This window comes from Canis lupus, chromosome 3 (genome assembly GCF_048164855.1).
Source record: "Canis lupus baileyi chromosome 3, mCanLup2.hap1, whole genome shotgun sequence".
NCBI classification, from domain to species: Eukaryota; Metazoa; Chordata; class Mammalia; order Carnivora; family Canidae; genus Canis; species Canis lupus.
The window spans coordinates 34714590-35002947 of record NC_132840.1 but is presented as its reverse complement, the minus strand read 5'-3'; the positions used below and the strand labels follow the sequence as shown (position 1 = coordinate 35002947).

General features: G+C 45.0%; 4 protein-coding genes, 2 long non-coding RNA genes and 1 pseudogene across 14 annotated transcripts; 2 read left to right on the top strand and 5 right to left on the bottom strand.

The window, feature by feature from the left end:
- Positions 1-81423: 81423 nt before the first annotated feature.
- On the top strand, positions 81424-218247 carry USP24 (ubiquitin specific peptidase 24). 3 transcript variants are annotated; one of them, XM_072820379.1, is made up of 68 exons: positions 81431-81795; positions 112416-112578; positions 113912-113979; positions 117754-117897; positions 118520-118642; positions 123862-123897; positions 124248-124313; positions 128226-128291; positions 130764-130838; positions 131429-131587; positions 132644-132758; positions 132956-133059; positions 135165-135272; positions 135456-135551; positions 135644-135805; positions 136001-136048; positions 141324-141431; positions 142251-142400; positions 143021-143152; positions 143992-144103; positions 145182-145258; positions 146431-146571; positions 146738-146791; positions 147839-147954; positions 150778-150844; positions 150947-151057; positions 151918-152016; positions 152115-152288; positions 157059-157144; positions 157291-157384; positions 158782-158937; positions 162075-162172; positions 165007-165102; positions 165212-165440; positions 166143-166302; positions 167163-167318; positions 169563-169633; positions 170337-170497; positions 173285-173346; positions 175681-175872; positions 176876-176993; positions 179185-179329; positions 181530-181649; positions 182557-182682; positions 183294-183392; positions 184250-184332; positions 185221-185362; positions 185569-185688; positions 186022-186242; positions 186604-186728; positions 188253-188394; positions 188886-189036; positions 189985-190080; positions 190733-190836; positions 192379-192492; positions 196578-196674; positions 198981-199097; positions 199541-199633; positions 201358-201460; positions 203034-203155; positions 204469-204582; positions 206447-206512; positions 209123-209189; positions 210291-210369; positions 212748-212823; positions 213213-213299; positions 213649-213759; positions 215492-218247. In XM_072820379.1, exons 1-68 carry the CDS (start codon positions 81469-81471, stop codon positions 215552-215554), a joined length of 7863 nt encoding a protein of 2620 aa, XP_072676480.1. In that variant the 5' UTR covers positions 81431-81468; the 3' UTR covers positions 215555-218247. The 3 variants fall into 3 exon arrangements, with proteins under 3 accessions (XP_072676481.1, XP_072676480.1, XP_072676479.1); XM_072820378.1 differs by having other exon boundaries at positions 112413-112578; XM_072820380.1 differs by lacking the exons at positions 196578-196674; positions 199541-199633; positions 201358-201460; ... (7 more) ...; positions 213649-213759; positions 215492-218247 and having other exon boundaries at positions 81424-81795; positions 112413-112578.
- Positions 218248-222612: 4365 nt separating this feature from the next.
- PCSK9 (proprotein convertase subtilisin/kexin type 9) lies at positions 222613-238312 on the bottom strand. Its single transcript, XM_072813413.1, is given in 12 exon segments — positions 222613-223398; positions 223517-224962; positions 225602-225944; positions 226514-226620; positions 228015-228037; positions 228040-228081; positions 229217-229314; positions 229316-229391; positions 232675-232776; positions 232779-232893; positions 235606-235868; positions 238228-238312. Coding segments are annotated over 11 exon segments (1887 nt in total). The 3' UTR covers positions 222613-223398; positions 223517-224329.
- LOC140625802 (ubiquitin-conjugating enzyme E2 N-like) lies at positions 238311-239607 on the top strand (annotated as a pseudogene).
- Positions 239608-246121: 6514 nt separating this feature from the next.
- On the bottom strand, positions 246122-248314 carry LOC140624695 (uncharacterized). The gene is made up of 2 exons (XR_012024154.1): positions 248077-248314; positions 246122-246751 (listed from the first exon to the last, which is right to left on the bottom strand). It is a non-coding gene; the product is annotated as an uncharacterized lncRNA (long non-coding RNA).
- Positions 248315-252526: 4212 nt separating this feature from the next.
- Positions 252527-268745, bottom strand: BSND (barttin CLCNK type accessory subunit beta). The gene is made up of 4 exons (XM_072820370.1): positions 264022-268745; positions 258084-258178; positions 255875-256150; positions 252527-255068 (listed from the first exon to the last, which is right to left on the bottom strand). The coding sequence occupies exons 1-4, from the start codon at positions 264196-264198 to the stop codon at positions 254654-254656; spliced, it is 963 nt and encodes a 320-aa protein (XP_072676471.1). The 5' UTR covers positions 264199-268745; the 3' UTR covers positions 252527-254653.
- A 124-nt stretch (positions 268746-268869) lies between these two features.
- Positions 268870-279237, bottom strand: TMEM61 (transmembrane protein 61). 7 transcript variants are annotated; one of them, XM_072820374.1, is made up of 4 exons: positions 278921-279237; positions 277412-277473; positions 274993-275342; positions 268870-269297 (listed from the first exon to the last, which is right to left on the bottom strand). In XM_072820374.1, the coding sequence occupies exons 3-4, from the start codon at positions 275340-275342 to the stop codon at positions 269033-269035; spliced, it is 615 nt and encodes a 204-aa protein (XP_072676475.1). In that variant the 5' UTR covers positions 277412-277473; positions 278921-279237; the 3' UTR covers positions 268870-269032. The 7 variants fall into 7 exon arrangements, with proteins under 7 accessions (XP_072676475.1, XP_072676472.1, XP_072676473.1 ...); XM_072820371.1 differs by lacking the exon at positions 278921-279237 and adding an exon at positions 278583-278898 and having other exon boundaries at positions 277412-277563; XM_072820372.1 differs by lacking the exon at positions 278921-279237 and adding an exon at positions 278583-278898 and having other exon boundaries at positions 277412-277540.
- Positions 279238-286190: 6953 nt separating this feature from the next.
- Positions 286191-288100, bottom strand: LOC140630357 (uncharacterized). Its single transcript, XR_012028117.1, has 2 exons — positions 287967-288100; positions 286191-286688 (listed from the first exon to the last, which is right to left on the bottom strand). It is a non-coding gene; the product is annotated as an uncharacterized lncRNA (long non-coding RNA).
- Between the last annotated feature and the right edge of the window lie 258 nt (positions 288101-288358).

Sequence of the window (288358 nt, the reverse complement as noted above, 5' to 3'; positions counted from 1 at the left end):
CTGGACACTGTCTAGTTTGGACAGCCCTGTGAAAGGTTTCCACTTTGGCCAGTTAAAGCACTTCCTAGGCAAGGTTCCTTTCTAATCTGTGGGAGAGGCTGGGCTCCCCAGCAGTTGTGCGTGGTGAGAGCCTGAGTAGGGAAGGGAGTCAGGAAGAGGGTTCAAGGTGTCAGATAAAAGGGGGCGACAGGAGGCCAATCAGCCAGGAACCGTAGGCAGCCAGAGTAAAGACCTTCCCACGCTCACCTAATATCAACAGGGTGGGTGACTTCCTTTCCCTTCATTGTGGTTCTAGGGCCATTGAGAGGAGGCCATGCAGGTTCCTGTCTCCTCTCCTGCCTTTGAGCCAGAGATTGTGTTCCCTGTCTTACAGATGGAGCTACCAAGTTTAGAGAAGGGAGATCATTGGCCCCGACCAATGGTGTAGGTAAATGTTGAAAAACACTGCTGCCCTAGGCTCAAACCTCCTGATTCCTAATTCAGGGCTCTTATGCCAGGATGCTTCTCTTATACTGCTACCACCACATAAGAACAATAATCATCAAAGTGACAATGTCACAGGACTGGCACAGATTCAGAGCTCAGCAAAATTTAGGGGCTGTTAACTATTATATTTACAACTCAGAGAGGAAAGTACTTTTATCTTCACCTGTGAGCGAGGAATCTGAGGCTCAGGGGTCGGTGACCTGCCCACGGCCTGTTTTTGTAAATAAAGTTTTATTGGAATACAGTCTCGCTCACTTGTCTACATATTGTCCATGGCTGGGTTTGCACCATCACAGCAGACATGAGTGGTTACACCAGGGAATACAGTGTTCACAATGCTTCAAACATTGACTCTCTGGCTTTTCAAAGAAAAAAAAAAAAGAAGGTGGCAAGCTCTGGTCTAAGTGATCTGGTCTAAGTTCTAAAGAACAAAACCATGACTCCAGCCCAGACCTAACTCCAGAGCCTGCACTTTTCATTACCTTGCCTCACCACACCCCATCATTCAGTTATTCAGGATCCCTCTCTTCATTACTGTTATGGGCTGAGTTGTGTCTGCCTCAAAATTCATGTGTTGAAGTCCTAACACCTATACCTCAGAATGTGACTAGTTTCGGAGATGAGCTCTTGATGGGGATATTATGCTGAAACAAGGTCATTAGGGTGGGCCCTAAAATCATGACTGGTGTCCTTCCCAGAAGAGGAAATCTGGACCCAGACACACACAAAGGGAGGACCACATGAAGACACAGGGAGAAGACGGCCATCCACGAGCCAGGGAGAGAGGCCTCAGAAAGAACCAACATCCTGACCTTGAACTTACAGCCTCCAGGAGGGTGGGAAGGACAAATTTCTCTTGATTGAGCCAACCTGTCTGTGGCACTTGGTTACAGCTGCCCTGGCAAGTTAATACCATTGTCCACTCAAAGCCAGACACTGTTCGGGGAAGCAAAAGGGAACTGGCATGTGGTGCTCCCTCAACAGTAGTTATTGATATCATTATCTAGGCACTCTGCTTATTTTTAGGCATTTCATCCTCACAGAACGTCTGTTCACTGAGTACCCTTTATCCCCATTTTACAGGTGAAGCATGTGAATCCCAGACGGGTGATGTACTTAGCCAAGATCTCGCAGCTAACAGGAGAGGAGTAACATAGCCCAGTCTCCAGTAGGGTTGGGTATACTGGGCAGTAAATGAATATCCAGGAGACCCCTAGTAACAGCTGCTATCTCCTGGGCTGGTTCAATGAAGCTTTGCCATGCAGCACACCAGCCACTGGATGGAACCCACTGTCACTGATACCCAACCACACCCTCCACATTGAGTTTTGGTGACATGAGACCTATGGGACTCTGAATTCCTTGCTCCTCTGGAAGGCTCTCGGTGCCTCTAAGTGTCATTATCACCCATTGCTCTGGTTCCTGACTTCTAAGGAAAATAAATTAAAAATTAAGTTTAAAAACCTGTTTCCCAACTCTGTCTCCTTCTGCAGCCCTGTCAGGCACTGGGGCTGCTAGAAAGTCTAATGAGGTCCTCTGTGACGATCACCTTGCTCAGTGCCTGGCACAAAGGGGACTCTGAATGGCACTGCTTCCTATGCCCTTGTTCCCCACCTCCCACAGGGCTCTTTTTAGTAACACTGAGAAGACCCAGGAGAAGGTTCTAGTGCACTCAAAGGACAAGAGTCAGGGGCATGCAGCATTTAGTCCTCCAACAGATAATTATTGAGCACCTTCTGTGCCAGAGATGAGGCAGTGAACAATGTAGAATGGCTCCTGCCCTCATGGGGCTTACAATCTAATGAAAGAGAGAAACATTAAATAAGTGACTGCAGGGGCACCTGGGTGGCTTAGTGGTTGGGCCTCTGCCTTCAGCTCAGGGAGTGATCCCGGGGTCTTGGGATTGAGTCCCCACATGGGGTTCCCCACAAAGAGCCTGCTTCTCCCTCAGCCTATGTCTCTGCCTCTCTCTGTGTCTCTCATGAATGAATAAATAAAATCTTTAAAAAAATAACAAGAACAATAACAATAACAATAAATAAATAAATAAGTAACTGCAGATGGGATGAGTATTACCAAACAGGAGACTTGGAGAGCGAGCATCTTGATAAGAGAGGCTGTGTGTGTGTGTGTGTGTGTGTGTGTGTGTGTGGCAGAGAGGGGAGGGGATGAGGAAAGACATTTCTTTTTCTTTCTTTCTTTTAAAGTTTATTTATAATATCTACACCCAACATGAGGCTTGAACTCACAACCCTGAGATTGAGAGTCACATGCTGACTGAGCCAGCCAGGCACCCAGAGGAAAGACATTTCTCAGGATATGTCATTTTTAAAAGAGTAGGAGTGGGGGGGGGGCACCTGAGTGTCTCAGGCGGTTGGACATCCACCTTCTGCTCAGGCCATGATCTCAGGGTCATGGGATCAAGTTCCACGTTGGGCTCCCTGTTCAGCGGGGAGCCTGCTTCTCCCTCTCATTCTCCCTGTGTGCTCTCCCTCTCTCTCTCTTTTTCAAATAAATAAATAAAAATCTTTAAAAAAGAAGAAGAAGAAGAGTAGGAATAGGAATGAGCCAAAGGAGACAGGTATCCGAGATGTGCACTGTGCTTCTTGGTGTGACCCTAGATACTTTCTTCCCAATCTGGGCCTCTGCTTTTCCACTCCTACAATATAGGGTTAGCTTGGGTCCTATTAAAATTCCTTCAAGTTCTAAAACCTATGGCAGCTTTGGCATCGAATTCAGGCAAGAGAAAAATCGCTCCCACTTCTCTTTCATATCCTGGGGAAGTACACATTCTGCTATCCAAAAATTAAACTGGGAACATCGCTGTACTTGGTGAGACTCTGAGCTCTCCAAGGTCAGGGGTGGAGTCCATCCACTCTGTGTGCCTCCCACGCCCAGCACAGAACCTAGCACACAGTGGGGACAAAGAGTCCTTTTGGTCTGTGTCTCTGAGAGACTTTGAGGTCACCACGTAGAGTGAGAGGCATTCTAAAGACCATTTGGGGATACTCACAAAATGAAATGGTGATGGTTCAGACCCCATGCCCATGTTGCCAGATGCTGTTGTGAGCGCAGCCCCATGAGACCTGGACTACAACCCCTGCCCTAGTCCCAAAGAAGGAAGAGGAATTCACATTTATGGAGCAGCAATCATGCACTCGGTGCTCCATTAATACACTTATCGTTATCATCTCATATTTACTCTTCACCTCAACCTGCCAAGTAGAGATTATCAACCGCATGTTAAAGTGAGGTGCTCTAAGAACCCATGCCAACCCCAGAGCTGGGGCTAATCCCAAAGTCCATGCCCCCCATTCATTCATTTCAAATACAGGATGCTGCCACATCCTGCCTTGTGGCATCCAAACCCTGAAAGACCCAAAAGCAGAAACCTGGGGAGTGAAGGAGGAGTAAAAACACAGGTACCTCCCTTCCCCACTGCAGGGCCCTCAGGCCACAGCCTGGCCTAACCACGGGAAAAATGAATCCTAAAATGGAAATTAGGGGACACTTGGGTGGCTCAGTTGGTGAAGCATCTGCCTTCGGCTCAGGTCATGACCTCAGGGTCCTGGGATCGAGCCCCACATCGGGCTCCCTGCTCAGCAGGGGTCTGCTTCTCCTTCTCCCTTTATCCCTCTCCCCTGCTCATGCTCTCTCTCTCTCACTTGCTTGCTCTCTCTCAAGTTAATAAAAACAGAAAAAGAAATTTGGAAATGAGGTTGAAATTTGAAAGGACTAACTGGCCAGAAAACGCTCAGATCTGCCATAAGGGAACATTCAGTCAAACCCACCTAAAGGCAATGAGTAGAGGAAAATACAACTGTCTCTTGCTTATAGCCCACCGAGATCTACCTGTTTAAGGCTCTAATTTTAAAGCATGGACCCGCTGTAATAGGAGAGGCTCAGGGTCCTGGGGAGGGACTGAGCTCTGTGCGCTAAGACCCCCGGAGGAGGCTTGCGGGAGGAGCCACAGGGGAGAGCCTTCAGGCAGAGACCTGGTGTGCAAACAGAGACATCAGCACAGCTGCAGCAGAAGAGAAGTGGATGTGAAAATGCGTGAGAAGTGGGGGTCGCAAGGAATGGGATCACAGGGCCCTCATAGGTCAAGGGGAGGATCCTGGACTTTCTTCTAAAGATAAAAGAGAGCCTTTGCTAAGTTTCATCCAGGGGAATAATTAATAACCAGATTTGCATTTAGTAAAACATAGTCCAGTTGTCGTATGGGGTAGAGATTGGAAAAGTGAAGGCACCAATTCTAAAAGCTTATGAAGAAATCCAAGAGATGATGGTGGCTTGGATCGGGGCCAATAGAGATGGGGATTCCAAAAGAGATCAGCAGTCATCTATGGTGAAAGTTCATCATCTCTAATTTCTCCAGAGGAAATTCAGGACATCAGGATGAATCTGTGTCACTTTTGATGCAAAGATGTGCTTGACTAAGGGGACCCTGGGCTGGTGGCCAGGCCTTGCCCCTGAACTGTGATGCTGGAGGCCTTGGAGCTGAGCGGGGAGGGAAGTGGCCCACTGATGGGCAGAGCGGCACCCAGCAGAGGCATGAGCCATTGATAGATGTACAGAACTGTAAAGAACACTTAGCAAAATCCAGCATTTCACAGCTAAGGCACAGTCTCCACTTTCCAACAAGCCTGGGTTCATGCCAGCTTTGCCACTGACCTGCTGAGGAAGCCACTTGACCGTGGTGAGCCTAGATCTTTCTATCTGTAAAGTGGGTATAGTAAGACCTCTCTCTCAGGAGTCCTGAGGGGGGCTTGGGAACAGTAAGTGAATTACGCATAAATCACCAAGCACAGTCATCTATTGAAGCACTGGAGACAAAAAGATCTGGACGTCCCTGGAAATTATTCAGAAATTATGAAGAAGAGGAATTGGTGATTGATTGGATATGGGAGTTAGGACAAAGCGTGGAGGCCAAGATGGCTCCAAATTTCTGCTCTAGTGAGGAAGTGGATGTTAGGATGCAGGAACCCTCCCGTAGGCACCCAGCCCGCTAGCCTCACATGAAGGAAGCTGAGAAATACTCCACTCTTCTCTCTTCCTTCCTTCATTGCCAAGAAATTCTCTAAAAGAGTGGGTGCCCATAAAAATGGAAATAAGGAAAACAAACATCCATCAAGCGTTGGCTTCATGCCAACCAAGGACTTTACTCTCATTCTGTCACTTAGGCTTCGTGACGGCCTGTGAGGAGGCAAATACTATCTCATTTCACCAGTGAGGAAACTGAGGCTTAGTGTGGAGAAACAGCTCACCCCAGGCCTCCTGGTGAATACGTAGCAGATCTCAGCCACAAACCTTGGCCTGCCTCCTGCCCACCCGAGCAGTTGGGCTTGCAGACGCCCTCGCGGGGGCCTAGCTACCCCACACCCCACACCCCACACATGGGCGGTCCAAGCCAGTCCTGTCAGATGACTGATTTAGTGGGGAGCCACGTCAGGAACAGCCGGGCGCCTGAGTGAATTTGCGACCCCACAACCAGGTGTTCCTGCTGCCTGTTGACAGCACCTGGATTACGTGCGGCAGGAAGAGGAACAGGCCCAGGCTTTCGACACCAAATTGTGACACCAACCTTCTTTGGTTCTCCGGGACCTCCTACTTTCAAAAGTCTGTGGTTCCCGACAGCCGTGCTCCTCAAAGGGTGGTCCCTAGATCAGCAGCCTCAGCACACCTAGGGCTCCTTAGAAATGCCCAACCTCGGGCCCTGAGCATTGGACCTTCTGAACTAATCAGAATCTGCATTTGAACACATTCCACAGGTGACTGGCAGGCACGCTGGCACAGTAGAAAGAGCATCGGCCCACAAGTCCAGAGACCTTGGGAAGAGTCCTGACTGGCCACTGAGAGGCTCTGTGACCCCACGCAAGTCCTTTGGGGCGGGGGGGGGGGGGGTGCTTTCCCCATTTGTAAACAGAGGGTGTTTAGACCAGAGAATTGCTATAGTGTTAGGAGCAGGTGGAGGGAACAGAGGCCTGGGAAGTTGAACTCCAAGCTCCATTAACATTTTAACTAAGTAATCACCTCCACAAATTTGACTGAGCCCCTACTATGTGCCAGACATTCCAGGCCCCAATGGTAACAGTGATGAGCAAGTCCCTGCTCTAATGAAGTTTATATTGATGAATTCTCTAGTTAATGAAATGGTGTTAAAAGCCCCCCTCTACTCCCTAAACCTATATAATTTAACCTCACCAATATCGATGTTCCTGGCCTGTAAGGTAAGAACAGCGGTCACATGTACTGAGCACGTCCTGTGTTTGTGCCTCTAAACACTTCCAAGGGTCCCCCAGAAGGCTGTATAGCAGGAGTTCCAACCTCGATCACCGTTGACTTCGGGGCAGTCCCTGGGCCTGTGTGCCTGCGCTGGGCTTGGCGGTGGCCACCGTGATGGGCTCCTGGTCACCACCCGAGGGAACAGCGGCTCAGTGCCCCTGGGGGCTGGGGCTGCCATCCTCCACACCACCCTCAGCTGTCAGCCCTCTCTGGGGACGGCCTGGTAGAAGAAAACTGCCTCACCCCGGTTCAGGCTCACAACCAATGTCCAATCAACACAGGGGCGCAAAGTGCCCCAAAGAGGGATCCCCTCGCCCCGATGTGGACCACCTGTGCCCAGAGTGCGCCGAGGGCTCAGCTGAGGTCCGAGTTGAGACCCCATCTCAGCTCAGCTCCCCCCGAGGGGCTCCTGCTCCTCCCTCCGTCCACAGCTGCTGGTCCCGAGTGCACTCCCTCCTAAGCAGCCTGCACACACATCTCCATCTGCACACACAGCTTCCCGAGCTCGCAGCCTGCAGCCTCCCACCCAGAAGGTGGGGATCAGAGCCTCCCACCCAGAAGGTGGGGCTTTGGTGCACATTAAATAAGGTAACAGACGTAAACTGCCTTGCTTACCCGGAATGTGCTCCCCGTGTATTTGCAATTATGATTACCATCATTGTTATTATTTCATTTAAGACCACTGAGGAAGGAACTGTTGCTGGCCCCATTCCAAAGGGAACAGCATGTGCAAGGGCAGTGAAACGGGAAGGAGCATGGAGGAAAGGAGGCCCAGTAGCAGGGGGGGGAGGGTAGAAGAAGAGGCTGAAGGAGCGCTGTGTGGGAAAGGGGCCAGACCACACAGACTCTTGAAGGACATGGTAAGGGGTTTGGTCTTTAGCCTGAAATCATGGGAGGGCTACCACAGGGTCTCTGGTGGGAATGACATGGCTCACCTGAGGCAGTATTCCCTTCCTGTGAACCCTGAGTGGATGACTGAGTGGTTGGAAGTGGCTCCGTGTGACAGGACCAGAGTGGGCCTGTGATGGCGAGGAGTCCATGGAAAACACTGTTCAAAGTGTGAACTTTATTGTGGCGGATCCTTCCCAAGGAGGTTTCCAGAATAGCACTCCAATGGAGAGAAGACAGCCAGCACTAAGGAGAGAGTCCTGGACTAGAACTAGGTCCCAGCTCCAGCTGTGCTGTGCAGTCCTGCAGAAACCACTTTCCCTCTCTGGTCTTCAAGTCCTCACTGCTACATCATCTCTAGGGTTTCATCCAGCTCATTCATTCAGGAAAGAGCCACTCACAAGAATACCCATCCTATGTGCACAGCGATTGTTTGTGGAGCAAAGAAAGGTGATCAGATCAGCCTAGAATGATATCTGGAACAGGCGTGGCATGAGGGTGGCAAAAAGAGGGCATTTGAAGGCTTTTTCCTTCAAGCCTGACTTAGTAATTAAGATTCAAGTGGGCGGGGCATCTGGGTGGCTCAGTGGGTAAGTGTCTGCCTTTGGCTCAGGTCGTGATCCCGGCATCTTGGGATCAAGTCCCACGTCGGGCTCCCTGCACAGAGCCTGCTTCTCCCTCTGCCTGTCTCTCTGCCTCTCTGTCTCTGTGTCTCTCATGAATAAATAAAATCATTAAAAAAAAAGATTTAAGTGAGCAACATCTGAGAATGCTATACAACATTTGAGAATGCTATAAATATCCGTATCCTTTATCCTAGCAATTGCACTCCTAAAATTTTTCCTACAAACCAGACATATCATGAGGTTATTCATTACAATATTGTTTGTAGTAATAAAAGATTCAAAACAACCCAAAGGACAATCAATGAGCCCGATCTCATGGCACAATGGTAGCGCATCCAACTCCAAAGGACAGTCAATGGGGAACTAAGGACATAAACGGATGCCATCCTATAATGAAATACTGTGACACTATAAAAGAAAAAGAAGTTTACTCTGAGCTGTTTTTGAAAAATCTCAAGATATACTGCCAAGTGAAAAAATAAGAACATGGTAAACTGTGCTCTTTAGGTTAAAAAAACAACAACATAGGACTTGTACTATATGTTTATGCACACTATACCTGTATGTACATTACACATCTCTAGGTAAAACAAGACAGGAGCAATAGTGCCTGCTTGCTGGGAGTGCCGGTGGGCAGTATGAATTAGCAGGGAAGAGAAAGGGGTGAGGGCAAACTTTCCCCTTATTTCATTCTATACTTTTTTTCCATTCCTTTAAAAGTTTATTTTTTTTTAATTGTATGTATTTATTCGTGAGAAACACAGGCAGAGGGAGAAGCAGGCCCCATGCTGGGAGCCTGATGCGGGACTCGATCCCAGGTCTCCAGGATCACACCCAGGGCTGAAGGCAGCGCTAAACCACTGAGCCACCTGGGCTGCCCCTAAAAGTTTATTTCTGTTGGGGGCACCTGGGTGGCTCAATCGGTTAAGCATCTGCCTTCCCACTCAAGTCATGATCTCAGGGACCTGGGGTCAAGCCCCATGTCAGGCTCTCTGCTCATTAGGGAGTCTATTTCTCTTTCTCCTGCTTCCTCTATACTCTTTCTCTCTCTCGCTCTCTTTCAGGTAAATAAATAAAAATATTTTTTAAAAATTTATTTCTGATGAATTTTTATTTTTTTATTTTTTTTTATTTTTTTTCTGATGAATTTTTAAAAATAATTTATGTGCCCAGATCAATATGGTAAAGACATTATGACACAGGGCAGAGCTTAATGTTCCCATTGCTTCTGAATGTTGCAGCGTGTAAGAGAGCAGCTTGGTAAGACCAAGCCTCCTTCTTTGTGGAGCTTAATTCTATAGTTTTTGGTTTGTAAGCTTATTACCTAGTCAAAAAATAAAGGAGGAAGAGGAGAAAAAGAACAGGCTATCTTCAATGCTTTTATCTCATCCAGCCTCTAATGGGGGCTAATTCCAACCCCTTCTTCCATTTGTGTAGATCTACCCTCATTCCAAGTAAATTCACTTCTTTTGTAAGATCACCAACGTACGGATGTAGAGAAAGAGTGGCATCTCTTTTTACAGATAAACTAAAGCTTAGCAAGAGTGAGTGACTTGCTCATGAACACATAGGCAGTAAATCAGTTAAAATGTTTTCAACTAAAAGTAACAGATGACTTTATTTAAAACAGCTTAAGCAATGAAGGGCTTATTAACCGGAAATGGAGGGAGGTTCTGTTTTAATTAATTCAGGGGCAGGAAGTGTCGAAGGCTCTGGAGCCAGCCAGCCTTGTGCTTTGCATCCTCCATGAGTTGCTGGCTTGTCTCCTCATGGCCACAAGATGGCTGCAGCAAGGATCACTTAAGGACACATTATCCAAAAAAGAGAACATTTTTTGCTCTGAATTCTCTTTGTTAAGAGAATGAAATCCTTTCCCAGAAGCCCCAAGTGAGTTTACTCTCAGGTCCTATCTCTCAGATGACTAATTCATATGTCCATGCCCAAACCAATCACTAACAAAGAGTTTGAGACCACCAACAATGGCTTAACCCAAACATGAGTCATCCTCCTGGGGCTGAAGACAGAGCCATCTCCTCTAAACATGTGATACTCCAAACTTAGGCATCATTGGTACAGGTGGAATAACCCACCCAACAATGTCTGTCCAGGTAGTAAATGATATGTCATCTCAGTACAAGCTGGTTGTGACCTGGTTAAGAAAGTTAAAAAGAGTGATCGCTTCGGCAGCACATATACTAAAAAAAAAAAAAGAAAGAAAGAAAGTTAAAAGAAAACTCATTCAGTAAACCTTTGCTGACTACCTACTATGTGCAAGGCGATCTATATACAATGTACCAGGGATTCTGAAGTGAAAGGCACTGTCCTTTAAAGGCCCTTCCCACTGTAGTGAAGAATGCAGACAAGCAAAGACACAAGTTCAAGCCAGCATGGCCAGAACCCAAGGAAAGGGGGCTCAGTGGATTCCGGGAGATGGAAGATGGAAGAGGAAACTGGTCCAGAAGGTTACGGGAAGATCTTCAAGAGAAGGGAGCCTTGAGCTATGAACCAAAAGAACTGGAGATAACCAGGTAACAGCCAGTGAGGATTGAACAGCCCATGCAAAGCCTGGAGATGGGGAAGAGCAGGACACATCTGTGGGACTATGTGGTGGGCCCAGGTAGGGCAGGCAGTGCTTCTGGACACAGGGCTGGGAAGAGGGCAAGGAGCAGTCCTGCTGAGCCTTGTAAAGCAAACCTTTATCCAAGAAGGTGGAAAAGTCAGACAATCTTTAGTAGGTGTCTGACATCACCAGGTTTACATTTTAGAAGAGGAAATGTCAAGGAAAAAGAAAGAGGAAGAAGAGAAGAAGCAACGAGTGGAGAAGGATCAGTTAATTATAAACAGTGACTGGGTGCCAGATTCGGTCGTCCTGGGCGCAGGTGGTCCAGTGTGAACTGGGCAGAAACAACCCTGCCCTTGCCATCCTGCTGGGAGAATAGATGTTGACCACATGCCCTAAACCTGTAACCACTGGTAACCGCGGGTGTCAGGGGAGGCTCCAAGGAGGAAATGAGCTTCAGGCTGAGATCCAAAGGATGAGTAGGAGTGAGCTAACGGAGGGATGGAGAGGTGTTCCAGGCATGGGAGCAGCATGTGCCAATCCCTGAAGTGCAGAACACGTGGCATCATCAAGGCATAGAGGGACCCCAGAGCAGCTGGAGCTCAGAGAACAAGACTGCAATGACATTGAAGAGAGCTGGGACACCCCTCTGGGCCAACGCTCTTGGCTGTGCTAAGGGACTTACATTTTATTGAGAGAAAGAAATAGAAGAAACAGAAAGAGGAAGCAGGGAGAGAAAGAGCTGGAAGGCAAATTTCCTGAGTTCAAGCCATTTGAGATCATATTGGCAGTTGAAAACCCCAGGATGGGATTTCAGAGCGTTCAGTGGCCTTGGGCCATCCTACCCAGCCAAGGATGGTGTGATAGTCTGCTGGCAGCCCGCACCTCCCCAGCCAGCTCAGGGCCCTCCCCCAAGTAGGTCTCGGGCCTCTCGGGGGAGACCTTCAGAAGTGAGCAATGATTTGCCCCAGGGACCAGCAGGAGAGGGCTTGGCCCTCCCCCTGGCAGCTTCCAGATCTACTGCAGGTGGAGACCATCAAAAAGAGATTAGCACGCAGCCCTGAGACACCTGCAGGGAGGAGCCTTACCGACCCTCTTACTGGGAACTCCTCCAGCTGATGCTAAGGGAAGAAACCGGAGCTCTGTTTTGGCAGGAGCCCGAGGGCCTTGGAAACACATTTCGCCATTGAGGGGTGGGGAGGGCCTTTGCAAAATCCGTGATGGAGTTGGGACTTGCAGAATCTAGAATTTTTTAGCTAAAATGTGTCTTCAGAAACTTTAAAGAAGAGAAAACCAAAGCCAAAGAGGGAAAGTGACTTGCCCAAGGTCACAAAGTAAGTCATGGGAGAGCAAATACTGAAGACTCTGAAGACTCTGTGTTCAGTGCTCTTGCCAATGCCAATGCCAATAATAGTAACTAACAAATATTGAGCGCTTACTATATACTAGACTCTGTCCTAAGTACTTTGAATGTGTTCACTCATTTAATGGGCACCACTCCCCCATCAGACTGGTAATGGCATGATTCCACTTCTACAGATGAAGAAAGTGAGGCACAAAGAGTTTAAGTAACTCTCCCAAGCTTGCACAGCTGGCACAGTGAGCATCTGAACCCAGGACCACTCGGAACTGCAGATGGGTGCCCTACCTCTCGGTTCCAACCCCACCTCCTCCAAAAGTCAGAGTCTATTCACTAACGTGGGCCCCACTTCTTAAAATGTGGTCTGTCTTGCATTCATCTCTCTTCTCCCACCCACGACCCTCCCTCAGGCTAAAACAGCCAACAGTCTGCCCTGAAAATAGGCCAGGGCAGCGTGCTAGCACTTTTTAGTCTGTGCTAAATAAACACCTGCATCTCCAATAACCTCAAAGCAGAAACAAGCAGGTCACATACCAACAAGTCAGCTGAGCCCCACTCCCCTTCCACACTCCCCACCTTTCTGTCCTTGCTGGCTAACTGGTATGGGTCCTATCAGTGGGCGTCCTTACCCCCTGGCCAATGGAGACAGTGGGAAGTATGATCAGGGGATTAGAGGAAGAGAAAACTAGAGGCTGGCATATTTATTCCCCCAGTTCCCTCTCTTTCTGGTCACCACTGGCTAAATCCCTCACCTGCAGGCCCAGCAGCTACCAGGGCCCTTTCACTGTTTGTTCCAGGGTCCCACAGCATCCCTTGTGATTTCCCTACACCACTTCCATAGCGCCATGGATAGCCCCTATATTCACTTCTCGATGGATCCTAGCTTGAGCATGCCATCCGTTTCCTGAATGATGCCCAGGCTGTTTCTTGATCTTCTGGATAGTAGGCTTTGCCACAGCCCAGGGGAGCGGAGACCGACACAGAGCAGCTGGTCACTCACTGGTGGTGCCCATCCTAAAAAGCTAACCAGGATCATCAGGCTAACCACCTAATTTCAGGATCCACCAGCTACCTTTAGGATCATCATTGGACATGATTCAAAAGTCCAAAGTCTGATCACCAGAGCCATTAGCCTTGGTCACTGACCATTTCCACAAACATGGCCTGAGTGAGTTCCCAGGCACCAAAGTGGGCTGGTGTGCGCGAGGTCTCTAATCCTGACAGCAACCCTAAGCTTTGTGGCATCACCCCAAGAAACTAGGGTCCAAAGAGATGGAGATCAAAGCTCTGGTTCGTAAGACTCTTTCCCTGCAACCTGCCCTGGATGGGTGAGCCACAGCAGGATTATCCAAAAAGTGGCCCCACCAAAGTCTTGGAGAATGGGGGCGTTCCGCAAACAGACCAACTACCCCTGCCAGTTTGGGGCTCTATGCCACACCACTCTGATGCAGAAGAGGCTGGCAGGTATTAGGGCTTCGGGCCCAGGCATTTGAGTGGTGCCCCAGAGCAGGCACCCAAAACACCTGGCCATTTCATCCACCTAACATCCATTTCTTCTCCTTGTGCTCACTGCATCCTCCCTTCCCTTCCATCCTCACCTCCACCTTCACTACTCCCACTCCAAGGGGTCCAGAAAGGGCTGCCACAAGCTCCACCCTGCCTCAGGGTGCTCAGCCAGCAGAATCCTTAGGAGGGAACCATCCTTTCCTGCGGATTGGCTCAGGAGAGGCCCTGGAGTCAGTACAAATTGAGAGTCAGTTTAAGGGCTTCTCTTAAAACTAGGACGAGAAGGGGCATCTGGGTGGCTCAGTGGTTGCGTGTCTGCCTTCAGCCCAGGGCGTGATCCCGGGGTCCTGGGATCGAGTCCCGCATGGGGATCCCTGCATGGAGCCTACTTCTCCCTCTGCCTATGTCTCTGCCTCTCTCTGTGCGTCTCTCATAAATAAACCATAAAAAAAAAAAAAACCTGTAGCCAGGAGCTGTCAGTGGCCATGCTCCCCTCATGTGGGAAGCGCCTGCCTAAGGATGTAGCAAATAACCCAAGAATCACAGAGTCTGAGAGAGAAAAAGAAGGAAAATCCTGACCGGATCACCGGAGCCTCTAGCTTCACTCAGGCTTCAACTCAGTACAACCCCTGGACTTCTCAGTGAAGGAAGCCTATCCAGTTCCTTTGGTGCTTAAACCGCCTCCAGTTTCTGCCATATGCAACTAAGTGTCTTGACTAATGTAGAAGGTCTTAAACTCCATCAAGGATTTGAGATGCAGATCCGGGAAACTGAGGCAAAACCTTAGATACACAGGACCCAACCGGGGAGGACAGCGACTCCCAGCATGCCTCACAGTGAAGCACATGGTCTCTGAAATCCTGCTGCCTGGGTTGGAATCCTGACTTGCTATTGCTTGGCTGTGGAGCGGGGATGGGGTGGGGAGCTCATGCCTCAGTTTCCTCATCTGGAAGATTCAGATACTCAAAACAGCACCGTCCTCCTAGGGCTCTTAGGAGGATTAAATAGACTAGACTATGTGAAGCACTTGAAACAATGCCCGGCAGATTGTAAATTCTCAGTAAACGCTGGTTTTGCCGTCATCCAAAGGCACGTGGGCAACCCCAGGCTCACACCAGGCTGCAAGACTCCTTCCACACCCACTCAGGGTAGACAACTGAGGCTGGGCAGCTGGATCTGCCCCCAGTCAGAAGGCCTCAGTGACTCGGGGGGAAGCCTATAGGAGACACCTCAGCACAGACTAGCTCTCACGGGCTTAGGATGATGCGGGCCTCCAAGGCAGGCAAGCTCTGGGCCTCCCTGGACTGTCGGCTGTGTGCCCAGATCTGGTTGTCGTTGCAGGGCCTGCTGGGAGGCCCCTCTTTTGCCCCTCTGGGACCACTCCCCCACCCCCCACCCCCCGCTGTCATGATGACATTTTCCTAACACCAGCGGCCCCAGAGAGGCAAGGCACCAGGCCAGGGCCCAGCTGCACCCGCCTGCAAGAGCGCACTGCAGGCCACCAGTTTATAGTTGCGCTGCTACACCCAGAGATAGAACGGCATGTCTTTGGTTAGAAAGGAAATGGTGGCTTTTGTTTTTATTGAATTAAGAGTGCCCCCGCACCCACCCACCCCAACCAAGACAAAGCAAAACCCAGAAGGAGAAAACTGGCTGGAGCCAGAGTCAGGAGGCCCAGGCTCCAGCCCAGGCCTGTCCCTGGCTTACTGTGGGACCTTGGTAGTCCCTTCTTCTCTTTGGACCCTGGTTCCCTGGACCGTAGACTTCTGGGCAGGAAGCCAACAGAGTGGGAGAGGAGAGGCCAGTGGGTTAAGCAGTCATGGTGACCCCCTTCTCATCCAACAGGTCCGAAATTCCCTTTTACCACAAAGAGCAGTTGTTTTGCAGGGTGAAAAAATGAACTTCTTTCGGTCCTGGCACCAGTTATCCTGTCCCGTGCTCCCTCCCGCTTGCTTTTCGCCAACTCGTGTGTCTCTCATTAACCCACAGCTCATGCCCTCTCCTCCCTCCCTCTTTGTGTCCTCTGAGAGTAGGTTCTCGGAACCCACAGAGAACGTGAACAAATGGCCAGCGTTTGCATTAGCCCTTTGCCATCTAAAACTAACTTCATGCAGACAGCTTTGTTTCATCTGAGATTAATGCGAGCCTATCAGGATGTAGGCCAAACAGAAGGCCTACTCCTCTCTCCTGGAGGCGGCTGGTTGCATTGTCTTCCTTGTGGAGTCTCTAAGCGTGTGGGAACCGCTTCTACTTTGCTCACCCCTATACCCCGGATGCTAAAATGTCATGCCTGCTGTGTGGTAGACTCTCAGTAAACATGTGTTGAAGAAAGCAGCCAGGCCTGTCGCAGGTTGAATATGGAGCTTGAGAAAGAAGGGCAAGTTCAAGGCGGCTGGAGGATCCTCTCTTAACAAACGACACCACTGCCCACCCAGTCACTTCTGGAAAAGCAGACTTAGAGATAGCAAGGGAATCAGCGTGTGTAGGTCCTAATCCCACTGTGACTTCTCCAAACTGAACAGCACCCAAGTAATGCTTTCGTGAGGGCTGTGAGAAATCCTTTGAGTGGTTTTTACTGATTCTGATCGTTCTGCAGCCTGTGACGCTGAATCAGATAGGTCTACAGTATTTTGTTGCCAGAAAATCATCTGTGACAACTTAGCAAGTTAGGGGAATATTTGGGCTCAGAACAATCCAGCAGGAAAAAAAAAGAAGGAAAGAAAGAATGAAACTTCCAAAGAAGTTTCAAGAAGGAAAAAAAAAAAAAAATTAGCCTCTTAAAGCAAATGCATCTGACCCAGGTCAGACTCTGTAAACAGAACCACATGAATGTTCAGACATGTTGGTCAATTAGTTTAATGGAACAGTTACCACACCTTCCAAATGCTTTCTTCTTTTTGAGGGGGACTTTAATTAAACGGCCAGAAGAGGTCTGGTACAGAGGACGACAGATGGGAAAGGATCACCTTAGAGAAGCCACTGGCACAGAAACAGAGAAATCTGGGGGCTGGCTGGGATGCTCAGCATTCATTAAAATTCCCAAAGTGTGAACTCACGCCTGAGTCAGACCGTCAGTGGGGAGGAGAGTGGGGCCCATGATGAATCCTGCAGCCAGAGGCCTCGCCACCGATTCCAATTCCAACGCCAGGGCTGAGGCAGGGAAGGTAGAAAAACCAAAGCTTGGATATGGAGCCAAGGGCCCCAACACAGAATGGGACTTGCCTTGGTGGATGGGGTCAGCCTTGCTTAGGTGGGCTCCGATGGGAGGCCTGTTTGGGCCTTGGCCAATAGCCAGTCTGTGGAGAATGAGGCCAAGGCCGAAGAAACCAGCCAGGCCTCACATGGTTGTGTCCTAAGCAGGAAGGAAGCCTTGATGTTTGGACCAGGGCACCTGCAGGACCTTCCTTGGCCCTCTTTTGTCCATCATGGCCTGCTCCTCCTCTTGGGTACTCCACCCCAGCTCCAACCTTGCTCACGAGTCCCAGACTCATACTGCACACTACCTGCTTAACTTCTCTTACCAGGCATCTCAGAGGCCTTTCAAACTCAAAATTCCCTAAACCAGACCCATTTTCCTACCTACTTGTGACACTGCTCCTCCCCAGAGTTCCTCTGCCCCCGATGGGCACAACCATCTACTCAGACACCAGAGCCAAAAATCTGGGCATTGCCCTCAACTGCTCTCTTCCTGTGAGCCACCAAATCCAGCTGCATCTCAGAAATGGATCCCAAACCCACCATCCCTCACCACCAGTGACCTGGAATGTATTGTATTTCCAGATGCGTGAAGGTGCTTCCCTGCGGAACCTGCCTCAGTCCAGCCAATCTACAGTAGTTCAGAGACTTCAGATGGCTTCACCTCCTGTTGAGTTGCAAACACCCTTCCCCCACCACACTTCCTAAAGCCACATCACCCACGCCAGCTCTCACAGGACTCAAGATCTTAACTCGTTGCTCCTTACTTCTCCTTCAGCTGGGAATCCTGACTTGGCCTTGGCCAGGAACCCCCAACCACTTCCACTTACTCTACCCCAGGCCCCTTAAGCACCCGCTTGCCTCTTACTCCTCATCGTCAGCATCTCCCCTTACCCCCATCACATTCTGAGTTGCCCTGCAGAGCCTCTCCCAAATGAGCCTCCAAGCTTTGGGCTAGGAGCCCTCTCTGAGCTCCCACAGCCCTCTGTATGTACCTAACACCACATTCATTCCCATGAATTAGATTTTCCTACTCATTTGTATAGCTGCCTCCTTGAGAAGGGCCACTTAAAATGCATTTTCTGTTATATCTAGAAAGGAACCAGCAAGTCACTTGAGAGAAAATCTCTTGAGTGCCTAAATCAAGAGGCTAACACCCTAAAGTTTATTTCTCTCTTATGCCATTGCCCAATGCAGGAGGAGCAGGGGAGGATGTGTTGTTGGGGAACCCGGACCCCTTCCACACAGGCACTCAGAGACCTCTCCACACAGCGGTGGACGAAGAAACACAACAAGGATCACACCTAGAAGTAGTGGAATCACCTCCACTCACATTTCCCTGGCCAGGGCCCAGTCATCGGGCCACACCTAGCTTCAAGGGAGTCTGGAAACAGAGCTGAGCTCCACACTCAGAAAGAAGAAAAAAACAATAATATTGGTGAGCAGCAGCCTTTCCTGCCATACCTGGCAACGTTTACCAGGCAAGACTTTGCTTGATTAGTTACCAAGTTTAAACTTGGGAAGGAGAAACCTGATCAGTAGCAGTAAGAAAAATAAAGGAGAAAAGCCCCTTCAGATACCTTTGCTGCAGCTGCTGTGGCAGTGCCCCCTCCAAGCAGCTGGCAGCCACCTGCCACCCCAACACCAGCATCTCCTATGGGAGGTGGGCACTTCCTGCCTTAGTGAGTATGGTTTGACTCATAGCTTCTTGTGATGACCTAAGAGACTGCAGGACAGACCTCCTTACATACCCACTGCTAAGAATCCAGGGAATCTCACTAGGTTACTGAAGGACAGGGTAAAAGCTCCTTTAAATAAGAGCAGGAGGGAGTTATAAGATGGCATTCCAGGGGAGAATCATATCTGCAGCCCACCCTATAAAGTCAGACCCTCTACTTAGATCAGTTGGTCTTTTTTCCTAAACACTGAGCTACTCAGAGGCAGGATTTCTCTGTAGCCGCAGGGCCTGGGACAGAATCTGGCCATGAATACAGCTCTTCCCTGGACCACACCCCTCCAGAATCTGCTCTGGGCAAACTCAGTCCAGTTAGCCAGGACAACCAGACCTCAAGGACAGGCCAATGGAACACTCATTCAATACCTAGCTCTATTTTCCAGATGAGTCACCAGAGGACATAACTCTAGAGGTGTCACTAAATTCAGTCCCTTTGGTTATGGGCTGCTAAAGGGTGTGTAAAAACCAGAATTATTGGCCAAAATACAAACTGGAACATGGGAGGGGATTACGTAATCCTGCATGAAGGGAAGAGACACTTAGAAACCCCTGGATCACGTATGTTTCATTCATTACGTCATTTCTCAGAAGGATGCTATAAAGGTGATATTCTGATATTCTGATATTCTGATGCCCACTTTGCAATTAAGATCCCAGAAGCTCAGCAAGTGCAAGTGACCTTTCCCAAGGTCACCCAGCCAGTGAACAGTTGCTTCAAGATTTAAACTCAAATCCTTCTTCAAACCTGCTGTCTTCGCACATACCACGATCCTGGCCTCCCCACCCCCCCCTCCCCGACTCCAGAATCAGCTATGAGGGAGCCACAGCCCAGGATCAGCACTAATGAGAAAAAGTCAGGGGTGCAGGCAGGTGCTGCTTGAGGGGAAACCAACCTGTGACAGCAGGAGGAGAGGGCAAAAGGAAAGAGCATCAGCAGAGGTTCCAGGCCTTAGCACTCCTCCACGTCTCATTTTATCTAATCCTCACAACAGCCAATAGAAGAGGCGTAATTATCTCCATTTCACAGAGAAGGAAACTGGGCACAGAGAAGTGAAGTCATTTAGCCAAATGTGCAAACTACTGTAATAGAGCTGAGATTGAAACGCAGTCTACCTAAAAGGTGAGGGGCTGAAGAGTCCACCACCGAGGCCACGTCCCCTGCCGCTCTTGGCCAGATTATAGAAAATCCAAGACACTGGCTGCTGACCCAGAAGGATCCATGAAGACAAAATGCTGAGTGCATCTGACTACAGCCCAGCCCTCCTCAGCGGCTCTAGAATCCAAGATGGTATATCCCTGTTAACACTCCTCAGAGCAATGATATTTGGGGGCTGGAGGCTTTGGGGAGAAGGCAGGACACCTCCTGGCCCCTCTTCTCGCCCCAGGCCCAGCCTCTCCGGAGGCCATATGGAAACACTTTGCCTTCCCCGACTGCCTCCCACTTGTACTGCCCCAGTACCAATCCGCGGGTGTACTGTACTTTAAAAGGATAAAGCTGTAAAGACAAGGAATAAAATTCAACAATATGTAAAACCCCGAGTAACAAGAATTGCCATCACTAAGGACACTGCCTGTCATCTAGGATGTTGGCTTGCTAAAATCTGGCTTCTTTTGCTAGTCCTGGTTTAAAGGTCACCTTCTTTAAAAAGCCTCTCCCTGAGAGGAATCCCTCTCTCCCTTGCCGGTACTCTATTGTATGGTTAGTTTAGAATTTATCATCTTCATCCCCAAAACTGATCATACTCCTTCACTAAGATAATCATATTGAAAGCAAGGACCCTGCCTTCTTTGCAGTAATAAAGTAAACCAATAGCCACCATTTGTTGGGTGCTCGTTATGCCCCATATGTTTTACATTTATTATCTCCTAAAATACTCATGATCCTCTATATTTGTTTCACCAATTTGGAAACTGATGTTCAGAAAGATCACCCGCGGGGCCCGGATCCAAACCCAGATCCAAGACTGGACTCTTTCCAATGTATGACAATGCACAAAGTATTTATTGAAAAAACATTTGTTTAATATGTGTGAATTCATGGGTTCCAACCCCATCACCCTGTGTGTCAACAAAGTGAAGATGATAGTGCATCAATTTTCTATTGCTGCTAATAAATCACCCCAAATCTTAGTGGTATGAAACAACAATCATTTTACCTTCTCCTGATCCTGAGGATCAAAAATCCTGGCAGGGCTTGCTGGGGACCTCTCCTCTCTGCCCCAAGTAGTGTCTTTTTTCTTCCTCCTAGCCTCTCTGTGTGGATACTCTGGGCTTCTTTACACAAGTATATTTTCCTGTAGGTGAAAGCAAAGGCTTTCTTAAAAGGCTTCTTAAATTTCAGAAAGTCAGTTCTGCTGCATTCTACAGGCCAAAGCAAAGTCACAGTTCAACCTAGATTCCAGAGGGTAGGAAAATGGACCCCAGCTCTTTTGGGAGGAGCAGTGAGGTCACATTGCAAAGGGGATGGGGACCTAGGAGACATCATCCAATGGGAGTGGGGGGCCTTTCTTAGCCATCTACCAGATACAAATGATGGATTCTGTTAAGAGCACAGAGCTTCAGGATTAACTGTCCACTCTCTTAAAGAAATGGAGATAATGCCAATCCTGACCTGAAAATCAGAGCACAGCTGCATCATACCCAGAACTTATCATAGATTTTCTCATCTCTCAGCTTGGGCTTGCTGTGATAATCATCTCAAATGACTTACAAAGTTATCCACGGGCATTACCACGGGTACAGAATTGAATCGATGATTTAAGTCCTCTTGCCAACCAGGAGGCTCGTGGTGGTAGGGACAACGTGATGAGGGCACAGCCGCTGCCACTTCGGGACCCCAGAAACCAGCACCGGCACCTCCAGGGCCCCACTGGACACCAGGGACACAGCAGCACCACTGGCCCCAGGAGACGCTCAGCTTGCCCCTGAGCCACTCTCTTCAGATTCAGAGTATTTAAAGTAGACATTTCATCATCTGGAAATTTTAAAGTATGGATAATTACTGACGGGACAGGAACTGGAGGGGACAGAGACTATTGGGGTAGATGATTCAAACCCACCCATTAGTGCCCAGAGAGGTACACAGCCTGTCCTTACTCAGGCTGCAAATCAGAAGCAGGTGTTTACACTCGGTTCTCTCTGGAGTGTGTGACAAACAAACTCTTCAAGTCAGTTCACTACCTGCACAGTGAATTGTGTGAACTCCCAGCAGATTCAGGTAGGACACTAAGTCTGCAGTGGGGGTGGGGAGTGAATAAAGGGGCTCTTCGTAAAGATATGAGCCGAGGGTAAGGTGACCACCAAGGAGTAGTGCAGTGCCCTGGGGTCCACAGCAGCTAGGCCATGGTGTCCTGGCTGGGAGGAAACCTTACAATATTCCTTGCCCCCACCCAGTCTGAATCCAGTGCCAACCATCATCTGAATCCAACCAGAAGCCAAAAGGCAATGGAACCCATAGAAGCCGTCTTTTAGGGTAAGAGAAAGAAGAGAATGGGGATGGAGGGACAAATGGCAGATGGACCCAGCACACAGCCCCTCTGCTAAGCAGCCACCCGGGGGCGTTCCTAAAGATCTCTGTCCTGCCTGACTTGACAGTCTTTAAAATCCAGTTTCATCTGATCCCACATTTGTAGGAAGAAGAAGGATAGTGCCCTGAGATTTGTCCAAGAAACACTCTCTACGGCTCAGTACTCTGACCTATAAATTTACGAGAACTTGGGTTTCCTGGAGTTGCGGTGTGAAAACTCAACAAGCTCATGAACAGATTTGGTCCTTGTAAAGCATCAAGTAATCTTTTTTTTTAATTTTATGTATTTATTCATGAGAGACACAGAGAGAGAGACAGGCAGAGGGAGAAGCAGGCTCCATGCAGGGAGCCTGATGTGGGACTCGATCCCGGGACTCCAGGATCACGCCGTGGGCTGCAGGCAGCGCTAAACCGCTGGGCCACCAGGGCTGCCCAGCATCAAGTAATCTACAGCTGTGATCCACCATATGTAATGGGACAGAGGGCCACAGACATAAAGCCACACCTCCAGGGAAGGACACAGGTCAGCCACTTCCATCGCACAAATCACAGCACACACGTCACTCCTCAACCAAAAGTCCAGGCAAGCTCCCCCCAGGTCCCCCACGGCCACCTCTGCTCTGACATGTGCAGCCGGCGAGGAGTCCGGCCCGGCCCGTGGCGTCAGTGATGACAGCCTGGGAGGGCAGCGGGGAAGTCAGCCCCTCCGCCGCGTGACTGATGAGCTGGAGATACATGAACGTCATCCCAGTTTTTGTTTTAGGAACACTCTTCTCTCCAGAGAGGCCCTGTGGGAGCATTTAAATCCACAAGGTTTATTGAGGGGCATAGGAAGTAGGTTGGGGATGCCAAAGAGCGCAGTCCCCAGGGAAGAGCCTCACAGAGACTGCTGGCCGGGGAGAGGCAAGAGTCGGCCGAGCCAAAGGCTGTCCCTCTGCATCTTCACAGGACCCTTGCCAAACTCTCAGCAAAAAAAATGGCTCCAGAATTTATGAGGCCAAAAGAGGCTCTTAAATAATTTTTATTTTATTTTTAAAAGAAATTGGAAGAGTGTAGCGGGAACAGTGATATCCTTTTCAGAGGGGGTGAAGCAGCAGAGGGGGTGAGTCCACAGAAATAGGCACGGAGGCAGTTCCCATGTACATACCCACTTGATTTACAAGTAAAATTTCCATTTTCCTCGGAAAGGAGGAGCAGACTTCTGCTCTTCTTTCCCATCCAGTGGCTCCCTGCTGCCCAGAAGACAGTGCCAGAGCTCCTCAATTTGGCATCTCAGAAACGTCCCAACTGGTCCCAGCCTATTTTCACAAATGTATTTCCCCATTCTAGACCTCACAGGTTTACAATTCTGGCATCATGTGGTGGTCAGATGCACAGGCTTCAGAGCCTTCTAATCTGTCCCTTCCTAAACTGTATATGACTTTGGCCAAGGTGTTCAGCCTTCCTGACTCAGGTCTCATATTCTAAAAATAACAGTGGTTGCCGCAAATTAAATGAGGTTATGCACATAAAGCCCTTAACACATTGCCTGACACCACCACCACCCCCAACCCCACTCCCGAGAACCTCAATAAATAGCAGTTGATAGCAAACCAATTTCCTAGCTGTGCCCTGAATCCTGCCTACCCAGCCCTCCACCAATACAAACCCATCCCAAGTTCAATATCTCCAGCTGCTCTAAACACACAGGCCTCTCCCCTGGCCTTGACCTCCACTCCTCCATGAAGACTCCAGGGAACCACAATCACCCTGCAAAGGTCACCATCATGACAGAAGAAATACTGCTGGGAGGTGGAGGGGGCACCTGGGTGGCTCAGTGGTTGAGTATCTGCCTTTGGCTCAGGTCATGATCCTGGGGTACTGGGATTGAGTCCTATGTCAGGTTCCCTGCAGGGGGCCTGCTTCTCCCTCTGCCTGTGTCTCTGCCTCTCTCTCTTTCTGAGTTTCTCATGAAGAAAGGAGAAGAAAGAAAGAAAGAAGAAAGAAAGAAAGAAAGAAAGAAAGAAAGAAAGAAAGAAAGAAAGAAAGAAGAAAGAAAGAAAGAAGAAAGAAAGAAAGAAAGAAAGAAAGAAAGAGAAAGAAAGAAAGAAAGAGAAAGAAAGAAAGAAAGAAAGAAAGAAAGAAAGAAAGAAAGAAAGAAAGAAAGAAAGAAAGAAGAACGAACTGCTAGGTTCAACACCTAAAAAGCCAAGTTCAAATCCCAGCCTCTCCAATGATTTGCTTCCTGACCTTCCCCCAGTCACTCAACCTCTCTGGACTTCCATTCTTCTTCTCTTAAATAGAGAGAATGACTGCTTCCACTTGTGGAAAGTCAACAGGATGATATATGTGGAAGAAGGACTTTGTAATTCTGAAATGCCACAGAGTGTCAAAAAAAAAAAAAACCAATTAACTCTTAGGGCAATACTAATATTAACCACAAAAGTTATTTTTTTATAACCTAGTTCTGCATTTATAGTCTATAATATTTCTGCTGGAAAACCCAAGTGTGCTGATGCAGGCTACTCCAGTGCACCATCACTGACAAGCAGGATTTCCATGGACTCCCTGTTCATCCCCCAAACCCCTCTCGGACAAGTGAAGAAATAACTTAGGTTCAATGTATGTTGTTGTTCAAACAATGGGAATTCTACTCCTCGTCTGAAGATGCCTCACAGTTTACAAGCCACTCATACACCCCAGCACCTAAGGACTCCCCACGTCAGGCTGGCTCACAGCCCTCCCTCCAAACCCCAAGGGTTCAGGGCTTATGATTACTTGAAAACCAGAAAGCAAACCATCCTCACCTACGAAGGGCCAAATTCCTGTCAGAAATGGGATTCTTTGGAATGCCCAGTCACATGTAAAACAATCAAGCCAGAGTTCTGCAACCCAATAAATAAATGGATCGCTTCTTCTGTTTTATTTCTTGCAAAGTGCAAATCTACCCCATGTCCTTCTTCTCCAGCTGACAGCCCCAAAGCACACTGAGAGCCCAATTTACCAATTCCAGTTGCCTGTCAAGTTCTCTACATATTGTAAGCCATGATGTTTCTTTCATCTTAACCTTCTTGGCTGACATTTCTTAGGCAATGTCCAATTGATATGTACAAACTATGCAGTTTCTTCAAGATAGGGAAAGATATCAAGGGGAAGCCGATTTATCTGTAAGTGCAAAAAGATTAGTCAACTTGTTGAATGCCACACAGCACCACAGCTGGGGTTAGAGCCCATGGCCTCTGATAGTCTAGGCTACCTCAATGATTTCCCCTTAAACAATGGAAATTCTATGATGGGAAGAAAATGGTTGAGTCTGATTGGGAGTCTTGGCAGCTGGACTGTCCATGAGAAAAACATAAGTCCCAATTCTGCCCCTGGCTCATTGTGTAAACTTGAGTAAGTCAATTCCCTTCCCTGAGGTTCATTTCTTTGTTGTTTAAATAAAAGGTTGGATTAGATGAAGTATAGCAAGTCTGTGCCCCACACACTCATGGTCCCATGATGGCTGCTGCAGCTCTAGACATCGATTTTCAGTGTGTTTCCAAAGTAAAAACTCAAGGGAGTGGTCGAGGCAGTAAGACAGAGCTTTTGTTGAATACTTATCTCCTCTTATCAGAAGAAGAGAATCTTTCCCCAGCTGACTTTTTCTTATAACTCATTGGGTCTCACGATCATCCTTGAGTACAAAGGAGGTAATGAATATTATTAGTGTCTGGGAAGAAGACAAAGAAGGAGGGTTGTGAGAAATGGCCCTTACGTAGACAAGCAATGATGTCTCCCATAGGAAACATTTCAGGTATTCTTCATATTAGTTTCATATTGCTGCTGTAACACATTGCCACAAACTTCGCAGTTACCACCACAAATGGATTACCTTACAGATCTGGGGGTCAGAAGTCCAAAATCACACCTGACACATCAAGGCGTCAGCGGGGCTGAGTTCGCAGCCCTGTGACTTGTGGCCAGCCCCACCTCCATCTCCAAAGTCCGCATCCTAGTCTTCAAGTCTCCCTCTGCCCCCTGCTTCCATCCTCACCCCTCCCTCTCTGATATAACCTGCTCCCTCTTCTGGCTTTTAAAGGATGCTTATGAGTTTACTGGGTCCACCAGGATAACCTCCCCATCTCAAGATCATTAACCTAAATCACATCTGCAAACCACCACCACCCCACCCCACCCCATCCTTTGCAACCAAAAGTAACTCAGTCAGGGGTTCTGAGGATTAGGATTTAGGACGTGATTCCTGGGTGGGGAGAAGCAGGGTGGGGGTGGAGGGGCGGATAGGGGGGGCATGGTTCAGCCTGCCACACCTCCCTTAATTCCTTGCAAACCTCTTCTTCCTGAACACAGACCAACTGCTCCTAAAGGAAGGCTGAAAACAAAATGAACCACAGACTGCAGAAACTTTACACACCTGCCTGCCTAATCAGTTGGCCAACCTTCAAGAGAGCCACCGACGGGTGGGTCCAGGCCATTGTCCATCTTGGCAACCTCTCCACCAAGACCTTGAGAGGAGATACACAAAACAAATTTGGAAACAAAAAGAAATGCCCTTCCGGAGTGGAAGGAAATATTATTTTTTTAGACTATCCAACAGCACCCCCCAGTGCCAAGAGGCAGGAAGAAGCAAGAAGGGCTTCCTCTGACAAATCTTTGACAAAGCATTTTATTTAGCCCCACAGTTCTCAGCTTTGTTGCACCTCGGAGCACCAGGCACAGGTGCCCAGGCCCCAGGCTCAGAGATTAGATGCAAGTGATATGAGGTTGGGCCCAGATGCGAGGAACTTTTTAAACCCTCCCAAGCGATTGTGTGTTCAGCTAGAATCCCTGAGTTCACTGCAGCAATGAAGACCATCTGAAAGCCTATTAGGCCCTGGAGGGTCAAAAATAAATATAATAAAGCCCCTCCTCTCAAGAGCTTCTAGTTTAGATAGACTGAGATCTGGGAGAGATGGGCCACAGCTAATAACTGTGTGATATAAGGCAAGGTACTTAACCTCTCTGTGCCAGACTCCACAGCTGTAAAATAAGGATATTCACAGTCCCTGCCTTACAGGGTGTTAAGAGCGTCAAGTGATAAAATTCACATAAAGTATTTAGGATGGTGTCCAGTACAAAATCAGTGTGCAAGAAGTGTTGGGGGTTTCTAGCAAATTCCGGGGATAGAAAACACATAACCCACATACCGCACTACCCAGCCACTCGGGGCAGATACTGCTGATGGATCTGAATCTGGACAAGCTTCTGAATTCTTCTCAGTCAGGTACCCATGGGGGGATGAGGGGCAACCCAATCTGCCATGCAAACTTCCTCTGCATTTTTCATTTGAGGGAACTGAGAGCCAGGAAGGCCAAGCTCCCTGGAAGAGCCTATGCAGAACTGGGAGGAGGACCCAAATCTCCCAGACCAGATGCTCTGCACATGTGGCTTTTCAGCAGGCACCAGCTTGCCAGGCTCTGTGTCAGCCACGCCATGCTGGGCTCGCCGGCTCCTTCTAGTTGGGGCTCCTAGCTATTCTTGTCCTCTCCACCACTGCCTCCTGGGAATTCTGCAGTGACAGTACAACCTCAGAGTCCTTTGAGGGCCAGACACCCCAAGTGATGTTGTAGGAACGCACACCCAGGGATTAAAGCCACCCCCACTCCCAGAGCCCTGACACTTGCCTTTTGCTAATTGCTTGATTATATCTGATGTGTCTCAGGTAGCTTCATGTTGATCCTGCCAGGCAGAAATTTTTATCCCCATTGTATAGATAAGGAAACTGAGGCTCCAAGAATTTTCGTATCTAGCCAGAGGTAAAATTATTCAGAGACAAGAGTATCCAAACCCAGCGCTGATACCAATGAGCTTGACCATAAGTTTTGGCTTTACATATGCATGTAAAGCATGTACATGCATGTACATATGCATGTTTACAGAACCACTGAACCTTGCCATGATCCCAAAGTTTCAAGGCTTCCCTCTGTGATGACATTTACTACATTACATCGAATGTGTCCTGTCCATGTAACAGTCTCCCCCATAAGACTGCGGTCCTTCTGCCACTATTCCCAGCACTCACATATGTGTACATATACACCTTTTCTACCAGTATCCTACTCATCATTCAGTTTTATGCTTATAAGTCACTCCTCCTCCACACAGCCTGCCTAAATTGCCAGGTGTCCCTGCTACATGTGCCAATATCAACCTGTATTTCCCTGGTCTCAGCACTTGTCATACTATGTGGAATATGTTCTCTGACTATAGTGCAATTAATTTACTAATCCCCATAACATGTGAAAATTAAGAAACACTAACAAATGCTGCATCTAACTTATATGTGGAATCTAAAAATAGTCAAAATCATAGTAAGAAAGAGTAGGGTGGTGGTTACCAGGGACTGAGGGCTGGAGAAGATGGAGAGATGTGAGCCAAAGACTACAAACTTTTAGTTATAAGATGAATAAGTTCTGGAGACCTTTTGCATAGTGTGGTGACTATAGCTAACAATACTAAATTGTATACTTGAAATCTGCCAAGAGAGTAGTTCCCAAGTGGTTTTTTTTTTTTAGATTTTATTTATTTATTTATTCATGATAGACATAGAGAGAGAGAGAGGCAGAGACACAGGCAGAAGGAGAAGCAGGCTCCATGCTGGGAGCCTGATGTCGGACTCGATCCCAGGACTCCAGGATCACACCCTGGGCTTAAGGCAGGTGCTGAACTGCTGAGCCACCCAGGGATCCCCCAAGTGTTCTTAACATACACACACACACACACACACACACACACAAAATGGCAACTATGCAAGGTAATGGATGTGTTAATTAGCTTAATGGTAATAATCATTTCATCACATATACATATAGCAAAACATCATGTTGTATGCCTCAAATATGTGCAATTTGTATTTGTCAATCATACTTCAACAAATCTGGTGAGGAGGCAGAAACACCAAATTATACTTTGTAATAACAGCTACCATACTGAGCTTTGTTCCAGGCACTCACTGCACTAAGTATTATGTACATACACACATACTTACACATAATCTTACCTAATGATGACTCCAAGCCACTTGGGTGATAATTATCACTTTTCTTTTTCTGTGGGAGGTAGGGTTGGGAGCTAGCAGAGAATGTGCCTTAGGAAGGTTTGAGCTCCCCAAAGCCATGCAGGTATATATATATGTGGCAAAACCAGAACCTGGGCCAGATCTGCATCTACAGGGTCGGAGCTGTGGGCCACCATCTTTGCCCAAGCCCTTCCTCCTCTTCCTATTGCAATTTCTACTACTAGAAACATTACTAAACCATGAACGGTTCATTGAATTCTCCAGAAGTTGCCAGAAGTTGCCAATGAAGAGCAAAGTATTCCCAAAAATTGATCCACAAAAGATCACATTTTGGAGATGGTGGGGATAAAAAAAAAAAAAAAAAAGGAACTTGAGGGATTGTTTCCGGTTTCCAACTTTGAGAAGGAAATTCTGAAGCAGGGCAGCCCCAGTGGCGCAGCAGTTTAGCGCTGCCTGCAGCCCAGGGCGTGATCCTGGAGACCCGGGATCCAGTCCCACGTCAGGCTCTCTGTATGGTGCCTGCTTCTCCCTCTGCCTGTGTCTCCGCCTCTCTCTCTCTCCCTGTGTGTGTGTGTGTGTGTGTGTGTGTGTGTGTGTGTCTCATGAATAAATAAATTAAAAAAAAAAAGGAAATGCTGAAGCAAATATATATACATTCACTTCCCATCAGAATCTGAAAGATGAGGCAGTTTTGTTCCTTGCTGCCTCCCTAGAACCTAGAACAGTGCCTGGCACAGAATACATGCTCAGAAAAACACTACCAAAAGAGTAAGCAAACTCACATTAACCTAGATAACGGCAGCACATGGGTGGGAGGCAGCAGAGAGCAAGAGTTACCCAAAACCACTGCTAAAAGTTCTTCAAGGGGGAAGGGCAAGATGGTGGAAGAGTAGGGGGTCCTCAACTCACCTGGTCCCACCAACTTACCTAGCAACCTTCAAAACATCCTAAACACCTACAAATTTGACCTGAGATTTAGAGAGAGAGCAGCTGGAATGCTACAGAGAGAAAAGTTTTCGTTTTTAACAAGGGTGGATTTTACATAGGTCGTGGTTGATATTTTTGACTCAGCCCACTCATATAGCCACTCTGCACTGAACAAAATGACTAGAAGCAAGAATTCACCACAAAAGAAAGAACCAGAAACAGTACTCTCTGCCACAGAGTTACAGAATATGGATTTCAATTCAATGTCAGAAAGCCAATTCAGAAGCACAATTATAAAGCCACAAGGTGGCTCTGGAAAAAAGCCTAAGGACTCTAGAGACTTCGTTACTGCGGAATTGAGATCTAATCAGGCCGAAATTAAAAATAAATTAAATGAGATGCAATCCAAACTGGAGGTCCTAACTGCTCGGGTTAATGAGGTGGAAGAACGAGTGAGTAACATAAAAGACAAGTTGATGGTAAGGAAGGAAGCTGAGGAAAAAAGAGAAAAACCATTAAGAAACCATGAGGTAAGGCTTAGGGAAATAAATGATAGCCTGAGAAGGAAAAATCTACATATAATTGGGGCTCCAGAAGAGATCAAGAGGGAGAGAGGGCCACAAAATATATTTGAACAAATCATAGCTGAGAACTTCCTTAATTTGGGGGGGGGGGGGGTGGAACAGGCATTCAGATCCAAGAGCTAGAAAGGTTCCTGCAAAAAAAATCAATAAAAACCATTCAATACCTCGACATATAATAGTGAAACTTGCAAATTCCAAGGATAAAGAGAAAATCCTAAAAGCAGCGAGAGACAAGAGATTCTTAAACTTATATGGGGAAAAATATAGATTAACAGCAGACCTCTCTAAAGAGACCTGGCAGGTCAGAAAGGGCTGGCAGGATACATTCAGGGTCCTAAATGAGAAGAACCATGCAGCCAAGAATACTATATCCAGCAAGGCTCTCATTCAGAATAGAGGGAGAGATAAAGAGCTTCCAAAATAGGCAGAAACTGAAAGAATATGTGACCACCAGATCAGCTCTGCAAGAAATATTAAGGGGGAACCCTGTAAAAGAAAGAGGAAGCCCAAAGAAATAATCCACAAAAACAGGGACTGAATAGGTATTACGATGACACTAAATTCATATCTTTCAATAGCTACTCTGAAGGCGAATGGGCTAAATGATCCCATCAAAAGACATAGGGTTTCAGGCTGGCTTAAAAAAGCAAGGCCCATCTATTTGCTGTCTACAAGAGACTCATTTTAGTAATAGTGAAAGGGAATATAAGGGAAGGGGGAAGAAATGTGTGGGAAATATCAGAAAGGGAGACAGAACGTAAAGACTGCTAACTCTGGGAAACGAACTAGGGGTGGTGGAAGGGGAGGAGGGCGGGGGGTGGGAGTGAATGGGTGACGAGCACTGGGGGTTATTCTGTATGTTAGTAAATTGAACACCAATAAAAAATAAATTAAAAAAAAAAGAGAGAGACTCATTTTAGACCTAAGGACATCTCCAGCCTGAAAATGAAAGGGTGGAGAACAATTTACCATTCAAATGGTCCTCAAAAGAAAGCTGAGGTAAGAATCCTCATATCAGATAAATTAAAGTTTATTCCAAAGATTGTAGTAAGAGATGAAGAGGGACGCTATATCATACTTAAAGGGTCTATCCAACAAGAGGACCTAACAATCATGAATATTTATGCCCCTAATGTGGGAGCTGCCAAGTACATCAATCAATTAACAACCAAAGTAAAGACATATTTAGATAATAATACACTGATAGTAGGAGATTTCAATACGGCACTTTCTGCAAATGACAGATATTCTAAGTACAACATCACCAAAGAAACAAGGGCCTTAAATGATACACTGGACCACATGTATTTCACAGATATATACAGAACTTTCTATCCGAACATAACTGAATACACATTCTTCTCAAGTGCACATGGAACTTTCTCCAGAATAGACCACATACTGGGTCACAAATCAGGTCTCAACTGATACCAAAAGATTGGTATTGCCCCCTGCATATTTTCAGACCATAATGCTTTGAAACTAGAACTTAATCACAAGAAGAAATTTGGAAGACACTCAAACACATGGAGGTTAAAGAGCATCCTACTAAAAGATGAATGGGTCAACCAGAAAATTAGAGAAGAATTAAAAAGATTAATGGAGACTAATGAAAATGAAGATACAACCATTCAAAATCTTTGGGATACAGCCAAAGCAGTCCTAAGAAGGAAATACATCACAATACAAGCCTCCCTCAAAAAATTGGAAAAAACTCAAATACACAAGCTAACCTCACACCTAAAGGAACTGGAGAAAGAACAGCAAGGAAAACCTACACCAAGCAGAAGAGAGATAATAAAGATTCGAGCAGAACTCAATGAAATAGAGACCAGAAGAACTGTAGAACAGATCAACAAAACCAGGAGTTGGTTCTTTGAAAGAATTAAGAAGATAAATAAACCATTAGCCAGCCTTATTGAAAAGAATAAAGACTCAAATTAATAAAATCATGAATGAAAGAGGAGAGATCACAATATCAAGGAAATACAAACGATTTTAAAAACGTACTATGAGCAGCTATATGCCAACAAATTAGGCAATCTAGAAGAAATGGATGTATTTCTGGAAAACCACAAATTACCAAAACTGGAACAGGAGGAAATAGAAAACCTGAACAGGCCCAAACTAGTGAGGAAATTGAAGCAGTCATCAAAAACCTCCCAAGACACAAAAGTCCAGGGCCAGATGGCTTCCCAGGGGAATTCTATCAAACATTTAAAGAAGAAATAATACCTATTCTACTAAAGCTGTTCTGAAGCATAGAAAGGGACAGAATACCTCCAAACTCGTTCTATGAGGCCAGCATCACCTTGATTCCAAAAATCAGACAAAGACTCCACCAAAAAGGAGAATTATAGACCTCTCCCTGATGAACACAGATGCAAAAATTCTCAACAAGATACTAGCCAATAGGATCCAACAGTACATTAAGAAGATTATTCACCATTACCAAGTGAGATTTATCCCCCAGATGCAAGGCTGGTTCAACACTCATAAAGCAATTAATGTAATAGATCATATCAACAAGAGAAAAATCAAGAACCATATGATCCTCTCAATAGATGCAGAGAAAGCATTTGACAAAATACAGCATCTATTCCTGATCAAAACTCTTCAAAGTGTAGGGATAGAGGGAACATTCCTCAGCATCTTAAAAGCCATCTATAAAAAGCCCACAGCAAGTATCATTCTCAATGGGGAAACACTGGGAGCCTTTCCCCTAAGATCATGAACACAGCAGGGATGTCCACTCTCACCACTGCTATTCAACACAGCACTAGAAGTCCTAGCGTCAGCAATCAGGCAACAAAAAGAAATAAAAGGCATTCAAATTCGGCAAAGAAGAAGTCAAACTCTCCCTCTTCGCAGATGACATGATACTGTACATAGAAAACCCAAAAGCCTCCACCCCAAGATTGCTAGAACTCATATGGCAATTCGGCAGTGTGGCAGGATACAAAATCAATGCGCAGAAATCAGTGGCATTTCTATACACTAACAATGAAACTGAAGAAAGAGAACTGAAGGAGTCAATCCCATTTACAATTACACCCAAAAGCATAAGATACCTAGGAATAAACCTAACCAAAGAGGCAAAGGATCTATACCCTAAAAACTACAAAACACTTCTGAAAGAAACTGAGGAAGACACAAAGAGATGGAAAAACATTCCATGCTCATGGATTGGAAGAATTGATATTGTGAAAATGTCAATGCTACCCAGGCCAATTTACATATTTAATGCAATCCCTATCAAAATACCATGGACGTTCTTCACAGAGTTGGAGCAAATAATCTTAAGATTTATGTGGAATCAGAAAAGACCCTGAATAGCCAGGGGAATATTGAAAAGAAAACCAAAGCCGGGGGCATCACAATACTGGATTTCAAGTTGTACAACAAAGCTGTGATCAAGACAGTGTGGTACTGGCACAAAAACAGACACATCGATCAATGGAACAGAATGGGGAACCCAGAAATGGGCCCTCAATTCTATGGTCAACTAATATTCGACAAAACAGGAAAGACCATCCACTGGAAAAAGGACAGTCTCTTCAATAAATGGTGCTGGGATAATTGGACAGCCACGTGCAAAAGAATGAAACTGGATCATTCTCTTACATCCTGGACCATTCTTACACCATACACAAAGATAAACTCAAAATGGATGAAAGATCTAAATGTGAGACAAGAATCCATCCAAATCCTAGAGGATAACACAGGCAACACCCTTTTTGAACTTGGCCACAGCAACTTCTTGCAAGATATATTTATGTAGGCAAAGGAAACAAAAGCAAAAATGAACTATTAGAACTTAATCAAGATAAAAAGCTTCTGCACAGCAAAAGAAACAGTCAATAAAACTAAAAGACAACCTACAGAATGGGAGAAGATATTTGCAAATGATATATCAGATAAAGGGCTAGTATCCAAGATCTATAAAGAACTTATTAAACTCAACACCAAAGAAACAAACAATCCAATCCTGAAATGGGCAAAAGACATGAACAGAAATCTCACAGAGGAAGACCTAGACATGGCCAACAAGCACATGAGAAAATGTTCCACATCACTGGCCATCAGGGAAATACAAATCAAAACCACAATGAGATACCACCTCACACCAGTGAGAATGGGGAAAATTAACAAGACAGGAAACAACAAATGTTGGAGAGGACGTGGAGAAAGGGGAACCCTCCTGCACTGTTGGTGGGAATGTGAACTGGTGCAGCCACTCTGGAAAACTGTGTGGAGGTTCCTCAAAGAGTTAAAAATAGACCTGCCCTACGACCCAGCAATTGCACTCCTGGGGATTTACCCCAAAGATACAGATGCAGTAAAACGACAGGACACCTGCACCCCAATGTTTATAGCAGCAATGTCCACAATAGCCAAACTGGAAGGAGCCTCGGTGTCCATCAAAAGATGAATGGATAAAGATGTGGCCTATGTATACAATGGAATATTCCTCAGCCATTAGAAACGACAAATACCCACCATTTGCTTCGACGCGGTTGGAACTGGAGGGTATTATGCTGAGTGAAGTAGGTCAATCGGAGAAGGACAATCATCATATGGTTTCATTCATACGGGAAATATAAGAAATAGTGAAAGGGATTATAAGGGAAAGGAGGGAAACTGAGTGGGAAAAATTAGGGTGACAAAACATGAGAGACTCCTGACTCTGGAAAATGAACAAAGGGCTGCAGAAGAGAAGGTGGGCAGGGGGATGGGGCAACTGGGTGATGGGCACAGAGGGGGGCACTTGATGGGATGATGGGATGAGCACTGGGTGTTATGCTCTATGTTGGCAAATTGAACTTCAATTAAAAAATAATAATAAAATAAACAACATGCAGTCTCAAAGAAAATAAATAAAAGTTCTTCAAATACGGCACAATTTGTTTAACATGAATTTTAAAATGGTCTTTTTAGTAAGGAGGACACTTGGGATGAGCCCTGGGTGTTATACTACTATATGTTGGCAAACTGAATTTAAATAAAATATTTTTTAAATAAATGGTCTTTCTAGAAACCCGTGTATCCTTTTTTTTTTCCTTAGAGCTTCCCTAAAGAAATTAACAAAAATTGTTTAATACAAAATGCACTGATCATTAAGGCACAATATGTTTCTGCTTACATCACCCCTAACAATGATAATATGATATAAAGTATTCTAGTAAATTACACACAATATATCGCATAAACTGCTTGATGAGAAACGGCTAACAGATTTCTACCAACTCTCTTGTGAAGGGGCATCTGTTGGATGGAAGGGGACAGAGGGACAGATGAGTGACAGAAAACTGGCCAGGAGTGTGCTCAAAGGAACTAAGAAGCTGGGGAGATGGGACAAAGTGGAGGCTGAAGCCAGAGGAGGGAATTCCCAGGTGGTGGTGGCAAGGTAGACAAGTTTAGGGTTAGGGACCAGGCACAGAGGGAGGGGGCATTCTCAGCAGCTGGGCTGGACACAGCGGACTTGCTCCCTCCTCCCCGGGACTCGGTCACTCTGCTCTGTCGCCTCTGATTTGTGGTCCCAGGAGCTATTTTGTGATCCTTTTAACTTTTTCCTCCATGCTCAGCCTTTCTGCAAAGCTCTCCTCAAGGAGAGCTGATTCTAAACAAATGAACAAACTCTTGAGATAAGAATGGGCATGGGACGCCTGGGTGGTCCAGCTGTTGAGCGTCTGCCTTTAGCTCAGGGCGTGATCTGAGAGTCCCGGGATCGAATCCTGCATCGGGCTCTTTGCGTGGAGCCTGCATCTCCCTCTGCCTCTCTCTTTCTCTCTCTCTCTGTAATAAATAAATAAAATCTTTAAAAAGAAATAAATAAAATATAAGAAAAAAAAGAAGAAAAGAACGGGCATGAACTAGGAGGAGCTCCTTCTTTCCTAAAGGCTGCTAGAGAAAAGAAGATGGTGATCTTCTGTGAAGGGTGAAGTCCATCCTCTTCCTATGTCCTGACAGGAGGTGGCAAGAACAGGCCATGGGGGGCGGAAGGTGACACTTCAGCCACCAACATAGCGGTGCCTATGTCCACAAGAGGGCAGCAGTGTGTGTGTGGTCCGAACCAAAGGTCTCACCCTGCCATCAGCTTCTGAGATTAGCATTAGGCAAAGCAATATAATGAATAAGCGTAGTGGAAGGGGAAGTGGGTGGAGGGGTGGGGTGACTGGGTGATGGACACTGAGGGGGGCACTGGGTGTTGTACTATAGGTCGGCAAATCAAACTCCAATAAAAAAAATATACATATTAAAAAAAAAAAAAAAAAAGATCCAGAGAGCCAAGGGCAACACACACACACACATACAGCACTAAGGCCCAGCAAACAGACCTCCTGGGAACAAATTGCAGAGCCAGACCTCCTCCCTCCATCCATGGGTCCCCTCCCAACGGGTCATCAGAATCTCTGGGTGAGGCTCAGGCATCAGTGATTTCTAAAGCACCCCAGGATGAAGAAGTCCTGTTCCCTGCTGCCCTTTAACCCAAAGGATACAAAAGAAAGAAACATTTCAAATCTTCCATGCTGTCGCAGGTTTTGCAACACTAAATGGAAAAAGTTAAGAAAAGATGAAATATAATGAGAAAGTGTATATGAAACAGTGTGTAAGTCAGGATCCCAGCAGGAAACCAACGTCTCACTCAAAATGGGTAACCTGGAGAGAGTTAATAACGGAATTACAGAAGTATCATCAAGGTGTAGAGAAACCACAAGAACAGTGAATCAGCCTACAGGATGTTTAGCCCGGACCAAAGCCAGAGGATGGAGTGGTTAATGGACCCCACAAAGCGAACATGTGTCTGTCCAATGAACACTGAATAAGCTGTCCTGTACAGAGTCCCTCCTGGATTAAAACAACTTCACTTTAAACCCCTATGGATAAGGAATAAGCATTCTTTGCTAATTTAAATACAGTGTAGGCACAGTCACCTCTGGGAAAACAGTAATAGTTTTAATTGGACAGAAGAACTTCTAAACATCCTTACCTTTTTTTGTTTTAACACAGTAACGAGCAACATTTCTTAGAATTGGACAACAAGAAAAAGGTTTCATTCAGCTATAATACAATAGGGTTGAAAACTTCCTGGTTAGAACTATAGAATCTCCTTTCTGAGGCTTAGAAAATGTAAATAAGTTCCTTATATTTATTATACAATATCTGTCTTTTCAAAGAAGTGCTACCGATTATCTTATTTTTAAGGTAGTATCCTTAGGTACCATGTTACAGGTGAGAAAGCTCAAATACAGAGACGTCAAAGCATTCTCAAAAGGTCAGCAACAGAGCAGGGGGAGAGGTGTGAGGCCAGGCTCACTGATGCCCACCACCACCCCAGACCCCAGACAGACCTCCTGCCCCCTTGCACCGGGGTGTTTACCTGACCCTGGAGGTGGAGTCAGGGGGTTATAGTTAAGAGCTCAGCAAAACAGGGAGCACATGGGTGGCTCAGTTGGTTAAGTGCCCAACTCTTGATTTCGGCTTAGGTCATGATCTCAGGGTCTTGAGATAAAGCCCCATGTTGGGCTCCAAGCTAAGTATGGAGAGTGCTTAAGATTCTCTCTCTCTCCCTGTGCCCTCCTTCACTCTGTCTCCCCTAACCCCCCTCACTTGCACTCTCTCTCTCTTTCTCAAAAACAAAACAAAAAGAACTCAGCAAAATGGAGTCTGAGGTCTAGCATGGCCTCACCACGTAAGCTTGGGCCCGTCACTTCCCTTCTATGGGTCTCAGTTATCCCAAGTCTAACACGAGAGCGTTAGGACTAGACTTGTAGCTGTTAAACCTTTTTAGCATGGACCTTTTTAAACAAAATCTTACTTGGCAACCACCAATGTGACAGTCTTAGCAGCTCTATTCTCACTAAGCCAGAACCCTTCTTACCCTCTAGGTAAAACCACTGAGGAAATCCTAGAGGCCTTTTCAAATCCCTTCCAGGCCTATGTTCTATGAAATATCAGTTCCACAAGATAGTAGTATAAGCATTTGGGGAAAGGAGTGAGACAAGGTCACACACTTGATCAGCAAAGTCCAACAAATGTCTTTACTGCAGGAATTTTCAGGGTCTCTAATCTATCTGCTAACACGTTTTGTCGCTCTCCAAGCTGGCGAGTGACAGCTTGAAGTTGGGGAAACAGTGCTCTAAACAAGAGTCTCTCAATCTTTTCTTAACACAATCCACAGTCAGATATATGATTTATACCATGACCACCCACACACGCGCGCACGCCCAGAAACAAATTTCACAAAACGATATTCATCTTTATGGCACTCGTCTATTTTATTTCCTTTTTCAAACGTCTAAATTCTGTGTGAGAAGGTCCATGAACATCCATGTCTGTGTGTCCCTGGGTCATGATGCAAAATGGATTTCCCCCTGCGCGGGCTACAGTGAAAAATGTTTGAGAACTGCTGTCTTGGCAACTGTCAGCTCCGTTGACTCCAGCCATGCAGGCTGTAGGCTGCTTGTGGGTCTCTGAGGCACAAATTAACGGATTCTTTTTAGGGCCTAAAACATGGGAGCTTCTGTGCCTCTCCTCACAGCTGATTTGGGCCAAAGAATGTAGACAGGATGGAGGGACAAAAGTTGGCACTGCCCTTGTCTGGGAGGTACAGTTCAGGAACAAAGAGGGAGTTTGTCTCAAGGGCTGCCAATCCCGCCTCATTCACAGGCACTAAATTCATTCAGCCTCCAGCAGCCCGCAGGCATCCCCTCTCGCCCCTCAGGGCCTGCCAGCCACTTCTACAAGGGGGTAGTGTCGGATCTGGGCAGCTCTCCCTGCCTGATGTGACGGGCATTCAGGGTGCCTGTGAGAATCGGAAATGGAGTCACTCTTGTCTGTTGAACAACAACACCCTTCCCCCGTAACCCCATGTGCTCCCTGCTCCGACCTCCACGCTCAGGGTCCCAGGAAACAAACCTGTCCTGAAATGTGCTTTCATGGTGGGAAGGGGTGCTGGCTGGCCGGCCACTCTGCACGTCCCAGAGGATCACCGTGCCTCGCTCTCTCTCCCTCACTCTGGCTCCTTCCTTCTTACTCTGAAAGGGCTGGCTTTCCAGAGTTAGCCACCACCCAAGGCAGTGCGATGGAGAAAGGAAGAAGGAAAGGGAAGAAATGCTACCTTGCACCCTGGATACCTTACATCATAATCTCAGGTATTCCCCGTTTATTAGAGAGGAGATAATGGGGCTTCAAGAAGGATGTCACTGAAGCCTGATGGATTCTTAGGTTCAGGACCCACTAAGCCACAGGGAAGAAGAAGGTGGCAGGGATAGCAGATCAAATGGATCAATGGGGGGCAGCCCCAGGCTTAGGATGCAGAAATAACCAGCTGCTTACAGAATGAAGACCTGAGGAGTCTACATGTGGGCTGCTGAATACAGGCACAATGGGAGCCACGAGCTGAGCACCAGTGATGGAGACAATGGTGTGTAGATCAGCCATTTTGTAACCACACAGACTCAAGGGTGTTTTCATTAACAGTCTGTTTTTTAGAGTAGTGTTGGGTTCACAGCAAAACTGAGCAGAATGTTCAGAGTTCCCACATATTCCTGCCACACACACCCCAGCCTACCCCACCACCCTCATCAACATGGCCCACCAGAGTGGTACACTGTTTCAGTGATGAACCTGCACAGACACAGCATTATCACCCAAATTCAGTGGTTTACATTAGAGTTCCCTTTTTGTGTCGAACATTCTCTGAGTTTAACAAATGTATAATGGCCCATCCTCACCATTAGAGTCTCCTATGGAATAGTTTCACTACCCTAAAACTCCTACATATGTCACCTGTTCATCCCTTCCTTTCTCCCCTCATGCCTCTGACAACTGTCAATCTTCTTACTTCCTCTATAATTCTGCCTACTAATGAGATTGAATTTATTTAAACCCTTCAAAAGTAAATCTCTAGCCCCAGATGTTTTCACTGGACAATTCTGCTAAATGTTTAAAGAAGAATTAACACCAGCTCTACATAATCTCTTCCAGAAAAATAGAAGAGGAGGGCATACCTCTCAGTTCATTTCATGAAGTTAATATTACCCTGATACCAAAATCAGACAAAGATAATACCAAAAAAAAGAAAACCACAGATCAATATTCCTTATGAACATAGATGTAAAATCCTTAACAAAATAACAGCAAATAGAATTCAGTACATATAAAAAAGAATTACATACCATGACCAAATAAGATTTATTCTGGGGATGCAAAAATGGTTCAGTCTTCAAAAATCTACTGTGTTAGCATAGAAAATTCAACGCTCACTCATGATAAAACTCTTGGAAAATAATATAGAAAGAAACTTCTTATCTTGCCAAAGATCATCTACCAAAACCCAACAGCTAACATTATATGTAAGATTAGAACCAAGGCAAAAATGTATGTTCTTACCATTCTTAATCAACATCTTGCTAGAACTTTTAGCCAGTGCAATAACAAGGCAAGAAAGGAAATGAAAGCCATATAGATAGAAAAGTAAGAAGTAAAACTGTCTGCATTCTCAGACGGCATAACTGTCTATGTAGAAAATCCCCAAAATCCTCAAAAAGAAAATTTAACTCCTGAAATTACTGAGTTCAGAAAGATCATAAAATACATGATAATCATACTAAAATCAATGATATTTGTATAAGCTTGCAAATTAAAAATAAAATACCATTTATAATTACTCGAAAAAGTAAATACTTAGGTATAAAAGCTGACAAAACATGTAGGTGACTTGTATGCTAAAAATTACAAAACGATGATGAAAGAAATCAAAGAAGATAAATGAGAGACATACGGAGTTCATGGATTTAGAGATTTGACATAGTAAACATGTCAGTTCTTCATGAATTAATCTATAAGTATAATGTGATTCTTGCCTAAATTCCTCCAAGACTTTGTTGATAGAGAGAAGCTTATTCTAAAATTCATATGGAAACAAAGGAGCTAGAATAGCTAAGACAATTGTGAAAAAGAAGCAGAATATAGGAGGAATCAGACTCCTTGCCTTTGAGACTTATTCTGACTGCAGTCATCAACACTGTGGCATTGGTGGAGGGATCCACGCATCAATCAATGAAACAAAACAGAGAACCCCGAAATAGATCCACACAAACACCCAAATAAAAAAGTCACCCAATGGAAGAAGAATAGCCTTTTCAGGAAATGGTGCTGGGTAATTAATCATCCAAAGAAGCAGGAAAAAATTAACCTGAGTTAACCCAAGTCTCACACCTTACACAAAAATTAACTTAAATGGATGGGACGCCTGGGTGGCTCCGTGGTTGAGCGTCTGTCTGCTTTGGCTCAGGTCGTGATCCTGGGGTCCTGGGATCAAGTCCCTCATCCTCCCTCTGCCGCTCTCTCTGTGTCTCTCATGAATCAATAAACAAAAATACTTTTTAAAAAATGAACTCAAATGGATTACAGACTGTAATGTAAAGTGTAAAGCTATAAATCTTGGCAGAAAAACATAGGATAAAAAATGTTCGAGATCCATAAATGGAAAAAAATGTACTTTGTAGATATTAAAATGTTCTGGTCTGTGAAAGACCCTGTGAAGAGGACCACATATCTGACAAAGGGCTGGATAAACAACCTTCAAAATCTGAAGGTCAAAATAAAAAACAATCTAGTTAGAAAGTTGCAAAAAGGTGTGTAGAGACATTTCACTGAAGAGAATACATAGATGGTAAATAAGCATATGAAAAGATGTTTAACATGGTTAGCCATTGGGAGATGCAAATTAAAACCACAGGGTGATATGGCTACAAATCTACTGCAATGGCTAAAATAAGAGTGACAACAACCAGGTGCTGGAAAGGATTCTGAGAAACTGATCATTCACACATTGTTGTTTCAGAATGTACAGTAAGAGTACATCCACTCTGGAAAACAGTATGGCAGTTTTTTAAAAGAATTAACCTGGCAGCTACTATACAAACCAGCAATAGCATTCATTCCTAGGCACTTATTCCAGAAAACAAAAATTTATGTCCACGTAAAAACCTGCGGTAAATGTTTACAGCAGTTCATTTGCAATACTCAAAAAACTAGAAACAACCCAGACGTCCTTTCAAATTTTTTACAAATGCCAACAATGCCTCTTGCCATTCTTATGACGTGCCTTTAATACACGTGCTAGCTTAGTAGACATGCTGCATGTTTGCCCATAGCCCATTCTCATTTTCTAAATTGATTTTAATGACTGAGAGAGATATGATTCCTGCTTTTTTTTTTTTAGATTTATTTATTTATTTGACAGAGAGAGACAGAAAGAGAGAGAGAGAGAGAGCACAAGCTGGGGGAGGGGCAGAGGGAAAGGGAGAAGCAGGCTCCCCCCTGAGCAGGAAGCCCAATCCCAGGACCCCTGGATCATGACCTGAGGCCAATGCAGACACTTAACTGCATAACCGACTAAGCCACTCAGGCACCCCAGACACCATCCCTGCTCTTACAGAGCTCAGGGTTTTGGGAAAACATTGACAAATAAACAAGTATAAACAACTGATTGCCTCAGTAATGGGTTGTTATAAACCTCTCTGGGCTCACTGCTTCCCCCCACCCAAAAAAGGTGCCAAACTCAGTAGCTGACTTTACCATTTTACACAGAGGAACCTAGGACTGTTTTATATTTTTATGTAAAACTCATCACAAAACTTTCCAAAGGACTAGGCAACAGCCCCAGGAACCCTAATTAAATCTCCCTGATTTAATTAGAAACGCTGAGGTTCTCTGATCAATGGAGCAAGGAACAATTTTCCTGGCTTAATTATTTTGTTAAAAAAGATAGTTTTTCACCCTCTTCTTTGGACCTATGTATTAATGAGTCCCTAGAATACGTAAAGTTGTAAAGAGCCCAGACAACTGGAGTCAGATAATCCCAGCTTCCCTACTTCTTCACAGTTAACTTTTACTTAACTTCCTGAGGCCTCAGATTCCTCTGTTGTAAAAGGAGACTTCATGGAAGTACTCACCTGATTGACAAGGCAATTGTATAGGTTAAATAAAACAATGTATACTAATGCTCAGCACAATGCCTAATATATAGCAATTTCTCTATCCCACGACAATAGTCTTCCCCTATCCACGGGGGACACACGACAATAGTCTTCCCCTAACCACGGGGGACACATTCCAAGATCCCCAGGGGGTGCCTGAAACCACAGATAATTCTGGACCATATATATATGTGTGTGTGTATATACATATATATATATATGTATATACACACACACACTATGTTTTTCCTATACCTACAAATCTATGATGAAGTTTAATTTATAAATTAGGCACAGCCAGAGACTAACAACAATAACTAATCATAAAATAGAACAATTATAACGACAAGAACAAGAACAATCATAGAAGTTATGTGTGGTCTCTCTCACTCTCAAAATATCTTATTATAACGTACTCATCATTCTTGTGTTGATGTGACATGACAAAGTGTCTATGTGATGAGATGAAGTGAAGGAAATGATGTAGACACCATAACATAGCATTAGCCTACTGTTAGTGACCTGCTGAAGATATGTCACAGGAAGATCATCTGCTTTTGAACTGTGAGTCAAGGAAACTATGGAAAGTAAAACTGGAATGGGGGAGCATAGGGACTACCGTGTATAATAGTGAGATGGATTATTCCTTAAAGTGACTCTTAGGAGGAGTAGAAGTACAACTCAAGGAATTTAAACATTTTTAAATCTCCTGAAATATCAATCAAATTATTTTCTAAGAATAGCTAGACTAATCTGGGGCACCTGAGTGGTACAGTCAGTTGAGAGTCCAACTCTTGACTTCAGTTCAGGTTATGATCTCAGGGTCCTGAGATCCAGTCCTGAGTGGGGGCTCCGTGCTCAGCACAATCTGCTTGAGATTCTCCCTCCCTCTCCCTCTGTCCCTCCCACTCATGTGCTCTCTCTCTCTCTCTAAAATAAATAAATAATTCTTTAAAAAAAGAATAGCTAATCAATATTCCCACCTGCTATGTAGAGAGCATCCATCTCTCTTTATCCTTGCCAGCTTTATGTGCTCTTATTTTAAAATCTTTGTAATTTGATAAAAATTTGTACAGTTCTTTCCTTTGTGTTTCTTTGATTAGTAGAAAGGTTGAAAGAATTTTTAAATGTCTCCTAACTATTTGTATTCCCCTCCTGGTAGGTTGCCAATTAATATCTTCTACCAATATAATTATCAGGGTCTTAGTTTTTATCGATTTGTAGAAGCTTTTTATATATTAAGGATATTAATTCTTTAATGGTAGTGTGTAATTTACTAAATATGTATGGGAAGGTTGAGAGCCATTCTTATGGTTTGTCATTGGAGTGCTAAGTAATGTTTATGGGAATTATGTGACTTTTAAGACTTTTAAATCTGCACAGATGTTAAGGCTACCATTTTTTCTTTTTTTAACCACCTATACATCATTTTCCATCCTCCATAGATCTGATGATACAACTTCTGTTTAAATTTCTAGGGTAGGGCTGCCCCGATGGCTCAGCGGTTTAGCGCCGCCTGCAGCCCAGAGCCTGATCCTGGAGACCCAGGATCAAGTCCCACGTCGGGCTCCCTGCACGGAGCCTGCTTCTCCCTCTGCCTGTGTCTCTGCCTCTTTCTCTCTCTGTGTGTCTCTCATGAATAAATAAATAAAATCTTTAAAAAATAAAATAAAATAAATAAATTTCTAGGGTAGATATAGTGGAGCCCTTTGGTGCTGCTTTTTCTACCCAGGGTGAGTATTTCTAACAAGATTCTGCTATCCCCTTCTGGTAGCAGAACCAAACAACAGCACCCTCACCAGCGAGTCTATACTACTCCTTCTTCTGTTCCACCAGTCCACAACCTCAACCAATAACAGATTGACATTTGGGTACAAAAGGCCAGTCCCTTACTATGAGATGGCAATGCTGTGTTCTAGAGCTTCCCTGTGGAAACAGGCTGGAGCCAGGCTCTGGAGGAGACCACATTCTGGAGTTCAGCTTTTCTCCTCTGCCCTATGCCACTTCCCTGTCTCTCCTTCTCCTGGGGATGTTCTCCCAGTAAATCTCTTGGACAAGAATCCCTATCTCAGGATCTGCTTCTGGGGAATCCAACCTAAGGCCACGGCCTTTCCAGGAATCACCATTTCTGTTTGTACGTTTGTTCCCCAGTCATTCTGAGACACACTGTTGAGTAAAATCAAGTGGTCAATTGTTCCTTAGCATGTCCAAGGTCAGCCAGTATGTTAGTTAATGTTTACTGAGACCCCTGAGGCAAAGTAACCTGAATGTGAACTTTTGGCCAATGGCAGCTGGGATCATTGCTTGGCCCTGACCCTGGTCACCTGAGATTTCACATCTCGTTTCCAACCCCAAGGTTGACTCCTTCTGCACAGAAAATGATTCACACTGACTGGGCAGCTCCAGTCTAGGAAGGTACAGAAAGTGCTCACTCAGAGGCCCAAGAGGCTGGAACATACTGGTTTGCACAATCATATGTGGTTGGAGCTAGAGAACACCAGAGTCTTATGTGGAAGCTGAGGCCCAGGAAGGTAAAATCACCTATTAGAGAGCAAGCAGCAAGGTTAGTATAGCCACAGCTGGCCATTCTAGCCCAGGGGCAACCAACGGGCCTAGCCACAATTTCTTTGCCTTTGATTCCTTTATCTCCTAACCCAGCAATCCCTTTTCTGTTCCTTCCTGACTACTCAAGCTCAGCCCATGGTTGGTTTGCCTGAAAGCAACTGTCCTCCACCTCCCCACGAACTTTGCAACTCCTGCCTCATCTGCCTCAACTGGTCTTCTCGGGTCCTGCTCACAGCTGAAAATGGCACCTGCAGACTCATTCTTGGCTTCCCTATCAGCTGACCCAGCCTCTGACAGCCTTGGCTAGGTGGTGGTTTGCGCGCTCTCTCTCGTTCCCATCACTGCCCACCCCCTAAAACACATACACTCTGAAAACTCTTTGAGAAAGACAGGGGACACTGTGTGCACCCCCTGAGCTGTCTGCCCTGCTGCAAAAGAGTTTGCATCGGCACCCAAATACTTCATCTTTCCTCTGCCCCTTTCACTGTTACCACAACAGCTCCTGCTCCCGAGGGGCCCAGCCCCATGCTGTATGCCCTCCTCTCTCCAACATTCAACCCTGCTGTCTCACCTCCACCTGTAAGCCTGCAGACCTGCCCCAGTTCCTCCCATCCAAAAAACAAACCCACCAACAAAACGCCCCTTGCTTACAGCCCCTCACTCAAGAGCCAGTGGCCCAGGTGCCTGGGGAGTCCAAAGTGGTCCTGACCCGGCCCTTATTACTTCCTCAGCCCCAGCAGATCCCACTCCCCACCTCAGACTTGCTCAGCCACATCACACTGATGCGCTTCTATTTCCCTGAGCATAGTAGGCTATTTGTTATCTCACTTATCTTACTGCCTTTGCCCATACAAGTCCCTCCTTCTGCAACATCATCCCCCTCCTGCCCTCTCTCTTTACCCAGGACTTGGTTCAGTCGCTGTTTCTTTCCAGAAGCCTTGCACGACAGCCTAAGCCCCTCTACTGCCAAGCTAAGTGGGGCTGCTCTCTGCCTGGCCACCGTGCCGTGTAGACTACCACCAATCCGCCAACTGCACTATAGCAAAACTGTGTGGTTCTGTGTCTGGGTCTTCCATGAAGCCACAAGCCCCAGCCAGGCCCAGGAGGGGTGCATCCCAGCCTGAATGGCGCTAGTACGAGGGGATCTCTCAGGACCTGCTGGTTCTCCACATGCTTCCCGTTCAGGTGGTTTCAAAGACCTCTCTGCCTGGCTCTGGTCACCACTGGACATTGTGACAAGGTTATGTCAATACAAGTAAAACTACTGCTGCCACTGCCACAGGACCTGAGCTCAGCTCCCAGAAAGCGATTTCTGAAGAACTCCAGCCCTTTGTATTTTGCAACAACCACATGAAGGGGATTTGTGCAATCAGAATATCTTTTAAAAATTTCCCTTTTCCTCTCTTCGTTCCCTGACATGTCACGGCTCCTTCCATACCAGGGTCTTCAGCTCTCCCTCTCATCTTTGCTATCACTCTCTTGTCCTTCTGACATTGCTGTGGCCTAAGAGAGCAAGACTTGGCAGGGCCAGAGCCTCTGCAGAGCAGGGGTTCAAGGGGCAAGTTGAATATTCTCATTCCGTCTAACAAGTGTACCCTAACTCATCTACCTGTTTACCCCCTATTTAGTGTTTCTTTTATTTTCCTTTTTAAAATATTTTATGTATAAAAAATTACTTATTTATTCATGAGAGACACAGAGAGAGAGAGAGAGGCAGAGACACAGGCAGAGGGAGAGACAGACTCCCCGCAGGGAGCCTGATGCAAGACTCAATCCCAGGATCCTGGGATCACGACCGGAGCCGAAAGCAGATGTTCAACCACTGAGCCACCCAGGTGTCCCTGTTTATGGTGTTTCCGATGTTTTGCTATTGTAAGATATGTTTCAAAGAACATCTTTGGCCAGAGATATTTGCCTCGTACCTCCATTTAAAGAGTTTTTCAACTTTTACCCATGAACACATTTCCTATTCTCTCTCTGCCTCCATTTTCTCAGTTGTAGGAAAAAAGAAAAAAAATAGAACAATTCCCACCTCACAAGGTTCCCATAGGGATCTAATGAGACAAAAACTACAAATTGAGACAATTGGCAATTGAGACTTCTGATCTGCTTAAGTAACAGAGTTAGTGCTGAATGGATATCATTCCAGATCAAAGCAAAGGAGCTTCAGAGTTTAAGATGAGTTTACAGGGGCATCTGGCTGCCTCAGGTCGGTGGAGCATGTGACTCTTAATCTTCTGGTTGTACGTTCGAGCCCCACGTGGGGTGTAGAGACTGTTTAAAAATAAAATCTTAAAATAAAAAAGAATAGTTTACAGAAAACTCACCGTGTGCTAGGCAGTCACCCATTGAGGGGCATTATTGTTAACCCTGTTTTACTGACAAGGAAACAGAGATGAACTTGCCAGCATCACTTAGCCAGCAGGTAACAAAGCTGAGATCTAAACTGAGGTGATCTGATGACAGAACTCAAGCTCTGGTATCCTTAACCATTGCCAAGGTGATTAAACATGCCATAAACACAGCAAAAATCTGGAGTTCCTCTCTTACTATCTTGGTACACCTCAAAAAATCTTCAAATTCCAGATAAGGAACCACTGTCATAAATAAATCCCTCTCAAGATACTAATCATTTTTTGTTTCAGAGTGTTCCTTTTACCACTGAAATCTAGATCGCTTTAAACAATCCACTTCCTTTTTTAAAAAGATCGTATTTATTTGCTTGAGAGAGAGCAAGAAGCAGATCCCCTGCTGAGCAAGGAGCCCAACGCGGCACTCAATCCCAGGACCCTGAGACCATGACCTGAGCCGAAGGTGGACCCTTAACTGATGGAACCACTCAGGTGCCCCTCTACCTCTTTCTTTTTTCTTTTTAAGATTTTATTTACTCAAAAAAAAAAAAAGATTTTATTTACTCATGAGAGAGGCAGAGACACAGGCAGAGGGAGAAGCAAGCTTCCTGCAGGGGACCCGATGTGGGACTCAATCCCAGGACCCTGGGATCATGCCCTGAGCCTAAGACAGATGCTCAACTACTGAGCCACCCAGGTGCCCCTACCTCTTTTTTATTTTTTAAACTTGTTTCTATATGCTTCTTTCACTCTTCATAATTGACTACAATATTTAAACTGCTCTGCCCGAAAATACAACAAAGAAGCTTCATATGCTAATCATTTACATAAGTCTAAATACTTCCTAATCCATATACAGACGTCAATTTTCTCTGACTCTGAGATGTGTGTATATATACTCTCCGTGGCACTATTTTCTATTCCATCCTTTTTTACTCAACAGAAGTTTCAGACTTTCTCTGCTGACATGATTCATGTCTTTGTCTTTTAAAGTCGGCTACATTTTGTTCATGTGTAACAGCTCCCCTCTCCACCTTTCAATTTAGGATGTATGTGATGAATATGAGCTGTAAATATTTGGGGATTTGGCTTCATTTTAACAATTGACCTTCTTTCCTTATTTACTTAGGACATTTTCCCAAAAACGGGAGCACCAGCCCCAAGAGTAGAAAGGCATAAAGGGGAAAGTATGGATATTGTTCTTAGGCCTGTGTTTGAATGTTTTCCCCACCACCTACTCTCAGGTGGCTTCCTAAACCTCATAAATCAAATGGTAATAATACCATCCCTACAGGGTAGTCACAAGGATTTACAATAAAACAAAGGACACCAAATACATAGTAGACATTTACTCAATGAAAGCAGGTGTTGTTGGCATTACCAATTTAAGGCTTTTTTTTTTTTTTTACAAGTTACCATCTTACTTTCCAGCATGCACAATAAATACTTGATTACTAATTACGACTTTAATCATTTAGGGGCACCTCGGTGGCTCAGTCAGTTAAGCATCTGCCTTCAGCTCAGGTCAGATCTCATCTCAGGGTCCTGGGATCAAGCCCTGCATCAGACTTCCTACTCAGTGGGAAGCCTGCTTCTTCCTCTACCCCTCCCCCTGCTCGTACTTTTCCCTTTCTCTATCTCAAATAAACAAAATCTTTAAAAAAAAAAATTTAGATTGATCTTAGTTCAACACGTTTTTTCCTTTACCATATTTTCTTTTTAATCAGGCCTCCCAGAGACGGCACACTTTAGCTCAAATATTAATGGTGGAATTTATCAGCTCATAACAAAATATAAGAGGAGACTAATAGTAAGAATACCAGTGACATATTAATAGCTACCGTTTATTGCTCTCTATCTACATGCCAGGCCTAAAGCAAAAAGAAGCTGTATTGTGTTTTCTGACTTAATATTCGCAGCGATGCAAGTTATGAATCACAATGACCATTTTCAAGATGAGAACACTGAGTCACAATGATGTGTACCCAGCTATACAGATGGAAGAGGCTGAGTTCAGTTTCAAACCCAGGTCTGTGTGACTGCAAAGCTCACATTCTCTCTTTGACACTAGACCACTTCCCAGGGAACTGAAGTAAGCATCTCGAGAGTAACCATGGACATGTGGACACCTGGGGGATATCCTGGGTTGTGCTAGGATCTTTCTAGAATCTGCTGTTTTGAGGGTCATTCTTTGCTGCACCTCTGCACTGGAACCATGATTTAATTTGATACTCTTATATCCAAGGCCAACATTTCAATAAGGGCTCTCCGACTCTAAGCCTACCTCTGCTACTTAATGACCTTGGGCAACTCTCTTGACCTCCCCAAGCCTTAACTTTCTAATCCATAAGGTGAGAATAATAACAGAATCTAACTCAAAGGGTTCTAATTAAGAAAATTAAAAGTTTTAAAATTAAAACTTGCATGTACAAGTTCCTAGTACAGTACCCAGGAATCTGTTAGATGTTTAATAAATGTTACCTAGTATTATAAAAATAACACATTCTTATTAAATAAGAAACTAACCTATTTCCAATCTAGGTGTCCTTGCCCTGTTCTCTTTCCTTCCCCACATGGTTCCCTCATCCTATCCCCCATGGTACAAAAGCTGTTTGGAGACTATTTCTGCCTGGGGATAGGAATTGGGAAGAAAACAAAATTAAACCAATCAGGCTATAAAAATTCCTCTTTGCCAAGATGGCTTTGAGCCAGGCCCGCTGGCAGTCAGAGTGTCTGAACCAAGGGGAGATGAAGGGTACAATTGCCTTCAGAAAATACCACCGCCAAGATCGATCTCTGGCATGAAGTCAGAGCATGCCACCTCTGTGACAGGGCAAGCTGGACCAGACAAGCGGCCTTTGTCACCCCAGAGGCCCCTGCAGAGGTCAGGCCCCAATCCCCAAGGGTCAACCAGCTTGATTTCCTAGCAGGAGAGTGGGGGCAGAGCCAGGCCACAAGGTGAGTCCCCTCTCCCAGAGCTGAGCAGGCCTGGCCAGGATGTGACACATCTATCCCTGAGCTGGGCAGGAGGGGTGCTTCCCCCAGGTACCCTGAGACAAAGTAACAAGCAGAGGTCATAGGAAGAGTTGTGGCCAGAGTCAAGGTCAAGGTGGGGAAAGAGAGCCCAGTCTTCCAGGTAGTGAGAGAGCAAGTGAAAAAAGTCCTGAGGGAGTAAGGTGAGTAGAAAAGTGCACTGAATGCCACTGTGAGCTGGGGAGCAGTGAGCTTGGGGGAAGGTGGTGCCAGCTGGGGCTAGCGATGGGGAACTTATCACTCAGACACCTCCTGGCTATGTTGCGGAATTTAGTTTTTATCCTAAAGTAAAGGGAATGTTTTCAGCAAAGGAGACTCATGACCAGATTTGCATTTTTAAACAATTCACTCAACAAATATTCTTGAGCACCTGCAAAGATCATGCAAAGTAGGAAGAAGAGTATTATGAGAACAGAGAGCAGCGTACGTAGCAGGGCAGTAAGACTCATTACCAAATGATCACAATGTCATGTGGAAAGACAACGTTTCATTAGAAAAGGTCTATAAATGGAATATACAGGATTCAAAGGCAGAAGGGGGTGTTTTCTAAATGAGGGATCTGGAAAGCTGCATGAAAAAGGTAGCATTTGAATGTGGAGACATTTACACACATAGTTAGGTATAATATAGCTTACGTGTAGTTTAGACATCTGAACACCGAGCCCTATAGCCTGGCTCTACCACTTACATAAGAGTTGTGAGACCTTAGGCAGATTGCTTGACCTCTCCATGCATTAAAATTCTTTTTGTTTGAAGGGTATAAACATTTTTCAGGGATGCCTGGGTGGCTCAGTGGGTTAAGCATCTGCCTTCAGCTCAGGTTATGATCTCAGGTCCTGGGATCGAGCCCTGAGACCTGCTCTCCACTCAGAGGGGAGTCTGCTTCTCCCTTTCCCTCTGCCCCTTTCCTCCCACCCCTACACATGCACGAGCTCTCTCTCTTTCTCTTTCAAATAAGTAAAATCCTTTAAAAAAGAGAAACTTCCTGGATCTTTACCAGATGCCAGAGCTCTGCACACATGAATACACTTCATCTTCACAACCACACAGGAGAGCTGGGATATCCTTCGTGTCACACTCAAAGTGACCAATGTTGCAAGACAGCGAGCAGCTTGATGAAGCTGATAAGTGGGAGAGAGAGGATATGAACCCAAATCCTCTGGCCCCAAAGCTCATGCCAGCTCTGAGGTGACCACACTTACCCCACCCTCCACCCCCATGGAGGGGGTGGGACAGCATTTTCTCCTGAGCTAGCACCCCATGCTCCCCAAGCACATCGGGTTGCTACCACTGAAGGCATCCCAGAGCCTGAGCAGCACCTGGGAAGGTAGTTCAGAAAAGGGCATCCCAAAAATGCTTTGAGCAGAATGCTATTTGTCAGTGTCTCCCCAAAGGAGGCCCTTTAAGGAGTTCCACATTCATTTGGATGTGTAGGAGCTTGGGAGGTTTTTAAAGCAGCAGTCACATTACTTTATATTCACACCTCTATGTTACCTTGGAGTAGTAACAAATTAAGCCCGAATCAGCTATTCACACTGAATGATTTTATAACGCTTTCTCTGCTCCCACAGCCTGGCTATTTTAAATGCAAGCTGCTTGCAAGGAAGCAGATAGGGTGGAAGCTGCATGAAAAGAAGGGGCATAAATCACTCCAAGATCCTGGACCCCTCACTCCCAGAATTCCTTCACTGTCGATTCTCCTAGTTCTCGACCACATAAAGAGAAGGAAGTACGGGCAAGAAAAAGATGTTACTTCTATCCCCCCAAAGCATTAACAGTGTGCCTTTTGCATTGCACACTAAATTCTGCCATGAAAACAAACAACAAACAAACCAGCACGTCTTTGAGAATGGGAATCGACAGTTGAGAGAGAATTGACATTTGGTGGGTTTAAAAATAGATACTCCAATCGAAAGAGCATCTGCCCGCTAAAAATATGAGGCAACACAGGCCTGCTGCACTCTGGGAGCGCTGACCAGGTTATTAGGCTATTTAATAATGCCCTATTTTTAGGGCTGTGAGGCCAAGAAAAACAGGCTGGCTTCAGTGGCTCAAATAAACACATAATGCAAGGACATACAGAGTTCGTCTCCAGCGTACCCAGAGTTAAGGGCTTGTAGAGCAGGACAAAGTTTTCTGTGGCAAAGCAATGATGTAGTAAAGTCTTCTGTACCTTTCATTGGCTGCTCAGGTTAATGGGAAGGGGGGCGAGGGGACAGCCATATCCATTTTCATTTTGCTGGTAGACACATGGATTGTCAACATAGAAGGGACTTAGCAACTACCTAGTGCTGAACGTCCGATGTGGATCGACTGAACCCTCTGATTCCTACGATGGGGAACTCCCTATCTAAGGAGTGTTGATGGTCAACAGAGCTTGTCTCCCTCTCTCAGAAGCTGTTTTCCAGGATCCCCAGCAGCCAGGCCTCTAACATATAACCCAACTCAGGATGTCAGATGTACCTGCTCAGGCTTTTGAGTCAGAAGCTAATGACTCAAAGAAGAAAGGAGAGTGGAGAATTCTTTCCTAGGTTAGCAGCAAAGGCAGTGACATCTAGTTCCCAAGGGCAGCAGCACGGCCCATGGCGCCAGCAGGGGTGTCCAGTGCCCAACGCTGGCAGGGAGGCAGGCTGTGATATTAAGCATTCAGTGCTACACTGGCTGCAGTGGCCTCATGGAGCCTGGTCCCTCACTGCGATTCCTGCCCTGTTTTGCCTGGGTGATCTTCCGTGTTCTTGCCAGTTCTCTGGGTCTGGTTCTTCAGGCTTCCTGGTAATCCTGTGAGCTGGCCAATATCCTTTCAATCAGTTCCTTTTCTGTTTAAATTGCCCAGAGGCAATATTTGCTCTTTACAAGTAAGAACCCTGACTGCTAAAACAATCCAACCCTATTCTTTATCCAGGCCTCAAGAGCTGGTCCTCCAACACAGTTTAGTACGCTCTCTCCCACACAACGCACGCAGTCCTAGAGAAGCACGGAGACGAGTTCTCTGTCCCCCACAAGCGCCCAGTCTCTGACGACTTCTCCACTCTCACCACCAGAGTATGGCCTTCCCATTCTTTCCTGCCCCTGGCTCACCACTGTCACCTCCTACCCTCCACACTGTCTGTATCTTTTCCGAGTCATTCCAAATGTCACAGCCTACTTACTACCCTCTGTCACCCCTTCCAGGTGACAAAGTCTTTTTAAGGCTTCCTCTCATCCTCAAAGAACAACCTGACTCTACACAAAGCACTAGGGAGCCTATGGTGAGGAAAACAGAAAGGGGGTCAGATTCCCTCAATATCACAGTGCAGAGGGGAAGACCAACACTAATCAAATAATCACACAGGCTTGTAACCATAAACGCAGTGACTAAGAAAGGGGAGTAGAGGCTCTTACAACAGCATTCCACTGAGAGGCCTTATCTGGTCCAGAATTCAAGGAGACCCCCCTGAGGATATGACATTTGAGCTGAGATCTACAAGTTGATTATGTTTATTTGGTGGAAGGAGGGGAGGAGGAATTCTGGGTGGGATCGGCCCTCCGCGGGTCCTGAAGCAGAAGCACAGAAATAGGAACAGAAAGAAAGCCCGTGCTCCTGGCAAGGGGAAAGATGGGTAAGGCTGAGCTGAAGTGCGGGGGTGCAGCGAGCTCCCTTAGGGCCTGCAAGCATTGGTAAGGGTTTTTAGTCAGGGCAGGAAGCAGCCGCTAAGTGATTTTAAGCAGAGGAGTGACATGGCCCTACTGTATGTTGAAAAGATGGCTGTGGCTGCCCTCTGGAGAAGGAATTGGAGAAGAGAGGAGAGTGAGCGTATGCAAGCAAGTCAGTAGGTCCTTGCCATAGTTCAAGGGGGATGTGATGGTAATATGATTAGCCTGGAGAGATACACAGTAAAATCAATGGGCCTCGATGTTTGTGGAAATTGTAGAGAAGGCATGCCATGTTGCTGGATAGTGAGTGGAGTGACGCACCAGAAAGACAGTGTAGAAAGGCCGGTTTTGAGATGGGACACCCTGAGTTTGGTTTCAGGTCAATTGAGTTTGAGGTGCCTTTTAGACTTTTGAATGGAAATGTTAAAATATGTGGATCTAAATCTCAGGAGAGAAGACTGGATGAACGATAGGCAATCACTGAAGCCATGAGGGTGGATGAGTCTTCTTGGGGAGACAATATAGAAGGATGGAAGAAAGAAGCTTAGGAAACAGCCTTTAGGAATTACATTTGGGACACCTGGATGGCTCAGTTGGTTAAGCATCCAACTCTTGATGTTGGCTCAGGTCATGATCTCAGGGTCGTGAGATCAAGCCCCACATCAGGATCTGTATTGTGCATGGAGTTTGCTTGGATTGCTTGGGATTCTCTCTCTCCCTCTCCCTCTGCTCTTCCCTCTCTCTTAAAAAAAAGGAATTACATATTTTAAAGATCATATAGAGGAGTATAATCCAAAAAACTATACTTAGAAGGAGTAGCCAAAGAAGGAGGAGGAAAACCAGGAGAATGTTTCACAAACACCAAGTTAGCAGGTGGAGCTAGCATCCATGGCACCAAATGTCACTGAGAAGTCAAGTAAGGTGAGAACTGAAACATTGGCAATTTGTTCAAGCAACACAGAGGCCACTGTTAATCTCAATGAAGATCATTTTGATTGAATGATGGGACAGGAACCCAGGATGAAGTGAGCTGGGAAGTGAGAAGAGTGGTGGTGACAACATAATGACAGCACGGAGTCAGGCAATATTTCTAGAAGTTTTACTCTGCAAGGAGAAAAGGAAGCATGGCATGGTGGGGGCTGGCCTCTAAGGGAATTCATTAGGCTAAATGAAGCCTGAACATTTTTAAGGGCTGATGAGAAGTGTATATAGGACAAAAGACATCAAATATTTTCCATAAAATTGATCTGAAAATTGTTAATGGGTAATGTTAACATTACCCACCTTGCCGGAAATATTGATGTTTCTACATATGGGTGTTGGACGAATAAGCCTGAGTAATGGATGATATGGGACTGTCTAGTGACATTTACACATTTCTAGTGTCATCACACCGCCCCAGCCAAAGTTAACTCCTCTATCCTCTGTCACCAACATTTGATTTGTGTCTGTTGAGATACTTCCAATGTTGTGATGTGATTTATTATCTCTCCCATTCATTGTATATTTCTAATTTTGTGTAATGTACATTGTATGTTCCACATTTTACCTATATTTATATCCCTGAGCCAAGAATAGAGCCTAGCAGGGCTTTGGCATCACTCAAGTCAGATGTGCCAGAACTGAGCAGTATGGCAGCCTTGTCTGACCTTTTACACTCAATAAATATTTACTGGATGAATGAACGAGTAACTACAACAAGAAGATGAAGCAGGGCCTCTGAATAAGAACCCTGGAACAGAAGGCGTTTTTCACCCTCCATCAGGTCTCACCCTTATCAACTTCAACTTCATCCATATGGCTAACCCTGGTGGCAAGATAATCCATGTCCCTACTCGGTATGACTTCCCATCAGCACATGAAGCTAATAGGTGCCAGGAGCAACTGGGAGGAGGATACCCATCAGGCTTGTCCTTGGAGACAGAAACGTGGTAAACCAAGTCAGCTCTTCTTTGGCCAAGACAGTTTCTCAGAGAACCCAGCCTCTTAAATCAACCTTTGCCTGAATTTCTTGGAAAAAGGAGCAACATTTTGGCAGGAACAGATCAGAAATTAGCCTCATCATGGTGCAATTGCTTCAAACTCAATCCGCCTACAGCCTCTAGAGAACAGTTTAGGGTGTGCAATCTTCTCTTTCGTTCCATTCCTTGCAGAGTCCAGGTCTGGGTGATTTCGTTGCTTTTTAAGAAAGGAAAAAGAAGCAAACAAACACAAAGTTCTTCATCCACGTTCACCTTCTCTCCTGAATAGTTCTCTCCAGAGGGATCTGCGGCATCAAGTTTTTCTTTCACTGGAAATACCAAGTGCACTGATTGAATTGGCAAACTTCACTCTCTTTGCATCCCCCCCCCCCCCCCCGCTCCTGTACCCTCACCTCCATCCCATGCCTGTTCTGGGTCCCAAGGTGCTAATGCTATGAGCTATAAGCTGGTGCTCCCTTGCCTTCTCGGTTCCAAGAGGGACACTGAGAGCTAGATCCATCCCTCCATGTGCTGGTAGAGATCCTCTAAGACCTCAGCTCCCTGGGTGGAAGGGGCCTTCTTTCATGACTCCAGCTCCTGAGAGATCTAAGGGGTGGGAGAGACTGCCCACTGCACAGTCCTAGGTGTCTCCACAGTCTTTGTGCTTTCCTGAACCTGTCCTTACTTCCCCAAATCACCCCTTGGTCTAATCCACTTCCAAATCCCACCCAAGTGTGCTTCTGCTTCTTGCCAGGACCCTGACTGACACACCTGCCCTTGTCTCCTTTCATTAGGGGAACACGGGATAGATGGTTGAAAGTTAAACAGTAATATGAATCACATAACAATAAAGACACGGGAAAAGTTTAAGCACCTGTCAAGCAAGGACTCAATTTATATCTCCATCTTCCTAACTTATGAAAGTAAGTTCCACCAAACTGTCTCAAAAACACTTTTTTGTGGGGTCAAGGTGCCACTCGTGTTTCCCACCATTGTGGCTTAATTTCTGACTAAAAGATATTTTGAAGGTCAGTTGATTTAGGGTTCCCCCCACCCCGCAGCACCAAGCAACACTGATTAACAAGTAAAGGTCTGTTAATTTTCAGTGAGTTGGTTTCTATAAGTAGATGGCAAGTAAAATTCTGAATTAAGTAAAAACCTGTGTCCTCTCTCTCCTTTCATGTTGCTCTGGGGTTTAGAGTCTCTTCCATGGGAAGACAAGAAGAAAAGCTAGCTGGTGACACCAAGCTGTTAGTGACCTATGACAGCTCTTTAGAATCCTAAAATGATTCCAAAACAGTGTGTCTGGTTTTCTCATACAGCATCCTCTCACTCCTCTATCCTCCTGAGTCTCTCTGTCTCTTGTCTCTCTGTCTCTCTGTCTCTCTGTCTCTCTGTCTCTCTCTCTCTCTCTCTCTCTCACACACACACACACACACACACACACATCTGGAGAAATAATGGAGGAACCATCAAGAGAAAACTAGTTGTATTTGTTGAGCAATAGTGGGTCCACATGGTGGCGCCTGTGGTGGCAGTGGTTCAGAAGACAAACATCTCATCTTTCTTAAGGTTTTCTTCTCACTGGAGTAGTTGCTTATCCCTCAGACTTTTGCATAGCCCATCTTCCACCTAATCTGTATTCCTTTCCTCTGACCCTGCTGACAGTCTGTCTTTCTCATCTCTTATTCATAGTTGTAGCTATATTGCTCTAGGCAAATCTGTTTGGCTCCCCCAAACTTTCATTTTCTATTAAAGGAAATGGTGTGGTGGTGATGGTTTGTAAATCATGATTTTTTTTAATTCGATTTCTGAGTAATATGGCACCTTATAGTAGCTGACAAGTAGGCATGTTAGGTGTGCCTTTATTATTTTTGAGACAAGAGAGTTGTGATAAAGACATATCCTCCATTAAGGCTGACTGATTGCTTAACACTGTACCTGTGTGTTGAATACGGAAGTGAGCTTAGTCATCGAAGAAGCAATTATTCATGCCTCCCCCAAATAATGAAAACAGCACCTAGGTAAATGAGCAGATGAAGGTGGACTTAAAGAATGTATAAGCATCCCCTACTTCACCTTAAACAGCTTCCCAATGCCATGGCCTAGTATTTGAGATTTCCCACAGGCTGCCTCCTACCTATGTCTCCAACCCTCTCTCTGTGTATGTATATTCTCTATCTGAGCCCTGTACCCTTAAATCCCAGACCGACTTCTGTGCCTTATTCCCAAACCCAACACAAGAGAGATGGCTCAGGAATTCATCAACAGCCTTGATTTCTTCCCTCTTTCATTCACAAAAGATTTAGCATGCACCTGTGCTCCAAGCGTAAGTGGAGGACAGGCTAACCCAACTCAGAGCTGACTGGGACCCCAAGGGTGAGCTGCCTAATTCCATCACCAGTTAGCACTGCCTGAGCCATGCTTCCAAACCAGCCCCTAGCAGTTATAAAGGTGGTGTTTTTGCTTCTCTTTTACCCTTTCAGTATATTTCTTGAAATTATTCAGAACCCAAAGGAAGAAGAGAGGCGTTACTTATTGTGTGGCAAGGGGGTGTCCCTTAGAGTTGAGCACCAGGCATACGCTAAACCACAAGAGAGAATGCTGTGACTAAGATAGCAGTGTCCCGGTTGTAATGGAGTCCACATTCTGACAGCAGAGGAAGACAGTTGATGAACAAAAACACGTGGGAAACTCAGATCCTGGCCAGTGCCAACAAGAGTAAGCTGTGTGGTGAGACAGGTAGCAATGGGGTGGATGGGAATGCTTCAGTGGGGAGGCGTGAAGGGAAACTTCTCTGAGAAGGTGACACTGAGGGGATGACAGGACTTGCAGCTGACATATGGGAAGTTTTTCAGGAAGGAAAGAGCAAGCTAACAGTCTCAGAGATGTGAACAAGCACAAACAACACTGTGTGCAAGGGAAGCCTTACATGGCTTCAGCTCAATTAGTAAGATAACAAGTGAGATGAGGTCAGAGAAGAGGCAGGGAGCAGCTGACATCTGGTAAGGAACTTGGATTTTCTTCTAATTGTTATGGTAGGCCTTCAAATGATTCCAAGTAAGAAATCTAATATGATCCAATTAATGTTTGTTATCTTTTTATTTTGAAATAATTAGAGATCCACAGGAAGTTCCACAAAAAATGTACAGACAGGCCTCAAGAACCCTTTACCCTTCCTTCCCCAATGGTAACATTTATAGACCTGCAGTGGAATAACACCATCATGCAACAGATGTGGCTACAATCCACAGGGCTTATCCAGATTCCCCCAGGATGCATGTCCTCCCCTATGTGTGTGTGTGTGTGTGTGTGTGTGTGTGTGTGTGTGTGTCTAAAGGCCATTGTTCTAGGCAATTATACCATGGACCTTCACACAACCACCACCACATGAGGATGCAGAGCTGTTCCGTCAGGTTGCCCCTTTGCACCCATGCCTACCCTCTCCCCACAAGCGCTAAGCCTGGCAACCACTAATCTGTTTTCCATCTCTATAATTACAACACTTCGAGAATATTACATAAATGGAATCGTACGGTATGTAATCTTTTGAAATTGGCTTTTTGCTCTCAGTATGATTCCCTTGAGATCATCCAACTTGTTGCCTGTGTCAAGAGTTCATTTTTCTTTATTGTGGAGTCATATTCCATGGCATGTATGGACCACGGCTTACCACCCATTGAAGGACATCTGGGTTCTTTCCAGTTTTTAGCTATTATGAATGTGATGAACATTTGTGTGCAGGCTTCCACATGAGCATATGTTTTCATTTCTCTGAAATAAATGCCCAAGGGTGCAATTATTGCATCGTATGGTAAGTCAATTCATTATTTGTAGATTTAATTTACATTTACCTAATGGCTAATGATGTTGAACATCTTTTTTATCACTCGTATTTCAGTAAAGTGTCTCTACGTGTTGTTTTGTCCATTTTCTAATTGGATCATTTGTTAGTTTTACTGTTGAATTTTGAGTGATCTTTGTATATTGCAGGAAGAAGACTCTTGCAAATATTTTCTCCCAATCTGTGGCTTATGTTTTCATCTTCTGAACAAAGCCTTCACAGAGCAAACATACTTAATTTTGATGATGTCCAATTTATCATTTTTCCCTTTTTTGGATTGTACTCTTGGAATCAGGCTAAGAAGTCTTCACTTCATCCTAGGTCCTGAAGATGTCTATATTTTATCTAAAAGTTTGTGGTTTTATGTTTACACTTAAACATTGGTCCTATTTTGAGTTAATTCTGTAAGGATTATGCCAAAGGTTTTTTTCTTTCTTATTTTATTTTGTTTTATTTTATTTTATTTCATTTCATTTCATTTATTTTTTTGCCTATTAATGACCAGTTACACTGAACATTTTTTGGAAAGGCTATCCTTCCTTCATTGAATTACTTCTGCAACTTTGTAAAAAATCAGTTGGGCACATGGGGGGGTCTAATTCTAGGTCCTCTATTCTGTGCCGTTCATCTATGTGTTTGTCTGCCTGCCAGTGCTGCACTGTCCTGATTACTGCAGCTGTAAACTTAACATCAAAGAGAATAATTTCCCCCAAGTTACTTTTCCTTTCTAAACTGTTTTAGCTGTTCTGGGTCCTTTGCTTTAACAAATAAATTTTAAAATAAGCTTCTCTAATCTACAAAAACTCTTGCTAGGATTTTTGATAGGAGTTTCATTAAGCCTATAGATCAATTGGAGGAGAATTGTTATCTTCACTGTGTTGAGTTTCAATACAGGGATAATAAATGAAATGTATCTGCTTTGATTTCATTCATCTACATTTTATCATGTTTAGTAGACAGATCCTGTACCTGCTTTGTTAGATTCATATTTCGATTATAAATAAGTACTTCATTTTCTGAAGAGGTGTTGTAAATAGAAGCATGGTTTTAATTTCAGTTTCCACATATTTCTTATTAGTATATAGAATTTTATGTGTGTTCATTTTATAACCTGATATCTTGCTGAACTTTTTTGTTCTGGGACTTGTTTTGTTTTACTTTGTTTTGTCTGGAGGGTTTTTGTTTGGTTGGTTGGTTTTTGTAGATTCCTTGGGTTTGTCTACATATTAGACAATCATATTATGTGCAAATCAAGACAGTTTAATTTCTTTTCTTCCAGTCTATATGTCTTTTATTTCTTTTTCCTACCTTATTGCGCTAGCTAGGATTTCCAGGGCTATGCTGCAGAAAAGTGGTGAGCATTCTTGCCATTTTCCTAATCGTAGGGGGAAGCATTTGGTTCTTCATCATTAAGTATAATGTTACCTGTAGATTTTTTGTGTGTGTGGTGCTCTTTATCAAATTAAGAAATTTCCCTCTATTTCTATTTCTGAGAATTTTCATGAATTTTTTCATGATATTGAATTTTGTCAAATGCTTTTTTCTGCATCTATTGATGCGATCATGTAAATTTTCTTTTTTAGCCAGTTAATATGATAAGTTGCATTCATTGATCTTCAAATATGAACCAGTCTTATATCCCTGGAGTAAACCTTATTTGGTTATAATATACAATTTTTTTGCACATTGCTAGATTCACTGGGTTAATATTTTGTTGGGTATTTTTTTACATCTAAGTTCATGAGAGATATTGGTTGATTTATATTTTTAAAGGATTCCTCTGGTTTCTTTGTAGAGAATGGATAGAAGGGTAAGACTGGCAGATGATCAACTATTTAAATATTGTTCTTTTCTCTCAATCTTGAGCTCCCTCCTCAGCCTTAATCTGCATTTGCTTCTCAAATTGCATTTGCCTCCTCTGAGTCCAAGAAATACCACAGTTCAATTGAATATAACCCTAGTGACCCTAACCCACAAGCTCTACTGAGTTTGCTCCAACTCCAGCAAAAAGGAATAAACTTTTCACTCTAGCCATACAAGTCCTTGTGTTGAATGGGCCATGTACTGTATTTATGGCCTACCCTTCCTTCAAGATCTTATTCATGTCCTAGAACCTCCTCAAAGCTTTCCTAACCATTCCAGTCACTGGTAATTATTCCTTCCTCTCACCACATACAGATTTTTTTTTTAAGTTTTTATTTATTTATTCATTCATAAGAGACAGAGAGAGAGAGAGAGGCAGAGACACAGGCAGAGGGAGAAGCAGGCTCCATGCAGGGAGCCCGACGTGGGACTCGATCCCAGGCCTCCAGGATCAGGCCTTGGGCTGAAGGTGGCGCTAAACCCCTGAGCCACCCGGGCTGCCCCCACATACAGATCTTATTGTCCATGCTACTCATTGCATTTCATTAATTCACTTATGTAGTTAATAAACATTAATTGAGCACTTACTATCTTCTGGGCCACTTTGTAGATACTGGGAACACAGCTGTGAGCAAAAGAGATGCAATGGAATTTACAGTTTAGTGGAGGACACAGCATTAAACAAGGGTTCACACAAGTATATTTGTGTATATATCACATTTCTTTGTATATGTATGTGTGTGCATACACAAAAGGAGGGAGAGATACAAATCAAGATAAGTACCGTGAAGAAAAAGTATGAGGTGTTCAGAGTAGACTACTTTCATTTATTTTTTTCCGTACATATTCTAGTTTAATCACAAGTTCCTTGAGAATAGAGATCATATTCGATACTGCTTGCTTGGTCAAACTCAGAATCTAACCCATAGTAGTAAACTGTGGGCACTTATTACTAATGATAGTGACCTTGAAGGAAAACAATATCATTTGAGGATGACTCTTAAGTACCAGGAGCTGAAGAAAGATTCCTGCAAAAAATAAGCAATCTATAGAATGCATTCTTACTGTGTTGGTTTAAAGCACGGGGCACCATCACTGGGTATTTTATCTTAGGTAGGGCTCTGAAAATTGCTTTGAAATTCCTACCTATTCACCTCAAATGTACACGCATCCTTTGCCCAAATTATGTTTTCGTGCACAATGGTGTGCTGATAAATCTTTAACAATGGACTCCCTCAAAACAAAGACAAAACAGAGTAGTATTTTACTGATTTCCGTGATGAAAATGCTCTCACCATGGCCAGTTCAGAGTTACCAACATGCTGTCAGTGAACACAAAGATGGGAAGAAATGTACAGTGGCATATTTGTACTGATTCAGCAGACATAACCTCAAAAGGCATAGTTAGTAGAAAAAGGTAGTAAAATATTAGGAAGTGATGAGGGTGGGTGGGGTTTTTTTGAGTATTTATTAGCTTTTTCAATATACGTTATTGAATTAGAGGTTCATATAATTTCATTTTAATGACTGCATTTCTTATCTGGAACATTCCTAAAAATTTAACAATTGGCTCTCATGAAATGGTAGGAGCCAACTCCAGCACCTCACTGACTGTGCAGCTTAATAGACTCATATATGTCCCAGATGGGATCCTACTAGGCTGTCTTTAGACATAAGGAGAAATCAGAGTTGAATTTTGCTACTGACCCTCAACTCTCTCCCCCAGCTCTGCAGAACTGTGAAGCGTCAGACTGAAGCTTCAGTGTGGCAATACTTCAAGTTAGTTGGACAGAGAACCATGTATCATCACCTCTCCCTTGTCTACTTCAACTATGAAGGCTGGAAAAGCTAAGCATTCGTTTTTCCAACTTTCAGTGAGGCTGAGTGGCCAATGAGCCACAAAATTGCTTGAGGGGGTAGATAGTGGTCTGGAAAAGCTTTTTGCTTTTCTGATAAAAGGACTAGATGGGTCTTTTACCCTTCCTTCCTATTCAGGTATGAGTATGATGTCTGGAGCTTCAGCAGCCATTTGGAACCATGAGACAATATGCATGAGGAAAAAGACCAAGACAAGTGAAGAGCTAGCTACTGGGTATGGGTTCATTGGGCTCCCAAACTAAAACCAAACCTGCATATTCCATCAGACATAGTGCTTTATGAGGGGAAAAGCACTTACTTATTAATTGCTTATGTTAAGTTTTCTACTATTTACAGCCAAACTATCCCCAGCCCATTAGGAATTAAACGTAAATGTATGACAGGGATGGTGTTGGGTGGTTTTCATCCTCTTTAAGTTTCACAACATTATGACAGCTGACATTTATAAAAATGTATAATTTATCATGGCTAGTCACACTTTAAAGGAGGTGTGTTATGGGACACCTGGGTGGCTCAGTGGTTGAGCGTCTGCCTTCAGCGCAGGGTGTGATCCTGGAGTCCCGGGATCAAGTCCCACATCGGGCTCCCTGCATGAAGCCTGCTTCTCCCTCTGCCTGTGTCTCTGCCTCTCTCTCTGTGTGTGTCTCTCATGAATAAATAAATGAGATCTTAAAAAATAAGCAAATAAAGGAGGTGTGTTTTATTTTTTTTTAAGTACTGTTTTGTTTTTTTTAATTTTTATTTATTTATGATAGTCACAGAGAGAGAGAGAGAGGCAGAGACATAGGCAGAGGGAGAAGCAGGCTCCATGCACCGGGAGCCCGACGTGGGATTCGATTCCGGGTCTCCAGGATCGCGCCCTGGGCCATAGGCAGGCGCCAAACCGCTGCGCCACCCAGGGATCCCAAGGAGGTGTGTTTTAAAGGAATATTTGACAGGACTACAGTTATATGGGCCTTAAAACATTAATTTCAGAGTAAGTTTGCAGAGGTTTGGACACTTATCCTTCTTCAGTGAATTAAAAGCACATTACCCAGACATTTCCTTTGAATAAATTAAACCCAAAGTGCCTATTGATAGACATAGCAGAGCATCCGTGCATATATTCTGCCAAAGACTGAGGAGATCTGGTTTGATTAGCAAACACTTGAATAAAAATGAACGCTTCTCAAGGTTGGCCTGGGTTTCAAGGAGGTAATGAAAAGGTTTCTCTGCCGTGGGGCTGGGTGGTGGCATCTACTGAGGAGGAAGAAGTGCTTGCCATGGTTCCTTTCGTAGGCAGGCTGGAGCTCTGTGTTTCCCAGGGGTCTGGAATGCCCCCAGTGAGAGCCGAGACGGAACATGGGACAGCCCTGCGCTTCGAGGCCTCAGGCAGCGAGCCAAGCAGCAGTTAGAAGTCCCTGCACCTTCGTAATGTATGGAAGGTGGAGGCTTTCCCTGGCTCGAGTCAGGAGGACTGGGGACTTGTGGACAGTGCCAAGGGAGAACAGCAAAGGGCAGGGTGGCAGGGGCCACATCAGGAGATGTTTAAACATCACAGGACATGTTCTAACTGGAGTAGTGATGTTCCTGCCATGTAGAAATTCTCCAGTCATTCAGAGAAGGGGGGTGTGTATTGAGGGTCTACCATAAGTTAAATCTTGGGAACGTAGCTGTGAAGTAAGCAGCCAAAGGTCCTGCTCTCAGTTTTCAGTCTAGTAGAGAAAACGAACAGTTAAATCAAGTTATAATAAAGTGGGGTGAATGTTAAAAATACATGATTGCTATTGTTTCTATTCATCCTCTTCCCTCCGTGTGGCATGATGATGTGGTGACACGGAATGAAGAAAGTGTTGGACAAGAACCTTGCTTAGTTAAGTCACAGACATTCTTCAATTGTGTGTCCTTGAGTAAATCTCTTTCCCTTTCCACATTTCTTTTTCCTTTAAAATGAGGTCAAGAGACACCTGGGTGGCTCAGTGGTTGAATGTCTGCCTTTGACTCAGGCCATGATCCCGGGGTCCTGGGATCGAGTCGCACATCGGACTCCCCACAGTGAGCCTGCTTCTCCTTCTGCCTGTGTCTCTGCCTCTCTCTGTGCTCCATGAATCAATAAGTAAAATCTTAAAAAAATGAAAAATAAAATGAGGTCAAATTAGATGGTTCTGATTCTATTATTTATACTAAAAATAGCAGTGGTAAATCTTAAGAATATCTCCCTGATTATAATGGCCCCATTTGAACAAGTACCATTTCTGTGTTATCAGCATGTCCCAAAGTTTTTTCCAAGAAACACATTATTTCCTGAGCTTTTCTTCGCTCTCCATGGCTCTGACTTGGGTTTCCTGGGCCCTTCTGGCTGGTACTGAAAGACCCACACTGAGGTTCATCAGTTTACGCTGGCAATACCAACATTCTATAGCAAGGGCAGATCATTTAAACTGGTTCTTCTACATAAGTACATTTTCAAAGCAGTCATTATTAACTCAGTCTTAAGCTCCTTGGAGAACCAAGGATCAGCTTGCAGGAGTCCACGAACATCTTTCAAATGCATGTAAAAAAATGCATGCGAAACTGTGTGTATGTTGGGGAAAAAGTTCACGGGGTTCTTCAGATCTTCAAAAGTGCCCATAATGCCAAAAGATTTAGAATCTTAGCCTGGAGATTAAGATATGATCTTGATATGGTCTCTCCATCCTCTGAATGGCCATGGTTGTTATACCTTTTACTCCTATTACTATGAGAGTGTGCCTCTTTCCTACCAAACTATTCCTTCCTTAAGAGTAGAGATTGTATCTTATTGAAACAAATCACACAGGAAAAAAAAAGTATATATATTTACACACACAACATACATGCACAGAGGCAGGAAGACAGACAGACTTTGGAGTTAGACAGACCTGAGTTAAATCCCAGTTCTGGCGCTTACTGGCTATGTCACCTGAGGCAGGTTATGTAACTTTCAGGCTATTATTCTGTCTCAGTCCCTTTCTGGTCTTTCTGAGAGCATTTCCTTCCTGTCCATAGGAAAGAGCATGAGATTTAGTCTAAACTAAGTGCAGTACCCCTTTCCTCAGCCACAGAGATGGACAGCAGAGGGGCACATGACACCCACTGGCCAACTGAGTTACTTTCTAGGATTCTGCTAAGTGATACTGGCTGGGTGGGCAGGCAATCAGGGGATCCTTTCCTCTTTGGACAGGACACAGATCTAAGCTGTGCAAAGGCATGTCTCCATTCTTTTTTTTTTTTGAAGATTTTATTTATTTATTCATGAGAGACACAGAGAATGGCAGAGACATAGGCAGAGGGAGAAGCAGGCTCCCCATGGGGAGCCCAATGCAGGACTTGATCCTAGGACTCCAGGATTATGACCTGAACCAAAGGCAGATGCTCAACCACTGAGCCACCCAGGTGTCCCACGTGTCTCCATTCTTGTGAGGACATCTGTCTGTAAGAAGAATGAACAGACCTGGCAAACAGACAGAAGCAGAAAAAGGAAAAAGAAAAAGAAATTGCTGGTTTCAATGTTCCAGTCTTCTCAGTGACATGAACCAATAGATACCCCTTTTTGCCTAAACAAATTTGAATTCAAATCTGTCACATGCAACCAGAGTCTTGAGCTCATCCACGAGTAGACACAATAACATCTACACCCAAGGTGTGGTGAAGTTAAAATACAGCGTAGTGAAGAAATTGCAAGAAGCTTTCGCCCTGCCTGTGACTGTCCCATTTCAACAGGTACCTTTTATTTGATCTTCAACACATTCCAAGGGACACTGATTACACAGGGTGTTACTAGGTTTTCTCTGAGTTGAGAAAATGATTAAATCATGTGATAAGTGCTTAGTTAAACAAAACTGTTTCCCAAGGGACTTTCTAGCATCTCCAATCTTCTATTTTGCTGGTGAATTCCCACCAGGGCAAAGTAACATAACCACAGAGCCCTATGTCAAGAGTGCCTATGAACACATTTTGGGAACTGCAGTCTCTGTGGCTAATTCAGTAGTTGTTCTGTGACCAACACTGCTCTGGTGGCAGCCTGACTGTTGTCTAGTCCTTTTTAAACTTGAGCAAAAGTCCAGCAGCTGTCCACCCTCATTCCGAGGATTGCTAGCTATAAGACTTGGAAAATGACTTAATTCTTTGAGTCTCAGTTTAGTCATCAGTGAGGTACCAGTGTGACATTCAAGAACTCGTCCAGCTGTAGGGTGCCTGGGTGGCTTAGTGGGTTGAGTGTCTGAGTCTTGGCTTCATGATCTCGGAGTTGTGGGATCGAGCCCCGCATTGGGCTCCACACTCAGTGGGGAGTCTGCTTGAAATTCTCTCTTCCTCTTCTTCTCCCTCTCCCCTCTTCCCTTCACGTATGCACTTGCTCTCTGTCTCTCTTTCTCCCTAAAAGAAATAAATAATTTTTTTAAGAACTCATCCAACTATGTGCATCCCTGCTTGTGGAATTATAAATGGTTAAAAAAACATTGAATGCAGAAGGCAGTGGGCACTCTCGGCCTATGAAGGTCAAGAAAAGCCCAAGCAGTTGAGTGGGGAAAAGTGAGCAGAAACAGGGAATGAAGGGTCACAGCCATCACTAAAACCAGCTCCACTTTTTGGAGGTTTTATGCCAACATTCTAGCATAAGCAATCTGGATGTTCTCAACTTTCTTAAATTGAATTTTCTCTTTTTTCTTTTTCTTTCTTTCTTTTTTTTTTAAGATTTTATTTATTTATTCATGAGAGACACAGAGAGAGAAGCAGAGACACAGGCAGAGGGAGAAGCAGACTCCCTGTGGGGAGCCCAATGTGGGACACAATCCCAGGACCCTGGGATCATACCTTGAGCCAAAGGCAGACACTCAACCGCTGAGCCACCCAGATGCTCCTAAATTGAAGTTTCTAATGGTACTAGATTCTATGAGTTTGTATATTTTAGGTTTGGATGGAACAAAACTAAAGCCTCATAAAACAAAGGTTAAAATGACTGAACCAAACCCTCTTCTCTACCGCTGCCCTCCATTAACCACCTGGAACCCTTAGGGATACTAGGAAGTGTAAGTGAATGACAAAGGACAAGACCTTTTGAAAACTCCAAAGCAGTCTGCAAACAGCTTATGTTTATTATTATTCCTAATGTTTACAGTATAATTCTGGCTTTGCTATAGACATGACTTCAGGCAAGTAATTCATCAGCTCCGCCCTTCATGTAAAACGAAAGCAGTGATGGATGGGAAAGATTAACTAGAAAATGATGGTGTAGACGCCTTTGAAAATTGAGGGTCACTGCCATACTTACTAATTAATAGTAACCATACAATTGTGAAGTTATAAATAGCTCCGCATCTGAGCAGAACCCAGGGTGCTCTGCTACTTTTTCACTTGGAGCCATTTTGATTTAGCTCATTAGCTCCACCAGCCTATAATTAGCACAACACCCTGGAAAATTAATCCAGCCTGGTGAGTCAACATTGGGGAAATGAAACAGACTTCTAAATCACGTTGGAATGAAGCGGAAGTCTGAGAGGCAGGTCCTCCAGGTTTCGGGGGAAATTAAAAGCCTCAACTCTAGATCTTTCACTCCAGATAGGGAGAGTCCATCTTTCTCTTTTCACCAGAGTTTCAACATTGTTATCAAGGTAAACATATCCCTTATTAGAATTTTCAGTTAGTTGGAGAACAGCAAACTGTCACATTATGACCATATCTTCCTTATAAAATGTGACTTTGGACAAACTAAACCTGCTTATACAATTAAATAAACTGCCCAAACCTCCTGGCAGAGACCCTGGATTTAGCACGAACAGGAGGTATCTGAGGGGCTGGTCTAGCAGAGGAAGTCTTTTACTGGAAACTGAGATTGCTGAAATCTGAGCCCATGGAAAGAGGTATCCAACATGCAGGAAGAGTAATCACATGTTACTACAGACAAGAGGCCACAAGCAGATTAAAAGCAATATGGAAGCCTTGAATATGACGTGCTAGAGGTCAGTGAGAGGACGTGACCGCCAGTTGATCCAATAGCTGAGCTGGGCAATCAGAGGCCCGTCACCTCCTTCCCTGTCCTTGGAATATGCATCCCATTGCCTTCCCCATGCTAGAAGCTACCACATCATAGCCTTCCAATAGTAATGTGGTATTGAGACCATCTGAACAGTATACGCTACTGAACCCTGGTAAGACCTCCACGTAGACTTTTAGGATTTGGCAGACAGGTGCAGTGTGGCTGCCCAAGACAAGCCTCATTTAGGTAGGTCCCCTTATCTATTAAAACTGCCACCTACCAGTATGGAGTGATGGAGTGGTTCGGTTCCTTTGTTAGCCTCTCCTTGTCCTCTTTGCAGAGGGGCCAGTTTGTAAACCAAGATATGGAACAAGCTATCTAGGAGCAGGGAGATGAAAATGAAAAGCAGTGGGTAAAAATGGGAGTGTTTGCTGGGGGCACTTGTCTCAAAATGTGTTTTGCTTTCTTCAGCTGGCATGCGGTGTCATGTATAGGTGAGTATGCTGAGTTAAAGGCCAGGAACTAGGTCATCAGAGAAATAAATGGTTCCTTTCATCTATCTCTTTCAGAATCTTTTCACTTTCCAAATTAAATGTCCCCAGTGTCCTTTCCTTGTAAATGTTTATCAGCTTTAACTGTTTTGTTTTCCAATGGACACATGCGAAATAATTGGGGAAGACTACAGGCAAACTTTCCTAGTGAAATATCAACCCATTTAAGGCCAAAGTCATCATCTTCCCTTCTGATCAAACCCTGGCTTCAGATTATCCAGCCTTAAAAATCTAGATATTTTTCTTTATCCTTGATCATCAAATTCAATTACCAAATCTTAAAGAATCTACCTTACTTCTGCATGCTTCTTTTCATTCTCCCCCCACACCTGTTTATTGAATCTCTTATGTTCAACACACTAATGGTAGTTTAGTCTTTTTAATCATACTTTCAATCATGTCATTTCCTGACTCAAAACCTTTAATGGCTGCTCACTGCCTAACAAATTAAGGAAAACTCCATTTGGCAGTCAAAACCTTGGCCTTACCTCTCTACTTGACAACCCGATAGCATGCATTTATGCTGTGGACCATTGGATTCATAACTCATCTGCTACAAGTAAAGTGCCTTCCGAAGTGGAGGCCGTGAAAGCAGTTTGCATGCCCAGGGGATAGATCTGCCCATTAGTCACAGGGCTCAGGAAAACTCATTCTTGCTACTGGTGAAACATCCAAAATCTAATGTTGGACTACCATCAGGTCAGTTGCATCATTCTTAAGTGAAGGAGGATACCATGTTAACTTCTAAATGACTCCCCATTTGGCAACATACTATCTCTAGTAAAGGATGAGAGGAGTCTTGGACTTGAAAATTATCATTTCCTCTTCCTTCTAGCTTTCTCCACTTTTCATACTGTCAGAATCTAGATTCCTCTAAAATTATTTGCTTTCCAGGATGCCTGGGTAGTTCACTGGCTGAGCATCTGCTGTTGGCTCAGGGCATGATCCCGGGGTCCTGGGACTGAGTCCCGCATTGGGCTCCCTGCGGAGGAGCCTGCTTCTCCCTCTCTTTGTCTCTGCCTGTCTTTGTGTCTTTCATGAATAAATAAATAAAATCTTTTTAAAAAATTATTTGCTTTCCAAAAAAAAAAAATTATTTGCTTTCCTTAAAAACAGAACAAAAACAAAATAAACTAATTGCTCTCCTTAATCCCCATCACCTATTTAACACATCCCCTCACCTAATCGGTGCACTTATTGTGATAAGAACATGGTAATTTATGGAAAGTATTTAATCACAATATTGTATACTTGAAACTAATATAACACTATATGTTAACTAACTGGAACTAAAATAAAAACTTAAAATAATAATAACAATAATATTAAAAGGTTTATAAGTCTTAGAATGTATCTTAAGACATTTTAAAAGTATTTCTGGGAAAAAAAATAAAAGTATTTCTGGGGAAAAGCTATATATATATATATATAAAGAATATTTCATCCTTTTCAAATGTACTTTTATAAAATATGAAATTGAGTGCACTATTTTTGTAGCATTTTAGTTAATAAATTACTCCATTTTCATGTTAAAAAATAAAAAAATAAAAGTAACTACTCCCTTTCCCCAAGAGTATTACTGTGTTTTTCAATAAACTATTAGCAAATTAAATCCAATAACATATATAAACTATCATACATCATGAGTAAGTGGGATTTATCCCAGAATGCAAGACTGATTTAACATGAAAATCAATAAAAGCAATACACATTATCAACAGAATAAAAAACATAAGCCACATTGATCATTCTTGAAAAGAATAGGAGGAAACTATCTCAACATAATAAAAGCCATACATGAAAACCCCACAGCAAATATCATACTTAGCGGTGAAGGATTGGGTGTTTTCCTCCTAAAATCAGGAATAAAACAATGATGGCTGCCATCTGCATCTCTATTCAATACTGTACCGGGTCTTGCCAGGGCAATTAGGCAAGAAAAATAAACAAAAGGCATCCACATTGAAAAGAAGTAAAACTATCTTTATTCATAGATAACATGAACTTGTGAGTGGAAAATCCTAAGAAATCCACTCAAAATCTGTTAGAACTAGTAAGTTTAGAAAGGTTGTAGGTTACCAGATCAATTTATAAAATTCAATTGTATGTCTATACATTTGCCATCACACAATCCAAATATGAAATTAAGAATACTATTCCAGGGGGATCCCTGGGTAACTCAGCGGTTTGGCGCCAGCCTTTGGCCCAGGGCATGATCCTGGAGTCTCGGGATTGAGTCCTGCGTCTGCCTCCGGCATGGAGCCTGCTTCTCCCTCTGCCTGTGTCTCTGCCTCTCTCTCTCTCTCTCATAAATAAATAAATAAATAAATAAATAAATAAATAAATAAATCTTAAAAAAGAAAAGAAAAGAATACTATTCCAGGGCACCTGGGTGGCTCAGTGGTTGAGCATCTGCCTTTGGTTCAGGGTATGATCCCTGGGTCCTGGGATTGAGTCCCAAATCAGGCTCCCTGCAGGGAGCCTGCTTCTCCCTCTGCCTATGTCTCTGCTTTTCTCTCTGTCTCTCAGGAATACATGAATAAAATCTTAAAAGAAAAGAAAAGAAAACTATTCCACTTACAATAGCATCAAAAAGAAAAAATATATTTAAGAATAAATTTAGCAAAAGAAGTACAAGACATATTCTAAAAAGTACAGAACACTACTAAAAGAAAGGAGAGTCGAATAAATGGAAAGACTTACATAACATATTTGTGGATTGGAAGACCTAATATTGTCAAGATGGTAATATTCCCCTAAACTGTTTAGTGATTCAATGTAATCCCTATGTAGTGGTTCAATGTAATCTCTATGGAAATTCCAGCTTATTTCTATGTAGAAATTGACAAACTGATTCTAAAATTCATATATAATTGCAAGGGACTCAGAATGGCCAAAACAATCTTGAAAAAGAACAAAATTGGGGGACTTGAACTTATTTTAAAACTTACCACAGGGCAGCCCCGGTGGCTCAGCGGTTTAGTGCCGCCTTCGGCCCAGGGCGTGATCCTGGAGACCCGGAATCGAGACCCACATCGGGCTCCCTCCTTGGAGTCTGCTTCTCCCTCTGCCTCTCTCTCTCTCTCTCTTTCTCTCTCTGTCTCTAATAGATAAATAAAATCTTAAAAAAAAAAAAAAAAACAACTTACCACAGAGGAGCCTTAATCAAGACAATGTACTATAGGCAGAAAGATAGGCATACAGGGGCACCTGGGTGGCTCAGCAGTTGAGCCTCTGCCTTTGGCTTAGGGCGTGACCCTGGGGTCCTGAGATAGAGTCCTGCATCAAGCTCCCCATAGAGAGCCTGCTTCTCCCTCTGTCTATGTCTCTGCCTCTCTCATGAATAAATAAATAAAATCTTTAAAAAAAAAGTCTTAAAAAAAAGAAGATAGACATATAGATTGATGGGATAGAATTCAGATTCCAGAATAACTTGAGGGTCCATGTTTAATTGATGTTTGACAAGTGTGCAAGACCATCAAATGGGGAAAAGAATAATCTTTAAGTAATATTGGGACAATTAGATGGCCAAATGCAAAAGAATGGAATTAGATCTTTACCTTACCTTCCAATCCACATACAACAATTAACTCAAACTAGATCAAAGACCTAACAGCAAGAGTTAAAACTATAAAACTCTTAGAAGAAAACACAGGCAAAAAAAAAAAAAAAACAAAAAAAACAAAAAACTTCATGACATGAGATTTGGCAATGATTTCTTGGATATGCCACCAAAAGCACAGCAATGAAAGAAAAAAATATAAATTGTACTTCATCAAAACTAAAAATTTTATACCCCAAAGGGCACTAGCAAAAAAGTGAAAAGACAAGCCACAGAATGGCAGTAAATATTTGCAAATCATACATCTGGTAAAGGACTTGGATCTAGAATATAAAAGAAGTCTTACAACATAGTAATAAAAAGAAAATATGCCAATTCAAAGAGGATATTGAATAGAGGACTTGAGTAGAATTAATCCAAAGAAGATACACAAATGACCAATAAGCAATGAAAACATGTCCACACAAAAACTTTTTTTTAAAAGATTTTTTTCATTTATTCATTCATAAGAGACACAGAGAGAGAAAGGCAGAGACACAGGCAGAGGGAGAAGCAGTTTCCATGCAGGGAGCCCCACGTGGGACTCTATCCAGGACTCCAGGATCACGCCCTGGGCTAAAGGCAGGCGCTAAACCACTGAGCCACCCAGGGATCCCCGTATATAAATAATTATAGCAGCATTATTCATAATACCCAAATAGTAGAAACAACTCAAATATCCATTACGAATAAATAAACAAAATACAGCACACCTATATTTGGCCAGGGCCTGGAGCAAAATACCAAAAATGTGGTATAGAACATGGATAAAGTTTGCAAATAGTATATTGAATAAAAGAAGTCAGGCAAAAAAGACCAAATATTATAAGATTCCATGTACATTAAGTTTCTAGAACAGACAAATCTATAGTAGATTAGTGATTGCTTAGCACTGAGGGGAATGAGAATACAGAAGAGAGATAGCTAGATGGTATGGGGTTTCCTTCTTTAGGTAATGAAACCTGTTCTATTCTTTTTCTTTTTTTTTTTCTTTTTTTTTATTTTATTTATGATAGTCACACACAGAGAGAGAGAGAGAGAGAGAGGCAGAGACATAGGCAGAGGGAGAAGCAGGCTCCATGCACCGGGAGCCTGACGTGGGATTCGATCCCGGGTCTCCAGGATCAAGCCCGACGTGGGATTCGATCCCGGGTCTCCAGGATCGCGCCCTGGGACAAAGGCAGGTGCTAAACCACTGCGCCACCCAGGGATCCCTGAAACCTGTTCTAAAATGGATTGTGACTATAGAGCACATATCTGTGAATATACTGAAAACCATTGGCTCTTACACTTTAAATGAGTAAATTATATGGTATGTGAATTACCTCTCAATAAAGCTGTTATAAAAATAAATAAATAGATACATAAATAAATAAACAAATAATGCCCAAATAGAGTTTTCTTTTCTTTCTTCTTCTTCTTCTTCTTCTTCTTCTTCTTCTTCTTCTTCTTCTTCTTCTTCTTCTTCTTCTTCTTCTTTTTTTAAGATTTTACTTATTTATTCATGACAGACACACAGAGAGAGAGGCAGAGACACAGGCAGAGGGACAAGCAGGCTCCATGCAAGGAGCTTGATGTGGGACTCCATCCTAGGACTCCAGGATCACGCTCTGGGCGGAAGGCAGTCTCTGAACCACTGGGCCACCCAGGGATCACAAATAGAGTTTTCTAGGTATAGCCATTGATGCCTATTTTTCTAGTGGCAGTTTTTATTAGTTTTTTTTTTTTTTTTTTAATGCACACAGTGGGTATGAATTTGCATCCATCAAAATCTGGGACATTAAATGTCATTTTATTTTATTTTATTTTTAAAGATTTTATTTATTTATTCATGAGAAACAGAGAGAGAGAGAGAGAGAGAGAGAGAGAGGCAGAGACACAGGCAGAGGGAGAAGCAGACTCCATGCAGGGAGCCCGACGCGGAACTCGATCCCGGGTCTCCAGGATCATGCCCTGGGCCAAAGGCGGCATTAAACCGCTGAGCCACTGGTGTTGCCCTAAATGTCATTTTATTTTTTGAGAAACAAATTAAAGCTCACTCAAACCCCCTACCTGCCAGTATTGAGATATTGAATTACAGTAATAATGAGAAGGTTCCCTCTCCTACTGCAGGGAGGATTTATGCAAATTGCCCAGGCTTGTCCATCTACAACAACGGAAGAATCCTTTGGTTCTTGGTCTATACTAGTTAACACTGAAGGGATCACAGTCTAAGCGTGCAGAGGCCAAGCTCCTTTGAAGGAAGGTGATTCTGTTGTGCTTCCCTGTCCTGCTGGAAATTGGAGAATTTTGTACAGGCTGCAAATCTGGGACTCACGCAATCATTTCTCTTTGAGCTTTTTCTACTTCCTGGGGGTACTGCAAGTTAGCAGGACAAGGCTCTTCCTCCTCAGGGAATATCCAAAATACTAACCTCTTCCTAGTCTTGGAAAATCTCCCTTTGTCAGGGTCTGCCACCTTGAAGAAATTTTCTCCATCTTCTATGGGAGTTCTCCTTCCAACTATGACAGATTTGCTTATTTAAGACCATCCCTCTAACAGAACAACTAGACAAGCTGGGCAGAAGAAATTTCTGTTTGAAGGCACTGAAATTTTCTAAGAGTGGTGCCTGAGTGCTCAGTTGGTTAAAAGTCTGGTTCTTAACCTCTGGTCAGATCTTGATCTCAGGGTTGTGAGTTCAAGCCCCACGTTGGACTCCATACTGGGCATGGAGCCTACTTTAAAACAACAACAACAACAAAAAAACCACAGTTTCCCCTAAGAACTTCAAGGGCCAAATACCAAAGAGAAAGGAAGTACAGAGAGGTGAGCCTGTCATTCAGCATGGCTTTTCCCTTTGATGGGTTTGCTGATTATCTGGCAACCAAGAGGCTAACTGGTCAACTGAATTCTCCACCTTTACCTTTCCTCCTGTTTAGACCATCTTCCACATTGCACACTCCTCCTAAAATTTAAATAACATCACCTCTCTCCTCCACATAAATATTTCAGTGGTTTCCTATTCTCTCAAAATAAAGTGCAAACTCCTTACCACAGTTTAAGTGACCCTCTCAGATGGTGTTTGCCTACATTTCCAGCTTCCCTTGTCACTACCTCCCTAGAACCTCAGCCATATTTGGTAGCTTTTCATTCTTCTCAATTCCTTTCCTCTCACTCACTCCAGGGCCTTTGCACATCCTGTTCCTATTTTTTTTGGATCTCTCTCTTTCCATCTCATTTTTCTGCCTTTCAGATTATACTTTAAATATCCTCTGGGATTTGGATTTCCTACACTTGGCAATTTACCCCTGTAGAAGGCAAGAAATTTGCCCCTTATGTCCTGAAATTCCCTATCAAAGTACCTAACACATTTGATGATCCCTTTTTTATTATCTATGTCCTTTTAAAGACAATACATTCTAAGAGGCCAGGAACTATGCTTGTCTTGGTCATACTTGTCTTTCTAGTCCTCAGACTGGTTCAAAATAGACATGAAATATTTTGTAGTTTAGTTATTAATATGAGAAAGCCCTCATATTTTCTCTTCAAGACACCCCATCATACCTCTCTTCAAGACCTAGCTATTTTTTTTCTTTTTCTTCCAGAAGCTTCTAGAGAAGGATAACTGAATTGAATGTCATTTAAAAATCTTTAGTCCTTTTAACATTTTTCAAGATTTCATTGCAACTAAAATAAAAATGTAAGTGAAAATATGAATATTCACACCACAGGCCCCTCCCCTGCTACCCCAATTCAACAGGGTTTAAAGTGCTCACTTGCTTTCGTACATGCAAAAAAGTGTGATTATAACTACTTGCATCCTCAAATGACACTCTGGCTTTTCAGTCACTCCAGGATCCGGTTCAAAAATGGCCTTCCTTGTTTTCTGTAGCCTTTTGTGGCTCCTTTCCAGTTTTTATCACAGACTTTGTTTTTCTCTGCTTCCTTCTCTGCTTCCTCTTCTCAGCCCGGCACAGCTTCCTCTGTCATGTTCTATAAACCTGCCACTGTTGATGAGTCTTTTTATGTGCCATCTGAATTGGCCAGCTCTGTCTCATTACCTCTTGGGTTCGGTCTCAAATCTCAGTGGCAAACAATTTTTTCTTTACCTGTTACTTTCTCTCCTCTGGTAACTCATTTCTTAATTTGGTCACTGAATTAAGTCTTCAAACACAGGGCAAAATTGAAGGTCATCACTTTGCCACCATCAAATTTTGTCTGCTTTGTTTAGTGTTGCTCCGCCAGTACCAAGAACAGTACCTGGCACCTGATAAATAGCACGTATTTATTGAATAAATTAAATATCTTGCTTTTGTACCCTATGATAGGCTGCTTGGCTTCGTTTACTTTTGGTCCTCATGTACCACAGATGAATATTTAAACATCATTGAGCACTAAGAAGTTAACACTTAATGAAATTTTATTTCAATAGACAGTGGAACCTGATTCCATTAAAGGCATTCGTCCTTAGCAGGCTCTTGTTTTGTCATTGTTCAAGAATGTAAGAAGGGCTTTTGTTTTGTTTGTTTGTTTTTTTCATTCACAAATTAAGAGACTTTACTTCCTTTGGGTGGACGGCCTGTTCTTTGTTCTATAAAACAGCCTTTAATCAGTACAACGAATGTAGTTACTTCATTTAAATGTAAACCACACACACAAAAATAAATGTAAACCACAGTAATAAATTCACCCTGTAAATCAAATTGCTGTGTTTTTTTTAAAGATTTTATTTATTTATTTATTTATTTATTTATTTATTTATTTATTTATTTATTTATTTATTTATTTTTTATGAGAGACACAGAGAGAGAGAGAGAGGTAGAAACACTGGCAGAGGGAGAAGCAGGCTCCACGCAGGGAGCCTGATGGGGGACTCGATCCCGGGACCCCAGGACCCCCTCCCGGGCGCAGGGCGGACGCTCAATCCCCCGCCACCCAGGCGTCCCAAATTGCTGGTGTTTGTAAATGTGGGCAGCAAGGAGGTTCTCGCTACCCATCATGACAAACAAGGCAAGAAGGGTTCCGTAGAAGGTCCAGGGGAAAAGACCCTCGCAGAGTACAGGGGAAATCTCTAAGTCAAGATTTGGGATCCATGAGGTCGTGCTGAGCGCTGGGCTGTCACGCCGAGGGTGTGGTGGGGCGCGAAAGGTCAGTCTGGGGACTGCAGGGTTCTGGAAGAGACCGGGGCGAACTGAACGAAGGAACATGCGGCGAGATGAGGGAAAAGGCCTCAGGATCTCGGGAGAGAAGCGCGAATTGAAGGCAGCTGGGGGGGGGGGGGGGGGCGCGAGCGCCTGGGCTCCCTGGGCCGAGGCCAGGCGACTGCGGCGCGGGGCGCTGATGCTCCCGGGGCACGCGGGGCGCACAGGCCGGCGTGGGGCCCTCCCGCGGAGGGCAGGAGCGGGGAGCGCGGAGCCGCCCCGTCGGGGTCAGGGGCGCTGAGGGTCCGGAGCCCGGCGGTGCGGCCGCGCGGGAGGCGGGGGTCGGGGGGGAGCGGGAGCCGGGCAGCGCGTGTGCGGCGGGCGCGCCGGGCCCCGCAGGCGGGGGCGGGGGGCGGGGGGGTCCCGGGGTTTCCTAGACGGCGCTGGCCTTGACCAGTGGGGCCGTGGGAAGAGGTTTCAGACGCCCGGGATTTCCCAGTTGTAGGGGTTCGGTCGCGTCTGGTGGGTGCAGGTGGCCGGGGACAGAGGGGACACCCAGAGGGCGGGAATCCACTTTCGCCGGGTTAGGGCGCTTTCAGCGAGAGGTGCGAGGGCTGGGGGCGGGGCCGCGTGGGGGGCGGGAGCGGGGGCGGGGGCGATGGTCCGCCAGGGTGGGTCCCCGGCCCTGTGGGCGGGAGCTGGGGGGGCGCCCTGGGGTGTCTGCCGGGGCGCCCGCGGCACCGGGCGAGTCTCCCTGCGGGACTGCGGCGCATCTCGGGCCCGGCGGGCGGCGAGGAAGGAGGCCCACCCGGGGCGCGGGGCGGGGGGCGCGGGGCGGGGCCCGGGGAGCCCACTGCGCCCCCGCCCGGCCCGCTCCCGGGGGGACCTGTTGCTGCAGCCACGGGCGGCGGCGGCGGCGGCGGCGGCCGGGGACCCTCCCTCGCCTCCGCCCGCCCGTCTGCGCCGCCCCTCCCTTCGCTAAGTGGAAAAAAAAAGGAAAGAAAAAAAAGTCACACCTTCCCCCTCCCCCGCCCTCCCCCGCGCCCGCCCTCCGCCCGCCTGGGGCTGCCCGGGCCGCTTCCGGGAGCGGAGGCGGCGGGGGAGGCGGGGGAGAGGGAGGGGGAGGGGGGAGGGGGAGGGGGGAGGAGGCGGGGGAGGAGGAGGCCAACATGGCGGCGCGCAGGGCTGGGCCGGGCCGCCGCCGCGCCTGAGCGCCCCGCCGCCCTCGCTCGGCTCGCGGCGTCCACGCCCGCGCCCAGCCCGGCCCGGCGGCAGCGGAGCGCGCAGGCCGGCAGCGCAGGGGCCCGCTGGGGCGCGGGGGCGGCCCGCCAGGCCCGGGAGCCGCAGCTTCGCCGCCCGCCGGCCGGCGCGGCCCGGAGGAGGCCCGAGCCATGGAGTCGGAGGAGGAGCAGCACATGACCACGCTGCTGTGCATGGGCTTCTCGGACCCCGCCACCATCCGCAGGGCCCTGCGCCTGGCCAAGAACGACATCAACGAGGCCGTGGCGCTGCTCACCAACGAGCGGCCGGGCCTCGACTACGGCGGCTACGAGCCCATGGACAGCGGCGGCGGCCCCAGCCCCGGGCCCGGCGGCGGCTCTCGCGGCGACGGCGGCGGCGGGGACGGCGGCGGCCCCTCCCGCGGCGGGAGCACCGGCGGCGGCGGCGGCGGCGGCTTCGACCCCCCGCCCGCCTACCACGAGGTGGTGGACGCCGAGGTGAGGACGGCGGCTGTGGCCCCGCCGTGGGGGCCGGGGCCGGGGCCGGGCGCACACCCCGCGGTGGGCTGCGGGGGCGGGGGCCGCCCGGGAAGCCGCGGGAATGGAGCCCGGACTCGGCCAGGGCGGAGGTCACCGGGGCGGGGGCGGGGCGGGGGGGAGAGCGGCCCCCCCGGGGGAGGGGCTGAGTGAGGGCGGAGGTCACGGGGGCGGGGGGGACAGCGACCCCCCGGGGAGGGGATGGGATGGGAGAGGGCGGAGGTCACCGGGTCGGGGTCAAGTGGGGAGAGCGACCCCGGGGGAGGGGATGAGAGAGGGCGGAGGCCACCGGGTCGGGGTCAAGTGGGGAGAACGACCCTGGGGGGGCTGAGTGAGGGCGGAGGTCACCGGGTCGGGGTCAGGGCGGGAGAGCGACCCCCGGGGGAGGGGCTGAGAGAGGGCGGAGGTCACCGGGCCGGGGTCAGCGAGGGAGAGGACCCCGCGGGGGTGGGGCTGAGTGGGCCCCGGGACGCGGGCCAGCGGGTCGGGGTGCGGGTGGGGCCGAGCATGTGCGCTGGGGGAGAGCTGATGCGTTAGCCCAGAGCGTGTGATGCGGAGGGCGCGTGCATCAGGGGTCCCCTGGGCTGGGGGACGCACCGGGTTGGGCGTCCGAGGAAAAGTGGGATGGGCCAGCCCGAGTGCTGGCCTTTGCTGGGGTCAGGGCAGGACTGCTGGGGTTGGGAATGGGGGTGGGTTTAGTCAAGGACCAGAAACACAGGAGGTTGGGCAGGGTCTAAAGATGAGGAGGGACTGGGCAGCCACTGGGGATGACGAGGATCATCATCCCAGGAGGCGGGGCGGGGGGGGGGGGGGCTACCTGCCAGAAGGTCTGGGGGGGACCGGCGTTAATAAGGCCAGGTGGGGGGCAGCCCCGGTGGCGCAGCGGTTTAGCGTCGCCTGCAGCCCAGGGCGTGATCCAGGAGACCCGGGATCGAGTCCCACGTGGGGCTCCCTGCGTGGAGCCTGCTTCTCCCTCTGCCTGTGACTCTGCCTCTCATGAATAAATAAAATATTTTTTAAAAAGGCCAGGTGGGGATTGGGCCGAGGAGGTTAGAGGTCAGAGGTCAGAGGTCAGAGGCCAGGTCCAGAGCAGGCGCTGAGGAGTCCTGGAATTGGGGGATGAAGCTGGGACCAAGGCTAGGTAGAGGGGGTACTGGTCATAGGCAAAGTGAGAAATGAGGGAAAAGTAGAGGTGACAAGGAATTGCAGTCTTAGGGTGCTGTGCAGAGGGGCAGGGGTAGGGTGGGAGAGAAACGGGAGGAGTGGAGGAGTCTGTTAAGGGGAAAGGGCCGTTTAGGCCATTGGGTCTGATCGCAGATCTCAAGTCTGGGTGGAGAAAATCAGGCCTGTTGGATGTGAGCAAAGAACTCGGGGAAGAGAAACCTACTTTAGCCAGTTTTAAGAAGGATGGGTGAGAAGCGCCAGTGCCTGTGAAATAATTGCTTTGCAGAAAAAAATGGCAGCTCAGATCAAGAATTTTGGTCAGATAGTCCTCGGATAGTGCATTTTGGGTGGACAAGTGGAACAGCTTGGCCTGATCCCAGAAGAGCTCAGAGCTCAGATTAGTGGGCTTGTGTTTTTAAATAGAGATAGAAATGTGGATAATTCTTAAGCTAAGCCTTCTGAAATAATTTTTTCTGAATTGTGTTCTATCCTTTTAATTACATGCTTTTGCAACAGCCGCTTGGGCTGAAGTAGCTTGGAAAAAGAAGGTGGCACTTTGAAAAAACGGGTTTCTTTACAAGATTTCTTAGGTTCCCAGGCTTCCACACACTTGATTGATTGCCCTCAAATTACCCTGTAATTTGGCTGTATCATTGACTAGCGTATGGAAGTAAAGATTGTTATTATTCCTCATTTGGGACAACAATCCCACATAATTAAATAACTGTATTTAAGTCACTTTAAGAAATGAGTTTCTCCTTGCAAGTCCCTGTCACTCCTCTACTTGCTTATTCCAGTTTTGACCCAATTTTGAAATCAAGAAGAAAGCTGTTACTTTCTCTGAAGGTATATTGGTGTGTAACTATGAAATTCAGTGTATCCTCATTTCGTTGAAAAAACTGTTTTTTCTTTTGTCACACCTCTTCATTGCCTATAATTGAAAACTAAAATTAAATAATGCTTGGTGGACTCCAGCATTAGCTGTACTGGCCTATAGATTTAAATGCAAAGAAACGGGTCTGGCTTCTTTTCACGTTAATGGCAGGCTGAGGAGTTTGCTTTCAGGTAAAATCCAGAGAATCTATCGGGTTTTTTTGAAGAATTGTGTCAAGTTTTCATTTCCTCTTGATCTGAGGATTTGGTCTGAGGAGGCTGCACCATTTGCTTTTCAGAGTTCAGGAGGGACTTGTGGCTGAGCCTGCTTTCCCCAGAACCATATTGGCAGGTTACAGGCAGACACCTGACAGGCACACAGTGACTTGGTGAGAACGTTTAACCCAGTTTCTACCTGTAGTTTTACAAATCCGCCTGCTTGCCACCTGTGCAGCTTGCTGGTTGGTCATCCTTGCTATAGACATTGGGAAGCTGAGGCTTTTGATCCTGGGAAATAGAACAAGGTGCTAATTGAGCATCTCCAACATGTCAGGCACTGTATTAGGTGCTTTATACATTCTTCTAACCCTCAGTGAGATAGTTCACAACATCACCATTTTAGGGATGGGATTCGCTGGTGGCAGTCTGGATTTGAGCCTGAGCTCCTTGACTTCAAGGACACTGTGCTTTTTTACTCTGCTTTACTCATGGTTTTAGATCAGATTCAAGTTAAGGAAAAATAAGAAGGGAAAAAGACAATTTTGAGTTGAGGAATGATGGCAAGCCCCAAATCAAGCCATTAGGAGTAGAATAATGAGTAGAATGAAAGAATTCGATCTTCAGAGTGGAAGACTTTAGAAATTAATAATTTGTTCAGCTCTTTTGTTGAAATAAACAGCCTGACAGGGCCTAAGGGGGAAGTGACTTGTCTGCACAGAGCCAGTTAATGGAAGAAATGGGACTAGAACTCAGGCCTTCTCCCTGCATGACCCATGCATTTTCTCCTTTCAGATGAAGGGTCAGGACGGACCAATGGGTTAATGGGGAGGAAGAAAAGGGAAGTGTAACAAACTGGGTGACGTTTGTCAGTTCTTGTATAATCTACTTGTTTTATTTCTTAAAAAATGAGTATCTGATTTTAAATTATGTAAAGTTATTTTTGATGCATAGGAAATTTTGGTTTTAGTGTCCTCTTCAGGATGTTTGGGAATATACAGATTAAAATATAAATGTTACAAAAGAAAAAGTAACTACATTTATATTTGTCATTTGGGGACAGGCAGTAAACATTCAGTGACTTCCATGTCACCTGGTGGGGGGTGGGGGTGGGAATAGAGTAATGAATGTAAAGGTTACATTCTAGTGGCTCTCAGTGCAAGCCACTCATTTTACAAGAAGTGATTTCCCAAGGTCATGTACTTAGGTAAATCAGTTTAGTAATTTGGGCCCATGCTGTAATTAGGGTTTAGTTTAAAAATTAAAGTTTGGAAAATAAAGGCAGTTAATTTCTGGTTCAAAAGAAGCAAGAAGAATGCAGATAAACACTCAAATATCTAAGAGGGGGGAAAAAAAACCTTAAAACACCCAGATACTTAACAGAACACGCAGAATTGCTCAGAAAATCACCTTTTCAGTATCCTCCAGTTAAGTGAAGATACTGCTTTGCACATGTTGTGTTTGGTCGTTACTACTGTTGTTGGATAAATGTAATTCATGGTTTCCGTGTCAGGAAGGGACTTTGAGAAGCTATCCAGTTTAGATTTTGAATAGTATTACTTCAAAACCTGTCCAAGCCAGATAAGAGTTGTTCTGTTATTTAGGAGAATAAAGTCTCACGGCTGCTCTAAATAACTTACCGGTTGTTTAATACCCCACTCCGACTTCTTCACTGTTTCTTACCTGCTGGCCACTGCTAAGGGCATGCTTCCCTGTTGGGTCCTTCACAGAGTTGGGAGAATATGTCTCTTAGGCAGTGTGATCCTGTTCCGGGGACCAGTAGAAATCAGTCAGGTGCTGTTGGGGCATCTTACACAGTTTAACAGTTGTGTAACGTAACTTACTCGCTATTGTCTTATTTGTTAGAAAACACTGAGATGGATTTTTTTTTTTTTTAACAAGGAGATTTCAGTTAACAGCTAGAAATACCTTTCCTAGCTGTCTAGTTCTGTGATAATTAATTAATATTCCTACAACTGACATTTAATATTGTGCTCTAACTGTTGGGAACGCTTGTTTTATTCCCATTTTAATATGAACCTTCCTTCCTAAGGTATTTTGTTGTATTTCCAAGATTCCATTGCTTTTTAGTTTTTTTAGAGCCCCAAGTTTGGTCCTGTGGTAATATATCTAACTTTAACTTACCTCATTGCCTTTTTTTCCTTTGATAGTATATGGTAATTATAAATGAAATAAAATTTTAATATCAATACTTATATTAAAGTTTATGTTAAACTTCATGTTCTTTTTTTCCTGAAATGTAACAATACTTGTACATTTGAGTATGAAGTAAATACAAATAAACAAATTTTAGTTAATTATAAGTAATTTGAATACAAGACCTTACAAATCATGGCTTATCATAATTTGATAAATTATAAAGAAAAAAAAGAAGAATCCATGTCAAGATTTTAAAATAAAAAGTAAAATAATTCCAAAAAATCAGTTGAAATTGATGAAATAAAAATAGGGAATCTGCAAGGTTAATTAGCATAGCCTAATTTTTACACCAAGAATTTCTTTATAATCTAGTATATGAATCTCCTTTGGGAATTAGGCCTGTGAGTTCATCTAACAGTTGGATTCTTACCTTGTAACTACCTGGCCATATGTTGTTAAAAATGAGAGTAATCTGGCACAAAGGAAGTACCTTTTGTATGTTGGCAAGTGTACTCTTAGTGAAATCATAGTAGGTAGTGACAGTTTTATATAGCATAGTAATGCTATTAACTTAAAACCAGTTGCAATATTAGAAAAGTAAATGTTGGGGATCCCTGGGTGGCGCAGCGGTTTAGTGCCTGCCTTTGGCCCAGGGCGCGATCCTGGAGACCCGGGATCGAGTCCCATGTCGGGCTCCCGGTGCATGGAGCCTGCTTCTCCCTCTGCCTTTGTCTCTGCCTCCCTCTCTCTCTCTCTGTGTGACTATCATAAATAAAAAAAAGAAAAGAAAAAAGTAAATGTTTTAATGTTTTAACAATTTGAAGAAAGAATTGCAACTTTAATACAACTTAAATAGCAGACCACGGTATACTACACATTTTTGTGTTTACTGGCCAAATATACAACATTGATTTTATTGGAATTTTAAGTATGAAGATGAGAATTTTTTTTTTAAAGATTTTTAAAATTTATTTATTCATAGAGACACAGAGAGAGAGAGAGGGAGGCAGAGACACAGGCAGAGGGAGAAGCAGGCACCATGCAGAGAGCCTGACAGGGGACTCGATCCAGGGTCTCCAGGATCACACCCTAGGCTGCAGGCGGCACTAGACCGCTGCGCCACCAGGGCGGCCCAAGATGAGAATTTTTTTACTTCGAATAGGAAACTGTTGTATTTAGAAAGATTTAGCCAAATAGTACTTTTTATATCTGGAGTTCAGTTTTCCAGGAAATTTTTCCCATTTGGAAGACTAGAGAGAAATAAGTAAACACATAAATATATCAGATTGAACCATTTCAAAACATCCCCACACATTTTAGTGCATTCACTACATGCGTTTCACTTATTTGTTGTTTTAACTTGGTTTTTTCCCATAGTTCAAATAAATTTTAATATTAGGTTTCCTATCAAATTATAAGTGGCAGATTAGAAGAGTTTTGTAGCAGTCCCAACACGAGATGATGAGCATTTAGAAAGCACGTTTGACAGTAGTGAGAAGTAACAAGCAAGCAGCTCAATGGTATGGGGGTGGGACAGGAAAACTTTGAAAGCGGACTCCACCAGAGCAGGCCAGCCAGTGTGTACAGGACCATATGAAACAGCTTTGTGTGTCTCACAACCCCGGAGGATGGCTGGGTTTAGTAATACGGTCCCCAAGAAGAGGTTCCAGTATGCTCTGTTTAAGAAGGATCAGGAATGTGTAGTACAGCTTAGCAAGGTTTTAGTTTTTAAACAAGAGAATGAAATTTAAGAAGAAGGTTGGGCGCATTAAGGTGTAAGCTTCAGGTACCTGGGAAATTCAGACGCAAAGGGCTTTTCTGAAGATTTTGGATTGCTCAGGCGCTGCCAAGAAAGTTGTGCTTCGTTTTCAAAAGGGTAAATGTTTATCTCACCTTCCTTCTGGGGAGTTTTAGTTTCTATTTTAGGTTTGTAATTCTCATTCTCATTATTATAGGAATTTTTGTTGCTTAGTATTGGAACATTTTTAAAATCACAATCAAACATTTGTTAATTAGCATATTAGCGGTGGGAGGCATTACTTATTGCTTGTTGTTGATAATCTCTATAGTGAGTTTTTGGCGAAGTATTTGGTACCCTTTTTGATTTTATGATAGGTTAATGAGTTCACTTCTTTCCAGAGTTGTAAACCTAGCTTCCATTATTGGTGCCTTATATTTTTTATTTGTGTAAGGGAAGTGGAATCTACTTGTTTTTTCTTTTTTTTTTTTTTTAATCTACTTGTTTTAATGGTTAACTTTAAGTTGGTTAATGGAACATGTAACCATAGATTTGGTTTATTTTTATTTGTTCTGAAAAGAAGAGCTACACACAATTAAGTCAAAATTTTATTCTGATAACCTTTTCCAGAAATTGAAATGCTGCAGCCATGATGCAGAGGTCTGTAGAATCTTCTCCTAGGACTGAGTTAAAGATTTGATTTTCCTCTTACAGATAAATAATCTATTTGGTGGCCCCCCCCCCCCGCCCCCAAAGTCTTCTCACTTCTAAAGATGAGCTTCAGGGCAGCCCTGGTGGCGCAGCGGTTTGGCGCCGCCTGCAGCCTGGGGTGTGATCCTGGAGACCCGAGTCCCACGTCGGGCTCCCTGCATGGAGCCTGCTTCTCCCTCTGCCTGTGTCTCTGCCTCTCTCTTTTTGTGTCTATGAATGAATAAATAAAATCTTAAAAAATAAAATAAAAACCTTTAAAAAATTAAAAAATGTTCCAGCCCCTAGTTTGCTTTCCGGTGGTATCTCAGCCAGTTATTTGTGTTATGAAATTTGGTTGACACTCTTTGAGATGCTTTTGCTTAAGTTTAAGGTATTTATGTTAGAAATATCTCATTAAAAAACCCAACAACTTTGTGAACAACATGGTACATTCTTTATCAGTAGGTTTCCAAAATGATTTCTGAAATTAGAATCTTTTTCAGAAAAACTTATTGGTCAGACATTCTGTTGCCAAGACTTTTCGATTTCTGCTTTGTGTGCTTTTAGAATCTAGCTTTTTATAAACTGGTCAGCAATTTAAAAAAAAAATTTTTTTTTTCCCCTTTTCACCTCTTACCCCTGTGTTGTCAATTTTGGTGGAAAATTGCTTTTTGAAACCTGTAGTTTGAAATCTACAGAGAAGCATTTTGGTAACAATTTAAAATATATTCCAGATCTTAGAAAATATGAGGGTGTTCCACGCTGCAGATGGCAACATCATCTACCAGTTGTTTAATTTATTCTGGATTCTTTATTTTCTTTTCTTACCAAATACCCTATTTATTCTGACCTAAGTGTCTCTCCTGCCCCTTCTGCTTGTCCCCACTGTTACTGCGCTGGCTTTATTCACGTACCTTTCTTTTCTCTGGGCTGTTCACTGGCACCAGAATGATCTCTCTATAATGCAAACTCTATAAACACAGCATAACTTTGCTCAAAAGTGTTTGGTGTTTCCTCGTTTTCTGTAGATAAAACCCAAAAGTCTATACTTTCAAGATCTCTATACTTACCCATCTGGTCTTATCTCCCTTGCAGTTCAGGGGCCATCTCTTGGCCCAGTCTCACCCTCAAACCCAGTTTCCATCTGCCTGCTAATACCAATTCATTCTTCAAGGTAAGTTCCTATGCCCTATCTCTAAGGTAAAAGCAGAGCGGTGATCTTACTTTAGTTAAAAAAGATGTGTATCTGTCTTTCCATTAGGCCTGAGAAACAGGATTCTTTTTATTTCTATGACTCTGGTACCTCAGCTCACAGTATCTGATTGGATAGAGAGACAACTGAATGGATGGGAAGAAAATTTTAAATAAAAAGTCAAATGATATTTGAAAGAGTATTGCACCAGTGGTTTGAGGGGGTGGTACATTTTGTTTAGGGTTCTTTTGCCTGCTAATTACTTTATCATTGGGCAAGTCAGTTTGCTCTTGAGCCTCTGTTTTCCCATCTATAAAATTGGAGGTCTTGAACTATACATACCTATAGTTAATTTTTATTCATTCATTCATTGACGACTGAGAAGTTAAAAGCTGTGAGGCCTTTCAGAAAATATACACACTTTAAATTTTTTTCTTAAGATTTTATTTATTTATTCATGAGAGAGAGAGGCAGAGACACAGGCAGAGGGAAAAGCAGGCTTCATGCAGGGAGCCTGATGTGGGACTCGATCCTGCGACTCCAGGATCACGCCCTGAGCGGAAGGCGCGCTAAACTGCTGAGACACCCGGCCGCCCACACACTTGATTTTTAAAGTAAGCTGGTGCTGAAGTATTAATGCTATTATTTTTGGGTGATGGGACTATAGGTGATTCTGTTTCTATTTTTTTTTCATTTTTAATGAACTTCTAAAAAGTATATAAACTTTATTTTAAAAGACCAACGAAACTGTGGTGTTTATTAAAATGAAAGTAGCTTTAAAAAAAAGAAAAGACTGGGACGCCTGGGTGACTCAGTGGTTGAGTATCTGCCTTTGGCTCCGGGTGTGATCCGGGAGTCCCAAGATTGAGTCCCCCATCAGGCTCCCTGCATGAAACCTGCTTTTCCCTCTGCCTGTGTCTCTGCCTCTCTGTCTCTCATGAATAAATAAATAAAGTCTTAAAAAAAAAAAGACTATTTCACAAGTCTTAGGAAAATTTTGCCTAGACTCCAGAATTATTTTAAAACTTTGCTATTGAGGAAAATTAAATATTAAAAAGATTTAATTTGTGTTTTATCTAACTGAAATATAGAAAAAGGATCCTACTTCCTAGCATATCATTGGGAACAATTTTCTTTTAATCTAGAATTCATATTTGATTATCTACTTATTAGAGTTTCCATTTATTTCTAGTTATAAAAAAACTGTGGCCTGGAAGATGTGATTCAGTAGGACTTTACAAATTTGAGTCAGAGGTTAAGGTTTAATGGAGTTTCTGTTCATTTGCTTTTCCTGCACTTCTTTTGTGCATGCTCTCCCCTGCCCTGGAGTATCTCAGAGCATTTTGCCTTGTTAATTGGTTTGAGGATATTCTTTTGGATGACTTCAGTGTGTTTTAATTGGCCTTTAGATTACCTGCCAGCTTGTAAAGACTCTCAAAGGTCTGTGACTATATTTTGACAACAGCTGTCTTTAGGGCGGAGGGGTTTTTTTTTGTTTGTTTGGCTTTGCCAAAGGTTTGGAATAGAGGTGCACATCTGGCCAGTGTAGCCTTTGCTTGTGCCTGTTTGCTGCAACCTTAGCAGTGTTTCTCAGGGTTGTCGGGCTCTTGATAGGCTCCAGACCCAATCTCATCCATTGTTTCCAAGAAGCATGCCACTCATTTGACTTTTTCTGTCATTTACATATACTTTAATGTACAGTATTCTTTCATGTCTTTTTGCACATTTTTAAGAGGGTGGGATGGCTATTTCTGGTATTATTAAATGGAAAATAATTAAAGAATTCTCAATAAAAACTCTAGATTTATATGAAATAATGATACAGTTCAAATTCCAATGGTAAAAACCATCATTAAACTAAAAATGTTAGAGCAACAGAATGGTTATTCTCAAAACAGCCATTCTTTCAGTAGGTTTTTATTGAGCACTGATTGTGTGCTAGGCACTGAGCCTTCTAAGTGTTGGGAATGTAATGATGAACCAATTGCATATAGTCCTCTCTCTATTATAGTTTCAAGGTTGTTAGATTTCTTGTGCTCTAAGTGTAATAACTTGTGATGTTCTAATTCAGAAATTAGAGGCCTTCAAGAGTTGTGGGTTAAGTGTGAAAGAGCTGACGTCTATCAAAAGCATTTGAATAGTGCCTCAAGAATTTTTTTGTGATGTTACTTGATTTATGATGGTATCCATTGCCAGGAAACCAAGTGGTATTTTCTCAAGTGATACTTCTTTAGCACCATGGAATGTACAGAATTTGTACTTATTTACTTGTTGGACTTTTAATATTAGTACTTGTTTCTCTCAACTAGTATCTCTTCTGAGAATGGCTCTAATTATTTCAGTCAGATCCTGTTACTTTTTGTCCTAAAATCATGAATATGTATGTTTTTCCCAGAAACAAGAAATTACTCTAGGAACTGGTCTGATTTCAGGCTTAAACATCCCTTGTGATTGTTGACAATACAAAAGAAGCTATTTTAAAGCTAGAGCAATGTGGTTGGTTTTAGAAAGACTGAGGATGGTAGAAATAGTAGTAACTCTGTAATGAAAACTTGTCTGGGATTAGTAACCTAAGGAATCTTTAGTTTATTATTAGTATTTTGGTTTTTATGGTCAGTTTCATGCTGGAGTAGACTGTCTTTGCTAAAATAATACTTTAAAAGTATTTGTGATTTTCATTTTGTAAGACTTTTCATGACATTTGCTTCTTTTGAAATGTTTAGGTGAATTATATAGTAGCACACATTATCCTGTATTTCATTAGTTTGTACATCATGTTTGTTTTTGAGAAAATGGCAGTTATCTACTGAGCAGTTGGTACTATCAGTGTTGAAATTATGCCAGGCCTAAATAAATACACACAAACACACACATACACATGCACACACACAAAATATATAAAATTTGTACCATAAAACACTTGATTCATGTTATGTGTACGGATATACTGACCTCTGTAGAGAACAACAAGGAGGTCCTGTTTGCTGTTCATTACTTTGACATTTTTGTGGTTAGAGTATAACACATACCTGTGGTAGAGAAATTCCAAGCATTTGTTAAGGGGTGGGGGATCAAAGATGGGGATCAGTGCAGAATTACCAAGGATTCACTCAGTTCATACAATAATATGGGAAACTAATATCAAGAATACTTAGCAAGATACACTTTTATATATAAAACAGAAAAATGATCTGTAGAACTGAGACTATTTCCTGCTTTTCCCTCTCCCTATTCCACGAAACAAAATTGAAAGTTGTGAATTTAAAGATTAAAATGGAAGATTTGTTCAGAGCTGGAAGGGACAGTGGGGAATCTTGTGGTATTAAATCTTGTCAGTTTAGGGATGAGGACCTTGACCCTGAATCATTAGCAAAGTCAGTAGGGGCCTCTCAAGGTGTGTTTGGAGTTCTTCACCACACTTTCTGACATTGAGGAAGTCAGACTGCAGGTAATCTAATAAATCCTTCCTGATAAACTCACTATATTTGTAGCACTACCATTTCCTCTGTTAGACATTAGTTTGGGTTAATTGGGCAAAGTTGACATTTGATCCATTTTTTTCTCCTCAAAGTATTTATCTTTCTCATTCAGTATTCTTCAATGTCCACAGGTACTGATGTTTATAAAAGGTAGTAAGGGTTAAGGACAGGAAGGTTAAGCAAGTGCTGTCACTTGTGAAGGTGTGTTTCAGTCTGTCTGCTTAGCATCTTGGTACAGCTGACAAAGATTAGTGAGCTCCTGGGTCTACCCACAGTTGCACCCATGCGTTGGGTACTTCAAAATAAGCTTAATAGTCAATGTGCAAAGCTCTTGAAATAGTATACTGCCTAATTTGCCTTTTTTAAGTGTGTATCTTTTACTTCCTTAGACTTTTTTCTCTATATATCAAATACAGTGTTTACTATAAATATCAACAGGGATGTACCATATACTTGTAGGTTTGAAATTAAACATTTTGAGTGATATCTTGGAAAGCTGTTAGTATGTTAAAAACATAAGTTACCTTAGATTACATCTATTAATGAATACAGAAATAAAACATAGTGTATATTGATTAAGTCTTAGAGAATAACTTTTAAAAATCAGCCTTAAGATATGCCAGTTTTGTTGTTTTCTTTTTTGTGACTCCTTACCTGTGCACATGCCTTTCTCTTACCCAGCATGTCCACCATGTCCCTCTTGTCCCTTCTCTTACCATATTGGACTATGGGAGTTAGCCCACAGTGCTGCCTGTGTGACATCCATGTGATCCCTGCACTTACTCCTTCCTCTACAAGGTAGATTTTGCACAGGCTCGCAGTGGCCACAGATAGATAATGGACAGCCTCCTCTTTGCACTCCAGCCAGTCTCTAGGCACTCCACGTGCTAACATACCTTCTGCACTGTCCCTCAGGTTTGCTAATGGTTTGCTAATAGGACTTGATACCTTCTCTTATTTTTCCTCCATTTATCTTCTATTTTTCTGAGTTGAAAGTCCATCCTTGACTTCGACTAGAGACTTTGACATTCCTCTGCCACAGCATTTATCTGTCACATTGAAATTATTCATCTGCTTGTCACCCAGCTGAACTGTGGGTCCTTTGAGGGCAGGGCCCAATCTTCTGTATTTCCCATGAAGTTGGGGGTAACACTTGACTAGGAGATGCTAAATTAAAGAATCTGATCTGGAAAATACGGAGTTTCCATCACCATTCAGGAACACATTTTCTTTCATTCAGGTGTATCAAGTAGCCTCTGAAAGCTAATCTTGCCTAAAATAACTTTTTCCATAACTTGAAGGCAATATAAATATTTTGGTAGTCCCAGAGCAGATTTCTGTTGTGGTATTTGCCTTGTTTTACACTTTGTGGGAAGGAACTTTTTTTTGAACTGTTGCCAGTTGCTTAAAACGCTCACCATTTTGAACGTAACACATGAAACTTGAACTTTGGTATTCATTAACACTCCATGTGCTTTATAAATTTTTCTGTAGCTCACATAGAAAAAGATACTGCACAGAGGAAAAAACATGATGGCTGCTAAAAGAAACAAGCCTTTTTTTAGCCTTAGGTAGGACTTTTTGCCAGTGTGCTTTTAGGTAGTTTTGTTACCTGGCTTCATTGAGCTCTATCTATTTCAGTAAGGAGAAGATTATTGCAGAAATTATTTCTGGAGAAGAAAGAGAAAACACACTATCACTATCAGTAGAATTAAAACAGGAAACTGATTTTTGTTAGTTTTTGTTTCAGCTTGTCCTATTTGTTTTATTTATCACTATTGTAATAATTAATGATATTACCATTAATCTAAGCAAGTTTATTTTGAAGGAAAGCTATTAAGGTGTTTTTTTTGTTGTTGTTGTTGTTGTTCGTTTTTTATCCTTCTTTTCTCACCCCACTGTGGGGGGGAAAAGATGTGTAGAGGGGAAGTAGAAGGAGGAAAGAAACAGTAGTATGGGAACCATTTGTTTAACAATGAACAAATATTTATTGAGTGCCTTTGGCTCTTGTCTGGCCTCTGATCGCTAAAACACAGTTCCTGCTTTTTAGGCGCTTCAGCCTATTGCAGTGGTTTTGAATGGTGGGTAAGGATGGCTAGCACCAGATCAGAATCAGTTGGATTGCTTTTTCAGAATAGCGTATCCCCACCCCAGCAGAGCCTCCACTATCCCAGGAGATTCTGCTAGAGTGGGGAGTATTGAGTAAGAGTACTTTAAAAAGTGTTAGAAAAGGTGCATATTATTCTGTGATTAACTACAAATCCAATGTGGATGTAATTTGTTTTGTATATTAGATATATTTTTCCCAAGTTTTTATCTTGAACAATTTCCAGCCTATGGGAAAGTTGAAACAACAGTATAGTGAACACTTTGATATCCTTCACTTTGATTCAGCATTTGCAAACATTTTATCACATTAGCTTTAGCTCTCCTCCTTTTCTCAAGGTACATACATTATATACACATGTACACACATATGCTTTTTTCCCTGACCTTTTGAACAAAAATAAGTTACTTTCACTTCTAAATGTTTCAATATGGATCCCCAAAGGACAAAGATTCTCTCCTACAGAACCACAATACCATTATCTCAACAAAGGAAATTTAACAATGATATATTAATATTCTCCATTATTTTGTTCATATTTAGATTTCCCCACTTGTACCAAAAATAACCTTTGTGGACATTTTAAAAAATAACCCAGGAATGAATCAAAGATTATGCATTATGTTTAGTGATTATGTCCCTTTAATGTAGATTCTAGAGTAGTCTTTATATCTTTTTAGTCTTTTGATACTAACATCTTTAAAAACAGCCCCATTTTCTTACTGTATTTTTTAAAGATTTTATAATTGAAAAATACACAAGAAAGTTTTATCATTATCTATTAAGGTAATGAGGGAAACTGCACAAAAGTATTAACTTCTTCCATGACATACTTTGTTCCCTCTCCATATGATTGTGCTTTCAATCATCTTTATTCTGATCTTTATAGAATTTTAGCATTTTTAGAGCCAGAAGGGATCTTGGATCTATAGGTAAGTAAGTGTTTTCATTTTATAGATGAAACTAAAGTATGGAGATATACCAAGTCTTGTCTAAGAACGTGGTTCACAGCTTGAGGTGATTTTACTCCAGGAGATATTTGACAATATCTGGAGACCTTTTGGTTGTCATAACTAGAGGAGTACTACTGGCACCTCCTGGGTAGAGGCTAGGGATGCTGCTAAACATCCTCCAGTGCACAGTACAGGCTCCCCTCTCCCCCCAACAATTATCCAGCCTAAACTGTCAGTAATGCCAAGGGTGACACATCTTGGTCTAGAAATCACACAGCTAACTGTGGGACTTCAGCCCATTTTCTTAACCTTCACTTCTGTCTTCTTTCTAAATATGAGAAACACAGTGTCTTGCTTTGTTTCCCTTTGATTCCCCCTGGCTTCATCCTCATTTCTTCACTTTGAACCTTTTGGTTAAGCCTTTTGGAATTCTTTTATGACTATACAGATTAAGATGGATTAGAGCATGCTGCTGGAGAGAACATGGAATATCTTTCTAAAAGAGAAATATAAAAGTGCTTTTGGTGGAGTTCCTAGGAGCAAGAATTTGTGCAGAGTAACCAAATGAGAGCAGTTTGGTGAATCATAATAGCGCTTCACTTCTGTTTATATGATGTTCAAGTTTACAAAGCATTTTCACATACATTATCTTACTGAGTACTCACCAAAACCCTTTGTATTAAAAGCAAACAAATGGCTGTCTCCTTTTCACAAGTGAGGAAATGAAGGCTTCCAAACAGTAATGCAGCCCCTCTGGCTGTGGTCAGGTAGGTATTAGTAACAATTACTCGGAAAGAGATTTCAGTTGAACTTCTTTCTGTGCAAAGAAGGTACAAGCAGTCTCAAAATGTTTATAGCTCCTGGCCACTGGACTATTTAGGCAGAGGCTCTGGGATTTTCCTGGGGATGTAGAAGGAATTTAGGTATCAGATAAACATTTAGACGCTGAAGTAGGATGGAGACAGAATATAGCCCCTGTCATTGAGTAACACAATCTAATTGGGACACCAAACCTGTAAGAAGATAAAGCTTAACACATCTCAGTGTCTGATGTTGGGAAATAGAGGAAGGCACTTTAATTATGTTGCATTCTCTCTTTGGTGGCAGACCCTCACACACAAGATTCTCCGTGCCTGGAATCTCTTCCCTTTCTCTCGTTTCATAAGGATTTATTAGGTGCTTAACATCAACCCATTCACCAAAATTGATTGAACACCTCCTCTGTATTGGACTATTGGAGATAATGCAAGAAACAAAAATTCTGCCCTGGTGGAACCTATATTCTAGGTTTGGGGAGGCAGACAACAAACAGGATAACTAAGTAAAGCATGGAATGTCAGGTGGTAAGTGCTGTAGAGAAAAATAAAGCAGGGAATGGCGGGGAGAGCATGCTGGACTAGGTTTGGGTTTGGCAGGGCTGCTTTTAAAAATAGGTTATTCAGGGAAGGCTTCACTGAGAAGGTCATATTTGAGCAAAGATCTGAAGGGGGGTGAGGGAGCAAACTGCATGATTGTCTGAAGGGAAAGCACTCCCAAGTCAGAGCTTGGCAAACTTACTCTGTAAAGGGCCAGATAGTAAATATTTTAGGCTTTGCAGGCCATATAGTCTCTGTTGCAGCTACTTGGCTCTGCTATTGTAGTGCAGAAGCAGGCATGGACTACATAAGCCAGTAGAAGGGTCTGTGTTGTGATAAAACTTTATTTACAAAACGAGAGAGTGGACAGTACCTTGCCAACTCCGGTGAGAAGTACAAGGAACACCTAATGCAAAGGTCCTGCTGGGGAGCATGGCTGGCATGCTCAAGGAGCAGTAGGCAGGCCAGTGTGGCTGTAACTTAACAACGAAGGAGGGGGAAGAGCAGGAGATGAAGTCAGAGGTAGAGGAGAGGGCAAATCCTCACTAGGGCCTCAGAGGCAACTCTGATGATGTCTTTTTGTCAGAATGAGGAAAGCAAGCCTTGAGGGGCCTGAACAGGAAGGATGACAAGATGTTGTGGGAAAGATCCAGAGTTTGTTATTGGACATATAATTTAAGATGCCTATTAAATATCCTAGTGGAGGTGTCAGAGAGGGAATTGGACGGATGCCTGGAGTCTGGGGAAGATATCTATCCTGGAGCTAAAATGTGAGAGCCTTCAGCTTAGAGATGGTATTTAAAACCATTAGACTAGGGGTACCTGGGTGGCTCAATCAGTTAAGTATCTGATTCTTGATTTAGGCTTAGGTCATGATCTCAGGGTCATGAGATGGAGAGCCATATCAGGCTCATGCTCAGTGGGGCGTCTGCTTGAGATTCTTTCCCTCTGCCCCTCCCCCTCCCCCTGCTCGTGCTCTCTCTCTGTCTCTCAAATAAGTCTTTAAAAAATAAAAATAAAACTTTTAGATTAGGCATTCTCAATAGGGCCAGTAGCAGTCCAAAGGAGACAAAAATTGGCTCTTAAGGGATGAAAAAAAAAAACATAGATATTATAGTGGTTTGCTCCAAATCTGAGCCCTACCCAACAGTTTTATTCTTTAGTATTTAATTAGTGGAGATGGGATGGTTGGGAGAAAAGTGTTGAAAAAACTCCTTGAAGGGGTGATAATGAAAACAAGCTTGACAAATATCACCTGTACACTTGAAAATCCACCTGTAACTTTTGATTCCTCCAAAACTTCACTCCAAGAGCCTGTTAACGGGAAGCCTTAACTAAAACAGTTGATTAATAGTATTTTGCTAAAATGTTATATGTATTATATAACAGGTATGTTATATATGTATTATATACTATATTTTTACAATTAAATAAGTTAGGGAGAAGATGATATTTCAAATCATAAGGAAGAGAAAACACATTGACAGTACTTCTGTATTTATCAAAGATATCCATGTGTAAGTTGACCCACACAGTTCAAACCTGTGTTGTTCAAGGTTCAACTATATAAGATGACAGCTTCTCGTGAAAACCTTATTTCTTCATAATCTAAATATGTGAATAACAACTAAGAGTTAGGAAAGAAAGGGACCGTGAGAAATGTCAGCTTTTGTAGAAAAGTTAGGAGATTCTCTGCTACTTATAACAGAATGAACAGAAAAACAATTTGTACACAGGCTCAAGACACAATGTATTAGTGATTTGGGGATTGCCTGTACATTTGTCCATCATTTCTCTTTCCAAGAAACAGTATTTTAGGAATCATTTTCTCTAGTCTGAAATAACAGAAGGAATACCAGGTCTGCACATCACTGTCTCTGAATTACTTTGAAAAATATTTAATAAATAAGACTGACAATCTCAAGATTTAGTGACTGTTATAAATTCATGACTTGGAGGGGGCCTGGATGGCTCAGTTGATTAAGCATCAGCCTTCAGCTCAGGTTATAATCTCAGGGTCCTAGGATCGAGCCCCTTGTGGAGCTCCCTGCTCAGAAGCTCACTGCTTCTCCCTCTGCCCCTCCCCTCACACTCGTTCTCTCTCACACATACTCTGTCTCTCATAAATAAATAAAATCTTTAAAAAATAAATTCATAACTTGGAATCAGATGTTCATATTTTCATGGTTTTCCTTAAGTACTTGACATATATGATGCCATTTATTTTAATCTATTTTTAAAAATCCTGGAGAAAACAATTTGGCATCTTCATTTTTCTGTACATTAATGAGAAATGTAGACACTCTTTTGAGTACATTATTGTTAGTTAATAAAATAGCTCAGTAATTAAATTTAGTATTAAAAGAAACTTGATGCGACATTGACAATCTCCTCTCCTTTAAGTTGAATCGTTATCTTTATTGAGTCAGTGGGCAGATAGGAGCTTATCTCTAAACTAATAGGCCATGCCTACTTGAGTAGGTTTTACTTCTTTGAACAAAGAAAGCTTAAATTCTTACAATACATCCTTGTTGACTTTAAGACTTTTTTAAAACTCGAAGGTAGTTTTCTAAGATAAATATTAAACTCTATTACTAACTTAAAAGCCTATGCAGTGCTATTTTAAAGCTCATTTGCAAAGATTAAGTAAATTGTGTACTCAGCCACCAGTTAAGGTAGTGCCTGTATTTACATTGGTTTATCTGCATTTTTCAAACAGGCAAGTTTCTGGACGTATATGATGACATATATGAACATACCTAATTGTAAATATAAAAGGAAAAATACTGTTGTTAAAATAACCTACTTGTTCAATCTAAAGGTCTTCGTTAAACTCTGGAGGTAGATTTACACTGCATAGTTGACAGCATTTGCCAATTCCATGAAAAACTTTACAACTTGACTTCCGACTCTCTAAGTTGGAAATACTTAGTACTGAGTATTAAGTTGCCCTTTTTAAAAAAAATATTTTTTAAAAATATTTTATTTATTTATTCATGAGAGACACACACAGAGAGAGGCAGAGACACAGGCAGAGAGAGAAGCAGGCTCCATGCAGGGAGCCCGATGTGGATGAGACTTGATCCCGGGAACTCCAGGATCACACCCTGAGCCAAAGGCAGATGCTTAACCGCTGAACCACCCAGGCGTCCCAAGTTGCCCCTTTAAGTAAGTCGATTGTAGTAATCCTTATTTTGAACAGTTTGTCAATAGATTAAATTGTAATCACAGCTATCTGAATTCCTAGCATATATATATTACTGTGAAGTATTATGGGAGTTACAGAGGCTTTGTTTATATTTTCATATGTATTTATGGGCATAAGTAAGATTATTAATTTTGGAAATCACCTAAAATACATAATCACCTAATTATGTATCCAACAATGTTAATTGCTTGATTTTAGTCCTAAACTGACCTATTCAGAAACCATAATTTAGCAACATTAACTCATCTATTATTTTTCTTAAGTAACTACATATATAAGAATCAGTGTTACTAGAAAATTTTGACATTAAAAAGTAACATTGAGTTGTTTGCAAGCTCATTTCTCTGTTGCCTTGTGTGCGTCTCCAACGACTGGTGAATTTACCTGAATGTTGTAAAACCTCTTTTAAAATTGACTGGTTTTGAAATAATACTCTCTGTAAGAGAGTACTGGGAGTATTGCTCCCCTTAAACTTCTTCAGCTGTGTATACCTCCTTCCCACTGCAGATGAGTGCACAGCATCCACAGGCTAGCTTGGATACCCCCCCTTCCCTGCTTTACATTCACAATGTCCTCTTTAAAGGCAAGAATTGTGTCTTTATTGGTTTCTTCATTGCTGAGCACTTTGGCTGGAACATAGCAAACTATTGATAAATATATTTCTAATCAATATAGAACTGGTAATCATTAATGGTTACTTGGGTATCATTTAGCTTTGGCATCTAATGAGAAAATAGTATATTATATTCCTTAGTTCTTTTAAGAACTAAGAAATAAGCCCAATGCCTTATTTCTGTTGGGAGCTATTTTGCAACAGGATAATTTTGAGCCGCTTTGCATGTGTTCTCTTGCTCAATAGGTAATTTTTGCCAAGGACAGGCTCTACTCAAACTGATGACTCAAAATATTAAACCAACCTGAATATGGGTTCATGTCACTATTTCCTCCTCTCTTTTGATTCCCTGTCTCTCTGTGTTGGCAGCAACCTCCTCAAAATGCAATGCTGCTCTGTATCATTCGTTAAGTTAGTGTACACAGTCTGTTCCTTTTTTTTTCAAGATCAAAAATGTTCACTGCTTAGGAGGCAACCTGAGATTTTTCACCTCTTAGATCTCAAATATATTATTTTTTAAGTTGCTGTTTTAAAACTGTCAAATGGACATATGTAGCATTTTTATTATAGATCATTAGGTACAACTCTGTTTTGAAATTCTTAGATTTATTTATATGTTTATTCATGTTTAATGATGCTAATCACTGAATTCCTTCTTGTCAATCAACTTTTTAAAATAACAGCTTTCTTGAGATGCAATTCGCATACCATAAAGTTCATTCTTTTAAAATGTGCCTTCACAGGGTTGTGCAACTATCGCTGTTCTTTAATTTTAGAATATTTTAGTCACCCCCAAAGAAACCTTATGTCCATTAACAACCTCTCCTTTTCTCCCTTCTTCCATCCTCTGGCAGCTACTCATCTGCTTTCTATGTGGCTGCTACTAATCAGCTTTCTATGTGGATTTGCCTATTCTAGACATTTATATAAACAGAATTGTGTAATATGTGACCTTTTGGTCTGGCTTTTATTTATTGTAATGTTTTTGAATGTCATTTATGTTATAGCATGTATCAGTATTTTGTTTATTTTTAGGGCTTAAAGCATTCAATTATATGGACATACCACATTTATTCATTAGTTTTAATGACATTTGGGTTTTTACCACTTTTTGACTTATTGTGACCACTGCTGCTGTGCACATCATGTATAAGTTTTGGTGTGGACATATGTTTCATCTCTCTCGGTGTATCTTGTAAATATATCAACAAGTATAATTGCTGTGTCCTGTGGTAACTATGATTAACTTTTGAGGAACTGCCAAACTGTCTTGCAAAGTGACTGCACCATTTTATATCCTGACCAGCAATGTATGATGGTTCCAGTTTCTCCACATCCTCACCAATACTTATCTTTTTAATTTTAGTCATTCTACTGTACCTGAAGGTGGCATCTTTGGGGTTTGATTTGCATATGCTTGAGGGCCAAGGTCTTGAGCATCTTTTCATGTGCTAATTATTGGCTACTTGTGTATCTTCTTTGGAGAAATGTCCATTTGTTTGTTTGTTTTTTCACGTTGGCTCCATGCCCAGTGTGGAGCCCAGTGCAGGGCTGGCACTCACCACCCTGATATCAAGACTTTAGCTGAGATTAAGTTGGATACTTAACTAACTGAGCCACCTAGTTGCCCCGGTTTGCCCATTGTTTATTGAAGTGTTTCTTTTTTTATTGCGGAGTTGTAAGAGCTCTTTTTTAGATAAAAGTCTTTTATCAGATATGAAATTTGCAAACGTTTTCTTCCATTCTATGATTGTCTTTTCAATTTCCTAATGACGTCTTTTGATGCATAAAAAGTTTTTAGTTTGATGACGTTCAGAATCCAACATTTACATATTTTTGCTTTTGACATTTTTTTTTTTTGGTGTCCCACCTAAGAAATAAGTGCCTAATCCAAGGTCATGTAGATTTATTTCTGTCTTACATTTTGAGTTAATTTGTGTATGTGGTATGAGGTGTAGGGATCAAGTTTCATTCTTTTGCTTGTGTATATTTAGTTGACTCAGCACCATTTGTTGAAAGGGCTAGCCTTCATTGAATTTCATTTATGCCTTTGTTAAAGATTAACTAAATTATATTGTCACCCTTGTTGAAAATCAATGGACCACAAATATAAGGGTTTTATATTTATGAAACCTTTATTCTTTTAAAATTTTTATTTTTTAAGATTTTATTTATTTACTCATGAGAGACAGAGAGAGAAAGGCAGAGACATAGGCAGAGGGAGAAGTAGGCTCCCTGCGGGGAACCTGATGGGGAACTCAGTCCCAGGGCCCCAGGATCACGACCTGAGCCAAAGGCAGACACTCAACCACTGAGCCACCCAGGTGCCCCTGAAACCTCTATTCTGTTGATCTGTGTATTTATCTTTATGCCAGTACCACATAGTCTTGATTACTATAGTTTTATAGTATGTTTTAAAAGTGAGAGGTTATAGATCCTCAAACTTTATTCTTTTTCAAGATTATTTTGGCTATTCAGGGTTTTTTTTTTTTTTTTTTTGCATTTCTATGTGAGTTTTAGGAGTCAATTTGCCAGTTTTTGCAAAGAAGCCCGCTGGAATTTTGATGGTTATTATTTTGAATCTGTAGACTGGGAAGTAGAGCCATCTTAACAGTATTAACTTCCAATCCGTGAACATGGGATGTCTTTCCATTTATTTAGGTCTTTTAAAATTTCTTTGCTGTAATGTTTTGTTTTCAGTGTATGAGTCTTATACTTCCTAAATATTTTTTTCTTTTTGATACTATTATAATTAAGAAATTAAAATTTCTTAATTTTATTTTAGAATTGTTCATTACTAGTGTATAGAAATACAACTGAATTTTACATGTTGATACTGTATTCTGCAGCTGCAATCTTTCTAAACTCATTAGTTCTAATAGGGTTTTTTTTGGGGGGGGGGTTGGTGGATACTTTAGAATTTTCTGTTTACAAGATTGTGTCATCAGTGAATATAATTAGTTTTACTTCATCCTTTTCAGTAAGAACAAATACCTTTTATTTCTTATTTTGCCTAAGTGTTCTCACTAGATACTTCAGTATAATGTTGAATGGAAGCAGTGAGAACAAACATCCTTCTTTTCCTGATTTTAGAGGAAAGTATTCAATCTTCCAAAATTAAGTTGATGGGCACCCTGGGTGGCTCATCGGTTTAGCGCTGCCTTCAGCCCAGGGTGTGATCCTGGAGACCCGGGATCGAGTCCCACATTGGGCTCCCTGTATGGAACCTGCTTCTTCCTCTGCCTGTGTCTCTGCCTCTCTCTATATCTCTCATGAATAAGTAAATAAAATCTTTTTTTTTAAGTCCTCTTTAAAAAAAAAAATTAGGTTGATGTTACTTGTAGATTGTTTTGTAGATGCCTTTTTATCAGATTGAGGAAATTCCTTTTTATTTTTGTTGAGTATTTTTTTTTATCATGAAAAAGTATTTGATTTTGTGAATATTTTTTTCTAGATCTATTGAGATGATCGTGTGGGTTTGTCTTTAATTCTGTAGTATATTATATTGATTGATTTTTGTGTGCTAAATGAACCCTTCATGCCTGGGATAAATCACACTTGTTCATGTATGTAATCCTTTTTTTATACTGCTGGGTTTGGTTTGCTAGTTTATTATGAAGAATTTTTGTATCTATATTCATAGGAATATTGGTCTTTTTTTTCTATGATATCTTTGTCCATTTTTTAAAACTGTGGTAAAATATAACTAATGTAAATTTTACCATTTTGACCTTTTCCAAGTATAATTCGGTGGCAGTAAGTACATTCCATGGTTCTACAACAATCACACCACCCATCTCCAGTATTTTTTCATCTTCCCAAATTGAAACTATATATACTCAGTAAATAGTAACTTCATATTCTTCCTTGCCTCCAGCCCTTGGCAACCACCATTCTATTTTCTGTATCATACTCTAGTTACCTTGCATACATGGAATCATACAGTTATTTGTCCTTTTGTGATTGGCTTACTTCACTTAGCACTAATGTCTTCAAGGCTCATGCATGTTGTAGCATGCATTAGAATTTCCTTCTTTTTATTTTTTTATTTTTTTATTTTTTTAAAGATTTTTTTATTTATTCATCCATGAGAATGCACAGAGGGGAGAGAGAGAGAGAGGCAGAGAGAGAAGCAGGCTCCATGCACCGGGAGCCCTACGTGGGATTTGATCCCGGGTCTCCAGGATTGCGCCCTGGGCCAAAGGCAGGCGCCAAACCGCTGCGCCACCCAGGGATCCCAATTTCCTTCTTTTTAAAGACTGAGTATACTATTATATGCATATACCACTTTTGGTTTATCCATTTATCAAGCATCCATTGATGTGAAGTAGTGTCTTTGTCTGGTTTTAATATCAGAATAATACTGACCTCCTAAAATAAATTGGTAAGTGTTCCCTCCTTTTCTTTCTTCCTTTCTTTTTGGGTGGACAGAAGAATATGAGGGATTGATGTTCTTAATTCCTCTTTAAGAGTTTGGTACAATTCATCAGTAATGGGATCTGCCCTGGGCTTTTCTTGGTGGGAGGTTTTGATTACAAAGCATTCCTTTGCTTAGTACAGGCCTATTCAGATTTTGCTTCTTGAGTCAGTATTGGTAGTTTATGTCCTAGGAATATATCCATCGCATCTGTGTTATCTAATTAGTTGGCATATAACCATCAATAGTATTCTTTACGGTCATTTTTATTTCTGTAAGGTCAGTGTTGATCCCCTCTTTCATTCCTGGTTTTAGTGATTTTGAATCTTCTCTCTTTCTTGGTCAGTCTAGCTACAGATTTCTCCTTTTTGTTGATCTTTTCAAAGAACCAGCTTTTGCTTTTGTTTATTGTCTCCATTGTTTTTTCTATCCTTTCATTTGTTTCTACTCTAATCCTTAGTTCTTTCCTTCTGCTTCCTTGGGTTTAGTTTGCTTTTTCTAGTTCTTTTTTTTTCTTTTTTTTCTTTTTCTAGTTTTTTAAGGTTCATGGCCAGGTTATTGACTTGAGAACTTTCTTTTTAAAAACATTTCCCTTGGGATCCCTGGGTGGCGTAGTGGTTTAGCGCCTGCCTTTAGCCCAGGGCGCGATCCTGGAGACCCGGGATCGAATCCCACATCGGGCTCCTGGTGCATGGAGCCTGCTTCTCCCTCTGCCTATGTCTCTGCCTCTCTCTCTCTCTCTCTCTGTGTGACTATCATAAATTTAAAAAAAAAATAAAAAATAAAAAAAAATTTTCCCTCTAATCACTGCATCATAAATTTCATTGTGTTCTATTTTAATTTTCATTAATCTCAAAGCATTTTCTAATATCCTTTGAGTTTGTTTTTTTTTTTTTTTACTCATTGTTTAGAAGTATGTTGTTTAATTTTCACATGTTTTTAGATTTCCCAGATTTCTTCTGTGTTGATTTCTAAATTCATTCCACTGTGGTCAGAGAATGCACTTTTGGTTGTAATGCTTTCAGATTTATTGAGGTTTGTTTTAGGACCTATCATGCTCTATCCTGAAGAGTATTCTATGTGTACTTACAAAGAATGTCAAGTCTGCTGTGATTGGGTAGAATGTTCTAGAAAAGTCTTTAAGATTTAGTTTGTAGTATTTAACTCTTCCATGTCCTTGTTGATCTTATCTTGTTCTGTTACTAAAAGTGAGGTATTGAAGTCTCCCAATCATTCTTGTTGAAGTATGTATTGCTCTCTTAAATACTGTCACTTTTTGCTTCATTTTGAGTCTCTTTTGTTAGATGCATACATTTTTATAATTGTTTGTCTTCCTGATGGATTAATCCTTGATCATTAAAAAAACTTCCTTGTCTTGGGCAGCCGGGGTGGCTCAGCGGTTTAGCACTGCCTTCGGCTCAGGGCCTGATCCTGGAGACCCAGGGTCAAGTCCCACATCAGGCTCCCTGCATGGAGCCTGCTTCTCCCTCTGCCTGTGTCTCTGCCTCTCTCTCTGTGTCTCATGAATAAATAAATAAAATCTTAAAAAAAAAAAACAAAAAACAAAAAACAAAAAAACTTCCTTGTCTTTGGTAACCAATTTTCTCATTATTTGTTTTTTTCTGATATTAGTGTAGCCATCCACCCCAGCTCTCTTTTGGTTACTGTTTTCATAGTACGTCTTTTTCCATCCTTTTATTTTATCTTTCCATTATATTGACTATTTTTATCATTATGAAATGTCCCTTTTTATCCTTGGTAGTATATTTGTCCTATATCTTGTCTGTCTGATACTGGTATAACTAGCTACTCCAATTCCTTTATCTGTACATGTTATATCTTTTCCATTGTTTTATTTCAGCCTCTTTGTGTCTTTGAATCTAAAGCGTGTCTGTTTTCCAAAGATAACATATAGTTGGATCATTTTAAATTTTTTTTTAATTTTTAAAATTTTATCTTCTTTTTTCTTTTTGGTTTTTTTTTGAAGATTTTTTTAATAATTTTTATTTATTTATGATAGTCACACAGAGAGAGAGAAAGAGAGAGGCACAGAGACATAGGCAGAGGGAGAAGCAGGCTCCATGCACCAGGAGCCCGATATGGGATTCGATCCCGGGTCTCCAGGATCGCGCCCTGGGCCAAAGGCAGGCGCTAAACCGCTACGCCACCCAGGGATCCCTTCTTTTTGTTTTTGAAGAGAGTGAGCACGTGCACACAAACAAGAGGAAAGGCAGAGGGAGAGAGAATCCCAAGCAGCCTCCACACTCAGTGCAGAGCCCAAAGCAGGACTTGATCTCATGACCCTGAGATCATAACCTGAGCTGAAATCAAGAGTTCAGTGCTCAACCAACTGAGCCACCCAGGCATCCCTAGTTGGATCATTTTTAATTTTTTTAATTTTTAATTTTATTATTTATTTATTTATTTTTTTTTAGATTTTTAAATAAAAATTATTATTATTTGTTCATGAGAGAAAGAGAGAGGCAGAGACACAGGCAGAGAGAGGAGCAGGCTCCATGCAGGAGCCCGATGCGGGACTCAATTCCAGGACCCCAGGATCATGCCCTTGGCCAAAGGTAGGCACTCAGCCGCCAAGCCACCCAGGCATTCCTGGGTCATTTTTTAAAATCCATTCTGCAAATCTCTGCCATTTTCATTGGAATGTTAGTCCCTTTATGTTTAACATATTACTGGTAATTATAACTTAATAAGACAAAATTTACATCTGGCATTTTGCTATATGTTTTCTATGTGTTAGGCTTTTTTGTTCCTCTAGTCTTCCATTACTCCTTGTCTTTTGTATTAAGTAGGTATTTTTGAGTATACCGTTTTAATTCTCTTCTTTTTTCTTTCACTATATATATTTTTAAGTTCTTAGCGGTTGCCCTATGGATTATAATTAACATCTGAATTTGTAGCAGTGTAGTTCAGAGTAATACCGACTTAATTTCAATAGCTACAAAACACGGCTCCATTAACAGTTTTATAATTATTGCTTTGTGCATCATCTTTTAAATCAGATAGAAGAAGTAGTGCATTGATGCTTGCTTTATATGAGAGAACGATGGGAGTCTATAGAGGTGGTTATTTCCACATTTGTGCATTTTTAAGAAAGTAAGATCCGTAAAGAAATCGCTTTTACTGGAAGAATATTTATTAAAATGTCAGTGTGACTAATTTTTAAGTGGTGGAACTAATGGTGGGTTTTATATTTTGCTGTTCATATTTTCTGTATTTTCTACAAAGAACATGTATACTTATTTGGTAATCTGAGGCAAAAACGTAAAGGTATTCAGAAGCCAAATTATTTATGTTACCAAATAGAAGGGAGTTCTTAAGTAGAGCATACTAAGTATAATATAACTTCTTTTCCCTCCACTGTAAATACACCCCCACCTCTCTAGATTCACGTGGGTCTTCGTGTGTAAAATACTGAATTCTGTCTGGCTCCAAAATTCTATCTTTGTATATTTATCCGACTGAATTGTTTTATATTAATTTTGAAATAGTCCGTATTTACAGAAAAGTTGCAAAAAAGTACATTGCAACTCTATCACAAAAATCTGGAATTTTTATATGACCTTTATTTGGGTTGTTCACATGTTAACATTTTATCACATTCTCTTTATTATTCTTTCCATCTGTATGCATACATATGTGTATGTAAATATGTGTGTCTTTGTTACTGCTTTTCCTGAACTGTTTGAGAATAAATTATGGACATGATACTTTAGCGTGTATTTCCTAAAGATGAAGATACTCTCTTTTTTAACCTTCATATGTTATCAAAATGGGGAAATTAACACTGATCCAATACTAAAGTCCTTTGAAGCCAAGGAGTAAATAAAGTAAAACTAAAACAAAAATTCCTGTTTTGAGATCTAACCCAGGAGCCCATGTCACATTGAGTTATGTCTGTCTAGTCACCCTCAGTCTTTTATGATTTTGACATTTGAAAAATACAGGCTAGTTAGTTTTTGAATATTCTTCATGTTGGGTTTCCTTGTAACTAGGTTTAGGTTTTGCATATTTGGCAGGACTACCACAGAAGTGATGTCATGCCTTCCCAGTGCATCACTTCAATGGGCACATGATAATGTTAAAGACCTTGCCCCCTGCCCCCAGAGGAAGCTCTTAGCTCTATGGTTGCTTGGGTTTTTTTGGCTTATGAACAGCAGAAATTCATTTTATATTGTTCTGGAGGCTGGAAGTCCAAGATCAGAGTTCTAGGGCAGATCCTCTTCTGGGTCACATGCTGCCGCTGACCTTGTAGTGTTCTCAACACTGAAGCAGGGAGAGGACACAGCTCTCTTGTGACTCTTAGAAAGGCAGCAGTCCTGTTTGTAAGCTTGTGTTTTTAGTAGCTGCTGCATTTGATGATTTCATATGTGATGTGATCTATTAACTTCTGTAGAAATTAATGATAGATAATTTGTAATAATGATATAACCTGTCATCCAATTGAATTTTTTTTGTGTGTGTGCCTTAATTCTACTTTGGTCCTAGGTTAATAAATTCAAGCACTTTAACAAACAATTTTGAAAGTACACTAAAATCTTTACTCTTCATTGAGTATCCTCAGGTTCCTTTAAGTAAAATTATTTTGTTTACAGAACTTACTAATTGTATGTATTTCTGAAAAGTATTATATTTTGAAAATTGAATATTCCCCATACATTATGATTCTAAACCCATTTCATCCAACCCCACCTTGCACCTTCAATTTACATTATTGTCTGCTTCAGTTTTAGTTTTTCATCACCTTTCTAGTTTTTGTCTAATTTTCATCCCATGGGCATCCCGGGTGGCTCAGTGGTTTAGTGCCGCCTTCAGCCCAGGGCCTGATTCTGGAAATCCAAGATCAAGTCCTACGTCAGGCTCCCTGCATGGAGCCTGCTTCTCCCTCTGCCTGTATCCACCTCTCTCTCTCTCTCTCTCTCTCTCTCTGTTTCTCATGAATAAATAAATAAAATCTTTAAAAAAAATAATTTTCATCCCAGTTTAACCATGAACCTTAAAAAAAAGTCACATTCCTTTAACTCATATGGGATTGAAAATCATTTTTTTCTGTGTATTTTTATCACTTCTGCCTTGTATTAATGGTCTTTTCCTTAACTGAGGCTAAAAGTAATTTTTTAATGGAATGATTTTATTTAGTAATGATTATAGAGTGAATTGTGAAAATATTTATGTTTTAAAGAAACCAAAGTAGGTATTAGGCAGTTTAGGGGAGGGGCCCTGTTTGCTTTATAAAAAATTACTGTGGTAAGAACTGATGGAAAGTCTGGCAGTTACCCTATTGATAGTTAAACTTTTGTTTGGATGAAGTATTTTTCCACTCGTCAACATATATTAAACACCTGCTTTGTATTAGGCACCAGGTTCTGGAGATACAGAGGTTGTAAAAACCAGACAGAGTCCCCGTCTTCATGGAGCTAGTGGGGGGCTTGGGCTAGTGGGGGGCAAACATAAAATATGTCACAAATATGTGTAAAATTTGTGAGCAGTGCTATGAAAGGGAAGTTGAAGATGGTGAGAGTACAAAATAGAGGAACTCAGTATAGTTTAGGAGTGCCAAAAAGGCTTTTCTGAAAGAGTTAAGGATGCACAGGAGTCATGTAGGTTAAACAAGGTAGACAAGTGAATTAGGAATAGTGGCATTGCCATGTAAGTGGACAGAAGTAGATGGATTTGAGAGAAATTTAGGGGGTCTCATCACCAGGTCTTGAGAGGGATGAGAACAGGGTTTTAAGGAGGAGTCCCTGATTTCTGCCTGTGGTGCCCTTTACGGGGATGGAAAACACCAGAGCCTTGCACTGAGGTTTGAGAAGCTTCAGTATTTGTTGGCCAGGAGGAGGGAGTGTACCAGAAGAGACAGAACAGCAGAGCCAGACCCCAAAGGAGGAGAACAGGGAGGTGTGCCTATGAGCTGGCATTTCAAGAAGAGGAAGTAGGCAGAAGGCCAGAAACTGCTGAGGAAGAGAAGAACTGAAACCATCCATTGGATTTAATGACGTAGTGGTGGGAGAGTGGGGACTCCGGAATCCATACTGGGTGGCGAGAAGGGGCAGGTGTGAGGAGATGGAGACAGCAATATGGAGAACTCTTTGTAGAGAAACCTCTCCCCTCTGAAAACAGGTGAAGGTGGGTGTCCTCTTTCATAGTGAGAGATTGAAGAAAGATGTGAGCTGGCCTCAGCGATGGGGGGGAGAGGGGGTGCCGCCGTGATGCAAGCTGGGAGTATCCAAGATAGTCTGGCAAAAGATGTGACTGTGAGAAAGAGATGGGGAATCCATACTCCTTGTTCACATAGGCTACCATGGAGTCAACGTATGTTCTGTGCCCAAGTGAGACATTTTACAGTAGTCTCTAATGGGTGTATTTGTTTTCTTACCATAATCCCTTTTTGTCAGAAGAATGATGAAAATGGAAACTGCTCAGGGGAAGGAATTGAATTCCCTACAACGAATTTGTATGAACTGGAAAGCCGAGTTTTGACTGATCACTGGTCCATCCCTTACAAGCGGGAAGAATCACTAGGCAAATGCCTGTTGGCGTCTACCTACCTGGCCAGACTTGGTAAGTTCTCACACCACAGGACACAGGAGGAGGAGGCTGGTTTGTTTGTTTTGATAGGAGGCCTAACATTAATCTTCACTCTTGTGTAATATTTGCCCATCTGTATAATATTTGATCATTTACTCTCCTAGTCTTGGTTTAGTCCCTGTGGAATAAAAGCTTTGAATTAAACCAACTGTTTTCTTCTAGTTCCAACACAGTTAAAGAGAGTCTTTAAAATATAATTGAAAAGCTTTATAGAAATTGAAATGAATGTTTTCCACAAAAGCTTGGAGCACTTTAAGGTTTAATTCAGTGGCTTTTTATTCTTTAAGAGAAGAAAGTAATGTTTATTTAGTGAACATTTTTTGCATATTAAATGTTTGGCACTATCTTAAGTGCTTTGCAAATGTTAAACTAATAGAGTAATAAAATATCTCCAGGTTGGAAAATGAGTGTCAATAGAAGGAAGCTTCTAGACTCTAAATACATTGAAGAAAAAAATTTATTTTTCATACTCAGTAAGATGAATTGGTCCACTGTTTTGTGTTTTTTTACCCCCTCATTAGAAGTGTGCATAGTTTACCACCATGATTAAAAATGAGGCACATCAAAAGGAAATACATTGACTGGGATCAGATTTAATTCTCATGGCCTTTTATGGCACGTTATGACTGGTTCTCAGCAGCGGCATTTATTGCGTGCCTGTTAGGTGTAGGTACTATGCTATGTGGTGGGTCTGAAAAAAAAGAAAATGTGTCCAACAGTATTACCAATGATAAGCAAAATACATTACTAACTTTTTTTAAACTGTATATTCCAAAAAACAATTTTACAGTAGATTCATTCATTGACTTAGCAAATATTTATCACTTATTGTGTGCCAGACACAACTCTGTGCATTTGATAGCACAGAGTCCATTGGTTTGTTAGGGTAGGGAAGAGTGATTTTTGTATCTATTGAGAATATTTGTGTTTTTATGGAGCTGTTTAGGAAAACAGTAATAGCTAGTAATGAGCTGCTGTTGGTGTTAAGTCAGATCATTTAAAGTTACTCTGATAATGGAAACCTAAGTTCAACCACTTCACTTCTAATTAGTATTTATTATACTATTAATAATTGTATACAAATTAATTCATATTGATGTATTGTGCTGGTAACAGATACACTAATACTGTGACTGTCAGCCTGTTCCTTCATCAGAATATATATATTCTGCTTTTAATAATCCCTTGGGAATCAGTGTTTCTGTAAATAAATAGTTCCATGAATATGAATTTGGAATGATATATATGATTTCTGCAAACTGCCTAAAATCTTAGTAAGGCATATTGTTTCATTTATTTTACTAAGGTCTTTCCGAGTCTGATGAGAATTGTAAAAGATTTATGGATAGGTGTATGCCTGAAGCATTTAAAAAGGTAAGAAAAAATGTGCTAGTCTGTTTTTTGTGTGTGTGGGGGGGGGGCGGTGAATAGGCTTTTTGTTTTAGTTTCAGTTTTTTGTGTGAGACCAGTTTTTGAGTCTTGTTCAACTGAGGAATCCCCTACTATGAACAAATTTGCTCCCAGTTTGGGGCTTAGGAATGATTTACTTTTGTATTTGTTTGCACATGTCTTTGGGCAGCTGTCACTTTTACTTCCTTCTCTTTAATTGTCAGAGAATAGGCTAAGACTTACTTATACTTGGAAATTACATATCACACTAAACTGAGGCTTAGGGCATTTAGAAACATAATGCTTATTTACAGAATACAAGCCATTTAAACTGATTGTTGTGCTGAGACAGAAGCAGGCATTTTAAACTGTACAAAGTTCAATTAGATTGAGTATGTTTCATGGCAAAATGGCCTGCTTGTGGCAACATCTCTATCAGAGGTAGAGTGATGTGCTTCAACCCTTCCGTTCACATCGCTTATAAAGCAATTTTTCTTAACAGGGAGAATAGGAGATCACAGGACTTGTGTTTCTGAAAGCAGTCTAACTCAGCATGATTCCCTTTTCAGGACATGAGCCCTGAATCCCCCAAAGAGCAGGGACAATGTTATAGACACTGTGGTTTTCCCCAGCGCATAGTCCGTGCCTACCTCTGAGAAAGAGCTTAGTAAATCTTTACTGAATGAATGAGTCTTCCTGCTGTCTTGTCCTTCTGGGTTTTGACATCCATTTTTCTCCCATATGCAAGGCAGTCACTAGAATTCTACAGATGGGTGAAGATTGTATTTATCTTAAAACCCAGTAAAATAAACTGTTCATTTGTAAACTATTATTCCCATCTATATCTTGGTAGAATCTCCCTTGATTCAAGGCTTTAAAAATACCAAAATTCATTTTAGGAACAAAAACAGCTGCATCTTTGAAAAAAGTGCAAAATCCTTTAAAATTGTCATTTAGGCAGAGATTACATGGAATCAAGACTTATTTTCATTTTGGGTGAATCCATCTACCATTTTATCGTTTAGAATTATTTTAAACTCTTAGGAATTCTGTTAAGAATTATAGTAATTTTTGGGACCCCCTTGGTGACTCAATGGTTAAGCGCCTGCTTTTGGCCCAGGGCATGATCCTAGAGTCCTGACGAGTTCCACATTGGGCTCCCTGCATGGAGCCTGCTTTTCTGCCTATGTCTCTGCCTCTCTCTCTGTGTGTCTCTCATGAATAAATAAAAATCTTTAAAAAAAAAAAAAAAGAATTATAGTAATTTTTTAAAAAATAGAATTTTTATAATGTACCATACTATGACACATTATGCTGTATGCATAAATTTACAGAGAAAGAAAATGCAACTTTATTCAGAGTCATGGAAGATATATCAGCGTTAAGAACCTTTAGGTTGGTGATCTCTAGATCCAGAGAGCCCTGTGTCAATGCAAGTCACCAGCAAGTTACATGTTTGGAGTATATTACTGTAACTTTATGCAGAGACACTTCAGAGAACCGTTTTATATTGTGTCCTCAGCTGTTTGTAATAGTGAAATAAATAGTCCAGGGGTTGGTTGCTTGGTTGTTAGAGCACAAGGGTATCCTCTGTTACATTGTTCGGTGTTGTTTATGTAAAGCTGTATATGTTAAATTCTCTTTACAGTTTAGAGCTATTAAAAAGTTTCTCCCCATAAATAAAGCATACTTTAAAAAAAATTAAATCGGAATTTAATTTACAGAATTCTGTGTGCCTTTAGACTTGGCTACCAGAAAACTCAGTATTTTATATAATTGGCATCACTTCCCTTAACTGTGTTTCCTGGTGTGATGACTATCCCTCTACCCTCTTCCTTTGGCTTTTCTTACAAGCTACCTCAAATTTTTCATTAGAAGGAAGGGTGTAAGTAATAAGCGCAACCGTATGAATAAGGCGCACCAAGGGGGCACTGCTGTCGTGTCTGCCTCCTTCACCTTTTTCAGTCAGGCCAACCTGGATTCTTTACTGTGTGTGTGCTCAAGCAGAAAAGGAAATCTAGGTCTGGCCATAGTGCATAGATTTGTTTAAACCTTGTGCATAGCTTCCCTACAAAGGGCTGTCTGTCTTTCTCCCCTCTTCTGCAAGGTAGGTAGAATTCCTTTTCCACATTAAAAACTGAACAGAGGGGGATCCCTGGGTGGCTCAGCAGTTTAGCGCCTGCCATTGGAGGATCCTAGGGAGTCCTGGGATCGAGTCCCCCGTTGGGCTCCCAGCATGGAGCCTGCTTCTCCCTCCTCCTGTGTCTCTGCCTCTCTCTCTCTATGTCTGTCATGAATGAATGAATGAATGAATGAATAAATAAATAAATAAATCGTAAAAAAAAACTGAACAGATGAGATGGCAATAGAGGGAGTGGTGCGGAATCCACATACATTTTATTTTGTGGTCACATGACACTTCTTGAATGCTGATTTCTGCTTGATTTTGCTTTATTATTTAAGTATAGAAAGAAGATATAGTTAGGCAAAAAGTTCTTGCAAAAAAAAAGGTAACTCGTTGGTTTACATAAAATCAATCTTACAGTTATTGCTTGTTTGAGCAAATAGTGCAGCTAATTGGTATTTAGAAAATCTGGAACTAGGATTTTTCTCTGCAGCTAAACAAGTTTGGGTTCTTTCAGGCTGCTCTTGTTAAGGGGTTCTCAGTGTGACCAAGGTGGAATTTTTATTGCGTAGTATTTTCCCTCTGAAGGGAAATCTTACAAAAACATGAAACCACCATGCCAATTTGCCATTATTTTATTAAGTGAAACCCTTTGATTTTTCATTCCCCATTCCGGCAAGTTGTTCTTGCATTAGATTTCCCCAAAGACTAGACTGAGGATTGGAGAAATCCACTGATGATTATTTTAGATTCATCTATGCACCTTTCCCCTCCTTTTTAACAAATCTAAGATGCTGAGTGTAAGATGCACCATTGTTGTATGTTTTGTGTTTTATATTTAAGAAAAATAGTTACAAAATGCTAAATGGCTGATCACTTAGGGTTCTTTTAGATTTGCTTAAACATTTTTTAAAATTGAATGTTACTTCTATACATATCAAAAAGGAAAATATAAGCAAACTAATCTGGTAAAATATTTCTAAATTTTTTTTTCACATTCAAAGTCTGGCTGCCATCTGGTCAACAGGTGGAAAGATAAAGTCTTGTGTCTGAGATACTAAAAATGCAACAAGAATGTGTATATTCAAATCATGAAATATAGCATCCATTTCTTAGATTCTAGGAATATTGGTTAATAGTGGCAGCCATAGTATGTTAATTCCTTACTATTTATAAAACAGTGTCACATTTGTTCTATCTTTTGATACTTACCACATCTGTGTGAAGTAGGTAGGAATTTTGACTCTTTAGATATGAGAGAACTGAGCCTTTGGGAACTGTCTAAGGCTATACAGCTAGAGAACAGTAGTAGCTCCCAGATTTGGTCTCAGGTTCTTACTTGCTCTACATCACTTGACCTCCCTTAGTAATAACAAAAAGTTAGAGAAACAAATGAAAATTATCTTTTAAACCAACAGCTTCAGTGTAAAGGAATCAGTGTTCAAAAACAAAACTCAGTGTTGACTTTGAAATCATTGAGCAAGTAGATGGGCTGCAAGCTATGGGTCTTTTAAAGCAAGTCATCTGCATAAAAGTGATATACTGTGTAATAATCTCTTGATTCAAGACTGAACTGATGAACAATAGACTTTTTCTTTTCAAGTTAGACTGTAAAGCGCCCTTTGTTTTTGTAGCTCCTGACTTCGAGTGCTGTTCACAAGTGGGGTACTGAAATTCATGAAGGAATCTACAACATGTTGATGCTATTAATAGAACTGGTTGCAGAGAGAATAAAACAAGACCCGATTCCCACTGGTCTCCTGGGTGTGCTTACAATGGTATAGTATCTCTAAAATGAAGTACTTTGTGTTTTGATTTTGTTTAAGCTACCTACTATCCTCTGACTTAATAACAAGTGATAATGATATTGTTAAAGATATTAATTTAGCTGTTAGGAACCTTACTTTGTATTTTAAAAACAGAGCAACCATTCATTCTGTGTTTTTAGTTTTAGTGAAATACCTTTCTAATTTTAATAGCTTTCTCAGCTCTTAGGATAATTAAATAGCTTTCCCTCATGTTTTCCTGATTATTCACATCATAAATGCTTTCACATGGGGTGTTCCTGTGGTTTGGTTTCTGGCCTTTTTCCCTGAGTAGTTACAGTAGCTATGTGAAGGCAGGGGCCTTTACAGCCCTGCTGCCTGGCTGTACCTGGGGCAGCTCCAGGACACCTGGCCGTGCACCCCGTGTTCCCTCAGAGTGGATGCTGGGCAGGATAAGAGAGCTCCGCTTCATTCATCCGTTCCCCTGCACTAGCTCAGGAACATGTGCTGTTGGGATATTTGAGAGATTCCATTACCTAAGTAGTCTGAGGCTATTTTTCTGTTTTTCTAACGCTAATATTTTTTGCTATAGAAATAGATAATAATAGTGCTTCTCTGTTCTCTTTGGATCTAGGCTTTCAATCCTGATAATGAGTACCATTTTAAAAACAGAATGAAAGTATCTCAAAGGAATTGGACAGAAGTGTTTGGGGAGGGAAATATGTTTGCTGTTTCACCTGTGTCTACTTTCCAAAAGGTAAACATGTGGTCTTGTTTCGTCATTTTATAGAGAAATGTATTGAGAAAAACTTTCTGTGCTATAAAAATTTACATGGAAGGATTAAAACAGTCTGTGAAGAATGACAGATATTCCATATGGCTCATAAAATTGCTTAACTTTTTTTTCAGATATTGCATATTTTCCACAGCTATTAACTCACATCATAAAGAATTTTATAGATTTGAAATGATGTTTAGTGAAATGCAGAATGACTGCATGACATCAAGTGCCCTATTTATTGAATTGTCAAAACCCCAGTTTAATGGGTGTCCCAGTTTCTCAGAGATGTTTGAGAGGCTAGAGCATTTGAAATTGAAATGACTAATTATGCCTAGAAAAAGTAATCTAGAAGATAATCTCATGTATCATTTTCTTTTAAACTCCATGAACATTAAAGCTTTGGGGTTGTTTCAAGCCAAGAACCTATTATCTTTTTATTTAAAGGCTTACAGTGTGCCCAATAACATTAAAAGGAGTACATAATTTAAACACTGTTGATTGAACTCTGTTTGGTTTTTGAGAAACAGTTGAAAGGAGTCAACCGAGTAGATAGAAAACTTGTCCATTCCTTTAGTTGAAGCAGAAGTTTAGTCAGCAATCATATAAAGAGTTAAAAGCTGTGGCTCCTAACTTAAGGTGTAGTGGAGGAAATACAAAAGCAAAAACTTTCGGTAAGTAATTAGTAGATGCAATCATAGAACATGAATTGCAGGAGGGAGTGGCCAGTGCCATCTTGGAGGGTCAGGCAGTCCTTCAGAAGGAAGGAGATGAGGGCCCAGAGGAAAAGGCAGTGAGTAGAACACTGTGGTATTTGCTCCCCACAACAGTTCTGTGAGTGAGGTACGATTTTTGACCCCACTTCATGGATGAGAAACTGAGGCGCACAGAGATTGAGTCCTTGCCCAAGTCAACAAATCTAGTCACAGAGAGAACCCACGTAATCCAACCCCAACGTCTATGTTCTATAACTGTATACAGTCTTGCTTCCCCAAATATTAAAACCTCATCTTCAGTTTTGTTGTGAGGGTCGGATGACAACTATCTACAGAAACATTGACCCTGGGGGTTCACTGTCATAAGCAGTCCGCAAATGTTCCTTCTCTTCCCTTGAATCTAAGTGCACGGCATCTGGGACCAAAAAGGATCAGTCTGTTTATTTGCTCTCAGTACTTCACAGGGATTCTCCCTCCTACACAGGCCCGAGATCATCCCCTTTCCTCTTGGCTTCTCAAGCATTTTTCTCCTAAGGTTTTCTGTCCTTTTGTTCAGTATCCTCAGTCTCTTCCTCTTTGTCAGATCATTCCCACTGTGTACATCGTGCTCGTGTATTTCCCAGCTTTAAAAATTCTGCCTTTGATCCCACATCCCTGTCTAGCTTCAGCATGGTTCTCCTCCTCTCCACACCCCACCAGAGAAGATTCTGCATTCTTACCTCCCACTTATTTTACTAATTACCCTAGAAATGTAACTTATTAACAAAAATCACAATTTCATTAATATCTTTATCTTCCTCTGAGTAGCGCATAAAGACCTTGGAATGTTTCATGTGCTCACTCCCCACCTGAATTACTTAGTCTCTGTCCCTTTGTCTTTATCATGCAGTGTCTTAGTCCTCTCCTGTCTTGCTTTACCCTCAGACAGATACCATCATTGTTATTTTATGTGGTGTTTTGGCTCAGCCATATTTGTGTACTGTCTCACTGTGTACCATTTTTTTCTGTATTTCTTCTGCTAGGATCATTTTTCTTCTCTCTGGAGTGCATCCTGGAAAGTGTCCTTTGGTAAGGGCCCATTGGTGGTTAAGTCTTTGTTTTTGATGGCCTGAACTTTTACTCTTTCCCATGCTTCAAAGAATATTTTCACTGGGTTTTAAATTCTAGATTGATGGTTGTATTTTTGGAATGTCAAAGACACTATGTCAGTGTCTTCTGGCTTTGATGATTGCTGTTGAGAAGTTGGTGGTTGGTCTGACCATTGTTGCTTTGTAAGACATCCATCTTTTCTCCACAGCTGCTTTTGGACATGTCTTCTTTCTCCTAGATGTTTGGTAATTTGACTGTCCCTTGACTAACTGTGGTATTCGTTTTATTTTGCTTCAGATTCATGGGGCTTCTGAATCTAAGGATTAATATCTTCTATCAGGTCTGGAAAATTCTCAGGCATTATCTTGCCTCTTCCCCACTTGCCTCTCTTCTTAAGAACTTCAGTTGGATACATGTTAAACCTTCGTGTCTATCCTTTGTATCTCTTAGCCTGGATCATATTTCCCATCTGTTTATGTCTTTATGCTGCAAGTTGTGATCATTTCTAGATCTGGGGTCTAGTTCACTAATTGTGGTTCTGTTCATATTAGGTGTGCTGTCTAACCTGTTCATTAGAAGTCTTCACTTTCAGGGACTTCTTTTCATTTATATAAGTTCTATTTGGTTCTCGTTTGACTTTGTTTACTCATTTTTATCTCATGTTTTTGCCTCATGTTTCATTCTTTGTGTTTGTGTTCTGTGTCTGATATCTACAGGTCTGATCCTGCTGGCTTTTACTAGCTTTAACTTGTTTTGTGTCTGTATGTGTATATAAAAAAAAAAAATTAGACATTTGTGTTTGTTTTCCTATGAAGTCATATTTCTTGGACTTTAATCTAGGAGAATTGTTTGAGCCTGAATTGAAAGTTCCTTCCTTCATAGAGGGTTTACCTTTACTTCTTCCAGTTGTTTGGGAGCACTACAATCTGGGACCACTTTGGAATAAATTCTCAGCTTAAAGTATTTCAGACCATAAGGTCAGTGTGAATTTTTTTTTTTAAGGTTTATTTATTCTAGAGGTAGAGAGAGTGTAAGCAGGGGCAGAGGAAGAGGGACAGAGAGAATCTCAAACAGACTCCATGCTGAGTGCAGGGCCTTACCTGGGGCTTGATCTCACAATCCTGAGATCATGACCTGAGCTGAAACCAAGAGCCGGCCAGCCAACCTTCTGAGCCACCCAGGTGCCCCAAAACCAGTGTGAATTTGAGAGGGGAAGCCGTGTGAGGCAAGTCTGTGGTTACAGACTCTTAGAGTTTTTTTCTACCCTCCATCCAGGACCAGAGTCAAGGTAGGCAAGCTTCCCTGTCGTTCTTTCTTGCAGGTGAGTTTTTTCAGTTCACCTGACACCAAGGTGGTAGACCTTTGAACTTCGGCTTTATGTGACTCTCTCCATTTACTCTCCCAGCCCTGCCTTGGCTGTGAAAATGGAGGTCAGAGCTCACCAGGGTTCCATGGCCTGGCCTCAGAGTCTGCTTACCTCACAGGATTTGTGCTTTTCTCTGTTTTCAGCTTCCAAGCACTTTGTGCCAACTCAGATGTATATTTTAAAAGATTTTTTTTGACATTTTTGTCTGGTGGTGTTAGTGATCTTCAGGTAGAGGTGTTTAGGGTAACTACACCGAAGCCCCCATGAACTCTTCAGAGTGTGCCAGTCTGCCTTCTTTCTTTCTCACTCCACTGAAACTGTTCTTGCTAAGGTACCCACACCCTCCATGTTTTCAGAGCCACAGGAAATATCTCTTGACCCCATTAGGAGCAGTGGCCACTGTCAGTTCCTGCCTCCCCAGAATCATTCCTTCCCACAGTTTCTTGCTTGGCTGCCTACTCCGTAAGTTAGCACATGGCCTTTCTTGATAACTTCACCTCCATTCAGCTTTGACCCAGAGCCGTCTTTTTGTTGTTATGCTTTCCCTAAGAACCGTCTTCCATCCTCACAGATGTAGATGCCATCTTTGTGCTGATGGCCCTTCAGTTCATCTCTCTGTGGCCCAACACCTCTTCTCTGAGCCCACCATACTGGAGGAGCCAGCTGTTTCCTCTTGGTCACTCCACAGATGTCTCAAATTTAGTGTGCCTGCAGTGGGGCTTCCTTTTGTCTCCCATCCTGCCTTCTTGTCGCCGTCAGTAAACAGCATCACCATCTACCTAGGTCCTAGAGCCAGAAGCGTTGTAGTCCCCCATGATTCATCCCTTTCCTTAGGACCCACCTCCTTAGCACCCATAAACGTGTCCATGAAGTTCATCTCAAAGGTATTCAGTTCCTTCTCTCTGTCTCTGCTACCTTCCATCCTACTTTTGCCACCATCATGTTATAACTAGTTACCTCACTAGTTTTCCAGCTGCAGCCTCTTCCTTTAGCTCATGTGCATCCATTCCATTCCATCTGCCACATAACTGCAAAAGTAGTCATCTTACAACATAAAATGTGCCACTTCCTGGGTTAGACACTTTTGTTGCTTTCCTTCCAATCACAGTCTGCACCTTTCTGCATGGCCTGGACTTTGCCTCTCTCTACAGCTTCCCCTGTGCCACTCCCCAGCCTGCTGTGTCCCAGCTGGGAAAGACCTTCCTGGTTCCCCTTCATGGCCTTCCCCAAATGGCACCTTTGCCACTTCAGCCTCTCTGCCTGAACTTGTTTGAATGGCTTAAATCGGTCCCATCTTATAGGATCCAGCTTGAAGACCACCTCTTCAGAGGGGGTTTCTGTGACCACCACTCTCCGCAGAGTCAGCTCCTTCTGTTTCTCATTTGAGGACCTCTTTGTGGTTTTTCCTTTTGTGGGACTAAGCACAGACTGAATTATGTTAGGTATGTGTTAGTTTACCTGTTTTTGTTGACACTGCTATAGGATAAGCTCCATGAAAGCGGGGACCACATCTCTCCCTAGTCACTGTTCCCCCAGAATGGTATTCAGCACCCAGGAACAGTGAATGCTTAGAAAAGGGAAGCAAGAAGGAAAAGCAGAGAAAAGAAAGCAAGTGCTCCAGAGCACCAGTTAGTGGGATGGCTAGAACTGAAGCTTAACCTCTTTATTGGCGGGGATTGGTTACTCTTGAACTTAGTAATTCTTAATTTCTACAATATAACTTAGAGAATTTAACTCAAGTTCCTGCACCTTGGAGAGCTTACACAACTGTTCTCAGCTACCCAGAAATGCTTGAATGCTCCATGCTGTAGTAATGCCATCCAAGCAGACTCGCAGACTCCAAAAATTGCATATGGTAATGTCTGAGATTCTAAATGTTAAGAAACATTTAGAAAAGCCTTTTGAAATATTTTTCAAACCTTAATATTTTTTTTTCCTCCAACTTTTCCCTGAGGTTAAAAGAACTACAAGGGCTAATGGGGAAGTTCTCATTTTACCGTCTCAATTTCTGTTTTCTTTTCTCACAGGAGCCTCATGGATGGGTTGTGGATTTGGTAAATAAGGTAATACAACTTTTATTAACACAGTCATGTTTTCCTTCTAATGAGATTGCTTAGAGTTTAGCATTTTAGGTAAATGACAGCTAGAGAGAGTCATAAGGATATGTTTTCCTAAGGAGATGGATTCTGTAGTGCCTCCTTTTTTTCACATGTACTGTTTATACAGAACATCAGCTTTAGGACTTAGTCGGTCTCCTGCAGTCCATCCCAGAAACATTAGAATTATTTTTGTGATGACTCTCTCAAGATCTGTGTTATGGGGAGCATGTTGATAGGGAAGAATGGTAGCCTTCGCTTCTTGCTTAAATTATTAATGTACAGCATTTTAAAATTTGTGCCTTTTTTCTTCTCAGTTTGGAGAATTAGGTGGATTTGCAGCAATCCAAGCCAAGCTTCATTCAGAAGATATAGAACTTGGGGTGAGTTAAACCACTAAATGTGCCCAGAGTGCAAGTTCACTTTATTTGGGCTGGTATGTAACCCCAGGGACACGGTCTGGACAGAGTAAGGGAAACGTTACCATGTGAGTTATCTCTGCGGGAGCAGTTTCCATGGTTCTGATAACCAAAGACATGTTTGCTCCTAATCATAACCCAGTTTCAGTGTAGGGTGTTTGCTCATTTTCCCTTCATCTCCCTTTGCCTATGATATTTGTCTCTTAATTTGTTATGGTTATATGAAATTACCTTGCCTTTTTAGGACAGGGGATATATGGGATGAGTGTATGGGTGTGGAACAATGGCATGGCTCACGTCACACTGTATTTCCTAGTGCCAGGCACAAAATATTCCATTTTAAGGTCATTAGTAAGCTTTTTGGTGTTACAGCGATTCATAGATAACAATGGGCTATTGAGGGAGCTTAGTTAGACTCATCCTTCAGGTGCAATACCATCCTTTTTTTAGGTGACTTCATATTCTCAAAAAAAAGTCAAACCTTGTAAGGGGAATGACTTAATCTTTAATTTTTCACAGAGTGCTGACCTTTTTGTAACTCAGAGACTTTATTATGTTTTCTAGTTAATTAATTAATTGATCAACTACTCATTATGTGCTTGCCATGTGTAAGGCACAGTGCTAGCTACTGTGATGTGATCCTAACAGAAGGTAATGTGTTGAGTGATTCAGTATCATACCTAGAGCAGCAGATACTCCCCTGGAACCGTAGCTGATCAGCTGACTCCCTTGGTCCATCTTTGGGTGAGCGCAATACTAACATCCAGGAGAGAGACTGACGTTATCTTGCCACCCGCTGTTCATCCTGAAAGATCAGATGTCTGCCAGTTCATAGATACTTCTGCTGACACTGACCAGGGAGGGAGTGTCTTACCTTCCTTCCCTGACATGAACTAGGTTGTTAGGCTGTCATTTGGATCCCCATTTGGATGTAGCAAGCATGTTAGAAGTGACTATTGACCGGGAATATAATAGGTAGTAACGTAATGTAAGAAGCAAAACTGTTAAAAAAAAAAAAATCTGTTTAGAAAGAAGGTTTTATCCAGTTTACTTGTTTCTCAAGAACTGGCTATATAGGTCAATTGACCATATCAGAAATTAGCTTCATTTTTTTTAAATGTTAAAACACTCACTAATTTCTGGCAGAGTTAATTTGTTAGAAAAAAAAAATATAGGGCATCCCAAGTTTCTAGCCTACTTGGTAGAAAATTAGCTAAGGATAGATATATAGGAGTCTGGGCTTACCCTCTTTATGATCAAATGTCTTGAGGTTAAAGGTTCCTCCAGGATTTTTCCCTTAGGTCAGACCATTTTTCAGAACAACTGTATTGTTTGCTGCAGTTCATTACAGAATTGTATTGTTTAGGTTGCATTTGAAGAGATGATAAAATTCAGGCATAGGAGAAAGAGATTCCCAAAGATTGAGACTCTAATTTTAGCAAACAAGTAGGATTAAAATTTCACAGTAAATGCCTGCTTTCCAACCAGTTAAGGAGGTGATTATGTCCTAGAATAAATTGAGGCCACTGAGTACACGTAAATGCATTCATTTTACATTTACATTTATATTTACATAATTTTGAATTTGAAAAATACTGGAGGAAAACATCATTCACAATTCCTCAGTAAAAAATACTTGTACAAAGTACAGAATGAAAGTTGCCTATCCCCCCACTCCACATGTATATACCTACCTGCTAGGTAATAGCTACCCATTTTTAATGCATAGCCTTTCTGACTTTTTCCTAAATTTATGTAAAATATAACTGCACCCGTTCTTTTCCTCTTTCTTTCTTTCTTTAAAACTGAATTGTAATCAAACTATACCTAGTAGCATATTTTCATTTAACAGCATATTGTGGACATCTTTCCAGGTCAATGCTATCATCGTTTTTAACGGCTCTCATGTGTTCCTGCAACTGTTGTACTATGATGCTGTCATCTATTAATGGGTGTTGGATTATTTCTAAGTTTTTGCTCTTACAGAGAGCTTCCCATATAAATTTGTCTTTATGAGCATATGCTACCATTTCTGAAGGACAGATTCCTAGAAAAATGGGATTTCTGGGTTAAAGATTATATACATTTTCTAATTATAATCAGTAGTTTTAAGTCTCTTTCCAAAGCGCTTGTACCAGTCTGTTTTCCCATAAACTTCTTTCCTAGTTCTCTTGTTAGTACTGAATATTTTCCATCATTAATTTTTCATTATAATGGACATAAATAGCATTTTATTATTTAATTTGTAGTACTCTGATTTCCTGTGAACTTGAACATTTCATATTGTGATTGTTGGCTATTTGCATTTCTTCTAGAAGTTGACCTAGTTATTTAGATTAATTTGGTGTTGCGTTACTCTCAAGAATTCTTTTTGTGTTCAACATATCAGTGCCATGTCTACTTTATGTATTTGTAAATTTCTTCTCCCAGTCTTTTGCTTCTTTTTATTTTTTATTTTTTTATTTTTTAAAGATTTTATTTATTCATGAGAGACACAGAGAGAGAGAGAGAGAGGCAGAGACACAGGCAGAGGGAGAAGCAGGCTACGTGCAGGGAGCCCGACGCGGGACTCGATCCCGGGTCTCCAGGATCACGCCCTGGGCTGAAGGCAGCGCTAAACTGCTGAGCCACCGGGCTGCCCTTCTCTTTTTATTTTTATTGGCGATATCTTTTGCTGTATAGAAGCTTTCACATTTTATGTAGATGATTTTTTTTCCTTAATGGCTTAAGAAATTAGGAAGTGTTCTCCCATCTCAAAGTTATAAAAATATTCATTTCATTTTATACTTTTACAGTTTTATTTTTTATACCTAGTTCTTGAATTCATTTAGAATTTATTTTTATGTATTATGTAAGATAGAGATCCAATTTCATTTTCTTCCAAATGGAAAACTAATTGTTGTAAGATCCTCTAATGACTAATCCCAGTTTTCTCTACTACTTTGATGTGTTGGCTCTATCACATGTCAAAGCCCATGTGTGTTCCTGAACTTCTAAGTAATTTGTTCATCTGTTCATTTTTTGCCCATTTGTATACTATTGCTCCACTGTTTTCATCACTGGTAGTGCCAGTCTGCCTAACATCCTTCTTCTCTCATATTTTCTTGATCATTCTCATAGATTGACTCTGAATATAGTCAACATGTCAGGTTGTCCTGCAGAAAATCCCACTGAGATCATGTTTGGAATTGTGTTAAATTTATATAGGTCAGTGTGTGGAAAATTGCCATAAAGGTCCCTCCCATTCATAGACATGGCATCTCTTTGTTTATTTGGGCCTTCTTTTATATATTTTAGTAAAGTTTTATAATTTTCCTCATGGAAATTTTTGATTTTTTTTGTTGTTGAAGACACATTTCATTCCTTCAACTAATTCTCTCCTTTTTCAAATAAAAATTTTTAGTATTCTGTAAAACTTTAAAAATCTTTCATCCAGTCCTTCAAAGAAGTTTTATTGACATATTATAATTTAAATTACATTAAATTTCTATAACAGTTTTTTTTTAAAGATTTTATTTATTTATTCATGAGAGACAGAGAGAGGCAGAGAAATAGGCAGAGAGAGAAGCAGGCTCCATGCAGGGAGCCTGATGTGGGACTCGATCCCAGGACTCCAGGATCAGGCCCTGGGCCGAAGGCAGATGCTTAACCTCTGAGCCACCCAGGCATCCCTAAATTTCTGTAATAGTTTAAATGGATTGACATCTTTATATCAATTCTTCCTGTCCAGGAGTATGGTTTGCCTGGTCATTCATTCATGACTTGATCAAGTTACCATTCCAGATGGTCTCTGATATATTAAAAAGGATTTGTTGAATGCCAAAAGGAAAAAGCCCTCCCACATTGATGTCTCACCTGTACTGTCCTTGTTTTCAGGCGGTGTCAGCATTGGTGCAGCCCTTAGGGGTGTGTGCGGAGTACCTCAATTCCTCCGTGGTTCAGGTAAGATGAGTCCACTTGGAAAGGTGGACTTAAAACACACCAGCGGTCACCATTATCTTTTTATCAGGTTGTTCAAAGTTGTACCTAATCCAGAGTAACTGCTTTGTTTCAGAATAGCAATTTTTCTAGTAAAAATATAACTAAATTAGCAGATAACTAAAATATGATTAATAATTTAAGGTATAGGAGACATCTCATATTTAAGATTATTTCCCTTTTCAACATATCCTTTTGTCAAATATAATTTACATATGATCACATGTATTTTTGTTTCCTTACCTATAGAATAGGCTGCATACATTCCAGCTCCCTTCACAAGATTGTTTAAGGACTCAGTGCCATTATGTATTAACTTAGAGCAGTGTTGAGCAACCCACTGGGCTGGCTTACTAGCTAAGTGACTGTTGAAGAGTAGCCTAACGGCACATCTCTGATTTCCTGCTACTGCAGATGGTAATACTGTCTATAGGTTATCCAGTAGTCGAAGCTGGGCGTGTCCATTTTCTAATGCTTAAGGCCTATTATGCTTTCTTATTTCCTTTCCTTTTCAGTTAACAAGTTTTGCTGAATGAAGTGTCACTTTGAAATACCTTCGTTTTTTATTTTCTTTGTAAATATGTCCATGAAACCTGTAACTTTCACAGATTTTTTTTTTTTTTAAGTCACTATAAATGACTTTGAAAGCATCATGTCCTTGAGAGCAGTGTTTTTGTATGCACTGTTCCTTGTTTATATCTCATTAGGGCCATTTTAACAAGGAAGATGAGATTTTCCTTTTAGTAGGTTCAGAAATTTCTACCATTTCTAAGTGTTAAGTGCTTTCTTTCAATGTCAGAGTAAACTTGCAAGATTTTTAAATGAAATCAGATGGCTATTTATGTATTTCTTCATTCTGGATATTAAGTACTTTAGAAACATGTAGTGTTCTTTCAGCTTATTAATATAACCATTACTTTTGTAGTTGAAACACTAAAGTATAAGAGGCAAATGACTTATTTAACAATTATTAATAATTTAATACTTGGCTTTTACTAATCAGAGCTAGGATTAGATTTTTTTAGGATTAGCTTTTTTTTTTTAAGATTTTTATTTATTCATTCATGAGAGACACAGAAAGAGAGCAGGGGTGGGGGGAGGTGCAGAGACACAGGCAGAGGGAGAAGCAGGCTCCACTCAGGGAGCCCGATGCAGGACTCAATCCCGGGGCTCCAGGATTACGCCCTGGGCTGAAGGCAGGCACTAAACCACTGAGCCACCCAGAGATCCCAGGATTAGCTTTTTAAATGCTGTTTACCCATGCATTGCTCTATGGAAAGAAATTCAGCATAAATATTCCAACTACTAATTAATATTACATTCTTTAGAAATTCTACATTTGATAGAATTTTTCAAATTTAATAGACAGTAAAAAGTATTGAGTTTCCAACCAAAGCATATTTAACTTTATTTTAATTATCAGACTGTCCAACCTTACATTTATTCAGCAATCTGTTCATGCCATGAATTTCTTCTCATACCATATTCACATCATATCACTTAACAAACTAACAATTGTATCTACCACTTGCTACATATCTCAGCCACTGTGAGAAGCAGGGCCAGTGTTGCGGACTAATAGCCCCCAGTCCTCTCTATACAATGGGCATTTGTATAAAGGAAGAAACTCTTATTTGGATAATTTCCTGATGTCATTTTAATTCATTGCTAATGTCTTCTTGGCTTTGGCAGCCAAATATTGTGTCTTCTCTTATCACCAGGTAACTTTTAAAAATCATTTTCCTTAGATGGAAGTGAGCATTTAGACCTAGCCAATATTTTCCTACATCTCACGTAATATTTAGAGTCACTTATTTGATTATGCTACCTTTCTGGAACATTGTGTTGTATGAGTCTCCATTTAAGGCCTTATTTACATAAGCACACAAAAATAATATATATTGTAGCACATTTTTTTGGTGCTCCATGCTTATATTAATTTGTTAAAATCGAATGCAAAATATTCACTTTATTACAAAAATACTGGTGCTTCATGTTTTAGTTTATGTGTCTTTGGTTGCTCTTTAAAAAGACCTTTATAAGAATCACTCAGTTCCGCTCCTGAAACCAATATTGCACTGTATGTTAACTAACTAGAATTTAAATAACAATATGAAGTAAAAAAATAGAAATATCAAATTTCTATTGGCAAAAAATTTTAAAAATTAAATAAAACCAAACATTTAAAAAAATAAAAGGACCCTTAAAGGGTAGCAGTGACAGGGACTGCACGCACGTGATATCAAAGAAGCTGGGGTATGGAGTCAGTTAAAGGCCTACTTGGGATGGTAGTAGCTAGCTGTGGCATCTGATCCTGGAATTGAGATCTTTGCATTGCATTTTCTCCTGTGTGAAATGCAAATGAAGAAGTGTTTCCTCTCTAGTTCTGGGGCAGAATCAGGAGTCTTTATTAAGTGCAGCACTTTTGTTCTGCAGCCAATGCTAGACCCGGTCATCCTTACTACAATACAGGATGTGCGGAGCGTGGAGGAGAAGGACCTCAAAGATAAGGTAAATCTTGTCTCCAGCCAGGTAGGCCCCAGCACCTTTTTGTCCTTGGAAGCACGGCCAGGACCTGGGGCGAGGTTCACATGTCATTGTTCTTTTGGATTCTACAACTGACATCAAATTAGTTAACATATTTTCTAACCAAAAAATGCTTTTTCTGAAGCACCAATATTCTGAAGCATCAGGTAGGTATTAAATCTATCAGTAGAGTGAATTTAGAGATTTCAGTAAGGGATACCATTCAGAATTTTACTAACGTGTTGATTTAGATCATATTCTGGTTATAGCACTGAAGAAGCTTTAAAATAATTCGATACTACAAGCTTATCCAAAGTTGTTTTAAAGCAATTTTAACATTTAAGTTTAACATGATTTATTTTTGTTGACCTTGAAATTCTCACAGGACCCTTCCTTTGGCTCACTTGTATGCTAACTTTTGTTTAAAAGCAAACTAGTTAATTGACCATATAAAGTATCAGATACCACCAAACAGTGCTGTTGAAAATGTCCTGTATTCCTGTGTGTGTTACAAGAATTGGGATCAAAATGTTTTCATGGTTCCTTTTTTTGTTTGTGTGTGCTTTTAATAAAAGAGATTGGTTAGCATCCCCGAGCTCTTGTCTGCCATCAAGTTACTCTGCATGCGTTTCCAGCCGGATCTAGTGACCGTGGTAGACGACCTTCGATTAGACATCCTACTGCGCATGTTAAAATCACCACATTTTAGCGCCAAAATGAATTCCCTCAAAGAAGTAAGTTTTGCATTTTTTTCCAGAAGACCTAAAGCACGGACTCTTTAAACTCTGCCAAAACTTATGGTCATTAATATAAAAATGTTGGGAAATGAAGGATGATTTTTTATAATCATATAAAAAAGGTAACAATGATCATATATGTTATACAGGTTTGTAATTATTTATTAATGTGATCTTTTTATATATGTTACAGTCAAAATTCATTCTCTGAAATATTTAGTGTTTATGTGAAATTTTCTAGAACATAATTCTTTGGAGTAGACCATTTGAGATTTACTTGTTATGTTTCAGATAGGTGTTTCCTTTAACCAAGCATTCTCACTGGGGTTGGGACAAACGCAAAATGACTACAGCTGTTGATCTAAGCAAAATGCTAGAAGTATTATCCTATAGCTTCCTAAACTTCATCTGAACATAGTTGGTTTTGGTGAGTATAGGTGGAGCCAGTATAGTTCAGTCATAATTCCAGTTATTTTTCCTGAAGTTCTGTATTAATTAGAATTTTTTGCTGCAAGTGAAATAAACTCTCTGAACCATCCGGGGCCAAAAGAGGAATTTAATGGAGGAAGGCTAACCTGTTTCACATGAATGAAGGGTAGAGTAGCTAGACCATATAAGGATGGGACATGTCTGGGCGGCAGGAACTAGAATTTGAGACCTCACCACTGCCAAGACTCTTTCCAAGTCTTGTCCCTACTTTTCTGAGCATGTTAGCCTTGTTTTCCCTCTTCCTCCAGAGTGACATCTTTCATGTGGTAGACATCATGACCGTAGACAGCCCCATTACCGGGGAGGGACTGGTACTTTCTCTCTGGTCCCAGGAATACAATTTAGTAGTGGTTCCCTGGTTGAAGTTTGGGTCAGATGCTCTTCCCTGAGCCATCCCTAGGAGTACCATTCTTGGCTCCATGATCATAAGTAGTCTATTAACTTATTACAGTAACTGGCCTTTAATACATCCTGTAAAAGTTGCAGGATATGTGTACATATATGTGTAGATTTTGGTTACGCATATTTGCACTAGATTCATTCACAACAATCCTGTCTTTTTAGGTAACTAAACTAATAGAAGATAGCACTTTATCCAAATCTGTGAAGAATGCTATAGATACAGACAGATTGTTAGATTGGCTGGTTGAAAACTCAGTTCTGTCAATTGCATTAGAAGGTAAGTTGCTTAAAAAAAAAAAAGGCATTTCCTGACATAATTATAAATATCACATTTTTATATTAAAAATATGAAAATGTTTTGACTGTATTAGCCTTTAAATGCTATAGCAAGTTAATATTGCTTTGAATTAATAGACTTGTATTTAGAAAGTCAGTGTTCACTGTATCTGTCTGCTTCTTGGGTGTCTCTTTTAGGCAACATAGACCAAGCACAATACTGTGATCGTATAAAAGGGATTATTGAACTCTTGGGCAGTAAATTGTCTTTAGATGAACTCACTAAAATTTGGAAGATACAGGTAAGTTGATCGGAATTATTTTTGCCTCTTTCCAACATTTCTGTCAGAAGGAGAGGGAGGAGGGTGGTGAATGAGCAGGGAAATGGAACTTCTATCTTGCTCCAGCCACAGCAGCTCTACTCAAATCTGTTTGCCAGTTTGGGGCTTCTGTCAAAGTTGTGTATGTGAAAAGGGATTGCACTACGCAGAAGCTGAGGAACAACTGAGCGAGCCACATCTCGTTTCTCAGAATTAAACAATGAAAAGCCATTCTGTAGGCTACACAGCCATTAGTGGCAGCACTAGAACGTGTGTCTTTTGTCAGTCTCTATTTGCTTATCGGTTTTCATGGCTGAGTTTTTCCTGTTCAGTTGTGTTACGTGAGGATGAGTCCTGCTTACTGAGTTCACAGACTGTGTCTTCTACAGAATCAACCACAGCCCTGCCTTTTCTTTTCCTTCCCTTTGTTAATAGTCCATTGGACTCACTTCCCCACCATTTTCCTGGCACCCTAAGTCTCCTTTACCAACTTATTTACTCTGTTCTACTTTGTAAATACTAGTTTCTTGCAAACCTGATCCCTTTCCTCAGTCTGTAATCTCCCTTGAGGCTGTTTCCTCTCCTCCTGCGGCTTTGAGTGCATTTGGGTGCTGTTGACACTAAGAACTGTGTCCTCAGTTCAGACCTCTTCTTGGCAGTCCAGTGCCTTATACTTAGACACATAACTATTGCGCCTTCATGCATGCCATCTCATAGGCATCTCAAATTCAGTAGGTCAGCACCTAGTCATTTTCCAGGCTATTTCAGTAATGGTATTAGCCTTCGTCTAGCTGCTAAGCCAGAAGGAGGCCTGAAGCTCACCTTGACTCTACCCTTAGTCACGGCATCACTCAGAACCTAGTCTGGAAGCAGAAGTTCTACTAGGTATTTCAGAGGGAATTGGATATAGGGGCTTGTTTACAAAGGTGTTGCTGGGGGGGAAGGGCAAAAGAGAGAAGTAAGAATGCTGGAGTAACAGAATGGGGAAAGGGGATGTGAAGTCTAAGAAAGGAAGCTGCTTTGGGAGGTGTTTTCACTGCAGATGCTGGGGTGCCAAAGAGGTGGCATTGCCACCAGGGCTGCTGAAATCTCTCACTGCCACCAGTGCCAGCACTGTGTCCACTCCCTGGGCACGGACCAACACTTCATTCTTCCTCTGACCTCATCTCCCAACAGCACCTCTCATGGGTAGAACATCATGGGAGCATAGCTAGTAGAGGAAAGGCAGCAGAGAGCAGAAAGTTAGGTGCAAGACTGAAAGAAAACAGGCTTGGCTTCCATAAATCGTGCTTTCCATGTCAACTGTAGCTGAATACTCTCATATGATGTTTTTTTGTGAGTGTGAGTGTGAGTTTGTTTTTTTGTTTTTTTTTTTTTTTTGTGAGTGTGAGTTTTGAATCCACATAAGGTCAAAGATTAGAGACCATGATGTATATGTTGTATATCCCTACTACATTCAATGAATATTTGTACATAGTAGATACTGAGCAGATTCTTAGAGGACTGACTCTAAAAAAGTCTCTGCCTTTCAAGTCATGGTGAGCAGTAAGGTATGATAGAGTCATGTTTGAGGTTATAAAATGAGTTTTGACTGTAAGGTTGACCACAGGGCCTACATATCTGAAGCAGACTTACTGCCTATGGGATAAATAAATCTTAATTGAAGTCATAAAGTATCTAGAAGCAAAATAAAAAATGAGGTAGAAATAACTCTCAGCTGAGACCCTCAGGCTCATTTATAAAGTGCTGGAAGCGAATATGTTTGTTCTGTAATCAGTTCGACTCTTATGCAGCCAGTTGAAAATATTTCGCTCTTCTCTTGAAATGAGTATGTCAAGTTAAAAACTTTATTCTCATCTTTTTAAAGATTTAATGCTGCTAGAAATGTGAACAAAGTCAACTGATTGCCATTAACAATGGTTGCTTCCTGTAGTTTCCCCCATGTTATCAAGCAAGTGAATGCTGATCAGACTAGAATCAGTTTATCTTGCTGTTTTGCTTTTTGCTTCTATCAATTGCTCGGGGGGAAGTGTGAGGGTTTTTCCAAGTTGCAGGATGTAACTTTCTTCCACGGTCTCCTTTTCCAGTCAGGACAATCATCTACTGTGATCGAGAACATCCATACTATTATTGCTGCAGCAGCTGTCAAATTTAATTCAGATCAGCTTAATCATTTGTTTGTTCTCATCCAGAAGGTATGTAACCAGTCGACCATGCTTGCTTTAAGTTTTTCTAAAAGAAGCTCATTTTGACGTCTCCCCCCTCTGCCTTGGCAGTGTCTAAATGTACTCTTCTTACTTTGTTAAACCTTTTTAACTCAAATGTAAAGTTTTGCCCATTTGATAAAATTGGATTGTCTGGTCTTTTCCATTCCCCAGAGCTGGGAGACTGAAAGTGATCGAGTAAGACAGAAGCTGTTGAGTCTGATCGGACGAATAGGCCGGGAGGCTCGCTTTGAGACCACTTCTGGAAAGGCAGGAGAATCAAATTAATCTTTCCAGCTACAAATACTTCATGTGGTCTTACTGATGTTGGGGCCGGCTCATCTTGTGTGGCATCATTGCAGGTGTTAGATGTACTCTGGGAGCTGGCACATCTTCCAACCCTGCCCAGTAGCCTTATTCAGCAAGCCTTGGAAGAGCATCTGACAATCCTTAGTGATGCGTATGCGGTGAAAGAAGCAATCAAGAGGAGCTACATCATTAAGTGCATCGAAGATATTAAAAGGGTTGGTTTTATCTTTGGTCTGGTTTTGTTATCAGAATAATAGTATTGTAATTAGAGCCAAATAATTTTCTTAGCCCTATTATGTAAATTAAATTCAATGTCCTACCTGGAAACTCTTGCCTTAGAGTCCAGGATTGGGAAATCATAGGTACCCCTTTTACCAGGTCACTTATATTTCTCTTAAAATTAATTTCAGCCTGGAGAATGGTCAGGGTTGGAAAAAAACAAGAAGGATGGATTCAAGGTAAGAATTTACAGATGGAACCGCCTAAAAGGTATACTAATTTAATAATTTCTTTTAATAAGCAATATCATAATTTTAAGATAATAGTCTGTTTTGGTGTTTCTTTGAGTAATGTTCAGATAGAAACTGTTGTTTAAATATTTACGAATCCAAGGTCACGCATTCACAGAGTAGTTTCATTCTATTGTTTCCATAAAATTATAAGACCTTTAATGTTTTTTCTTTTGTAAATTAAAAGGAAAGTCTACACAACTTTAGTAAGTACAATGGATTCTGCATAAGTATTTTGCCCGTTTTTCTGCCATGAGGAAGAAATGGAGGAAGGTCATAGAGTAAGAAGGAAGAGAAAAGGGAAGAAAGAGGTTCATTCAGTGCTGGCACAGGGTCATTTTTCAGGTGCCTGGTTCAGAGGTGTTCATAAATTCCTAGTGAGTCCTGCTGCTGGGGTCTGATGCTAGAAGGTGGTCTTGGGTAGCGACTGCTGTGGGAGGCTTCCCCCTCAGGGCTCTGGCCTCCAGGTTGCTGAGGACTTTTAGGGGCTGTGCTTTGACAGTGTGTTTAGCCGACTGAACAGTGATGACTGCAGCTCTCCTGTCACTCCAGTGCTTCAGCATCCAGTCCATGTGCTCCGAGGGGGCCAATTGCAAAACTGCTCACTAGAGTGATGTTCCCTGAGCAGTGCCCGCCTCTGGCCGAGGCTTTCAGGCTGCCCAGACCAAGAGCCTCGTAGCGGGAGCGATTGCTAAAATTTTACTGTAATGTAAGAAGAGGTTTTGGTGAATAGCTAGTGGCTTAGTAGTTTCATTGGTTAAACATTTTTCTTGGCTTTCATTAATGCGTATTTCTCTAAAGGATCTTGAATACTGCTAATTTTTATTGGTGGATTCAGAGACTCTTAGATCATGTTAGGAGACTGTGGTGATTCCATGGGCTTTTAGTGATAGTTGGTTACAAAGTTTAGTTGGGGACACTTGAGACCTTGATGTTTTATATTTGACGCTGAAATTTGATCAAGTGAATTTTCAACATGTAATCTAGCTTTCTAGATTTTTAAAGTCACTCACAGACCAGAGCTGATGATGCTCAGGTTATGAGGAATCATTCCTTTAATTCAACAACATCGCTGTCATTCTCAGATATAGTTTGAATTTTTCCAGTTTCCTCAGTTCAGCAGTTGGGATAATTTACTGTAGCCTCTGTCTTTACGCTTGAACCTCATCCAGTTACATGAGGAGTTTAGATCCTTCAGTAGTGATGATGAAGAGGACGAGGGTATCTGTAGAAAAAGAGTCTTTTCTTCCCACTAACAGCTACATTTCTTTATAAATGTGAGGTGTCCTTGCTGAAGAGACTGTTCTTTCCCTGCAGGGAAATGGCTTTTGAAAGCAGAAACCCCTTCCCACAGTCTATTCCTTCCTTGGTGCTGCTCGGCCAGCAGTACTCCGCTCTCCCAGTCAGCGGCATCCCTGAATCTTTACTGCCTCTCCGCAGTCACTTCACTCATGCCTGTTGTTTTAGACAGAACTCAGAGCAGCAGGGCTATTTTTGGAGTCATTTTGTGAGACTTGATAAGCGTACTCTTCCTTTTTTATCTCCCACTGCTCCCAGTAGAAATTCTGATGGACCATCATTACATTCCAAGTAACAGTACCTTGCATTTACATAGCACTTTGTAGTGAACTAAGTGCTCTCGCAGATGCTCTCTGGAAGTACACACGGCTGAGGGGGGCAGTGGGAAGATCAAAGCCCCCTGGGTACGACTCCAGGCAGGGGGGTGAGTTATATACTGCCACTAAAGGTGTTTTTCTATGCTATGCCCTTTCCTGCCAGGCAGCAAGGTGGGCTGACTGGGGATTATGTCTCCCTGCCAGGCTACACAGAAACTAAACAAAGGGTAAGACAAGATCACCCACCTCTTACCCCCCTCCCGCCCTCAGCTACCTCTGTTCCCCCCACTGATTCCCCTTCCCTCTGCTTTTGACACTCTTAAAATTCCCAAACTCCACTGTTGTGTTCAGAAATTCTGCCCTTTATTTCTTCACTTTATTTCTGTAGATTCCGCCAGGATGCTCTTGGCTCCCTTGGTCCTCTTTCCTTTGCTTCCTTTATACCTTCCGCTGTTTACCCCCAACCCTCTCCCTCTTATTTCACTTCTTTTTTCCTTCAATTAAAAAGTTTAAATGTACTCATTTAAAAAACAAATTTACTAAACCAAAAAAGTCACTTTTACTCCAGTAGCGTGTTTGCATCTGCCCTAAGCCATTCTCCTAAGGCTCCCCCAGCACAGGGCCTGGCAGCTCCCACGTAGATGCCCATCCTTCCTCTGAACCCTCCCCTTCACCCTGTGAGGACTCTAAAATCATTGCTTACCAACAGCAGAGTGGCCTCTACCTGCCCAAACATGTAATTCAGAGCAAAAGTAGCAAGAGGTCCTCAGTACAGTCTCACAGTGATGTGGTTAAGCACAGGAGGAAATACTTTTTTATAAATGTCCTCCTGTGCAAAAATTGATACTTCAAATCTAGGTAAATGGCTAGGTCTGGAAGAATAAGATAGATGAGGAAGTGGGGATGTTGAGCTTTGGGAAGAGAATTCAAGAAAGAATATGAACACGTTCTCCAGACTTAGATTGTGGGAGAGAAGTTTGATTCCACTGACTTTGTCTCCCAAGAAGTCACGGGAGGCATGTTTTCAATATAAGAGGGCAGCAAACTTTCTATGAGACCAGTCTGCCATCGAATGCACTGCCTCCTGACTTCCTCGTCACAGGAGACACTAAGAGAATAGTCATTTAACAAAAGTGAGTGAGGATTTAAGCATAGGTTTACAGGCTGCACCAATTGACCTCCTGAGGCTTCATCTAACATTGAGTGTCTCATTTGGACATAGCGTCACCTCCTACTTATGAAACCTCAGCTCCGTTACCAGGCATTACCAAATATGCTCATTTTAATTGTTCACCACAGTCTTTTGGTAACTGGAGAAAAATAATTTAAATTTTTCTTGTAACTTAGCGACATAGTGTCATAGATACAATGGAATAAATGACATCTTTCCTGTTTGCTAAACTTTAGAAAGGTTATATCAAAAATAGTTTTTAAATTCCGATTTTATATGATTTCCTTTATTTTATTGGATAGTGAGCAACTTTCAAAGGGTGATTTTCTATGTTAAAGATATTCTAGCCATAATTGACTTAGTTTGTCATAGTGATGCTTTTTAATATATCCGATTATGTGCTGAAGGATTCATATTTATATCCTAATGTTTATAATTCTTTTGGTAGGTATGAGTTTGGACTTAAGCCCTTAGAGTTTTATTCTTTGTCATTTTGTAACTTTTATATTTTAGCTGAAATACATAGGGTTAGTCTTGCAAATAGTTGGCCTTTAATATATACCCTATTTCTCTGATTCTAAGATGCCCGTGATTGCAACCTCTGCATCACAGACCTTGTAAGTTGGGGAAGAAGAAAAAAAGAAATCACACATTTTAGTTTTACCATTCATTTGTTTAAATTCATACTGAGTCCAAATCTAAGCCTCTTTTTGACCAGTGTGCACAGCGTCACTGGCACAGTGCTTTTCATTATCTAGAGTGATTTTGACCTCTGAAATTTCTAAGAGCGATGGTATCATTTTGAGGCATGGGAAGAATATATTTTTGTGTCCTTGTCCTTTTTTGTAAAACTCAAGCTGCTTTTTTCCTTAATGGAGTTGTGTTGTATATACTACAGGATAAATAGCTTCTCTTGAATTGTGGGTACACCTTTGGACAGAGACATTTAGTGCTGGATGACAAAGCCCTTCATAGGGTATGAGTCTGTCACACCATATTCTCCTGGCTGTGAGAAATGCTTTAGACCGAGACTATTGGCAGTTTTCTTTGCTTTTAGTTGAATTGACAGACAGGAAAGGCTAGTCAGTGTTACATCATAGTGTCATCTTTTTGATAAGAGTTCAAAAAATCCGTGATCTAAACTTAAGTTAAAAAGCCATCCTTGCTTGGTGCTCCATAAATGGAGTCAGAATTAAAATGACGGGTAGATGAACAAAGTACCTTTCATATGCAGCTAAGGGTACACATTACTCAGGTAAGGACAGCTATGTCAGAACTCATTCCTACACCTAGTGGCTGCTAAGTTACTTTTGACAAAATTGTAAGACGTGTCGATTTCAGAAATGTTGAAATTTAGAAAACCTGTATCTTAGAATCCAGGAAATATGGTATTTGCTGATTGATTGGCTAATCCTCAAGAAAACCAGTATTGTTTTTGATGATAGCTCTCTCTCATATACATATTGGGTAGTGCAATGCTTTCCTGCCAGAGATAGAAAGCATATTTTTCAAAAGTATTTTCCACCTCATAAAGATCTTCATCTTATAGTAACACTTAAGGAAGGAAGTTTTAAAAATAGAAGCAAAATTCAGCCTTTAAAATAAAGGCTAAGGACTTAAAACTTTTACTCAGTTTTTTAGAGATTTAATGGGTAATTTGATGAATAGTGTTAAATGGACAGTCTTCCAAATTTTATAAATGTCTTAGTTCGAAAGAGGCTATGTATTAAAGAGCAGTTCTCTTTTTAAAGATTATTTCACAAACAGCAGACTTTTCAGATATGTACTGTGAAAGATCTGGATTGTCATGTACCAGCTTAAGAAATAATATTTGAAAGTGTTATGAAAAATATAAAGTATAAATGTAAAGTGGCTGTAATAATTAATAAAAATAGAACTCTCTTCTTGCAAAATTGTTTTAACTAGGACATACAAGCAGACCACGAGTATTTTCTTGAATATTAAACCACTATTGGTATCTTGATCATATCATTGGTATCTTAATCATATAATTATGGAAAGTCATATTTTTATACAATTTTATTTACCAGCCAGTTCAGTATTAGCCATGGTAGATTTTGGCCATCAGTTTATTTCATTCCGTCAACACATCCTAGCAGCCCGTGCTACTTCATCTATCCTCTGAAGTTGCTAATTCCTTGTCGTCTGTTGTTTGCTGATGTACCCCTGTACATTTACTGTCACTTCACATCCACTCCTGTTTGCAATTCTTGGCCTTAGGAAATTGCATGCAGAGTAAGAAGTTGAAGACTGAATTATGAATGCATGGAGATGAGCTCTAAATGAGCGGTGTGAAGAGAAAAATAATAGAATGTGTAGCCATAAAACCTAATTGACTTGGGAAATTTTTATAGCTAATAAACATAGCTGTCGTTTATTGCGAGATTTAACTAATGTAACTTCTTTTTAACTCTAGTCATCTCAGCTTAATAATCCCCAGTTTGTGTGGGTGGTGCCAGCTTTGCGTCAGCTCCATGAGATCACCCGCTCGTTTATAAAACAGACCTATCAAAAGCAAGACAAGGTAAGAGAAGAACCCCATCTGATGAGTATACAGTTACAGACCCAACTTTTAAAATAACAAAACATAAAGAGATTTATGTTGAGTTTTATGGTTGCTGTTTTACATTTTTATGATTATTAATATAGTTCATTTATATTCTCTAATAATCTTCAGTTTAAACATTCTGCTTTCATTTTAATGGAGCTTTTCTTTTGTTATATCCTGAACTCATTTCCTTCATTTATTGAAATGATTATGCCAGTTTTTAAAAGTTAGAATAGTATTTTAGAAACTGTTTGGAAAGATGTAAAGACATTTGATCTTTAGATTGTTTAAGGACCTGGAGCCTCCTTGATGTGAGAAACTTCAGAAGAAAGATCAGGGGAAGTACATAAGCACTGAAATAGTTCTTTTGAAAGTCATTTTTTTAAGAAAAAAACCCAGGGGTATCTGGGTGGCTCAGCGGTTGAGTGGCTGCCTTTGGCTCAGGGCGTGATCCCAGGGTCCTGGGATTGAGTCCTGCATCAGGCTCCCGCAGGGAGCTTGCTTCTCCCTCTGCCTGTGTCTCTGCCTTTCTCTCTGTGTCTCTCATGAATAAATAAATAAAATCTTAAAAAAAAAAAAAAAAACCCCAAACTCTCTAAAAGCAAAAAATTAGAGAAGTTTATTAATTCCCTTCATTCTAGTTATGTGTATGCTAGATGTAAGAATAGGAGTGAAGATGCCCTTATATTTGCTGTCCCTCCCTCACCTAGGACCACATGCTAAAACAGAAGCTTGTGTTAAACTGACAGAATCACTGAAAATTCTCATACCATTTTTTTTGTTGTTTTTGCCAAGAGCATTATTCAAGACTTGAAGAAAAATTTTGAAATTGTAAAATTAGTAACGGGAAGTTTGATAGCTTGTCATCGACTTGCAGCCGCTGTGGCTGGACCCGGAGGCTTAACTGGTTCAACACTGGTGGATGGCCGCTACACTTACCGGGAGGTATCTGGCATTGTGCTTTTGTGTCATGATTTACAGCATTTCTTTGGCTTTTTACACTTGAACTATAAAATAATATTTGTTGGGTGTCAACTCTGAAAGAGGTGGCATAAGGTAGCTTTGTTGTAATGGAAGTTTTGTGTTTTGACTATAATCATTTTAAAATAAAAGTTGAGAAAATTGTTATTTGTGGATAAAACTTTCAGTAAATTACCCAAGAAATACATATGATAAAGTGATAAAGATAACCAACTTTCTTTTGTTTTTCATCTGAAATAATAATTGTCAATCTTGTGGGAAATTTATTAGCAACATTTGTTTCTAAAAATTAGAAAAAAATCTTAACTCATCACTTGTGAGTTTGTGGTGTTTTACTTTGAGATTGCTGAAATGATGTTTTACTGACATCCTGAGTCAACTGGAATTCATAATAGACTTGATGAAGTAGTTTCCACTACATTGTGCTGTCACCTTATAAACAGATGTCTCATGTTTATTTTATGCTAAATTATATGAGAAAGCATTAGGTAAAAGTCTTTTTTAATTAAAACAATTTTTTTTAAATTTTATTTTTAGGTAGGGATGCCTGGAGTTAACTAATTAGCATTTACTTCTTTTTGCAGTATTTAGAGGCCCATCTAAAATTCCTAGCATTTTTCTTGCAAGAAGCTACTCTGTATCTGGGTTGGAATCGTGCCAAGGAAATCTGGGAGTGTCTTGTGACTGGCCAAGATGTTTGTGAATTAGATAGAGAGGTAAGAAGATGGTAGTGTGGATATAACATAAGACAGAGTGGGACTTAAATATTTTACCTTTTTTTGTCTCATTTTGTGTGGGTCTCACATCTTTAATTCTAAACACTTCTCAATTTGCTAAGCATACATTTATACTAATAGGCCAGGAACTGTAAGTGCTGAAAAAAATTTTTGCGTAACATATATCTGTGACTTAAATGTATGGGTTTTTTGGTAATCTTTATACCATTCTGGATAAAACCAAATTTAAAGTGAGCACAGCTATAGAGTTATCGGTATGTCTTGTATTTTTTCTTTCTCCCATGGAATTAATTTGAAGGTGACAACCAAAAACTTGGAGTTTCTGTAATGATGTTGTACCCCAAAAACACAAGAATAAATGCCTACACAGATTTTTTTTTTAACTGTAATTAAACAGCTGAAAATAGATTAAACCAGGAGAACACCTGACTTGGCTTACTTTAACAATGAATTGCTGTTTGCTTTAATCATTTTACACAATTATAACTGCTTCACAGCATTGTTGAAAAGACTATGTATATGCCCTTGCCTAGTACAGTGGCTGGCACATAGCAAGGCTTGTTAATAAACATTAGTGGAGAAGCCCAAGTATAAACTCAATTGAACAGTGTGAGTCTGTATTTGCGTTACCTGGGAGAAAGGTTGCTAGTAACTGCTTTATTTAGTTCCAGAGTTCCAGGCATTTCGGTTTTCAGTGGTATTTCATCAATAAATATTGTTGAAGAATTAAACATAACTTACCTTCACTCTCCACTTTTGGAAAATGTATTTGCCTGAAATGGATTTTAGTTATAGGTAACATTTGTCTTGATCCACAGATGTGTTTTGAATGGTTTACAAAAGGGCAACATGATCTCGAAAGTGATGTTCAGCAGCAGCTTTTCAAGGAGAAAATTCTTAAATTGGAGTCCTATGAAATCACAATGAATGGTAGGAAAACAACCTAAAATCTTTTTTTCTCAGTTTTTTAAGAAATTTTATCCTTTCCTTTCCCTCTGAGTCCCTTCTCAGAAGCAGCTAAATAGTCCGGAATATCCTTCCAGACTTTTCCTTACATCTATATAAACATATGTTTATATACACAGATAAATTCCTTTCTATATGACTGTTATGATTAATCTTAAATTATATGGCCCAATCGCCCAAATTGTCAAATGGTAGCACATATCAGTATTTCATTCCATTTTATGGCTAATATTCCATTGTATGAATATACCACATTTTATCTATCCGTTTGTCAGTTGATTGGCATTGGGTCATTACCACTTTTTGGCTGTGATCAATAATGCCACCGTGAGCATTTATGTGTAAGTTTTTGTGTAGGCGTTAGTTTTTATGTCTCTCGGGTGGATAGATAGCTAGGGGTGGAAGTGTATCCTGTAACTAATCTTTGAAGAACTGTGAAACAAGTTTGCAAAGTGGCTGCACTACTTTATAATCCTACCAGCACCATCTAAGGGGTTCAGTTCCTTCACAACTTCACCAACATGTGTGATTGTCACTCGCCTTTGTTCTAGCTGTCCTGATGTGTGTCAGGTGTTACCTTGTGGTTTCGGTCTGTATTTCCCTGATGACTGATAACTGAGCATCTGTATGTATGTTTATTGACTGCGTGCATACATTCTTTGGAGAAATGTCTGTTCATACCTTTTGTTCATTATGAATTGGGTTGTTTGTCTTTATTGTTGAGTTGTAATTTCTGCATAGTAGCTCCTCATCAGGTACATGATTTGCAAATATTTTGTCTCACTCAGCAGATAGTCTTTTCACAATCTTGTGGTCCTTTGAAACACAAAGTTCTTGATTTTGATGAGATCCAATTTATCTGTTTTTTCATGTGTTGCTTGTGGTACTTTTGTGGTACCATGTCTAACAAACCACTGCCTGATCGAGGTCTTAAAGATTTATGTCTGTTTTGTCCTGAGACTTACATTTTGGGCTGAGTCTTTTCATTGATTATCTGTGGTACTTAGAATGCATCAATATATCGGACCTTCTATAATTTCAGGTTTTAACTTATTTAAGACTTTTTTTGAAAATGTGAATCTTTGCGATCATCGATTGAAACGACAAGGAGCTCAGTTGGTGAGTATTTTATTTTGAAATCTAGGTAATTTGGATAACTAGTAAAACATGGCCAAAAAAAAGTGTTGTAATTTAGAGAAAACATGACTTTTGTTAAAGAACAGGCATCTCCTCAACCTCTACACTGACAGTAGAGCTTCTCTTAGAGTGTAGCAGAGGCCCCCTTTCTAGCACAGGGACACCTCATCAGATGTCTGAGAGAGGACAGGTGACTTCTCAAATCCCTGCGGCAGCCAGCAGCCTCCTGGGGTGAGGTGAATGCAGGGTAGGGATAGTTTCATTGAAGCTTCCAACTTCTCAGATCCCATAACAGACATGTTCCTAAAAAGTGACATCTTTAATTCTGAAGATGAATCTTCAGTTTATCGCAGTGGCAGGGATTTGGGAGAAGATTTTAAGAACAATTAATGAGGCAGGAAAGTGAGGATCTGTAGAATGTATATATATATAGTGTATTTTTACATATGCACTTAGGAAAGACAAAAAATAAGTCTTTTTTCTAAGACATTATTCTTTTGATTCAAGACCTGACTTTCTGGATGGTAAGAATTTTTATAAGATCTCGTGAGGCCTGGATCCTGTCATTTAAACTGAGCTTTAGGGAGAACAGATTGAGCCTCAAGGATTATTAGCCAATTCTAGCCTGGCTCTGTTACCTTCTGGAGAAAAAACTACTAAAGATGGTGCCCACCTCACTCCTGTGCTGTTCCTGCTTCTGTAGCCTATCTTGGTAGATTTCCAGCTTTGGTTTAGGAATATCTGGGGAAGAAAACTCTCCATACCTATCCTGGTTGCCATGGACATAGCCCAGTGTTTCTGTGGTTGGTTGTTTTTTCTTTTAAAGTTCCAAATCAGTACAAAAGTACACTCATATGTAGCTTGGTTTTTGCAGCCTTAATTCATATTAAACTGAAAGGTACAGCCTTAGTGATACAATAAAAAATGTGTGTAGGGGTGCCTGGGTGGCTCAGCGGGCAGGGCATGATCCTGGGGTCCTGGTATTGAGTCCCACATCGGGCTTCCTGCATGGAGCCTGCTTCTCCCTCTGCTTGTGTCTCAGCCTCTCTCTCTTTGTGTCTCTCATGAATAAATAAATAAAATCTTTTAAAAAAAAGTAATTGTGTGTAATTTTATGACCTTGGTGTGCTCTATAATTTTTTTCTTTTGAACAGTATGTAGAAAAGCTGGAATTGATAGGAATGGATTTCATTTGGAAAATAGCCATGGAATCACCTGATGAAGAAATTGCTAATGAAGCTATTCAGTTAATCATAAACTATAGTTACATTAACCTGAATCCTAGATTAAAAAAGGTGGGTGCTCATACCCAGAACAGAAGATTATATATATTTTCTATTGATAAGTTCTGACCCTTGGTATGCCTGAAAATTGGCTTTTTTATTTTGATGTTTTGTCCTTAATAACGATTTTAACTAAATGTCATACTAATCTTAATTTCCTTATATCTCTTCCTTTTAGGATTCTGTATCATTACATAAGAAATTTATTGCTGATTGTTACACAAGATTAGAAGTGAGTGATAAATTTCATTTAAATTTGTTGAAATAAGTGCTTTGATTTTTTTCCTTTTATAATTTTATATTTGGGATTGTGTAAAATGTTGATATTTGTGACTGCATTCTATTAAAGAATTTGTTAACCATACCTTATTGTCACATAAGGAAAAAAGAGACATTTGCCTTGATTACCCCAGTACAGAAATGTCCTTTATAGGAAAGCTTTCCTTCTCTTTCCACCCCTGTTCCCCACTCTACTCACTCCCCCCTCTTTTGGGGTGTAGGAACTATCTTCAGAAAATAGGTCTACTATATATTCCACATTTCTAATAAATTCTTTACTCCTTTTTCTTTTTCTGTCCAGGAATTTCATGTAAGAACTCGCTTTTCCCACCCTTCCCCATGTTTCAGCCAAGAGTATATCTTAAAGGCTATTAAAGGCCATAGCAGGCCACTCAGTAGTAGATTGTATTGGTTGTTTTGGTCCGTTAGCAGCCTGCTCTGAGATGCTATCTCACACATAATTCCAGTGCCTTATCTCTCACATGATGGTTAAAGCATTAAACAGTCATTTTCATTTTTAATTTGTGCTTAAATTTTATATCTAATGAAGAATATTCCAAAAACATATACTACTTCCCCCAAATGTCGATAAATTAAACCATCTGATGACAATTATGTGCTCGAATCTGTACAGGATTTTCCAAGTGGTGACTTCCATCCAAATACGTCATCATAAAAAACATTTAAAGTATTCAAGTACCTCATTTAGGTGAGGTATCTTTTAAGTTTTAACATACGTAGAACAGTAGTTCTCAGCTGGGAGTTATTTTGCCTCCCAGAGATCATTTGGCCATGTCCAGAGACCTTTTTGGTTGTCACAGCCAGAGAGTCCCCACTGATACCTTGTAGAAGGTGGGTAGTGACTAGAGGTCACAGATCTTGCCAAACATCCTGCAAAGTGCAGGACACCCTCCAGAACAAAAAGTTCCCGGGCCAAGATCACAATAGGGCTGGGGTTTTGAGAAACCCTGATATAGAATGATTGTTTCCTGTTTCACAGGCAGCCAGTTCAGCACTTGGTGGCCCCACTCTGACGCATGCTGTGACTAGAGCAACTAAAATGCTTACAGCAACTGCTATGCCAACTGTAGCAACATCAGTTCAGTCTCCATATAGGTAAGTGTGCAGAAATTAAAGTACACACTTGCATGATGCAGGAAAAAAATGTGTTTATATATATCTATATATACACATATATATAAATTTTTTTCAGATTGATACATATATATATGAAAAAAAAACTGGTTGCTTTTTTTGAAGATGTCTCAATTGTTGCTTTCCTCATTTTATATCCTAATTTTTGCAGATAGTCATATCCTGAGAAATTTGTACGTCCCCATCGTACTTCCCCAAATCTCTATACTCTCCCTGAGGATCTGTATGTCATCATCACCACCACCCAAGTATTGCTCTCCCTGATTCCCTGCCTAATGGACAACTTCTGCTGTTTTGTTTCCCTTTTTTTGAAATATTTGAATATTTGAAATATTTACTTAGACCTAACTTTTCTCCTTGTACCCAAGTCCAGGGCTTTAACAGCATAAGCAAAATGAAATAGAAGATGATGGTTAATTAAAATTATGCATTATAATATCATCATAGTTAAAATATTTACTTAGAATTATTTTTCAAAATAATTTTTAATAAGAAACTTATCCCCAGAAATTTGTGTTCAGACTTGGAACTGACATCTCTTACCTCGTGTTTAGTGTTTTCAGATTATCAGTGAAATCTGAATTCATTGTTTGCTATAGTTGTTTGATATGGTAAGGAACATAGATGAATATTTAGAAACATTAAACTGAAGGAACTCAAATGCTCCTGTGAGGTTTACAAGCCTTTCATTCTTAGTAAGCAGTGTACAACCAGTAAACCTTGGCAGGTGCTCAGAACAGGGTTTTACTGTGTTGCCCTCTAGTGATGGGTGCTCAGGTTGTCTCTACTTCTGGAATGTCTTAATGCGTGCATTTATGTTATTTATTTTTATTTACAGTTCTTTTTTCTTTTTAAAGCCTTCCTTTATAGAAACGGAATCAAAACAATACCTCACATTCTTTGTCTTTTTAAAATGAGTTGAGTACTGTATAGCAGTGTATTATTAATATGACAGATGCCTATAAAACTCAGCCTTCTCGGACCTCTTTTTAAAATGCCAGTAAGTAGAGTGCCAGTCTGGCTCAGTTGGTAGAGCATGTGACTTTTGATCTTGGGGTTTTAGGTTCGAGCCCCACATTGGCTGTAGAAATTACTTAAAAATAAAATTTTACGAAAAATGGTTAAAATGGCAGAAAGTGATTATAGATTCAGCTCGTGATAAGAACAGTAACACAACTTTTGCATTCCCACACAAAGTCAAATAGACTTTCACTGAGAATGTGTGTTAAGAATTCCTAATTACATGTTTATAAGATGCAGTTCACCTCTGTGCCTAGATCCTTAAAGATTCATTTGTCTGAAAAAACAGAATAGAAATGCACTTCTAAACTACTGAATTGGGATTTCCAAACTGCAACATCTTTAAAGAAATGTGGTTTTCATTTCTGTCTTTTTAAAGTGATTTTTATTCTGAATCAGTTCATATTTGAATGCCTACAGAGCAAAACCACAGGATAGTTTTTAACCATTCTTGTTATAAACTCTAAATACTGTTAATAGGAGTATATAGTTTCAAAGTTGCATTTGAAACAGGACATTATCTTTGATCTTATTTCTGGTTTTGAAAGAACTTCCCAATGACCATCATTGTTCCATCATTTGAGGAAGAGGAATTATTCTCTCAGCCCTACAGTATTCTGCAGTGGTGTCTGTGATTTAACTCCTTATTGAGGCACAATTCATTTATTATAGCATTGAGATATTTCCTAAAGATTTTCTATCTCAGTATCAAATTCTAGTCTTGCCCATAGCCTGGAAGGATTTAGAACTCTGTTAAATATATTTAACAGAATTATTAAAATGTGTTTAACCAACTCTTTTTATAGTGAAAATTCTGCTAACAGCAAACCAGACCCAATTGTTAGAAAATAGTAGTACCCTTTTCAGATTTAGAAATATCCCTATTTGAAATGCTTAGACTTTCTGGAATAGCACATGTTTAAATTACGGGCACTTAGGTTTTCATCTCTTGATGTTAACACGTGTAATGTTCTCTTTTATAAAATATGAAGCTGTGAATATATAAGCTGCTGGATGTCAGAGTCCTATGAATTCAGATAATAAGTAATATTCCCTAAGACCAAAAGGGACCTCAGGTCTCATTTTCAGATGTGCTAGAGCTACACACTTCCTTGCCATATGTTGCCTGTCCTAGAGATGGTTGTCTCCTGATGTATGGTGATTTCTTAAGCGCTTTGAAAATTGGTGGGATAATAAATTCTTACCCTTTTATGTTTTACCTATACAGAATGTTCATTTAAACCAAATAAACAATTGTTTGTCCTTTGCTTCCTCCTCATTCCCTGGCTCATTAAAACAGCAGATGTTATTGGTGGTCTGCTTACTGGTTTGCATTTGTCTTCTGATTTTTAGGCAGTTCAGAATTTTCTGAGAGTCCATGTGTTTACTGAATTATGTGGCATATTTTCATTGTAAGATGATGAGACTCAGGCTTACTGATAGTTCATTCTTGGTGGAATGATGGACCTGGAGGCCCAGGTCCCCTATATATGGAATAGCTGTATAAAAAGAGAGGGCAGAACAGGAGAGGGAACGCGGAGATGCAGGGGCTGGCTTGTCCTTCCTGACTCCATGGGTGTCAGCTGCCATGGCTGTAAGCTGGTCCAGCCGTCTCTCGTCTCTCCCTTGGGTACGGGGATAGTTGAGTCTTTGCGAATGTCAGCCTTTGACCAGTGAGTGCTGACTCTGTGGTTCTGATGAAGCAGATTGGAATCGAGCAATTCATTTCAAATACGTTCAAAAAAATTTTTTTTGAATCCGTAGATCCACTAAACTTGTAATAATCGAGAGACTTTTGCTTCTGGCAGAACGCTATGTGATCACTATCGAGGTAAGCCTCTCTTTTTAAAGCCACTTTGTCATCATTGTGCATTGTGTGAAGTCTAACAGTGATGCTGTGCACCTGACTTGTTTGATGTGTATTTTTTTCAAGGATTTTTACTCTGTTCCACGAACTATTCTACCTCACGGCGCCTCATTTCATGGACATCTTTTAACTCTCAATGTTACGTATGAATCTACCAAAGATACCTTCACTGTAGAGGTAGGTTTACGTTAAGCCCTGGAGCCATTCTCATATCTTCTTGTTACTTTCACAAGAGCACTGTGAGTTGGGATAGCTGCATGAGCAACTATTCTACAGGCTGTTTGGTCCACAAATTTAGACAAAAGACATGCAGCGAAAAGCAACTGATGGGGTATAAGCAGTCTCATAAGTAAGCATGTAATATAACATCAGGTGGCAAAGGGTGTTATGAAGAATAAGTAAGAATAAAGCTGAATAATTTAGTAGAGAGTGATGTGTATGTGTGAAATATAAAAAGATGGGCAGGGAAGTTCTCTCTGAGGTGGTGACATTTGTTTTTTGTTTTTTAAAGATTTTATTTATTTATTTATGAGAGAAAGAGAGAAAAAGAGGCAGAGACAGAAGCAGGCTCCATGCAGGGAGCCTGATGTCGGACTTGATCCCGGGTCTCCAGGATTAGGCCCTGGGCTGAAGACGGTGCTAAACCGCTGAGCTACCTGGGCTGCCCAGGTGGTGACATTTGAACAAAGATGGAATGAAGTGACAAGAGGCCATTTCTGGGGAAGCACATTCCAAGCAAAGGGAGCAGCAGGGACAGAGGCCCTGCTGTGGGACTTGTATGGCTTGTTCAGTGACAGGCAGGGTAGCTGGTGTGATGGAGCACAGAGAGAACAGGAGAGAGTGGAGGCTCCACAGCAGGACTTAAGGTCTGATTCATGCAAGATGGCGAGGACAGGGTGGGAAAGCAGATGTATAATTACTGCAGAAGGGGAGCCTCCCAGAATCTTTTATGTAGGTTTTCTGCTGCGTTCCTGGCTTGTGGAATAGCACCTGGTACCCAGTTCATCCTCACAGCAGTGTCTCATTTTATCATGCAGGCTCACAGTAATGAGACCATAGGAAGTGTGCGGTGGAAGATAGCCAAGCAGTTGTGCTCACCTGTGGACAACATACAGATATTTACCAACGATAGTCTGGTAGGTTTAAGCCAACCATCTGTGGCCTTTCCGCCAGACATCCGAACCTTTGTCCTCCTCCCCACCTCCCCTGGTCATTAAGAAACCACTTTTTGCAGCTGACGGTGAATAAAGATCAAAAGCTCCTCCACCAGCTGGGCTTTTCCGATGAACAGATCCTCACAGTGAAGACTTCAGGCAGTGGGACCCCTTCCGGGAGCTCCGCGGATTCCTCAACCAGCTCCAGCAGCAGCAGCAGTGGGGTCTTCAGCTCCTCTTACGCCATGGAACAGGTATGGGGCGATAGTCCAATGATAAGTCAGAACTGAGTAAGCTTCATGCTCGTGCCTTTGGCACATATAGACTTGGGTGACTGGGTCATTTCCTCTAGACAAGTCCTGATTGATGAGGTTCCTCACACAGGAATAAGCGTAGACAGAGGAGAGCTCAAAGGATCAAGCCAGGGAGCCCCTTTGTATAGGGATCGAGGGTGAAGAGGAGGGGTGGGGGAGGAGCCAGAAAGCAAGGGGGAAAGCCAAGCGAGTCTGGCACATCTTTGACTCTGCCTTTAAAATAGGTCTAGAATCTAGCTACTCTGGTCTGCCTCCATGCCTTCCACACCAGTCCAGGCAGCTGTCATGCCTCACATGTGGAGTATTTGAGCAGTGCCTGCCTGCCCCCACGGCTGTGTCCTTAGACCAGTTCAGTCTCTGTCTGGTGCCCAGCAGCCTGGGATCTTTTTATTTTTTTATTTTTTATTTTATTTTTTTAAAGATTTTATTTATTCATGAGAAACACACAGAGAGAGGCAGAGACACATAGCCTGAGAAAGAAGCAGGCTCCTCAAGGGAAGCCCAATGTGGGACTCTATACCAGGACTCCTGGACCAGGCCCAGAGCTGAAGATAGAAGCCTGAACCAACCATGAGTCCCATCCTGTGATCTTTTTAAACAGCAGCCACATTGTGCCCCTTCTCCCCCAGCTCAAACACTCCTGGGCCTTCATCTCACTCAGAGTAGGAGCCAGAGTCCACTGGGCCCTAGAGGGCTGACTGCATGGGCCCTCGTGGAATTTCCCTGATGTCCCTGCCTGGGACCCTCCCTGGCTTCCACTGCTCTGGCTACACTGGCCTCTGTGTTGGTCCTCAGACTCAGTGAGGTCTGTGCACTTGCCTTTCCCTGTGTCTGGAATGTTCTTCTTCCCTAGTATCCAGGCAGTTCCCTCTCACATTCTTCAGCTCTCACTTAAATGTTGCCTTCTCAATGAGCCTTCTTTGGCCATCCTATTTAAAATTTTAACCCCATCCCTTTGCTTCTTACTTCCCTTTGCGGCTTACTTGTCAGTATTTGTTGAGTCATTTCATGAATCAGCCCGTTTACTTTGTACCCTCCCTGTGTCAGGATGGAGCTTGGCACCAGAGGTACAGAACTCATGGGACTGGTTCTGCTTCTTAGCTCTTAACAGTCTAGAAAGATCACACCAGACCTCGTGTAAAGGTATTCAAATAACTTACGAGGATTTTTTGTTGTTTGTATATGTTGATTTAATCCCAAGTATGACATCTTTGTGTACTGTGCTTTTTAAATTTAGCATAACCTTGCTATAGGTCTCAAAAATGGGTTTGTATTAGCGTGTTATTTCTTTTTAAATGACTATACTTATATAACAATAAGAATTGGGATCCCTGGGTAGCGCAGCGGTTTGGCCCCTGCCTTTGGCCCAGGGCGCAATCCTGGAGACCCGGGATCGAATCCCACATCGGGCTTCCGGTGCATGGAGCCTGCTTCTCCCTCTGCCTGTGTCTTTGCCTCTCTCTCTCTCTCTCTCTGTGACTATCATAAATAAATAAAAATTAAAAAAAAAAAAAACAATAAGAATTTAAGGAAGATTCCACTCAGAATAGTATTATGACAGCTAATCAACAACAGAAGCAATGCACAAGCATGCCTTCACCCATTGCACTTGCAGGTTGTGTGTTTTTACAAACTGAAGGTTTGTGGCAACTCTGTACCAAACAAGTCCACTGGTGCCAGTTTTCCAACAGCATTTGCTGATCTTGTGTCTCTGTGTCACAATTTGATAATTCTTGCAATATTTTATTAAATTTTCTCATTATTGTATTGTCATAATGATCTTCGGTCAGTAACCTGTGATGTTACTCTTATAATTATTTTGGGACATCACAAAGTGCGCCCAAATAAGATGGCAAACTTAGTAAGTGTTGCATGTGTTTTGACTGCTCCACAACCAGCTGTTCCCCTATCTCTCTCCCTCTCTTCAGGCCTCCCATTCCTTGAGACACCACAGCATTGAAAGTAGGCCAATCAATAACCCTTTGAGTGTTCAAGTGAAAGGAAGAGTTGTACATTTCACTTTAAATCAAAAACTAGAAATGATTAAGCATAGTGAGGAAGGCATGTCAAAAGCTGAGATAGGCTGAATGCTAGGCTGCTTGTACCAAACGCTTAGCCAAGTTGTGAAAGCAAAGGAAAAGTTCTTGAAGGAAATTAAGAATGCTACTGCAGTGAACACACAAATGATAAGAAAGTAAAACCCTTCTCCATGCCAGCAATAGGGCTGACATAGAGAAAGGGTGAGTGGTCTGGATAGGTCAAACCAGCCACAGCCACAACATTCCCTTAAACCAGAGCCTGAGCTAGAGCAATGCCTTGCTCTTCTCCATTCTGTGAAGGCTTGACTGAGGTGAAGAAGCTACAGAAGAAAAGCTTGAAGCTAGCAGAAGTGGGTTCCTGAGGTTTAGGGAAGAAGCTATCTCCATAATCACAAGGTGAAACAGCAAGCGTTGGTGTAGAAGCTACAGCAGGTTATCCAGAAGCTTTGGCTCAAATCAATAATGAAGGTGGCTGCACTAAACAACAGATTTTTGGTGTAGAAGGAACAGTCTTCTATTGGAAGAGGATGCCATCTAGGACTTCATAGCTACAGAGAAGTCAACACCTAGCTTCAGAGTTTTAAAGGATAGGCTGACTCTCTTGTTAGAAGAGAGTGCAACTGGTGGCTCTAAGTTGAAGCCCATGCTTCTTTTTCAGTCTGAAAATTCTGGGACCCTTAAGAATTATGCTTAATTTACTCTGCTTGTGCTACATAAATTGAACAACATATTTGGATGACAACATATCTGCTTACAGCATAGTGTTTACACCCACTCTTGAGAACTGCTCAGGAAAAAAGATTCTTTTCAAAATACTACTGCTCATTAACAATGCACCTGGTCACCCAGGATCTCTGATGGAGACGTACAAGGAGATGAAAGTTGTTTTCATGCCTGCCAGCATAGCATCTGTTCTGCAGCCCATGGATCAAGGAGTCATTTCAATTTTCAAATCTAACTATTGAAGAAATACATTTCCTAATGCCTTAAGTGCTATAGATAGTGATTCCTCTGATGGATCTGGGCAAAGTAAATTGAAAACCTTCTGGAAAGGATTCATCATTCTAGATGTCATTAAGAACATATCATGACTCATGGGAAGAGTTCAGGATAGCAACATGAACAGGAAATTTAGAAGAAGTTGATTTCCATCCATCATCAGCACCTTTGAGGGGTTCAAGACTTTAGGGGAGGAAGTAACTGCCAATGGGGTAGAAAGAGGAAGAGAACTAGAAATGGAGCCTGAAGGGTGGGACTGTGGGGTTATCATCTCAGGATAAAACTTGAACAAGTGAGGAGTTGCTTCTTATAGATGAGCAGAGAAGGTGGTTTCTTTTCTTTACATTTTTTTTTATGATTTTATTTATTTGACAGTGTACACATGCACAAGCAGGGGGAGCAGTAGCCAGAGGGAGAAGCAGACTCCCTGCTGAGCAGGAAGCCAGATGGAGGGCTTGATCCCAGGACCCCAGGATCATGTCCTGAGCCAAGGGCAGCCACTTAACTGACTGAGCCACCCAGGCACCCCAAGAAGGTGGTTTCTTGAGTTGGAATCTACTCCCAGTAAAGATGCTGTGAATATGGTTGAAATGACAACAAAGGATTTAGAATATCACATAAACTTAGTTGATAAAGCTACAGCAGGCTCTGAAGGAATTCACTCAATTTTGAAAGTTCTCCTGTGGGCAAAATGCTGTCAAACAGCATCACATGCTACAGAGAAATGGTTCATGAAAGGAAGAGTCAATCAATGCAGCCAACTTCAATGTGGCCGTATTTTAAGGAATTGCTGCAGCAACAACTAGCCTTTACAACCACTGGCATCCTCATCTGTTGGCAGCCATCTCCAGCAAGGCAAGCTCCTTCCCAGGCAGAAAGCTTACGACTCACTGAAAGCTCAGATGCTGATTAGCATTTTTTAGCAATAAAGTCCTTTTTTAACTAAGACACATACATTGGTTTTTAGACCTAATACTACTGTACATTTAATAGACTATATTATGAACTTATACACACTGAGAAACCAAAAAATTCATTTGACTCATAGTATTTGCTATCTCTCTGGTCTGGAAGCAAATCTGCAATGTCTGCAGTATGCAGTATACATAGCACCTTTAAGCTTAACATTTTCAAATTGTCTCATATTTATCCTGGATTTATTTAAAATGTTCCCTCGTATAATGGCATTCTATAGTGACATCTAGTTTCTTTTCTTTATAACCAGAAAATAGTATTTTAATCATATCTAAGTCTCTCCTACCTGTTGTGTGTGTGTATATATACATATATACTGCTTTAATTTTGCTTTTAAATCTGTCATTGCCTTGTTTGCTCCTGACAAGTTGTGATCAGCCTTTAATGGTGTCTGCTCTCCATTCTGTTAATTAGACCTGCCCATCATTTTACCTTTCTTCCACTGCCTGCTTTTGGCACCTTTGCCCCTCACCAGCAGGTGGATAGGAGAGAGCCCAGGTAACAGGGATGCTGGGAGGTAGTAGTCCCACCAATCTGTGTTCCCAGGTATTGCTTTTTAGTGCAGGGGAGCATGCTGCTCCCCTCAAGCTTTGTAGTGGCCAGCCTTTCAGAACTAGTGATTTTATTGTTGGCATGTTTGGTTAGAAAAGGAGAAAATTCTTTTGTCAGTTTGTATTTATGTTTTGTTTTCTCTCAGGAGAAATCCCTCCCTGGTGTTGTAATGGCACTTGTATGTAATGTGTTCGACATGCTCTACCAGCTTGCCAATCTGGAGGAGCCAAGGTAAATATAAATGTTTCTGAAGCTTGAAAGAGAAAGTTATTACGGTTAGGGAACCAAGTACATTTTTACTTTACATTTGTCAAGAACAAATGACTTTGTTACTAAAACTGGGTCACATGAAAAAATTTGTATTTGACAAATTTCAGGATAACTCTACGAGTACGAAAGCTTCTGCTCTTGATACCCACTGACCCAGCCATTCAGGAAGCCCTGGATCAACTTGATTCCTTAGGAAGAAAGGTATGAGTATCTTGGATAATTACTTAAGTGACATGGAAATTTCAGTGTCATGATTCAGTAAAACTAAAACCTGAAATCAATTTCAGGAGATATGATCCATCTTTCCCATAATTGTTCTGCTTTAGAAAAATACATTTGCTGTAAACGGAAATCAGAAGTTCATGTTGCCTTTTAAAAGACCTAAAGTCAATAATGACATCAGATTTAGAATCGGAAGCGTTTAATATCATAGATGTCCATGTTCTCCTTGTTCTGTATTAAGATACTGAAACCCAGAGAGATGAAGTGTCTCGTCCAGGATCAGACTCTCGCCCTGATTCAGCGGAGAAACTTTTCTTCTGCCACAGTGCCTCTCAGAATGTGATCATTGCCTGCGTTTGATTTGCTTGCATAGTTATATTCTCATTTACTGTTTTTCCACAGTTGATAAATTCATTTTAATTTCTAGAATGTTGTTTCTCAAGAATTTTATATATTAAAATCACATTCTAGGGCAGCCCCGGTGGCGCAGCGGTTTAGCACCGCCTGCAGCCCAGGGTGTGATCCTGGGGACCCAGGATCGAGTCCCACGTCGGGCTCCTTGCATGGAGCCTGCTTCTCCCTCTGCCTGTGTCTCAGCCTCTCTCTCTCTCTCTCTCTGTGTGTCTCTCGTGAATAAATAAGTAAAATAATAAAAAAATGAAATTACATTCTATCTATAATACTGTTTAGCTATGTTCTCAGAATAATTCATGTAGAACAGAGTTGTTAGAACTAAGGCACGAGGTGGGTCGGGGGATGGGATAATTTGGTGATAACATTAAGGAGGGCACATGATGTAACCAGCACTGGGTGTTATACGCAGCTAATAAATTATTGAACACTATATCTAAAACTGATGATGGTACTATATGTTAGCTAATTGAATTTAAATTAAAAAAATAATAAGGTACAAATTTATGTTTTAGCAGTTGAAGTTTATGTCATCCCATAGTCTTGTAATACATGGCTAAATTATTGCAGGGAGAAGAAAACTAGTGTAATTACAAAACATATTATTATTACTAGCTAAAAACATTTTCAAAACTTTCACTTCCACAAGCTTATAATTTAATTATCAGTATTTAGCGTTTTAGACTTTTAAACACAGAAACAAATCAAGACAACCTTGCTAGTGTTACCAAGAAGACACTCTCAGACGTGTTTGCATTCCTGTAGGGTTGGGATGCTGTGTGTGTGATGGAATTCAGTGTTTTGTTAATAATTACCAAGCGATGTGTCCTTAAGTTTCATTTGTAGGAAATTCTCTTGGTGGATTATATTAAAGAGGAAAAGAACATTAGAGTGTACACTGAGATTTGTTTCATATGTGTGCTTCTAACACATACATCCTTTGTTTTCATTCTTGAAAACCTTAGAAAACGTTACTGTCTGACACGAGCTCTCAATCCTCAAAGTCTCCATCCCTGTCCTCCAAGCAGCAGCATCAGCCAAGCGCCAGCTCAATCTTGGAAAGTCTGTTTCGATCCTTTGCTCCAGGAATGTCCACCTTCAGAGTGCTCTACAACTTAGAAGTAAGAAGCCTCATTTCTTTTCATTTCATCTGGAGAGATTTGTTTTTGTTTGCACATTCGTGCTTTTAGATGTCAGAGATAAGTATTTTTATTAGATGATCTCTGAAACATTAGTTTTCAAAAAATAAAAAACAATATAAACAGAAACATTTTATTGTTTTTTTGGTCTTAGAAAAGGCTCGTTTTTTTCATTTTATACCTATGCACACTGTTACACTTGCAAAGCAGCATGTAAATAAATAATGAGGAAGCCTTATGTAGTGTAAGATAGGCCAATATCTTCCTCTGGAAGTTTAGTGAGTCCCTCCCAATAAAGCTGTTATCCTCAGCCTTCTTGTTATTAAATGTGTCCTAACTTTAAAAAAAAAAACTATTGTAATTTGTTATTATAAATGAAACTATGAGGAGTTTGTTAGGAAATACATTAACTCTATTATTTCAAGGTTTAAAAAAAAGTTTAAAACCTATTTGAAGGGGACACCTGGGTGGCTCAGTGGTTGAGTGCCTTTAGCTCAGGGCATGATCCCCAGATCCGGGATCGAGTCCTGTATCGAGCTTTCCACAGGGAGCCTGCTTCTCCCTCTCTCTGCGTCTCTGCCTCTCTCTCTGTGTGTCTCTCATGAATAAATAAATAAATCTTAAAAAAAAAAAAAAAACTAGTTGGAGAATTTAAGCAAAAGAATAGTTTTATTACCTTCTTTCCAAAAAGTAGCTTTAAACTAATAGGTTTACTTCAGTATACATTTACTAACTGTTTAATGCCTGCAAGTTACTGTGGTAGTTAAAGGATAAGAATTGAAAAGACAAGATATTTGCTCCAAAATCTTGAGTAAGACAGAAGGGAGGCTGCATACTCTGAGTCCTGAAAGCAAAGTAGCAACAAGACAGTAGGGGAGGGTAAGCAGGTAGAGCACCCTTGGAGGGTGAGGAGTCACACCCTCTTGCTATTTTAGGTCTGGAGAAAATAAAGCCCTGAATGATTTTGCTTTGCCCCAAGTTTTATTTCATCTGGGTAGTCTCATTTGGAGTATGTAATTATATTTATTCATTTGTCTGCATCACTTGGTACTTGTGTGTTCAAGCTGTGTAGCCTTAAAATAAGCATTCTTGTGAAAAAATGTGTTGGGTTCAAAAGGAGAAAATATTGAGCAAATGTTTTTAAAATAAGGCATGTCTTTATTTAATGTGGACATTTAAAAGTATTCCAATATTCCAAGGCAGAAATGACCGGGAAACTTTTGGCCATTTAACCTTATAAATTTTACAGTACCTGTGAGATTTGTCATTTGCCTTCGAAGGATTGTCTTTAAAAAGTTAAAAAGTATAAACCTTAACACACACACTTGAGAGCACCTAGAAAAACAGAATGGTCCAACAGTGGGTCTGGGTTGTCATCAACTACCTAGATTGCATTATTTTAGAGCCAGAGAAAAGACAATGGTAGTAAAGTACCTCTAACACAATTTCAGTACTTTTGAACAACTAGAAATTCCTTTGAGAGATTTTCTTTTTTTTTTTTTTGCTTTAGACAGCACAAAGCATTAGGAAAACTTAACACTTTCCAAAGCACTTATTTTGGGGTGCCTGGGTGGTTCAGTGTCCCGACTCTTCAGGTTGTGATGTCAGGGTCATGAGATCAAGCCTCACATCTGGCTCTATACTCAGTGTGGAGTCAGCTTGAGATTCTCTATCCCTCTGCCCCTCCCACTCGTGATCTCTCTCTTTCTCTCAAATAAATAAATCTTTTTTTAAAAAAGCACTTAATTTAACTGACCCCTGAAAGGCTAATTTCTTTGCATTTTAGGCTTCAACTTAGGTTTGCCTACTAGGAAGCTTCAAAGTAGTTATTCCAAATACCTGTTCTGTTGAAGAAATCTTCCATCTTCACTAAATTGCTGTCCATTAAGCATGGGGAATACATGTAAGAGGCTGTCAACTCACAGGAAGGGTTAGAAAAGCAGAGGGGTGCCTTTCTCCCATGCAGTGCTCATAATCTAAGGCTGACAAACATATTTCCCAAAGAGCACTTTAGGAAGAAAACATGTACAAAAGAAATCTCACACTAAAAATGTATGCACATAAAACCCATGGATTCCTAGAAACAGATTTTCTAGAATGGAAAAGGATCTTGAATGTATCTACTTATTTCATTTTATTTTATTTATTTTATTTTATTTTATTTTATTTTATTTTATTTTATTTTATTTTATTTTTTAAGATTTATTTACTTATTCATGAGAGAGGGAGAGAGAGAGAGAGAGACATAGGCAGAGGGAGAAGCAGGCTTCATGCAGGAAGCGTGATGTGGGACTTGATCCCAGAGTCCTGGGATCATGCCCTGAGCCAAAGGCAGACGCTCAACCACTGAGCCACCCAAGCGTCCCGAATGTATCTACTTTTAAAACCTTGAGGAGACTGAAGCAGTGGATTCTTTTTTTTTTTTTTTTTAATTTTTAAATCCTAACCAAATAAGCAGTTGATTACTAAGTCTTATACTGTAGTTTGGTTATTTATTTGAAATGATTATCTGTCATACCAGAATTTTCAGTTAAGCTTTCCTTTAGGTACGTATGTCAGTGCCATAAAAGGGGAAGGATTTAGGAGGAAGGCACATGCAGGTTTGAGGTCACTTGGCCTTTTGGGTCTCGGTCTTTACCTGTAAAGTAAAATACACACCATGCATGGTGAAATTAAGAGAGAATGCATGTAAGAACCTCCTCTTATGCCTACTATATTGTATGTGCTCAATAAATAGGAGTTTCAGAGTCGTTATTAGAGAGCTCATTTAGCATTTTTAACGAATGGGCTATTTTATGAAACTTCATCTTTTTCAAAAACATGTCTAGCAAATCATATAATGTTATCTGCTCTTAAGGCATCCACCGTTGCCGATTTCATGAAAAGAACACACCACATTTCTTCAACAAAACAGATTTTTCTTGCTAACTAAATAGAGCTTGGAAAACATGATTGCTTCAGTTGTGAAATATCAGCCTCCTCCTCCTTTTGGGGGTGGGGGAGGGAGACGGTATGCAGCAATTAATGAGACTCAGACTTGAGTTATTGGGTTGTTTTACTTAGTGAAGGAGTCATTTCTGCTGAAAATGTTGAGCTGATTGTGCTTATCTGTTTTCAAGGTTCTAAGCTCCAAACTCATGCCCACAGCTGATGATGACATGGCAAGAAACTGTGCAAAATCCTTCTGCGAGAACTTCCTCAAAGCAGGAGGATTGAGGTTAGAGTTTCACTGTGTCACATGAATTGGAGAGAATGGATATAGTTATTGTGGTTCATTTCTCCTGCCAGGCCTTGGTTATTCTTACAAAGTATTATGTGAAGCATCATGAGAGTTACAAGAAGAGGGAATGATGTTTCAATCTGTGGAACACTTAAATTCATTTTACAACTTTTGGTTATTTGGAAAACTGGCAGAAGCCCATCTTCCTTCTGGTTGTTGAGGAGATTCTTGAGAAGAAGAGAGAAGCAGATCTATTTCTGTTGATTCCTGGTATCAGTTTGACACTAGCCAAATTTTATTCCTGGTAAGACATGTAGTGAGGCCTTATTAGTGCTAGGGATGCAGAGATAACTTAGATCTCATTCCTGCCCTTTAGAGCCTCATGGTTTAACAAAGAATAATGAAGAGTTATTATAAGTATCAAAACAGGCTAATAAAAAGTGCTTTGGATGGGAGGTGGGCGGAGTCATGGAAGATGGTGCTTAAATGGTGAAATTTTCGTGGTAACAAGATTAGGAGGTGCTCTGCAGAAGGTGACATTTAAGCTGGGAATTGAGAAAAGACCAGTAATCCCCTACAGGACTTGTGGGGAAAGGGCACACTAAGCCAGAGGCAGTAGGATGGGTAAAAGCACCATTGTGTGTGGCCTGTCTGGGAAGGCTAGAGGAAAGGATGGAGAATTATGTACAAAAGGGTCACCTTGAGGAATTTCAACATTAACTTCTACGCCATAGGAAAACAGGAGGCTTCAAAGCCAGGAATTGCCTGAAACAATTACTGTGGCTGCAGTAGAGATAATAAATAGAAGTGGGAGAGATAGGAGGTAGGGAGAGCCATGCAGAGGCCCAGGGAGAAGAGTGATGGTTGTAGATGTCGGGCAGTGGTAAACGATATTTATAAGGTAACATAGGCAAGTCTTTATAACTAGAAATAAGGAAGGAGGGAAAGAAACTTATAAATGACCTTGTGTTTCGTAACCTGAGAGAGGGAGTGAATGGTGAACATTCAGTCAGTGTGGGAAATAGGCATAGAAGGGGGCGGAAGACACGTAATGTCAAGACAGATGAATGTGGTTGAGGCACGTGAAGTGCATGGTTTGGCCGTGATGCTGTGGAGGGGAGCACCGAGCAGCATCAGAGATGTGGCGGAAGCAGAGCAGGGGTGACAGTGACTGGCAGGGGATAACAGCCGAGGGGAAAGATCGCTTTTTCTGTTTGCTTTTACCTTTAGGGAAGCCTACGTTGTCTTTGCAGGCTGACTAAAAGAAGAAAGATCAAAGGAAAAGGGATAATCCGAGGGGCCGTGTTCTCCTGCCCTGGAAAGAAGCAGGCCTTCTCTCCCATTTCCTTGAGCAAGGAAAGAGTGAGGACTAGAGGGCAGTTGTAGGGATTCCTATGGGAGGCTTTAGGGGGAAGAGGCTCGCCCAAGACCTTGAAGAGATAAAGAGAGTGGGCTGAAAGACCCTCCCCGTCTCCCCCCCCCCCCCCCGCCCCCAAGCATGTGGAAGGCCTACCGCATGGGGCTTGATTTCGTTTTCAGCATCACAGAGGTGTTCTCAGTGAAGGCCATTATTGACTTGCAGTTACAGAGCTCTGAAATAAAGGCATTCTACTGCTAGCTTAGTTTTATGAGTCAGTTAATCCGCATGCCAGGCACTGTTCTGAGCGCAGAGAACAGATTCGACAGAGCTCCACATCCTTGTGAAGCATACTGTCTAGAGGGGGAGACAAGCAGTAAAGAAGTAAAGGTAAAAGCGTATGTCAGGAGGTGATGAGAACTATAGAGAAAAGGGGCAGCAGCCTCGGTGGCTCAGCAGTTTATCGCCGCCTTCAGCCCAGGGTCTGATCCTGGAGACCTGGGATTGAGTCCCACGTCAGGCTCCCTGCATGGAGCCTGCTTCTCCCTCTGCCCCCCACCTCTCTCTCTCTCTCTCTCTCATAAATTAAAAAAAAAAAAAAAAAAAAAACTGTAGGGAAAAATAAGACAGGAAAGGGGATGGACAGGGTTGTGATTTTCAGTAGGGTGATCAGGAAAAGTTTCACTGATAGGGTGACATCTTACAAAAACCTGAAAGAGGTGAGGGAGACTTGGGGTCCTTGGGGGAAAGCCATCCAGAGGAGCAGCCAGTGTGTGCCTTATGTGAGACAGAACTGGTGCCTTCAGAGACCAGCATGCCCATGTGGTTGGGGTAGCAGGAAGGAGGCAGAGTAGGGTGACATGAGGTTACAGACATACCAGATGTCAGGTTATGGGTCTTATAGTTCACAGGTTACTGTGGAGAGTCTTGCCTTTTTTTTCTCTGTAGGAAGTAGGAAACCATTGGAGGATTTTGTACAGATGAGGAGTGCTATGATCTGACTTATATTTTAAAAGGATCATTCCAATTAATCTTTTTTTAAGGATAGATTTTTGGAAAGTCAGGAGTGGGAAAAGGAACACTTAGGAAGCTTTCATAATGAGAGAGATTATAGTGGATGTGAAAACAAGCTTTACTGAATATACCAATTCCAGATATGTTTTTTAATCGATGGTTCTTCTAGTAATAAAACTGGTGAATCAGTGAACACACACCAGTTAAGTGAGGAGGACTATCCAAACATTCTACCTTTTGGCTAAGCAAGGAATCTAATTCTAAATGGACTAGGAGTTACAGATAATCATAGGAAGTAATTGTGGTAGAAATATGTATGGTTCATGTGTATGTAAGGCTCTTGTAGAAATGTTAAGTAATTGATAACATTTACATAAGCAATTACATTACTTAGAGAAAATTTTCTATGAAAGAAATAAAAGTCTCTATTTAATATCCTGCCTTTTTCTTTTCTTTTAAGTTTGGTTGTAAATGTCATGCAGAGGGATTCCATCCCATCAGAAGTAGACTATGAGACAAGGCAAGGAGTTTACTCTATCTGTCTACAACTTGCAAGGTATGTAAATGTATTAATCTCACAGACAGTACATTTTCTTCCCAAATCCTGTCATTTTGAATAGTATGATACGACCTCAGGTAAGTCTAGCTTTTTGTTTTCTTTGAAGATTTTTACTTGTTGGGCAAACAATGCCCACATTACTAGATGAAGACCTCACCAAAGATGGCATAGAAGCACTTTCTTCTCGCCCATTCCGAAATGTCAGCCGGCAAACAAGCAGGCAGATGTCCTTATGTGGTACCCCAGAAAAGTCATCCTACCGACAGTTGTCCGTGTCTGACAGGTCTTCTATTAGAGTCGAGGAAATCATCCCTGCTGCACGTGTTGCAATACAAGTAAGTGACTTGTATAGTCAGGAAATGTGAAGTCCCTCCTGTTTGAAGACACCAGTACAGGGAGGGGCTGTGCAGACTTAACAGTTATTGATGTGAATGTAGCCTTCCAGGAATCTACAGTGAGTGAGCAAGAAAGAGACCACCAGTATACAAATAACTATAATTCAGGATGGGAAATATGAAGGGTTATAGGACAGCTACAAGGGCAGAACATTCATAAGCCTTCAGAGGAAGCAAAATAATTGCCTTCACCTGTGGCTGTCATTGATGATTTTACATAGGAGGTAGCATTTGCGCTAGGCTTTAAAGGTAGATCAGATTCCAGATAGAGAAGCATGGAGAGTTATTCCAGCAAGAGTACAGATGAGCAAATCCAGAGAGAACAGAGCCTATAGGGAAGGCCAGGGGGTCATTCATGCAGCCCAGAGTAGAGTGTGTGGAAAAGGAGAAATGGTAAAAACTGGACCAGTGACAGGTATCCTAATGCCTGAGCATGGAGATCAGTCTCTGTGCTACAGGTTAGCAGAGTTACTCATAGTTGCTGAACCGTATAGAAGCATAGTAGAAAAGGCTGTCCTCGACAATCGAGGAGGAGAAAAAGTCTCACAAAACTGAGACCAGTAAAGGAGGTTATGGAAGTCAGTAGAGGGAATGTGTTCAAGTGCTTCCTTGTCTCATAACATTCTTTCCACACTTGTTTAGACAATGGAAGTAAGTGACTTCACATCTACTGTGGCTTGTTTCATGAGGTTGTCCTGGGCTGCAGCTGCAGGACGGCTCGACCTCGTTGGGAGTAGCCAACCAATTAAAGAAAGTAATTCTCTGTTTCCTGCTGGAATTCGAAACAGACTCAGCAGTTCAGGTACTGATTTAAAAGGATAAACTAATTAAATCACTGGGCAAGGAATAAGTTGTAAGAGTTATCTCTGCTTGGCTGTTTGGAGTCACAAAAAGGATAAAGGCTTTTCTCTTGCTTTTGAGCATGAGTAGAAACCCATCAAGCTGTGCCCTTAAGACTTGTGAATGTTATTGTACATATATAATACTTTGAAAAGTGTTGATAAGCACAGAGGAAGTGGGGAAACCAAATCAGCAGAGTTTTTAGCTTACCGAGTGTTGTAAAAGTGCCATGTGACCAATTGATAATTGTGATTGTTATAAAAATTCATCTAGAATTCCTACCTGGAAAAGTTATTTTTTTTTTTGTTTGGCCAGTTACTTTCTATAAGGCTTTTATAAATAGCTTCATTTCTCTGCTTCATTTGTTTTCCCTCTTCAATTTATGTGTGTGTGTGTATATATATATATATCTCTGTATAAAAAGGTTTTAAATCTTAGGACGTTCATACAGAGAAGTGCAGAAATGTTAAATGTACAGGCTTTTAAAGATTTTTTACATATGGATGACCCATCTAGATCAGGATGAGGAACATTTCTAGTATCTTGGGAAGACTCTTTCAGGCCTCCCAGACTGCACTGTTCTCACTTCCGTCACTTCAACTGAGCTTTGCCTCAAAAGCACATGTTGAGTGCCTGCAAATACACTGTTTTTAGAGCAGTCGGGGTCAAATAAAGTAATTAAGTATCTCTCATTTCTTAGACCAGAATGTCTTTTGGCACAGTTTAATTTCACTTGAGGCTTCTGGAGCACATTGAAAGGATGTTCTAATACCATGAGGGTCCTTTGGGGTCCACAGTAACCATCTGCTTTCCTGTTCCCAGGAAGCAATTGCAGCTCTGGGAGTGAAGGGGACCCAGCAGCCCTGCACGCGGGCATCTGTGTGCGACAACAATCTGTGTCCACCAAAGACTCGCTGATTGCCGGGGAAGCTCTGTCTCTTCTTGTTACATGCCTGCAGCTACGGAGCCAGCAACTAGGTATGCAGGAGGTTTGTTTGCCATTCATCTCTTTTAGGGAAAAGCCAGGTTTCTGTTGGGAACTATGTACATTCCTTCGTAGAGAAGGTCATGCTGACAGAAATGAAATGAAAAGGGGGGGAAAGCTGGCAGGTGGAATAGGTAAGAATAGAGTGGTTAAATTCTGAACAAGTATTTATTGAGCACCTTCTGTATAGAGGGCTCCACAGTAGGTGTTAAATGGGCAGTACATCTGCCCTCCAGGAGCTTACTGTCTAGTTGGGGAATTAAGACAGCCCAGATTTATAGGTCATAAACTATAGAATTAGAATTATGTATCAGTCCCTAAACTGATGATGACTTTAGCATTCAAAGTTAAAAAACTTCAGACCTGCCCTTGTATCTTCATTTGTGGGCTTTGGCAAACTGGGGCTGTTATTAATACACTTTAATACTAAAACACCCCAGGGCCTGGCCCCTCATCACTGTCTTTTCTCTGTGTATGCCCCTTCTCCCCGTGATCTCATCCACCATCACAGCCCAAAATATCCTCTGGTGTCAGAATGCACACATTGTCTGAATGTGGAACCACAGCCTGGACCACAGCCCTGACACCTCCACTTGGTTCTCAGGTAGACTCCTCAGGCTTGACGTGTCTATAGCTGAACCACTTAGCTGGCCCGTATCATGCAGGAGTTTTCCCAGCTCAAGTCATTCTTTTCGTTGCTCTGTCCAAAAACCTTAGAGTTCTCCTTGATTCCTCTCACACACCGGCTTCTGTCAGCTCATTCTTCTTTCAACTATGTCAGATTCCACCCTCTGTTACCGCCACTGTTACTCACATCTGCTCTAGCATCACCCTTAGTTCAAATCATAGCAGTAGCCCCCTAGCTGATCTCCCTGCTTCTACCCTTGCAGTTTATTCTCCACACAGTAACCAGAGAGGACCTCCTAAAATGTAAGTCAGATTATATCACTCCTGTTTAAAACCCAGCAGCAGTTTCTCAGTTCACACTGAGTAAAAGCCAAATCTTAACTAAGGCCAGACAGAGTCTACCCCTTTAGCACCTCTGTACCTTCACCTTCTACTGTGCTCCCCCCTCACTCACTGTGCTTTGGCCTCTCTGGCTCCCTGGCTGGTTCCCAAGGCTCCAGGCATATTCCTGCCTCAGGGCCTTTGGCACTGGCTGTTCCCTCTTCCTGGTATGTTCTTACCCCATCTTTCACACATGGCACTCTGCTTCATTTCCTACAGTGTGCTTAATCTCACCCTCTTAGTGAGACATTTTTCGACCACAGCCCTCCTGTCATCCCAGCACGACACAATTCCCTTGTTTCTTCTCTATCACTTATCATTGTATAGCATAGCATATAATTTATTTACTTATCTTGTTGTCATCATCCCTCCCCATCTAGATTGTAAGCTCCATAAAGACAGACTTTTGTCCATTTAGTTCCCTACTGAATCTCTCACGTTCAAACACAGCCCAGTGTGTAGTAAGCCCTCGATAAATATTTAGGAATACAGTCTTAACATTTCCACTCTTAAAAGTTGTTCCAACACACAGAAGCCCTGCTCTTCCTTGTTATTACTGATTCAGACCACTTGTTATGTAGAATTAATGACTATTACGTGTTTAGTATAACATTCGTACTTATAATCAAGGTAAATCTAGAAAAAGTTAGACGTTTGTAGAATAGTAATGTTGTAGTCAAAAGTGTTTACTTTGAGCAAGAGTGCTTTTGAAGACATATAAGAAGTACAAGTCATTATGAAATGCTTTTGAACAAATGCCATACTCATAGTTCAATTTTCCTGTAATTGTTTAGTTTTAGAGGTATTTTCAAGTCAGGATGAAAAAAAAGACAGTTTTGTTTCAAGCTTTTTTTATCATTTGTAATTTCATTGTAGAGTATTGATAGTTTATCAAGTCAGGACATACTTGCCCTGTAACTGGTATGCATGAGGCTGAAATGTGGAGACACAGAAATGGCCAAGCCATGGCCTCGCTCTCAGGCATCTTTGGCTCTTGTGGGGGAAATTCAGAGATGTGGAGGCAGTTGTAGAAAGTACTGAATTCAAGTCCAGGTAGAAGAAGAGATGAAGTCCAGGTAGAAGAAGAGATGAAGTCCAGGTAGAAGAAGAGATGAAATTCTGCTGTAGCTAAGGTTAAAAAAGTATTCAGAATTTTTGAAATTTTGAAAATGCATTTCCTAACTTAGTTCCCTCCTCCTCCCCCTAATTCTCCCTATTCTTATCATCAGCATCTTTCTATAACTTGCCCTGTGTTGCTGATTTTATTATTGATATTCTGCTCGGATCACCAAGTGCTGAGGTAAGAATTGTTTACGTTACATAAGACACACACACACGCACACACACACACACGCACACACCGCCCCCGGTCCTCTTCTGTCCGGGGCCCTCTGCATACCTGTGACACTGCATGTGTAGGCCGGAAGGCCTGGCACCTGGTCCTCTCAGGAAGTCCTACAAAGGGGGCGTAGACCACTCTGGAAGCAAGGTGACCATTCAGACGCTCTGCCCTCCCTTCTATTCCATATTCCACTGGAAGTTCAGAGATTAGTGCTAAGATTAATTTGTATTTGTTTATAACAAATAAAATGTTACAGCCAATGTTGAGCATCCACAGCTGGCTTTCAGTGTCAACATGCTGGTCAAAATCAGGGAAGACCAACGAAGCCACAAATTACCCACTAGATTTTATAATTCTCATTTTCTTCTATGACCTTGAAAATTAACTCTCAAATACTTGGAGAGTTTTTTCTTATATTCATGTATAGTAAATTATAAAACTGTTGAGTAAGAGAAGAGAATAATTTGGGAAATCAGTGCTCAGACCATGTTTGTTTTTAATCAGCCCCAATCTGTTCAGTGTAAACGTTACTATCAGTGATTAAGATGTTCACAACCTTAGAATATCCCTCAGAGTATGGACTTGGGAGGAAGATCACTTTTCAAGCAGTCTCTAAGTGTCAGTTGACCTGTGTTGTTGGCCACTGATGATGTAATTTCAGATTCGCCGTGCTGCCTGTGACCAGCTGTATACCCTGAGTCAGACAGATACTTCAGCTCACCCAGACGTACAGAAGCCAAACCAGTTTCTCCTCGGGGTGATCCTCACAGCTCAGCTACCTCTCTGGTCCCCAACTAGTATTATGAGAGGAGTCAATCAGAGGTACGTAATCAAGATGAAAAAGCTCACGTTATACAAAAAGAGAATGATGCTTTGCCTGTTGTTACCCTGAAACCCATGTTCATTATTGAGATGACAGAAGAATTTCTCCTTTCCTCTTAGAATATTTGTATCCTGAAAGAAGGCATTGCAATTTTTACTATCCCCTTTCAGGACAGGGGAGTTAGAGGAGACAATACCAGGCTTCCTTCCCCTTGAATCACTTCCATCTCCCACCTCTGCCGGACCTGGTCCACCACCCCCAAGGGAAAGAGGGGCTCACCTGCTTGGTGAGAGGCTGAAACTATTGGAGCCCTATCACTTTATGAAGATCATGCCGGTCAGGTTCTTACGTATATCACTCTCAGAGTGATTCAATGAGAGCAGGTATGCTCTTAGAGTCGGCATACCTCCTGACTCCATATCTAGATGTAGCTTGGGTGTCCGTCTAGCTTTCTCCCTTGGTTTTACACGCGCCTGGGCATGGAGGGAATCTGTGGTCCAGGCTGATAGAATGGCTTGGGTGAGTCCATTCTGCCCACTGTGCTGTACATCTGTGGGCTAGCCTGCGGGCAAGGCTGCTTTGGTCTAGGCCCAGGATGGAGGGCCGGAGATCCCACAGCAACCTCCACTGTCTTCAGCTTAGCTTTACCAGAGAACCCTTATCATAGTGCTTATAAGGTACCACTGAGATGAAATCAGTATCTACTTTCCTTGTGTACACGCTTTACAAATTAGAGCTCTGGAAGGGAAGAAATACTAGAGCTACTCCAATCCCCCCTAAGTTTGGATAAGTATCCTGACCCCCAAGTTTGTATCCAGGCTTGGTCTGTTTAAGCGTAAGTTCAAAGGCATTAAGTATATTCTCATTATCGTGCAACTGTGGTCACCATCCACCTCTTGAGCTTTCTCATCATCCTAAACTGAAACTCTGTACCCATTAAGTCATGAAATGAAAGACTGATATATTCGACTCCATAAAAATTAAAATATTCTAGGTGGAAAAAAATACCATAAAGTCAAAAGTCAGTTCACAAACTGCTGAATAGATTTGTAACATGTGACAGACAAGAAACTCATTTTGATAATATATATAAGAAGCTATTAGAAATCACTAAACAAATGACCCAACAACCAAATTGAAAAATGGGCAAAGGACATGAAGAGATAGTTCAAGAACAGATGTAAGGTTTTTTGTTTTTGTTTTTGTTTTTTTTTATTTTTAGATTTGCTAGAATTTTTTTTACTGCAACAAAATATAAATAAAATTAATCATTTTACTCAATTTTAAGTCTATAGACCAATGCCATTAAGTACACATACACAATACATATTGTTGGACAACAGTCCCCACTACCCATTTCTTTTTCATCTCAAACGGAAACCCTTTACCCACTAAACAGTAACTCCTTTATTCCCCCTCCCTTTGTTCTGCTCTTTCCAGGTTCATCCATGTCGTTGCATATATCAGGGTTTCATTTGTAATTAATACTGAAAAATATTTCCTTTATCTGTTCTTTCTTCTGTTGCCTGTGTTTTTGGCATCATATCTAAGAAATCATCACCAAATGCAGTCTCATGAAGTTTTCCTTATGTTTTCTTTTAAAGTTTTTATAGTTTTCACTCTTACATTTATGTGTTTAATCCATCCAAGTTAAGTTTTATATATGGCAGAAAGTAAGGGTCCAGCCTCATTCTTTTCCATGTGGGTAATCCAGTTGTCCCAGCATCTTTTTCTCCCACTGAATGGTTTTGACAACTTGGTGCCATACAGCATGCTAAATTCATTGCATATATTTATCATTCAATCCTCACAAAGGACAAATGAGTTTGACAGTTTTATTATCTCCTTAACAGTCATAATTCTTGGTTCATTATCCATTCTTCTCATTGTGTTATTCTTGAGCCTTCTATGGATGCACATGTGTGTTTATTTCTAACACTCTAACAAACATTTTAGAAATTAAAAACCAAAGAAATTGGCCCTAGACATCCAACTGTAAGTAGTGGAGCCAGGATTAAAACCAAGGTCCCTTGACTTTAAAGCTTGTGTTCTTCACTACTGTAATTGCAGAAAAGTTTCTCTGGTCATCTTGGATGAAACAATTTACCTTTCTCTTTCTTCTTTGACTCCACTTTATTTTTCTTAGTATCACCAGTTAACATGTATTTTTTTAATTTGTTGTCTGCCTTTTTTGTTCTTTGTCAACTGTTCTCTAAAATAGTTCCAGGTATATAGTAGGTGCTTCATAAATATCAGTTGGTATTTGAATGAATGAGTATAGTCAGTGCATGATGTGTGCAGTCAGTCCGTACATCATTACAAATGGGAGATTTATTAAGTTTCCTCTCTGCACTATTATTTCTGTAGTATATCTGTATTAGCAAATTCATTAGTGTGCTTTTTGCTAAGATACTGAAGTTGAATTAATGTAAAAGATTTTTTTATGCTTAGGAAAATTCAACTATTTTCTGAGCCTGTTCTCACAAGGAAAATGCTTTTTCTTTTAAAATTGACCTTTATTGGGCAGCCCCAGTGGCTCAACGGTTTAGTGCCTCCTTCGGCCCAGGGCCTAATCCTGGAGACCCGGGGTGGAGTCCCACATCAGGCTCCCTGCATGGAGCCTGCTTCTCCCTCTGCCTGTGTCTCTGCGTGTGTGTGTGTCTCTCACTCTCTCTCTTTCTCTCTCTCTCTGTTGTGAATAAATAAAATCTTTAAATAAACAAATAAATAAATAAATAAATAGAATTGACCTTTTTTAATAACTTGAAATGTTATCTGTTTTTTAGACTATTATCTCAGTGTATGGAGTATTTTGATCTAAGGTGCCAATTATTAGATGATCTGACAAGTAAGTAAATGTCTAAGTTTGGTTTGTGTAGGGGGAGGGGAGAGAAAAGAGTAGAAAAGAAAGCTAAATGGACATTTCTAAATCTGACTTAATATGTCTTCAATATAAATGAGATTATAATTACTGTTTGAAGTTGAATTTTATTTTCTTGAAAACAGCAGGTAAACTCATATACCAGTTCTCTCTTCTGGCATATACCCAACCATTAATGTGTTGAGAAGATTTGTTGATCTTAAAAATTGCCAAAGGACCTATGTTTTAATTACACTGATACAGAACTACTGGGAAGAAAATTTCTGTCTAGTATAGTGAATTCTGACCATTTTAAAGGTCTATATTGAAGGAAAAAGTCAATCACTGTTGAGGTATGTTATAATAAAAGAAGTAAGTTGGGCAGCCCTGGTGGCGCAGCAGTTTAGTGCCGCCTACAGCCCAGGGTGTGATCCTGGAGACCCGGGATCGAGTCCCACATCGGGCTCTCTGCATGGGGCCTGCTTCTCCCTCTGCCTGTGTCTCTGCCTCTCTCTCTCTCTTGCTCTGTGTCTCTCATGAATAAATTTAAAAAATCTTAAAAAAAAAAAAATAAAAGAAGTAAGTTATTTAGTGTTAAATGATTGAAATATTGTTAGAAATTTTGGTGTTAGAGCATTCAGATTTTTATTATCTGCATTTACTCTCATATAATGCATATGTATGTTGGGATGCTCTGTGTAAATTTTAGGTGTTCACATCAAGAGTTTATTTATTGCCCACTCTCTACATAAAAGATATGCTTCAGCTTATAGAAAATCCATAAAAATCAGGATGGACAAAAGTATTCATGGAAATACTAATTGGAAAAGAATGTCAATACCCAGAGGTTAGAAAGAAATTCTTGCATGTATGTGGGCTTTAAAGCTCCACACAATCAGAATTTTGTTGTGAGGTTGCTGGAAACAGAGGTAAACAAGAAACTATATATTAGTGGTTTTCAGTACCCTAGAAGAAAACTGAATGGTTTTGCAAAAGAAACAGATTTTTTTGCTGCCAGGTAAATCGGGAAAAACCTCGTGCAGAGGTTTTTGTGTCATGGAAATGGGAGGACGTAATGACTAGTAAACCTCAGCAGAGGTCTCTAAGGCAGATGCCTTCCTCCGTGTCCCAAGTGTTTTTTGAAGGTGGGAGACACAGTGCTCTGAGCAGTGCAGTGAAACAGTGGCTGTGGAGCCTGAGATGATGTAGTTAGAGTGCACGTTTGTCATCTAGACCAGATGGATGGATGACATGGCCATCTAATAGTCTAGCCGAGTACCACGTTGTTCAGCCAAGCTTCTGGTGAAAGCTGGGCAAGCAGCCAGCCAGGAAGGTATACTCTCTGGCTTGAAATTGGAGAGGTTGCTCTGTTCTGCTTCTCAAGGCCTGGAACCATGAGTTGGCTCCACACATAGAACTTAAGAAGTCATGAACAAGTTATTCATATAGGCCTTCCTGTGTCACTGATAAATGAGTGATCCAGGATCCTTTATTGGGATGTTGAGGGTAGTGTGGGAATATGTCTGGAAACAAGCAGTATTTACCATTTGGCAGGTATTTATTTGGTATATGCCAGTGCCTATGCACTTCATACCCAGCACCCTGCAGTGTAGGTGTCAGCCTCGTTTTATAAATAAGAAAACAATGACCCTCAGTGAGTAAATGGGTTCATGTCCAGCGCCAGTCCCATTCTTACCATGACGTAGCCCTTTTCGCCTCATGCTGTGGGACTTTACCACTTATGACTATAGTGCCATACTTCCTCTTCTCCCCATCTTCCAAGATGGAATCTTGCTTTACTCCTTGTTAAGAGGGGAAAGTAAGAGAACTCATTAAAACAGAGCAGAGTGGTTCTCTGGGGTTTGGTGCACTGTCTGGAAACACTGTGCTCTGCTGCTGTGCTATGGACCTCCTCCTCCTTTGCAGGACTTCTTTGGCCTAGCTGATACCACTAGAGCCTTGGCTCTCCTCGTACCCTCCATCCTTCCCTTCTCTAGAAGGATGTGCTCCCAGGAGATACCTGCTGACACTTTCCCCCCACCTCCCACTCTCACCCTGAGACCAGGAGCTTCCCCTTCATGACCTGCACAGAAGGGCCCTCACAATATACTTCATTTAGGACTAAGACAGTCAGGAAGGAGTGAGTACCCATGCACTGTCGTAGTCCTTGGCGCAGCAGCTTCACCCCAATTGTTAATGACAACTTTCTCAGATCTACAAAATGGAGGGTTGGGATATGACTTTGCCTGCTCTAATTCAGGATTTGGAATCCATGAAAGAAAATCCTTCTTTCTTTGAAATGGATTGTTTTTTCCTTCTTAGCTTCAGAAATGGAGCAGTTAAGAATCAGCCCAGCTACTATGCTTGAGGATGAGATTACCTGGCTGGATAACTTTGAACCTAATCGCACTGCTGAATGTGAGACCAGTGAAGCAGACAACATCTTATTGGCAGGACACTTACGGCTCATTAAGACTCTCCTTTCACTCTGTGGGGCAGAAAAGGAAATGCTTGGTAATTATTGCTTCATCTTACCATGTGATAGAATATCTCAAGATCTTAACTATTGCCATAGTATTGTATGTAATTAGGAAAATAGGATAGGTGCTCCATGTTCCATAGAAAATTGACACTTCAGGTAATAGGAAATAGTCTGGAATTTTAGTGGCTAACAAACTTGTGGTGTATTTTACCTGTGTTATTAAATCATGAAGGAACTTTATAATATTAAAAGCAGTTGGATCACATAACTTCTTAATATCAAGTAAAAATTAATTCAAAGTAGGGTTTTTTCTTTTTTGCTATTTTGTATTTTATAAAATATTATTTATTGTATGTTTTACTTCTTTTAAGGGTAATTCTCATCTTGGAGGTAGCCCCCACCCACCACCCCCTGCATAGTGGGGTACATGAGTGTCCTGGGGTACACATATAACTTGGAAGGGCATATTCAGTATTATAAGCTATATTCAGAAAACAAGTCAAAACATTAATTATCACTTTTATCACACAAACTAAGCTCTATAAAAATCTTCTTGGCTACTGGGGATACATAGAAAAGAGTGATTCTAAACCAGGGTGAGAAGGGCACATCATTTTACCCAAAGAAGGCAAGATTTTAAAAAGTTTGAGAAACCCTCTGTGCCCACCCCCCACCCCCCAAATGCCCAGAGTAAGAATTAATTGTTCACTCAAACCGTTCTGCCTTGTGGTGGTCTTGACATTTGTGTTTCCTAAGTGAAAGCATGGGTTCTTTCACTCCACTTTCTGCTCATAAAGGAAGGTGCCCTCACTTGTACATCTTTATTCCCTGTTCCCTGACTCTCCCTCCCATCCACACCCCTTTGCCCCACAGAGCTTTGCCACATACTAAGTGCTCAAAAAATAACCATTAAATTGAATGCCCTGCCATTGGGTGGCCTTGGGTGCCTTTGCTGCTCTGATATAAAAGTACAAAAACAGGATCTTTGAATGAAAATGTATTCATCCTCAACATGAATATTATGCTCTATTCCAGGTTCATCACTCATTAAACCATTGTTAGATGACTTCCTTTTCCGAGCTTCTAGAATTATTTTAAATAGTCATTCTCCAGCTGGCAGTGCCGCCATCAGTCAACAGGACTTTCATCCAAAGTATGGAAAATGCACGTTGTGTTCAGTTTTGGTAAAAATTCTAATTTGAAACTTTAGTCCAAAAAGATTTTCTTAACTTGGAGTTTGTCGTCCATCTTGTGAGTGTGTGTAGTTATAAGGTATTATCCACTATATAAATAAATGCATGTAAAGGGGCTGAGGATAAAGCCTGCCTGGCACATAGTAAGTGCTGAGCCAGTATGCTGGTACCATTCTTATGAGATTGGAAGGATAAGTAACACATTATGTGGTTAACTTGGCTGGTAACAAATTCCAGGAGAAACTGAGATTGTAAGAATTCCATCCAAAGTGAAAGTAAATAGGCTCAGAATCTTGAGAGTTTCTTCTAGAAGGGACGTATAGGTGCTTTAGTGCATGAACTTTGTGATTTGCTGCGTATCACCTGTGTCCTGATAATTAAAACTACTAGTGATTTACTATAGTGGTAATTTTAGAATCAAATATTGTATTCGTTTTTATGGGTAGACATTTGAAAGATCTTTTTGTAATGATGACCCTACTTGGGTGCTTCTGGAAATAGGAGGAGGCCACTTCATGCTGCCATCCTTTCCTGCTCTGAATCCAACTTACTTTGTTCTTAGGAAAACCAGAATTTATTGAATAATCCTGAAGGAATTTGGGATTTGGTATTTAACCAGTGAAAAAAATTCCCATATAATTTCAGTGGTTATAAGAATGGGCAAGGCTTAACAAGCAATATTTCATGGACCCTTAAGCTATATCTTATCATGTATGACTATTTCTCCGTATAGATATTTCTTATTAGCAAAATCTGTTTTCAGGTAATAAACTTTCATTAGAACTCTTGCAGTGTGTCTCAGGCTGTGACTCCCATCCTCCTCCTGCCCCAGTCTTGTTCTGGAAGATCTGGTGCTAGCTCCATGGGAATCTTCTATTAAAGCAGTAATAGAAATACAGGAGTATTTCAGTTTTCAGTGAACAGAGAAATCTTCAGTAGTTTTTTGTTTGTTTCTTTCTTTGCTTTTTTTTCATTAATTTTTTAATTTAAATTCAGTTAATTATTAGTTTTAGAAGTAGAGGAATTTTTTTTAAATCATACACAGTGCCCTAATAAGAAAAGGCGGCATTTTGTTTCATCCCTCCCCTACGTACTGAGTGATGTTCATTTTATCACAATAACTCCCAGCCCTTTCCCACCTAAACCCTAAAGCCAGACAGAGATTCACGATACACAGAAGTATTTTCACAAATAATGTTTATTCTTATTAACACTAACAAAAGAACTTCTTAATGTTGAGCCTGTGTCTATGGTACCTCTGTTCGTTCTTTACCTGTCCTTTGCAACCCGGAAATCCATATAAGCAAAGGACAATGCCAGGTCCTGGCCATTGTCCTCAGGGTGTGCTGCAATGCTGGTCTAAGAGCTAGCCCCACAGCCCCCCGCTCCCCACCCTTCCCATGAACACATCTCCCACACTGCACTCCATACATGTTTCTCTCAGGGGTTGGATGTCCTCTTTTCTGTGTATCCTTCCTAACCTGTGATCTCGGTAATGGCAAGGTTGGCATAGGTGACAGAAATTACTGTCCATCCCCAAAATGATTTCTACTAAAGATGAGCAATATCAGAAGCCTTTGGTTTCCTGAAGAATGCTTGGTTACCTTTTATTGTCATTTTAAATAAATTAATTTGGCAAACCACATCTTTCTGTCTCCATTTTCTCAGCAAAATGAAGTTGATTTGGGTCCTTGAAGAATTTTTTATCTCCAGGCACATATAAAATGCTTATAGACATTTATTCTGATTTGCATAGCTTGCATTTTCTGCCATTTAGATACTTGAATTTCAGGGTGATATTTACAAAAATCTTTCTTGCTTACCTACTTTGATTTTCAGACTCCATCCATTTTTTGCTGATCCAAACCTTAGATAAAAATACTCTGGAGTCCTAAGTGAGAGATTTTGCTCCTTTACCAGGCCAAGAAGATATTTAGCTCTCAACCATAACTCTCCCTCCTGTATTCCTGGCCTCTTCCTTTAAGTAAACACTCCCCGCCCTCGATTCCTAGAGCTCTGCCTTCAGACCTGATTAACCATGTTTGAGGAATTGCAGCTCTAATGCTTTCATTTCAAATGTTGATTTAGCTTAATGAACAATTTAAGTAGATTATTCACTGTTGGAATTGACTTGCATCTTTTGTTTTTTAGGTGTAGTACAGTGAATAGCCGATTGGCAGCCTATGAAGTCCTGGTGATGTTGGCTGATAGCTCACCTTCAAATCTGCAAATTATCACAAAAGAACTGCTGTCTATGCATCATCAACCCGACCCTGCTCTAACCAAGGAGTTTGATGTAAGTTTTCTAAACCCCAGTGCACATAGATTTTTTTGGAATAATCAATTAAACATACAGTTCTAAAGCCTATGATTGCATTATCCTAATCACAAAGAAAGTCAGTATTTGTTTGCTTATTGTGTTCATATACTTTAATCAACTATAAACTACTAAATTACTTTATTACTGTAGTAATACTATATTCCTCAATGGTAACCTTTTTATTAATTAAAAAGGGGACATTTTCAAGTCAGTTGATAATTACTCTCAGTAAGAAGTAGCATTTTAGCCTGTTTTTTGAGTAACTGGGTGACACAGTGCCGGGCACTGGAAATACAGACTCAGACGTTGGCTCTGTCACAGCACAGTCTACATTCAGTTAAATCCAGCTAAGATTTACTGAGTTTACCAGGCACTAATAGATGTCTTAGGCTTTTGGAGGTCAAAAATGAAGATAGGATTCTAGCCCTCAAGAAAGTCAGTGTATAATGGAAGAGATGGACCCGTAGGCAGATAATTTCAACATAATGTGATAAATTACAAGATACAGGTCATGTCCTGAATGCTCAACCAACAGGGCACTTTACCATCAGATGGTGGTAAGACAGAAAGCCTGTCAGAAAAAAGATGAAATTGAAAATAGAGCTTTGGGCACCCAGGTGGCTCAGTTTGTTAAGCCACTGACTCTTGATGTTAGCTCAGGTCACGATCTCTCAGGGTTGTGAGATTGAGCCCTGAGTCAGATTCCCCGATTAGTGGGAAGGATGCTTTTCTTTGCCTTTTCCTCCACCTCCCCACTTGTGTGCAAACGCTCCCCTGCCCAAGTAAATAAATAAATCTTAAAAAAAAAAAACAAAGCAAAACTCTACCATCTCGCAAGCCAACTGAGGCAAGGTGGGAAGGTGATTTCCTTCCAGCAGAGAAGGATATGGGACAAGGCTCTGGAGCCATGCAACAGTTTAGGGATCTGCAAGAGAAGCACATCTGTGCTTTGGGCTACAAATCAATTACAGTTTAGATCTTAGAAATCACCCTGCTCTGTGTGTATGTCAAATGTTAGTGGAAAGTATGTCATACTTAGCAATTCCTTAAGGTCCAAAGGACCTATAGGTTTTAGACGGTTGGTTGTTACATGGACACAGGTCCTTGATATAGGCAGATAAGATGATTCTGAGTATGGCATTAGAACCAAGATTCTGCCGAAATAGCATTTCAAAATGTGTCATTTCAGTATACTTTTCCACTTGGAGAAGTGAAGTGTTCAATTTCATCCAAGATGTCTTTTGTAGATTATTTCTAACCAGAGAAGTATTGTAATAGGATCTACATTAGTACAACACATCTTTAAGTACAATGCAAGAGTAATTACCTATTAATTTCATTGTATGCTTATTCAAAGTTGTTCAATGGAAGAATGTTACTTTCTTAAAAAGGAAGGGAAGGAATATAAGCCTTCCTTGACCCTCCAGACTGGTCAGGATTCTTCATAGTAAACGCTTCATAGATCCCTATTTCTTTTTTGCCAGGTACTACCTCAATTTGTAAGTAGATATATTTACTTGATTGATGTCTGTGTACTCTACTAGATTGTGAGCTCCTTCAGATAAGAGAGCACATGTATCTCTTATATCCCTGGCTCAGTGCTTAGCACATTGTAGCTTCTTAATAAATATTTGTTGAATGTGGGCAGCCCCCATGGCCCAGCGGTTTAGCACCACCTTGGCCTGGGGTGTGATCCTGGAGACCCAGGATCGAGTCTCACGTCAGACTCCCTGCATGGAGCCTGCTTCTCCCTCTGCCTGTGTCTCTGTCTCTGTCTCTGTCTCTCTCTCTCTCTCTCTCTCTCTCTCTCTCTCTCTGGGTCTGTCATGAATAAATAAATAAAATATTACAAAAAATATTTGTTGAATGATATTCAGTTGACGGAATACATGACTACTAAATGGATAAATAAATAAAAACACAATGTATTAAGTACTTTGAATAGAAGAGGAACACTGAGATAGTAATATTTTTTATTTGTATTAGCATCTGCAGAGGTACTTTAATAAGAATGTAGGTTTTGTTAGCATGACTCCTAACCTACTAGAAGGATAAATCTGTGAGTTTATTTCTTTTCTCTCTCAGACATCTCAGCGAGCCATGATGGAAATGTGTTGGTTGTTGGTGGCAGATACACTAATTCACTCTCTACTGTTTCTGCTCCTCTCTTTTCTAGTACCTTCCCCCTGTGGATAGCAGGTCCAGTTCAGGGTTTGTGGGGCTGAGGAATGGCGGTGCTACGTGTTACATGAATGCAGTCTTCCAGCAGCTGTATATGCAGCCTGGGCTCCCTGAGGTGATTTTCTTCTTCCTTCCTGTTTGGTATGAGAGATAATGTGTACATGGCCTGAAAAGTGTCCCAGATTCATATATTGCATTTGGTATTTACTAAAACTAGACCTAACTAGGAATTCTTTAGTAGCTTCTGAAATAGGAGTAGACAACATGTTCATGGTCACGTGCTTTTATAAATCTGCTGAAAGAATATTTGACAGATAGACTTGACCAGTTGAGATTTTTGAACTAAGTTACTTACTCTCAAATTCTATTTCCATAAAATTACTAATGTTTTTAGTATTTTAGAAAAATTTAGGGTCTGTCATCAGTGCTCTATAATAGTTAACTCTTGAACAACACAGGAGTTAGGAGTGCTCACCCCCCAGTGCAGTAAAAAATGGGCATGTAACTTTGGACTGCCCTAAAACTTAACTACTAATAGCCTACTATTGACTGGATAGTCAGAGTTAACTCATATTTTATGTGTTATATGTATGATGTACTCTATTTTTACAATAAAGTAAGCTAGAAAAGAGAAAATACATTTATAGTACTGTACTGTACCCCCCAAAAAAATCCATGGATAAATGGACCTGTATGGTTCAAACCCATGTTTAAGGGTGAGCATATACTACAAGTTCATTATATTGCAGTCAGTAGTTTTCAAAATACTCTATATGTATCATGCCATGTTTGTCTCTCAGAGAGATTACTAGTTCCAGTTTTTCATAATCAAATAGAAGCTCAAAGAAATGACTTCATGAGTCCACCAAAAGGAAATACTGAAGCTAAACATACTCAGAGTGTAGCCACATCCAAACATATACAGCATCAGAAAAGCAATGTGGCCAGTACACATACGTATGTCCACGTCGCCTGTGAAGCAGTGAACTCTTTCTAGCTTAATACACCTTGTTTCTGTTTAGTCGTTACTTTCAGTGGATGATGACACGGACAATCCAGACGATAGCGTGTTCTACCAGGTGCAGTCGCTCTTTGGGCATCTGATGGAAAGCAAGCTGCAGTATTATGTACCTGAGAACTTCTGGAAGGTATTTCACCCAATATCTCTTTAGATTTCAAGACGTCAGATATTTGGATCTAGTGGTAATTGTTTCTGTCTTTATTAACTCTAGACTAATCCCATTTCCAGGAACCTACAGAAGAATGGACTCTACCCCATTCTTCTTAAGATTGATGTTCAATTTCAAATGATTACAATATTAAGAATAGTCATTTATAATTTCTAGGGATTTGCTGATCTTAACGATTTTGAGTACTTCTCATGATTCTCATTTTAGCTCTTCAGAATATTTATTCAAAGTATTCCAATTTCACTAATGCTCTAAATAAAGAACATTACTCTGTTTCACGGGAGTACCTTGTATTTTCCCTCGTAGTTCGGATAGTTCTAAGACAGAAACTCTATGTTCTGTGGCCTCAGATCCCACCTGGTATGGTCTCCCAGACTTGTGATGGTTACACAGGGGCCAGGGACAAGCATAGGTAGCTGAACTCAAGCTTGTCTCATTTCAATAAAAATGTCTACTGCCCTAATAATGACCCTGGTTTTTAGAAGCATTTAAGTGCTCTTTCACATTTGTGTTCTTCTATATTCAGAAATTGCTACTTTTCATTTAACAATATATTTCTTATTGCATAGATTTTCAAGATGTGGAACAAAGAGCTTTATGTGCGAGAACAGCAAGATGCATATGAATTCTTCACTAGTCTTATTGATCAGATGGACGAATATCTCAAGGTAGAAGAAAATGTCACTTTCTCTCTGGACTCCCTCAAACTGTAATACGAGTGGAGTGTGGCAGGATTTGGGATTACTGTGAAACCGACAAATCAGAATCTGGTCATCTTTAATACCACAGCCATAATTCATTTCTTCTGGTGGGGTTTGAACATCAAAACAGACACAGATCACTACAATTATGGACTTCTTAATTCACCCAACATTTGATGGGAGTCTGTAGTTCCTAACCTGTGCTTCATACTCACCATCTGCATCTCATGCTCTTATTGTGGGTGCACTGAGGTAGCCTGGCCTCAGGACTGCTGCCCTGGCAGGGAACCTGACAGCCTGTGCGTGTGCATGGCAGTCTGACTGCCAGAGAGGCTAGCTTACCAACCTAAAGTTTCCTGCCCCTACCTTGCATGACATGTGACAGATCCTAAGTGATGCTGCCTCCTAATTACAGGGCACCTCCCATCACTATCCTTATCTGCCCCTCCTCTCCTTAGGAGGCCAAGTTATTTCCTTGTTCAGAAAACTCACGATCATAGCATTTTATCCACAAGAAAGGAGAAAAGATTGTGGAGAGTTGCTTCTAACCTGGTCATTGTCGCATGGGAAGAAGGATTCGGAATCATCACTGAGTGCTGTTTTTGTCACCAGCTGCCATTGGCTCTTCTCCTCTTCCTTTGCCAGTGGAGCCAGTGGGTTCTAATCCTCCCATTCAATCCCAGCTTAAACTATCACCATGACTCAGTGTATTTTAGCTGTTAAGTTCAAATTTGCACTTTAGCTTAGGTCTAAATAAAATTCTATATAAGTGACCTGCAAATTCTCAGGGCATCAACTAAAATTCTAACATTTTATTCCAACAGAAAATGGGGAGAGACCAAATTTTTAAGAATACTTTCCAGGGCATCTATTCTGATCAGAAGATCTGTAAAGACTGTCCTCACAGGTAAGTGAAGATATCATTGACATCAAAACTGACCCTCTTCAGTTTTTTTTTTTCCTCTTAATTGGTAGTACTTTGTTCATTAATTTTCACCCATATTTTACTTGACTAAAGTGACAGTAGATAAAAATCTGAGCTATTATCTTTTTAATAGTATTTTTATTCCAAAAGCTACTATAACAGTTTATTGATATATTTGGTTTCAGCCAAGTTCTAGAATATTCAGATTCATGAGCATCACCATGCTTAATATTTTTTTTTACCCTACTTAGTATAAAGTAAATCATGATGCAAGCAGAAGCTTTCCTATATAAAAAAAAAAAAAAAAAAAAAGAAGAAGAAGAAGCTTTCCTATAGAGCTTTAAGAGTACTTTAAGTTTCATATGTAAACACATGGATTTCCATTGGAAGTCATAAATCTTCAAACAAAATTACGTATTCTCAGAGTTATCCTAATACAGATATCAAACTTGGAAGAAATATTTTTGCAGTAGGAAAAGGATTCAGTACTAAGGTGAAAACATGGAAGTTGCCATTTGGCTACAGTAGACTGTACATGATCATCCTTTTTAAATACTTCTAGCATGTCATGAATCGTGCATTGTTGTAAGACTTGCAGATCTCTCTCTTCAGTGGACCTATAAATGTTTATTGAATTAAGTTTCTCTGGTTTCTATATCTAAAATTTCTTTGCTGAAATTCATAACTTTAAGTCATTTCTAGTTAACAAAAATTGGCATTTTTATTTGGCAGTGTAATTTTAAAAGGATGAGGGACAGCATTGGTTAATTTCAGAATTTCAGAATGTAGTTCTGTGTAGACTCTCGTATTGTGGTAGTTTCAAGATCTTTAAATTCTACTGTTTGTTTTTCCTGTGATTTTCCTAATCAGATACGAGCGTGAGGAAGCTTTCATGGCTCTCAATCTTGGAGTTACTTCTTGTCAGAGCTTGGAAATTTCTTTGGATCAGTTTGTTAGAGGAGAAGTTCTAGAAGGAAGTAATGCATATTACTGTGAAAAGTGTAAAGAAAAGGTACCACATTTCCCTTTTTTAGAAAACAATTGATTTGTTATTCATTTGTGTTTTATGTAAGGGCAATATTAAGCTCCTATTGTTGCTAAGTTGCATCATTACCTGTTTTTGCATGGGCAGGAGAGGCCTATGAAAATCTCTGATCTTTGTATGATTTTGCTGTTTTATTTCCTCCATGAAAATAATTGGGTTTTGCTTTTCTTTAGAGAATAACCGTGAAAAGGACCTGCATTAAGTCTTTACCTAGCGTCTTGGTAATTCACCTAATGAGATTTGGATTTGACTGGGAGAGTGGACGCTCCATTAAATATGATGAACAGATAAGGGTAACTTATGTTTTCCCCCTGAAATGTCTTAAAATGATGACCTCACTTTCTTTTCTGCTGTTTATTTTTACATGTTTAACTTTGGCCTCCACTGTGAAAGACTGTCATCTCAGCATTTGGAGAAGTACACAGCCCCTTGTCTTAAGCAGCTGCCACCAGTAGACAGGCAGACATGTAAACACCCCTCCTATGTAGAAGTCATCCTGGTAATGGTGGAGAGGCAGTCCTAGCTGGAATTAGGAATACATATCTCTTATTTGAATCTGACTTCATGGGGCGTTGCTATATATGTGCCTCATCAACACTAATTTGGTCTTTTTTGCTTTTAAATAGTTTCCCTGGATGCTAAACATGGAGCCTTACACAGTTTCAGGAATGGCTCGCCAAGATTCATCTTCTGAAGTTGGTGAAAACGGGCGAAGTATGGACCAGGGAGGGGGAGGATCCCCACGAAAAAAAGTTGCCCTCACTGAAAACTATGAACTTGTCGGTGTCATTGTCCACAGTGGGCAGGCACATGCAGGTCACTACTATTCCTTCATTAAGGACAGGCGGTAAGAGGTTCTCACACCACTCTCCCCCACTGCCCTCCTCTGTCCCTCCTCCACTCCCCTTGCCCTCCTCTGTCCCTCTCACACTCCCACTACCTCTCCTGTTCTCCCCCTGCCCTACTCTTACGATACGAACATAGTGCAAAGAAATTTTTGCATTGCTCTTTGGTCATATTTCATATTGTATTTTTAAAACTTAGTATAATTATGTACCTCTTCAGTTTGAAAAGTTGTTTTAGAAATTTAAGTTTTTTTCTTATTTCCAAATAGTAAACATCTGCTTTATGTGTGACAATACATAGAGATAGAGGCTGGGGAGGGGCATGTCAGTTTTAATCATAATGTCTGTTTCTTTGGGCTTCAGGGGCTGTGGAAAAGGAAAGTGGTACAAGTTTAATGACACAGTCATAGAAGAATTTGACCTAAATGATGAGACCCTGGAGTATGAATGCTTTGGAGGAGAATATAGACCAAAAGTTTATGATCAAAGTAAGTATTTACAAATGGATATTTCCCATTGGTTTAAACTTTTTAACTTGCAGTTTTCTGTCAAATTGGAATCAGTATTCTTTACCTAAAGAGGTAACCTTTTTATTTTTACGTACCACTGCTCTAGCTATATAGATCCAGACACCTTATTGGCCAGAGAGAAAATGTTTGAGCTGCTTACAAAATGTTTTAAAACTAATTCCTTGAGATGCCTTGGTGGCTCAGTGGTTGAGTATCTGCCTTCGGCTCAGGGCGTGATGATGGAGTCCCACATCAGGCTCCCTGCATGGAGCCTGCTTCTCCCTCTGTCTGTGTCTCTGCCTCTCTCTCTGTCTCACATGAGTAAATAAATAAAATCTTTAAAAGAAATAAAATTAATTCTTTCAGCAGCCTTGAGGGAACAGGTGATGGAGTAAGTTAGGAGGAAGAAATGAGTATCAGGGAGAAACTAATGAACACAGAATTTCAACCTTAAAAATCATTTCAGAAGTACTTGTCCACTAAAATTCTCAAATTTCCTTTTCACTTACATAGAAGCACAATTAATTAGAGAAGACATCTCTAGCACCTGGGTTTTAAAACCATATATATTTAAAAAATAAAAATAAAACCATATATATTCTGCAGTATGGCAAGTCTTTCTCTCCCCAGCCATGCCCCCGCCCAGAAGAAAGAGTATGAGCAAAAGGACATGACAGAATCCAATCAGAATTTGCTAATTGGAGGGGTAGGGACAGACATTTTATAGAGACTTTAGCATTTCTGAATCTGATTTTGCAGTATTCTAGGGGCATTTAAAAATTTCTACCTAAGTTTGGGATGAAGGGGAACTGGGGAAATAGATGAAGGGAATTAAGAGGTAGAGACTTTCAGTTAGAAAATAAATAAGTCTCAGGGATGGAAAGTTAAGCATAGGAAATAAAGTCAGTAATATTGTAATTAAGTTGTATGCAGATAGATGGTAACATTCTGGGAAGCATTTCATAATGTACGTAATTGTTAAATCACCGTTGTACACCTGAAACTACTATTATATGTCAACTATACTTCAATTAAAATTAAAATAAAAAATTCTGCCTATATTAGATCCACGATATTAGATTTTAATACCATACCATGATAGTCCTGAGTCTAATAATAGTACCCATTAATGGTTAAAGATAATATCGTTGCCAAAATTTACCTAGATTTGGCTGTTCTATGCAGAAATGGTTAAGTGAGGCCAGTTACAATCCCATACTGCGCCACAAAACTTATTTTGAAATGTTATTTGCCTTTTGATTAAATCTAGACTTCCCCAGGAACATTTGCCATCTTTATTCTATTATCATACAACTTCCTTCCTGTTCCTCTGTGCCACCTTTCAAGTAATTCTAAACAGTATTATTGGTAAAAAGACAGATTTTACTTACACTTTGCATTTAACTTTTGTAAGTACTTGCTGGATTTATAGATCCTTTATTTTAAATTGCCAGACAAGAAAACCTTTTTTTATTTACAAAGACTTCCTGTCTTGTTACAAAGCAAACCCATATACTGACGTCCGCCGAAGATACTGGAATGCCTATATGCTCTTCTACCAAAGGGTCTCTGATCAAAACTCCCCAGTATTACCAAAGAAAAGTCGAGTCAGTGTCGTACGGCAAGAAGCTGAGGATCTCTCTTTGTGAGTTTCTCTTCCACATAATTTGCTGTGCAATTTCAGTAGGTGGTCATTGTAATCTTGAGTATACTTTTTGGCATTTAAAGGTAATTTGTTAAATAAGCTAGAGGGAAATTCTAAAAAGAAAATAAGTAAATCCCTTTACCCCTTTTCTTATTGCTACCTGTTTATTATTTCCTTAGCAAGAAGTTATTTTGTGTCTAGAAACCTATATATAAATTATTTCATTCTAGAATTGCAGTTTTTTTCTGATCTCAGCATATATTGAGTACACTTTATGTCCAAAGTATAGTACTTTGCCAGCACTGTCAGTGTTCTTGTGTTTTTTAAGGTCCTATTGTCTATGAATTTGCATTTCCCTGTATTGGACCTAGAAAGTATGCGGTTTACTATTAAGTCTAGCACCCTTATATAAGTCTATATAAGTGTGCCAGGTTGTAGTAACTACTCCAGCAGCCACTTTACACCAGACAATTTTCTTATTTCATCCATAGGTCAGCACCGTCTTCACCAGAGATTTCACCTCAGTCGTCTCCCCGGCCCCACAGGCCTAACAATGACCGGCTCTCTATTCTCACCAAGCTGGTTAAAAAAGGCGAGAAGAAAGGACTCTTTGTGGAGAAAATGCCTGCTCGAATATACCAGGTAAGAGCCATACAAAAGGGAGAAAATTCAGATAAAAGTCAAAATCCACCTCATAGGTCCAGAAATATTCCTGCCAGCCTCCTCCTGGACGTGGCCGGACCTCGAGTACCTCATCCTAACTGCCTTGTCCCATGAGTCTCTTATACCAGATCACAGAGGTAGCCACAGACTCCAAGTGGCTGGCACTATTGTTGGCCTGCCGTGTGACTAGTGGGTGCCACAGGTGGATGAGTGGGAGGGCATGGACACACTGCTGGATTAACTTACTGTCTACAGAGGAAAAATAAGGTTCATACCTATGGTTTAAACTAATGTGACGGTGAGGACATTGAATATCTACTCTGTGCTTCATGCTTTAAATGAATCCTTAATTCTTAAAATGCTCTCGTGGAGTAGTGGGTTTTATCCCCATTTTTAAGATGGAAAAACTGAGCTCAGAAAAGGAGAAGTGACCTGCCAGTATCACAAAGCCAGGATTTAAATTCAGAATTGTCCAACTACCCATTCCAGGCTTTATATACTAAGTAATTAAAAGCTGAATAGCCAGAACCAGAGAATTTAAGAAAAGTTTGGAGTGTTTTATTTCAAGAGAAAGAATTAAGCTCTCCAATACAAGGAGAGCATGGAGTTAGTTGTATTTGGGAAAGCTCTGTTTATCCTTCAACCCAAAAGAGCAAGTTTGAATTCACTCGTCCTTCATATGGTGGTTTTCCTAAATTTCCCGAAACAGTTTGGTTTGATGAATAATAATTCACCTTTCACCTTCTTATATTTGAAAGGAAGATTTTCCTCTCTCCTTTTTTAAAATTTCAAAGTTCGAGAGAAGGGTTCTTGTGAATCCTTCTAACCTAATATAAAACCATTTTTGCCTAATGTACCATTAAAAATGTCTTTCATGTACTGAATATTTTGCCTTGTGTCTTAATAATTACTAATTTTCTTTTGTAGATGGTGAGAGATGAAAACCTCAAGTTTATGAAGAATAGAGATGTGTACAGTAGTGATTATTTCAGTTTTGTTTTGTCTTTAGCATCATTGAATGCTGTAAGTACTAGTTGGCTTGTTTGTAGAGGACTAAGAAAGGAGCATAGTTAACTGTCAACTCAAGTGTTCAGTGACTCATCCTCCCCCTGCGCTGTTAGCACTCAGATTAGATGCCTGGAACATTTGCACAAACTTGTCACTTACTGGGTGATGTTAAAGTACAGGCAGTGCTCAGAATGTGTACTGCAGATTGTGAATAGGTACGGGTTTCCACACGCTGGCTTTTTCAAATGCTCTTCAGTTTTATAAAGAATCTAAGAATAGCCATGAGGTGAATGTTGGGCTTTGTGGAGATTAATTTGTCCTAATTTGTCATCAGACATTCTGACTCAAGATGAACTTCTAAGTACTTCTATTTCTTGAGTATCGTGATTATAATTTGCCAGTAACAGAAAAAACTTTTAGTCTGTTGACAGATTACTTACCATCCTGTGGTCTAAAGGCTCTATTTTGAGAGGGCTTCATAAAAGAAATGAAAAGGATGTCTTTTCTTAACCTTTTAAAAAATTTAAATGGAACACTTTCTATAATAAGCTGGCTAGATTTTTCTTTTTAGTCCTTAATTTTATTATGTGTCATTATTCAGTTTATAATATGTAATAGTCTATAAAACATCAATGTAAAATACCATCTCTTTTCTCCCTCTCCTCAGACTAAATTAAAGCATCCATATTATCCTTGCATGGCAAAGGTGAGCTTACAGCTTGCTATTCAGTTCCTTTTTCAAACTTACCTACGGACAAAGAAAAAACTCAGGTAAGAGGTGATGTTTTGATAGTCTTTTGTAGCAAAAGGTACTGATGAATTTAACTAAAACTGAATTTATAAATCAAAGCATTGTGAAGGCACCCAGTATATTCAAGTGCTTAAGACATGATTAATCCCTTCCTATCTTGAAGGGATTTCTAATCTCATAGGAAGGATGAATAAAGCAGAAAAAGCAAGGCATAAATGCCGTACATCTTTGGGAATTGGGCAAAATCCTATCCAGCTGGATATGGGGATCGGGTTGGTGTTAAAGACATTGATATTCTCAGAGGACTTTGGAAGGCAAAAGTAGAGAAACAAAGGGAATAATTCTCGGTGAAGGGAAAACCTGAGTATTGGACAAGACTTACCAAAGAACCATGAATGACTAGTATTTTGCTCATACATGTAAGGAACTCATTGGAAATGAGATCAAATGCGGGGTTGGATGACCACATTGTATGTCCTGAGCACCACAGAGGGGAGTTGGGACTGCATTCAGTGGGAGATCGTGGAGTGTTTTTTATTGTAGTGGGGCAATACATTCAGAGACACTCTAGATTTTGACTGGATGTTATCCACCATTGGTTGTTATCTTCAGCACCTGGAAGGTGCCTGACACATTGTGGGTTCCAGGTAAAATTTGCTTCATTATTGGGTGAAGGGTGAAGAATAGTTGCACACTGGCTGGAGCCAGGTGCCCAGAGCAAGGAGAGTCTCGAGGTGAGGAAGACAGGGACAATTAGAGCAGCGCGGTTCTGTCCTCCCCTCTGCGGGTGAACTTTTCCAACTATGCAGAGGTTTGGGGAAAGATGTTGCAGACAAGAGACACTTGAGAAGGAACAAATAGAATGGCTTTCAACTTCATTTTTATGTGTAATAAAGATATATTAAATGATACCTCTTGTTATTATTTAATTGAAAAAGAACACATACTATATTCCTTTTAATGTCTGGCATAGAACTAAGGAAATGTCATTACTTTTATTGTGAAATTTGCTCAAGCTGTCTGTGCATTGCAAACTTGCATTTTCATCTTGTTTGTAATTACCATTTTGGGGCATGAGGAAATAGAAGGAGTGTTACGGGAGGTCACAGGCAGTATAGTCATTATGCTTCTTTGTCTACCCAAATGTTTTTATTCCATAAAGTAGGGTATTAATGATTGTAGCAATGAAATATAAAAATGTTGTAGTAACCTATTCTGAAAGTGGACATTTTACAAATGTAAATTAAGCAAAACAAAAGGCCACAGTCATTTTTCCCAATTGAAGTTGTTTGAAGAAGATGCAGAAGATAAAAGCTAAAGTCTTAAGACTTAAGTTTCTTCACATTTTTGCGCGGGGGGGGGGGGGGGGCGGTGGGAGGGAGTAGAAAAAATGCCAATCCATGGCTGCTGAGGTGCATGGAGCCATGTTGTTAATCTGCAGTCACTGGGTATCCATTCACCCTCTACCCCAACTCCCTGAAACAGGTTAAATCACAGTGACACTCTGTGGGGTCATTTACTGGGGCTGTACTCCTTACATGTCTGTCTATGCTTTTTTAAAGGGTTGATACTGAAGAATGGATTGCCACTATTGAAGCATTACTTTCCAAAAGTTTTGATGCTTGTCAGTGGCTAGTTGAATATTTTATTAGCTCTGAAGGACGAGAATTAATAAAGTAAGTGTCAAGATCTTTTAATTAAAAGAAATCTGTGCCTCTTCCACTGATTTAGAACTGCTCTTTCTTGTAACTATTTTTATTTCTTCTTGAAATTACTTTTCTGATTGGAGTCAATTTTGACCTGTCTTCAGTAGAAGCATGAGGAAAGTTTTCAGGTCACTCTAAAGTCATTCTTTCTAAAACCATCTCCGTTGGACTAGACTCAGACAAGTGTTCGGTGAGCACAAGGAGAACATGTGTGCACATCGCTACATGCTCACCGGCAAGCATGACCTGAACTCCTGCTGTGGCTCAGGAGATTCCAGAATATGTGTCCCCTCCCTCAGGGATCCACTGTCTGATGGCAAGGAAGAGAGGCTAACGATTCTTCGTTACTACACCACAATATTGTCTATGTTTGGATTCTGGCAAAAATACTGTTTTTCAAAAACTTACTGATATTGTAACACCTGTGGTAGTATATATTTACCTATGTACCTGTAATAAAAAATACTTTGCCTTTTTTGGTAAAGAATCAAGATGTTCAGTCACCATGGATGTTTACACCGTACTCCCAATCATCCAGCTTCTCTTGTCCTTGATAAGTTTAGCACTCCTGCAGGGGCACCCTGATCTCAGTATCCTTTGTTCCTAGTGGGCTCCTTCGCTGCCCATTCCACTATACCTCTTCACTCCTCGTGTCTACCATGCCAGCACACCCCACTTCCAGCTAAGGACCTTGCCTCAGACTTTGCTGAGAAAGTACGAGTCACAGATGAGCAGCCCTCTTTCCTCGGCACACCAAGAGCCTGGTCTCATCTCTTTTCCTCCTTACTATGAAGTGTCCTCTCTCCTCTCAAAATGAAGCTCCATGTGAGCAAACCCTTTTTCAGCTCTCATTCCTACATCTTTACCTTGTAGAATTTTCTGTGGAGTACTTCCATCAGCATGCAGATATGCTCTGGTATCTCTCAACTTAAAACAGACAGCAGGGAATTCAGAAAGCCTGTTCATTTCCCTGCTGTACACAAAGTCCCTTCCATGGGGAACTCATAGGCTGGTGGCATGTTAGAGAGCTAATCAAAACTCTTGATCCCACATTCCTTTCGTCTCTAGGACTGAGCTCCAGACACTGATTTGCCTACTTGATATCTCTTTCTTTCTCTAATCTGCCTCATACAGCAACAAAAGTGGGTGTTTTTTTGTTATTGTTGTTTTTGTTTTGTTTTAACAAACTGAATCACATTACCTCCCTGCTTGAAAATTCTTCAGTGGATTCCTGTCACACTCCTGATAAAATCTACAATCTTTACCATAACCCACAAGGCCTTGAATATGGTTTTGTTTCACTTTCCTCACACTGGCTTATTGATTCCTTAAACATGCTAACTTTTGTTTTACTGCCTAAAGACCCTTGCACCTTTACTCCCTCTATCTGGAACATTCTCCCATCCAGTCCTGCATAGTAAGCGCCTTCTTATCCTTCAGATATCAGAGAGGCCATTCCTTCCTGATGGCCTCATCTGAAGCTGGTCTGTACAGTTGGTCTGCTCTACTGTTTTGCCTGTCTCCTCACTAAACACTGGCTTCTTGAGGGCAGAAGCTGAGTGTTTGGTTCCCTACTGTAAAACAAAGAGCATGGCACATAGTAAGCACTCAGATGTTTGTAAGTGCATGCATGCGTGCATGTGTGCATACATGCACATATTTCATAAACAGTGCGAATAAACATTTCTGTGAAGTGTGATATGTGCATGCCCCTTCAGTTTGCATTCGAGACCAACTTCCCCCCATTTTTCCAGAGTAACTCCAAAGTCTCTTCCCAATAGTTGGGAAGTTGAATAAGATAGAATTGCCATATATTTGGAAGAAACATGGCAAATATTTAGTTTATTCCCTTATATGCAACCAGGCTTGCTTTTAAATGTCTCCAAAGGAACTTGGTGACTCCTTTGGGACTATGTTTGGTTTCTTAGTGTTCCTGATGGTTAAGAATCCCAGTGAATTACCTAGTCTGAATCCTTCCTGAGAGCTTATTATAGTTTTATCTTTTTATCATTCAGTTTATCATTATTAGTTGCTGGTTTTGTATTTTGTAATTTTATAATTGCTTCTTTAGAATTTTTAACATCTCATTGTTACAGCTGAAGTAACAATGTGAAGGGGATGCTGTCTCTTAGGTCAGAGCTTCTCAGTATAGTCTTTTTTTGAGACAATGCTTGAATGTAACTATAATAGTAAAAATTTGAATTAGTACTAAATATTGTTTGAAAATTGATGCAAAAAAATTAAAACTACTAAATATTTTACATCTTTTAAAAAGTTTTTATTGTGGAAGTGTTTAAATATATAGCACAATAGCCAGAATGAGAGCCCTGCCCTGTACCACTCGCTTCCCAGGTCAGGTTATCAACACTTTGCCCATGTTGTTGCCCCTCCCAACACCCACCATTCACACACAGACCTGCTTTTTTTCCTGTAAAGTATTGTTTTTAGGATTTATTTATTATAGAGAGAGAGCATGTACATGCACGCACGAGTGAGGGGTTTGCTAGAGGGAGAAAATACCAAGCAGACTCCCGCTGAGCTCGGAGCCCAATGCAGGGCTTGAGATCATGACCTCAGCCAAAATCAATAGTCAGACACCCAACTGACTGAGCCACCCAGGTGCCCCTTTTTCTCTCAGGTATTTTTAAGTAAGTCTTAGACATCATATTATTTCACTATAAATTTTTCAGCCTGTATCTCTGAAAGTAGTTTCTTAAGACTCTCGTGACCTAGAATTGCTCCTCCCAGCCGCCCCTTTGTTATGCCATTTTGTTGTTTGAGGGACAGACTGATGATTTGCCTTGTCGAACTCTTCACGTTCTGGATTTGTCTGCATTCTCATAGTGCCTCTGTGTCCTGGTATCTACGATAGGAAATTGTAGGGCACCCCCTGATGATACTCTTTCCAAAGGAATTACACCTAAATCTAATCAAGCCTCTTTACAGGCATATTGTTATCTCTTTAACTTTCTGACCATTGCCCCTTAGAGTCTTAGTGGATTTTGAACATAGCTTTCTCTGGTGCAAATTAGGTAGCTAATAGGTAGTATTAATGGTTATGGGGAAGAGCAGCAGAGAGGGGAGGAAGGAAACACTAGTGTTGCCCTCAAACAGGGACCAGAGCAGGTTTCTACTGGCACCTGAAGGTTGTGGTCGTCGAAATTTGGCTGTATTTAAATCTTTCATGTGGAGTAATGAGAACTTTGTGCTAAGAAATATTAGAAAAGTCAGGCGGGTTTTCACTTTGCTGGTAACAGTATGGGTCATCACATCAAAGTGAGCCTGTCATGCAAGAACAAAGGTTGACTGTGGAGAAGCACACCTTGGGGCACGCTCACCCCACACACGCTTCCGCCTGACCATGCCTCTCCACAACTGGGGCTGCCTCCCCCACCACTCAGGCACCTGCAGGGGCCTGTAAAGGATTGCAGTAAATGATGCACTTGGGGGGCATTGCATGGTAGCTGACTATAACATGAACAGTACCGGAGATCAAGGAAGCCCTTGATCAACTCTGACTGCTGTGGTCATCACCCTCATAGAGGAAGAAAGGAGGGAAGCATGACCTCTTGGGCTGCAAATCCTCATTTAGGGGGGATTTAGGTAACAAGGCCTGGCGAGGGAGAGGAAAGGAAGAGGTAGAAATACTGGTTCACAGATGGAGTAGAAGGAGATCTCTTGACTGCAGACCTTAGTATCTTATTCTGAGAAATCCCAAGGAAAACTGAGTGAACAGAATCTATGAAATACTAGGTTCTTTGCTTTCATGTGTCTTTATGCCCGTTTCTCTCCTTAAACCGTTATGTTTATACAGATGCTCATTTTAGGAGAAAGGTGGGGAAGGAATCTATTTTTTAGCATCCAGGGGTCTGATTTTCCTGTTTGGCCTTCTCCTTCCCTCATGAGAGTTTCCCAAAGCTCTCAGGAAGCTTGACCTAATATCTTAGAGGGATTTTGTTTCTTGGATACTAGATGGGCCTGGTGTTGGGGAGGTTGGTTTATAGAAATCCATTTTTGCTTTCTCAACGTGCACCTTTTCTCTCTCTGTACTTTAGGATTTTCTTGTTGGAGTGCAGTGTGAGAGAAGTGCGAGTTGCCGTGGCCACCATTCTGGAGAAAACTCTAGACAGTGCCTTGTTTTATCAGGATAAGGTCGGTCTCCTATCTTAGATGTTATTTATACATTCTGTTACTACCAAGTGTTTTAAATTGCACATGATAAGAAAGAGAGCCTAGGATTGGAGTCTGGTAATTTTGCCACATAGAATGAACCTCCCGTGGACTGCCTTTCTGATAAATGCCAGGGTAGAAGGCATGCTATCCTTGCCGCCTCATATTCTAGGAGTCAGGATAGGCTAGGAATTTGGGTCTGCTCTGGTCTGCTTCAGGATTTTCTCTCTAGAGCACTCCTTTTTCAGAGTCTTCTCTCAAGAGTCTGTGTTAGATTTCATTGAACTGAGACTAACCTAAGTCTAGAGACTCCAGTCTAGACCACAGGCATTTTGAGCCACACTTGGCTTTGTCTCTTTCCTAATAAACTATTTGCATTATCCAAACCAACCAAGTGCCATCCATCAAGGAGCAGCGGCCAAGAGCGTTTCTTCATTGGTCTCCATTACTCCCTAGTCTTTGTTCCTGTTCTTCTGGATTTCTTCTTCCTAATTCTATTTTCTGCAACATATTTTCTGGTTTACAGTTCTACACATGCGAAAACAAACATGGTATTTATTACTATCCTCAATCCCCCCACATTTTAAGTCTTAAGGAAATAAATGACATACGCTGTAAGTCTGATTATTCAATCTGTTATTAAGTCCTAGCAAATATAACACTTCTTCCCAAGTTTGCTGTTTCAAACAGCTGACACTACATGGAAAACTTTGAAAAATGTTATTTGCAGATCTGATTGGCTCCTTGTAGACATTGGCTGGAGGCAGTGTGTCTCAATGAACTCAATGCAAATTCTAGGAATTGCTGCTTCGGATCCAGATGTTGGCTCTGCTGTTCGACCTTGAGCAAGTCCTCGAAGAGAGATGCTAACCCAGTTACAGTATCTGGCACCCTTCCACGTTGCCTGACCCAGAGGTCACTGTTAGACCAGACAGCCTCAGGTGCTTTGCTCAGGCCAGAGTGAATGAGGAGGTCAAATACACCCTTTAGGGAGGACCTAGAAGAAGACCATGTCTCCATTCCAAGAATTATTAAGAAGCTGAAGTTTCGTGCAAGGCGCTGCTTTTCAATCAGTTTAAACAGCATGACCATTTTTTAACTTCACCTTACCTAGATGCAGAATATATAGAATCAATCAATGGGAGCCTGTTAGGATAGTTTAGATACCATTGCTTTGAAACACCCCCGTGGAGCTTTTCTAAGATACTTAACATAAGGGCCTTCTCGCTGTCCTCCTTCCTGCCATGTACCAACCCAACCAGAGGGTAAAAGCAGAATTAGTGCAGTCTCCTTACAGATGGGGTCAGGCTATGGCATAGTAGTCCATCAACCTCTAGAGGCAGGACTGCAGGTAATAGGAAGGGAAGGGAGTGGTGGAGGACGTAAGCATGCGAGTCATTGCCTCAGTGAATTCTATCTGATGTCCAGTGGATGTATTTTATGTCTTTTTTTCCCCCTATAATGGAAATGGTGCCTCTGGCCACCCGCTTTATATTGTAAAGTATTTTGAAAACAAAGTACTATATAAATGGTAGGTTTTACTGTATTTTTAATGAGTGTGACAGGACGGATGGGAATATTTCAGCCTGTGAACACCATCTTTAGGGGAGATGAGATAATAAGAGTAGTAAGCTGGTCTTAATCCTCCAATCACAGATGAATTTCTAGGGACTTGTCCAAAACCAGTTGGGGTGGGAGGGAAAGAAGAAGCAATGTGATAACCAAAATGGTTTCTAAACAAATAAAATGTTTTTCAAAGCTTTCCATGAGGCGTCAGCGGGCTTTCAAGTAAGTTCACGGTTGAGTTGATATTACCGTTGTCATTCTGTCAGGCTGTTGCGCTCCATTTGCTCCATTGGCTTGATTTCTGGCCCTTATGCCTGTGTCTGTGTTTTTTATTCTTTGCATCTGTGATTATGTGAAGAAGTAGCATAGTGGAGGGAGGGATTCAGAAATGTTTCCTCTAAACCCCCTTTTTTTCAAGAGACAGAAATTGGCTCTGCAGAAAATGTGACCATTAGCCATACAGCCCTGCCCTTGAATCTGAAATCTAGAAAACAAGACTAGGCTTTCCTCTTGTTTCTACAGTACCAATCTTTCCCTGGAAGATAAAAGTGATGATTTTGTTTTTGCTCTCCAAAGCATAAATCCATCTGAATCTGAGACTGGATTGTATCAATCAGACTTTACTTTTGTTCTTAAACGGTGATTTACTTCAGATTAACCCTGTTACAAGTGTCTGTCTTATATTCTTTCTCTTTATATGATTTCATCTTTCTTCTAACCAGTTAAAAAGCCTTCATCAGTTACTGGAAGTACTACTTGCTCTGTTGGATAAAGATGTCCCAGAAAACTGTAAAAACTGTGCTCAGTACTTTTTCCTATTCAACACTTTTGTACAAAAGGTAAGTGATTTTTTTTCTAGTATCTTTCCTAATCTAGCAAAGTTCTAGTCTAAAGGAATTTTTCATACATGGAAGAAATTTGGACTGGTCAATAGTGGATCTAAAGATACGATTTTATGAGTATTTCTTCTTAAAAATCTTAAGATCTGTGGATTCTGTTACTTGCCAGAATTCTGATACAGGTAGATTTTAATTACTCATTGAAGACAGCAGAAGGCCCCATTAGAACTAGAGCCTTAATGCATGTCTGGCAGCCAGCGTGAAGCAGTGGGAGTTTTTGTTGAAACTCCAGTGTTTTTTAAACTACATTTTTAACCAGTACTTTATGTAAATTATTACAGCATTTAAAAACTTACTGGGCTCTTAAAACTTCTCATTAAGTGTTTTTAATACACATTTTTGTCTGGATAGATCTATAACTTATTCTCGTTATGTTGTGACAGCAAGGCATTCGGGCTGGGGATCTTCTTCTGAGGCATTCAGCTCTGCGACACATGACCAGCTTTCTCCTCGGGGCCAACCGGCAAAACAATCAGGTAGTGCCTGCTGCTGTGTGGCCCAGTGTGGTAGCCATGGTTTTGTCACCATGTTGTTTCTCTTTGTAGGTGATGAACATATTCAATCTCATAAGATTCCAGGTGCTGGTACTACATACCCTTTAGAGTTCTTTGGAGTTCATTTGTTTTTACAGCCTCCTCGCAGAATTTAGTCTGATGATAACCCATGGAAATGACTAACAAGAATATCAGTCAGGAAATGTCCTAGGAGGAAAGATGGGCTCCAACTGGGGAGGTTTTAGAAGGCTTCAAGAAGTAGTGCACTGGGGTCTCCACTTGTCCTCAGGGACCATGGGCAAGGCCATTCTGTCAGAGATTGCTGGTGTAGGGAGCTGGTGATAGGGCTGGGATGAGAACGTAAGGCTGAGCAGTGTGGCCTGACGATGCCTGCTGCATGTATAGCACTCACAGCCAGAGCGTGAGAGGGAAGTTTTCTGTGACAGTGGGGCTACAGAGATCCAAGGATGGCTCTCCTATTTGGAGTTTCTGTGCTGGTGTGTTTCTCCCATCACCTTATGTCTTCTCTTTGACAGATTTAAAGGTGAAAAATGTGAACATGCACAGATAATAAATGCTATTTATGGAGTACCTTTTATGCACCAGGCACATTGGTTACTTTACATGTTTTGCTTGATACAGTTCAATAAAATAAGCATTTTCCTCCCCATTCTCAAGAAAGCTCAGAGAAGTTAAGTGTTCATGCGAGGTCACAGAGCTAAAGCATCATGGAGCAGGGACTCAGGCCCAGCTCTGCTTTCCCCTCCGCATAACACATCACATAGGAACGTGTTCCTGTCTAGATGAGGAGACACAGACTTACTGCCCAGAGCTCCTCTCTGCCTCCTGCTATGCCACCTGTTGCTCTCTGTAACGTCAGCAAGTACTGCTGTGTGATAGTGTGTTTGTTCGTGTCACACTCTTGTATCTGGGACTCTGTTGACCCTAGCAGTAGACTGACATTAACTGTAGTTAAATAAGATTTAATGTAATTAATAGTGTCATATAATCCATATTGTTTTACTTTTATGGGGCACACATAACATTGAAAACATTTTTACTTTTCATGTTTCATTGGGTCCTCAAAACCATGAAGGGGCAGGTAGGTCATCTCTGCCGTGACACAGAGAGGCCAGGGCTATTATGGTAAAGAACTTGCCCATGTCCACCTACCACCATGAATGGCACAGAGGGGTCGAGCCACCAGCTCTCCAGCCTCCTGAGTTTTCCCCATCATACTAGGGTACGGGAAAGTTAGCCAGCACAGGTCAGAAGCATTCAGTACCTAAATTGAATACAGAAATGGAACTGTTTGAGAGCACAAGTTAATACGTCTTTGGGGAAAAAACACTTTCAGCTAGCTTATTAAACCCATGACGGGCAGCCCGGGTGGCTCAGTGGTTTAGTGCCACCTTTGGCCCAGGGTGTGATCCTGAAGACCCAGGATCGAGTCCCACGTCAGGCTCCCTGCATGGAGCCTGTTTCTCCCTCTGCCTGTGTCTGTGCCTCTCTCTCTCTGTATCTCTCATGAATAAATAAATAAAAATTTTTTAAACATTAAAAAAATAAAACCCATGACTTTGATCTCTTCTACCATCAAACATTGAAAAAGAATCATGGCTCAAAATAGCATGAGCCAGCCCGTCCCTTCCTTTTTATGTTATTTCTAACCAAAATAACGTCCAGTATATTTTCTCTGTCAACAGATACGTCGGTGGAGTTCAGCACAAGCACGAGAATTTGGGAATCTTCATAATACAGTGGCATTACTGGTTTTGCATTCAGACGTCTCTTCTCAAAGGAATGTTGGTGAGCTTTTATTAAATAGAGAGTGAATTTATCAGTAATGCATGGAGACTAATAATGCTAGCAATTAAATGAATGTTACTTCTTATTTTACTGTTTGATAAACAGTACACTGAAACACTGAAAATTATTTGTTTTAATGCATGTTAAATTTCACCCTATTTGAAATTGAGGAACACTGAAAATTATTTGTTTTAATGCATGTTAAATTTCACCCTATTTTATTAGCTTGTCACAAAAGAAAGTCAATCATTTATTTGGTGGGCATGGATCTACAAGTATTTAAAAAAACACTCTGGAATTAGAGGCTAATCCACAGTTCATCCATCACCATAATTGACGCAGCTAATCTAGTGGGGAAAATAGCCAAGTGTGGGCTAGAGTTCCTAGTGTTGTTAACTTGACCAAGTCACCTGACCTTTCTGGTCCTTAGTACAAAATGGAAATACGAAAAACATAATTCCCCAGGCATAATGAGGATTTAATCGGCTAAAATGTTAAAGTACTTTGTAAAGCTAAAGAGGATTCAGATGTAACTTATGTCATTGAAATGTGTTTGAATGCAAGATGTAGCTGGTACCTTTCCTGTTTTGTCCCCCAGAGCCAATAGCTCAGTCCTTATTTAGTGCAGCTGAGACAGACATTGCCTCTGTGCTTATCCAGTGTTCTAATGTACGTGTGTACCACATCTTTACACTGTTCTAGGCCTTGGCAGGACAGCACCAACAACAACAGTAATGACACAACAAAACAGCTGGAAAGTATCCAGGGTTTTCTGTGTGCTGTGGTCTTTCCACAGAGCTCTGGGGTTAGGTGTTTAATCTCCTCAGCAAGCCTATGAGGGATGGTCCCCTTTCCCAGACAGGGAAGCCACAGCAAGGCCAGGTTCATAGCTTGCACGGGCCTCCATCAGGAAGCAGCATAGGGCCTGGCATATGAGGCTAGCCTCTGACCACCAGCAGCTGTGGTAGGCATTCATACTGTGTGACCAGGAAGATCTGCTAGAAATCACAGAGCATCACTCTGCTCTGTAAGTGCAGCCTGACTCTCTAAAAGCACCACTGGGGAGCACCCCATGGCTGTGAGGCAGTTTGCGTCCTTCACTTTGACTCATACAGCTGAAAAGACTAAGGCTGCCTACCTAATTCGTGGGTTCAGACGGGTTTGTAAAAGAAAGATGTGAGTCCTCGTTTTTTAGCATGTAGGTCGATTCTCCTTAGCATAAGTGGTGGTAGCTGGTATTTGAGGTCAGTTGTTGGAGCAACAAGTGTCTTATCCAGTGTCTTAGAGGCATTTGGACATTTTCTTTCATATACTATTTATATTTTTACTTCTTTCAAAGATTGTCTTGGGAGATCTTAAATAGTCACCCCAACAGCTTAGGCAGAAATGCTGTGAGAAGTAGACATCCTATGTGCATGCCTGGCTTCCCCACCAGGCTGTGAGGGAATGAGCTATATGTACTAAGCTGCTGCGTGTGTGACACTTGAGAGAACCACTTCACCCTGTGGGTATCTGTCTCATGAAAGGACATCAAGTGATGAAACAGGCTTGGTTTTTCTTTGGTCTCCTACAGCTCCTGGTCTATTTAAGCAACGGCCACCCATTAGTGTCGCCCCCTCCAGCCCCTTGCTGCCCCTCCACGAGGAAGTAGAGGCCTTGTTGTTCCTGTCTGAAGGGAAGCCTTACCTGTTAGAGGTATGTACTTGGTCTTCTTGAGCCTTTTTCTTTTTTCTTTTAAAGATTTATTTATTTATTTATTCATGATAGATAGAAAGAATGAGGCAGAGACACAGGCAGAGGGAGAAGCAGGCTCCATGCCAGGAGCCCAATGCAGGACTCGATCCCGGACTCCAGGGTCGCGCCCTGGGCCAAAGGCAGGCACCAAACCGCTGAGCCATCCAAGGATCCCCGAGCCCTTTTCTTTTTCTTTTCCTGTTACCTACTTGGGGGAAAATGCCTCTTGTAATATCTTCTGTGTCACTCTGATATTTAGAGAAAGAATGATTCTTTCATATTTTTTTAAGATTTTGTTTATTCATGAGAGACAGAGAGAGAGAGAGAGAGAGAGAGAGAGAAAGGGGCGCAGAGACACAGGCAGAGGGAGAAACAGGCCCCATGCAGGGAGCCTGAACGGGACTTGATCCCCGGTCTCCAGGATCACACCCAGGACTGAAGTCAGCGCTAAACTGCTGAGCCACCCAGGCTGTCCAGAATGATTCTTTCAAATTAATTTTTCTTCCTGGGTATACATGTCAGAAAGAAATGAGCTGAAGAGAATTTTTATGGTCCTCTCTGCAAGCAAGGATCAGATATCTGGGCCCAGCCCTGCTCATTCCCCCCTCCAAGTCTCAGGAGGAGGTGAACGACACTTCTGCAAGAAGATATTAGGAGTTTATTAGGAAAGGATTTTGTTCCCCATCTTTTATGTCTGTCTCTGGTTCTGGAATGCCACAACTCTGGAGCACACTTGTTTTATAAACCTCAGGAGTGTAGGAGTGGGCTGCTCACAGCCCTTGGTTGTTGCACCACTCATTGTGTGGCCCATCTGTAGCCTGAGTCCCTTCCTCTTCTTTCCAAAGCCACCTACTGGTGGCTTGATTTACGTGTATAAACCTATGAGCTGTATGTCATACTGGTTTTTTAATTATGTTGACAGTACTGCGCACTCCTTTTTTTTTTTTTTTTCCGCACTCCTTTTTAAAGATTTTTTTTGCTTAACATTGTTTACTTTGGGGATCTATCAGTGATTCTTTTAATTTGGTGCTGGGGGTATTCACTTGGGGCATTTACCTTTGAAAATCTGATAAAAGTAACTCCCGGGGGGAAAAAATGCACATTTGCAGATTTTTTTCAGACAGACTTAGAAACCTCTAGTAGTTAAGAAAGCCTATTTTGAGGCAATGTTGAAGATTTTAAATCTGAGTACATTTCAGTAAAAATCAGAAACAACATAGCGATAGTGAACTGCAACATAAGAAAAGTTTACTCTTTTTATACTCTCCCACTAGGTAATGTTTGCTTTGCGAGAGCTGACCGGCTCTCTCCTAGCTCTCATCGAGATGGTCGTGTACTGCTGTTTCTGTAATGAGCACTTCTCCTTCACCATGCTGCATTTCATTAAGGTAGGACCCCAGTGCGGCCTGTTGAAAGTTGATAGTCTGCTACTGAGACTCTAAGAAAGTATACATTTGCTCTTAGTTAGTATACTTCTTTTAATAACCTTAGTTGCTTTTCTTAATTATAAAAACATACAGGCTCATTAAAAAAAAAAAAAAAAAGAATAAAAAGAACTCAGAGTCTCACCATTCATTGCTAATCACCATGAACATTCTCCTAGGTCTCCCTTTTATTTTCTGTGCATGTATTTTAACATGATTAAAATTTTACTGTCTTTATGATTCTATGTCTTTTTTTCACTTGGGCATTATAAGTATTTTTTCATATCATTACATTACCGCTGAGGATATTTCATTTACTCATTTACCATAATTTACTTAGCCATTCCCTTCCTAGTGAGGCATTTTGCACTGGGCTTAATTTTTAGCTATTTAGAATATATTTTATAGTTAATGATATGCTTTGGTGACAATTATTATGTAAAATAGCTTTCCAGCTTCAGGTCCTTTTCCTAGACAATTTAAAAATCAAAAATAGGTTGGCAATATAGTTCATAAGGAAGCTCTGACCAGTGTCGTAATTACCCTTATATATGTTGCTCCAAGCACTGTTCTAGGCATGGTACATATTTAATTCACCCAATTCTCAAGTAGTCCTGTGATGTAAATACTGTTATCGTCACCATTTTACAGTTGAGAAACTGAGGCACAGAGTAAGTAACTTGCCCAGTGGCAGAGTGGGAATTTGAACATTGGCAGTCTGGCTCCACGGCCGTGCCCTTAACCATGTTGTTCACTGCCTTTCTAGGTCCTACCAGAAAAACCAATCAGCCTGCATGTATTTTTATCAGGTTTTTGTTTTTTAGTTTTTCATCTTTAATTTTTAATTACCTGTCGGCATCTGCTTTGTGAAAGATTAAAACATACAAGTAAGGCCAAAGCCCACTTGGCCCACTACCAATCACCATTGTCCCCTGTCTGCCCTGTCCCAAGGGTCAGTACTGTCACCTTGGTATGTATCCTTCCAGGCCTCTTTTGGTAAATTTACACTGCATATAGTAGTTTCTGCCACGCGTTCATACCTGTGTCAGGATTTGTAATAGTGACACATGAAGTGTTCACAAGCAGCAGGTGGTCAGGGGATTATGTGGACACATAATCCAGGCTCTTGCTAAAACATGTTTCCCTCAGCCTTTATCTGTGAAACCCTGTATCACAGGTGACGGAGTTTCTCTTCTTTACTCTTTATATGACCTCTGCTGTCAGGCTGGGAGAAGTCTGACTTGACCTCACAGAGTGTGAAGATTCAGTGAGCTGTGACACCCAGGGTGCCTCCTTTGTGCCAGCGCTAGTGCCTGGGAGGGTGGTTGTGTAATGCCACGTCCCCTCTCGTGGCGCACATGCACAAGGTTGCCAAAGTGCACAGCACAGTGTGACTCTGACAAACCTTCACACCTTCCTTATTTTGTCTCAGCAGAGTCTGCATTTTCATAAACTGACTTTTCTTATATACATCCTCATAGTGTACTTAACCCAGAGCACATATTCTGGAAAACCAAATAGAATATGTATCTATACATATAAAGGATATGTATAGAAGCAGAAATTTGAGCCTGTTCACTAAAAGCTCTGTCTTCCTGCCTTTCTCCTCTCTCCTTCCTAATTTCATAGTAAAGTATCACAGTGTTGCCATGCCACAATCCATAGAGACTGTGCTGGTCCAGGCTTAGCAATTGGGCAAACTGAAGCCCAGAGAGGGCAGGTGATAGTGGTAAGAGTAGAGATTGCAGCCAGTTCTGGTGCTTGCCACTCTGATAAGCTTTCTACTGAAGGCTCACTGGAATTTTTATGCTTTTAAAAAATATTTCAGAATCAACTAGAAACAGCTCCACCCCATGAGCTAAAGAATACGTTCCAGCTACTTCATGAGATACTGGTAAGTAAAAATGTTCCGATCCTCTCATGGTGTTGGTTATGTTCACTAGTGAGCACGTATTTGTAAATAATAAAGCTGTGTGTCCTTGTACCATTTTGCACTCACTTGGTCTGCACTGAGTCATCCCTGAGTACATCGAGGTCAGTCATGGTTTTCATTACTGCCTGAGAGGCAAGTGGTAGGAGAACCACCTCGCAGGGGCTCACAGTTCAGGGAAGGGGCCAGACAAGGACAGGCGGTGACAGAGCAGAGAACCAGCTAGTGGCAGAGACGGCTTTCCTGTGGCTGAAGGACCCTGCTACGCACAGACCTTGCCTCCTTTAAACGTTAAGACTGCCAGAGGTAAATTGCTGGCTCTACAGTTCATTCAAATCTAAGACACCCTGGACTCTGTGTACTACTAAAGATACTGTTTACAAGCCAAGAAACTGGCATGTAATTGACTATAGGATACATTTCAGAAGTATTGAATGCAGAGAATTCACTTGAGAAGCAGTAAAATACATTATTGTTAGAAAGTAGAGCTTAGCAAAGTGGAGGGATTTGCCCAAGGCGCCACGCTTGCATTAAAGTGACAGAGCAAGATTTGAGCCAAGGAGCTGGCCCCAGAGCCCACACTGGCCACCAGAGCTGGTGTGCAGGGACTGTAAATAAGTGGCATGACCAGGAGAAGAGGGAGCTGATGAGAACTTGAGGGGAAAAGCTCGACCACATCATGAAAGGTTGCAGGTGCCCAGAGCATGTGGGCTTTTTCCCATAGGCCCTTGGCTGCACACTAGTGGCCAGGTTCAGCCTATATGCCTGTTTTATTTGACCTAAAGTTGTTTTGTTTTATAATATCTAGATCCTGACCCATGTTGAGAAACCAGTAGTATGGTGAATTGGCCCCATTTCCCCAGTCACCTAGTGCGGTTAGCAGCTGGCACCCCCCAATGAGGCACATGCTGTGCGGTCTGCCTCTGTCCTCACGGCTCCACAGCATCATACCTAGCCTACTTTGTTCGTTTCTTGTCATCCTGGCCTCTGTAGACATTTCAGTTTGCAATCTCCGTCATCATTGGTAGGTGCTGTGGGTGGGCTTTAACAGGAAAGTGTTATGACTTGATTTAGGTTAGAAGGGTTCCCCTGGCACTTGTTTTGAAGGACTGACAGAGGAAGGAAGCCAGATTGGAACTGAAAGACCACCTTGGTGCATGTGCCAATAATCTGAGAAGTAGCAAGGCCTGTACAGAGGAGAGACAGAGCAGAGGTGACAAGGGCTAGGCCTCCACTTACTTGGGAAAGAAAAACAGTAGACTGAAGTGACTGGATGTGAGCCGATGAGTGTCTAGCCCAAGGCTCCCTAATAGGAGAGACTGGGTTCCCTTCAGGTTCCCAAGACTTCACATAGGCCTGGGCACAGGCTGGTCATTTAATAAACACTTCTGAACGAGGAAAGACATCATGGGTGGTGTTTATAAAAAGCCCATCTCTCTGGTCTTTTACCTCTTTTTGATCCTAGTACTTTTTATAAAATATAGAAGATTGTTGCTCCTCAGGAGTAGGACTGTGTATTGTTCATCTGCTCAGCAGCAAACCACTTAGCTTATGGCCCTGTGCACAGTTCAGCACCCGGCACTAGAGGTACAGCTGTGAGCAGGGCACGGTTCCAGCCCAGTGTAGCATGGCAGCACAAACCTCCATGCTGCGTGTAGAGCTGAATTGTAACAAAACTCTGACATGGTTTGGATACACAATTCAGATGCTTGGGATCGTGAAATTTACATCCTTGTAGCCCACTGTACCTTCCTCTAGAGAACTATAGAGGGTAGTGGGTAAGGACATATACATAGGAAATGAGTGGATCTTCAACTATTACTTAAAATTGTTCATCTTCGGTTTAAAATTTAAGGAGGCCCTGGCTGGTTCAGTCAGAGAGCATGTGTCTCTTGATCTTCAGATTGTGAGTTCAAGCTCCACAATGGGGAGTAGATTGTACTTAAATAAAATAAAATAAGATTTATTGAGGTATGTGCCAGTGACATGTTCATTTGTATTGGATTTTGTTAAGTCAAGAACTGAAGTAATCTCTTGAACAGAATCTTTTTTTTTTTTTAATTTCATTTAAATTCAGCTAATTAACATAAAACGTATTGGTTTCAGAGGTAGAGGTCACTGATTCATCAGTCTTATATAATACCCGGTGCTCATGACATCACGTGACCTCCTTAATGCCCATCACCCAATTACCCCATCTCCCCCATCCAGCGATCCTGTTTGTTTCCTGTGATTAAGAGTCTCTTATGGTTTGTCTTTCTCTCTGATTTCATCTTGTTTTATTCTTTCCTCTCTTCCCCTATGATCCTGCTTTGTTTCTTAATTTCCACATATGAGTAAGATCATATGATAATTGTTTTCTTATTTTACTTAGCATAATATCCTCCAGTTCCAGCCATGTCATTACAAATGGCAAGATTTCTTTTTTTTTTTTTAATGGCTGAGTAGTAGTGCTATATATCTAAACTGCATCTTCTTTATCCATTCATCGAACAGAATCAAAAAGACCCCAGTGAGTGGCATTACACAAGTTCCTTTTTTTATTTACCAGCCTTTGTTTCCTTCCTGTCATAGGTCATTGAAGATCCCATACAAGTGGAGCGGGTCAAATTTGTATTTGAGACAGAAAACGGTTTATTAGGCAAGTACCTTGGCCTTCCTGAGAAATGTCTATAGCAGACATGCAGACAGCCTCTTGTTCTGGCTGGCCTCCTCCCCAACCAGTCTGCCTCGGCACTGTGCCCCAGCAGCGGCTCTGGAAGAGGCCTGTTGGGGTCATGGGCTCCCACATTCTGGTCAGGAGAGGTGAAACCAAAGGATCTTATCAGCTGGACACTCTCCACTTTAGTCAGCAAGGTGCAGCTCAGGGTCCTTTTACTGGGTCAGCTAAGAGTCAACAAGCTAAAGGTTACTTTCTGATGCCAAAAGTCTTTCAATCAATGCATTGCAGCCATTGAGGAGGGAAAGAGTAAAACTTCGGGCTCAAGATGTGTCATCAAGCTCATGAAATGGGATTTTTTTTTTTAACTTGTGGTGTGAATGTACCTGAAAAAGTACATTTTCAGCTTTTGAAATGAGCTTTTTGCAGAGTTTTCTTCAGAAAGCTAAGGTGGCTTTAATGAGCCATTTCTTAGAAAAAGAGTGGTTAGAAATTGTCCTCTCCAACACCCACCATCCCACCAGTATCCCCAGTTAATCTGAGTCATTGTAGATTTTGCTCTGTGGCAAGAGATTTAAGACCTCCTTTTATCACAGCAGAGAAATGTAAGCTAAAAAAGTTGTGTAGCTACGACATTGCAGGCCTCCAAGTGGCACCCAGGTTCTCTGTAACTTCCAGACCATAGACTTTGCAAGAGCAGACAGACCAAGGACTATTTATTTTTACATCCACAAAGAACAGAGCAGAAAGTATTTGTTGAAACAAACTAATATCGTAAATTTCCCATTTATCAAACTTACAGTGTTATCACTTCAATGTTTGAAGGTTTCTGAGTGAATAATCAGCTTAGTTCCTTTCAGTTCTAAAAGCTAAACTTCCACTGCCACATAAGTTTCTGGAATACCATTTAAAGTAGTGTTTCTGTCCATTAGAATTGAGCCAGCACCAACCACCATGCTTTTAGTTAAGTGCCTTCTCTGCTACTAAAACTAGTTGGTTGTGAATGTTCAGAACGAGAGTGGTGTTACTGGGACCCACTCTCCGTGTGCTTTCTTGTCACAATTCCCTCTTCTTTTCACTCAGCCCTGATGCACCACAGCAACCATGTGGACAGCAGTCGCTGCTACCAGTGTGTCAAATTTCTTGTAACTCTTGCTCAAAAGTAAGTATTGACTCAAAATTCACCATTGGAAATGGTGTTTTCAGTTGCAAGTCAAATATGACTGGGGAAAAAATCTACCTTGGTTTTGTTCCTAGAGAGCCTGACTCAGGGCATGTTTTGGATGGTTTGGAAACATATTCACGTGATCTCCATGATCTCCGAGAGATGTGAGGGAGGGATGTCAGAGGAGCAGCAGGTCTTATGGAACCCAAGAAAAAAAAGGCTAAACCAGCAGGTCTTATGCAGGAAAGGCAAGAATCGAGACAGATTCGAGGACCTTCACAGCAAGGGTTCACGAACTTGCACTTGAGATGGCTTAAATGTAACTTCCCTGCCAGCTCTGTCAGTTTCTAAATCCTCACTTTCAAAACAGCCTCTCAAAAGGCAGAATCCTTTTACAGCTCCTTACACTTAGGACCCCAGGCACTGTGCTAAATACGTTATCTTGCTTGCACTGAATCATTGCAACACCTCCTCAAGGGCAGGTGCTGTGGGCCTCACAACATGGGTGGTGTAGGTGTACGTGGCCTTGCGTGCAGTCAGAGCAGAGACAGACGCACTTTAAGGCACAGGTTCTTTTTCCCTTTTTATTTAATTGTAGCAAAATACAGACAACATAAAATTTGTCATTTTAACCATTTTTAGGTTTACGAAGCAGGGGCATTAAGTGCCTTCACGTTATCATACCATCCGTTTCCCAAACCTCCTCATCTGCCCAAGTTCAAAGTCTGTCCTGATTCTACAGGAACTATTCCCCCTCCCCCTGGCAGCCATCCTTATACTTCCTCTCTCTGAACTGGACGAATTGCACTGCTCCTATACGTGGAATCACCCAGTTATTTGTCTTTTGTGCCGCTTATTTATTTCACTCAGCATGAGGTGCCCCATGTTCATCCAAGGTGTAGCCTGTGCCAGAACTTCTTCCTTCTTTAAGGCTGAACACTATGCCACTGTATAGCTATACCACATTTTGTTTGTCCATTTATTAGTTGACAGACAGTTGGGAAGCAGGGGTTCTCAGTGTTCAAAGGAACCTTAGTGGCATGCGGTCTCAACTCCCTTGCATAGAGTGTGGGCACACAGAGCACAAGCAGCTGCATGCCCCCCCCCCCCCCCAGGTTACTGAGTGGACTGCCCTGCCACCGCCGGGTCCCACACCAAGCCTGCCTTACAGCTTAATTGATTCTGCACCAGATTTTTACTGATTCTTCAGCATGGGGATTGCCATTCTTACATTTATGCCAAAATAAGAGTAAGAAATCTGTTGGGCTCAAGCTGCTGCTACATCTGAGCGTCTTGAACAGATTGTATGCCTAGTTGAAATAACGCGTGAATGTGCATCTTCCAGATGACATAGCATTGTGAACACAGGTGGAGACTGTCCTGCCACAATTGTGGGTGCGTTAATTAGGCTTGATGTTGGCAGCATAAGTGTTCACCTAAGTGGCATTTCCAGGTCATACTGGGGCCACATGGTGTGTCTGATGCCAGCCCATGAGTGTCTTTATGTATATATTTCTGTGTTCTCCATCCCTCCATTCTGTACAGACATCATCACTGTCAGTACTGTCTGAGTATGAAGGACAGCTTTCTAAAATTGTTTTTCTCATAATATCATTCTTACTCAAATCACAAAAATTTAAGACTCATTTATGTTGTTATTTTTTTTAAAGATTTTTTTTAAGATTTTATTTATTCATGAGAGACACAGAGGGAGAGAGAGAGGCAGAGACACAGGCAGAGGAAGAAGGCTTCATGCAGGGAGCCTGATGTGGGACTCGATCTCAGGACTCCAGGATCACGCCCTGGGCTGAATCCAGATGCTTAACCCCTGAGCCACCTAAGCGTCCCTTATTTCTGTTATTAAATGGACAGTGTGGGGATCCCTGGGTGGCGCAGCGGTTTGGCGCCTGCCTTTGGCCCAAGGCGCGATCCTGGAGACCCGGGATCGAATCCCACATCGGGCTCCCGGTGCCTGGAGCCTGCTTCTCCCTCTGCCTATGTCTCTGCCTCTCTCTCTCTCTCTGTGTGACTATCATAAATAAATAAAAAATTTTTAAAAAAATGATTTAAATGGACAGTGTGTTATGGGATGTTTCTGTTTAATTTTATGTTTTAGTTGCCATCTTTGAATTGTAATAGGATTGAGTGGGTGAGGTAGTCCTAGATAAAAGACTTTTCACTATGTATTTACCTTTTCCTACCTTTTGAAGTTAATACATAGGAATGTATCCAAACCAAAACAAGTGAAAATTTAAATAAAGACAACTGAACTTTAATGAAGATAGTATTTGTGGATCAAAATCAAAAGGTAATATAGATTAAATAAGCATATGTGCAGGGAAAGCCTTTGTCTATTACAAATTCCCACCTGCCAGGTGTCCTGCTGCTAAGGACTACTTCAAGGAGAATTCCCACCATTGGAGCTGGGCCGTACAGTGGCTGCAAAAGAAGGTAAGTGCAGTTTGAACTTTGCTGGCTATCACACAGGAATCAATAACAACTCACCTAGTCAGGAAGAATCTCTTCATTTGGAGACTAGCCTTGATTATTTTCAGACTTCAAACTTTTTTCAGTACAGTTGATGATACCTGTCACTACGCCTGAAGTTCCTATCTTAACATGGTGTCTTAACTTTATGGGTGAGAGAGGAGGGGTGATTATATAAGATGGAGTAGTTCCCTGAGCTCTTAAGACTGGACGTGAAACCCTGTTGTGATAGAAAATCTGGGAGGATCAGTGTGCTATGTTAGGTGCTTTTTATATTCAAATATCTACTGATGGTAATTATGGACTCATGTGGGCTTGTCATCTCTGATGGCATTTTTGACCTTCCATCTCAGATGTCAGAACATTATTGGACACCACAGAGTAATGTCTCTAATGAAACATCAACTGGAAAAACCTTTCAGCGAACAATTTCGGCTCAGGTGAGGCTTCTCTTTTGGTTTGGCATGGCTCAAAATCCCATAGATAGGATTTTCGGTGTTTCTCACAAGCCAGTCTCAGAGACAAGGGGTGTGAGGTTCAAAATGAGAAGACAGAAGAAGCGAATTTCTATGAAGAGAGAGCATGTTGTCGGGCAACTGGCAAATTAGGTGCCAGAAGAAAAGCAATGTGGGTAGCAGAGGTTAAAGGGTGCCTTGGTGGCTGCCGGGAAGACACTACCTGGAGGCTCCCACTGCCTCCAAAGATCAAGTGAAGGATCGACTTCTTTGGTGGTACTGCTGCCACTGCACATCGCCTGACTTTTTCCTCTTGTGTCTAAATCTCTCACAGGACACATTAGCCTATGCCACAGCTTTGCTGAATGAGAAAGAGCAATCTGGAAGCAGTAATGGGTCGGAGAGCAGTCCCGCAAATGAGAACGGAGAGAGGCATTTACAACAGGTATTGCTATAGCCCACATCCTCATGGGAAAGGGTGCCACCTGCTCTGAAATTTTCCAAAAAGAATTTCCTTAATCAAGAAAAAAGGAGACCCCAGCTCCACCCTCTGGTGATCCCTGCCCAGGGCTCACCAGCAATGTGCCTACAGAGTGGAACAGTGCTGCAGACAACAGTTACAATGAGGCTCTGACCTGTCTCTGGCTAGCAGTGCAGGCATCCCTGAGGTAGGCCTGATAAAGCACGGCCACAGAGGTGTTCATTCCAGCTGGTTCTCTGCATTCTGTGGGGTTGTGACAAATCCCCTCTTCCATCTTTTTGGCTCTTACCAGCCTTCCTAGAAACACAGATCCTTGAAGGGAAGGGCTACTGAAATATACTTGTCAGGGGAATAAAAGAATAATTTTAAGCTTATTTAAAAAAAAAAAAAAAAACATTTTCAGTACTGCTCAGCCTAGTAGAAAAAGGAGTGAAGTACATATAGAATACTTACTGACTAAGCAGGTGGAAACGTCATGGAGTGTGTCGTGCCTGCCCTCAGCCTGGCTAACCTCCCATGAGGGCGGGCTCCTCTGGAATTCCACCACAGGGCTTGGCACAAAGGCCTCATTAAATGAGTCTTGATGATGCCATTTTTTTTTAACCCTCAAATCCTCACAACCACCTGATAAGGTCCCTGTTACCCTGACTTTAGAGAAGGGAATCATTTCTGGGTTTTTTTTGTTTTGTTTTGTTATTTTGTTTTGTTTTGTTTTTAAGATTTTACTTATTTATGCATGAGAGACAGACAGAGGCAGAGACAGGCAGAGGGCGAAGCAGGCTCCATGCAGGGAGCCCAACGTGGGACTCGATCCAAGAACTCCAGGATCATGTCCTGGGCCAAAGGCAGATGCTCAATCGCTGAGCCACCCAGGCTTCCCTCAGTTTGACCTTTTAAATAGCTCCCGGGCATCTGTTCCATTGTCATAAGCACCTTAGTGCTTCATGACAACTCTGTGCCTCGCTCTTGCTTCCTTTGCTTCGTCTGCTTAAACCCTTCATGGCTCTCCATTCCCATCAGGGTAAGGGCTGGAATCTTCAGCACAGTCCTGCTTGATTTGGCCCCTGCCCACCTTTCCCTGCTTCGTTTGCTGAGTTCTGGATACCAGTGGCCGCCTTGTAGTTTATCAGATACCCTTTTTCCTTCTACCTCGGGCCTCCCCTACTCACCCCTGTCTGTCTTCCACTTGGCTTTATGGGTCACTTTGCAGAGACTCCCTTCTCCTTCCCCACCCCTACCCCCAGCTAGATGAGTCCCAGGACACACAGCAGGCATTCAGATCTTTGTTGGCGTGTAAGCAAAGTTCCCCAGCTGGGGATGGAAGCAGAATTCAGGAGTGACCAGGGCCATCTTCAGCAGTGTGGCTCCGTGCCCAGCCCAAAGCAATTCTATCACATTACTCCCCTGAGCAACTCCCCTGAGCTGTGTGAGTGCTGTGTGCTCTGTTGCCTAGTGGCATGGTGATCTGAGGTAGGTCACTGGGTGCTTTCAGTGATTACGTGAGAACATAGGAATGAGAGTTTTGCATAATCAGGCACTGCTGAATAGGAGTGTTGCAGTTAGGTTTTATTACCCTGCAATAAACATTTAGTTGTTAAATGCACACGTTTACCCAACACAAATAAATCAGTGGGCCTAGAGCAACTTTTCTCTCACTTTACTGTCTGTGAATTGGACTTCCTTCTCTTTCTCGAAGGGTTCAGAGTCCCCCATGATGATTGGTGAGTTGAGAAGTGACCTTGACGATGTGGATCCCTAGAGGAACAGCCCGCCCGGTGCACAGTGAGGAGTCACAGCTCAGTTGCGGGTGCTCAGCGCTGTTTTGAAATCAGATTCTCACCCTTGAGCCCTTTAGAAGAGCCCGAAGCTTGGACTAGGGGAACCCGTCATGATCTCAGAGGAGTGTGTGTTTTTAAAGAAGGCACTCTTGCCCCCTGGAGAAGGTTCAGGAGCTGTGTGGCAACGGGAGAACTGTCTCTGGATCAGCTGTCCTGGGGCACAGTCCACACATGGCTTCACATCTGTGTGGAGATTCTAGGAAATAAAACCGGTGGCAGACTTTGTCGTTACACAAACATACAAGAGGGAATGGGGTAAAGCTGTTGCTTTCTCTACGATGCTACAAAAGAAATTCCTTTGGTTTTTATATTTAAAAAAAAAAAAAAAAAGCAAGCTGCCTTTAGATATGTGAGGGCAAATTTTTAATCTTGCAGTAACATTGAATAGGAATATCCAATTTAAAATGATGTAAAGATAGGCGATACAATTCCTTTTCATTGTAAAATAGTAGTTAAAGAACTCCGTTTACACAGACCTTTGTATTTAATATGTCTCCCTATTTGTATAGAATTTCAGACGGGTCAGAATGCGAGCCCTGGGCATAAAGTTGGATCTTGATGAAATGTTACCAGGATCAAAAATTGGGAAACTTATTATGCTCTTTAAGGTATTTTTCTGATATAATTGAGGTTGAAAAGAGCAATAAAAAAATTTTTTTTAATTAAAAAAAAAAGTCCTCCAGAAGTACAAGGTGCATTCTATGACATCAATCACTAAAGAAGTTATGGAATTTTTCCCCAAATTTTGAAAACAGAAAGAGCACTTTAAATTATAATTTTAGTGAGTTTGACTTCATAAAATCATCTTTTTAATGCTTGGAGACATATTGAATAAACTGTAGTCTTAAATCATGTGATCTGCAATCATTTGCTTTTGCTTAAAATATAATTACTGAAACCCTTGGTACTGGTTGTATATGAAGTTAAGTATTTGAGTTGAGAAGTGCTGCTCTGTGAGTTGTAGTAATTTTAATGCAGAGAAGGAACTTGACACTTTGTTTCTCTTCAACATGACTAAGAACACTGAAGAGACAAGATTTATTTTCCCGGAAATAACCAGAAAGTAATTGAACAGCTATCCATCGTGTGTCGGTATTTCCCGAGTAAAGCAGTAAAGCACCACCCACTCATTTCAGATTAGATACCAGCTTCCCTTTTCCAGAGGGGAGAAGGGGATATGCCAACGTATTTCATATATTTGTACGTTTTGTATTTTGAGTTTCTACACCCATCTTCAACCCAATTTTGCCTTTAGTTAGGTGTTCTGCCTTGTTTCTAACTCACCGTGCACGGAACTGGGGAAGCTTAGGAAGTGCCAGGTCACCCCTGTTGGTTAGATTTGCCAAGTCAGAGAGGCATGGCCAGCCCCAAAGTGCCTTTTTGGTGGCTTTCGCATTGCGTGGACACAGGACAGACCGCTTTCATCACTGTGCGCTCCAGCACCCAGCCCCTTCACTACTGAACGTTGAAGTAACTGTGCAGCTGGACCGCAGTTTGTATGCATGTCTGCAGCCCCCGCAGCCCAGCGATGGCCACTGTCAAGGACACCGTGCAGATGGGGCTGCATTTAGAGCAGAACTGCACCCTCAGAGAATTGGTCAGAAGGAGTTGGCAAATTTTATATGGTTCTGCTGTTCTTGGAATTCCAAATGTGATGTTTTAAAATTGATTTTGAGTACCTAAATATTACCACGTCCTACTGTTTTCCCTACTCTATCCTCCGCCTTCTCTCCACCCCATCATGAAACAATTGTGTAGAACATGACCTTGAAATGCCAGTGATGATCTGTGTTGGGACATCATCGCTGGCAACTGCACTCTCAGGAGCCCAAATTCAGGAGTGAAATTGCCACTTCTAGTCCCTTATTTCCTATGGAAACAACGCCTCCCACAGCCCCCAGCACCTGCTGTTCTCACTGTAAGGCTCCATCAAGATCACCCGTCACTGTTGTGTGTCATACGCTCTGGTTAAGTTTGTGTTGTTGCTGCAATGACCATCATGCCCTTTGCCAGGAACCACTTGATTTCCAGCGGCTGCAGTCTACAACAAACCTGCTGATGACTTTTTTTTAAAGTGACACTTATGACAGGCTTACCTTGGAAGAGTTGTCATTTTTACTGCCAATTTTTTGGACGAAGATGTTTTTATAAATCTTTCAAAATGGTCTGCACATCGAGTAGGAATTGCACAACTAACTCAATGCTGTGTGTTCTCAAGACACTCCCTTCATGAGGCCCACCGCATGGCACCGAGTCTGCCCTTGGAGGGAAACGAAGGAGCAGCCCAGCAGGTGTCCCGCCCACGACTTCTCCTGGAGTACTCACACGGTCACTGGCAACTAGAAGACATTATAGGACCTAGAGCATCTGTCCTCAGACTTAACCCTGTCTTGCCCCACCCTCCCCGCTAACATGGAGATGTGTGCAGTTACCTTTTGAGCTTGGAACAAGCAGACTGGAATTTCCCTCTGCTACCTCTTGTGTACAAAAATCTTGTTTATAAAATTTCAAAAGGAAGTAGATAAACGAAGGGAGAATCTTAATCCTAAATTTGGTTCATGAGTGGCAGAGTTCTTAGCTTCTAAGGGTATAAAATAAATTTTTCAAAAATGTAGAGCTGGAGTCTCACTTACCTTCTTCTGCACGGTGCTGGGACATCGGGGCCTGTGGCCTGCTGCCAGATGGCCCTGGGATTGCTTTTAGAACTTGGCACTGATATGAGTAAGGCCTCTCTTTAATAATGATGGGTGATGGGTCTTCTGAGCCTTCTGCAGCTCTGTCCTCTGGATAGCCTGACTGTTTCAGGATTAATTTGCCAAGCTTGGACAAGGATACCCAACTCAGGCTGATGGCCTACAAACACGTGCCCCGTGGCCATTAGGCCTCCCACATGGTCCCAGTATAAATCACGTCCCTGGTCAAGCTGGGCTTCTTTCTAGACCATGGGTGTCAGCCTCGCTCCTGATGTCCTGCATGTGCACAGCACACATGGCTCCCCTTTCCTGGGACCTTTTGCTGCTGCAGACTTTCCCTTTCTGTGGCCCACACCCATTCCTCTCCTACTTGCAGTGACCACCTGTCAACATAGGCAAAATCCAAGTCATTTCCTTCTCTCAATCATGGAGCAGTTAGGGATGGCTATCTCATGAACCAACACCAGAATCTGCCCTCTAGGGGAAAAGGGGATGTCCAGCACCGAGGAGCAGGCCAAGGTGCCTGTGCACAGAGGAACACAGTCTTCTTCTGGCACTCAGGCTGTTGGCATCGGGAAAGTTCTTGGATCACTTTCTATGATGCTAAATTGTCAGAAAATACAGCTGAGGATTTTTGCTTTGTAGGCAGATTCCCTTATCTTTGAGCTGCTTAGAGATAAGCTTTGACTTAAGATAGTTACACTCACCAGCCTCAGAGAGGCTGGGAGGTCCCTTATTGAATGGCAAAATTCTACTTTGCAAACTGGGAAGTTCTGAGACTGTTCATAATTTCCAATCATGACAAGTGATCGTGAATATAGTACTGACTAATTACAGAAGCACTCAGCATCTATATAACTGACTTATTCCTTAAATACTGACTGCCGTGGGGAGAAGGGAAAAAAGGAGCCAGAGCTTGCAGTGGACACGAGGGAAGAGCATCAAGAACGCCACAAGGGCACCAGTTACCAGAGAGGGGTTACCACCTAGGGGGCCCAGGGAAGACAGATTTTCTTCTAAGACATAAATCCAATACCTGATTTACTCAACCATTACACAAGTTTTTATCAAGTGCCTAATACAAACAAGGCAGCACGCTAGACAGTCAAATCCAGGAGTGACAAAGTTGCTTTTTTTTTTCTTTTTAAAAGATTTTATTTATTCATGAGAGAGGCAGAGACACAGGCAGAGGGAAGCAGGTTCCCTGTGGGGAGCCCAATGGGCTTGATCCCAGGACCCCAAGATCATGCCCTGAGTCGAAGGCAGGCCCTCAACCACTGAGCCACCCAGATGCCCCGACAAAGTTGCTTTTATTTTAAAGGTCACCCTGTAATAAAAATGTTACAAAAACCAGAATAAATATCTTCGAATTAACAAAAGCAAAACAGGTCTAGAAAAGCTTCTTGCTATAAAAAGGCAGTAGAGAGAGCCATTTACAAACAGACCAAATAGATAAATGCTGGCTTGTTTGCTTGGGTGGTGGGGGGCAGGGGGAGTTCAAGGAGGGTGACTTGCCCTCCCCCTCCCAGCCCCTACCCAGCCCTAGTCACAGCAAACCTGCCAGAGCCATTCACCCTGTGTCCGCCCTGGCTCAGTGCTGCTCAGGCCTGTGTGCCCCTCCTGAGCCTTAGAAGGTTCCCTCTAAAGATGGGCACCCCCCAGGCCGCCTGTGCTGTAAAGAGACCTGGCTTCACGGCCAAATCTGGTTTATATGCAGGCACGCTTGGCAGGCACTCCTCTCGGGTTCCCCATGTTTTCCTCCCCGAAGTGTGGACAGCACGGTGTCCAGGGCAAGGGTAGGTGCCAGGGCTGGGTGACATGGGGTGTGGGCCCTGCAGCCTCCCCTGCAAACTGCAGAGTCGGCCTGGGGGATGCCTCCTGCAGGCCATGCTGGCGGTACAGCCATGCCTGCACCTAAGCACCAAGAAGCACAGGTCCGCCGCTTAAGCCCCTAGGACAGTCTCCGCTCCGGCTGGACCTCGCTGTGGCCGGTGGCCCAGAGGTGGGTACGAGAACATCATCAGCAAAAGCTGTGTCCCAGGGGAGTCCTAGCAGCGGGACTGGGAGAGCCTGTGAGATCACCACACTGACGGGGATCCCTCTGCAGGAGCAGGGACTTGAACCGAGGTCTGGCAGCCAACCATGGGTTCACTCTGGCCTCATGTCCCCATCTACGGGTACAACAGACCCGGCTTCTGTCCTGGGGCTGCTCTGAAACCCTGTGGGAATGTGGGTGGAGAAACCAGACCTGGGGAAGCATCACCCATCAGTGTCGCCAGCCTGCACCCCCATGGGCGTGGAAAACTGATCAGGGCACCCGAGAGGCTTCCCCAAAGTGTAGTGTGCAAGGTGAGGTTGCACACTCACTTCCCCTTCCAGCCCTCAAGTGCCCACCCGTGGAGGAGGACTGCCTCCTCTGGGGAGCCCCTGGGGTCCTTCTGCCCAGAAGCCGAGCACAGCTTGACCTGTGTAAGTGCTGGGATGTCGGGTGCCTCCCATTCAGTATGGGTTTGGGGACAGGGTGATCCGGGCTGAGTGGTCACGTTCTCCTGGGCAGGGAGCCCCCAATCACCGCAGCGCCAGCACCACAGCTCCGGGAAGGCAGAGGTGTCCCCGGGGCCCTGGGGTCTGGGCTGAGGAGGGCAGAGGATGGGGGAAGGAGGAACCATCTCAAACCTCACCGGAAGCCTGAGACCACAGCTCCGGGCCCTGACCCCTTCCACACATACCATCCCCCCCGGGGGGGCAGTCCCTGGGGCCACTGGGGTGCCTGCTCCCCCAAGGGCTCTCTCTGGCAGCAGATGGTGATGGCCCCCCACGGCCTCTTCACCAGGCCTGGGTCCTCACCACACAGTGTTGTCCACTGTGTTGAACCCCAGTGTGCAGGAGGCCCCAGGGTGGGGTGGGGAGACACAGCCAGCCAGCCTCCGCCCTCCTCACAGGCCATGTGACCTGCCAGGACCCAGGGACAAAAGCAAGCATGCATGTGGCACCGGGACACACGGAGCCAGGCCAGCAGGACACAGGTGATGCCCAGCGCCCCGCCAATCCCAAGCCCTCCCCATCCCAGTCGGCAGCCTCACCAACCGCCCGGAGCGCCTGGGAGCCACCCCAGCTCCCCCCACCCCACACCCACATGGAGCGCACGGGGTCTGCAGGCGTCCCCAGGTTCCCGGACACTCCACACTCCCACACTGGGCAGAGTGCCCCATGCCCCGGGCAGGACAGTCGCAGTGGGTGTCCGCTCATCCACAGCCGGCCTCCCCGCTTCTGTCCTGTCCCCTGGAGTCTTCCCTGGAGCCAAAATGGACCTGCTCACACCCAGGTCAGACACCCCACTCCCTGAGTGCGCCTCACCCCGCGCCTACCCGGGACTCAGAACCCTGCAGGGCTCCCAGGGCTCCCAGCTCTCCCAGGCGAAATCCCAGTGCAAAGGCCTGACTGTGGCCCTCAGGCCCCACCCGATCTGGTCCTGCCCCCTCTGGTCCTCCCGACTCCCTCCGTTCCCCACCCCACCCACCTCCTGTCTGCTCCTGGTGCCCCACCTCACAGTCCTCATCCCGGCTGCTCCCACTGCCCCAACACTGTTCCTCGATGCTTCCACCTTCTCCCTGGGGCCTCTCCTGAGCACCCCCACCCAACAGGCCCTTCCCTGCCTTGCCTTATTTTTCTGCATAGCACCTTTGAAGTACTCTGTATTACATTATTGTTGGCCGCCCTCCTCCTCCACGAAAAAGGACCCCCCAGGAGAGAAGAGCAGTGGGCCTCGTCCCCTGCGCCTGGGATGGCCTGGGGCGCGCAGCCCTCGCTCCACGCAAGCCAGCAGACCGGCCCGAGGCGGCCTTGCCCTCCAAACGTGCATCACCCAGACCACAAACACCACGCTCGCGCTTTTAAAAACCTCTCCCACGTGCATTTAAGAGGCGGCTTCCAGGGCTTCCTTTTGAGAAGCTCCCAGTGGCTTTTTAAAGGAGAGGAGAGAGCCGTTGCTCATTGCTCCTCTGCACCGACAGATGCTGGGGGGGGGGGGGGGGGGGCCGGGGGGGTGTCCCAGCCGTCGCTATGTGCCCATGCGCGTGTGCACCTGTGCCCGTGTGCCCACGTGTGCACCTGCCCCCCTCTGCAGGGCCTTCCCCGCAGCCTCCAGCACTGGGCTCACTTGTCCGCTCCTCCGTGTCGTGGCTGGGTCCTCCCCCTGCCCCCCCCCGCAGCAGAGAAGTGCATTAACCCAAGACAGGTGAGCGGGGCGGGCCTCGTGTGGTAGCGCACATGCTCCCTGGGAGGGGAGCGGCTGCCGGAGAGCCGACCTCGCGACTCTGGACAAGAGCGAAAACGGGCCCAGCAGCACACCCACACACCTACACCCCCCCACACACGCGCTGTCCACACAGTTGCAAAAGCTCCTGGCCACGTGCTCCCCACAAACCTCCGCCCAGATATGTGAGGGCCACGCAGGAAGCTGCCCTGGGCAGACACTGCGGCCCTGGGGCCCCGGGCGCCTGTCCTGCCCCTCAGGCCGCTGCCCCTTCTCCGCAGGGCCCGGGGTTCGGTGCTTCCGGCCTGTGCACTCAGGACCCGGTGCAAGAGGTGTGGACGCTGGCCTCCTTGAGGCGCACACTTGGGGGGCCTCCCAGCGGGAGCTACAGCCCAGGGCAGAGGAGACCGGCTCAGACCCTGGGAGGCCGGGGGACCCTCCGTCTCTCCTCGCCACCATCAGACTCCACCACCTTAGGGTCTGAGGCCAGAGCCAGAAGATCCAGAAATAAGTCAAGGTAGGAGACACACTAGCCCAAGTGACAAAACTCCTGAGTTCTCAGCTCTGCTGCTGGCCTGCTGTGTGACCGTGGGAAAGCCACTCAACGTCTCTGAGCTTTCGTTTCTGGGGAGTGTCAGTATCTCGTCTCCACCCGGAGATGGGCCAGAAGCTGGAGCTCCCCCAGGCCCCTACCCAAAGCAGAAGTTCAGGGCTGAGCTTAATGGGCCTCCGTTCGTGGGCCTGGGCGTCAGACATACCCGTAGCATCGAGACCTTAGAGAGCGGTACTCAGCTATGCCAAGCCTCAGTTTGCCCATCTGTAGAATGGAAAGAGTGACGGCGTCTTCTCACAGGGTGGCCGTGAGGAGGAAATAAGGGCACGCGCGTGCAGCCCCCGCCCAGTGCCCGGTGTGGGGCAGGGCATGTCAGGGTCACCTTTTCCTGAAGCCCGAAGCCGCCATGTCCTAGCTGCGGGGTCCTGGGGACGTCGCTCAGCATGTGCGGGCTGCCGTGTCCTTAGCTCTTTGAGAGTGCTTCGTAGGGAGCGAGGGCCTGTGGCTTCCCGATCTTGAACTGGCGCGTGCCCTTGAGCTTATCTGCTGGATGTTCCCAAGGGGGAGAGTGACCAGAACAGCACGGAATTCCTACCAAGCCAGGACCCCAAGGAGGAGCATGGCCCGTGGCCCCAGGGACCTGTTCCAGCCTCTCCTTGGGACAAGAGCCCCCCTCACCTGACTGGGCTCATCTTCCCACCGCAATTCCATCCTGCACACCTACCCCCCTGCTCCTCCTGGAGCCAGCTCTGAACTCCTCACTCCCCTTGTGACCCCCTCTCCTCCTAAACCTTCAGTGGCTCCCCAGCACGTACTTGTTTGAGGATCAACTCCTAAGCCAGTTACTCCAAGCCACCACCTGCCATCTCCCAGGCTCTTCCCAGGACACCCCATGCTCGGTCCAAGCAGGACAGCTCAGCCTCCTCCCAATGGGAGGGGCACCATCTGTGGATCCCCAACAAGCCCCTCAACCCCCCCAACAAGCCATGACTTCCTGCTACCCACCCCAGGCATGTTTTCGACACGAGCCACCCCCCCATTCACAGTTACCTGTATCAGAGCAGTGACGATAACAGTGGCAGGTAGCATTTGGACTGTCCTAGCTAAGTGCTCAGCACCCACCAGCCCCATTTCACGGGGGAGGAAGCTGACACAGAGAGGTTAAGGAACTTGCTGTTGACCTGCAGAGCCCAGGTTAGCCCAAGCTCAGCTCCACTTTCGGGCCTGCCCCTGAGCCCGCCCTGAACTGCGCTGCCTGTCTGGGTGCTCCCCATCCCCATCTCTCGGCAGGTACTGCCCACCTCCTCCTGGGGGGAGGGCTCAGAGGTTGAGAGGGGAGGCCACATGCCCAGGGCGTGGGAAGGGAGCAGCAGAACCAGCCTGCACGCCAGGGAGTCAGGCTCCAGCGTCGGACCAGCCCGGTGGGGGCGGGGGGCACAGGGAGACAGGGACACCTCCTGACCGTGAGGCCGCGGCCCTGCTGGCAGCCACGGGCACGGGGGCCCATTCCAGCCCCAGCTGGTGGAGCGGTGTAGATGCCGCGGTTGGCCCGGGGCAGCAGGCAGCACCTGGTATAGACGCCTTCGCCCCAAAATGTGCTGTGGCCCAGGCCGACCCACCGCCCCCTTGGGCCTGAGAGCCAAAGACAGAAGCAGCCTGCTTTAGAAAGGACTTCGAAACACAGGACGAGGGGGCTGGAAGGGACGGACGCAGGCACCTGGTCAAGCCCCTGGAGCCCTCTCCAGTGTCGCTGCCAGGGGCGACCAGCCCCTTCTGGGGACAAGGAGCTTACCCCTGCCCCAGACAGACTGTCCTGCAGATGGCAGCTCTAGGGGTGACCTAGACCCTGAGAACGGCTTCAAAATGCAGATACAGGGAAGTCTCTGATGGCAGAGAGAGGACCCAGCCCGCGCAGCCTGACTCCCAGCTTCTCTCAACACACACTCCCCTGCGTGGTCAAGTGCACCCCACCCCCGGGTGGAAACGCCGGCCCTCGCCCTGTGGAATAGGCACCGCCTGCCCCCCTTCGGCCCCGGGAGCCCTGGAGCCCAGCCAGCCACCTCCCACCGGCTCCCGGGCAGCACCCAACCAGGCGCCCTGAGACGCACCCTCTCCCTGCTCTAACCCAGCGCTTTAACTTGTACCAGTTGGAGGGGCTTGGGGGGCACGGAGGGCTCGGCTGTCCTGGGCGGGAAGCATGTGGACGGGGGACCCGAGGAAGGTGTGCACACCTGGATGCCTCCCGCTCCTGGAGACACTGCAACAGCCCGGCAGCTCCTCGTGTGGGGCACCCCAGAGCTGCGCCACCACCCAGGGGGCCCCAACCGCGCCAGTGCCACATGCTCCCGTGGCACAGCTGCCCACCTGCACCAAGAGCCCGCGGCCAGCCGGCTCAGGAGGGGCGCCTTCCTCAGGGGCGGCTCACGGGGGCCCCCAACTTCGCCCTGAGGTCCGGGAGAGGGGCTCAAGGAATGTGATGCACTTCTCCCAGGACACACATTACAAAGCTGTGCAAAGCCCTCCCACAGCCTGGTCTCCCCCAGTCTCCCCCAGTCTCTGGGGGACGGTGGCCTAATCCTCCTTCCACACACAGGGAGGCAGCAGGACCTCCTGAGGCCGCCCAAGCCCAGTCCAGAGTCTTCCCACCCTGCCCTCCTGCTGACCTGCTCCATGGTGCTGGAGGGCCCCGTAGGCCCCAGGTGGGGGGCCGCACCCGCTGGTGCTCAGGGGCCCAGGCCTCGTTGGTGATGTCGTTGGCAGAGAGATGGATCAGGCTCTGCCTCAGCTCCGGCGAGCTCGGGCTCGGTGGTCAGCGTCATGGGCACAGTGCCTGGCGGTGGGGCGGGCAGTGAGAGATGGTGGGACTCCTTTCCTGGTGCTCATGCACACACACACATGCACACACGCACATGTACACACGTATGTGTACAGACACACCAAGCTGTTCCAGAAGTTAAACCACCTGCAATCTCAAACTGATTGAGAGCTAAATAGTAAGACCACCTTACATCTGGCAGTTGTTGTTTTGTCTGCCAGGTAAGCACCTGCTCATCCACCAGAGCCCAGACCAAGTATCTGTCCCGTGGGAAGCCTTCCCTGACCCTCAGGCTGGGCAGGTGTCTCTTCCACGTTCCCTTCCACAGCCCCACTACTCTGTGCATCTGCCTCCCCCATCTGACCCAGTGTCCTTGAGAGCACTCTCAGTTGGACCAAGTTTTGGTCGCCCCGCCCCCGGCCCAGCATCCAGCCTACAAACAGGGTCCTGCCAAAGGGGCTGTTGGAACCGAGGCAGATGAGACAATGGGACTGCAACTCCCCAGCCACACTGGCAGTGGCCTGTGACATTCCACTCTGTGATGTAAAGAGGCCCCGCAGTCACTGGAGGTCCCTTGGGGCAAAGAGGTCCACACAGAAGCCAAAGTCAGTCCTCAGGACGCCCAGGGTCACTGGTTGGTCCTGTGTATTAGTGGCCTCCACAGTGATAACCTAGAAAGGTGGGGGTAGGGGTGATGGTGACAGGGGAGCTGAGGCAAGGAACTGCAGGGGCTGTCTGAGACCTTGCCAGCCCATGACTATCCATACACCTGTTGGGCCTCAGACAAACATCCCTTGTGAGGGAACTCTGAGACAGAACTCTGGTGCCCCCCGACACACCTGGTCCAGGTGCTGCCCTCTGACCCTACCACATGGCACCTTCCAATGCCCCGTGGAGCTCACAGCCCAGCAGGGGAGACAGATAATAGGCGGTAACTACTCAGTGCAGCAGGCAGTTGTAAGTGCCATAGAGAAAAACAGGGGGCTAGGCAGAGAGGACAGGCCTGGTCTTTTGGGTTTTTGGGTTAAAAAAAAAAAAAAAGATGTATATTTATTTCAAAGAGAGAGAGAGAGAGAGAACATGGGCAGGAGGGGCAGAGGGAGAGGGAGACAAAATCTTAAGCAGACTCCCCGCTGAACACAGAGCTGAGACCATGGCCCAAACCGAAACCGAGAGTCCGATGCTTACCTGTGCCACCCAGGTGCCCCAGAACAGGCCTGGTTGTATCTGCTTTATGCAGTTTTACCAGGGAAAGCCCTGGCTCACACCTGCACCCCGCCACACACTCACTTCCAACACACACACACTCTGGCCAGACTCCTGCTAAGTCTCTGGAACAGGACAAGGTTCTTTCCCTTGTTCCCCCACCAATGCCCACACCTCTCCCCACACCCTGCAGGTGTCCTCCCACGCTGGGCAGAGGAGTGGACTGCCATGGACCCCACCAGACGTCAGCCCCTCCAGGGCAGAGGCTTCATCGCTGCGTCCACCAGGCACACAGCTGAGTGACTGACCCTCAACGGCTCCAAATCTCCATAGCCTCGCTCGGTGGTGTCGGCTCGCTGGGGCCCTGGGTGCAGGACAGAGCCTGGGAGGCCCTGGGTGCAGGGCAGTCGGACAGTGGGGAAGCCCTGAAGGTGCCGGGCAGGACGCTGATGTGAGCAGGCTTGTGCTGTAAGCCCCAGGCAGGTCCTGGTGCTTAGAGGGTGACCTGTGAGAGGGAGCAGGGGGAGGCAGGGAGGAGGCTGAGGGCACTAGGGTGCTGACCCAGGGAGAGAAGGAGGGCCCAAGGTCACGGCGATGGGGGGTTCAGGAGGGAGAGTGGCCAGGGCGCAGGGGTGTGGCTGTGTGCCAGTGTAGGGGTCGTGCTGAGGACGGTGTTGCTCAGAGACCAGGGTGGTGGCAGTTCAAGCCCCTCCCACCCCGGGCTCCTGTGTCGGGGAATCTGACAGCCTCCAAAGCCAGGCTGGTTCAGCCTCCAGAAGCGCAGCACATGAAGCCCGCACGGGGCCCGCCTGCCCACCTTCCCCTCCGTGCTGGGAGCAGGGGCAGCATCCACACCTACCTCGGGAGCCGAGGCTGGAGAGCGAGGCAAGTGTCTTCCCAGAAGGCCACAGGCACCGCCCCAGTCCCTGCCAGGCACCGAAGGCAACACTGAGCCCAGATATACCTGCCCACCGAGGGCAGCGGTACCGTCAACCTGTGGACGGGGCCAGCTGGCTTTTCCAAATAAACTCCAGGCTTGAGAGGTCAAAGCCAAGGTCACCTCTGGGAGCCTCACACCTGCTTCCCCATGCCCCACCCTGAAGGCTGGGTGTGGGGGTTAATTTTATGTGTCAACCTGGCCAGGCTAGGGTGTCCAGATGTTTGGTCAAACACCAGTCTAGGGTCGCTTTGGAGGTATTTTAAGATGAGATGAATATCGGCACCAGTAGACTGTGAGTAAAGCAGACGGCCCTCTGCAGTGGGGGCGGGCCAACAGACAACCTTAACAAGAAGACAGGGGTCCCCCAAGGAGGAAAGAATTCTGTGTTTAAACAGAATCTGTGGGCAGCCCGGGCGGCTCAGCGGTTTGGCGCCGCCTTCAGCCCAGGGTGTGATCCTGGAGTCCCGGGATCGAGTCCCACGTCGGGCTTCCTGCATGGAGCCTGCTTCTCCCTCTGCCTGTGTCTCTGCCTCTCCCTCTGTGTGTCTCATGAATAAATAAATAAAATCTTAAGAAAAATAAAAAAATAAAACAGAATTCGCACTCAGTGCAATAGGAATGCCTGCTGGACTTGCCAGCCCCACAATCACGCAAGCCGATTCCTTAAAATAAATCTCTGGCTATGTAGGTATCCATATAGCCACACACCCTATTGGTTTTGTCTCCGGAGAACCCCAAGTGATACACGCGGACATGTGTAAACCACAGTAGCAGACAGAAAAGCAGCCAAGTCGCCAGGCTCCTTCTAAGCACGTGAATACGCGGCCCCACCCGACCGTGGCAGTAACCCGATTAGTACCCTTTCCTGCCCCCTCCGGGCCCTACCAGCCCTTACAGTCCGGGACCCTCCGGCGCTCACACAGAGGCTGTCTCGGCTTCCGCGGTCAGAAGGCTTTAACACAAGGCCAGAGTAAAAAAGTTCCCCCTACCCTGTCATATATTAGCGAGGTACCGGATGGGTGCCCCCACCCCACAACTGATGCCCGGGAAGGGACTGCAATGGCAGGGAAGGCCAGGCCAGCAGCAGCAGAGCTGTGACACTGGGGGCGGGGGGCGGTCACCAGCCATCTCCAGGTGAGAGAGGGGGCAGCCCTCCTGCCTGGAGGACAAGCAGAGCTGTCTGGGGAAGTGTGGCCCATCCTCCCTGGGCACACTCTCAAGTGACGGTCACCCTGCTTTCAATTTCCAGGTGGTCACTTTGGATGCTGGTGCATCCCCCACCTCCACCAGGCAGCTCTCATCTTTCCAAGGCAAGGTTTGTGGAGAGGAAAGAGTAACCATGAGATTAAAGTAGTAGTTTTGTTTTGCTTTTTAAGATTTTATTTATTTAGGGACCCCTAGGTGGCTCAGTGGCTGAATGTCTGCTTTCGGCTCAGGGCGTGATCCCGGGGTCCTGGATGGAGCCCGCTTCTCCCTCGGCCTGTGTCTCTACTTCTCTTTGTGTCTCTCATGAATAAACACATTAAATATTTTTAAAAATATATTTTTTTGTATTTATTTGACAGAGTGAGAGCACACATGACAGAGAGATCACAAGCAGGAGGGAGGGGTGGAGAGAGAAGTGGACTCTCTGCAGGGCAGGCAGCGGGACGTGGGACTCCATCCCCGGACCCAGGGATCATGACCTGAGCCGCAGGCAGATGCTTAACTGACTGAGCCCCCAGGCGCCCCCTAACGTGATAGTTAATACATAGAAACTATGTACCCTGTCCCCGTCACTGCTCCAAGCACCTTACGTATATTAACTCATTTAATCTTGAAAAATCCTCAAAAGGCATGTACAATTACATCTTTATTCTACAACAGTGAGATGAGGCAGGCAGGCGGTTAATTACTGTCCAAGATCAGTGGGCAGTGGTGGAACCAGGAAGGGAACCAAGGAGCCTGACTCCAAAATAGTACTATTAGCATGAAATAATATGAACATTTAAAAATAATATGTATAATGGTTTAGAATGAGCCAAGCCCGTATTTATAACTTCCCACAGCTTCCCAACCTAAGAGGGAGACACAACAAAATGCGAAGGATAACAAATTGTATTAAAGGGAGAAGAACCGGGATGTGTGGCCATCGGAGCTGGCAGCTTAACTGGCAGAGGACGCGAGGGCTCGGAGGGGCCTGGGTCCGGGCCACTCGGCTGCAAGTCCGCTGCAGGGGCTGCCGGGACAGCTCCCAGGGGCAGTTTCCAGCTGACCTGAGTTACTGCCTCGGACAAAAACGCAGCGTTGGAAATTCCCCCCAAAGCCCCCCACCTGCACTCCATCCTTTCTTAGCATGGTCAGCTCAGGGTTCCCAAGAAGCAGGTGCCAAGATGGGCAGGACCTACAGGGGACAGACTAGGGGGTGCAGCCTACACAGGGCAAAGCTGGGGGAGCAGGAGAAAGCAGGGAGAGCCTGCAGACCCAGGTGCAGGGACGACACCTGCGGCAGGGGAGTAAGAAAGGGAGGGGGTAGGGAGAGCCCCAGTGAGCACAAGGGGAGGCTGCGATCGGCTCACTTCTCCAGCGGGCTGGGGAGCCCTGCGCTCCAACATCTGGGCCACTGACACCAACCGGGACCAGCAGAGGGGATTCCTGTGGGAGGGGCTCTGACCTTGGCATGTCTGGGAGCCAGGCAGTGCCCGGCGCTGGGCAGGCGGCATCGGGACTCCCCGGCCAGATCATGATGATCACACAGGTCACTCGGTTTGCCCTCACATCTGTTTGTGGCCCAGGAGGCTGACCCCGCAGACTGCGGTGCCCGGCACCCTTTGCAGGGCTTCCTCTTGGGCTCCATCCATGGGAGGAGCCGGCAGGAGCTCAGGGTCTTCTCCACTCCCTCCCTGTTTTAGCAGAAGGTTCCATCAAGAGCTGCCTCCTCTGACCACGGCTCCCTCCTGGGCAGGGGTAACACTACTCGGTGTGCTCACCCTTCAGACCCAGAGGTGGTTAACAGCTTGCACAGCAGGTAGCCTCCAGGTGCCTCAGGCTCCCTGTGGGCTCCTTAACCTGCCAGCACCTCTGTGAGTTTCTGTACTTAGCATCTGTTTAAGTACTCCGTGATCTCGTTTAATGGCCCTTAATGGCCATTCCTACTTTAATGCCCAGCCTCTGCAAGGTAAAAGACTTTGCCCAAGCTTACAAACTAGTAAGGGGCTTAGGTGGGACTTGAACCCAGGCTGGTACAATGCCACAGCCCACATCTTTTTTTCTTTTTTCTTTCTTTTTTTGGGGGGAGGAGATGGAGAGAGAGAGAGCAGGGAGGAGGACAGAGGCCCTATCTCATGACCCCAGCCAAAATCAAGTTGGACTCTTAACCAACTGAACCACCCAGGCTCCCTGAAAGATCAGCTCTTGATGGCAAATGCCTGTATCTCTCCAACAAGAAGTTGCCCTGGCCTACAGGGCTCCTGGGTGTCACCTGGCACATGTGGGCACCTTATCCCCTGCTCCCCCACGGTGCTGAGCGCACATAATACCCCAGTTAGCTGTACTGGCCACCACTTCTCAGTCTCTCCCTCTGACCTGTGAACTCACGGGAAAAGGCTAGGTCTGGTTCCTCCTCATTCCTGTAGCACACAGTAGGTGCTTCTGTGTGTGTTGAGCTGGCTGATGGACAATATTTCCCCATTAGAGTAAGGTCCCCAAGGGCAGGGACCCTGTTCAATCCATGTCATTGCCTCTCCCCACCCCCCGCCGCCAGAACTTCATGCACAGTAGTTGTGCAACCACTGTATGCCAAACTGAACTAGACCACTCAGTAGTAGTGCAGTGGAGCCAGGAGACCCGGGTCCAAATTCTGGCTCTGCTAGTTCTGTATTGTGTGACCTCAGGCATGAACCCATCCACTCTGGGTCTTGGTGTCTGCAGGAGGCTGAGAAGGCCCCCAGCCAAGTAGAGGATCAGTGTGAAAACGGGAACTTTGTGTTTTCATCAAGTTAGGAGGACAAGAGGCAGGGGGTGTAGGGGGAGGTGTTTGGGGAAAGAGGCAGAGGCTGAAAAAAGAAAAAATAAAGGTATTTAACCTTGCAGTAGGGCCAGGGTGAGGAGAAGGGAGGCCAGAAGTCCCCAGTACCCAGGCCTCATTCTGCGCCTCCACCATAGATGTGACACCAAGGCCATGCCAGAGGGGAAAAGAGCCTACCTGTCCTATAGGAGGAACCTTCAGAATAGCGTCAGCTTCAAAGGGATTTTGGATCCTGAGTCATTTTGTAAAAGCATGTTGTGGGGCCTTATTCCTGTACGTTCCCATGGGCAGCAAGTTCATCAGCACAAGGACAGCTAGGAGGCAGACCACTGGCTTTGATCCCAGCTCTACCCCTAGCTGTCTGTGTGATCCCTTCTGAACCTCGGTTTCCTCATCTTTCAAATGAGGATGGAAGTACCACTGGGGTATAACCAGGCTTAAACCATCCTGTCCATAAAGCCAGGAGCCAGTGTGCTTAGTACTCAGTAAGTGCTCAATAAATGTATGTACCTCCTGATTTTCCGTGATGGGCACGCTAAGAACAGTCCCCAGTACGCATACAGCGGCACAGACCTTGCAGGAAGTGGCACGCCCAGAGAGGGAGGCTCACCAGGTCCTGCAAGTCGCTGCTCACCTGCACCATGAAGCCAGGGAACAGGTTGTGGAAGATGCGGGTAGGTAGCTCCAGCAGGTGGCTTGGGCCTGCAGGTGGCGGGCAGTGCGTTCCATCTGCAAGCCATGGGTTTCCTCCTTCAGCACCACCATGTAGAGGCCCAGCAACCTCCGGGCAGCCTGGCTCCAAGCAGAGAGTACTATGAGGACATTAAAAAAATAATAATGTGGGCAGCCCAGGTGGCTCAGCGGTTTGGCGCCTGCCTTTGGCCCAGGGCGTGATCCTGGAGACCTGGGATCGAGTGCCACATCAGGCTCCCTGCGTGGAGCCTGCTTCTCCCTCTGCCTGTGTCTCTGCCTCTCTCTCTCTCTCTCTCTCTCTGTCTCTCATGAATAAATCAATAAAATCTTTAAAATAATAATAATAATAATAATAATAATGTGAAGTGTCCCTTACCCACCTCCACTAACAAATTAGAATTGCAGTAAAAGAAACACAATACAGTGTAGGAAGTCTAAAGAGAAGTTACCAAATTACGACCATAAAAAACACACATAGGCCAACTATTAGCATTAACTTAGCTTATACAACATTTTCAAATTTTACTGTCAGCAAAAACAGGAACCATGGGGCTCAGCAACAGGCTTTCTGCACCTGCACTCAGCTCTCTGTGGGCCCAACCCAGACCTGGCCACCCTTGGAGGCCCTGTGTGAAGATCACCTCCTTCAGAAGCCTTCCTAGTTACACCTCTCTCCCCAGACCCCATCAGAATAAATCCCTTCCTCTTCATTCTGGTACCACCATGACCCTTTCCAGAGGCACTACTGGCTGGCTGTGTGGCCATGGGCAAGTCACTCAACCTCTCTGAGCCACCATGATATAAAGGTATCTCCTTTATATCATGGGGACCGTAATGTCTATGGCACAAGCCTGCTGGGAAGGCTAAGGGAGGTGGTTGTGTAAGACACCCAGCTGCATGCTGTGCAAATGCAAGCAGAAGGGACAAGTGAGTAAACAAAAGCAATACTTCTCAAATGGGAGAAGAGACTCGAGGCCACGATCTAGAGGCGAAGATCTGCTTGCTCTTAGCTAGGTCGTAACCGCTTCTACGGCCCTCAGACAGACACACGGGCTCAGGAACCTTCAGTGGCTCCCCAGAGCCCAAACGATAAAATTCAGACTCCATGCTTCTCTTGGTCTCCACCACAACCCACTTCTGCAGCCTAATCTCCCACATTTCTATCTGTGCACCTGGACCCCAGCCAGAGTAGAAGCATCCTCAACCCTTTACCTAAAGCCTTAGGACTAAATGGGTTTCAAGATCCATAATTTCTTTGGACTTTGCAAAGGTAGTAATGGGCAGTCACGGTGCTCAGAGGAGTCTGGAGCAGCATATTGTAATCTAGGCAACAAAATATGTGAATATGAATACTCATATAAATGAAATAAATTATAAATAACTCATGTCAGTTTAGGCCAGGTTACCACCATATACACTCCAAAAAAAAAAAAAAAAAAAAGTAAAGAGACCTTTCGGTTTTTGAAACATTTTTCATTTCAGAAGGGAGATAAGGAGCTCTGGACATGTGCTTCCAATTCACCACCTCCGGCTTCCCAGCTTGGTGCTTCTGTTCCTCTACCCCTTCCCCTAGAATAAAACTCCCCTGCGGCCTTCATTTGTTAAACTCCGATTGATGCATCAAAGGCCCATCTAAAATGCGCCTTCACTAAATGAAAAGCTTTTGAATCGGGGCGGGCACTTTGCAGCAGATGGAGAGCTGTCCTGGATGTCAACTTCTGGTTTTAATGCACCAAGGGGGTAAGACCCTTCTCTCTGGGCCTCAGTTTCTCATGGGTAAAATAAAAGCATTGGCCAAAAATCCTTCTCTGCCTGGCAAAAATACAATCAGTCTAAATTCAATTCCCACAAATACCAATTGAATTAATGAATAAATGAACTTTGGGAGGTTCCTGTTCCAAACTTCCACCAAGGAAGAAACACCCTTGAGTGCTTGGTTCAAGTGTTTGACCCGCCTCTGCTTGCGCACCTGCTCACCTGCACTCACTGCTCACTACTTCTGGAAGAGTTGTCTGGGGCAGGGGGTGGGTGGGGGGTGGGGGGTGGGCAGTGGTGACTTGAAATGCCCTTTTTCATCCCAGCCTCTTCCTTCTAGAAGGTAGGAAGGCTCAGGGAACAAGGAAGGGGGGCTTCGAGCTGAATAGACTTCACTGAAGAAAGGAGAGCTAACAGAAGGCGCGGGCACCCCTAAGGGTGACACCCCTCTGCCCACCCCGGCACAGGCAGACCCAGCGGCTGGGGCAGCTAGCCTTGCTGGCAGGGCTTTCCCCTCTGCTCCAGGAGCTGCCGCGGAGCCAGGAGGATGTCACCAGGTCACTGCAGCCGGGAAATAACTACCTCCTCCAGCGCTCTCTTCCCTGGCTCACAGGTACGTGAGGTCTCAGAACTCCTCTCCCTTCGCGGTGACCCCGAGGGGAGGGACTGTCACCTCCCCTTTAAAGGTAAGGAGATAGAAGGCCAGAGGCTACCTGACTTGCCCAGCACGGCCAGCCTGCGAGTGAAGGAGCCGGGATTCGACCCCGCTTCTGACTCCCACCCCAGGGAAGCGGCACCAGAGCCCCGGCCTGGAGAGGTGGTGATCGGAGAGAACCAGGGGTCCCCGAGCACGGAGCTCCCGAGGCTCCGGGTGGGGCAGGTGCTGGCTCCGACCTTCCGGAAACTGGGCGGGGCGGGGCGGGGGGGGGGGCGCTACCCGGGGCTCAGCGACAGCAAGGCGACCTGCCCCTCGCGCCCGCCGGTTCTCCGCGCTCTCCACCCGCCACCCGCGGAGCCTCTCGAGGGGAGCCCGCCCGGCTTCCGCCGCCGCCGCACCTGCAGCCCCGAGATCCGCGCCCCGCCCGCCACCCGGCCAGCAGAGGGCGCTCGGAGACCTTCGCTCCAGCCCCTCCCTGCGCGGGGAAACTGAGGCCCGAGAGAGCACGGCGGGATCGCCCCCGCGTCCCGCTCGGGCACACGCGCTGTGGCGCTGCGGCGGAAGGAGGCGGTGGCCACGGGCTGGGCCGCGTGGGCTGGTGCTCCTGTGGAGGCCCTGCTCGTCCTGCGCGCGAGCGCCCGCGGGCCCGGAGCAGCAAGAGCTGCAGGAGCAGGAGCAGGAGCAGGAGCAGCAGCAGGAGCAGCAGCAGGAGCAGGAGGAGCAGCAACAGGAGCAGGAGGAGCAGCAGCAGGAGGAACAGCAGGAGCAGCAGGAGGAGCAGCAGGAGGAGCAGCAGGAGGAGCAGCAGCAGCAGGAGCAGCAGGAGCAGGAGGAGCAGCAGCAGGAGCAGGAGGAGCAGCAGCAGGAGGAGCAGCAGCAGGAGGAGCAGCAGGAGCAGCAGCAGCAGCAGCAGCAGCCACCCCTCCACCCCCCTCGTGCGCGGGTTTGCGCGCTGGTGGGGACGCGGACGCCCGCGCCTGTGCCTGCCCTGGGGGAGCCCGGTCCGTGCACAGGACTCGGGGCTCCGGTGGGGGCGGTGGGCTGCGGCGGAGCGTCCTAGGCCCCCGCGGCCTGACGGCCAGGCTCTCTGCTCGGTTGCCGGCTCGGACCCGAGCAGAGTGAAGCTACGCCTGGGGTCCCGGAAGATGGAGCCACCCGAGACCTATAGGACCTGGGTCCTGGAGGGTCAGGGTCCGGCCTCGCTGTCCCAGACAGCATCAGTGACGCCCAGAGGAAGGAAGCAGCAGCCCCAGACCCTGAATGCTCCAGGTGCCTTCTTTCCGCCCCTCACTCTGAGCCCTCCGAGCTGCCACCGCGGTCGGTTGAGGCCACCTCGCCGGTGTCTGGCCCTCCCTGTCATTGCCGGTTCCCGTGGACTCCTCACTGCCTTCCTCCATCCGTTCTGTCTCTGGGCCTTAGCCTGGCATCTGAAAATCCGCTCCTACCCTGCTCCAGCCTCTGTGCCTTGGCACCGGCCCCCGACCTCACCAACCAGCCGTTTCTTGAAGGTACTGCTCGATTTTGATTTCCAGCTAATGTTCTGCACGCACTTCACGAGATTTATTGTACGAAGACTTTGGATTTCCATCTGCAGGAATGTCATACATGTACTTTAAAGAGTTAAACTGTGGCACAAGCTCAGTGTTCCAAACGATTCAACTTGCAGAATGGTTTACACACCGTGTCCCAAAAGGCGACTGAAGTGGCATCTGGCACCTGGCAAACATGGCAGGGAGCGGGAGCACGCTCAGCGCTGAGCAGCCGTGGCCTCAGGTGGCATGTTCGGCTTGCCTGCAGGGGCTGGCCCAGACGGCCACACTGGGAAGAAACGCCGGCGCCTTCACGATCCCGCTGTGCAGCTGAGCAGTGGGTTCAGAGTGAAGTGACCTCCTCTGAGCCTGTGCCTCTGAGGCCATGCCCTTTCTTCCTTGTTGGCAAACCCCTCACTCCGGAGGCCGATTGAATGAACATCCTGCAACCAGGGGGTGATGATGACTTCTGCGGGGTCAGGGCCTTGTCCACTTTGTCTCTCGCGGGATATCCCACCATCTGTGGCACAAAGTAGGAGCTCCCCTCTCTGGCAGGCTGCCTCCCCCGTAAAGGGAACTGTATTTGTTTTTTTATTTATTTTATTTATGATAGTCACACAGAGAGAGAGAGAGAGAGAGAGGCAGAGACACAGGCAGAGGGAGAAGCAGGCTCCATGCACCGGGAGCCCGACGTGGGATTCGATCCCGGGTCTCCTGGATCGCGCCCTGGGCCACAGGCAGGCGCCAAACCGCTGCGCCACCCAGGGATCCCAGGGAACTGTATTTGAATTGTGCTCCTGGCGGCTTCCTGGTCAAGGCTCCCTCCCGTAGCGAGAATACCCTGGGGAGATGGGGGCAGGCTTGTCCTGATGCTCCTTGGAGCCCTGTGCTTCTCACGGGCCGGGGCTTCTTCAGGAACACCCAGAGGATGGCCCAGCATGTGCACACAGGGACACGATGTCCCCAGGCCGACGAAGGGGGGTACTGTCAAGTGTTCAGGGAGGGTGTTTGGGCTTTGCGACAGATGGAACTGGAGGGGCAGTCACTTCTCATCCCATATCCTGCACTGCACACTGTGAGGGGCCAGCCCCAGCTGGGCCACCTGTCATTCCACAGGGCTTTGGTCCCTCGGTAATTACCGCCACCCCCTCCCCGTCCCCCCCAAGTTGCCCAATGCAGGTGTGTCCTCTCATCTCCCCCTCCCAGCAGCAAACCAGCTGCTCCTCATTGAGTTGTGGGAATCAGGGAGAGAAGCCCTCCCTCCGGGTCTTCCCCTCCATCCTGAGTGCTCTCTGGGCCAACACCCATCCCTTCCTCCTCCTTCCTTCCTTCCTTCCTCCCTCTTTCCGGGCGAGGGGTGGGGAAGGGGACTGTCCTTCTTTCCTTTCCCCTTTAGCATTCTCAAATCTGCCACTCCAACAATGCCCCCCGCCACACACACGCTTTTGGCGTCCCTCCAAACAGCCTTCTCCCCTTGACTTCTGCTCGCACCTGCACCAGGCACCTGCACCAGCGGGCAGATTAGCTCTGTCCCCTCCGCCATCAGAAACGTGGCGTATGCAGCCTCTAGTGGCATGAGTGAGTATAAAGTGGGGCAATTTAGCAGCATCAACATTTTGAACCTGTATACTTTTGGGGGAGAGTGAGGAGCATCCTTTTTGTGTAGATGTTCAATTTTAAAAATTTCTTTTACAGGACTTCCACTCATGCGTGAGGCGTGCGGAGCCAGAGTCGAGAGCAGAGTCCGAACTCGGGATCTGACAAGACGGCCGGGCTGCCCCGCAGGATTATCAAGGAAACCCAGCGTTTGCTGGCAGAACCAGTTCCTGGCATCAAAGCAGAACCAGACGAGAGCAATGCCCGTTATTTTCATGTGGTCATTGCTGGCCCCCAGGATTCCCCCTATGAGGGAGGGACTTTTAAACTTGAACTATTCCTTCCAGAAGAATACCCGATGGCAGCCCCTAAAGTACGTTTCATGACCAAAATTTATCATCCTAATGTAGACAAGTTGGGAAGAATATGTTTAGATATTTTGAAAGATAAGTGGTCCCCAGCACTGCGGATCCGCACAGTTCTGCTATGGATCCAGGCTTTGTTAAGTGCTCCCAATCCAGATGATCCTTAGCAAATGATGTAGCAGAGCAGTGGAAGACCAACGAAGCCCAAGCCGTAGAAGCAGCGAGAGCATGCACTAGGCTATACGCCACGAGTAATATTTAAAATCGATCTGATCATCAAGTGTGCATCACTTCTCCTGTTCTGCCAAGACTTCTTCCTCTTTTGTTTGCATTTAATGGACACAGTCTTAGAAACATTACAGAATAAAAGCCCAGACATCTTCAGTCCTTTGGTGATTAAATGCACATGAGCAAATCTATGTCTTGTCCTGATTCACTGTTGTAAAGCATGAGCAGAGGCTAGAAGTACCATCTGGATTGTTGTGAAACGTTTAAAAGCAGTGGCCCCTCTCTGCTTTTATTCATTTCCCCCATCGTGGTTTAAGTATAAATCACTGTGAATGAAGGTAGTTGTCAGGGTTAGCTGCAGGGGTGTGGGTGTTTTTCTTCATTATTATTTTTGAGGGGGAGAGGTAGTTTTGTTTTAATTTTATGGGCTCCTCTCCCCCTTTTTACGGTGACCTAATTGCATCAGTTAAAAGCAGCTAACCAGTTCTTTAGAATACGCTCTCTAGCCAAGTCTAACTTTATTTAGACGCCGTAGATGGACAAGCTTGATTGTTTGAACCAAAATGGGAACATTAAACAAACATCACAGCCCTCACTAATAACATTGTGGCTTTGCTGTCAAGTGTAGAATCCTTCCTTCTAGAAAAAGCTTGTGACCATTTTGTAGGGCTTGTCTGGAAACTTCTGTAAATCTTATGTTTTAGTAAAATATCTTTCGTTAAAAAAATTTCTTTTACAGGAATATGTTATTTTAACTGTAAGTAGTGTAAAAGAACATACAGTGGAAAGTTCATGTCCCTCCCACTCCTGAATCTCCCAGGGGCATCCATTGTTACCCGTTGTGGTGGGTCACATAGTGTCCCCCCAGAATATGTCCAAGCCTAATCCCTGGTACGTGTGACTGTAACCGGATTTGGAAATAAGGTCTCTGCTACGTAATTAAGCTGAGGATCTCGTGGTGAGATCATCCTGGGTGTAGGATGGACCCTAAATCCAAAGACTGGTGTCGTGAGAGAAAGGAGAGGGACATTTGAGACACAGAGGGACACAGGAAAGGAGGCCATGTGCAGAGGGAGGCAGAGATGGGAGTGATGCTGCCATTAACCCAGGAAGGTCGGGAGTCACCAGAAGCCGGGGGGTGGTGCGGGTTTCTCCCCTAGAGGCTGCAGAGGGAGCATGGTCCGGCCCACACCTGATTTTGGACTTCCAGCCTCCATAACTGTGAGGCAATACACGTTTGTCATTCTAAGCTGCAGTATTTATGGTGATTTGTTACAGCGGGCTTAGAGAGCAAATACCCTCATTTACTGAGTATCTCTTAGGGGACATGCCATTTTTATAAAAACTTTTTTAAATGGACTTTTAAACATTCATTTCCTTTTTTAAAGATTTTATTTATTTGTTCATGAGAGACATACAGAGAGAGGCAGAGACACAGGCAGAGGGAGAAGCAGGCTCCCTGTGGAGAGTCTGATGTGGGTTTGGATCCCAGGACTCGACCCTGGGATCACGACCTGAGCCAGAGGCAGACACTCAACCCCTGAGCCACCCAGGCACCCTAAACATTTATTTCCTGATTTATTTTTAGTTTTTTATTTATACTGGTGGGGTGGGGAAGGGCATCATAATCTTTGTAGATCCCAGGGCCTCTAATATCTTACTCCAGCTCTGATCTTGGGGTTAAGGCCTCCCAGGTGCATCTACACCTGCTTCACTGCTTTTTCTGGTTACGGATTATTCTACTCTGCGTGGATTCCAGTGTCTTAGGATGGATGCAGGCTGTTCTGCTTTTTGCTATTACAAACAAAGCTGCAGTGTGTGAGCATATCTGTTTCATACATTCCTAGCAGTGGCATCTCTACACGAGAGGCATGTGAATATTTTAAGTTGATACAGTCTCACCAAGAATGCTTGGGGAATCGGGCAGAAGAGGCTAGATTTTCCATGAGTTGTGCATCACCCTCAAGTCTCAGGAACTTAAAATTAAATAACGGAGGCTTATCTCTCTCTCACACCTTGTGTCCCTTGCGGGCTTTGCCCCCCTCCATGCCGCCGCCTCACCCCAGAACCAGACCGAGGACCAACCACCGTGGAGAATGTTGCTGGACACTGAGGCAGGAGGACTGCACCAGTGGTGCATCGTGCACGGCTTCCACCCACAAGCGGCCCCCACACACCCCTTCCACTCACATTTCATCCTCCAAAGCTAGCCGTGCGGTCCCACCTCACTTCTAGGGTCGGATAGTGTGATTACACCAGTGCCCGAGAAAAGGAAAGTGGGACTATTTGTGAATTCCGCTGGCAGCTGCCACTCACAGCCACACGTGCACCGACACCGCTGTTAAACATCTGGATCTGTCGTATGTTTAAAAACGTATGTGTTGTATGTCCACATGTGTTTATCTTTGAAATGTAGTTTCGTGTCTTTTGCTCTTTTTTTTTTAATTTTAGATTTTATCTATTTGTTCATGAGAGACACAGAGAGTCAGAGACACAGGCAGAGGGAGAAGCAGGCTCCCTATGGGGAGCCCGATGTGGGACTCGATCCCAGGACCCCAGGATCACAACCTGAGCCAAAGGCAGATGCTCAACTGCTGAGCCACCCAGGGGCCCCTTTGCTCATCTTTTCCATTTGGCTGTTGATCTTTTGTTTAATGGTCTTTTATAACCACTTTTCATATATAGTATCAAGATTAGCCTGGGGACGTGCCTGGCTGTGCCCAGCTGGGCCAGCGGAGGGCGCCGAGCGCCCGGCCTGAGAACCCAGGGCCTGCCGCTGGCCAGGCGGAGCCCAACCAGTTGCTGGTGGCCCTGCCCCAGCTGGGAGACAAACCAGACCCTGCCCTGTGTTTGGCGAGTCCACGGGGAGGCAGGTAAGAGCAGGAGGAGACAGTCACACAAGGAAGGGACGGGCTAGGTTCTGTGGGAGCCCAGCTGATGGGCCCTGGATCCAGGCAAGCTTCCTGGTGGAGCCAACTCGGGATTTGTGGTCTGGCTATAATGAAGTGACAGGGAGCAGAGCATGGTCCAGCTGGGGACACTGGGACAGGAGGCTGATTTTTAATGCCTCTTGAGGACCCCTTCCTGGGGGGGAGGGGACAGGTGTGTGTGTATGGAGGGTCCTGGGAGGTTCTGAACGAAAGAGGTTCATGACCAGAGTGCTGCCTCAGTGGGGCTCTCACCTGTTCCCAAAGCCCCTGCTCAAGGACTGCAGCAGACCCATTACCCTACGGGCCTGCACCCACTCCTCTCTTCCCAGGGGTGTCCCTTAGCAGCCAGCATGAGGTAGATGGGGGCCAGGGACGCATACCTCGTCTACCACTTCTCCACTTCCCTGTTCTGTCCCTGCAGGCTTAAAGGAAGGAGACCTCCCGCGGGTTGAGGGGCCCCAGCCTTGCCCCCGGCCTCCTCCAGGAGTGACTTCTGACATCTCCGCTCTTCACCTTGTGCACACTGAGGCCTACTGTTCCCTTTCCCGCCAGCCCACAGGTGTACCCAGATATTTTCCACAGGAAAAATAAATAAAAACAAACAAAACAGAACAAGAGGCCCACTGTCCCCACACACGTTCCAGGTGCTAGACATGGGGTGACTCCAGACAGACAGGCTCCTGCCCTCAGGTATCCCTCACCCTTGCAGAATCTAATAAATCTAATAAAGAGGTCAAACGGGTGGTTTGTAGGGTGGTGATAAGAGCTGGGGAGAACAACGGGAAGGGAAGGGGAACTGGGTCTACAGGGAAGGGGGTGGGAGAGCTGTGCTTATGGATATGGGTGCCCACGGGGATGCAGCCCCTGCCACTGCTCCCAGGGCTCCCTCCACACCTCTGCCCCTCCACCCCTGCACACTCACTGCCCTGTCCTCAGTCCCCCACCCCGCTGCACCTCCTGTGGAGTGGCCCAGGGTCCACCTGTGTGAGAACTGTGGAGTAGGGTCAGGGAACCAGGCTGTGGGAAGTGCAGATTCCTCTGACCTGGAATCTCTAAGGGCTGGGCCCAGAAATCTGCATTTCATAAGCACCCCAGGAGATTCTGAGACAGCCCAAAGTGTGGGCACCACAGGTTTGCTCCCTGAAAATGTAGCAGTGCTTGGAGTGGTCTAGGCTGCTCAACACCACCCCGTAGCCACCGGGCCGGCCCTGTGCATGCGGTCCCCCCTGGAGCGCCCTTCCCAGCACCCTTCACTGATCACTCTTACACATCTCTCGAGACCCTCCTCTGACTCGCCTCCCCCAGGCAGTACTCCCAGAACAGACAGACCTGGGAGGCAGATGGGACGGGGACCCTGGGCTGGGATCCAGAACACAGTCTTAATCCCAGCTCTGCCATGACCCCTGCGGTGTGACCCTGAGCGAGTCACTACTCTTCTCCGAGCCTCCGTGTGCTCATTAGTAAAACGGTGACCATAATTCCAACCTGTCCAAGGAGATGGGAGGCCAAATGAGCTGGTTCTGTAGATGCTTTCAAGGTTCATAGCACAAGCAAAGAGGAGGGCTTCATACAGTGAGCTCGCATGGTGGGGGTGTGAAAGGTTGGCCGGCAGCCCTGGCCCTTGGTACCAACACCTGCTGTATCACCAATTTGCACCCACAAGACCCCAAATGCCTGCACGCAATCTGTATCAAGTGCCCTGAGGTTCAGGGTGCAAGGAAAGAATCCCCAGCAGCCCCAGGGCCCCAGGCAAGTGGCATAGGGACCAAGAGGAATGTGCTGTTGGCACCTCCCAGCCACTGGCCCTCACCCCCAGGCCAGAATATTTCCATCACCTCCTGGTCAGGGCGTCAATGATGCAGGGAAGGCAGCCACCTGGGCCCGAGCAGCCAAAAGCCCTGAAATCCACGCTGCGGTGACCACCTTGGTCCTCCCCGCCCCCCTCACCAGGCCGTGCATGACAGAGGGCAGATCCCACAGGGAATAGGGGATGGGGTCTGGGTACCCCGTGTCAGGCAGGGAAGATCAAAGGTGGGAAGAGGTGGGGTGGCGTCGACTGGCATCCTGTTTTTTGTTTTGTTTTGTTTTTTTAATTGGGAACGCGGAGGCTCGGGCAGATGGTTTGAGCATCGTCACTGAGGAGGTGAAGGAAGCAGAGAGGAGGAGGAGGCAGGAAGGAAGAGAGAGGGGACAGGCGTCCCTGGGGACATGAGACCGTTCCAGAGTGATCTACCCCATTCTAAAGGGAAAAGGTGGACGTCCAGAGTCCTCGCAGGAGCCCGCACGGGCACAAGCCATCCTGACGGTCCAGTGTCTGCTGCCACCAGCCCGGATAGAAAACCCCTACTGTCCTTAAGAGATCCCTGCCCACCAGTCACCCCAAACCACCCCTCCCCCAGGCGTGTCTGCACCCTGCTCCCCTTCAGGGTGGGTTTCCTTTGCTCCATCTCTGATGGCCCTCCTGCCCACCCTCCCACCCCCAGGAGCTGCAGATGGAATTGGGCCCTGCCGGGGACATAGAAGATTTCTGTGGACAATCATGAGGACGGCCCATGTCCCCACGCAGCAACACCTGTACTTTTGTGTATTTTCCTTTGCCTTCTCTGCTGGCCCTGTCTCCTTCTTTCCTCTGCTTCTTCCCAGGGTCACTTTGGCAGAGATCATCCAGGTCTGTTTCAGGAAGACAGTAATGCCCCTTGGGGTAAACCTGTGTTTATAGCCGAGACGGATGCTGCCTGTCAGCCCACCTGCAGGCCCCACAGGCTACCCCGTCTTCCTAGGGCCTCAGGCCCAGAGCCCAGCGCCGCCCTTCCTACCGCCCACCCAGTCGTCTGCCCTGGCCTGGCTGAGAACCACCTGCTCCGCACACCTGCCAACAGGGAGGGCCTGGGGGCCTAATCTCAGGGTGAGGAGGGACGTGTCCTGTGGGAGCCCAGGGACATGGCTGGGCCAGGAACATAGGGACACGAGGTCTGGCCTCAAAGCCCAGACAGAGAGGTGGGGCCTTCGGGAAAGGGTTGGCTGGGAATGGGGGAGGACGGGAGGGCGAGCATGGTGAGTCCCAGCCCCTTACAGCCACACTGGGGACCTTGCTTGCTCTCTTCTCCTTTCAGAGCCTCAGGGTTTCGTGTTTCCCTGGGGCCATGCTGTCTGCCCCGCCTCCTCATAAGATTGGAATAACACACTGTTCCACATGGGACCTTTATAGGTCAAATTCAGGGCTCTCCATCCGTGCTGGAATCTGTTTTCCAACATGCCCACAGGCGGTCATTGGCTTCCCTCAAATTCTCTGATCAGATGGGAGTGAGCTACTTCCTGGAAGCCCAATATTTTTATTTTATTTTTTTAAATAGAACTAGCATCATTGTTGACTTTCTGGATGTAAAAAAAAAAAAAAAAAAATTTTCCTGATCATTATTTGCACACTCATTGTAAACATTTCATCAAGAATCCCATCACCCAGGGATAATCTCTTTAATTTTTGTCCATTCATGGCTACACATAGATATACATGGGATCATGTTCTATATCTGTTGGGAGTGAATTCAACTGCAAATACAGTGGCTTGAACACATCGGGTTAAATGATCTCACGTAGCGAGGAGACCAGTGGTGGCTGACTTCAGTTCACCAGTTCCTATGTCCAAGATCTCTGATTCTCTTGGCATTTCCCTCATGGTGATAAAGCAGCTGCAGCAGTGCCAGCCACCGCATCTGTACTCAAGACCAGGAAAGCTAGTCACTTCTGCATTTTTATCAGGAAAGCAAAAAAGTTGCTTTTTCACTTGCGGAAGGGACCCCAACAAATTTCTCTTCGGGTCTCATTAGCTAGATTGGCAGTAGAGAAGAGGATCGCCATGACCAGCCTTGGATCAATCATAATTCAGTGCCTGGGAGTGAGGAGGAGATTCTTCCAAACAAAATCAAGAAGGAGGGCAGAGTTAACAGTGTTTGCTGCATTCTACTTTATTATTGCCCCTTTTATTAATTTTATATCATGAACATCTTTCCCCATCAGTAAACATAGACTCAGGGCATGGGGGGGAAGGGGAGACTTTTAAAAAGAAAAAAAAAGGAAGGAGAGTAGTGGTCACCAGGGGCAGGGAGGAGGGGGCGCGGGGAGGTCGCTTCGATGGGCTGGGGAGGATGAGGGTCCCCGTGGGCGGGAGGGGTGGTCGCGCACTGGGTCGGACACTTGAAAAGTGTTAAGGTAGCAAGTTGGATGTCAGGTGTACTTTACCGCCATAAGGACAGACAGACTCAGTCACTGATTTACGGCTATTTATTGAGGGCCCGTCGTGTCCCAAGAACGAAGGCACCGGAGACGCAGTTATAAACCTAACAGCCGTCGCCCTGGCCTTCGGGGGGCTTAGGGTCTGAGGAGGAACCCAGAGTGTCACCGAAAAGATTCGCAGGTATGTGAGGTAGGACGGGAGCCATCCGGGACCAGGCCGAGGTGTGGCATGTGGCGCTGTGATGCCATCAAGGTGACAGGAGACCAGGTTCATCAGGAGGGTCACCGCGTCCGAAGCCGAGGCCATTCCCTTGCGCAGCTGCAGCTGGATGTGGAGCTTCCGTCCCCGCCAGGGCCGTCAGAGCACCCACGGGAAGCACCCTGCTGCAGGTGCAGGTGGCACACTCGACGGGCTCCTCGGCCTAGGGCCCCGCGTGCGGGCCTGCAGAGCCTGGGCACCTCGAGGTGGGGGCCCTCCCGTGCCCGCCGCCGTCCCTCCACCCTCTGCCGCCCGTGGCATCCTCGTCGGGAAACGCGGGCAACGTTGGGAGTAAAATACAGGTTCCAGTTGTTTTCACTTGCTCATTCCTGACGTTGGCCGTGGTTTTTCATCTGTTTCTTTTATAGGGTCACAGATCTTTCCTGAGGGTCAACTCTCTTTTCCTGTGGGATATTTTAGCTCTGTTAAGAATGGTCACCTCTGTCAGTCACGGAGTGACGCTCTTTGTGCGGCTCCGAGGGTTACAGGTCCTCCTTCTGGGGACACCACAGTGAGTCCTTGTCAGTCTAGCCGGCGGGGCCCTCCCACGGGCTGCAGGGCCACATCCATACCACCGCGGTCAGGTCCCCCCTACGTACCCCTGTCCACCTTCCACATTGATCCTAAGTCCCCTCGCACCTGCCCCTGGGTCAGCCCCAGAACACGGTGGGGTGACCCGGGGCTCCCAGCCCTTGTGCAAGCTGGTGTTCCTCCCCCTTCTTCCCTAGTGAATGCTTCAGGACATACCGCGGTTCGTTCGAGTCACCCCTCTGAGAAGCTCTTGCCGATGCCCCAGGCAGGGCCTCCCTCTGCCCAGCAGTGACCACGCTGACTTGTCACAGTTCATTTGGCAATAATCCCATGGGCATGGCACCCCCCGCCCCCCACCAGACCGGCATGGGTCACATGCGTCTCTCTATCCCCAGTGCCCGGAACATGGGGTGACATCAGGCAGGTGTTTGATGAGCGTCTGTAGCCAAAACAACTGAAGGAAGGAAGGAAGGAAGGAAGGAAGGAAGGAAGGAAGGAAGGAAGGAAGGGGGGAGGGAGGGAGGGAGGGAAGGAAGGAGGGAAGGAAGGAAGGAAGGAAGGAAGGAAGGAAGGAAGGAAGGAAGGAAGGAAGGAAGGAAGGAAGGAAGGAAGGAAGGAGTAATGAAGTCTACCCCCACCCTTCTCCACCCCAGGCTGGACGACCAGGCACCCAAAGCCTGCTGCTGCCCACCGACCCACTCTTGTCCGGGTTCAGGTTGGAAGATGTGCAGGTGGCCTGAGAATTTCACCCTGTGAAGATCACCTGTGGGACCTGTTACCTGGCCTGGGCACTTTCTGGGTCTCTCTGGCCCTCACCTGCCCTCCCCCTAAGCGATGTCTGAACTGGGCACTGCCTTGGCCAGGGTTCTGGTGTCCGCACCGAAGACCCAGCCCCTACCACGTCAGGGTGTTCCTCATGGCAAGGCTTGCGGTCAGCATTGAGGAATCTGGGGCACTGGCTCCACCAAGCTTCAGCCCTGACCTGACCTCACCCAGGACTACTACCATAGGCAAAAGAAAAAAACCTTTCACAGGCCAGGTTGGAAACTGAATTCATGCCACAGGCCACATGCCAGCCTTCTTGCCACCAGTATGTTCCTCTCCTTTCTCTTTTGCATCTATTAACCAGCAGATGCTCTAAACGTTTCTTTCTTCATACCACTCCTCTGCTCAAGAACCATCCATGGATCCCACTTACCCATCAGATCAAATCTGAGCCCCACCGTAGGAATTCAAGGAACTCCAGGACCAAGCTCCAGCCTCCCTATCTGACTTCATCCACCAGCCCTTCAGCTGGCCAGTCTCCTCTATATTCTAGAAGTTTCTTCCTCCTTCTCTCCTGTGGGGCTTGGCCTATCCCATGCCCTCTGCCTGAGATACCCTTGTTCCTTCCTTCTCTTGCTTAAATCCTGGCTTGCAACACCCACCTTCTCTGGGTCACCTTCCAACTGTTCCAGGTCTTAATAACCCATTTAAAAACAAAAGATTAAGTCCTTGTGTACTTTAGAATCATCTGGCTTGTTTATTCAAAATTCAGACCATCCCAGACCTCTCCGGAGGTGGCTCAAGGACACCAGGCTTTTGAAACTTCCCAGAAAAGTCTGATGCTGCAAGCCCAGCCTGATCTGTCGACTTGGAGGTGCTGATAATCCAGTGCTTGGATAGCAGCTCCAAGTCCACACTGGCTGTTGGTGTCCACACATCATACACATCCTCCTCGTCTCTGCAAGCAGTGATGATCATGATAACTGCCATCTGCTGAGGGCTCCCCAGGCACCAGACACATGCCGAGCACCCCGTATCCACCATCTCAACTGATCTTCATGATGTGCTGTTACGTGGACATTATTATTATTATTATTATTATTATTTTAAAGCTTTTATTTATTTATTCCTGAGACACGCAGAGAGAGAGACAGAGAGAGAGGGGCAGAGGGAGAAGCAGGCTCCTTGCAGGGAGCCCGATGTGGGACTTGATCCTGGATCCCAGGCCCATGCCCTGCGCCAAAGGCAGGTGCTCAACCGCTGAGCCACCCAGTTGACCCAGGTAGCGATTATTAACTTCATTTTACTGATAAGGAAACTGAGGACCAGAGAGGGTAAGCCTCTCAGCCAGAGTCACAGAGCTTGCCAGGTCTTGAAATCAGGCTGATGATGCCCAAGCCAGCGCTCCTCACCCCTAGGCCAGCGAGCCTTCAGAATGGGCACCTGCATCAGTTCAATTCAGGTAAATTCCTTTCTGTTTTAACACCACTACTGCCACTTGCTTTGGCTAAGTCCTGGGGACGAAACATGGTTAGCCAGAGGCCCCTGTCCTCGAAGGACCTCCTCATCTAGCCGGGGAGCCTGGCACATGCATAGCCAGTCACATAAGGAGTGCTGGGACAAGAGCAGGGTGCCCTGTTTGGGAAGGACGCCGAGGAAAGAGTGGGGTGGGGATGGGTCCCGTCCTGGGAGGGGAGAGAAGGCCAGTTCAGGCCTCAGAGTGGAATTTGAGGCAGCCCTTGAGGGATGGTAGAGAAGGGGATGAGGGGCTTCGGGCAGAGGGAACAGCCTGAGTGCAGGCGGCGTGGCGTGAAGGGTCATGTTCCCAGGCGCTGCTGCGCTGGGGGCGGCGGTGAACAAATTGGCCGTTAAGGGCAGTTGGGGCAGATCACCAAGGGCCTCAAACACCAGGGTGAGGAATCTGGCCTCATGCTGAGGGCAATAGGGAGTCATGGAAGGTGTGGGAGCAGGGGCGTGTCTGCCCTCAGCGCAAGCACAGGGAAGGGCACAGGTAGGTGGGTGCTCAAGGGAAGCCCGATGCCTGACTCAGCCCTTCTCTGGGAGGATGGCCAAATTCCTCAACTTCTCTGAGCCCATTTGCTCATCAGTAAAAGAGGGACAACACACCAACCTTGCAGGTTTTGAGGCTGAAATGAGATCAGGCGAGCAGAGCCTGGCAGGGGCATTATATGTGTGGACCTGGTGGCAGAAGGGAAAGAGCACAGGCTGCGGGGCCTTCCATTTGAATCCTAGCTCAGCCCCCCAAGGACTGCCAGCCTCTCAGGGCCAGGGGGAGAATTCAACTCAGAGCTAATAGACATAGGGCCCCTGACACCCCGCAGATGCTCAGCAGGCCTGGTCTGGCTGGCACCGGCCATCCTGCCCCCCTCCTCGCTCCTGGAACACCAGCAGTCTGGCTCCCCTTCCTCCTGCTCCCGCGGGAGGCTCCTCGTACTACGGGCCTCGGCTCCCTGCCACTTGCTCAACTTACCTGCCCCTCAACACCTGGGCCATAGACGTCTGTGCCCTTTGCAAGGAGCTTTCATGTGCACATTCTTCCTGGGGAACCCACTCCCTACTGCCAGTTTGTAAGCCGGACAGAGGAGGTCTGCTTTGTGCAGAGGAGGAAGGGGAGACCCAGAGAGGAAAGGCAGGACAGGTTGATGCCGTTCAAGCACCTGCTGTGTGTCAGAAGTGTCACATTCATTAACTCTCCTCCAAAACCCCTCCCCCATTGCATGTGTGGACACTGAGGTTCAGAAAGGGGCAGTGACTTGTCCAAAGTCACACAGCAAGGAACTGGCAGAGGCTGAGTGCAGGCCCAGATCTTTCTGACTCCAGAGTCTGGGATTTGGAACAGACGTGTACAGCGTGGGGTTGACAGATCTGTCCCCGGGGCTGTTGTGAGGACCAGTTGGGAAAACAGGCAGGAGGGCAACTGAAACAGTGCGTAAGGACTAGAAATAGAAGTGAAATCTGGTCCGTCTCCACCAAATCACAGAGAGAACAGGGACAGAAGCCTAGGGAGGCTGCAGCGTGCCCAAGGTCAGGGCAAGCCCAAGCTCACCGCCCCCAGGACCTCCTGCCCAGGTAAGGGCAGGGACTATCCCTCCGGGGCCTCCCCCCCCCCCCCCCCAGGAGAGTGGAAACTTCCAAAGTCCCCCTGACCTGCCTGGAGGGTGAGAAGAGCAGGAATGTCTGCCATGGTACACGGCTCTGGAGCCTGGGGCTGAGGCTGGAATCCCAGGGCTTGCCACGGCCTCCAGGCCCGTCCAGCACCGCCCCCCCACCCCACCCCCCACCCTGAGCCCTGGAGCTCGCCCGCCCCTGGGTATGTCAGCGACGAGAGGGGTCAGAGGCCCATGTTCTTAGAGGAGGCTGCAAGTAGTCGAGGCCAAGGGAACAGAGCGCCGTGGGGGGTTGCAGGTGCAACAGGCTGGCAAGGCAGATCAGAGTCTGGGGAGGTCGGAGCGGAAGGAGAGGCCCGCGGCCCCCTCGCTCTTCAAACTTTTAAAAAGCTGCAGCCCCTGGGGCGCCTGGTGGCTTAGCGGTTGAGTGTCTGCCTTCAGCTCAGGTCGTGATCCCGGGGTCCCAGGGGAGTCCCCCGCAGGGAGCCTGCTTCTCCCTCTGTCTGTGTCTCTGCCTCTCTTTCTGTGTCTCTCATGAATAAATAAATAAAATCTTAAAAAAAAAAAAAAGACGCAGACTCTTCCTTTCAAATGAAATCCGCAGCATGTTCTCCTCCCCACTCCCAGGTCACTAGGAAGCCCCAGGGGAGGACCCCCCACCCCCAAGCAGTGAGCCCTGAGGAAGTGCGGCAGCCTGGCAGCCAGGGGCCAGCCTGGCCCTCACAGCTCAGCCTTGTCCTGTTGGACACGAACAATTCCACAGAACATTGGCATGAGGCAGGGCCCCTCCGTGACCATGATGGGCAAAGGCAAATCAAGGCCACCCAGGAACCGTGGCTGAGCTCAGGGGAGCATGAATACCATGCAAGCCTCAACAATGCTCACACCTTCCCCCGGCTGGGCTGTGACTGCTGCCCGTTTGCCAACCTCCTTCTAGATCAGATTGACTAATCATGGAGTTAGCCCTGCTTCCCCACAGTAGCTGGTGTGGAATAGGGCCCTGCTTCCCTGATCCGCCCTCAAAGCCCCTAACTCTCAACAAGCCCTTTCTCAGGCCTCTGAGACATGGTTCCCATGGCTCCGTCCCCCTCACTGCCGTGAAGAACAAACCCAACTATTCACCAGGGCTGAGCTCCCAGCTGCCCTGTCCTGCAGGGCACGGGCACATGGATTCCCAATACCCCCACCACTGACTCTGCAGAAGTCAAAGGCAGGGACCCATCACCTCCTTTTTGCACACGAAGAAAGTGAGGGCCACCGAGGCCACCAGACTTTCCCGAGTTCACAGGGTAGGGGGTTAGGGGGAATGTATAATGTATAATCCAAATGGGATGACTCTGATCGCAAGTGGGTGCACCAACAGTATAAAGTAACTGGGCAGGGGCAGCGGGCAGAAACCGGGACTGTCCAGGGCAGACCAGGCCTACGGGCTCCCTTTCAGGCAGCAGGATGTGGAGCTGGGACTGGCAAAGCCAGAGTCTCGCTGCTCTCTCTGTCTCTCTCTCTGCTGCCCCAAGCCCTCACCCTGCGCCCTGTGCCAACCCCTAGGACGGGGTTAGCCTCCACTGGGGCTCTGGGTGCTCTGGGGCATTTGTGATTCAGGGGTGCAGCTGTCGCACACGGCCTTGCCCCTGTGCTTGGTGGTCCCTTTCCAGAGGGTGCCCCCAGTGCCTGCCCGACAGGATGGCTTATCTACCCTGCCCAGAGGGGGATTAGGTGGTTTCACATAAAAGAATTCACAGGTGAAAGTGACCCTTTTACACACTGAAAACTTTATTTTAGCTGTTTGCCCAGACAACCCTTCTGATGCAGGTCACCTGCTCCCTCCCTCACTTCGTAAGCAGGGCACACTGCCCCTCACTGTGTCCCCAGTCTCGGGGCTACTAGCAAGAGCACATTACAGCAGGGGGATGCATCCACTGGCACCCCTCACCATAAAGGCTCTCCTCCTCGAGGTAGTAATGACCCAGAATGAAAGAGGAGTGTGTTTCCAGGGGTGTGCACTTTTTTTTTTTTTTTTTGATTTTTACTTATTTTTTTTACTGGGCAGGGAGGGTGGACAGTCTTAAGCAGACTCTGCGCTGAGCAGGGAGCCTGACTCGGGCTTGATCTCACAAGCCTGGGACCAGGGCTTGAGCTGAAACCAAGAGTTGGAGGCCCAACCCACAGCGCCATCTAGGCGCCCCAGGGGCAAGCACTTTGGACTCAGCCCTGGGGGCCTCTCCTTCCCTCAGCTGAGATCCCCAACTCCAACCCAGAGGCCAAGCCTAGATGAAGGTCTCCTCCGCCCAGCGGCCCAGGGTGCAAGTTCTGAGCGTGCGGACCTGGCGTGAAGGGGTACCACGGCCCCTCTCTCTGAAGCTGCCGCTGTCCGTGCTGGGGCACGCAGGCACTTTGCAGAGATGAGCCTGTTAAAGGCCTTACACTGTGTGCCTACAGTACAGTGGTATCTCCGGGGGCTGCTCAGGGAGCCTGAGCTATTTGTCCCTGCATTCAATGGACCAGAGATGGTTGTGTGGTTGTCACTCCACCACCTCTGGGCTCTGCTGGCCATTTTTAACTTCTCTGCTCCCACCTTGGCTTGTACTCTGCCTCTGTTCCTAACTCACAAGGCACCAAGCTCAGTAGACTGTAAGCTCTTGGAGGACAAGAATCTTACCAGTTCACGTCCGTCTCCCCCTAAAAATCCTGGCGTTGTGTTTGGCACACAGTGGATGCTCAGTAAATGCCACCCGAATCAAATCGAATCAAGCCAGGAAGCTTCATTTCACCCACCATCCCGAGCCAATGCAGATGTATTCTGCAGGGAAGGGGGTTTCTTTGGGGACTTTCTGCCTGCCTTTGTGACTCATATGGTGTGCCATTTGGAGGTTTGCATACCAGAGATGGGGTGGGGGGGAAGCGGGGAGAGCGAAGGGCCTGGGAATCTAAGACTTAGGGCATGGGTGTCTGCAAAAGGCTCATCTGCAAAAGGCTCTGGTGGGCTTTGTAAACCTTCAGTGGGCATTGATCTGAGCACAGGAGATACTGAGGCGAGTAGAGCAAAGACGCTAGCCTTGAGCAGTTGTCATGCTCCAGCAACAAACGTACAAGGCCCAAAGATGGCATGGAGGAGCCAGAAAGAACGTATTCAGAGAAGCGGTAAGTGGTAACAGTGGAAAAAGCTTTCAGAGGAGGGACATCTGTGCCAGGGTTTGAAGGATGAGTGTGAATTTGCCAGACAAGGAAGCACAGGGCCTACTGGTGGAGGGGACAGCTTAGGATGGTCTTGGGGTGGGGGTGGGGGAGTGGGCTGGGAATTGGAGCAACAGAGGTTGAGGCATGGGATGAAGGGGGAGAAAGCTGGGAAGTCACCAGAGGTGAGTCAGGGAAGGTTTGGATCTGGGGCAATGGAAACCACAGGAGGGAGTGGGCAGGATGAACGTGGTTAGCTCTGAGGGAAGATGGATCACTCCAGCTACCTAGGGGTGGGGCGGGGGGGAGCATGGGGGGTTGGCTACAAGACTCGACAGAACGGGAGCCCTAAGAGGCCCTCACAGAGGATCAGGGCCTCAGGGGTAGCACCAAGGAGGGTCTGTTCAGAATCCAGCTTTGTGGGGAGGCAGAAACAGCTCTTGGGGGCCCCAGCGGCTGCAAATCTCAATGAATCATATTTTACCTGCAAAGCTTCACCAAAGACAATTAATAGTTGAAGAGCAATGGTCCATGGACAGCAAGCATCCCCTCCCGCGCACTTCTTTGAGCATTCAAAATGCCCTCAGGTCCACTTACTCCTATGAACCTCCACATAAGCCCATTTGGCAGACAGGGACATTAAGGCCCTGTGAGGTCACATGGGGATTAGCAGTGGTGTCGGGCTAGAACCCAAGGAATGGTTCCATCTCAGCCCTGGGCGTCGGGCTCAAAGCCCAGTTCCTTGTCCGGGAGGGGGTCACCAGGGCTGTCCGGCAGCCCATAGTACAAGTCTTCCTCTTCCTGCTCTGGCTCCTCTGCTCCTGTGTCTGAAACCTTCTCTTCCTCCTCCTTTGTCCTCTGGGACTGCTGCCGACAGCTGGACAGGGCCGTATCCTGCCGCTGCCCCTCTGGAGGTGCATCTTCTGGTGTGGGAGCGTCAATCAGGGCAAAGTCATGGAAGCGGTCCAGCTGGCACCTGCAGGCCCAGGGCTCCCGAGGCGGGGGATGGGGCCCCTCCCCCTCAGGTGGAGAGGGGTTGGGGCTGCCGCCCTCACTGGAGTCCATGTCTAGATCATCTCGGAAGGAAGCCAACGGTGCAGGGCCCTGGGGACAGGCCTGGAGGCTGCAGGAGCAAAGGCCCAGAGAGCAAGGGTAGCCCTGAGTCAGACTGCCTGGGTCCAAATTCCAGCTACTAGCTGCAATGCCCAGTGTAGGTGAGTTTACCTGTCTGGGCCTCAGTTTCCTCCTCTACAAAATAGGGGGAAATAATCACACTCACTCCTACGGTTGTCCCTGAGGGTTACAGCATATAGCATGTGCAAAGCACCTTGCACAATACCTGGCACATAGTAGGTACTTAAGAACTGGGATTATGTTATTATCCAAACCAGATGCTTCTCCTGCCTCCCTGACCACCCAGGGGTCTCCTGTGGGCCTTCAGCCCCCTCCACACAAGGTACCACCTTCTGTTCCCTCGTCTGCCTCTCCCCAAGTGGCTCCTGTGGGTGGGGCCCTCGAGGTCCGGCAGGGAGTAGGTGCCCCGCAGTGTTGGTGGGATGAGTGAACAAACGGAAGAATGAGAAACCTAGTTCACAGAGCACATCAGCAGCAGAGTCCAGATTTGAACCCACCCAGTTCTCACAACAGCCCTCAGAGGCAGGAGTGATGATAGTGATGATTATTATTCCCACGTGGGGAAACTGAGGCTCAGGAGGATAAGAAACTTGCCAAGGCTACACAGCAGAGGAGCTGGGATTCGAACCCAGGCCTGGCAGGCTAAGCCAGGCTCATGTGTCAGCAATCCCTGCTGCCTCTCAGGGTGTCCCCACCCCCTTGCCCTCGCCACTCCCGAATGTCCCAGCCAGTCCCCAGTGGCCCAGGGCCCCTCCGGCTTCACGCTGGAGCTGGTACAGCACTCTGTGTACTCACCCAGGCCTGCTCGGAGTGGGCTGGCTTCCGCCCTCATCCTCATCCGAGCCCCTGTGGATGACCACGGTGGCCTCCATCCAGGCCTGAGCATCACGAGGGCCACCTTCTCCTCCATCACTGGCTCCCGGCTGCGGCTGCGGCTGTCCTGGCCCCGACGCCAGCAGGGGGCGAGGGTCCTCATGGTAGCCCATGACCTTCATCTGGATGTGGCTGAAGTCGGGCAGGCTCTGGTCGTAGGCAGCTTCCTCCCACAGCCTGACGTATGGGGGCTCGGGGCTGGGTGGGGCGCGGCAGGGAGCAGAGAAAGAACAGGCCGGTGGGCAAGTCCACTCAGCAGACCTCACAAGAGGACACCTGGGTGTCGTCTCCCCGCCCTCCTGCTCTGGGCATCGGTCTCCCCTGATCTCAAGCCCTTGGGGGATGTAACTGTACCCAGTTCATGGACAGGGAGACTGAGGCCCAGCAAGGAGTGGCTGAGCTCGGGCTCTTAGACCAGTGCTCCTCCCACTCCGCAGCTCCCGAGATAATCCCAAGAGAGCACCCGCAGAACGTGGGCAGGTTCTCATGGACGCAGAGTGTGCTGCGTTTCAGACGGTGAGCCAAGGCCTGTGCTCACCACTGCATTTGTTCTGCACACCCCTGTGAAGCAGAGTGATCGTCCCGTGCTGTTTTGGGGGAGGACACAGCAGCAGCGACAGCCCAAATATTGAGTGCTCCTTGCCTGACAGGTTGTCAGGTAGCTCACGTAATCCCTGTCCCACCCGGGGAACCGGGGAGCGTGGAGACTTCGGCGGGCTTGCCCACAGTGCCTCCCACACCAGGTGACACTGCTGGGGCTCCAGCCATCATCCCCTTCTTTATGCTTTCCACAGCCCCTCCGCAAAGTGAGGTGCGGGGACTAGATCCCCTGCCCAAGATCACACAGGAGGAGCCCAGAACTCAGCTCTGTGCAGTGGCTCTTCCTGTGTGACCAGTCCTAGGCCCACCCAGGGTCTAGCCACCTCGTTCCCCTGCGGAGGTCACTCTGTTGTGCCAGGAAGAGAAAGTATCATCACTGCCTCCTTCCCCAAGTGAAGGAGAGTGTTCCAGAACCCTGGCCATAGACCTTGGACCTGCAGCCCCATCTTTAAGCACAGAGTCACAGCCTCCAGGGGTGGGGAGGGCGGCTGGTCCCACCCCCTCTCCAGGGCTGGAGTACTTGCTGCCGTGTGCTGGGGAGCCACGCAGGTCTGGTCTGGTCCATCACTGACTCCCTATGAGGTTTGAAGCCTGTGTGATTATACTTCTTTTGTTTTTTGTTTGTTTGTTTGTTTGCTTGCTTGCTTTGGCGGGGGCGGGGGGGTTGAGAGGGAGAAAGAGAGATGGGGAGGAGGAGACGGAGAGGGAGAGAGAGACTCCCAAGAAGGCTCCATGCCCAGAGCAGAGCTGGACTCGGGGTTTGATCTCATGATCCTGAGATCATGACCTGAGCTGAAATCAAGAGTCGGACACTTAACCGGCTGCACCACCCGAGTGTCCCTGTAATTATACTTCTTGAACCTCAGTTTCCTCCTCGGTATAAAGGGCCCGACACCCCCACTTCACACGGTTCCCGTGAGGACTAAAGGAAGTGATGGGAGCAAACTGGCTGATTTGATCTCTGGTTGACAGGTAGCACGTCTCACTAGTGATGACACCCTTGGAGACGGCCCAGCATGCACCACGATCTGGTCTTGGTGCTGTTTTTATATAGGGCTGTCCCTCAGCCCTCCCTGAAGCCCTAGGGGAAAGGTACGATTACTACCTGTATTTTACAACTGGGACAAAGACAGGTCACCTTCTCCCAATCCCACAGCCTATAGGTGTGCCCCAGGACTGTGCTTGGCCATCAACACGCCCCTTGTTTGCCATACAGAGTCGCAGTCACAGCTGTTTTTGTTCTGGTATGCCACCAATTCCCTCTAAAACGGGACAAAATCCTTGAGCCTCGGTTCCCTCAGCTGTAAAACAGGAAGAATAATGCCTACCTTGTAGAATCAAGAGTTCAAAACAATCCCTGGTTTCTAACGGCACGCTCTCAGGACGTGGGGAGGGAAAGCAGGAGCCTGCAGCAAGCGGAAGAGGCACCAACCAGCCCTCTCACCCCCCTCCATCACTGTCCTCTGTAAGAGGATACAGGCCTGAGGGGCTCCCCCCACAGCCCCCCTGCCGCGGAGGGCCTGGCACCTACCTCTTCATCTCCGCAGCGAGCCCATTCTCCAGGAGTCCCAGTGCCTTTGGGGACAGGATGCCTTGGAAGTCCGAGTCAGCGGGTATGAAGGTGATCTGCAGGGCAAAGGAAAGAAGGCTTCTCTGTGGCTCCCACACCCATCCTGGCCAGGAGGGCTCCCTGCGGGACAGCAGAGGGCCCTGCTCGGGGCCCAGCTGCAGCGAGTGATTGGATCTCTGGGCTCTTGCTCCCACCTGGCTCTTCATTCACCCAGAAGACATTTATTGAGCACCAGCTGTGTGCCAGGCAGTCTTCCAGGCACGAGGGGGCAGCAATGAGCAAACGAGAGCCCTGGAGGAAGTGGTATCTTGTTATTTCCCAGGGTCCAAGTCCAGGGCCCCGAATGCACCTGGCACAGAGTAGGTGCTTCATCCTTATCTGATGAGTGAGTGGGAAGCGAATCGTTGCCACGTATTTCTTGGCACAGAGACTGTGGTGGGGGCCAGAGAAGTGAGTGACTGAAGTTGCACCCATCAGTCCCTGTAGTGGAACTCTCAGGGATCAAGAGGTCTCTGCAAGTGCAGCACATGGGGTGGGCACTGGGTGGCAGAGGGGAGGCAGGTCATAAAGGAGGCGGTGGGATGAGACAGAAGGAGCCCTGCTTTTGGGGTCCGGGAGACTGGGGAAGATTCCTTTCTTGGGCAGGTCATCACTCCTCTCAGAGCCTCTATGGGCTAGCCTCAAAGAGATCTTTGCAGCATTTGTTCACAACAGGCAAAAAGTGGAAAGAACCCAAGTGTCCAACAACAGACGAACAGATAAACAAAACGTGGTACATACGTACAATGGATCATTACCCGGCCTTAGAAAGGAGTGAAGCTCTGACATCTGCTACAACACGAATGAGCCTTGAAGAAATAAGCCAAGAACAAAAGGACAGATTCTGCAGGAGTCCACTTACATGAGGTACCCACACTAGTCAAATCCATGCAGAGAGCAGAACGGTGGCTGACACAAGACCGGAGGGAAGGGGGTGGGGAGGTATCGTTTGATGGCCATAAAGTTTCAGTTTGGCAAGAGGAAAAAATTTTTGGAGACTGGTTGCACAATAATGTGCATTTAATTAATACTCCTGAACTGCAGGGGCACCCTGCTGGCTCAGCTGCTGGAGGATGTGACTCTTGATCTGGGGGTTGTGGGTTTGAGCCCCACATTGGGTGTAGAGATTACTATAAAATAAAATATATATATTTTTAAAAAAACACTACTGAACTGTACACTTAAAATGGTTAAGACAGTAAATTTTATGGGCATATTTTACCATAATTTTTTAGATGGGGCTAACGATACCTGTCTCCTGGGGTTGCTGTGAGGATCCCATGAGATATCGTATGAGGAAGCCTCCAGCAGAATTCTGGGCACAGAGTAGCTGCTCAGTAAACCATAGTTCAATGCTTCTGAAGATGAAGTTATCTGACCTCTCTGACTCTTGCTCTCAACTGAAAATTTGTTCAACAAATATTTGACAAGAGCGCACTGTGTTACACCAGGGTCATAAATAGCAGCCCCTTGTATCTCTTCTACAGAACATGATGAGCCAAAGACACTTGTCTGCACCAGAAAGTCTCCATCCTGCTGGGGAGAAGGGAATGATGGATGGAGGGAATCTTAGAACTCCTATGAGGAGTAAGCTTCCCTGAAATGCCTAGAAATAAGGCAGAGGTCTTGGTATCTTCCATACCCACCAAGCATGCTCTGCCCTTGCCAGCTGGCTCTGTACTTCTTAGAAGCTGCCCCTTTGTCTGCCTCATTACCTCATGGCCCAGTCACCACCGCCTCCTCTTCCTCCTCCTCACCACCACCACCATCATCATCATTATCATTATCACTATGCCCACAACCACCACCACCACCATCACCACCACCCCATCACCATTATCACCATTACTACAACCATCATCATCATCACCACCACTACTACCGTCATCATCTCCATCAACATTATCACCATGTCATTCCCATCACTATCACCATCATCGCCACCACCACCATCATCATATCATCACCACCACTACCACTACCATCACCTCCATCAACATCATCATCATATCATCATCACCATCACCACCACCAACACCATTGCCATTAACACCATTACAACAACCATCACCATCATCACCACCACTACCACCATATCATCTCCACCAACATCATCACATCATTACCATCACTGTCACCATCATCACCTCCATCAACATTATCATCATATCATCATCACCACCACCACCATCTCTATCATCACCACTATCATCATGGCTATTACCATCGTCCTCATCACAAGAGAGCATCACTATTATCACCACAGTGAAAAGCCTGAGGGAGAAGGAAAGGCTGGAGCATGTTGGAACACAAGTCCTTTTAAAGAGAGGGGGACAGATAGAGTTGAAACTGGTGAGGCGGCACCAGACTTGAAGACCCCAGAACATCAGACTAAGAGGTTCAGTCTTTATCCAGAAGCATGGGAGCCCTGGAGGAGTGCTCAGCAGGAAAGTACACAGGCAGATTCATGTTTAGGCAGAGCACTGAGCTGACCCGAAAGGGAGGGAGCAGAGGGAGCAGAGGGAGCGAGGGTTACCCATGGAGAAGAGGATCCATCAACCGCCAATCAGGGGCCTGGCTCTGGACTCCAGTGGAGTAGGTGGGAGAGGGGACTGGGGGAACTGTGGGCAGAAACAGAAGCCAGACAGGGAGAGGCCCTGCTTCCTTCCCTTCTCCCAGCAACCCCGCCCTGTCCCAGCCAATGGGCATAACATCACTCACAGTCTCATATCTCAGATTTGCCTCAATTTCTCCTTCTATAAATCCTGAGGTCCAGCTCACCCCCTTGCCCGACCAAGTCTACTGCAGAAGTTCAAAGAGATAAGCTCAGTAGAAGAGCCAGGGCCACATCTAGCCATGGCAGGCATTGCACGTGTGATGAATGAGAAATGTCTTCTCAGTTTCTACGGTCTTGGGTTCAAATGCTGCCTGAGTCCAGGGGCCCATCATCTCTCACCCGGCCCAGTGAAGGAGCCTCCGCCACTGGCCTGGTTGCCCCCAATCCTTCCTCCTCTCTGATGTCAGCCTGACAACTTTCCTGAACTGCAAAGCTGATTGTGTCCATCTTTGGTCTCATCAACTAAAGGGTAAGGTCCAAATTCCTTAGCATGGCACCCCAGGCCCTGTGGAGCTGGGCCCACTGTGTCTCTACCTTCCCTCCAACCTCCACCTGCAGCAGCACGCTGACCTACTCTTGTTGCTCCCTTCACTTGTGCCTTTGATCGTGCTGTTCCTTCTTCCTGGAAAATCTTTCCCCATCTTCTCTGCCTGGTGAACTTCTACGTAATCTACAAAAGCCCTCATCTTGTGAAGATGGAAGCCCACTCCCTCCCCATCAGGCAGAAAATTGTCTCCCCGACAAGATCCTAGCCCCTCAAAGACAGAGGCAGCTTAGTTCATGCTACTCTTATATCCTAATGGGCTGATTCCGTTCCCTTATACTTATATTTCTTTCAATCCAGAAAATTCCCATTTGTGAGACACTGAGAGACAGGGGAGGACAGCGCTAGCATTTGCTGAGAGCTCCAGGGGGCCAGGCATGAGCGAGCAGAGCAGACATGAGGGATGGGATCCCCACCCCCCACCCCAACCACTCCTCCCTGGTCCATAACACACTTTCTTCCTTTCCTTGGTGCGCTGGCTCCAAAGCCTCCGTCTCTGAAACACACGCCACACGTACCTGCACCAGCGCTCGCACCCCTGCACACACACACACCGACACCCGCCCAATGCCACAAACACCAGTCCTAAGGACAGAGTGTAATCTGGTCCCCCCATACCAGACCCTACTGGTCCCCACATGGGGCCGTGCAAGGCTCCAGGACATGGGGGGTGGCCTCTGCCAAGGTCACAGAAGAGGGGCAGTGGGGGACACGAAAGCGTTCACTGTCTCCACCCTGCCCTGCTGCCTCCACAGCACCTGAACACGTGAATCTATCAACAGTTACTCATTAATGCCCAGTAAGATTCCCTCTCCCCTCTCTCCCTCCCCCGCCACTGCCACCCGGTCCCTCTGCCCACCCCCACCCCCCAGAGCCACCTCTGGCAAAGGGGGAGAGGCAGGAAGGACCTTGCCCTCCACACCCCTGCGGTCCCCTGGCCAGGCCCCACCATCCAGCCTCCTCACTGGGAGGATGACAACAGAGGTGGGGTGACGTGGGTGGCTTGGGCCCCAGGGACCTCTTCCCCCGGTGACCTGTACTCAGGGCATTGCACAGACAGAGGCTAGTTGACTGTAAACTGCTGGGTAAATGGCTACAAACCAGTCCAGACCGCCCAGGCACCAAACACACTGACAGCAGGGGCTGGTGCACAGAGGGGGTGGGGGTGCTGAGGGAGAGCCAGGCCCAGGGCCTGCCCCCCTAGCTCCCTGCCTACTCCCCTGAACACCCCCAGCACAGCTACCCAGGTGGGAGAGAGGAGGGGGCTGCAGGCCGTGGGGGCTGCCCTACATGGCAGGACCTGCAGGGCCCTCAGATGCACTCCCTCTCACCCCTCCTTCCTGACACACACTTTGTACGAATGAAGAAACAGGCTCAGAGAAGGAAGGGGCTTGACCAAAGTCTCCCAGGCTGTTAGAGACAGAGCCCAAGTTATGATCCATGGCTCCAGGGCACCTGGGTGGCTCAGTGGTTGAGCACCTGCCTTTGGCTCAGGTCGTGATCCCAGGGTCCTAGGATCAAGCCCCGCACTGGGTTCCCCGCAGGGAGCCTGCTTCTCCCTCTGCCTATGTCTCTGCCTCTGTCTGTGTCTCTCATGAATAAATGCATAAAATCTTAAAAAGAAGAACGAAAGAAAGAAAGAAAGAAAGAAAGAAAGAAAGAAAGAAAGAAAGAAAGAAAGAAAGAAGAAAGAAAACAAAGAAAAAAGAAAGAATCCATAGCTTCTCTCTTCATCTCCCTGGGTCCGTTGGACAGCTGTGTGACCTTGGAAAAGTCTCCCATCCTCTCTGGGCCCTGAAAAATTACAATTCCTGACATGATCCATCATTGTTGGGAGGATCAGTAACAAGGAGATTGGAAGCCCTTCTAAATATCACACCCCACCATTCATAAAACATTCCTACATCCCATCTCTTCTCTGTTCCTCATAATAACTCTGGGAGGCTGGGGGAAATAGGAGCTTGGGCCCACTTTACAGATGAATGAAACCAAGGTTCAAAAAGACGAAGGTCACACAGAGGGTTTGAGACTTAGAGCTGGAACTAGAACACAGGATCCCAAACCAGTGCTCTTCTTACCACTGAGTCATTCACAAGGATAGGAGCACATTCAATGGAAGAAAAAGGCACTGCCCACCCCCGTACCCCCCCAACGCAGGCATGGTTCCAGCTGACCCACCCCGGAACTCTTGGCAGTGCGGGGACACAGGGGCCACCCTCCGAGGGGGAAGGCTTGCCCTTTAAGTCACATGCAGCTGAGCCACGACCTCAACTCTGACACTTAGGAACTGTGGGAGCCTGGTGCTTCTCCACTCTACAATGAACTACAGATGGTGCCAGAAAGCTCTGGGTGAGGATGAGCTACACCATGAAGCAGGAGGGTCTCCGCTGTGGTTTCAAGCACGTGATCGTAGGGTGGGTTTCACTGTCTCCCTCGTGGTTTGGGGCTCTAGATCCAGGGGCCTTCTGACCAGTCCTTATGATGAAGGATGGAGGGAGGGAGGGAAGGAGGGATGGACGGAGGGATGATGGAAGGAGGAAGGGCTGGAAGGAAGGAGGGATGGGTGCTCGGGAAGGAAAAAGGGTAGAACAGGGGAGGACGACAAGACAGTGAAAGACGGAGGACGACACCCAGAACCCAGGCACAGCCCCATCCCTCCGGGCCCGGGCCGCGGCCCACCCGAGGCCACGGCCGCCTACCTTGGGGTAGCACTGGCACATGCTCCAGACGACGCCCCCGATCACCATGACGCAGCCCATGGCGTAGAAGGTGCCGTAGACCTGGGGCCGGTCGTGGCTCATGAGGAACGTGCCGAGGGCCAGCAGGAAGAGCCCCAGCACGATGAAGCCGATGCGGAAGGTCTTCTCGTCAGCCATGGCTGCCCGGCCAGGCCCCGGCTGGGGTGACACGGGCTGGCGCAGAGGAGGGGACGCTCGGGGATGGCTGCGGCGGGGCGGCGGCTCCGGGCCGGCTGCAGGGGGCGGACCACGCACCGGGCCAGGAGCTACGCTTCGATGGCCCCGGGCCACCCGCCCACCTTCGCTCCCTCTCACCTTCCCTGGGGCGGCCAGAGCCTGTGTGCGTGCGTGTGCGTGTGTGTGTGTGTGTGTGTGTGTGTGTGTGTGTGAACCTGAAGGAGGGGAAACATGAGGGAGGGAGAGGGGGAGGATTCAGGGCTGGGCCCCGGCCAGGGCTTTGACATCACCTCATTTGCCTGCGTGGGGCTGCGCTGGGCTGGGCAGGTGGCCCCACGCCGGCTGGGCCGGCCGGGAAGCAGGACGCCACAGCACAGCCCGAAGAGCCTAGAATGCCGCGGGAAGATTCCGGGAGCCCCCGGGGCCGGCGAAGCTTTAGGCTCCTGAAGAACCCTGGACTCTTCAAGGTCATGGGGTTCAGGAATAATAGCTCATTTTACCGGACGGCGGGGCTGCACGCCTGACGCTGCTCCAAACGTGTTACCGCTGTTAACTCAATTAAGGGAACCCCGCGAGGCAACTACTACTATGTCCACTTCACGAGTGAGGACAGAGGGGGTACATCACCCAAGGTCACACAGCTAGAAATAGCAGAGCAGCTGGAATTTGAACCCCGACGCTGTGCACCCGGCCACCATGTGATACTGCCTCACTGTACGTGACGGTCAGAGTGTGGGCTCTGGGGGCCAGGGCGTGGGTTCTGGTTCCTCTGCCCAGGGACAGTGAACTCATGATTACATGACCCCTCTGTGCCTCAGTTTCCCTCCCCTGTACAACGGGGTGAGAACCGCACCTCCCAGGACCAGCGCGGTCTCCAGGCCTGGCCTCCCTGGGATCCTCTTTCCTTTCTCATACCCTGCGCTCCCCCAGACCTGCTCCAGTGAGCTGCCCCCCTAGAAACGCTGTGTGCGTTAGTGCCCCTGGAGGGTGTGAGTGACTGACAGCAAGTCCCTGGGCTCCTCACCCGGGAAGACGCCTTCACCCTCAGATTGGCATTCTGATGTTGGAGTTTCAGTCCTGGGGACGGGCTGATGGGAAAAATCAGATCCCTTTCTGAGATATTATAGGAAAAGGAAAGCCATGGGGATCTCTAAAAGAAGATACTTTTATAGGTTTTATAGGGTTAAGTCACCACGGGGAGATACAAGGCCAAGTCAACTGGCGTCCTGACTGATAGGTTTGGGGAGGCTTCTGTGTGTGGCCACGGCCTTCTCCCTCCTTCCCAGCACCGGCTGTGCTGGTTCTGGGCACCACACCTGTGCTCACACCCTCTGCCTGGTGTTCCTGACCATAAACATTTATTCCAGCAGCAGCGGTTTCTCCTTCACCAGCTCTCCCATCCAGGTGGGCCACACTCCAAGTTGGTGGGGTCAGGGTGTGGAGGAGAGGGTGGAGGGAGTGATCCCCGTAATAGCTCAGGAGACCCTCACAGCGAGAGGTGGCTAAGGGCTCACATCCAGGTTTGGTTCCCCAGGTGAACTGGGCTGGAGACTCGTCACCTGTGCGTGGAGGGTGGTATCAGGTCGCCTCCTAGGTGACCACGCGGGGAAGTGACCTAAGGAAGGAACACCTGATGGGGTCTGGTTATCAACATGGCTGGACCGTCCAGGGCGTCAGGGTCATCATCACCTGGAAGAGGGCTCGGGGGATGCAAGCGCCAGGCGGCCCGCCCAGGAAGGGAGGCGAGGCCGGGAGGGGTCCAGGCGGGGCGGGCCTGTGGGAGCCCCGCGCGTCCCCTGGTGGCCGCCGTGGCACGCGCTCTGCCGCCGCTCACCCCGCGGTTCTAGCAGGCGACTCCGCCCCTCTGCCCGGGTCATCGTGCCCATTTCACAGGCGAGGAAACTGAGCCTGGGGAGTGGCAGGGACTGGCTAATACCCTCCCAAACTGAGTCGGCGGCTAAACGGGGACCTGTGCAGCCCCAACGCCAGTGTGGATGATGGATCTGGCCCTTCGCCCTTCCAGAGCGGCCTCCCAGTCACCCAAGCATTTTCCCCTGCTCCCCACCTTTTATTTCCTCTCCACGACCCAACCTTCATTCCCCTTTTTCTCCCCTCTTAAAAAAAAAAGGAGTGACAACGAGTAAGAATAAGAAACTCTGGGACAAGCAGGTGCTGGGTGGACCAGGTCTGGTGTCATCTCTTCCCTAGAGCCCAGGCCTTTGCCTTCCAGCCAAGGGGGTGGGGGTCGGGGTGGGGGAGTAGGGGGGTGACGGTGGGAGGAGCGGGTCAGGGCTCTTGTCTCTCAGATTGGTACAGGATCCTCGAAAGATCCTCAGAGGCAGGGAGAGGAAAGATCGCACCCATCAGACAGATGCAGAAGTTGAGGCTGATGGAGGCAAGGTGAGCTACCCAAGGTCGCAAAACCTGTAAATAGCAGAGCCCAGAATTCAAGCCAGGTCCCCAGCCAGGCTCTTGCTGAGCACCAACTGCATGCAGGGCCACCTGAAGGGTGAGGCACTCTGATAAATATGGGGTTTCAAAGTGTGTTGGCACTTGGTGCTACTTTCCGAGGCACAGTAAGGTAAAGGCTCTGAGACGTGGGTGAGGTCCGGCACGTGCACAAAGCGGAAAGAGGGATAGACTGGAGGTGGGGGAGTGGGTAAGGAGGTGAGAGGAACGAAGGGATAGGTTCATAGAAGGGATCTTGAAAGATTGTTTGGAGCTCTGTCAGGGCAAGGAAAGCAGTTCAGAGAGCGACAGCAAGTGCAAAGGCCCAGGAGTGAGTAAGCACTGACTCGTGGCTGGAGCTAAAACTCTAAATGCCACGCACACCCTCGCCCCTACACTGCCCTGCCCTCAGACCTGGCCCTCCTGTGTGAACTCCATCCTTCCGGCGTAGTTCAGGCCATCACCTGGGATCCCAGCCAGCATCCTTACTGCCTCTTCACACCCTCTACCTCTAAGATGTAAGAATCCAGTCACTTCTCACCCCCAACTACTGCCCATCCCTCTGGTCCCAGCCCCATCCTCTCTTTATCCCTGACGGTCTCCGCTTCGACCCCTGCCCCCTGAAGTCTCTTTTCAACCCAAATGCTAGGTGAGACTATGTCACTGCTCTGCTCAGGACCCTGGAAGGACACCCTGTTTTATCAGAGTGAAAGCCAGGGGCCTCAAAACAGCCTACCAGGCCCTAGGTAATTTGCCCTTGCCGCCCACCCCAGCTCCCCTCTCATCCTACTCCAGCCCTCTGGCTCCGGGCTCTTCTCAGAACACAAGGCACCCCGCGGCCTTTGCACCTGCTGTTCCTTCTGCTTGGGAGACTCTTCCTTCAGATATTTGCCTGCCCCCCCCCCCTTTAGGCTGTTGTTGTGGAATGTTCTCTTCAGGCTGAGGAGTCCCTGCTGTGACTCCTAGAACAGCAGCACACCCTCCCCACCAGTGTTCACTGCCCTTTCCCGAGTGACTTTTCTCCGTAGTGTGTGTCCCCACCTATTGTGCTACATACATTAATTATCTATCTCGTCCCTTGTCTGTCTGCTACTGCTGCAGGCTGTGGACTTTGTTTTGTTCATGGTGGTAAGCCCAGGGGCTAGGATGAGTACGCTCCTGATTGATGTTGGGGAGGGGACGGGTGGATAGAACTTCCAGAAGAGAGGGAGGCCAGAGAGGGAAGCACAGGCAGGCTTGCAAGAAACCACTGGCTCTGACTTCATTCTCTGTGATTTTACGTCTCTGAGGCTCGGTTTCCTGGTCTGTTAAGTGGGAACACCACCTGTAGCAGAGCAGCCACGACGATGTGAAACAGTGGCAGAGGCCTGCCCCTCGCCCCAGCATACAGGAGACCCTCAAGGAATGCCACCCTTATGCAGCTGACTGAGCCCCAGGACTTTGAATCCCTGCTTGCTGTGTGACCGGGGGAGGGTTACTTAACCTCTCTGAGCTGCCTTTCTCATCTGTGAATGGGGTGAGGTGGAAATGCAGGATGCAGAACGTAACCGGGCAGAGAACAGACATCTGTGCCACATCAGGAAAGTAAGGCAAGGTAACGAGCTCCCTGTCACAGGGGGTATGGGAGCAGAGGCCCAATCTACACTAGGTGGAAAGGGGTTACTAACAAAATCTGGCAATCCCTGAGCACGAACAGACACCTGCCATTGGGCTAAGATGTGCATTGAGGATTTGAGGCATTAGTACTGTGCCTACAGGGTCACGGTGAGCTCACAAAGCCAGCTGCTCTCTCCTCGTGTGTCCCTCACAACCCAGCTCCTCGGCCGGGGCTGCAGCCTGTCACTCCTGATTCCCATCCTATACCCGAGGAAGCCGCGGCAGAGAGGCAAAGCCACTTGCTCAAGGTCACTCGGCTGATAGTCGTGGAACCCATGTCCAGGTGATCTGAATTCAGAGCCCACATTCCTCTGATCATAGACTCAGGGAGTGACCTCGGGCCAGTCCTGCCCCACCCCCGTCATCTCATCTGTACGACAGTCTCCGGGGCTGACAACCGGCACAATGGGCAGCTGTCTGAGTGCCCTGTCCTGGACACCCCGGCTCACCTCAGGACTGCAGCCCCACCAGCATCACGTGCGGCAGAAGAACCACCAGCCGGGCCCAGGCACCCAGGGGGTCATGAGAGGTGATCAGATGGGTTTATTCCAAGCCGTCTGTTGCACGGCAATAGGTGACTACAACAGCATTCCGCAACAAAGGGTTGTTGAGTGCCTCCTGTGGACCAGGCGCTGGACTAGCCACCAGAGGCCCAGCCTCTGTCCCCAGCTCCGGAGGCCACGGGGAGCCTTCAAGGTCCCCCCGCTGCGGCCTGAGCCGGGCCGGGGCAGGAGCACCCGGGGCCAGGCACTGTTTGCCCACAGATGCCTTGACCAGCACCAACGATGCTCTCGTAGCTGGGCGGCGGGGGGCACTGGGCCCCCAGCAGGGCATCCCCCGAGGCTCTGTCCTCCAGGCCTTCCTCCACGGGCTGCGCAGGTGGTGTCGGGGGTCCCGCAGCCAGCGGGCAGCACACGGCCTCCTCGTAGGTGGGGACGGCAGCCACCTTTGGGACCCTACAGGAGAAGAAGAGCGGCTGCGGCCAGGGCAAGGGCGAGACCCACCGCGTGCCAGGGAAGGAGCCAGGAAGGCTGAGGCCGGAGAAGACTTCGGGCCCTGGTCCCAACCCTGTGCCCACTCCCCAGTGCCCCGGGTGCACGGCTGAAGCTGGCGCGAGCGGGCTCTGCCGAGCCCAGCCTCCCTCTCTCCCCTCCCCGCCCCACCTGGTTAGCTGTCCACACACGCTGGCGCTGGCTCGTCACGCCGCCTCAGTTGTCCCCGCAGGGGAAGTCCATCCCCCCCCACCGCTGGCCAGTCCCCACTTGTCCTCTGAGACTCCTCTGCTGCGCTTTCTTGACTGGTGCCTCCCCCCAGCGAAGCTCTCACTCCCTGCTCTGGGCTCCCAAGAGCACTGCCCCCCCGCCTCGCTGTCACTGCATTGACCCCCACCAGGTGCCCTCGGTGGGTCGTCCCTTAGGACGAGGTTGGACTTTGAGCATCCAGGGGCTGAGGGCACATCGCCTGGGGACATTTGCAGAAAGACAGAGTGATGGTTCATAGGCAGAAAGACCTCCAGCTTACTGTAATATCCCTCACAAGATCCAGTGTGGTGGCTGCTCAAGGCACGATGGGAGACATCAACCCTCCTGCCCATCTAGACGTTTGAGGCCCCATATGGTAAGTCTGCCAAGTGATTACCTCTGCTTGCATACCTCCAGAGTTGGAGAGCTCACTACCTACTGGGTCAACCACATCTATCTGTAAACAGCCTGACTTTCCTGTGACTCGCCCTCCCTCCAACAAATGAACTACCCTGCAGGGACTTAAGGCAGAGACCGGGGCCCGTGAGGCCTCTCAGACCAGGCCTCACAGGCTAGATTCTAAAAACAGGTTACCTGTACCCCAGCCACAATGCTGATGGCAATGAGGCCGGCCCTCAGTCCTCTCAGAACCCCAGTGGGTCACCTCTGGGGAGGTAATGCTTCTTTCCTTGCCAGGACCCCGGCGGGTGGGAGTGTCACTGACCCTATGTCTGGGCTGTTTCTGCTTTGGAGACGCTGCTGCCAGATACCGGGGTGACCATGTGACCCTGAAGGTGGCTTCCACACCAAGTAGTTTGAGGGCTGGCTAGGAGTCTGGGCACCGGCTAGTTCAACTCTCCACTCTGCCACATTCTTGGTGGAAGATCATGGGCTCAGTAACTCCATTATTCTGAGCCTCAGTTTCCCCATCTATAAAATGAGGACAATAATAGCACCTATGTCACCAGGGCTATGTGAAGATTAGTTGAGATAATATAGGGAAGGAGCACTTAGCACATACTCCATAAACAGGAACCAATAACAAAATCTCAAAAGTCTCTATGCGGAAGGGGTGTGTGGAACAAAGCTTATCACAGATCTCCTGCCATACAGGCTCCAAGAAGCTGTTGCTTGCCCAAGGTCATCAGTCTGGAGCCGTGGGGAAACCCGTCAATCCGCACCAGGGGGTCTGCAGGTCTAGACAGGGGAGGGGCTGATGGCAGGAGGCTGGCCCTGGGAGTCAGAAGAGGTGGTGGAGGGAACTTCACTCTCCAGGCTGGTGGGGGCCCTGCTGGGCACCTGCTGCTGCCCCTCGCGTGAGCTCCCATCCCCCGCCGGGGACAAGGCCCTTCTCTGGACAATATGTCTTCTTAGGCCGAGACAATCACAGCCCTCAGAGTGACCCACTAGGGCGGTGGGCTTGCTGCTCCAGTCACAGGGTCATGGAACAGGCCTGTGGGGAGCCTAGGGCTGACCCTCAGCCTGTGTGCCAGCCTGATGGAGGGCACCAGCCAGGAGCCAAATGTGGGCCCCCTGTCCAGTGCTATTGCATGCTCCTCTCACAGACCCTCCTCCTCTGCAAGAGACCCAGGAGCCCTGCAGGTGAGGAAGCTGAAGAGGGGTGTCATTCTCTGAGCTCCCAGGATCCTTTGCATGTGACTGCAGGCAAAGAACATTGCTTCTGGAGGAAAGCAAGCTAGATTCTGTTGTCATCTATTGTGGTGTGACCTAGGCCACGTTCACATGGCCTCTCTGAGCCTCTTTCTCCTCATCTGTAAAACAGGGGTAACGATCCCCTTTTATGGATTCTGGGAGGGGGAAAAATGGAAAAAGCTCTAAATACTCAGAAAAATGTGGGTAATACAGCTTCTGGAGTCCTATGTCTCCTGCCCAGCTCTCTCTCCTCCCAGCCACACTCCTGCTTCACTCTCTTCTCCAAGCCCTGCAGATGTGAGATAGATTTGGGGTATGCCTGGGGAGTCCAGTCAGTTAAGGGTCCTGGGATGGAGCCTGCTTTTCTCTCTGCCTCTGCCACTCTGCCTCTCTGCCACTCCCCCTGCTTGTGCTCTCCCTTTCTCTCTTTCTCTGACAATTAAATAAATAAATAAAATCTTAAAAAAAAAAAAAAAAAAAAAAGATTTGGAGTATGCCTGGGATGGCCCATGCAGGCAACAGCTGGCAGGGCAAGGCACACATACAGGTAAGCTCACCCCATAGCAGGAAGTTTGCTTAGAGGGCAGATGTGGAGTGGCCCTCATGCCACCTGCTGCTGCCTTAGGAGCCAGCAGGGCCCAGCCAGCCCCAAGTCCCATACCCATGGTCTGGAAATTGGGGAGCTTGAGGCCCCATGCAGGGCGGCCAGATCACACACACTTCCGGACGGAGGCTCCGTTCACAGTGTATTCTGGATACTGCACCCTGCAAGTGTGTGAGAGGGGCCTGTCCCCATGGTCCCCAGGTGCAGCAAGTTTCACTGAGGCTGGGCCTTGTCCCACTCTCTGGAGCCCTGTGGGGGCAGGAGACCCGTACCTGGCGTTGCCTCTTCCACCCTTCAGCTGAGTCAGGCAACCACAGGAGGGAGAGGGAAAGGGATGTGGATGAAATACTATTTGCCCAATGTGTAAATTCCCTAATCTGTGTCATGTTTGTGACAAGCCAGGGGGCCTGGCTCTCAGCCATTGTACAGATAGGTAAAGGTCACACATCAGCTAAGCAACAAAGCCCCAGACCCCTCTGATTGCAAAGTTCAAGCCAACTGTACCTATCACCTGTCTTCCTACCCCAGGCCCTCCTCTCTCCACACCTGAGCTCTGTCATCTGTAAAATGGGTCTAATCCTCAGGCTTACCTCGTATGGTTGAGGCTCACACGGTTAGTGGGCGCCAGAGCGCACTGCAAGCCGCAAAGCACAGTCTCACACACAGCAGCAGAGCTAAGTGTGCGTGAACCTTGCAGTGCATCTACTTCCCCATCTATCAACTCATCCGAGCCTCTCGGCAATCACAGGGGAAAGTTCTGTCAGGGTCAGACGACAGATGAAGAATTAGGCATGGTTCAGGGAGTCCCAAGTAACACGCTCAAGGACACACGGCTTATAAAAGGAAGAGCGGACGCTGAAACCCTCATGTCTGAGTAGACCGAGGCTGTTTCTGCTGAGCTCGCTGAGGGTGGGGGCCCTGGGAGGCCTGCCGTCCACACCAGCACAGTGGCCTCCCCATGGGGGACAGAGGCTCCCGAGCAGCAGGGCCCGGTGAGGTCAGCTTCAGGGACCGGAGAGTCATCGATAAAAGCAGCCTCCTGACACCCAGCCTTCCTAGTTCTGAACCTAAGGCTTGGGTCTCTGAAGCTGGTGGGCCATGAGCACCCTCCGAGCTGGGCTTCCTCCTGCCCCTGCTGGAGATGAAGACCAACTGGCCCCACCTGACACACACTACGATGGCCCCGACGCTGTTGAGTCAACACGGCTGTGTGTACAGACAACACCCTCCCCGAGCAGTCAGCCCAGGCGGGGCGAGGAGAGACAGCTTGCCGTCCAGAGCACCCTGAGGGTTGGCCTGGTTCCAGTCAACCACCGACTTGCTGTGTGACCAGGTAGGTCCTGGGGCTCTCTGAGGCCCAGGCTTTTCATCTGAGAAGGGAGAGGATTGGCTGGAGAGTCCCCGAGGCCCTGCCCTGTCCTCTCACAGTTGGGTCAAACCAAGGCCAGACCATTGTACTACATGGCCCCTCGTGAATACTCTATTGTCTCTGACTTCAGGGAGTTACAGGCCACATTCTTGAACTCAGAATACATTCTCCCCCTCACTAAGGGGTCAAGGGTGTCCAGGTCCCAGGCCAGCTCATAAAGCCTTGGCTTAGCCCCTCATACACCAAAATCCAGTGCTTACAGGCTGGGCTGGGAGCATGCAAGCTCGGCAGCCAGCAGGCTCAGCCACTTTCCGGCTGGATACTCCTCACCCTCTTCTTCTAGAAACAGCAACAGTAATTGTTACGTTGTAGGCAGACAGGACTGGAGATGGATGCAGGCCAGGGAGATGGGCACATCCCATACCTGACTGAATGAATAAATACGTAACAAGTACACATGTAACGCAGGCATTCTCCACAGGGCAAAAAGTGGGTTCTTGGTATCTTGGTGATCCCCTGTTTATGGATATAATACAGATATACATACAGAGCAAACAAATAGTATATCGGTGGTATGAACATTTCATGGAGGTGGGTAGAGGATTAAGGGGAAAAAATGCCTAAAAAAGTTTCCTTAGAGGGAGCGATAATTTTTCAAAGGTTGAGAAATATGGTCTTAATGCAAGATTTTTTTCTCCACCCCCATCCTGCCCCTGGGGCCTTTGCACAGGCTCTTCTGCCTTCCTAAACTGCCTCTCTCTACCCTATCCACTTGAGGAAAAGTCACATTTACTGTGTGCCAGGCGCTGGGCTAAGTCCTACACATGCGTGTCCCCTGAGCTAGGGAGCAGTGAGAGCAGACTCTGGGTTCAGGTCCTGACTGAGGGGCGCTAGCTGGGTATGCTTGGGCGAGTTATCCCATGACTTGGGGCTTCAGCGGTCTCCTCTATAAATGGAATACAGTACCCACTTAAGAGAACTGCTGTAAAAACAAAATGAATAAATATATAAAAAGCACTTAGAACAGCATCGGGCACGGGGTGAATACAGGTGTTTGCTGTGACTGTGCTGTACTTACTTTAGGTGACGGTGGCATCCCTTTAGATGAGGGTGGCACCCCCTTTAGATGAGGCTCAGCAGGGTGGCATCATCTACTTTCTTACTTGATAGTTAGTGACAGAACCAGGAAAGGATCCCAGGAGGTTTGATTCCTGTGCCTGGGCTTTTTACCCCTATGCTCTTCTGCCCCATACTATGCTGAGCTCAATTGCCACCTCCTCCAGGAAACCTTCCTGGATTTCTCCTCATCTCCATAGGACCGTATCTGCCCCTCTCTGACAGCTCTAACTACCTTGATTTGTCAAAGTCTGTTAAAGGCTTTAAAATCCTCCAAGACTGGGGTGCCTGGGTGGCTCAGTAGGTTAAGCATCTGCCTTTGGCTCAGGTCATGATCCTGGGGTCCTGGGATTGAGTCCCGCATCAGGCTCCCTGCTCGGTGTGGAGTCTGTTTCTCCCTCTCCCTCTGCCTGTCATTCTGCCTACTTGTGTGTTTTTTTTCTCTCTGTCAAATAATAAATAAAAATCTTTTTAAAAATGAATAAATAAAGTAATTAATTAATAAAATAAACTCCTCCAAGACTATGCTGATCAGCCTCCAGATCCCCAGAACATAGGCCAGGCCTGGTCTGGAGGAGAAACTCCATGAGAATTTGCTACACAAATGCCCAACAGGTGACAGTGCCTTATTCCCCACCCCACCCATCACCTCCACCTGCCCCGCTGACCTGTAGCTCTCCTTCTCCGAGGGCTCCACAGTGAGATAGTACAGGTCCCTGGAGAGGTGATACGGGTCCCGTCGGGGAGGCCCCCGGGTGCTGACCTTGATGGACCACAGCAGGCCGAGGAGTAGTAGCAGGCCGCCTGCGCCGCAGCAGAAGAAGCTGACCGACCTGAGCAGGGGGTTCGGGGCCTCGGGCATGGGGTGCCCAGTGGGTGCAGCTGGCTGGCCAGGCTGAGTACCTGCATCTCCTTCACTCCACCAAGCAAAGCATAGGGTCCCAGCTACCAGAAGCACCGTGCCGCTGACTGTCATGCAGTAGCGGAGTGTGGAGGCTGCTCGGCTCACATCACACATCTGAACACAGAAAAGGGCAGAGAGGAATAAAATGGGCCATGAGAGAGGCCTGCTGGGGGACTGGAGACCCTGTGTGGAGTCCTCCCTAGAGATCACTGTGTAACCTGGACAGGTCATGTGGCTCCTCTGTGCCTCAGTTCTTCTCATCTGTAAAATGGAGATGATATTCCCAAGTTGGCAGGGCTGTTTCAGAGGTCACAGAGAACGTGTCCCAGGTTCTGAGCACCACGGGTGGGACCCAGCAGGAGCTCAGTTAGTGTGGTTCTGCTCACTCCCGGCTCCCCAGGCCTCACAGGTCCCATCAGCCTGGTGGGTAGGACTCCCTGTGCACCCCACTCCCCACCCCAGCCCCATCTACTATAGGCCAGGAGGGAAGGGTGGAACACTTCCTGGGCCCACCGGGCCTCCAGGGGTGGGACTTGCGGGTTATGCAGTGCCTCACGTCCCTGTCACAATCCCGAGAGGTCACAATCCCAAGAGGTCGATACTTCCTCCAACCAGCAGAGGTAACCACAGACCCAAGGCAGGTAAAGGAGCAAGAGTGAAAGGGGGCACTGAGGAGCCCCACGCTCAAATCCACGACATGAAGCCCCTCTGTGCAAAAAGATGACCTCTATGGCCTTATTTGTAATGGTCCTACTTTGGAGAAAGCCTCAATGCCCAACTACAGGGAACTGGTGAGTAAACCATGGCACACCCTCCGGATGGAACATTATTAACCCGTTTGAGAAAACAAGCTTGGCACCAAAGTTTAACAACTATAGGGGGACATGCATGTATCTTCCTTTTTTCAGCTTAGTGTGGCAAATGCTGCTTAGTGTATTATCTCCATCAGGTCAAGAAAAAATGCACAGAGAAAACAAAAACTGGGAAAAAATTTGGCCCCAGATCATGCAGACAGGAAGGGATTAAACCCACATCCATGTCATCCTCAAAGCCAACCTCTAGGCCATTGTACACGTTGTTCTCTCTGTCTGGTCACTTGCCATCATCTCCCTTCAAAGACTCAGCTTGGCCCTCACCCAAGAAGCCTTCACTTACACACCATGTCCCCGGGGCCTCCTTGGATCACAGCATTTCTGTGTGTTTAACTTCTCCTCTGCTTGTCCTCCCCACCAGACAGTGAGCACCCTGAGGACAGGGTCCATACTGGCCCCACTCACGGCTAGATCCCCCAGGTGCCTAGCACACAGTAGCTGCTCAATACACATTTGTGGGAGAATTTCTCCCTGCCCTTAAATGAGGGAAAGAGGTACTGAGTAAACACCTGCTATGTGCAAAGCCTCCCTCCCAGCTGAGAGGAGCTAGGAGAAAGGAGGGAACACAGGATTCCAGCCATGAAGTGGAGGCCTGGCTCTGGTCCCTCACTCTGCAGCTCTGGGGTAACCTTACCAACTGCCCCGGGCCTGTTCCCTTATCCTTATAAAGGGCAGGTTCTTTAACAGGCCTTTAGAAGTTAAAGAGACACAGTGTCCTCTTCCAAAATCTGAGTCAGTGAAAAGCAGGGGCTGGGGAACTCAGAGACTCTAGACTTCTGTGATCAACAATGTCTTCCAAATAGGGGCTCACCCAGCCAAGCGTGCTGTGTCCAAATGATGCCCTGCTGTGCAGCCATTCAAAGGCGTGCTCCTAGGGAAGCTGAGGGCCATGGTAAAATGTTCAAGATCTAGTAGGTGAATGGGCACCTGGGCGGCTCAGTCAGTTAAGAGGCTGGCTCTTGGTTTTGGCTAAAGTAATGATCTCAGGGTCTTAGGATCGAGCTCCGCATCAGGCTCTGCACTTAGCGGGGAATCTGCTTAAGATTCTCTCTCCTTCTTCCCCTATTCCTACCCCCACTCATGCTCTCTCTCTCTCTCTCTCAAATAAATAAATAAATCTTTAAAAGAAAGATCTAGTAGGTGAAGCTTTAGACTTCAAATATGTTCCCAAATGTGTTTAAAAACACATGTGTACACGTGAGAAAAAAAAGAATGTATACATGTAACAGAGGTGCTCTAGGAGTGGACCCCAAATCTTTCTGAGCCCCCAGACCACCAGAAGCAAATAGACAAGTGTCATGCATAAATTACCTGCTGTTGTCTTCCTGTCGGTCTGGCTGTGGGGCAAGTGCCTCCTGTCTCTCGCTCAAGGCCTTTGTGTGAAGGGAGGAAAAGAACCTGACTACTCCTCCTCCAAAGTGAGACGACAGCTAGGAGAGGCTGTCAAGAGCTGCAGAAATCAGCTTGGAAAAACAATTTAAAAACCCACAGCAAATCAATAAGTTAATAACCCCTCGCCTCTGTATCCCAGCACCTCTGTACACTCCCCATGGAGGTGGGTATCAGGGCAGGGAAAGAAATTCCTGTTTTGCAAGCGAAGAGACCTAGCTCAAAAAGGTGAAGGGCTTTGCTGGAAGCCAGAAACTGCTGTGCTTCTCAACACTTGAGGAACTTGCTCCTGCAAAAGGTAACTTAAGAGGCTCTTAAACGTCTATAAAAGCAATAGTTGCCCCTTGTGAGAAAACTGCAGAAGAGTATAAAAACGCAAAATATGAATCATCATTAATCCTGCCCCTCAGAGGCACTTGATGGGATGAGCACTGGGTGTTATGCTATATGTTGGCAAACTGAACTCCAATACAAAAAAATGAAGTAAAAAAATTAATCCTGCCCCTCAGAGATGAAGATGATCTGCATGTGGGATGTTCCCTTTCCATTTCTCCCTCAGCCTACATCCATGATGATGGCGGAAGCAGACATGTACTGGGCATTTACATGGGCTGGGAAGCACACAGGGCTTTACAGGTGTCCCCTGACTTAATCCTCACAACAGCACCATGGAGCTTCGAAGGTGACAGCTTGCCTGAGGTCAGTGCTAAATTTGAATCCAGTCCTGGGGTCTGGGGACCTCATCCTGGGGGACCTTCTGTCCCCATCCAGGGCCTTAATTTCATAGCTCCCCCTTCAAGACCCAGTCCAAACACCAACCACCTCCTCCCAGAAGCCTATCTGCTGCTGCTACCCCCAGCTCCCACCCACCAGATAAAGCTCTTCTCTGCACCAGATTGATCACTCTAACTATGGCCATTCTATTAGCTCTGTGACCTTGACGCTGCTCGGCATCCCCGAGCTCAAATTCTGCGTCCCAGGGAAGGGCAAGTTGTAAAGATGAAGCGACAAGATGGCCAGCTGTCGGCAAAGCTTGGTGACACAGACAGAGCCGGACAAGAGCGGACACTGGCTCTAACACTGGGCAATTTACCTGGCTTCCCCTTGCCTCCGCATCCTCTTCTGTAAGGCGGGGGTGCTCACACCGCCCGCGCAACCAGCAAGAGGACTCCAGGGGCCACTCTTCTGCAGGAGCTAAGCCGCCCGACCAGGAAGTGGCCAAACCATCCCAATCAAGTGCCGAGTAAGCTGAGGCCTGACCGCCAAGCCCGAGGCCACCGGCTTGTTGGAACTCAGGAAGGGGCCCGGGTGTCCCCTCCGCACCGCCTAGCCACGTAGTCAAGGTGAAGAGAAGCGGTTGGGGCTGGGGCCGCGCTAGGAGGAGCCTAGATGCTCCGGAAGGAGGGAAAGAGGTAAGCAGCCCGCACCCACCTCGGAGCAGGCCGGCGGGCGCGGGGGCGCGGGGGGCGCGGGGCGCAGGGCGGCGGCGCGGTCCGGCTCGGCCGCCCCAGGGACCCCCGCCCTCGCGCCCTGCACGCTCCCAGGTCCTGGTCCCGGGCTGTCCGGGGCCTCGGCTCCCGCCCAGAGGAGCGAAGTCGGATGCACCCGCGCGCCGGGGCTGCGATCCCCGCGGGGCCCTGCGAGCTCGGGGCGCCCGGGGCCGAGGGGCGTGCGGAGCCCGCCTCCCCCGCTTCTGCTCGGGCCGGGGTCGCCGTCCGCCCCGCCCCGCCTCGCCTCGCCCCGATCCCGGGCCGGGCCGGTCTGTCGGGCGGAGACGCCCCGGGCCTGGGTGGGGCGCCCCAGGTGCCGCCCGCCCCGCCCCGCCCCGCCCCGCCCGCCCGCCCTCAAGGCGGCAGCGCCAGCGGGAGGGCGGGGCCGAGGGTTCCCGGCCCGGAGCGGCGGGGCCCGCGGTGGGTGGCGGCGACGTCCCGCCCGCAGCCCTAGGGGCAGGCTGGAGCCCAGCCGACGCCGACGCCGGCCCGCCCCCTCCCAGAGCCCCGATGCTCCTCCGAGGGGCCCTATGCGTGCTGAGCCCACGCCTCCTCGCTCTCGTCCCACAGCAAGAGAAACGGAGGCCCAAAGAGGGTTTGCCGAGTACTCCCTGGGACTAACTGGCTTTGGCTTCTCAGAGGACCCCTCTTAGAGCAAGCCCTGCCTGCAGGACCTCACGTTCAGCGCTTCCCCCCAGCCCCTATAGGAGGCCGCAGCCCCAGCCCCGAGAGGCTGGCAACAGGGGGCTTGGGAGCAGGGACCCCATCTACTGTGTCACCTAAGCTCTCTGAACCTTCTTCCTCCTGTGTCCAAGGAGGGCTGATGATTCCAAGTCACAGGTCTTCTGAGACTGAATGAGTTCAGCTGTGCAGGTTAAGTGCGAGGCCATTTAACAACTGCAGGTTAAAGGCAGTTTGGGGTGGGGGAACAGGTGATTTAGGAGTCTGCAGGGAGGGTGAGCGGTGTGTGAGTGGCCAAGTCTTCTGTGGGAGGACTCCTGAGCTGTCCTGGGTGTGTGTGGGGGGTGGGGGGGATGGGGAGCAGCATCCAGGCTGAAGGAGCAGCCTGTGCAAGCCAGGTCGAAAACACAGGCTGCTTAAACCTTCACAAAATTCAGGCAGGTCAAAAGGAGCCAGTTCCTGGACTAGCTAGGCTCTGGGTTTTGTTTCTGTCTTTTCCTGCTGCTCCAACAAGCCAGGAGACTGGGCCAGACTCCCCTTCAACCACAGCTAAGGCTTCCCACTGAGCTGGTGGTGACCAACTGTCCTCCCAGCCCAGGGACACAGAAGGTCAGAGCAGCCTGTCCAGTTGAGATCTAAAGCTCCGAGAGAGGAAGCACTGCCTCAGAGTCACAGAGCAGATCTGTGGCAGGGGCCAGCCCCCAATTCCTAAACTGTCACCAAGGAAATAAGCCATCCATGAGCATTAGTGCTCTCTGAGCACAGACCCTCTGACGAGTAGGTCCTTTTCATCTTGGCTACACATGAGTCTCAGATAACCAAAGCTCAGAGAAGCTCGCATAAACACGGAGTTCAGAATCTCTGAGCTGAGACAAGAAGCAGGGAGACCTCAAACCAGGACCTTCTTCAGCTTTGCTGTTCTGTCTGGAGGTGGGGACAAGCCCATGGGGACCAGAGGCCACCAGCAGGCCTCTTGGTGCCCTCGTGGACTTGCTTAGGGGGAGAGATAAGAGTGGAAACCTGAGGCCAGAAAACTGCCAGCCCTACTCACTGCTGCAGAGGCAGGCACCCATGCAGGGCACAGGCCTCTCACTGATCAGGACCCACCTACTCCGCCGTCCCTTGGCCTCTAGGCCTGGAGGTGAGTCACAGGCTGGTGAGGCGGAGGTCCCTGCCTGGGCACACCTGCTTTCAACTGAGTCCCGGGGCCCAGGCTGGACACCAGGCTTACAACTGAGTCCCGGGGCCCAGGCTGGACACCAGGCCTTGGAGTTGGACAGGTTGTGGCTTTTGTCCCAACTCAGCCACCCCCAGGTGGGAAGACCTTGGCCACATCCTTCTCTTGAAGCTGCTGTTCCTTTCTCTATGAAGTGGAGAGCACGGCACCTGCTTTCCGAGGTGGCTATGAGGGTTAATGAAGATCTTACCCCTAAGAAGCTGGCCCAGGTGCAAGCTTGTGTGGCATCATGGCTCTATTTGTGAATCTCCTCTAGTTGATGGTGACCTCCCTGAGGGCAAGGACCAGACACGGCTTGGCTTAGGACCCAGCAGGGGCTGGGACCAGATGCTGATAGGAACCCAGGGATCTGACCTAGGTCTGCCTTCGTCTTCCTCTTCTTCACGTTTGGGAATTCTGGTCCCAGCCCCCATGGGTCCTAAGTCAAGCCATGTCTGGTCCTTCAACCAGCCAGGGCACCATGGTGGGTCCTGCAGTCTTGGCTGGCTCGTAGACCCTTCCTGAACCTCTCACTTTCCTGGGCACCAGCTGGGCAAACTCACAGGAGAAAATCCATCACCAGCTGCCTCAAAGGGGTGGAGAAGCAGGCTACCACTTGTACCCACTTATTACCTGTCACCAACCATCTGCTTTTCTCATTTTTTTTTCTTTTTCAGTTTTTATTTACTTATTCACGAGAGACAGAAAGAGAGGCAGAGACACAGGCAGAGGGAGAAGCAGGTTCCCTGCAGGGAGCCCAATGTGGGACTCGATCTCAGGACCCCGGGATCACGACCTGAGCCGAAGGCAGATGCTCGACCACTGAGCCACCTAGGCGCCTCTGCTTTTCCCATTTAGCTGTCACCTGAGCTAAGTCTTTAAGGCTGAGTGAGAATGCCTTGCCCAGGATTACATAGCTAGTAAGTGCAGGAGAGAGGGGTGGGGAGAGGATGTGCCAAAACGCACATAGGTCTGAATCTTCCAGACCCATATGCGCTTTTCCATCTTGGTCATATCATCTCCTCCTCAGTTCTACCCAGGACTGCGGCTCCCACCTCTCCCTGGCCTCCCTCTCTCCAGACTGTCTCCCCTTCATGCTGCAGTAGCCTGAGCTTCCAGACTAGCACCCCAGTCCCTCACCCACCTAAGACTCTCAGTGCTCCCCATTCACCCCAGAATAAGGATCCTGGCTGCTAAGTATCCACCTCTTAACTTCATTTCCTTTGCTCCCCTCAAGCCACTCCTGAACTCACGATCCAGTGTGTTCCAAGCACAGTGCCACCTCTTCGCTTCACCTGGTGAACTCACACACTTCTCTTAAGACTCAGGTCACAGGTCACCTTCTCTGGGGTGACTCTTCCTCAGTGTCCCAAAGCAGAACTAGTCCCTCTCCCAAGCTCCCACAGGACTTTACAGACTCACCCATCATAGTCCCGAGCACGCCAACACAAATAAAACCACATGCCTTCCCTTCTTCTTTTCCAATAAAAAGAAGTAGCTGGACATTGCAGGGAATTTAATTTTTTTTTTTTTATGATAGTCACACAGAGAGAGAGAGGGGGGCAGAGACATAGGCAGAGGGAGAAGCAGGCTCCATGCACCGGGAGCCTGACATGGGATTCGATCCCAGGTCTCCAGGATCGTGCCCTGAGCCAAAGGCAGGCACTAAACCACTGCGCCACCCAGGGATCCCCATTGCAGGGAATTTAGAGTATATCGATAAGCTAAAAGAAATCAGAATATCCCCCTTCACAGATCAGAAAAGTCTCCAGCCCTATGGAAGAAGAAAAACATTTCCCTGAGTACAGCCTCGTCTGTGCAGCTCTGCCCACTTCCTCACCCCTCCCCTCCCACTCCCACCTTTGCAAGCAGGTTGCTTTGGAATCCATGGTCCCAGGTCACATTTGGAGAAGCAATAAGAACTAAGCAGTGGAATCAGACAGGCTTCTTAGAGTCGTTATGAGGATTGCATTAATTATTATATAGTGTGCTTAGCAGTAGGGTGTGGCTCATAGTAAGTGTTAGTAATATTGGCTCTTATTATTATTACTTTATCTGTAAATAAGAAGCCATGAGAGAGTCCATGATCTTCTTGGAAGAGCATCCTCCATCCCTCCTCCACCTCCCGCTTCTAGGACAGAAGTCCAGTATCCCTTTCCAAGACCACCACCTAGAGACAAACAGCCACTGTAACATTTTGACACAACTCTTTTCCAAAAGGGCACATTTGACAAAAATCTGACCATGCATGGCACACCATTGTAATTTTTATTTAACACGATCTGTCATGGATATTTTTCCATATCTCACTGCATTCTGATTATTTTCTTACATATCCAGCTCACCTACTGGCAGCATCTTGTGGGCAGGTGTGGACATCTCATGCCCTGTACCCACTCTCCCACTTCGGTGCCATCTCAAGGCTGGCACACCATAACCCTGCTGGGAACGTAGGTCATGAACAGCTTGGGATGCGCAATGGTGGGTTCTGTTCACTGCCTAGGAGCACAGATCATTTCTATAGGGAGGGAGAAGACTCAGGGGAGACGGGAGCATCCCAGGTTTGGCCAGCAGTGCAGCTACAGCCAGTCAAGGCCAAGGAGTGGGAGCATCTTTAAAGAAGCACATTCTGAGCACATTCCTTAATGTCAAATAGCAACAGGATTCTGAGGTTTGGCTTCATGAAAGAGGGGGTTTAGCCCAGTGTTCTCAACTCAGGGCGATTTTGCTCGCTCTCATCTCTCAGAGGACATCTGGCAATGTATAGAGATATTTTTGGTTTCACAACTGTGGTGGGCCAGGGAATGCTGCCGGCATCTAGTGCATAGAGGCCCAGGGATGCTGCTAAACATCCTGCGGTGCCCCCACAACAAGCAATTATCTATCCCAGGTGTCGAGTGCCAAGAAACCCTGGTTGAGACCGTCTAAATTAGGCCTTGGAGACTGCCTCGTTCAAAGGATTTCAGACAATGTTGCCAGATAGAAGGAAAAATAAATAAATGTGAATATGTAATATAAAGAAATATAAGGGAGAATAAGCCTGAGATTCCAGAAAGTCAGCCCTCTTTTTCTTCGTGTCTTATAAGGTCTCTGCAATTCTTTTTTTTTTAATAATAAATTTATTTTTTATTGGTGTTCAAGGTCTCTGCAATTCTAACATGTAAACTTCTAAAGCAAACTTCGCAGAGCAGGAAAGAGGGGAGCAGGCAGGGACCCTGGCCCCATTCTCAGCCACTCAGAGCAGATGCCCTTCGTGTCAGTTTTTGCTACTAGGGTTCTGAGTCCATTTTTCTTTGGGGGGACAAACCCTGGCGGTGGGAGATGGGTGGAGAAAAGGTTTGAAAGCCACCGATCTGCTTTGATTGTTGTTTTATAGGCCCAGAAAAGGAAAGTGAGTTTCCTGAAGTCACACAGCAAATCTGAAGTACAACAGGAAGCCAGGCACAGACTCCTTATGCCCGCAGCCTCTTTTACCAGTCTCTTAGCCACTATATAGAATCACTGAGGCCTTGGGCTAGGAATCAGGCACTTGGGGTGGGGGACAGGAGTTGGCAAACGATGTCCCACAGATCTGGCTGACTGCCTGTTTTTGTATGGCCTAGAATTAAGAATGGTTTTTATAGTTTTTAATGGTTGGAAAAAATCCAAAGAAAAATATTTCATGATCCCTGAAAAGTTTACGACATTTACATTTTATTTTATTTTTAAGATTTTATTTATTTATTCATAAGAGAATAAGAGAGAGAGGCAGAGACACAGGCAGAGGGAGAAGCAGGCTCCCTGTGGGACTCGATCCCAGGACACCAGGATCACGCCCTGAGCCTAAGGCAGATGCTCAACCACTGAGCCACTCAGGTGCCCCCGAAATTTACATTTTAATGTCTACAAATAAAGTTTTATTGGAACACAGACATGCTCATTCTTTACATGTTACTTTTGTGCTACAGCGTTAGAAGGAAGTATTGTGACAGAAGCTATATGGCTCCCAAAAGCCTAAAATAGTAACTTCTGGGCCTTTACCAAAAATATTTGCCAGTCCCTGCTCAAGCTTCTAGCTCAGCCCTGCCACTACTGTGCTGTGCAATCCTGGGCAAGTGATAGCACCTCTCTGGGCCTCCTCACTTATAAAATAGCGGTAAAATGTCTCCCCATAGATGGATGTTATAATTGTTTTCTATAGTGGCATGACAAATTACCCCAAACTCACCAATTTAAAATAACAACTATTTGTTATCTCATAGTACCATGGGTCAGAAGACCTGGTGGGTTCAACAGGATTCTCTGCTTCGGGCTTTACAAGACCAAAGTCAGGTCAAGGTGCCGGCTGAGCTGGGCTCCTATCTAGGGCTCTGGGGAAGAATCCCGCTTCCAAGCTCATTCAGGTTGTTGCCAGAATCCTGTTCCTTGTGACTGAGGACCAAGGCCCCATTTTCTCTCTGGTGCTCCCACAGGTCCCTCCCTGTTGGACCCTGCCCCGGGGCTCCCTCCACCCCACCTCACCTGTGGAGAACCTCCCTCAGGCCAAATCTGCCTCACACTTTGAATCTCTTCGACTGCCTTTTCTGCTGTCCTGGAAAAGAACCCAACTTTTGAAGGGCTCCTGTGACTAGGTAAGGCTCACCCATCTCTGTCTTCAGGTCCGGGATTAGTAATCTTTTTTTTTTTTTTTTTTAAGATTTTATTTATTTGAGAGAGTGAGAGCAAGAGAAAGCACGTGCATAGGAGCAGGGGGGTTGGGCAGAGGCAGAGGGGAAAGCAGGCTTCCCCTGAGCAGGGAGCCCCATGCGGGGCTCGATCCCAGGACCCCGAGATCATGACCTGAGTCAAAGACAGATGCTTAACCAACTGAGACACCCAGATGCCCCCTGATTATTACTCTTAATCACATCTACAAAATCCCCCTGGCCATGGAACCAGAAGGCGAAGGTCATGAGAGCCATCTGAGAAGGCTGCCCGTCCCAGGTGCTGCGTCAGGGGAGACAGGGCATGTGTGTTATAGATGGGAGCCTGCTTCTCCCTCTGCCTACGTCTCTGCCTCTCTCTCTGTGTGTCTCATAAATAAAAAAATACAGTCTTTAAAATAAATAAATAAATAGGGCAGCCCCATTGGCCCAGTGGTTTAGCCCCGCCTTTGGCCCGGGCTGTGATCCTGGGGACCCAGGATCGAGTCCCATGTCAGGCTCCCTGCATGGAGCCTGCTTCTCCCTCTGCCTGTGTCTCCACCTCTCTCTCTCTCTCTGTCTCTGTCTCTCATGAATAAATAAAATCTTTAAAAAAATAAAAAAATAAAAAAACAAACAAACACAGGTCCATCCAACATCAAAGCTGTATACTTTCTGCCTTTATAACTATATGAAATAGTACAGAGGTCTCTGAACCATTCCCCTCTACAGAGGTCTCTGAACCATTCCCCTCTTAAAATAGTAATTTCTTGACAGCAGCTTCTTCGTCTGTTTTATGTGATATATTCAAAAAGTTCTGGTGCCTGGAAGAGGCTTGACACATAGTAGGTGCTCAATGCATAGTTGTCCAGTGAACGGAGGAAGACGTGGGTGTGGGTGATTTGAGGCGGGTGGGTGAGGTGGCAAATCTCCACCATCCCTGTTGGGTCCACGGTTGTGCCAGACTTGGTGCCAGGATGAATTTTTTACTCTTGGAGCTGGTTCCAGCCACCCTGCAAGGGACGTGCTCTTCCCCTGCGGTCAACCTTGAAAGGCGGGTCATGTCTCTAGCGGCACGTGGGTTCCTGGAATTCCGGGCCTGGGAGACTATTCACGGACAGGCAAGGAGCTGTGTCCTCTGAGTTCCTGTTCTAAAAAAAGAAACTGCTGTCTGTGGGTAAGAAAAGGATTAGGACTTCAAGGCCTCAGCCTCCCTGGAAGACATTTTCTGCCCAACTGAGATGGCCCCAGGCTATTCTGGGGCCTCTGTTCTAGAAGGGCTAAGAATGGCTGGCAGCCTTGGAGCACAGGGGAGATACCCACCCACCCCTGCTTCCATCCGAGGAGGAAATCTTGTCTTGGAGCCAAAACAAAGGGCTGAGAGAGCAAGGACAGTCTGTGGGATGGAGGGCTGGCGACAGCCTTGGCCAGGGGTGACCCCTGGGAGCTTGGGCAGACACATAAAAGGGCTCAGATTCTGGGAAAGAGCCAGCTGTTCCCTCTGCTTCCAGAGATCTTCAGAAAGATACAGCAAGCCTGCCTTTCGATATGATGAAATGGGGTTGGAGGGAAGAGAGCTGCCCTGGCAGACAGCAGAGGATTCTTTGGGTCCTGACTGTGACGTGTGCGGCCTTGGCCAAGTCTCTGCCCCTGTCAGCCTCAGTTTCCCTATCTGTAATAAAAGAATTGGGCGTCCTTTCCAGCTCCTGGACTCTATTCTGGGGCTCAATTCTCTTTCTTCCTTTCCTTGCTCCTCTTATTCTGAAGGACACTAGACCACAGGTTCCCAGACAAGTCTTACAGAAATCCTGGACTCTGATTCTTCATGTCAGTGCTTTCTTTCCAATGGTATATGGAGGCCCTTCTGGTATCACCTACCTCTAACCCAGGATTTCCTGCCTCCTGTGCAAGCCCACTCCCAGCCCTAGTCCCACTCATCCAACAACTGGGCTCCCATAAGAACCTCCCACTTGGCCTTTGCAACCCAAATCACCATCTCTCCCCTACAGTGCCCTGTCTCTCATGGCCAGTGCTCAATGGATGGCACTCTCACTCGCCAGTGGCAGCAAAGCCAGATATCGACAGAAATGCAATCACTCACTGCCTTTTCTGGGCCTGGTTTCTCAACAGTTAAATGAGGGTTGCACTTCACGGTGTCTAAGGCTGCTACAGGCCAGAATGCTCTGATTTTATTCCAAATCTATCATTAGCGTACAAAGTGACCCCGGCCAAGTCCATCTGCTCTGTGACCTGTGTCCACCTCAGTAATTGAGATGGTTGGACCAGATGAGTTTTGGACTAGGAAAAGTGGAAAAAGCACGGATATTGGAGGCAGGAGTGTTAATTATCAGTTCATCTTGTGGCTTTGGGCCAGTCCTTTCCCAGGTTAGGCCAGCTTCTGCTTGCTTCTGATGGGGAAGGTGGCTTACCTGCTGTTCCAGGACCCCTCTCCTCCGCCTATGACATTCTGGAACTCTGGGATTAAGCCTCTTAGGTTATTTAGCTAAAACTCCAGGGTATGTTTATCTCCTCTCATCATTCTGGAAGCTTCCAGATTGTTCTGTGGAACAATTGAAGGTGACTTAGTCACCATGGCTCCCGAGGCAGTTGGAGAAAACTTGGCCAGCAGGAGCTTATATGTCATTATCTTATTTTATTTTAAGATTTTATTTTTAAGTAATCTCTACACCCAATGTGGAACTCAAACCCCAAGATCAAGAGTCACATGTTCCACTGACTGAGCCAACCAGGGGCCCCTACATTTTATTTTAAGTAAAAAAGTTAATATTGCATTCATAGCCCATCTCAAAAGCTCAGCTGA

What these genes read in the sequence shown, in the direction of transcription:
- USP24 (XM_072820378.1), top strand. Translation starts at nt 81,469, where the DNA reads ATGGAGTCGGAGGAGGAGCAGCACATGACCACGCTGCTGTGCATGGGC. An exon ending in CTGTGTCTACTTTCCAAAAG is followed by an intron (nt 118,643 to 123,861) that starts GTAAACATGTGG and finishes CTTTTCTCACAG; the next exon opens with GAGCCTCATGGATGGGTTGT. An exon ending in GACAGAAAACGGTTTATTAG is followed by an intron (nt 209,190 to 210,290) that starts GCAAGTACCTTG and finishes CTTTTCACTCAG; the next exon opens with CCCTGATGCACCACAGCAAC.
- BSND (XM_072820370.1), bottom strand. Translation starts at nt 264,198, where the DNA reads ATGGCTGACGAGAAGACCTTCCGCATCGGCTTCATCGTGCTGGGGCTC. An exon ending in CTCGCTGCGGAGATGAAGAG is followed by an intron (nt 256,151 to 258,083) that starts GTAGGTGCCAGG and finishes CGCCCCACCCAG; the next exon opens with CCCCGAGCCCCCATACGTCA. An exon ending in CCCACTCCGAGCAGGCCTGG is followed by an intron (nt 255,069 to 255,874) that starts GTGAGTACACAG and finishes TTGCTCCTGCAG; the next exon opens with CCTCCAGGCCTGTCCCCAGG.
- TMEM61 (XM_072820374.1), bottom strand. Translation starts at nt 275,342, where the DNA reads ATGTGTGATGTGAGCCGAGCAGCCTCCACACTCCGCTACTGCATGACA. An exon ending in TCGGAGAAGGAGAGCTACAG is followed by an intron (nt 269,298 to 274,992) that starts GTCAGCGGGGCA and finishes CTTCTCCTGTAG; the next exon opens with GGTCCCAAAGGTGGCTGCCG.